Source organism: Thamnophis sirtalis, unplaced genomic scaffold, assembly GCF_051295495.1.
Source record: "Thamnophis sirtalis isolate CommonGarterSnake01/CBP01778 unplaced genomic scaffold, rThaSir2_p1.2 scaffold_9, whole genome shotgun sequence".
Taxonomy (NCBI): domain Eukaryota; kingdom Metazoa; phylum Chordata; class Lepidosauria; order Squamata; family Natricidae; genus Thamnophis; species Thamnophis sirtalis.
This window is the reverse complement of record NW_028261389.1, coordinates 26,542,781-26,831,138: the sequence shown is the minus strand read 5'-3', so window position 1 is coordinate 26,831,138 and position 288,358 is coordinate 26,542,781. Positions and strand designations below refer to the sequence as shown.

The following is a 288,358-nucleotide window of genomic DNA, read 5'->3' as shown; positions in this document are numbered from 1 at the left end:
TTCCGACAGGCCTGGGGCTAATGAGTTTTTGCCCCCCCTCGAATGGTATGGTTGTTGAGTGTTTTAAATTGTGGTATTGTTTTTGTTCGTGTTCTTTTTTTCTTATTTGTACCCCCACCCCCCTTGACTTGGTTGTGAGCCGCCCTGAGTCCCTCCGGGGAATAGGGCGGCATAGAAGTATAATAAACTCAACTCAACTCAACTTATACAAATACATTGAAGGAGCCTTCATTTGATCTTTCATTTTTGACATAGCTAGCTTGACTATTTTTTTAAAACCTGAAAGTTAAGCTGGACAATTCTCTTCCAAGCTTTTACTCAATCTTTGCAAATATCAAAATATATAACAACAACATTGGGAGGAAGAAAACAGCACAAACAGGATTATTGCACTATGCAATATGCCCTTCATGAACTGTATTTACTGCTTTGGGGTACGTTGCTTGCATACTTGCATAGCAAGATACAGAGTTTAATTCAATCTAAGAATTCCTCATTTTCTGCATCAAAAGCAACCCTGGAAATGTTCAATCAATTAGAAGGAGAAAGTAATGATGGTGAAAAGCTAGATTAGAATGGTTATTCCCATCAAATTATGGATATTAATTAATTAACATTGCTTTAATGACCATGATGTTCGCCTGTGGCGGAAGAACTGAGACATCAACTTTTAAAGATCTTGAGAATGGTGTATGCTTGAAGTCAAACAGTTGAGGAACGATGTTAATTGTCTGAAAAGATGTTATATTGGAATGATAATGATGCTTGGCTTTTTAAAGGATCACATGTACCAATTTATATCTTCCCAGGTACATCTTTGATTTTGCAGAAAGTCTTTTATAATTTCATGTATAATTTTCCATCTTTTCCAATACATTTCCATAAAAATCACTTGTCCAATTTTTTGAGTAATCCAAATATTAACCCAGTTGTTTGGCATGCTGTTTTCCCATTTCCTTCCACTTCAAGGGAGTATATTATGTACAGAGAGAGGAACAAAAATATTACTATATTCCAGTGGTGGGAATCAGTTTTTTTACTACCGGTTCTGTGAGTATGGCTTGGTGGTCATGTCATGGCCTGCTGGGTATGGCTTGGTGGGCGTGGCAGGGGAAGGATACTGTAAAATCCCATTCCCACCCCACTCCAGGAGAAGGATACTGTAAAATCCCCATTTCCTCCCAATCAGCTGGGACTCGGGAGGCAGAGAATAGATGAGGATGGGGCCAATCAGATGTGGTATTTATCCAGTCTCTGAACTACTCAAAATTTCTGCTACCGGTTCTCCAGAATTGGTCAGAATGCTAAATACCACATCTGCTATATTCTGAATTAGCTTTTATAGTTCTTACTTTAAGGGCAGATGGACTAATAACAGTTTGGTTAGTAGACTGGTATCCCTAGGCCAGTGATGGCTAACCTTTTTCTCCTCATGTGTCAAAACCGTGCATGTCCTCACCCTTAATGCAATGCACCCCGCTCGCTGCGCATGTACATATGACTCCCCTGACCTCCCTGTGCATGCACATGACCCCACTTTGAACCCTGTTTTAGGCCTAGCAGGCCTCCCTGAAGCCTCCTGGAACCAAAAATGGGCAGCGGAGAGTGGGTGGGTGCACAAACCTCGTGCCCCATTTTAGGCCTAGCAGGCCTCCCTGAAGCCTCCTGGTACCAAAAATGGGCCGTGGTGGATGGTGAAGCTGAGTTGGGCAACAATGGATCATGTGCCCACAGAGATTGATCCATGTGCCATCTGTGGCACATCATGACCTAGGCTTGCTAATGTCTGTATATAAATGTTTATTCTTAAAGCATAAGATTATGTTAGTAGTTTGTAGGCTTTTTCTCTCTGTTAAATGAGAAGTTAATTAATTTACGATGTCAAAAAACTTTTTTGAAAATCAATCTTGTTTATCTGCAATTGATAAAACAATAGATCAGTGATTGGGAATTGGTGGATTACTGGCAATCTGCATTGTCTGCAGTTCATGTTATATATTTGGATCAATTCTGTGCTACTCAATTCAGTTCCTTTTCACATTCCATCCAAGTTGACCATTTAGAATGAAGTGAGCAGTGGGTAAGCATGAGCAGCTCCATTTGCATGAGTAGTGTCGGCTGGTTGTGCAAATGGAGCCTTAAACATGTGCTTTCTCATTGCTTGCACAAATGGAGCATGCAGACCTGTGCTTCCCAATTGCTCCTGCAAGTGGGGATGCACACGTACTTGTCTGCCACTTCTGTGGCCCAGTTCCAAAAGGCTCAAGGCCCAGGATTGGAGACCCCTACAATAACTTGGTTGGCCAATGGGGACTGTCTTACTACTTTTACTAAGTGGGGCTTTAGGTTTATGGTAACCAATCCAGTCTGATGGCACCATTGGAACAGTATTATCCCTCTTTCTTTCTGCTTTTGGAAAGACTCTAGAAGAAGAAGATGACAAAGTAGTATTGCAGGATGAGTGGGCCATTTTACAAGAAGGGGAAGAGAACAGAGAGCAGTCAAAGATATGTTGCCAGGGGATTGTAACAAATTTCTCCATTTCCTATAAAGGAATAAGGCAAAGAAGATAACTTTCCTGATCTTGAATGCATAGCAAAATCCCCCCCCCCCCAATATTTTTTATTCCTCAAATAAGGGAGAGAAAACTGCATTTTTACAGGGGTAAAAACATCAACAACTACACAATTTTTCAATCTCTTTCCACAGAATTTAATTTCTAGTCTCCTTATCATCCATGTTGCCCTTCTGGACCAAGTAATCCTGGTGGTCCCTTCTAACTCATAACTCTCTGATTCTATGAATCCTTTTTGAAGACTTCTGCAAAAATTTGTTGGTTCTTGTGAAGGCGGAAGGTAGCAAAGCTGTAAAGAGTCTAAAATCAGAGAGTTTCATTTCTCGAATATGGTACAGATGCTATTAGTAACCAACACTCACTCACACACACACACACACATACACACACACACTCACACAGATATGTAATATTATATTTTAATTATGTTTTAGTGTTTTTGGTATGAGGTCCTTTGAAGTCCTTATAGACAATGTTCCCTCTAATTTTTTTTCAGTGTGAGCAGAAAAGTATAATGTTTGAGCGGCATATTTTCATGCCTGAGCACCTGAATTTTTTTCACAGATGTCACCTAAGACAACAACAAAATCAGTATTATTTGAAACTCAAAGTTATGTTTATTCAAGGTACCCGCTTAATTAAAAGTGTTATATAATATCAGTATCACTTAACAACGGTCCTGCTTAGCAACCAAAATGTTGGCTCAGAAAGTCTGGCATTTGAAACAAAAAATAGCCTTTAAAGTTGTGGTGTGTTAGGAGCATTTTTATTCCTGCATTTTAAACACACACACACACACACACACACACACACAGAGAGAGAGAGAGAGAGAGAGAGAAGGAAACATAGGAACTTCGAAGGGTGAATAATTTGAAATGGTAGTTGGAGAAAATAGTGTAAGTAAAATAGTGCTTTATATAATTAATGAACAGGGTTTTTTTTAATAGTTTCTTTTTACATTCATTTCTGTGTTCATTTTCTTGGGAATGAAATTCCTTGAGGCTAACTTAATTTTTGGAAGAAAAAAAATAATGCCTGTAAACCAGCAAGAAATTTAAGACAATCTTTAAAATTTGTATTTGAAGAATTTAACAAGAAGGCATTTCTGTTTGCATTGCTTTCAGCAAACATTTCCTATTTTTACTGCCTTTCATTCACCCACTTTTCACTGATATGTTTATACATATTCATTAAGTGACAGCATTTTGGCAGACAGCATTGCTTTTTCTACATTACTGTATGAAAATGTCCTGCATCTAAAAATGACTGCTCTATGGCCTTAGCACTGCTGTGACGAGCCCCCCTACCAGAATAACTGCTGCCGCCGCCTCCTCCTCCAACAGCACCACCACATTTGCTGCCCGGCGCTGCAGCTGAGGTGAAGCTGCCAAAGCTCCTGCTGGCACCCCCGCCCATGGCAGCGGCGGCGATGCCTGCCTCCCCCTCTGCTCGGAACACCTCACCTAAGCAGGGATGCTGGCGGGAGCTTTGGCGGCTTCACCTCAGCCACAGCGTTGGGCAGCAAATACAGCAGTGCTGTTGGGGGAGGAGGAGGCAGCAGCAGATATTCCGTTTGAGCAGAAAGCAGGGCAAGGGATGGGAGGAAAGAAAAGAGCCTGAAGCGCCCGAAGCGATGGGCTTCCGGAAGGCAGAAAGTGGGGGGGGGAGATACCGGCAGGTCGGGCATCCAGGAGAGCCATCTCGGTGCTTCCAAGGGGGGGGGGAACGCCAGGTGCTGGGCTGCCTCTGACTCGCCCTCTCCATGGCTCCCCAGGGCTGCAGCAAACCAAGCAACAAAGCGAGTAGAAGGACTGCCGTTTTTTAAAAATATCTCTCCCAGTCTGGGGAAGTCCTTTGCAGGCGGCCAGTTCTAGCCGCCTGCAAAGGACTTCCCCACGTTTGCTTTGATAGAAATCTCTGCGCGGCAGTTAGAAACTGCCACGCGGGGGTTTCTTGCCATGTGCGCGGCCGTGCAGCCGCGCACCTTAGAGGGAACAGTGCTTATAGATCACACTGATGTATAAATATAATAAACAAATAAGCAAACCTATGAATGTATGCTTATATTCCAAAAGAGAGATTTAGTGACATGTTCATAGTGTCCTGTGATAATACTTAACATGGGATTTGGCAGGATAAACAAGATAAAGAGCAATAATTATTTCCCATGATTTAGAAATATGTTTTTGTTAATGTTGTTTAAAACTGCATTTGCATTTTTTGCTGACCCATTTTTAATTTGCAATCAATTATTACAGCAATATCTGTTTCCATAGTGCCATTAATATGCATTTGATTTGTTTTTCATTATTGAAAATCTCTTTACCTTTGATGTTGTCATTCTGTTACTAGTAACCTATCAAGATCATCTTCCATATTTTAGGATATTATTTACCTCAGGCAGTTTTGAGTCAACTGCAAGTCTGATAAACATTTCCTTCCTCTACATCCATGTGATTAACAACAACATTGGAAACTAGAGAATGAGACTGAACCTTGTGATAGACACTTAATAATTTCCCCCCGTTTTATCACGAACTACATGACGACATTTGTGATGAACTACAGTAACATAGCAGGTTTTCATGAAGGAGGGATTCCAAGGAAGGGGTGGTGGTGAAACAAGAGACAGCATATACTGGAGGTGGACCATGGAGAAAAAACAAACAGACTTAGTATAGCCACAACCTGGATAGATAATAAAGAAAATTTTAGACTGTGCAGAAATGAATAGGTTAACATTGAGAATAAAGGATAGGGAGGAATCAGTGTATTTCAAGATGTGGGAGTGATTTTATGATTGGCTAGAAAAGGAATCTGAGTAAAATAATATAGATCAAATAATTGGACAGGACAAAGAAAAAGAGAAATAGAAATCCAGATGACACACTACTAAATGAAGGAGGGGGAAATGGGGAAAACAGAAAGGTATTACTATACAAATATATGTTTAGAGGATGATGTATATGTAACTATTAAAATGAAAATAAATTGTGGAAGAGGGAATTTAAGATTCTTATGAAAATACAGAACTGGGTTTGCTAGAACACCATCCTGAAAACACACCAGATTGAAGAGGAAAATATACAAACACAACAATGGAAAGAGGGAATGGAGAGGGAAGTAGAGGGAAAGATAGGAAGGAGAAGAGAAAGGAAAGGGAAAGAAGAAAGGGAAAAGGAGAGGAAGAAATGGAGGGAAAGTAAGAGTAGGGGAAAGGGTTGGAAAAGAAAGAAGAAGGGAGGAGTGGTGGAGTGGAAGGGGAAGTAGAGAAGGAGAGGAGGAAAGAAGAAAGGAGAGAAGGAGAAAAGAAGGGAGGGAAGGAAGAAAGAAGAAGTAGGGTTGCTGTAAAATAAGATGGGTGTATGGGATGGTAGAAAAGCAATTTTGATCATATTGTTAATTGTAGGAGGATTAAAATTGTTATAAATGTTAAAAGATAATACACATTAATAATAACAGGTATGAAATTTTATATTTGTGAATGTATATATGAGAAATAAAAAAAAAACTTTTTTTTTAAAAAAATGGATAGCCACAACCCAGAATCTTCCAGGGTATATCCATTAGGTTAGGGCGAAAGAGATTTAGTCTGGCAAGATTTTTGTTTATACAGATAAGCAAATAAAGAACTGAACTTCGGCTGATTGTTTTACATAATTTTTGGGTTAGGCTTGACAGTTATATGTCATGTTGTTCATCCAATATTTAATTACCTTGTTAATCAACATGTCATGGGGTATTGCATCAAATGTTTTGCTGAAATCAAGATTGGTTAAATCAGTTAATTGGAACAAAATGTCGCCTCTGTGTATGTTCTCTTCTAACACTTTCTGTGAATATTATCTAAGGTTGAATTTTGAGGGTGGATTAAAAAGCAGAGATATCCATGGTTTCCCAGAAGAAAGGAAACATTTCGGAAGGCTGAAACAATAATTACATTCATAACTTTTAGTGTTGTTTCTTTAAAAGATTCATGACTAGGTTTACCTAAGCTAAAGTATGTTGAAGTTTGTTTGCATTTGGCTTAATCTTTAATGTAAATAGAGCTAATGTGATTTAGAAGCCATGGTTTACAGAACAGCAGATAGGCAGTGTTGAGCCTCTAACTGCCAATGTACCATCAGAGATCTCCTTTGAGGTTTGGTACCTGTGGTTTAAAAAGATTACTTAATCAAATTGAATATAAAGCTAGCAACTTGCAGAAGAAATCACTAGTCTGAGTTTCTGTTTATTAATACATTTATTTGCTGCAACATCTTCAGGCTTGAAACATCACACTGGCAGATGGACAGTTTGTGACTTGTCTGTTATGGTGGTAATTTTCTGAATGCACCCAGTAGGTACTATTAAAATTCTAAACACAATTCTAGCTGAAAATCTATTCCTGGTTTATGGTATGTTGTTCTGTATTATGCAAACTAAGCCATGTAAAGCAGATTTAACTGACTGTGGTTTGAGATACTAAGATGTCAGTCAATGTGTCAATTTAGCTTATATTTTCAGCTTCAGTTCCACATTTGAATTGGCAGGAGTTGGGAATTGGTTAGATGTTACTGGCCTCAGAGCAGTGGTGGATTCCTACTTGTTTGGACCGGTTTGGCTGAACCGGTAGTGGTTTGGTGGCCTGGGTCACTGGAACTGGCAGCGACCCAGGCCTGCCATGCCCTCGAACCAGTTCTCTGGGCAGCACCATGGGTACCACCATCTTGTTTTTTGTTTCTGCACATGCGCAGAACAATTTTTATTACACTGCGCATGCACATGCGGCGCACACACGAGCACAGTGCACACATGAGCGAACTGGCAGTAGTGCCTGCCGGAACCCACCCCTGCCTTAGAGCCAACATCCCAGCTAGAATGAACCATTTTCAAGGTTATTGGAAGACTGACTCCAACAAAGTGTGGAAAACTGCAGATCTCCCAAGACTTGAAATATACACTCAACATTAGAACCATCATTAAAAAGGAAAACAAAAAGGGTTCTTTCTGTGTCAACTCAGGAAATTCAGACTGGCCCAGAAACTGTTGATATAGTCTTACAGAGGAATTATTGAGTCTGTCATATGTACTTCTATAATTATCTGGTTTGGCACAACAACCAAACAAGACAAATACAGATTCCAACAGATAGTTAAGGCTGCAGAAAGAATAATTGCAATCAGCTTGCTTTCCATAGAAGACCTGTATAGTGTGTGGGTCAGAGGGAGGACTGAGAAGGTATCTGCAGACCCCTCACATCCTGGACATAAATTGTTTCAACTCTTCCCTTCAGGATGACAACACAGGGCATTGCAAGCCAAAGCAACTAGAGATAGGGACAGTTTTTCCTCCTCAGGCCATCTCTCTGCTGAACACCTAATTTTCACAGTGCTATCTAATGTGTGTCCATATTTACCCAATTTGTATTGCAATAGCATTATTATTTATCCTTATTATATTTCTTACTTCCCCCTCTTATTAGTATTATTATTATGGTTATCATTATGTTGCTATGCATGTACCTGAGAATTTCTGCATCAGAGACAAATTTCTTGTGTGTCTAATCACCCTTGACAAATATTCTGTTCTGTTCTGTTCTGTTCTGTTCTGTTCTGTTCCGTTCCATTCCGTTCCATTCCATTCCATTCCATTCTTTTCCCATTCTATAAACTATCCAATATCTATATGTCCTGGTTACTCCCAGAGATGAACAGTAAACATACCAATATAAAATTCTGGTGCATGTTGATAATCTGTATAGTTATTATCAATATTAAAATAAGTTAAAAAATATAATTAATGTTCACTGTTTTTTCAGTATAATACAGAAACTGTTAATCAGTAAGCCTATAAATTTTGTTTAAAAAAAATGTCCCACCCCTCATCAATATCTGAAATTGCAACTCTGACTTTATGTGTAGCAGGGCGATCTTTAAATAGGTCCTTTGAAACTAAAAGCCAAACAATAAATATTGTGGACTGTTGCCTCTGTCCCTCAGGGCCATGTTGCCTTTCACATTGTCTTATGAAACATGCTTAAATGAGATACTTTGTGAAGAAATATAATATTAGCTTTATTCTGAGTGTGGCCCCATATCACTTTTTGTTTAGCTAACTCCTGTGTACTGCTTTTGAATCTGGAGGTGAAGTTTTCAGCAAACAGCATGTTTAGAAACACAGACAGGCCCCACATAATTTACGCCAAAGGATATCAAAGTTTGTGTTGAATATGGGCACTGTGAAAGCCTTAAAAAAAGTCTTCTCCCCCCTCCCTCCTTCTTTCTCTCTCCAGTAAATTGTCATTCAAAAAGCAATTATATTTCTTGGACTAAAATAAATTAAGCAGCACCATAATTCAAGACAAATGCAGAACGTTTCTTGTATCTACATTAGAAACACAATATTCCCCTCCCCGCTTCCATTCAATCATGTTCAATTCTCAGAGCCTGTATGGACAAGTCCCTGCAGTTTTCTTGTCAAGGTTTTTTTTAGAAGTGATTTGCCATTTCCTCCTTTCTCCCATTTTCTCCTTTCAGACAATGACTGGCTCAAGGTGATCCAACTGGGGCAGGTCTAGTTTCTTTTGATTTCTAGCCTGGTGCCTTAATCACTACACCGAACTGTCTCCTACTTAAGTATATACACAATCAATATAAATGTTAGTTGTGGTAACTTGGAGCCCTACCATTTGTACTTCAACATATTTGTAGTGTGGCGATTGGAATCATTTGATATAGAAGTTGTTAGCATGAAGAATGGTTTATTCAATATTTCTATGGAGAGAAGTAATAACAATAATAAAAAGCTCCGTTGCAGAGTAGGAATTTAATGGGAATTCAAATTCAAATTCCTATTCAGCCATGAAAATTTTTTACACTGGGCAAATCCCCATCCTTCAGCCAAACTTATCTCATAGAGTTGTTCTGATGATAAAATACAATATAAAAGACTGATCTTTTTGGAATGTAAGAAGATATTGCTGTTCTTCGAGACAAGAAGCTATAAATCTAGGGCTGCTTCACTAATCTGTGCTTTGTAACCTTTCCCAAAGCAAGATCTAGGATTTGCAGTTGTCAAAATTTTGTGGTACAACTCTTCACTCAAAACAACAGATCATGAATGCATAAATGGGTATTTGGTTCATGTAGAAATATATGTTTTGAGAATAAATGTTGAAATATATATTTAAATCCAAATGTTCATATTATTAATGTTCATTCATTAGTATGAACATTCATATTAATCTTAATAACATGTTAATATGTCATTCTGTTTTTAAAAAAAAATATTTTAACTATATTTACTTGCTTTATAACCTGTAAGCTGCCCTTGTAGGGAAGAGGGACAGCATAAAGATTAATAAATAGATGAAATATATAAAATTAAAAACATTAAAATGGAATGGATATTTGAGTGAATATTTGCAATAATAATTTTAACAGAAACAGACTGACATGGTTGTTACACTGTGATTAAAATCCACACACAACGAAGAAGCAATACTTCACAGGTGATCACAAGTGTTTTCTCTCTCCTGCCTTAAATTAGAAATTTAAATAAATTTCTTTTTAAGATGTAGATATTTGTTCAATTAATGTTTATGCTTACACATCTTTGTGAGTTATATTTTTCCAGGAAGTAACTACAGTTTGGAAGAAAAGTTTAAGTTTATGTCAGGCCTGCAGTCATATTCCTTTTTAGGATCTTTGGCCTGCCACTCTCTATTATTTCATTATGCTGTTTCATTAGTGTAGTAGTTGGGAGGGGGGAATAGAAAAGAGTAGAATTGTGGAATGTGTTGTTGTCATTCCTTTCTAGAAGCCCAAGGTCATCTTTTGCCTCTGCATCTGACTGGAACTAGCTGGGTGGAGATGCCAGCATGGCTGAAGAAGATTGGACCATGTGATAGATTTAAGGGTGTGGGGATAAGATCATGAACTTTCAACTGCGTGGAATCCCAGGAAGCTTTTAGATTTGGGATTCCACAGTTGTGCCAACATGTCTGTCTTATTAAATTGGAACTTTAAGGATAGCTCTGCCTTGGACTCTGATTTAATTCTGCATGATATTTGGAACGCTGACAATAGCCCTATTTCTAATAGTCTACTCTATACAAAGACATCTTTTGCCCTTTCTTTCTATAAGTTTTTTAACATATGGGAGAAATTTAAATAGCATGGCTTACCAGTACTCTGAAATGATATAGTTCTGACAGGTATGTTCTTATGATATAAACTCACTGTCAAGTTTACAAATAAAAACATAAGAGATAAACCATGTATAAAAAATAAGAATAGTCAGTACCACTGCAGAACAAAGAACAACAGAAGGATGATTTTATACAGAATTGTTTGAAGGTAGGAGTAAAGGTGGCAGCCAGAGCATGAACAGGGCTTCTATAGTGTGATTGGAGCTGCCAACTTGATTTTTTTGACATTCTTCACAGATTTCCTTGATATGAAGCCAACTATTGCCTTCTAAAAATTATTATAGTGCCAGAAGTTGTTTTGCAAGGTTCCTATAATATAATAGCTAAACAGCACTATTACTATACATATTCATGGATAGATCCATCTGCAGATAAGCCAAACCCAATTTTGGGAGTGTATTTTGGCATCAAAATTTCTCAGCTTACCTATGAGTATATATATCATATGAATAATTCATAAACCATATCCACATTTTTATCAGATTTTAAACTGCAACAGTGAAATGCTATCTGTAGATGAAGAACTCTGTAGTTAAAAGACATTTCAGAGGGATCCAAAATAATAATTTTGCACCCACAACTGACCATATGAATCAATTGACTTGTTCCAAATGAAATGAATTGTCTTTGAAAAAGATGTACCTAACCATAAAGATACGCTGAGATCTGAAATTCACTCAGATCATTTGAATTCCTGGATGATACTAAATGTTGAACTATTTTAAGAATGCACTCTCCGCCCCGGAATCTTATAGCTATTATTTCTTCCATTACTTTTCATTCTTAAGAGCTTTCTATGTTCTGAGAATTCCCTTTGAGAGTAAAAGGCTAACTATCATATCTTACAGTTCCATCTACTGTACATGTGGACCCAGAGGCCTGTAACTGTGAATGATTTCCATTTCTTTTATCTAATCTACCAATCATCTTATTTTTAAGTGCATGCAATCCTTTATTTATAAATAACAAACCATCAGGGACACATTTTTATCCTTGAATAAATAAGGTATATTTAAAGAATTTACAGTCAGGAGGTTATAAAGCAATAACAGTCGTAAAGCCATCTAACAGGGTTCAGTTGAAGGTGAGATAAAAACTTTATAAATCCAGCTTCAGAGTTAACTGTCCTAGAACTGTCCCATGGGAATTGCTAGGCATGGAATTTTCTTGGCGTAAACAAAATATGGTTCAGTTTAATTCTCTCTCTTTCTCTCTCTCATGTGTGCACACATACATACAAAGAAGTCAACTCTCTCAGAATGACAGTCTTATACTTTAAAATCTGACATATTTGTGATATTATTGCTGGATCCATAATCATCCTTGTTTTATTGATTAAAAAGAACTTCATAGATAAGATAAAAATCTCATTTCCAGCCAGTACTAATTAATGTCAGAATGTTTATTGCAACCGAGTCCCTCAAGCTCGTGAATTGTGTTTTCACACACTATTTTGGTGCTTTTTCCCCTCTCTGCTTTAGGTGGAAAGATATATTTTTATTATGTCATTCTATTACAGTGGAGTAGGAAAGATTTTCTGAGCTAAAACACTGCAATACCTTTTCAGTATAAGCTTTTTTTATTCAAATCCAGACAGTTATGTCCAACTCTTCAAAATTATGATGTCACTGAAAATGTAGATTTGCAACTAGTTCTTGAACTTATGGCAGTTGTGATTTAGGTACTACACAACTGGCACACATTTATGGCAGTTACAGTGTCTTGCAGTCAACATGATCACTATTTGTAATTTTACAGTTGGCTTTCAAGAAGTAAGTCAATGGAAAAACTGGTTCACTGACAAAAGGGCAACCGACAAAACCGCGCTGTAAACCTAAACCTAACCCTAAATCTAACCCTAACCCTAACCCTAAACGTAACCCTAACCCTAACCCTAACCCTAACCCTAACCCTAACCCTAACCCTAAACATAACCCTAAACATAATGCTAACCCTAACCCTAAACCTAACCCTAAACCTAACCCTAAACCTAACCCTAAACCTAACCCTAAACCTAACCCTAAACCTAACCCTAAACCTAACCCTAAACCTAACCCTAAACCTAACCCTAAACCTAACCCTAAACCTAACCCTAAACCTAACCCTAAACCTAACCCTAAACCTAACCCTTACCTTAACTTAAATCACCCTTCTGTCGACTCGCTGTTGTAAATTGCCCTTCTGTCGACGCGCTGTTGTCAACGCGCTGTTGTCAGGTAATGGGAAAACTGGCAGGAAGTCACAAGTCTTATTTACATGATGTCATTATTAATGACCCATCGACCCACTTAATGCCTAGAGTGGAACTGATGTTGTAACTTAGACATGGTCATATGATGCTTCATTTAACAATTGTATGGGTTGCCAACTAAGGCTATTAAGTAGGAACTATCTGTAACAAGATCTGTCTTCCACAAGCAAGCACCTGTCATATTATTGAATATTAGTTTCTACAATTTCCTATTAAACAGGAATTATTGTGCAACTGATCTGGAAGACATTAACTTGGCCAAGATTGACTGGATCAAAAGAAGGAGTTTCTTTGGTAGTTAGTAAGTTTTTGAGAACATGTTCATGTGTTATGTTGTATTCAGATTGACTGTTTTCTACACATGCCAGGAGGCAGATACATACAGAAGTTATAGAATTAGAATCAAAGCTAAAATGAAAAAGAGAAAAAAAACATACAGCTTTTGACAAATTCTAGAACCTGGCAATTTCCAGAGCAATTCAGGTTACTGTATGGGCTCCAGGTGAGATATGAATGAACCTTGGGCTGGATACAGCATTGTGAAAATGTTTATTTTTATTCCACAGGAGAATAAATTGTAAACATGATTGTCTTCACCTAGATAATATTACCATATGACAAATCAGTTTGTAATACAGCTTATTTTATGTTTGTCATAAGATGAACTAGTTGAAAGGTTGAAACAAGCTTGAAGGTTATCTCAATCAACAATTTGCATGGTTCTTTTCCTCTTGAACTTCTGTATAAACAACGTTGTAGACAAGCTCAATAATCCTTCTCTTTATGCTCCATCAGGAAGGTCTCTATATTATTGTATGCCAATGATACAGTGCTTATGTCAACAATTGCAAGGACAGGAATCTTGACCGAATTTGACATTTATTCTAGGAAAGAATAAATACAAATAAATTATTTCAAAACCAAGATAGTAGTATTTGGCAAAAGGCCAAATGAAGTAAAATCATTCAAGTATTTGAGCACCCATTTTACTAAAACATTATCATGTATCTACACCTATGTGATCTATGGCAATCATTTACTCTCTTTTTTATTCATAAGGAGGCCAGTTAATACAGCTTGCTCACAAGATCTTTCGGGGGGGGGGGGGAGGACAATCTCACAGTTGACATGAGGATGTTCATGGTGGGGGAACATGTAGGGCCCCAATTTGGGATTTAAGTGAACCGGAATAATTAGAGGGTGTCCAGAGAAAAATTATGAGGTCAGTTCTAGCTTTACTTCAGTCTTGAGATTATGAGTGGGATTTCCATCAGTTTATATAAGGGTACAGAAAGCAGTAGCTTTATATTTTATGTTATAGGAGACTACTATCAGCCTGATACATATTTGGCAAAACCATGCCTCCACGAACAATTTAATAATACCGGTTGGGTGAATTGGTGTCTAAAAATATTCTCACAATTTTCACTAGATCTAGAACTGTTGACTGACACGAATGATCACATATTATTGAGGGATCATTTAGCTTTTAAAGATTTAAGGCAAAATAAAGAGATGTATACAAGCTAAAATTGGCCAAGTGGTAGGAGCACTTAAAAATGGAAAAAGAATATCATCTTATTTACAGCGTCTCACATCCCACTCCCTGAGACAAGCTTTCACAAAATTTAATTTTCAGATAATGCCAACAGGTTATCTGAATGGAAGATATAAAGAATTGCCAATTACACAGCATTTATGCATCTGTGATAATTCCTAGGTAGAAGATCTTATCTGTTACTTATTACATTGCAAATTATTTTAGGAATCCAGAGCTAGATTTATTATGTCTTTGTGAACTTACCTGAATTAGTCCAGAATAGAAAAAAAAACCTGATTTCATGCTGACTGATAAGATGAACATGTAACAAACTTGTTGCATTGTTTCTAAAATAACCACAGGGAAGGTACAAAGGCAGATTTTGGCAGTTTTAATTTTGGGGGGGGGAATGAATTGAACTACTATGAATTGTTGCAATTTTATATGAAATTGGCTAAAACCTATGGTTGCAAATAAATGTATTTAACTAATAATTTGCATAAAATCTTCTGGGTACTATTTGCATTTCATGCTAAGAAAATTTTCCCCAACTTCTTGTCCTCTAGATAAGTAGTCAAAATTAGTGAGACCCTTAAATTCACACATCTGGTGATCAACATTAAGGAAGACTGTTCTAAATAATATCTCATTTAAATGTATTTTATTGACTAAATTACAATTAACATAAACAGTGGTTTACATTACACAAGGGTTTGAGGCACTATTCTTAGTATCCTATTTCTGAAATTATAAAATATGACTGCTGTTAAGGTCAAACTTTTATCCACGCTTAGCAGAGTGATCAGTGGAGCAGAAGTGGTTTGCAAGAAAAAAAAATCCTCCCCATACCTTGATTGAAAAATTAGAACAGCTAAACATAGATATCTAGACAATTTTCTTTGGGTATAATGCAAATAACGTTTTTTCAGGTCCCTTAATTATTGATTCTGCGGTGGCTCAGTGGTTAGAATGCAGCATTGCAGGCTAATTCTGCCGATTGCTAGCAGTTTGATTCTCACTGGCTCAAAGTTGACTCAGCTTTCCATTCTTCCAATGTTGGATGCCAGATTGTTGTGGGCAATATACTGATTCTATAAACTGCTTAGAGAGAGCTGCAAAGACCTAGAACTATAAAGAACTATGAAGCAATATATAAATCTAACTGCTATTGCTATTTGACTGTTATTCATGAAAATCATGCCTGATCACCCAGTTTTACTATCATATCCTATTGGCTTCATTGATACTTTATTACAGTGTTTTTCAACCACTATGCCGCGGCACACTAGTGTGCCGTGATATAGTGTAAGGTGTGCCGTGGGAAAAACACCCACCGGGTGTTTTTGCCTCGGGACATCTCTGTGTCCTGAAAGTTGCTTTCGGGACACAGGGATGCCTCTATTAAGTCCCTGCGGTCCCGCGTTTACTTTAAAAATGCGGGGACTGCTGGGAGGTAGCGCACGCAGGGACGTCACTGACGTCCCATGCGTGCGCCCATAGCAACAATCATGGAGGACCGGAGCAGCGAGGAGAACGCGCACTGTCAACTTGGTAAGTGTTACCAGCGGCGCGTCTCCTTTGGTGTTCCGAGCACCGAAGTGGGGCAGTACACAGGCATACAGCCTTCAGTAATACAAGAGAATTACTAGGGGCGTGGCCTGTTGCCGAGGAGGGCTCCACCGAGCTCCTCAGAGACCTGGTCTGTATATCTAAATAAGATCATAGATAGCACCCCTTTTTGGCTAAGAAAGGGGCAGGGAGGATAGCTCCGTAGACTAGGGTCTATTCGTAAGCCACAGCCTTTTTTTTTTTGGGCTGTGGAAGAGATTAGATCCAGCCGAAGCGGAGCTTTTATCTCCGGCCAGTTCTTCTCAGCTGCCTTTTTTTTTTTTGGCAGCCCCAGACAGGCTAGCCCCCCCCAGGACAAAACAAAGTTTTTTCAAGCTAGAATTGATACGGGAGGGTACCACCCCTGTGAGATTTATGCTTTTATTACTATCTTAAATACCAGCTCCATTCGTCTTAAAGACTTCTTTGTTTAAATAGACTTCAAAATGGCGATTTCTCTCCGTGGATGATTACTGGATGTACTTAGCCGGGTTTATCTTCATGCAGACTGCTCCTTAACAAAATAAACTCTTTTTCTTTGGAAATAGAGGGGAGTGAAGCGCTGCTTACTTGTTTATTTATTATGGCACCCAGATCAAAGAAGCGTCTTGCTACAAATGTATCTAAGGAATTTAAAGAATCTTTTCTGGAAACACAGCCTTTGTCTCCTACGCCCTCTACTGGAGAAGTCTTAACACAGGAATATCTCTTTAAAATGTTTAATGCCTTTAAACAAGAAATTCAGGAATTTGTATTGCAACTTTATGATGATTTAAAATCTAAAGTTAATCAAATGAAGGCGAATACGTTTGCAGCCGTGTCTGCCCTCTCAGATTACTCTGCTGAAATAGAGAACAAATTGGAAAGTCTGGAGAAGGCTAATTTTAATTTGACTACCAATATTCAAATTTTACAAGAAAAAATTAGAAATAACGAAGATCAGCTTATGATGTTAAATTTTAACAGAAAGGCATCTGCAATTAGAGTCAGAGGATTCCGTGAAAAGGAGCAAGAGGATTTGAAACAGACCTTTGCTGAAGCCTTCAGCCATGCGCTGGGAAGCCCGGGACTTAACTTTGATTGGCAGATTCGGAAAATCTATCGCCAGAACTCATTGATAGCGGAACAGCGACAACTCCCGAGGGACATAATTATACATTTTTCCACAAAAGAAGCTAGAAATGCGATTGTGCAAAAGTTTCATAATAACGGTTTTCGAGTTGAAGGCCAGGACCTGATTGTTTTCAAAGATATTCCTTTTCAGATGTTGAAGGCAAGAAGGAATTATACCTTTTTAACTAAGGAGCTTAGGAGTCAACAGATTCGATACAGATGGGAGGCCCCTGCCGGTATTACAGTTACATTTGAGAATCAAAGATTTCGTCTTAACTCTGTTTCGGAGGCTCAAGATTTCTATTGTAGGATTCTGAAGGCGGGTCTTCCTGACGCGTTTGGAAGAGAGGAGAGACAAGCGGAAGGAGAAAGCAAACGGCTGGTCATGCGGCTGCAAGATGGAGGGGGCAGCCCCTCCTCCCTCAGAGAAGCAGAAGAACGCAGATCGAGAATTTAGATACTTCAAAAGACTTCCTAAAGTTGAGGACTGAATGGGGGTTTCAGACCTCTCTCCGGTAGAAAAAGTGGACTAATTTTTATCAGAAGGGAAAGCTGGGTGAAACTACTTTGAGCTAGATTCTAAAGTAACGTTAGCATAAATTTGATAGTGGTTAAAAGAATGCGGAACGATTTATGTTGTTTAAACTTTGTTAGATGGGACTATTTTAAAATAGAAGGTTAACTGACTCTTGCTGAAAGTATTATTTGAATATGATCCATGCTACTTAACTTTTATTTGAAGGGAAAGTTGGTTGTAATAGTTCTGAGTTACTTTTTAAATAAACGCTAGTATAAATTTGATAGGGGTAAATATCAGACAAGCAAGAGATGAGGGTAAAATGCATGTGGAATGAACTACGTTATTTGTGGTAAATATCAGACAAGCAAGGGAAGAGGGCAAAATCTACGTTGTTTAAAGCTTATTAGAACAGGAAGCCGCCTGGGAAGATAACTGTAAAAAGAATGCAGAATGACTTATGTTGTTTAAACTCTGTTAGAAGGGACTACCTTAAAATAGAAGGTTAACTGACTCTTGCTGAAAGTATTATTGGAATATGTGGAATGATTCATGCTACAATTCACTCTGAGTTATATTTTAAACAAATGCTAGTATAAATTTGATAGTGGTAAATATCAGACAGGTGAGGGATGAAGGTAAAATGAATGTGGAATGAACTAAGTTATTTATTATTTTGAATTACTGTTTGAAAAAGGGGTAAAGAAAGATTATTTACGTTGTTTAAATTTTACTAGAAGGGAAAGTTTGATTACTTGTCCGTAAAGTTATATTTGAATATATGGCATGAACCACGCTGCTTAAATTTTATTGGAAGGGATCATGAGGTTTAGGAAGGGAACGGGAGAGTCTACAGAAGGTTGGGGTAAATAGCAAAGAAGTAAGAGACGAGAATAAAATATAGATAGAATGATTTATACTATTTAAGCATAGATAAAGATGGGGGGCTGAGATCAATACAAGAGTGGTTTCTTTTTTTTTCTTTTTTTTCTTTTCTCTTTTCTTTTTTTCCTTTTTTTTTCCTTTCTCTGCTTTTCTTTTCTTTTGATATATACTTTTATTTTTTAATTCATATGTATACAAGATATTTTAGACAGAAGGTAGTGCCAGGTGTGGGCCCTGGGAAGTCGGGAGGATTAGGGATGGGGATTGTGGGGGGTGGGGTGGGGGGTGTTAACATAGTTTTAATAAGAACAAGAATGTATTTATATACGGTGGTTCTTTTTTTTTTTATCATTATTATTATTATTTTTTCCTTGGTTCATTTTACTTTTATCAGATCAAACAACACTCGAATAAAGGCATACACCAAGGAGGGAGGTAGAGGGAAAGAAGAGGGAGGAGTAAGGAAGGAGTAAGGGGAAGGTAAGGAGGGTGTCCGGGGAGTAAGGGGAGGAGGAAGGATTGAGGGGAAAGGGAAGTAGGAGGGGAGTGTTAGAGGGAGAAAGGAAAGTTGGAGGGGGTAGATGGGGTGTATGGAGGATGCAAGGGTGGGGTTGTGAATGATGAGTTGTGTTTTCTCTTTACTTGTTCGTTTTATTCCCTTTTTCTTTGTTTTTCTTTTTTTTTTCTTTTTTTTTTATATAGTAAATACCCTGTATATAAATGATTGCAAATGGAATGTGAAAATTGAATAAAATATTTTATGAAGAAAGTAATACAAGAGAATTACTTTATATATAGTCAATATAGGTACAGAGTTATTTGTTTTTAACATTTTCTAATGGTGGTGTGCCTCGTGATTTTTTTCATGAAAAAAGTGTGCCTTTGCACAAAAAAGGTTGAAAAACACTGCTTTATTACACTTATACTCCAAACATATGGGAACTCTGGACACTAATAAGAACAACTGTTTACCTTAGTGCATTAAATTACTTAGACCAGAGTTCCCTAACATTTCCAGATTTGTGTACCAGTGCGGGGGGAGATGGGATGGTTCTAAGTAAATGACTGGCAAGTGTGCATGTGTGCATACAGTTCCATTTGTGTGAGCGGCATGTATACATGTCTGCCACTCATGCAAATGGAACACATGCGCAGCACACTCGTCCACTGTTTGTGAAAGTGAGGGTGCACTTGCAATCCCCCCATGGCCCACAGGTTGGGGACCCCTGACTTAGATGGTTGGGATTTCCATTATTGCTAAATGGCTTAATCAGCCTAATGAAATGATGGTCAGGGGAGGGAACAACGCTATGAAATGGTGACAACACAAAAATTTAATAAGATCTGTTCTGAGAACCCCAACACCCTGCTCTTAGACTCTTGCATTTGCTTTTTCCTAATGCCTTTCTAATGTATATAGTTGTATGCTTGCATATATTGCTCCGGCATTACAATAACTCAGCATGCATGCTCAGTATTGTATATTGCCCTTCCTTATGATAGACGAATCACCTTGTTTTTGGTACAAAATTCTGCTCTAGTAACTCTGGTTAGGAAAATTTGAAGATTAGAAAAGAAACTACCCAACCAGAGGTGTAATAAAGTAAATAAAAATTCATTACAATTCTGAAATATGAAGCTAAACTGGTATATAAAATCTGTCAGATCACTACTGTTAGGATTCTTAAAGCATCAGTTCTCTACAGCTACACATATTTTAGATAAATGTGTTAGATACAGATGGAGTTGGTTAACATTTTAATCACCATGACTGAGTGAAAGTAAAAGTTTTTATTAGTTGAAAAATCAATTAATAGCTGAAAACTGATTATCAAGCAGGGCACAGCCACTGTCTGCAATATGGTTTGCCAGAATTGGCTTAAAATAAATTTTTGAAGTGAAGTCTTTGAAATGATTAATTCACTTAAAAGCTATTCTCATAACAACACTTTACATTCCTTGCGAGCCTGTCAAACATCAGAATATAAGGTATTTGTCAAACATTCTGCTAGTAAACATACCAATATATATGTAGTTAGAAAGACTGCAATATATCTAACCAGTCTTATTTTTTTCAGTTTTGGTCTAAACTGTTACTACAATTTTTGAATAATATGACCTTTTATTTGCACAAGTGAAAATGGTAGATTTCTGATGATATCTCTTGCATACAACACAAAAACAGGGTACTCAGAAGGAATTCAGGATATGCTGAAAGTTAAAATAAAATCTGATTGTATTTTCGGAGAAATGTTTTCTAATAGGTGGAACAAGTTTGCCCATAACATAATAGGGAAGCCAGTTTCCCATTAATTCAGTCTGTCAATCTCCTGCTATGAGGAAGCCAGTTGTTAGGAACCACTTGCTTTATTTACTCCATGGTCCTGCTCATATATGCATGAGGAAAAGCATTAGTTTCACTTATCAGGGTTATCTCTAGCCTGGTATTACTTTTTGCTTCAGTGTACCAATTAAGGGTTCTACTGCATATTTGCCAGTGGTGGGTTTCAAAACTTTTTAGAACCTCTTCTGTAGGTGTGGCCTGCTTTGTGGGAGTGGCTTGCCAGCCATGTGACTGGGTGGGCATGGCCAACTTGTAAAATGTGGTGAAGGACAAGGAAAGAAACAGGAAAGAAGAACAGAGGCAAGAAAGAGAAGGAGCAGAAAGGAAAGGCGTGAGAGGGAAAAGTCAGATACAAACCAGAAGCAACAAAAAACATCCTATTTAAAGATGGACCAGGAAATAACAATTATTTCAATAAACGTAATGGACTGAACGCACCAAAAAAAGAGCGCAGATGTTTAATAAACTTAAGAAACTGAAGGTAGATATAACCTGTAAACAGGAAGTGCATATTAAAAGGAGTGGATTGATTACATAAAAAGTAAATATGGGACTAAGAAATTCCAGATAGCTTATGCTTAGTATCAGTAATAATTTAAATTGTTTAAAATTTGGGTAACAGTAAGAAGCTGAGTTCAATGTAGAGATATTTTAGACTGTGATTGTTCAAAAATTATACCACGTATGGTCTTTGGGAAGTCGGGGGGAGGGAAGGGAGGTGGGGATTTAGGGGGAGGGGGGAGGGGGGAAATACAATATGTGTTAAATTCCATGATTGTATTTGTATACTGTGGCTTTTCAATGTTAGTGCGAAAATAGAACAAACCGAATATACTGGAAGGTAATAGATATCGAAGGAAAGAGTCGAGTGAAAGAAGAAGGAGGGCGGAGAGGGTGAGAGAGAGGAGGGGGAGAAGGGAGGGAGGGAATGGAGAGGGAGTGATAGGGTTAAGGTTAGAAAGAAGGGGAGGGGAAGTAGGCGTAGAGGGGTGTGTGAGAAGGAAGAATGAAAGTTGGAGGGGGTTGAAAGAGGGTGTATGGCGGGCCAAGGTGGTATACTGGGTTTGTATTGTAGAGGGCATTTTCTATATAAGTGAGGGCCGTGTTTATTATTCAATGTTATATGCCCTGATTAAGCACAGTGAATATGTGATTGTATAGAATGAAAACATAATAAAATATATATTAAAAATAAAATAAAATAAAGGAAGTGCATATTAAAAGGGAACATAGGAATTTACTGGAGAACAAAAAACTATGGAAATTATATCCAGCACTGGCAGATACAAAAAAAAGAGGAATAGCAACCTATATAAAGGAAAAAATAAACCCCAAAGCAGTCTACTCTGATGAAGAAGGCAGTATGCTAATGACTGAATTAGAGACAACAGAAAAACCAATATTATTAATAGTCATATATGCACCAAATCAGAAACAAGAGGAATTCTATAGGAAATTACACAACAAAATAAACGAATTAGAATATGAAAATATTTGCCTAATTGGGGATTATAATGCAATAGTGGATAAAAAATTGATTATGAAAGCAAAAATAAAAATAAAAAAATACATTACCCAAATGTTTTTTTGAGATGGCAATGGAATATAAACTACATGATATTTGGAGAGAAAGGCACAAAACAAGAAAGCAATATACCTTTTATTTGAACCCCACCAGTCCCTATCAAGAATTGATATGGCTTGGATTTCATCTGGTCTATGTAATCAATTAGATGAAATTGAAATAGAAGCAAATGAGTGGCTAGATCATAATTCAATAAAATTAAGATGGAAAGGTCAAAGAAGAAGAAAAAGATGGAATGATGACTTCAAATATTGTAAATGAAATAGAATACACTCAAATGCTGGAGAAAGAATTAAAACTATTTTTTAGAATAAATAAAAAAGAAAACACCTCAATTCAAAATCTCCGGGACACTATGAAAGTATACACAAGAGGTCTCATGATTACCTACATGGCGAGAAAAACTAGAAAACAAAAAGAGCAACAAGAATGTATGCAAAAAGAACTTATGGAGCCAAAGCTAAACTACAGAAAGACCCAAAGAATAAAATTTAAAAAGAAAAAAGAGAGAGATGATAAAAAATAAGATCAACTTAATAACTCAAAAGGAATTAGCACAGAAAATTAAAGCAGCCAGACAAAATTACTTTGAACAAACCAACAAACCTGGACAATGGCTGGTATACAGATTGAAGAATGAAAGAGAAAAAAGGATGATATACCAATTAAAAGATGATAAGGGAAGAATTTAATACAAAGTGGAAGAAAAGAGGCATATTATTCATAAATACTTCACAAAACTATACGTGCAAGATAGTATGGAAGAAATAAAGACAAAACATTTAAACACAGAAAAGATAACACCAATCTCAAAAGAACAAAGGGAGGCAATAAACAGGCCAATAACGTTAGCCGAAGTGGAATTTGTCCTGAAAAACCAGAAAAATAATAAAACCCCAGGACCAGACGGAATTCCAGGGGAGCTATACAAATATAATAAAATAATATTGGAAGAACTAGGAGTGGAAATGTTTAACGACGTTTTAGGAAAAGCCAAGATGCCTGAATCATGGACGGAAGCAATAATATCGCTAATCCGGAAAGAAGAAACCAATCTACAACAAAATCCAAAACGTCAGACCAATTTCATTACTAAATTCCAATTATAAAATATTTGCAGCAATTATGGCAGGAAGAATTAAACAGGTTTTAAATGAATGAATGCACCCGGACCAAATTGGATTTTTACCTCACAGACGCATTAAAAATAATACGAGAGTCATCCTAGACATAATAGATTATTACAAGGCGCATCCAGAAAAACAAATGGTACTAGTTTTCCTTGATGCACAAAAAACATTCAACAACGTAATTTGGAAATTTATAATAATACTATTAGACAGGATGAAATTCGGAGGAAAATTTACAAAAATGATAGAAAAACTTTATAACAGCCAAAGTTCTGATGAACGGAGAACTAACAGAGAAGATTGAAATAAAAAAGGGAGTCAGACAGGGTGCCCCCCTCTCTCCTTTGCTGTTTATATTAACCCTGGAAATTTTATTAAATGAAATTAGGAAGGACCAGGGAATAAAAGGTTTGAGACTCAAAAACGAAGAATATAAGGCCCAAGCTTATGCCAATGACTTAGTATTTGTTCTAGAAGATCCATTAGAATCCAGTCTGAAATTAATTAAAAATTTAGAAGAATATGACGAAGTGGCAGGATTAAAAATCAATAAAGGCAAAACAAAAATGATAACCAAGAATATGACAAAAAAGCAAGGAGAGGAACTGGAATTAGCAACTAGAATGCAAATAACTAAGAAAGTGATATACTTGGGGATCTGGATGTCTGCAAAATGTTCCACAATTAAGGACGATAATTATAATAAAGTAGTGACAGAAATAAAGAAAGATTTAGAAAGCTCGAAAAATATTCAGCTATCACTAATGGGACATATAGCCACAGTCAAAATAAATATTTTACCAAGAATCTTATTCTTGTTGCAAGCCGCACCTATTAACCTGGGTAAAACTTTCAATCAAGAATTAAACAAAATAACTGCTAGGTTCAATTGGCAAGGATGAAAAGCGAGGATTAAACTAAAGTCAATGCAAGTTAGCAAGGAGAGGGGAGGTTTAGCATTACCAAATTGGGAATTATACAAATTAGCAGTAACAATAACATGGGTGAAAGATTGGATAGAGCTAAAGAATAAAAGAATTTTAACCTTAGAAGGTCATGATTTGCAAGCAGGTTGGCATACATTCAATGATAAAAATAAAATGCACAAATACTTTCAAAAACATTTAATTAGAAGAGTGTTATTGCAAAACTGACTCAAAATCAAAAAAATCCACTATGTGAAAATCCCGAATTGACTATCACCGACAGAAAGGACGATCCATCCAAATTTTATAGATATGAATAAAATGCTAAGATACAGAGACATAATTGACGGACAGGGAAATTTAAAAACAATTGAAGAATTGGCAGAACCAAACATGAAAGTTGACTGGCTAACCTACTTGCAAATCAAAACTAAACACAATAATGATACTAAAATATATGACATCGAAACAGAACCACGTGAATTGGATAAAATAATTCATAGCTCGGATAGAAAGATGATAGGAAGAATATATAAATTTCTCCAGAAGCATAAAATGGAAGAGGAAATAGTGAAAGAACAAATGATAAAATGGGCACAGAACTTTGGCTATAATATTGAATTGGATAAATGGGAAAAATTTTGGGGAACAAACTTAAAAATGACACTATCAGTTGCATACATGGAAAATCAGTACAAAATGTTTTGCAGATGGCACCTGGCACCAACAAGGTTAGCTAAAATTTCAACAAATACCTCCCCAAAATGCTGGAAATGTGAATCAATACATGGAACATACTACCACTTGGACAGGTGGACCTGAGAGGAAGCTAAATTTTTTTGGAAAAGGATCAAAAAGTGGCTAGATGTAATAACAGATGTTAAAATAGAATAGAAACCTGAAGTTTTTTTTATTAGGAATAATGACTGTGAAATATAAAAAAGAAATTCAGTATTTAATATTACATATAATTATGGCGGCAAGGATTGCCTTTGCTTGCTCAGAAATGGAAAAACAAATAATTCCAAACGAAGATGAAATAATAAGAAAGGTTATGGACTGTGCCGAAATGGACAAATTAACAAAAGAAATCCAGGGAAAAGAAGAAACAGAATACTACCAGATATGGGATAAATGGTATAGGTGGATGGAGGAAAGAAACAAGGATCAATGCAGGAAGACCACAAAGCCCAAAAATAGTAGTTAAGGAGAATTAACACACACATATATATGTATCCAAGTGGTTTAAACTTACTAGAGATAATCAGCCAATATAGCAGACAGAGAAGTAAGATAAGAGGGTTAAGAATGATGAAATACAAATGAAATATAATAGAAGGGGAAACAATATAAGGTGAGCGATATCAATTGGCAATTGCTATTAGAAAGAACAGGAAGCTCCTGTTCATATTGTATTGTGTAAATGTGGTGTACGTCTAAGTTTTGTGTGTATGTATTTTACATGTTTGTAAATAAAAATTTTAAAAAATAAGAATAAGAATAATAAAAATAAAAGACACAGGCCACTCTTTTGAAGAAAACAAAGTCCATATTTTGGACAGAGAGCATCGCTGGTTTGAAAGGGGGTTTAAAGAGGCCACATATCAAAATTGAACAGCCCTCTCTCAACAGAGGGGAGGGAGATGGCATCATCTATCTCCAATCTACACCACAGTCCTTTCAACAGTTCCAAGACAGCTTCACACCAATTTGCACCACTCAGGTGACCCTGATGACACAGATAAACCTCCAGATGACTTAACAGAATGCAAACGACCAACTGTTTGCAAGGAGTATAAATCCTTCCATTTCCCTCAATCCAGTCAGAGCTGAAGAAGCTTCTTGATTGAGAAGCAAAATGTCTTCAAAGAAAAACCAGAAAGTCCAGTTGCCTCTTGGGAAAAAAAAAACACCTTTGGGACAAAAACTTAAATAGCAAATTGCCTGTGGATCCAAACCAAAGTATCTTAAACAATGTAAAACTCAACATGGAACACAGTGAGGCAACACATAGATGACTAATTTATCATATTTTAATCTAAAATCCTTCCTGGAGCTCTGTTTCTGATAAATATTTTGGAAGTTTATCATGCTGGAAAGAGAATAAAAATGCATGCTCCAAATGAGGATGGAGATACAAAAGCTATAACTTTTGATGGTTGCTCCCTTGAGGGGAGAAAATTAAAGTCTTGGTTTCTGAGTCTGACAAACCTCTCTCCAAACCAGAGTGACCTTGTGCTTCAATCCAGCCTTTAACACAAATTCATGGATACAATTTTGCTGTTATTACAGTCACATCTTATCATTGGCCAACATGCATTTCCCCCCTGTAATTTCTGTGTTGTCTTGTATTCCTGCAACACCCCTCCACCCATTTTACTTTTTATTCTTCTAATTTTCTTCCTCACAGGGTCTCCTGTAATAAATTTATCCAACTTTGAATCTCTCTTGTTTCAAAATCCATCCTTTCCCTTTGCTAAAGGCATCTCAGTTGTTCATTTTGTTTAAAGACAACACATTTACAATTATGCTAAGGGTTTTATTACTTAATTTTCTTCTCTCATTTATTTAATGAAAATAATTTATTACTTATTCATAGATGTTGGGTGCAAGGCATAATAATGTCCAATGCAATATCAAGTCATAACACAAATGATGTAGATAATGAAATTTGCATCAATTCTTGAGCAATCAGTGTAGATTATAATGTTACATAGATGTCATTTTTCCAATAATTTTGTGATACATGTAATGTAACTTCTCCCATATAATTCTTATTAGCTTTCATTTGTTTTAATTTTATCAATTAATTGAAATACTATCTATCTATCTATCTATCATCTATCTATCTATCTATCTATCTATCTATCTATCTATCTATCTATCTATCTATCTATCTATCTATCTATCTATCTACATACATACACACACACACATACTATCTATCTATCTATCTATCTATCTATCTATCTATCATCTATCTATCTATCTATCTATCTATCTATCTATCTATCTATCTATACACACACACACACACTATACACACACGCACACACACACACACTATATATATATATATCTTTCTGTCTCTATCTTTCTTTCTGCCTCTTTGCTTGTGAGAAATATTCCCCCATGACCATTTGGTCCAATTGATTGCTGCACATCTCTCTGCCCTTTAGCCATTGTTAGAAGAGAAACTGAACCTGGAAAAAGGAAATCTCCGCGACATGGCAGAAATGAAAAAATTCTGTAAAGCTGTGGAAATGGTCTAAGTGAGCATTGGTCTAAAATCTCTATACGACTTCATAATCAAATGACAATGTAACCATAAAACCCTTTAAAGCAACCTATTAAATTGTGTTGAGAAAAATAAGGGAAGGAAGAGAAAGAGAGTGATCAACCACAGATAAATATTAGAAGAGCAGGGTCAGCCAACCATTTCGGTATGTTGGTTCCTAATTGATATTTAGAAGTAGCCCTGACACAATGAAGAATTGTTTATAGCAGAGGTGTCAAACTTCTGGCCTGTGGGCTGGTTGTGGCCCACAATGTGGTTGGATCTGGCCTGTGAGGCCAGCCTGGAAAATATAAGGGGCCAGCCTGTGTTGCTTTGGCCCACTCTACCGGTATCACTTTGGCCCAGTCTATCTATGTCACTTCGGCCGGTTTACCCAATGCAAAGAGGAAACATCAGGCCAGCGTGGCTTTGGCCCGGTCTACCCAATGGGAAGAGGAAACATGCTAGCAGTTTGGGAAGTGGCATCAAACTGGCTACGCCCACCCAGTCAGCCACATCCGATGTGTGGTGCTATGTCCACCCAGTTGGCCCCCTGTGCCTGGCCCCCTGAGGTCAACCACAACCCTGATGAAATTGAGTTTGACACCCCTGATCTATAGAGATAAATGGAGACAACCAAGATATTTGTTTAATTGTGACCGGATATCCACGTCTTCTCCAGCTTTAACCACCAAACCTTGCAAAGATATTACTGCAGACAAATAGTACTTATTTTACCCATCATCATATGAAATTTTATTTTGGGTTTTCGACTAACTCATTATAAGTGATGCAAATGCATTCAAGCATTTTATGTGCTGTTTGCAGTTGACTATTCTTATGCTACAGGTATAAGATATAGTAATAATAAAAGGTGGCTTAGAATCTTTAAATCCTATTTTATTATTTCTAAATTCTTTAATGGCAGATTAGAAAGCAAGATCCTACTCTGTTATAAAATGGTACAAAATGGGACATGATTCACTTAGCAACCGCCTTGCTTAGCAACAGAAAAGTTGGGATCAACTGGGGTCAAGGATTACCTGTATTTTCAACATTGGTGGGAACTGCAGATGTAATGGCTTGTCTTTTTTTATTATTACTCTTGTACCAGTTAGCCTTGAAAACAGATGATGGACATTATCTAGCTGTAAAAGATAAATTGAGTTTATTGTTATATAATTAAATCAAGCATTAGGAATTGAATCCCTGACTTCAAACAAGGCTATTTAAAACTTGTAATTTTTAAATTGTTGAATCAGATAAAACTCATGGCTTAGTGTTGCAAGGAACCTTGTCGGAAAAAAATTGAAAAGACTAGTTTAAGAATTTGTTATAAGCACACAGGAAGCACATTAACATATATGCTAATTTTTTAAAAAAATGCTTTCATGATTTCTGAATATCAGATATCCTTTGCAGACTGAAAAGCAATTTTAGTTACCATGCTTATCATAATTCTGTAATATGGTATTCATTATTTTGTCTTAAATCCTTCTCTCATCCTGCTGTCAGGTTTACTATTTAAAAGACAAAAGAAAGAGAGTTTGAAAATGAAGAGGAGAAGAAACTCTCAGGCACTCGTTCTTATTTATGCAGTTAATATAACTAGCTAGAATGCATACAATACCTTGTTCTTAGGGATCAGACAGAGGCACTGGCCCGATGTCACCCGTTGGTTTTGTGCCTAAAATGGGATAAGAATTCATGATCTCCTAAATTCTAAGCTGATATCTTCACTACTATCCAAAGTGTGCCTTTGTATTCCCACTAAATCTGATCCGTTCCAACATGTATCACTTTCCTTTGTTATTATTTCTCTTAACCCTTCTCCCAATTGGCTAGAATGATCTGATATGCTAAAATCATCCAAACTTTTATGGCTGATAATGAATAACTTTTCCAATCATTCCTGGAAACTGTCCAGATAGAGAATTTGCAATGACCGAAAGCAAATAATTCCTTTGTTTTTCTTTTCTTTGTCTTTTTCCTTCTTTAATCTTTTGATCCTAGCAACTGGACCGGAAGATATCTATGGAGATTCTAAGTCATCCAGGTCATGGTTGTTCCAATGGTGCTTTTTCAAAAGGCAACTGGACTTTCTTTGTTTTTGCTTGAAGATGTTTCGCTTCTCATCCAAGAAGTTTCTTCAGTTCTGAATATAAATCCTTCCACCCTCCAGTCGGAACTAAAGAAGCTTCTTGGATGAGAAGCAGAACATCTTCAAGGAAAAGCAGGAAAGTCCAGTTACCTTTCGAAAAAGCATCTGTCTGCCAGGAAGACTGTTTGAGTGTGTAGAAGGAAATAGTGCAGAATTTCCTTGAACATGTACAACAGATGTAAACATGGTTAAAAAAACTAGAGAATCATTGGTTTAAATTGTTTCAGGCACAACACTAAATGAAGTTTACTTGGTTAATAGCAAAATGAAATTTGTTCAGGGTGGTTTGTGAAATTCTTGGACATCACCTTTTAGTATCTTCCTCTTCCACTGATTATCACATTTGGTAGAAGTTTTTGGGTGAGTGTGAGTAAGAGCTGAAAACATTAATGCCTTGGCAATCCAATTTCACATTGGAATTGTACAGAAGTTGAAGCCCTTATGTTTCAAGCAAGTTACAATAGAATAACAGAGTTGGAAGGGACCTTGGAGGTATTCTAGTCCAACTCCCTGCTCATGCAGGAAACCCTAGATTTCTTTCTCCTTCTCCTCCTTCTTCTCCTTCTTCTCTTTTTATGTATGTTTTGAAAACTTTTAACCACCACCACCAGGGTTTAGTTGTTGATGATTATGCTTTGCATTCCTCTGTGCATTGGCATTTGTAAAACCTGATGTCATTTTAGAGCAGTTATAAAATGTTGTGAATTTACAGCATTGGGAAAGAGCTGTGATTTAAATGAAACCAGGCCTGGTGGAATTCATTGAAAATACTCACCAGTCTTTATGCACACAATATTCTAAGTTTATTTGAAATGTCCTCTGAACAAAACAAAAATTACAATGATTTGCACCAGGGACACAATCCATCAAGAAGACTTGTTCAAACCGTACTGGGATGAATGTTTGTGCTCTGGTGCAAATCCCAATCATTACAGCACAGAATAACATCCCAGGGGATCCTCACAGAATGATTGCTTTGATGCTAGCATAGCCTTCCGCAATTTAATGTCTTCTAGATGTGTTGGACTTAACACCCATAATCCTCCATCCAGCCTGGGGATTTAGGGGATTTAAAGTCCAATGCTTCTGAAAGGCAAGTTGCAGAATATTATGCAGGATTTATGCTAGCAGTAGTTTACTCTCTTAGCCACAATGATTATGCTGTATCACAAAGTAAGGATATTTAGAATGGATTGATACCGACAATGGCAATGGAAGTTTGGGAGGAATGGAGATTAGTCCATATGGGCACAAATGATGATAACCATGGCATATAAAAGGTTGCATAAATGCAAAAGAAAGGAAAGAGAAAGAAATAAAAAGAAAGAAAGAGAAAGAAACAAAGAAAGAAACAAAGAAGAAACAAAGAAAAGCAGGTATATTGTACAATATGTCTAAAACTAAGAAATGAAAATGGTAATAGATCTGAATGAAGATTGTCTGATATTATGGAGTGGAGCAGAAAGTATAGGCTTCCTGACATTAAACATTAGTATTTTTAACCTGTAACTGCCATTGAAGAACCAGTTTCATCATGGGAATAATGTCTAACCAAAACAAGAATTACAAGTGGACAGACACATAATATATGCACCTATTTTAATTCAATTGTACTGCATTCTCAGCACAAAATCAATGAGTCAGCTTTTTTTAAAAAAAAAAACAATCTCTTTGAAGTCTGCAATGGAACTGTATCTTCGTGGAGGGAAGTAAGCAGTGGAGTACCCCAAGAATCTGTTTTAGGCCCAGTACTCTTCAACATCTTCATCAATGATTTAGATGAGGGAAGAAATGGGGAGCTCAACAAATTTGCAGATGACACCAAACTGGCAGGAATACTGAACACTCCAGAAGATAGACTTAAGATACAGAAGCATCTTGACAAACTTGAACATTGGGCACTATCTAATAAAATGAAATTCAATGGTGAAAAGAGTAAGGTTCTACATTTAGGCAACAAAAATGAAATGCACAGGTAGAGTATAGGTGGTACCTTGCTCAACAGTAGTAACTGTGAAAGGGATCTTGGAGTCCTAGTGGACAACCATTTAAATATGAGCCAGCAGTGTGCAGCAGCTGCCAAAAAAGCCAACACAGTTCTGGGCTGCATAAACAGAGAGATAGAATTAAGATCACGTGAAGTGTTAATACCACTTTTTGAATATTTTGAAGTTTTGAACTTTTTACATAATTTAAAACTCTTAAGCATCTTTCCAAGCATTAGTTCTTTCAACTGAACACTAGCAATCAATGCTGCAAAATTTTAAGTTTTTCATTGGCCATTTACTCTGTCTACAGTCTACAGTGACTTTTTCATGCATTCTATCTCATCACTATCAATTTCTATCTTGATGTTTCCATTCTATCTCTTCACCATCACCTTCAATTTCTATCTTGATGTTTCCATTCCTTGAAACTCGATCTTTTTGATGTTCTGAAGGAGATCAAAATTCTCTTTCTTCTTTGATTTTCTTGATCAGATGTTCCAGATCTTTGATTTCTGAGAGAAGACTTGTAGCAGCAAATCAAAGATTGTTGATGTTTAGTCCACCAATTTTTATGCTGATTTTTTTTACTCTTCAGGTCTGAGGTAAAGGAATCTTATGACACCTGTTGCATCTAACCTGAATTAGTATCCATTGAGTGTGTTTCTATAGGATTGATTCTGTATGAGGTATGAGAAGAAGAATGCCTTCTTCCCAAGTTCTTTTCTTTTAATTCTGCTACAGGGACTTAATATACTCTGTACATATAAGGGCCAAGGCTAAAGTGTGTTTGTTTGTTTGTGTGTGTGTATGTGTGTGTGTGTGTGTACATTTTCTTTCATTCAATTGTATCTGATTTTCCGAGAATGCTTAGACACATCCTTGCAGTTTTCATGACAAGTTTTTTGAAGTGGCTTATAATTGCATCCTTTCTAGGGTGAGATCAAGTGACTGTCTCAAGGTCACCCAGCTGACTTCATACACAAGTCAGGACTAGAACTCAAGGTCTCTCAGTTTCTAGCTTATGCCTTAAACATTCCACCAAACTAGCTCTCAGTCCAATACTTCCAAAATTAAGCTATATCTCCAGACATATTGCAGATACACTCCAAATACAGCTAATATGAATTCCATCACTTCATTGTTTCAAAGTTTCCATGTTAAGGAAGGTATTGCAAAACTTTGATGGAGTGAGTTGATGATGATTCTACCACAACAAAATAATATTCAAAATGATATGTGTCCCTCTTATATCCAAAAACAAAACAAAGCTACCTCTTTGCTTTATTTTGTATTATATCACAGCTTCCCCTGACCACATACAATTGTGAATAATTGTGGATTAAGATTCTTTGTGTTAACGCTTTGCCTTAGCGTTAGTGTTACATCTTTAGTGTAAGACACCTTGTCAAAAGAAATCTAAACCACTCTACCATTATCAAACTAAATGATTTACTCTTCATTATCTGTTAGTGGAGCAGCATGGCTCAAATGGTCAGGACACTGGGTTGACAATTTGCAAGCCCACTTTCAAAGCCTGAGTGCTGTTGTGTCAGGGTGAGCTCCCATCATTCGCTCCAGCTCCTGACGACCTAACAGTTCAAAAGTGTACAAATGCAAGTAAATAAATAGGTACCACTTTGGTGGACTCATTACTGGGGACATGAAAGGTGCCCCCAATTGAGTTCCATGGAGAATGGTGATGTCACATGTGGCAGACCATTCTATGCCTGTATAGGCCTTACCAGCCACCTGCAGACACATTGTGGACAGCCCACAACCCGTCAGGTGTCAAGGTCCTCTTTGAAAACGATCTTTACATTCCCTATTGGAGGAAATTGATGTAGGCCATCAGTTCCTTTGAAACTACAAAACTACAGAGAAACATACATTAGCTCGTTCATCATCCAGAATTGAGGCCTGCTGGTATTTCATATACATCTTCCTTCCTTTGTTCAGTAGTATACAACATCATCCTCCATTTTCTGATCCTATAAATCTTTTAAATGTTCCTCTAGCTGATTAGGATTTAATAGACTACTAAAAAGGCTAATTATCTAGTATGTATAGTTTGAGTGTAATTGTTCCGTAAGAAGACTCCTGAACCTTTAATTTCAAAGCCATGCATCCTGTAAATATGTATTATGAGGAAATCTTCTAAATAATGTTTTGGCTGGTTTGTAAGAACAAGTCTGAATTTTTCTATTTATGATGATTGCTTAGGTATTAACACAGCACTAGGCTAGGAGGAAAAGAAAATACGTTTGTATTAAAAAAGGAATTGGAAATTTATTTGTAACTGTAACTTTAGAAATAATCACTATACACTATACAAGAACAAACATTTGATTTCTTATGATACTGGGAAATACTATAATCTCAAAACCTTACTTTTGCCTTTTTTTTCAATTTTAAACTAGATTTGGATTGGACAATCCATTAAAAACAGCTTTTTAATAGTTTTGGGTGTCGAAGACAGTCCTCTGTAATCTTTATGTACCTTACCGTATTCAATTGCTTGACTGTTTAAAAAAAGCATGTAAACCTAAACCAATTCAACTAAATGTGGATTTTGATCAGGGAAATGCTCCCTCTGGAGCCATCAGCCTAAGGAAAATGGGAGAAAAGCAGCATTCTAAATTGATTAAAAAATTCAATTAGTGTTGAACTACCATTTATTGTTTTGATCTGGCTTGTGCTTATTTTTAATTAAGTTGTTCTGATCTATTTTCTTTATGCAAACTTAAGAAGAACAATAATAGATTAGACCAATGGCCAAGTGGATACTTTTGGAAAGCCGACAAGTGATACTTGAACAACATATTATCCTCCCACATGGATTTTCTGGAACTATTTTTGTGAGATCTACTAGCCAAAAATAGCCTCATCTTCCATAATTTTTAAAATCTTCCCTTGTAAGTTAAAGATTTGCAAATTGCATTATCTGCATTAAATAACAAGTGAGGTGATGTTTCATAGCAAGTGATAAACAAAGGAACGAAGGAAAAGGGAAGTTGTAGAAAAGTAGTCAGTGATATCAACAACAAAAAATTCTGTTCAGGACCATAGAGAGCAATTATCTAGCAAAACAACAGAGAAATTATTCCAGCACTAGAATAAAGCAACTGACCAATATAGTGCCATGTAGACTCATCCTTCTCAGCTGTTGAAACTGGCTATAAAATGCCTGACATCTGTTTTCTAATTGCCTTTCCTGGAGATTAACATCTGAATACATTTTAAGTAAACTGGAGGATTATCTTCTTTCTTTCTTTCTTTCTTTCTTTCTTTCTTTCTTTCTTTCTTTCTTTCTTTCTTCTTCTTCTTCTTCTTCTCTTTCTTTCTTTTGTTCATTCCCTCCCTCCCTCCCCCACCTTCCTTCCTTCCTCTTTTTTTTAAAAAAAATCCACATTTGCTTATTACAATAAATGTTGACGACTGCTTATTTAGATAACATAGAAACTTTCTATTGCTTTTTGGTACATTTATAAATATATTCCTATTCTGCTTCTATCAAGACCCGTATTCATGTTATTTGTAAATGCAATACAAATATCATAAACTAAATTTTCCATTTTGTTTTATTTTTTTCTGAGTTCCAGAGAAATTTCTTTTTCCAAGATGTGATCAGCATTAAATCTCATTAGGCAAATACCTGATCTCATATTTCTGAAAGCCACATGTTATATTTGCTCTTTTAACTGTATGTCTTTATGTGAATCTTACACTAGAAAAGACTGCCTATCATCAATTCTACTTAGAACTGTTTCTCTAGGTCAGGTGCATTTTGTTTCCAAATAGTTGTAGTTCTCAATGTGCTTTGCTTTTTGCTTGCTGGTGATTTCCATGCCTGGCATATGTAAATGGCATATCTTCTCCTATGGCAAAATATTTAAAATACAATATTTCCTAATGATTTGGAATGGGTGGTTCTGTAGCCAGTATGAATTACAATTACTTCTCAGGAGAGAATTAGATAATCTTTTGATATAATGTTGGTTGGGTAGCTTCATATTAATATTATGTGAAGCTACCTAATTATGTTTGCCCACATTATGAGGCTTGAGTTAAATGTACATCCATCCTTCAGTATGGAAGCTGGAGAAGTCATCATGCTGTCATTCTCTCAAAAAACTCTTCCCATATGCCTCTTTCCTGTTAGTTTGAAAGAAATGGCATGCTGAATCTCTGTTTCTAGAATGATACTTGAATTTGGCCAAAATTAAATAGCTGCTTGAAATGGCAACCCTTCCTCATTCCTTATACAGAAGCTATATGGAATTGCATGCTTCATGTCTCTATCTACTACTGCAAACTAATTTAGTGTCCCTATTTCAGGATTTATAGAGGCATCTCAGTTCCCCAACAGAAGGAAATATTGAGGAATTCTAGAGAAACATTCAGAATCTGCCATCATGTCCCTTCAGCATTTCTCCCAAGGGCCTTTTGTGAGTGTATCTCCAAATAGTTATAAATAATTATCCATGAATGTTCTGTCACTGCCTATTGCTATATGTCCAAAATTACTCCAGCTCTTTATTTCTATAACTTGGTGAGGCAGCTGCAAAATTACATATATAATTTCTCCTGCCTTGGTCAGTTGGGAAAAGAGTACAAGCTTTCTACTTCCTTCCTGAGAAATACTAATCCCATAGTGCTATGCAGTGAATAAAATGTCAGCTGTCTCTATATAAGCTTCCTGCAACTTGATGCTTTCTAAACTTGGACTTCAGTTAGGCATTTGACAAAGTAGACCAGAGCCTACTTTTTGGTAAAAAAGAAAAATGTGGATAGACAGCATCACCACCAGATGGATTTGTAACTGGCTTCATCAACAGGAGGATACAATCAAGTTTACACAAATGATTGTTTTTATGTGTAAGTTTAAAAAACCCAATATATTACCCACTTAAAAGAAGTAAAAATGAGAAATAAGCTATTTGTTATCATAAATGGAAAATAAAAGATGAATGGTAGAAACATGACAACAGATCTATTTCTAGTCCTGAAAGGCTCATCAGTGACCAGCAAAGCCAAGAGTCTCAAATAAAATATTTTCTGAAATTAACATAAACAAAACAGAAGAAAAATCAAAAGATAGAATTAGTTTTCTGGACAAAAAGACATTCCCAGTTTTAATATTGTTAAATATTGCTATTTCTTATTGTACTGAAAGCCATTAAATAGCCAGCCATTTCAACTGAAGGTTTTGATAACCTTTGAAGAAGGTTGCTTTAGGCTTAGAGGGTTGAAAGAATGTGGAAAGAATGAATGAATGACCTTAATACTATAGCTGATACACTGGAAAAAAAATCTGTGGAATAAGGCTGCTTAAAATAAAGATGGTTCCATTTTAAACTGGGCCCTATTCAATCAACTGATTATTTTAGCAGATAGTCGGATAGCTGGAAAGTTTGAAGTACAAACCACTGAAAATGTATTTCCGAAGGTTTTTGCAACCAGTGTTTCATGGCTGTCCTTGAGTCCCAAGAGGTCATTTTTATGAAAGCAAGAATAAGAGCAATACATTCTTTGTAACTTTTCAGAGGTGGAAAATCTTAATGGGGCTGATAAAAAAAATCTTTTTTGAGTCTTCTTCTAAAGTATTTCATCTAAAATTGCCTGAAAATTCAACACCAAGCTCATATTTAATCACATCAATGGAAAGAACTTATACACTGCTTTTACTTCTCAAATAACCATCTTTTCAGAAAACGAGAAAGTAAATCGTAACACCAAATCTTTTAAAAACTCACCTTTTCTGTCTCTTCATCTTGGAAGAGGTTCGTGAGGGCATTAATATAAGTTCTTGGAAATTTTTGCAAACCACTGTGTGACAAGGATCTGAATAAACCTCAAGTTTCTACAAAAAAGATTTTCATTTTTCTTCATAATGGTAGAGGTAGACTCAAAATAAGAGAGAGAAAAAGAGATAGGATCTGTTTAACAGCAGCAGTGCTACTTTGATCCCAGTAATTGGAGACAAAGTGAAATCATCTATTATAATTTTTTTGGATCCTCAAAAGATCATCATTATGACCCAAATTGGATGCATGAAATGCATTTCAGGACTATATGGGTTTTAAAAATCTTTTGCTCATAGGAATACAAATTTGTATTTTTGTCCTGTGTCTAGAGAACTCATCAATGTCAACCCATTAAATTACATCATGGTGTATGAGAATGATGTCTGTTTATTTTTTGGGTTGATTCTTGAACAATTAAAAATCCCCAAATATTAAAGGCCCATGCCATTGAATGTAAGTTGTTCTTACATAGCAGCTCTTTGAGGTAGACTAAGTCAAGAACAGACACCACCGGAAATATGTCAACTCTACTTTGTTGACATAGATTATAACAATTGAATCTTAAAAGGCTGGTGGGGGTTTCTCTTTTCCTCCCTCTTATGTTAAAGACAGTCAAGGCAGGGCATGACAATAACCCAGCACAGCCTCAGAGGTGAAGAGAGGCTACAGTGAGATTGTCAGCCTGAGGGGATTCATTTGGAAGATTCAAAAGCAGGGGAAAGAGCATTGCTAGCAACCAGGAGAGGCAGCATTTTCTGGTCTCAGAAGATGAAGAGGCAGGGCTAACATGTTCCTCCCCTCCCCCATGCAAGAATCTGGTGTGAAGAAAGGAGGGCTGAACAAAAGCACTCAGCAAGACTATTAGCTAGAAGGAACCCTCCCCTGCCAAAGGTACCAATCAGGATCATGTCACCCAGTGGTGGGTTTCAAAAATTTTTGGAACCTCTTCTGTAGTGTGGCCTGCTTTCTGGGTCCACTGGTGGAACCTCTTCTAACTGGTTCGGTAGATTTGACGAACCGGTTCTACCGAATAGGTGCGAACTGGTAGGAACCCACCTCTGATGTCACCCTTATATAAGATCAGCTGCGGCCACAGATCAGTTGGCAACAACTCTACACTTACTTCACCATAGTATTTGTCAACTGCATAGCCTATCTTCTCAAGCAGTGAACCTGAACATTCATACCACATTTATTTGACCTTCTAGTACAGGAGTGTCAAACTCGCAGCCCACCAACTGGATGCCTCACATGCTGACCATGCCCATGCCCAGTTTAGCGAAGGTGAAAAAAGTTACAATACATCACGTGATGATGCTGTGACGGTGCGAGTTTGACACCCCTGTTCTAGTACTCAAAAAGAGCCAAGGTGGCATAGTGGTTGGGGTGCAGTACTGCAGGCCACTTCAGATAACTGTTATCTGCAGTTCAGTGGTTCTAATCTCACCGGCTCAAGGTTGACAGCCTTCCATCCTCCCAAGGTGGGTGAAATGAGGACCCAGACTGTGGGGGCAATTTGCTGACTCGGTAAACTGCTTAAAAAAGGGCTGAAAGCCCTATGAAGCGGTATATAAGTCTAACTGCTATTGCTATTGCTAGTTTGTGATTTAACTAGATTAAATCTAATCTGGTTGACTTTTTGAGGGCTGAGTATTTTGGGTGTGAAGGCTGTTGATTGTTTGGTCAAGCATTTTTGCTATTAGAGTTCTGTTTGAAAAATATAAGGCTTAATCATGTGTCTGATTTTTGTGGGCTGGGACAGTACAAGTATCTTATTTCTCACCATTTCCTGTTTTTATGGATTAAGTTCCTATTTTCTTAAAGGCTGTGACATATTTTATTTAAGGTTATTAATTGAAATAATCTAATTTGTTGTCTTTGGGTACTACTATATCTTTGTTAGCCTTACTAAGTTTCCAGACAGGAGACATGACTAGATGAGCTAATTCTACATTATTATAAAGTTACTTTAATCTTGCAAGTCTGAGAGTATTATTTCCTGCCAGTCCACATACCAGTCTGAGAAACGAGGGAGCTTCTGAGCCTCTTCTCCTACCCACTATCCATCTTTTATCTGACTGTTCTCTAGGCAGTGTCTTTGGGCCCAATTTTCCAGGTTCTTTCTCCCATATCACTACAATCTATAGCTTCCTGTGAGTCATTAGGATTTATATAGATTCTGTTAAATACTTGAGCTTTCTTAAAGTTTATCATAATTTATTGAATTAACATTGTCCAATGTATAGATGCAATTTCAACAGATATCTTAATATTTAAAATTCCTATTAAGTCTCAAGGGTAAGATTAATGTTATTAAAATGAATATTACATTAAGATTAATGTATATCTTTAGGGGGCTTCCAAATTAATTCTTATTAGATATTTTACACAGATAGATAAGGTAATGAGATTTTTTTAATGGCACCCTAAAGCCTTAGAATATTTTTGGCAACATGGTGGTTATCTTATGAGAATGGTGGCTTTAGTTTGCCAGATGTTCAGTTATATCATTAGATTTTCATTTTAGTGTCTATTTTTTTCCCTGAATGAGACTTATTGTGGTTACTTTCCCCTTTAGATCATTTGGAGAGCAAATATGTTCCACTTTTGAAATTTCGGTAACTTTTACTAATTCTAAATTCAGTTCTTCAACTCTTACTTGCAAAGTTGGTACACATATTTATTATGTGTTCTAAGGATCAGAAGATACATTGTGATATGGTTTTAATGATAAGTCTAATGAATGAATTAATGAATGAATTCCACACAGGTATTTATAAAGTATTTATTATATGGATATTTCTATTGAATTTGATTTGGAATGTTTATTTTTTTTTCACTGTATAATCACTAATTAATTTAAATTCTTTTCCCTAGTATTTCGCTGCTTTAACAAGAACTACAAAAAGTTATCCATTTTGAAAAAAAAAGGGAGTGGGGAGAAATTTCTTCAGGGCATTTGATGCCATTTCACACAGCCTCCAATCTGTTTCCATTTCCAGTGGTCTTTTATCTCTCAGAAGTCTGACAAGCTTCCTGACATGGGAGATACAAGCATATTATCCCAGCAATCCAACTACTGGTAAAACCCCAATTAATTGCGAAGGGTGATATATTTCCTAAGAAGTTCTGGTTGAACTGTTTAGTCCAATGCTTTTGGGTGTCTTGAGTTTTAAAGTCTTTTTTTTTTAATGAGCTAAATCTATCCACCACAGGTTTGCACCAACCTCAATGTGAAGGCAGAGGGTGAGGGAATATAATGAACCTCACAGAAAATCTGATGGCTTCCTAGGGTGATATTCGTTATATGAAGAGTTGTGGACTAGGAAGCTTGCCACTTCTCAGTTGGAGCTTTGCCTTTCCTGGATCTTTTGAGAGATTGAGAGATTGACTGTATCAGGGAGCTCATCAATACCTCTTTGGAAGAGCAAAGGCTATTGTCTGCATTGAAAGAAGCAGTGATATACTTCTTCTTGAAAAGGTTTTCCTTGGGTCTGACCCAGTAATTCCCAAAAGTGTATGCTATAGAAAGAGTGGTGGGTCTTTAGTTGCAACTGCCATAGAAGAAGTGAATTATAGTATCATTTTTATTCAAGTTTTACGTGTAGGAGTGGGATAAAAATAAGATGGTTTCACCATTGTCTGATGCAGCAAGAATTGCATATAAGGAGCACCTTTTTGCCTTGTTAATTTTCTCAGAAGCATTGATATAGCAATGTTACCCTGTACCCTTAGGCTACAGTGAAGGGAGGATTTAGAGGTCCTGGAAGTCCTGTTTTACATTAGATCTACTTCTGTCTATGTAGTGTCAGATGTTTGTAGTAGGGAATGGGGGAATTTGGAGTGTAGATCACTCCAGAAAAGATGGAGCTATTCTTCAAAGCGCCTGAGGGCAGGACAAGAAGAAAGGGATGAAAACTAATCAAGGAGAGAAGCAACCTAGAACTAAAAAGAAATTTCCTGATAGTTAGAACAATTAATCAGTGGAACAACTTGCCTCCAGAAGTTGTGAATGCTTCAAAATTGGAAGTTTTTAAGAGGAAATTGGATAACCATTTGTCTGAAATGGTATAGAATTTCCTGCCTGAGCAGGGGGTTGGACTAGAAAGACCTCCAAGGTCCCTTCCAACTCTGTTATTCTATTCTGTTCTGTTCTGTTCTGTTCTGTTCTGTTCTTCTCTTCTCTTCTCTTCTCTTCTCTTCTCTTCTCTTCTCTTCTAATGCTGGGCACCATAGAGTTCTTTTCTTTCTCCCCAGTTGTTTATCAGTAACATAAAGCTGTTGGGTGCAGGTGTATATCCAGAAACCATCTAGTACATAAGCATTCCAATATAGTTCTGGATGGAGTAGCATGCCACATGAAGACCTGTCATTCGGGATACTCCTAGATTCATAACAATTGCTTGTAATGCAGACCATGGTTAATGGGGAATTTATGTTATTTCAGCTGGTGTGCCAGTTGTGACCCTATTTGGAAGAGGCAGAAGGTGAGTGGCCACACAAATCAAATGAATGAATAAATAATATGCATATTATGTGCAAATCAGCTATGCTGTTAGAGCTAAAACTGGATTCTTTCAATTCTTTTAAAAGCCCATATGTTCTTCATTCCTTCTATGTGCAGTGCTGAATGTAAAAGACCATTGGTCTGATTTAATATAAGGCAGCTTCCTAAATTCTATAAAAGTGCACAGACGTGTTTGACTTATACATGCTGAGTTCTAGATAAATTCAAATAGTTTTTCCAGTACTTTATCTTCATTATGGCTTCTACCCCAACTACCTGTGGCTCCTGGGTTTTTTTCTTCATCATTAAAACAAAACTAAAGAGTTTTCCTTCATAAATGTTTTAATCATTTAAAGAAATCCCTCAAGAGACCAAACCAATATTTCATCCAATATAATTCACTGTTTCTCATTCTGTCTGCTTCCCACACATGCCATGTAATACATTAATCTATAATTCATTATTTCAGACTTGGAAAATAATAAAGCAAACACCCTAATTCCATTCTTGAAAGGTAAAACAAAATAATTAAAAGCTATATTTGGTGTTTCTAACCCTAGTCTTAATTTATGTATACCTCATCAAAAATATAGCTAATGTCAAAAAATGCAGAATGAATGGCTTAATACAATTTGGGGAGGCCAATCTGATCAATTAAAATGCAACAATTTTCCCTGCAGAGAAGAGTAGAATATGCTACTGGCCAATTAAAAACTGATCACTCCTACTTTGCAATTGTTGGTCACTTAAGGTCTCAGCTTTTCCATAGAGGATGCAATGCAATAGTTGTTTGTTATTGGAGAATGTATATTGTTTCAAGCAGAGTATAATTAACAGTGACTTGTTGAACTCTGATAAAAAAATGCCCTTATCATTTACACCAGGGGTGTAAAAAAGTTGAGGACCACTGTTTTACACCTAGTTCCACTCACTGTTCAAAGCTAATATGAAACTTTTTAGCTCTATATTTGAAGGATAATTTTTGTCCACAGTTGCTTTAATATTCTACTTATATTTCTTCTAAAGAGCACCACTTGGTGCTTCCTTACAATCATTTGAATGAAGATAAGCAGAGGAAGAGTAACCAGATTCTAATAAAGCTGTAAATTTCTTAGCCATGGGAATTATTCAGAATCCCACAACTATTTATTACATAATACTGGTTTAGTGAAAGCATCTGTTTAGAACATGGGTGTCAAACTTGATGCGTCACATTGCCATCACATGATATATCACGACTTTTTTCCTTCTGTGAAACTGGGGTGGGAGTGGCCTGTGCATGATGTATCTGGCCCATGGGCACCAGTTTGACACCCCTGGTTTAGAAGAACCTGACATCGCTTCAATTCATCCTCTATTTGGTGAAACTGATAGTAGCACACCCCACTGCTGGTATCAGGAACAGAGGGTGAAGGGTATAAGGAGGAAGACAATAATCAGAGATGATTTTGAAAATGCCAAAAAATCCATGGGCAATGGGACCCAAGATAGCAGGTTTGATAGTTAGGTGCACATGGAATGCTCTTAGATCAGTGTGTAATAGTATTCTGAAGGAGGGATGATACCAGAAAGGCTGTTGCTGGGCATCATGAAAAGGTCCTATTACAAGATAAAAAGAATGAATGAAAGCAAAATTAGAAAGGCAAAATTATATAAAATATGACCAATGTGTACAATAATAATAAATAGAATTTTATTACAGTTTTTAAAACAAGATAAAAACAATGCAAATTAATATAAAGTAAGACAAAAATAAATAAAGTAAAACATTTTACAGGAAGATTAGGTATCAAGGTGTTAATATAAAATCATTATCTGCTGGAAGATTCCACTATTTTGTTTGCATTAACCATAGTTTTTGATGATGGACACCTATTCTCAACTGTGGCAAACCCTGGAAAAGGGAAAAATTAATAACCGCCCCCTCAAAAAATTTTTTAGGAAGGACATGAGGGAAATTGAATGTCCCTAAAACTTAACTACTGCTATATTGACACAAGAAAATAAAGGTTAGGATGTTCAAGGTATCTGATTTAAAGGATAGATAAATGTTTTAGGGCACTGGACAGTTTAGGAATTTTAAATATATATGCTATTAGTACCCTTTAAAAATTACTGCATTAATTCTTCCTCAAATGGCTGTCATAATCAGGATGGCTTGTTACAAAATCACCACACAGTAAAATGTGAATTGTAATCTTTTGTCTGGGCAACTGGACTTATTTTCAAACATAGCACTGGACTACAGCAATCCTCATGTCAATTGTCTAAGCATACTTGTTGGTTATGTGGGAACACAAGGGCATTCATGGAAATAGGATTGGTGCCAGAAAATAACAATTTACATTGCAGGAGGTCAACTTTCTGTAAATTTATTTATCATTAAGTTTTGAAATTAAAGTTAAAGGTGAGTACACAGAATCTAGTAGACACCAAAGATGAAGCTCCCAGCCCATTAGCATCTGGGTGGGTTGAAGTCAGGCCTAAATTAAATCCTGGTTTTCATGAAAAATTGACTCTGGGGTAATATTATTTAAAAATGGCAGAAAAGCTTTGGGGTTGGGTGGGGTGGGTGGGTTTAAAACTAGTTGAAAAGGTGAAAATGCTTTAGAGCAGGGGTCTCCAACCTTGGCAACTTTAAGACTTGTGGACTTCAACTCCAAGAATATCTCAGTTGCTGGCTGAAGAACTCTGGGAGTTGAAGTCCACAAGTCTTAAAGTTGTCAAGGTTGGAGGCCCATGCTTTGGAACATCTTAGTGCCAGTTACCATATTTTTGGAGTATAAGACGCACCTTTTTCCCTCAAAAAAGAGGCTGAAAATCTGGGTGCATCTTATACATTGAATACAGCTTTTTTTGCCTCCCGAAAGCCTGCCCCTTCACCAAAATGGCCGTGCATAGCTTGTAGGAGCTTTCAGAGAGTTCCTGGGGGCTGGGGAGGGCAGAAATGAGCAATTTTGCCCCCCATCCCACATAAGCATTTTATAAGCTTCCTAATGCCCTTTTTTGGATTAAAAATAGGCTTGTTTTTGCAAAAAATGGGCCATTTTTTGCTTTTTCTTGCCCCCCCTGGGAACACTCTACAAGCTTCCTTAGGGCTATTCATGCCCCCCCTTTTTAAAAAAAACAAATGGTCAGCTGAAGTAGCCTGCAGTGCTGCATTTAACCACTGCGCCACCTCGGCTATCTTTACTTGGTATTATTGATTAGTACATTTGGAGAATGTTTCATTTCATAGAACGGCTTTTTAAAAAAATTACAATTGAATCGAGAAACCCACACTTACCTTTGGCTTTGGGACTGAAATAAAGCCAGCTTTGGTCTGAGGCTGCAGGCCTGCAAAATTGCTAAATCGTTCATGTTTCCTCCACTTTGCTCGTTGGTTCTGGAACCAAATCTATGTAAAAGAAAGAATCAAAATTTTAAATTTTTATTAATGACCACTACTACTATTGCTGTAGCTTCTATTTGTTAGGAGAAATGTTTACAGAAAGCAATAATTTCTGATTTGCCCCAAGATACCAGAAATATAAAAAATATGTATTTTACAGTATCTGAAAGTTGGGTTATAATATATTTTCAATAATTTCTATCTTATATAATTTTTATATTTTTATATTAAACATACCGACATCCAATCAAAACTTGATGCTTTGAATCCCCATTTCAAATTTTAATTGGAATTTGGAATTATGAGATTGAAATTTAAATATTCCAAGGAATAGAATTTCCCCGCCTTACTTGTGTCAGCAGGAAGGGCAGGATGCAGAGCCCCATTGGTCAAGGAATTTTGGCTGGTAGAGTCCGGGTGAAGAGCCTTTTCTTCTGTGGCTTCTGCCCTTTAGAACATTGTATTCTCCCTAGGTGAGGACACACCCATTCACCTGATCTTCCATAAGGACCTGAAGATATGGCTCTACCAGTTGGCCTTGGGCCCCAACAGGAATGTGCCAGTCTAGAGCAGAGTGGGTTCCTACTGGTTTGGACTGGTTCCCCTGAAATGATAGTGTGGGCTCCAAACAGAGAGCGAACCAGTTCTCTGTTTTACTTAAAAGATATAAGTATAAAGATATACTTATCTTTATTCCAGCTTCTGAAGCCCAGCTGATCTGGAGCAGCAGCTTGAATTGCCGCTCCTCAGCTGTTTTCCCTTTTTCCTCACTACTTTTTGCTTAATTTCACATGCACGCACAGTGTGTACGCTTAGCAAACCAATAGTAAACCAATTAGGAACCCACTACTTGTCTGGAGGCGGATTAAGATAAGACCTTTCCTCTCTCATGCTGTACCTCATGCTTCCTTCTCCCCATTTTTCAATTGTAAATTATTATTATTATTATACAATTGTATCATAGCGGCCAGTTGTTTCGCCGGATTTGGCATTGGTTACTAGTCGGGCCCCACCCAGGGGCCTAGGACTTTGTAACTTATTTTCGTAATATGCGTGCAGATCCAAGCAGTGCGGCTTTTTGCATTTGACTGATGGTGATTTTGTCAATTTTTAACTGTTTTAAATGTAATTCCAGTGCTTTTGGAATAGCACCCAGTGTGCCAATTACCACTGGAATTACCACTGCTGGTTTGTGCCATAGTCATTGAATTTCAATTTTTAAGTCCTGGTATTTTGCGATTTTTTTCATGTTCCTTCTCAGCGACCCTGCTATCACCTGGTATTGCGATGTCTATGATTGTGACCTTATTTTTCTCAACCAGTGTGATGTCTGGTGTATTATGCGCCAGTATTTTGTCCGTTTGTATATGGAAATCCTACTGAATTGTGCCGCAATTTATAATCAGTCTGCACAATTTTTTTACAGCAGCTGAGTATGTGATCAACAGTTTCATCAGCTTCTTTGCAAAGTCTGCATTTGGCATCATCAGAGGATTTTTCGATTTTGGCCTTAATGGCATTTGTGCGGATAGCTTGTTCTTGCGCAGCCAGGATTAGTGACTCTGTTTCTTTCTTTAATGTACCTGTTGTTAACCATAACCAAGTTTGTTCACTGTCCACTTTATCTTTTATTTTTTCCAGAAATTGGCCATGCAGTGCTTTGTTCTGCCAACTCTCCATTCTTGATTTTATCACATCTTTTCTGTATTCTTGTTTCGTCTGTTGGACCTTCAGTAGATTTTTGTTCTTTACTTCGATTAATAGATGTTCTTGACTTTCTTTTAAATAATCAGCCAGTGCATGTTTTTGTTTTTCAACTGTTTGCTTCACTTGTAATAATCCTCTGCCACCTGATTTTCGGGGCAGGTACAGTCTATCAGTATCACCACGTGGATGTAAACTGTAGTGCATTGTCATTAGTTTCCTGGTTTTTCGGTCCAAAAGGTCCAAATCAGCTTGTGTCCAGTTAACTATACCAGCTGTGTATCTTATAACTGGTATTGCCCAGGTATTTATGGCCTTGATTGTATTTCCACCATTCAATTTAGATTTCAAAATTTTCCTAACTCTGTTGGTGTACTCTCGCCTGACAATAGTTTTTACTTCTCCATGCTTAATGTTATCCAACTGCAGAATGCCTAAGTATTTGTAGGCTTCATTTTCTTTGCATTTAATTAATTGGCCATTGGGCATTTCAATTCTCTCACATGCAGTGATTTTGCCCCATTTTATGGATACAGTGGCGCATTTTTCCATGCCAAACTGCATTGAAATATTGGTGCTGAATAATCGAACTGTGTTTGTCAATGATTTCTATTTCTGACTTTCCATAGAGTTTCAAATCATCCATATATAGTAAATGTGAAATTTTTTCAGCTTCTTTGGCTGTTTGGTAGCCTAATTTCATTTTTTTTAAGATTACTGATAGTGGGATCATTGCGATGATGAAGAGAAGAGGTGAAAGTGAATCACCCTGGAAAATTCCTCACTCGATATTAACCATTCCGTAGATCTCATTCCCTACTGCCAACTCAGTTCTCCATTGTTTCATCGCCTTTTCAGTAAAGGATGTAATATTTTTGCTAATGCCAGTTGTTTCTAAGCATTTTATGATCCAACTATGTGGCAGTGAGTCAAATGCCTTTTTGTAATCAATTCAGACCATATTCAAGTTTGTTTTTCTGTTCTTACAATTTTCTAATATCATTTTATCAATTAGGAGCTGATCTTTTGTGCCCCTGCTCCTTCTTTTGTTGCCTTTTTGCTCTACTGGCAAGATGTTGTTTGTTTCCAAATAATCCATCATGTTATCTGCAATAATGCCTGTGAGTAATTTGAAGGTTGTTGGCAAGCATGTTATTGGTCTGTAGTTTTCAGGTGTTGTTCCTTAAGTTGCATCTTTCTGAATCAAGTATGTTTTTCCAGTTGTCAACCATTCATCAATTTGGCCCTTTTGTAAAATTTCATTCAGTTGCCTGGCCAATATTGCATGTAAACTGGTCAGATATTTGAGCCAGAAACCATGTAATTGGTCCTTTCCAGGTGATGTCCAATTCTTTACCTTTTTAACTCGATTTTTGACCATCTCAGTTGTTGTTGTTATTATTATTATTATTATTATTATTATTATTATTATTATTATTATTATTATTATACAATTGTATCACAGCGGCCAGTTGTTTCGCCGGATTTGGCATTGGTTACTAGTCGGGCCCCACCCAGGGGCCTAGGACGTCGTAACGTATTTTCGTAATATGCGTGCAGATCCAAGCAGTGCGGCTTTTTGCATTTGACTGATGGTGATTTTGTCAATTTTTAACTGTTTTAAATGTAATTCCAGTGCTTTTGGAATAGCACCCAGTGTGCCAATTACCACTGGAATTACCGCTGCTGGTTTGTGCCATAGCCGTTGAATTTCGATTTTTAAGTCCTGGTATCTTGCGATTTTTTCATGTTCCTTCTCGGCGACCCTGCTATCACCTGGTATTGCGATGTCTATGATTGTGACCTTATTTTTCTCAACCAGTGTGATGTCTGGTGTATTATGTGCCAGTATTTTGTCGGTTTGTATACGGAAATCCCACAAGATCTTGACCATCTGATTTTCGGTGACTTTTTCAGGCTGATGTTCCCACCAGTTTGTTGCTGTTTTAATATTATAATTTTTGCACAAATTCCAATGGATCATTTGTGCTACTGAATTGTGCCGCAATTTATAATCAGTCTGCGCGATTTTTTTACAGCAGCTGAGTATGTGATCAACAGTTTCATCAGCTTCTTTGCAAAGTCTGCATTTGGCATCATCAGAGGATTTTTCGATTTTGGCCTTAATAGCATTTGTGCGGATAGCTTGTTCTTGCGCAGCCAGGATTAGTGACTCTGTTTCTTTCTTTAATGTACCTGTTTTTAACCATAACCAAGTTTGTTCACTGTCCACTTTATCTTTTATTTTTTCCAGAAATTGACCATGCAGTGCTTTGTTCTGCCAACTCTCCATTCTTGATTTTATCACATCTTTTCTGTATTCTTGTTTTGTCTGTTGGGCCTTCAGTAGATTTTTGTTCTTTACTTCGATTAATAGATGTTCTTGAGTGTCTTTTAAATAATCAGCCAGTGCATGTTTTTCTTCTTCAACTGTTTGCTTCACTTGTAATAATCCTCTGCCACCTGATTTTCGGGGCAGATATAGTCTATCAGTATCACCACGTGGATGTAAACTGTAGTGCATTGTCATTAGTTTCCTGGTTTTTCGGTCCAAAAGGTCCAAATCAGCTTGTGTCCAGTTAACTATGCCAGCTGTGTATCTTATAACTGGTATTGCCCAGGTATTTATGGCCTTGATTGTATTTCCACCATTCAATTTAGATTTCAAAATTTTCCTAACTCTGTTGGTGTACTCTCGCCTGACAATAGTTTTTACTTCTCCATGCTTGATGTTATCCAACTGCAGAATGCCTAAGTATTTGTAGGCTTCATTTTCTTTGCATTTAATTAGTTGGCCATTGGGCATTTCAATTCCCTCAGATGCAGTGATTTTGCCCCTTTTTATGGATACAGTGGCGCATTTTTCCATGCCAAACTGCATTGAAATATCGGTGCTGAATACTCGGACTGTATTTGTCAATGATTGGATTTCTATTTCTGACTTTCCATAGAGTTTCAAATCATCCATATATAGTAAATGCGAAATTTTTTCAGCTTTTTTGGCTGTTTGGTAGCCTAATTTCATTTTTTTTAAGATTACTGATAGTGGGATCATTGCGATGATGAAGAGAAGAGGTGAAAGTGAATCACCCTGGAAAATTCCTCGCTTCATATTAACCATTCCGTAGCTCTCATTCCCTACTGCCAACTCAGTTCTCCATTGTTTCATTGCCTTTTCAGTAAAGGATGTAATATTTTTGCTAATGCCAGTTGTTTCTAAGCATTTTATGATCCAACTATGTGGCAGTGAGTCAAATGCCTTTTTGTAATCAATCCAGACCATATTCAAGTTCGTTTTTCTGTTCTTACAATTTTCTAATATCATTTTATCAATTAGAAGCTGATCTTTTGTGCCCCTGCTCCTTCTTTTGTTGCCTTTTTGCTCTACTGGCAAGATGTTGTTTGTTTCCAAATAATCCATCATGTTATCTGCAATAATGCCTGTGAGTAATTTGAAGGTTGTTGGTAAGCATGTTATTGGTCTATAGTTTTCAGGTGTTGTTCCTTTAGTTGGATCTTTCTGAATCAAGTATGTTTTTCCAGTTGTCAACCATTCATCAATTTGGCCCTTTTGTAAAATTTCATTCAGTTGCCTGGCCAATATTGCATGTAAACTGGTCAGATATTTGAGCCAGAAACCATGTAATTGGTCCTTTCCAGGTGATGTCCAATTCTTTACCTTTTTAACTCGATTTTTGATCATCTCAGTTGTTATTTCTAATACTTGCATTTGTTTGTTGCCAATGCTTTTCTCAAAGTCATGTATCCACTTTGCTTCCTTGTTGTAGTCCTTTGCATTTTCCCACAATTCTTTCCAGAATTCAACTGTGGCCTGCTTTTCTGGTTTTTCACTTTTGGTGTCACCATTCACATTAAGACTTTGATAAAAACGCCGTTGGTCTGATCGAAATTGCTGATTTTGTTTATATTGGATGATTCGTGCCTCATATCTTTCAATTTTTCTAGCTGTTGCTGTTATCTGCTGTTTTACAATCTCTACAGCTTCATTGATGTTTCTTGTATCCAATCTATATCTTCTGATTAGCCGATCTATGATTTTGTTGTTTTTAAGCCGTTGCTCATGCATGTTCTTTAAGTTACTAGCATCTGCCCTTAATTTTTTGATTTTTTGTTCTAGACGGATTTTCCACTTTGGCTTTGATGCTTTTTCTGTTGTGTGACTAGGTACTTTAATTTTAATGCCTAGTTCGTTAGTGACTATTACAGCTGCACTGTACATTAACTGGTTTGTTTCCAAGATGGATCCCGGTTCAATTGTTGAAAACACTGCATTAACCATTTTCATGATAGGGGCCAAAATTTTCTTAGGCACAGTTTTTAGTGATGGTAAACGTTGCCTTTCCTCATTAAGCAGAAAATGCTCCATGATCTTATCCTTCAATTCTTTTTGTTTTTGAGTTAGTTCATCAGTTGGTTCAGTGATAACTGGTTCTAGTGGTGGTGATGTTATTTCCTTCCTGAGAGCTTCTTCTGGGAGTTCTACTATAGTGTCTTTAGTTGTGTCTTGAATATCAGTTATTTCCGCTTGTGATATTGTTTTTTGGGTTTTGCAATTTGCCTGAATTTCCTCATGTTCAACTTCACTAAACACTTTATTCCGTATAATAAATCGCCTTTGATCTGCTAGTCGTTGTTCACTAACATTTGAATCTGGATATTGTTGTTTCCATAATTCATACATTCGCTTTAAATATCCTCTTTTTTCTGGCTCTGAGTTGTAGTAACAGGCCATTATGGCACGGTTTTCATCTGCACTATATTTTTGTCGTTTTGTTGGCTGGTCCACTTGTAGCCCACTTGTCGACGGATGTCCAGGGACCCCAACATCCGCCGCGGCCCTTGTTAACCCGCGCGACGACCGATGCGGTATGGAATTCTTATTTGTTTTTTTCACCATATTGTATGGGTTGGCAGGGGTTTTTTTACGGGACCAGATGCCAACCTGATCCCAACCTTCCTCCTTTCTCATCCGGGCTTGGGACCGGCAACGGCGGAGTTGTTATTATTATTATTATTATTATTATTATTATTATTATTATTATTATTAACCGTTTTAATGTTCACTGGTTTTTAATGTTTGTAAGCTTTCCACAGTTGTCTCTAGATGAGATGGGCAGCACACAAACCATATAAATAAATATCTTTTAAATCAGAGCAAATTAATTAATTCATATGTTAAATTTATTTTATTCTTGAAAAATTTTGTGGGTGGAGCTTAGAATGAGTGCAAATATACAGCTAAAAATGTACACAATGATTAAATATGATTAAACAATGGTGTTTACCAATCAACAACTTTCCTACATTTTATACAAGAATAGAAAATACTACTACTGAAATGCTACTTTCTTTTATCTGACCCGTTAACAAAGACCAAAAGAAGTATTTTTAAAATCTGATTTAAGAACTTACAAATCAATAACTGTGTAATATGTTTTTTACTTTGCTTTGCTTTCAGTATCTGTAAAATTGGGATTGGTTTGGCATGTTAACAATTTTCTGAGGAAATTCTATGTGGTTACATTTCCAAACTCATCTAAAAGTAGAAAACATTGTTATTTTATGAGGTTCATTGCTTTGCAACTAAATAAAACCTCACTTCAAGGGAATGAATTCGGTTACAAATACACAAAAGTGGCAATTGTTTATTGGGAAATCAATTTTTGTTACAGAGAATTTATTTTTCAAGCTTCAATAGCAACAAAAATAGAGTTTTCTGATGTATGATAACTGGCTTATGTTTAATTTGTTGACATTACTGCATACAACTATTCAGAATTCAGAATCTTTCATAAACCAAAAGCTCTTTTCTAGATTAGTGACAAGGAAATATATATTGTGTTATAAAGTTTGTTGTAATCTGACTGGTACGTATTAGCTTTACACTTTTTGTTAATTTATCAATATAAATAACTAATCAGCATCCAGCTGCATTTGTTCTACATTAGGAGGAACCAGAAGTTACCTGAATTCTGGTTTCTGGAAGATTAATTTTGGCTGCCAGCTGGTTGCGGATGTTGATATCTGGATAGTGTGTAGCTTGGAAGATTCTCTCCAATTCCTTGAGCTGCTCTGCTGTGAATGTGGTCCTAATTCTACGCTTCACTTTCTTGTCATCTGTACAAAAAAACACCACAGATTTTAAAAGAAAAAAATCCCTTAATACAGAGAGGAAATCTAAAGGATGCAGAAGAACCAGGTATATTTCAAGTATTTTTTGATAGATTTACCGTAGCTGCCTCCCATTCTATTTAAGAATGCCTGCACAAATCCTGATAATTTAATTTTGTAGGTGAAACTGAGAGATAAATCCAGGCCTAAACAATGCTGCCATCAGGCCTGACCCATTGTATTATGATGAATGCAAAGAGGTTTTTATGCATGATCAATTGTTCATCAGAAACAAGTTGTTATTCCTCTCTATTTTGGGTTGGTGAAACAGCAACCAGAATATTGCTTCCAGATCTGGACGCAATATTTAATAAGGACATTGGCAGACTACAAACTGATCAGAGTAGAGTAACCAAGTGACCTAGATAAGAAAAAAAATTAGGAGAAGTGATTTGAGTCATTATTAATGATTAATCTAGAGAAGACTGGTAAGACCTGATAGCGATCTTCAAGTGCATGAAGGCTAACATGTAAAACATCTGCAGAGCTATTTAAAGCTGTTATTTAAAGAAAGTAGAGTTTGCATTCCAGGGAAGTGGGGCAATTTCAAGATGGCCAGACTCCTTGACTGGTCTGGGCCGCTTACAAATAAAAAGAAAGACAACTAGAATGGTGGTAAAAGCTATCCAACAATAGGACCAACTCCTTTAGTGCATTCCCCGTTGGAATTGTTGATGGTTCACTCTAGCTTTCACACATAGTCCTAGAATGGGAAGAAAGTGTGAATAATGTTAACCCGAAATTATTGCTTTCAGTCACTAAACATTCATAATGGCAGTTTTACTTGGTTCCATATACTCCATGTTTTTTGGAGTTTAAGATGCACTGGAGTATAAGACACATCAAGATTTTGAAGAGGCTAATTTTAAAAAAAGTTTTTGCACTCTGCAGACCTCCCCAAAACAGTGTGTGAAAACGGGCCCATTTTTTGTCAAAAAAGAGGGCATGCATAGCCTTTAGGAGGCTTGTAGAGTGCTCCTGGGGACTGCTGTGAAAAGCGAGCAAAAAATGGTCCATTTTTGCAAAAATGGGCCCGTTTTTGTCAAAAAAGGGGCATGTATAGCCTTTAGGAGGCATATAGAGTACTTCTAGGGGCTGGAGGGCAAAACCAAGCAAAAAACAGCCCATTATTTGCTCATTTTATCCCTCCCCAACCTCCAGGAGCACTTTGGAAACCTCTAAAAGCTATGCACGGCCATTTTTGCAAAGGGAGTGGGGTTTGTGAAGGCAAAAAATGTTGTATTCAGTGTATAAAAAGCACCCAGATTTTCAGCCTCTTTTTTGAGGGAAAATGGTGCATCTTATACTCTGAAAAATACGGTATATTTATTTTATACTGTTTTAGTTGTTTTAATTGTGTATATGATGTACATTGCCCAAGTCGCTTAGGTATAGGTATAGAAATCAAAGACAAAAATAAATGGAAGAAATGACATAAAGCTCTGTAAGAAACCAGGGACCGTTCTGGAAGATCAATACAGGGAAGCAGGCAGGCCATGTAGCTGGTCTACAACTTGTTAGAAAAGAATGTATTTCATTTGTTTTCTAATGATGCCTAATACGAATTTAACTTTTAATCATTTTGTCAGGTACACTTTCATAAATCTTTCATAGATCTATCTTCAGTTATCTGATTATTAAGATAAAAAGTGGTATTTACAGTTATCTGGTATGCATGACTTTACAAAATAACAGGCTTCAAAACAAACAGTCTTGATATGATGCATTGTAATAATACAGAATTGAAGATAATTGGTGACAACAATCTTTTCAGCATAGGATTCAATTTATAATCACTTGGGTAGAAAGAGGTACATCTTTCTTGATCTATGCTGTCATTACGATCTTAGCAAAGAATAAAGAGTCAGATTGATTGATTGAATGAATGAATAAATACAACCCATTATTAGGAAGCTTGATCTCAAAGCCTTGAACCTTTAGTATATCAAAGTACAAGTCATTAGGTACTTCTCCCCTGACAACTTCCAAGACTGTCAGTCATGACTGTCAGTCATGCTGAGTCTTGCTAGCATTATGACAGCATTTAACAGCCCCCCCACCCTTCTAGCCCATGTTCTGCCTTTTTACTGAGGGCTGGCATAGGATTGTCTAGGTAGATAATATAGAAGGGGGGCGATAGAGCCTGCTATGGGGAATTCCAAGGGTACAGTTTTGTTTAATTATCTTTTATTTATTGTTTTCTGATTTTACTGTTTTATTATTGTTTGATGTATCATTTTTATATCAGTTTTTAGAGACACTGAGAATTAGGCAGAATTGAGCAGCTATATAAATATTTTTTAAGAAAGAAAGAAAGAAAGAAAGAAAGAAAGAAAGAAAGAAAATAATGCAGTGATTCAGAACTGAGCAAATGTTCCTTATGTACACATTAAAAGCAATAAGCCTGAAGCCGTAATATTATTGAAAGAAATTGTTTTAGAAGAAGAGCTTAATCTATATCATCTAATTGATACAGGGGTAGGTTGCTCCTGGCATTACTGCCGGTTCACTGTGCACAAAAATTTTGCACATGCTTGCACGCCAGATGTGCACTTGGTGTGCATGCACATTTGCACAAAAATAGCTCTGCACATGTGCAAAATGTTAAAAAAATAAAAAAATAAATTTGTGCAATTAAAATTGTTCTGCGCATGTGTAGAACCGAAAATCAAGATAGCACTGCTGTAGGAGAACTGGTTCAGGGGCATGACAGGCCTGGGTCCCGGCCGGTTTCAGTGATCCAGGCTGCCAAAGGACTACCGGAACCCACCTCTGAAATGATATGCTTCTGTATTGTAGGAAGGAAAGACATTATTGGGTATTCTTATATGGGACCAATAGCAGGAATCCAAGAGAGAATCAATTGTTGTTTTTTTTTTTTTTTTGGGGGGGGGAGATCTATATGAATGCAAATTTGTTCACAGAGAACATCTAATTTCCAAAGTGGCTTGCCGGCCATGTGACCGAGTGGGAGTGGCTTGCTAGCCATGTGACTGGATGGGCGTGGCCAACTTGTAAAATGTGGTGAAACTCACTTAACAATGCTCTTGCTTAGCAACCAAAATGTTGGCTCAGAAACTCTGGCATTTGAAGCATGCAAGTCTTAAAGCTGTCAAGTTACAAGACCCTTGCACCCCTAACCCTTTAGAAAAAAACCCCAGGGGTATTCAAACTTGACAGCTTTAAGGCTTGTGGACTTCCACTCCCAGAATTCCTCCTCTCGTTCTTCATCTTGATGATGTGCGGACGGTTCTATAGAAGAGGTTAGAACTGGAAGGAACCCACCCCTGGGGATAGGTATGGAGAAAGAGAGGGCTGCCTCCATCAGTCATGTTTACTGTTAACCAAACACCACACAAAGATTTCTTTTATTTACCAGCTGCACTCATTCTGTTTACGGTAATCAATTTCAAGAGGTGATGCAGCCACGTCATTTAGATCAAAACTTTACAGAAATATATGTCCTCAGTACAATGCTTTAAATAACAGATGGCGGAGAACAACAATGGAAGAAGGCAACATATGTATATTTTTGACCATATGAACTAATATCTGAATTCAATGGATTTCTCTTTATTAGCACATGCATTGTTAGCAGAGACATTTCCCACCTATTACCTCTTGTTATTATTCTGGTCACTTTTGACTGGAATAGTGATAAGATTTAAGTGCCAAGGTTTTATCCTACTTGCACCATTTTTCAGTAGCAAAATGAAAGGCTTCAGTTCGCAATGTTCTCTGGGTGTCATGTAATTTGTTGATGCCTACAGGGAAGCCTCTGAAGGGCAAAAAATGGCTGAAAATCAAGGGCGAAAATCAGCTGGCCAGCACGTGCATGCATGATGAAGCTGACAGGGCAGTGCCTCGCATGCCCTCAAAAAAGGCCCCGCGTGCCACATGTGGCACGTATGCCATAGGTTCGCCATCACGGCACTATCGATTCTTGATTATTGCTTGGACAGATTTCTGCAGTTTTATTGGCAAGATTTTTCAGATGTGGTTTGCCAATGTTTCTTTTCCAAGGCTGAGAGAGAGTGGCTGGCCCAAGGTCATCCAACGGTCTTCATCCCTAACATAGGATTAGAATTCAGGGTCTTCTGATTTCTAGTCTAATGCCTTAATCACTACACAAACCTGGTTCTGAAAAGTGTTAGCAAGGGTGAATCTGGTGTGAAAAGTAGAAGGAAAGCCTTTCTATTCTACTTCACTTCTGGCTGCTGGCCAGGAATTTTATTAACTGCCTGGAATATACTAATAGAAAGGCATGATAGGAATTTAGAAATAATTTGCTTGGCTCACCAAAGGTAAAGCAGAGCAACAAATATGGTTAGGGGACTGGAGGCTAAAACATACAAAGAACAGTTGCTAGAATTGGGTAAGTCTAGTTTAATAAAAAGAAGGACTAGGGGTGACATGATAGCAGTGTTCCAATATCTCAGGGGCTGCCACAGAGAGGAGGGAGTTGAACTATTCTCCAAAACATCTGAAGACAAGAAGCAATGGATGAAAACTAATCAAGGAGAGAAGCAACCTAGAACTAAGGAGAAATTTCCTGACGGTTAGAACAATTAACCAGTGGAACAACTTGCCTCCAGAAGTTGTGAATGCTCCAACACTGGAGGTTTTTAAGAAGAGATTGGACAGCCATTTGTCTAAAATAGTATAGGGTTTCCTGCCTGAGCAGGAAATTAGACTAGAAGGTTTCCAAGGTGTTTTTCAACTGTTCTGTTCTGCTCTGCATTGTTCTGTTCTTCCAACTTTGTAACATAAGGGTCAGATTGTTCCATCACCAAACGTATCAGAGAACAGATTTGTCTTGAGAATAGTTAGTTCTCCCTGCTCTGTCATAAGATCTAAAACAATCTTGTCTTCTTATAATACCTCTCCTGATATATTTGATTCTACAAAACATTTTCTCAATACATGGGCACAGCAGCAACAATATAAGGAATTTGAGTATCTGCCCTGCTGAGCAGGGTTTTTTTGAAAAAAAAAATCTGGATCACTCAGATTATAATAATAAAATAACCTGAGGTCAGCTTTAAACCAACAGAGACTGAATGGACTGACTTTGATTTCAGCTGTAAATGAAATTGCTGCCGCTGTAGTTACCGGGAGCTAATCCAGAACATGCTGGTAAGAAAGGGAAAATGTGTATTTTTATTAAACTTAATCATAATAATATTTCTACTTCCAGGGAGAGAAAAGGAAGAAGGGAGGAAGGAAGGAAGGTGTGTACACTGTCCTGTACAGTGACTGTTAGTATCTGCCTCATGCAGCAATGATAGTGACAGCCTTCTACACTGACCATTCACAGTTATGACTGTGATGAACAAGCAATGATGAAAGAAGTAATGGGTGGAACCTAATCAAGGAGAGAAGCGACTTAGAACTATGGATAAATTTCTTGACAATCAGTGGAAAAACTTGGTTCCACAAATTGTGAATGCTCCAACAGTGGAAGAGATTGGACAACCATTTGTCTGAAATAGTATAAGGTTTCTTGCCTGAGTTGGAAGTTGGACTAGAAGACTTCCAAGGTCTTTTCCAACTCTGTTATTCTGCTAAAGTAATTTTTCAACCAGTCCCTGAATTTATGATCTCCACAAGTCTGTAAAGCAAGGAAAAGCTGAACTAAGATTATAAGTACTGTTGCAGTTTTACTTAGTGACTGCTTTGTTTAATGACTAGTCCCAACTCGGTAACCAAAAAGGACTACTTGCATGTGAGAAACTGGATTTACAGGGGCAAATCTACATTAGTGTTCACCTCTAAAAAGTGACAATTTCTTGCAGCTCCAAATCTTTGCAAGCAACTTTGAGATCTCAAATTAAGAGATCAACAGCACTCAAAATCATGGTATAATAATGGAAATTATAGGGTTATAAAATGTTAAGTGCAATGATGATTTTGAGAATATGGTTCTGGGGAAATTACACTATATTTCTTACTTTAAACGTTTCTTTATGCAATTACTTAGAATTCTTACTTTCTTTTATAAGATACAAAAAAGAATAAAAACTAAAAAAAAAAAAAAACAACCAAAGGAGGCCATTTTAGAAAAAGTGATTGTTAAACTTCTTGTAATGGTTCCAGTTTCTTCATTAAAAGACATTTTTATTACACTGTTAAATTTTGAGTAGATTCAAAATGAAGAATTAGGGCATGAAGTTAACCTTTACAACTTCAAGAGATATGGGGAACAAAAATACTATAGTGAACTTGTCATCCACATTATTTCCATTTCTCTAGTGTTTGGTTACCTCCCAGTATTTTGCTTTTGAAAAATAATAAAGTGAGAAGAAGATCAATTTTATCTAGAACAAAATCCATGAAAATCTAGAAAAGGACAATATAAATTGCTGAAGAAGGCCTTCAAAATCATGAAATTATTGACTCCGCCAGAGAATGGGCCACTGAGAATTTTCAAGGACAGAAATGAACAATAGACTTCTCACACATAATTACCTTGAAAGGTGTATATTCCTTTACTATGCATCACAAATAGTAACTTATGACTTGTGCCAGTTTAAGCAGTGCTGTCTAGTTCTCCTGCTGCTCTTCATTTCATTGTAAGCAACCTCTCCCACTCCAATTGGCAAGCAAGCACTGTGCAGGAATGCCTCTTCCTCTCTAGCCATTGGTCATGGCCTCTATTGGATTGGGTAATGGATAGGCACACACAGGCTTAACGGTAACAACAGCTCTTTATTGAGTACAACAAGTGAGAACAATCCAGCAAAGGTTGAGTCTGACAGCAGCCTTTTATAGAGAGCTGTCAGACCCTTCAACCAATAGGATTAAACCTCTGTTCCCACCAGAACAGAGGACCTGGGTGGAACCCACTGTAGATGTCGTGTCTGCAGTTATATTTCTTTTAGGATTTTTGGCCTGCCACACTCTCTATTATTTTCCTATGCTGGTTCATTAGTATAGTAATTGGGAGGGGCAATAGTAAGGAGTAGAATTGTGGAATGTGTTGTTGCATTCTTTTATAGAAGCCCAAGGTTATCTTTGCGAAATGCCACAATGTACTCAATAATTGACTTGCCCTCTTTCTGGTTCCTGTTTTAAACTCATGCCGGCGAACGTGCTTGGATGGCTTGGGCACATAGTGGGTCCTTAGCGTCTGCTGCAGCATGGACCAGGTGACTGCTTGAAGTGGTGTTGGCTAAGAAAGGTTTTTCGCCATCTCAAACACTTCCCGGCCACAGTATCCAAGGAACATGTTTTTCTTGCAGCCTTCAGGAAGGCCCATGAGGTCATTTGCCTCGAGGAAGCAGTCAAATCGTAGCATGTATGATTCCCAGTGCTCGGTGACTGGATCATATGGAGTCGGTGGGGCATGCATAGCCATTTTGTTTACAGAGGGTGATTTGAGTTTGCTGCTCAAAAATGGTTGCTCAAAGCTGTGCTGAGCTCCGGGCTGGGTGTACTTGCTGGATTGCTACGCTCTTTTTGGTTCGCCTAGTTGCCTTCCAATCTCACCTTCATCGCCAGTGTTAAATTGGGTAATAGATAGACACACATAGGCTTAACGGTAACAACAGCTCTTTATTGAGTACAACAAGTGAAAACAATCCAGCAAAGGTTGAGTCTGACAGCAGCCCTTTTATACGGAGCTGTCAGACCCTTCAACCAATAGGATTAAACTTCTGTTCCTGCCAGAACAGAGGATCTTGGTGGAACTCACTGTATTTAGAACTGATATCTAACAGCCTCCATGGCCATTTATTATATTTACAAGTTCAACAATAGGATGGTGAAAAGCTGGTTGGGTTTTTTTTGGGTGGGGGAGGGTGAAGAAGGAATTCACTGATGGAACATGTGAAGGTGTTTTTTTTAATCAAGAGAAATTGACAGTCAGGATTACTACTCACTCTAGTCGAGAACACAGAAAAAATTGTAAAACTGTAAGGTTTTCTTTCTTCTTTGTGTTTACTTTTAGGAGTAAAGTAGCATAAAAATCAATCATGTTAAATATGGTCTAGTTGGAACACTAGGCCATCAATAGGGTCAAAACAGAACAAAAGGTTGAAATCAGAAAATGGATTTCTTAAATTGGCTTCACTTCATTTCCAGAGCAAAAGTTGAAGGCTACAAGGTAGAAAAGCCATAAGCCACCTGTAGATTTTATGTAATTACCTCCTTTCTATTAGAATTATAAAGGAGAGTGCTGGAAAACCCTTCAACTTTTGCTCTGGTGGATCCTCTTGCAGAAAGTCAGCACCTACCTGCTCCTAGAAGAATGAAATATTTTGAGGAATATTAAAAAGGCAGAATATTTCCCTAAATGAGAAATGGAGAAACATGGTTTTTTAGATGCAGGAAGCAGCCCCAGTCTCCTTGCCCCCAAGCAGAAATTGAGGAGGCAGCTTTTAAAAATGCTGATTTGGTAATCCATTCAAGACAGAATATTTTGAAACTCCCTGAAGCAAAGTCTGAACAAAGTAGAATGGTAGGATTAGCCCCTCAAGATCCAAAACAGAATAAAAGCCATTAAGCCACAATAAGAACTGCCCAATACCTTTTCAGAACACAAGGCCCTTCATTGAACCATCCCAGAGCAGTCCAAACCTCACCTGGGAGCTCAGATAAACAATAAACCAGAGGCTGACCAGATTGGCACAGACAGCCATCTAAGATTTGCATTTGTTCTTTTGCCTATAGAGCTAGCTATGACCCCTATATAACCCTTATATGATCCCATAGGAATCTGACAACAGCCAATAGAATACATGTTCTTACACAGGAAAAGGAAGCTCAAGTGCAAAGCCCCTCAACTCCATTTTGTAAGCTGCCCAGAATCACATGTGCTTGGCAGTTCTGCTTCATCCATAAATTGACCTTCTTTCCAATCAGCCTCCATCCTCCATTTTATTTCCAGTGCCTTCTTCCCAGAAGTGCCTTCATCCCTAGAACTGAACCAGATGGATATTTCTTCCCACACTCTGATTGGAATATCTTTCAATATCCTTGTGTAAATATAATCTGTAGGATAACTGTGTGGAGTTTCTGAACTGTTGAACTCTTATGATATTACTTCACTGTTTCAATTAGTTCATTCAGGTTACCTATCTACTGAATGTGAGATTTTCACTAACAATAACAGAGGCCTACAACACATTATTAGATTTATGATCTGGCTGTATATAAAATTTATATTATATCCTGCTGAGTGATTTTAAGTATTTTAAAGAAGAATTTTAGTGCAATACTTTTAGCAAGAGCCAAAGTCCTTCTTTTATGTAGCCTATGAGTTGAAGGCACTTTTAAGAAGCTCTCTTACTTCACATCATGAGTGCATAGAGTAATTTATTAGTACTTGATGCCTGTATCTTTGAAACATTTGAAAATATTCCTTCTCTTATGAGTTGGAACATGCTTGAATTATTTAGTTTTTGTTTCTTCTTTTTAAAGTATATGGACAAGATCTAATAGAACAATGCATATTTCAAAATGATTTGAAAGAAGTATTTCAGGCATAACATGAACCCAGCACCTCCCCGCTACTACTTACGCAGAATGTAATAAAATGGAATAGAGTTGGAAGGAGCCTTGGAGATCTTCTAGTCCTACCCCCTGCTTAGGCAGGAAACCCTACACTACTTCAGACAAATGATTATCCCACATCTTCTTAAAAACTTCCAATGTTGGAGCATTCACAACTTCTGGAGGCAAGTTGTTCCACTGATTAATTGTTCTAACTGTCAGGAAATTTCTCCTCAGTTCTAAGTTGTTTCTCTTCTTGATTAGTTTCCACCCATTGCTTCTTGTCCTACCCTCAGGTGCCTTGGAGAATAGTTTGACTCCCTCTTCTTTGTGGCAACCCCTGAGATATTGGAACACTGCTAAGATGTCTCCCCTAGTCCTTCTTTTCATTAAACTATACTTACTCAATTCTAGCAACTGTTCTTTATATGTTTTAGTCTGCAGTCCCCTAATCTTCTTTGTTACTCTTCTCTGCACTCTTTCTAGATCAGCTACATCCTTTCTCCAACTTCTATGCAAGCCTGAAAAAATATTCCACTGTTTTAAAAAGGAGAGTCTTAAAGCAATGGGACATGTTACAAGAATACATGGAGACATAACAAAATGTGTCTCCTTACTGAATAACAGAGAAGTAATGTGCCAATCTGAAATCTGAAGCATTTCTTCCAAATAATTTTCAGATATACATAGCTCAATAGTCTGTCTCCTCAAAATATATTTAATTTATACTTGGAGATGAGCTAAAGAGTGAGTGGCATTTGGAGAGACGATGATGATGATATTGGTCATTGATTCATGACTGATGTGGAAAACTTTGGCCTTATGAAAATGTAGGATAGCCTGTTCATTAGAAAAAGAACAAAAGGAGGACATATGGCTTCTCCGACAAACTGAATAGTCTATTTATTTGATTATGAAGAGACTTGGAATTGAGAATATGGTACAGTAGCTAATTTTTAGCAGAGCATCTTCTCAACCCTTATTAAAAGAATTAGTTTAGCTGGGAGAATGGTTCTAATTGGATGCATACAAATGGCTCAGGCTAGAGCCTTCTGCCACTGAAGCATCGCATTTAGCTTCCTGCTGATATCTATTGGGGCACTGCAGAAATGGAGCAGCAGGACGCTGGAATGTTTAAAGGCTCCATTTAATTTCTTTTAGACCAAAGCCTTTCAGACAAAAGCTGCCTTCACCTAGGCACCAATCACAGGCACTTAATTATTGAAGCGGATGGCTGCAATGAAGACTAGGAGAAAAACCTCTGGTATGAAAAACAGGAAAGCTTTACACACTTTAAAAAAAAAACCCCGAGTGATTAAAAAAATCCTACAACAAAAGTGAATGATAAAAAATTGGTGTGTGTGTGTGTGTGTGTGTGTGTGTGTGTGTGAGAGAGAGAGAGAGAGAGAGAGAAGGAGCGACAGCCCTCTCATGAAAAATCTATTCAACGTTAACTGTGTTTTGAGAGGTTCCTTGCTGAGCTGCCAGTGTAATGAAAGCAAATGAAGCATGGAAGAAAATAATGTAGGAGTCCAAAAAGAGATTGAATGCGTTGCAAGCAAAGATTTGATGGTAACTGATATGGAGAAGCTTTATTCAGTTCTGGAGAGATTACAGCAACATGGCTGAAAATAACTTAGTTAACCTTTGTGCATTAGCTGCCTGTAGGGCTTGCTTCTTGCAGGTTCCACTTCCAGGTTTGACACCTGCTACTATTGTTATTATCCCAGCCATAGAGTGCTCTAAGCATATTTCCTAGAGATCTAGACCTCTGGGGTTCAGAATTCTACTTTATATATTATATTGCCAGGGGACTACTTAATATCCATTATTGTCTATACTAGGGGTGTAAAAGTCAAGGCCCAGGAGCCATATCTGGCCCACAAGGTGCTTAGATCTGGCCCACAGGGAAACAGCAAAGAACTGGTCCACAAAGCATGCACTCAGCGAACTGGTTATTAGACTGGTTGAATCACACCACTGATGGCGATGTTACTGGAAATAACATGTACATTTCTTAGCTGTGTGGTTCCTGGGCATTGTGATTCCAGCCTTGCCTTGGATTGACCCTGTGCTTTCACTTTGGATTGTGCCTTGTAATTCTGGACTTATCTTGCCTCATAGATCCTCTTGTATTATGGATTTAATTTTGCCTTGTAGATTTATCTTGTTTGGGAAACTTTCAAGTGGCTTGCAGACTCACTGGCATCAGCCTGCTTTTGTCTCGACTTAATTGGGACACTTGTGGGTTTTTAGTGAAGGGAATTGCTCAAGAATAATAATAACCCACTAAGTCACCATTACATGTAAGTGAATGGGACAGTACATAGGGTGGCCAAGAAGTATTAATACTACTTTATAATGCCTTGGTAAGACCACCGTTGGTATATTGGTTCTAGTTTTGGTTGCTACAGTATAAAAAGATGTTGAGACTCTAGAAAGAGTGCAGAGAAGAACAGCGAAGATCATTAGGGTACTGGAGGCTAAAACATATGAAGAATGGTTGCAGGAACTGGGTATGTCTAGTTTAATGAAAACAAGGACTGGGGTGATATAATAGCAGTGTTCCAAAATCCTTGTGGCTATCACAAAGAAGATGGGGCCAGCCTATTCTCCAAAGCACCTGAAAGACGCAATGGATGGAAACTAATCAAGAAGGGAAGAAACCTACAACTAGAAATTTGAGAACAATTAATCAGTGGAACAGGTTTCCTGCAGAAGTTGTGGGTGCTCCATCACTGGAGGTTTTTAAGAAGAAGTTGCACAGACATTTGTCTGGAATGGTATAGGGTCTTCTGCTTAAGCAGGGAGTTGGACTAGAAGACCTCCAATGTCCCTTTCAACACAGCTATTCTGCTATGGGAAGAATAATCCAGTAGGCCTAAATCTCATAAAGGCTTTCTACAAGAAGAAACAAGAGTGGAAAAAGTGCAAGAAAAAAATGGTGATAATTTTTTTTGTAAAAACATTAGCCAAGAAAGAGCCATGGTTGAAATGTGACTCTTTTTAGGTGATTACAAACTTGTGAACATCCAAATACAACTGAATGCAAGCCAAGCATGTGACCTTTTGAGATTTGTGGTCTGGCAATGAAATAAGGAAAGGAAACACATGTAATAATAATTAAACAGAATGACATTTCATTTGGTTGGCTAATGGAACTTTTCTTTTCTTTTTGACAACCATTACTGATTATTTCAGTTAGTTTTAATAATCCATGTAATCTGAAAGTGTCGTTATTCATGCAGCGAAGACAAATGTCAGAGCAAAGTAGCACATTTTTCATTCTACCTCTCTTCTGGGTCAGTTGTTCAGGATAAAACATATGTGTTTTAGTTCTCTTTTTAAAAACTAGAGCTAAGACAAAAATGGGGCTGCCCTACTTTCACTGTCCATTTGCACACAATGGCAATTGGGACAATTAATCCTAATAATTCTTGGTGGTTGTGCATTAATAAGGCAAAGTGTTTTCAGCTATAGCTTTCCCTGGGAACATGAAAACATTCTGAATTTAGCAAAGGGTTAAATTAAGACAAAGGGTCGGTGTCAAAATGAACATTTTTCATTATGGATTTATTATCAACCAAACAATGGTTTTCTTGCCATTCAAAACAACAACTGTGGGTAGAAACATTTTCTGTTCACTTTACATCAATGATTTTCAAACTTGGTCACCTTAAGATGTGTTGACTTCAGCTCCTAGATTTTCCCAGCCAGCATCCAAAGTGCAAAGCACCTGAAGTATTAGTGAACCATAATTGTTAATTTAATTCCTCTTAATTTTTAAGAGGAAAATTATTGAATATTGTACATAACTGAAGAATCAAGAGGGTTTTAAAAAAAAAGCAATAATTCAAACTTGGCATTATCCATTATATTTGGGAATACAGCCTCAGCATTCAAAAGTCAAGCCCTGTGCAGCATTTGGTCTGTAAAAAATAATAATAAAAAGGGAAGCGGTAATTCTTGTTTAGCAATCACAACTGGGACCAGCAACTGGATCATGAAGAAAAGTGATGAAATTGTGACTGTGCTTATCTTACTTAAGCTTCCCTTTGCTTTACAGACTTGTGACAGTCCTAAATATAAGGATTGATCATAAAATTACTTTTCCATCACTGCTTTTACTGTCAATAGTCACTAAACAAGACAGTCACTAAAGGAAGACTGGAGTACACATGTGTCAAAAAATTCAAGATGATCATGTAGTCATGGTTTTAATTTTGACCACAGTGTAAAGGACTGAACCATCCAATTCACAAATTATGATACTTGCAAATGTCTCTGATTTTAAGTTTATTACCCCCCCCCCCCGCATTGCACTACAGGGACGTGCAGTCAGGGGAGGCAGGGGAGGCAGAGCCTCACCACTGTCAACATGAAAAGAAAAAAAATGTAAAAGGAAAAAGGCTGAGCTAGTTGCTGCCAGAGTCACAGTGGATGACTCTGCTTAGTGCTTAACTGTGTAAAAAAGCCTCTAAAAAAGTGCCCTCTACAGGAGTAGGTGGGAGAACGAGGTGCGTCATCTAGTCTGACTTTATGATCACTCGAACAGAGCTAAGCAAGGGTTAAAAGACAAAAAATTCCTGATGTAATAAGGCACATCGTTCTCCTGCCTCCTGTAGAGGGCGTTTTTTAAGAGGCTTTTTAAAATAGTTAAGCAGAGTCATCCACACAGTGACTCTGGCAGCAACTAGCTCAGCCTTATCTCAGCTCTTACCTTTTTCCTTTTACATTTTTTTTCTTTTCATGATGGCAGGCAAGAGCAGAGTTGAAATCCTCTCTGAAACAGCTGGAAAAGATACGTGTGTGGGTCGGAGGGAGGGGGAGGAATTCAAACTTCATCCTCAAGTGTAGATCCCTCCCCAAGGGTAGTTTGATTGCATGCAGAGCTACATTGCCTTCTCTCTCTCTCTCTCTCTCTCTCTCTCTCTCACACACACACACACACAAACACACACACACACAAACACACACACACACACACACCTGAATAAAAGTATATAAGCCCAGCTTCACTGATTACAAGTTTGAAAAGGCAACGTGGCTCCATCTGCAATCAAAGGCTTGGATCGGAAGACAGCAGGGGAATGTGTGGGGGGGAGGGTATGGCAGAGGAGCTGCTTTCAAGCCATTAGAAAATATATCCAATCCAACTTCTGTGTTTGTGTTTGTTTGAGATTGAGTGAGTGAGAGAGGGATCCAACTTCTCTGTGTGCGTGTATATGTTTGAGGGAGGAGGGAGGGAGGGAGAGAGGGAGGAAGGAGGGGGAGGGAGAAGAAAAAGAATGAAGGAAAACTTTTTTGCAAAGGAGAAAAGCAAATGCTGTCGCTTTAAATCGGAACTGAGCATGCCTGGCTGTGGAATTCTGGGAGTTGAAGTCCAAAAGCCTAAAAAAATTTGAAACCCCTGTGTCAGTGCCTCACCAGCCATAAACCTCAGCGCACCTATAAAAAGGTTAGATAGAAGAGAGAAAAAACTGCTCTGCTTCCATTGATTCTTAGTGAATCTAACAAGATGCTCATTTTAAAAGTACATTTCCTAAGAGAAATTCGATTTTCCTTTTGGTAAATCCAGTATTTCTGTGTACTTAAATGCCTGGCTCCTGAATTTCTGCTTGCCATATATGCACAAAACATCTATAAAAATGGCAATACTAATAAATTAAAGTGACGATGGAATATGCAAATACTCTATAATTTATTCTATATAATTCCCCAATTTTTATCGCATTATGAAGATGCCAATCTCCTCAACATTTTTAGTTGCTTCCTTCTATTGAAAACAAAAACAAATGGGAAATTAAGTTTGGTTGAAATTTTTAAAATAACCTCTCTAAGGGAAAGAAGAATAGGTAAAAAATGAGATGTTATGAGTGGGAATATGGTGTTGAAAAAAGGGCTTTGGAGGCAGAATGACATTTTCCTTGGTAAATGTTGCATTTGACTTCCAGTAATGGTGACATTTTAGCTCGGCGTAGGCTGAGGGAAATGTTAATAATCGATTGAGAAATGGCTTCAAGGTTTGGTTCAAACTGCTTCAGCATCTACATATGCAGCAAGTTGCAGAGGGAAAAATATAAGTAATATAGTTGAATTCACTTTAGGCAAAATTATTTTAAAGAAAGATTAAAGACTGATAGCAGAATGCAAACTGGGGAAGGGGGGGAATAGTAATTCAGTAAAAAATAATAGTAGGCCTTTTAAGATAGAGAACTAAGGTACCCACTCATGAAAATTTAAAGGCTATTATACATATTCCAACTCTAAAATGTACATTGAAAATTTTCTGTAGGCCTGCATAATAATATGAATGACAAGCATGTCTTCTAATGTGATAGCGAGCTTGCAAAAGGCTGCAACTAAATGCACATTTCACAGTAATATAGATGTGAAGCTTCTAGCAGAAGAATTCAAATTATTACTGAAGAGAACTTTGCTCTGATAGTTCATAAATCATCATCCAAAACTTTACTTCATATATTAGGTATAAAATATGAAGGGTAGAACCTAACCAACCCTGGCTGATTTGCCCCAACTAAGGTAAAATCCAGAGTTGTAGATTAAACAAGGAAAAATATATCCAGAAAAAATATATCCAGAAAAAGAGTATTGGTAAATAGCAATAGCAATAGCAATTAGACTTATATACCGCTTCATACGGCTTTCAGCCCTCTCTAAGCGGTTTACAGAGTCAGCATATCGCCCCCACAGTCTGGGTCCTCATTTCACCCACCTCGGAAGGATGGAAGGCTGAGTCAACCTTGAGCCGGTGAGATTAGAACCGCTGAACTGCAGATAACAGTCAGCTGAAGTGGCCTGCAGTACTGCATCCTAGCCACTGCGCCACGTCGGCTCCCTAAATACTTTATTGCTTTATTGACAGGAAAGTTTCATGGAAGTAGACTTGAATTTGTCTCAAAGGAGACATTTAGCATTGTTTGATGCCTATAACTAATGCAACATGTAATTGATCTTGTTTGCTTGATCTTAAAAATGAAGAAAGTTGAATCCATTTCATAATTGGTTGGGAAACTACTGGGGTTCTAGCTAGATGTTTAAACAAAACCCTGAAAGACAATATGTTTAGGCATGGCTGCCACAAAACTACACATCTACATAGTTATTATGAGTTAACCTTGATTTGAGCATCTTTTTTCTTTTTCTTTTTATAGGGAAATATAAAGCATTTTATATTAGGGCCCATAGATCAAAGGTAATCTGCTTTAGGCTAAATTTCAGATAGCCGTCTTATTTCCCAAAACATATTGAGATGGTGCTGATGAAATTTAATGGCAGAATTTTAGCCACAAAAAAGTAGAGCCTTTGTTCCACAAAGGATGCTTTGAACAAAACTACTTTCATCTACAGGAATATAATATGTATGTATGTATGTATGTATGTATGTATGTATGTATGTATGTTATACTTATTGCTGTTTGTATGCTACTCAATCCAATAAAACTCAAAGAGGTTTCAGATTAAAGTAGTTTCAGGATAGTCCTCTTCAGTGATTATTTTATCCTATCATTAAAATACATTACTGAGTAACAGTTGATACCTAAAATGCTTGCACTTATTCTGTTAGTTTTCCAATCTGTTCTTTAGACCAGTGTTTTTCATCCTTTTTTGTGCAAAGGCACACTTTTTTCATGAAAAAAATCATGAGGCACACCACCATTAGAAAATGTTAAAAAAATTTAACTCTGTGCCTATATTCAATATAGGCGGGTGTTTTTCCCACGGCACACCTTACACTATGTCACGGCACACTAGTGTGCCGCGGCACAGTGGTTGAAAAACACTGCTTTAGACTATCACACTGCCAAAAGTCATGTTACCCAAAAATATTTTCATTTTTATCCTACCAGCCTACATCTCTAATACCCCTGCATCTTATTTTTTCCCCACAGCAACTGCTCTCTGAGGTAGTTGGGGGTGGGAAGAGAGAGAGAGAGAGAGAGAGAGAGGGAGGGAGGGAGGGAGGGAGGGAGGGAGGGATTGGCTCAAAGTGACCCAGTTGGATTTTTCATTGTATGTTATTATCCTGAACTGCAATTTTTTAAGGCTCACCCTAACTTTTAGTAGGAGCTTACAAAAGTAATGGCAAAAAGAAACAGATGTGTTTTGTGAGGAAGCAGGTAAGATTGTAGATTTCATCAGCTCTAATTAAGGAGCATTATTTAGCTAAAGGAGTAAGGCTGGTTTTTTAAAAAAATTCTCCTAAGCATAACTAGGGGTACAATTAAGAAAGTGTAAACTAATGCTTTTATTTTAATATTTTGCATTCTAAAATCTCTAATGAAGTTTGAGCAGTCTGTAACCAACTAGAAAAAGGCTTTGGATCAGAGTTGGTATTCAGCAGGTTCTGACCAGTTCAGGAGAACTGTAGCAGGAATTTTGAGTAGTTCGGAGAACTGGTAAATACCACCTCTGACTGGCCCCACCCCATCTATTGTCTGCCTCCTGTGTCCCAGCTGATAGGGAGGAAATGGGTATTTTGCAGTATCCTTCCCCTGGAATGGGGAAGGAATGGAGATATTACAGTATCCTGCCCCTGAAGCGGGATGGGAATGAAGATTTGACAGTATCCTTCCCCTGCCATGCCCACCAAGCCACTCCCACCAAGACACGCCCACCAAGCCATGCCACACCCACAAGCCATGCCCACAGAACCGGTAATAAATTTTTTTGAATCCCACCACTGCTCTGGATCATAATGAATTATGAGTACTCAATTAAGATATCAACATAGAGCGCACAGCAGTTCATGAGGAATGAGATGAAAAATACAAAGAACAACAAATCAAGGCTATATATGCATCTAGAATGCAGTATATCATTCTAGTCATCCCATTTGAGTGTTTGTGTGTATATCTATGACATTGAGATTTTACAGGCATAACTTTTTACCTCTCTTGGACCAATGAAGTTGTCCAATGAAGCTGATAGGAAAAAGTTTTAGAAAAGGTAAACACAAGTAATTCTTAACACACTAGGTAATTAACCTTTGGAATTCATTACCCATGAGAAATTGTGGCAATCATGACTCAGAAAGTTTTAAAAAGGAAGCTGGATAAATTCATGGAGGATGAGCCAAGGTGGCGCAGTGGTTAAATGCAGCACTGCAGGCTACTTCAGCTGACTGCAGTTCTGCAGTTCGGCTGTTCAAATCTCACCGGCTCAGGGTTGACTCAGCCTTCCATCCTTCCGAGGTGGGTAAAATGAGAACCCAGATTGTTGTTGGGGGCAATATGCTGACTCTGTAAACCGCTTAGAGAGGGCTGAAAGCCCTATGAAGCGGTATATAAGTCTAACTGCTATTGCTATTGCTATAGGCCTATCAAGGGATATTAACCTTGGATTCTCAATGACCTATCCAAGGTTGAGAAAGCATGCTTCTATACATCAGTTGCAAAGGAATAATAACTGGCAAGGGGGCATGTTCCTAGTGTTTTCTTGTTAGCACCCAGAAGGTTACTTTGAGAAACCAAGTGCTGGACTAAGTTAGGACTGTTCAAATATCTATGACAATGGATGTTATCAGTAATTAAATACTATTACTTTGGTTTGTGTTTAGAAAAGTGTATAAGTGTATATTGAATAGAAAATTAAGTAAATAATTGTATAAAATTGCCCATGAGTACTTCTTAATGACTATGGATGTTTTTCTTCCCTTGGACATTCTTCAACTATGTGATCTCCCAGAAATCCCCAGTCACACCGGCCCTTGCTGAAAATCCTGGGCACTGAAATCTACATATGTAGAAGGATCCCAGTACTCCACCTTAGGGAAGACAAGAGGATGGCCCGTATTTCACACATTTCTTCCAATTTTAGACTCTAATCGTATTCAACAATTTCAAAGTATGTGAGGAGGGGTTGTTGGAAGAAGGAGCTATTGCAGCCTAATTTAAATAAACACTTTAAAATTTAAAACACTTCATTTTCAAAATGTTTGAAGTGATTTTACAATGGGCTTCAAATGGACTACTCCAATTGACATCTTTCTAAAATATTGGAATGCGGAATTATCATGACCACATAATGCATCTGTTGGGAAAGAGATTTTTGTCTGTTACCCATTCCCATCTGTACCTGTAAACAAAGCACATTTTGCACGAAGGTAATTCACAATGTTGCCTTAACAGTGCAAGCTTTAATATAGCAATTGGGTGTTTGAGGACTCAAGTTTACTTTCATAATAAAATTGGTATTTCATAGCTTGTTTAGCCAGCAGTGTAGATGAATACTTTGTGCACATGAACTAGCACAGCAGATTCAAGGACAACTTCATTCCTGGAGATTAGTACAGACTTTCCATTTTAGTAGCTGCTACAATGTTTATCCATCATCTCTTAAAGCATGTGCATTGCAACTGCTTCTCTACGTGTGGCTGTTTCCTATGGGCTCTTCAATAGACTAACCCTTGTGCAATTTCCACATGACATGAAGTGGTTTAAAGTTTCAGATTTCAAACCAGCCCATAATGAGAAGATACACCGTCAGACTTCATCTCCTCCTGTTTTCTACTCCTTCATATTTAATCATGTGGAAACTAAGCATGCTTTGCTTAGAATAATGTAGGGGAAGTTCATGATGGCACTCTTGAAATTCCTAGAAAGATGTCAGCTGAAGAATGTCAACATCTATTCTCAATTGTCCCAGAAGGTAGGAAGATTGGACTGAAACGTCAGGAAGAATATAACCATGGAACCAATTGTTTAGAAAGGTGGTAGACATAAAAAAAAGCTGGACAGCCATCTATTGAAGAAGTATTTTAATATATCTGTATTTTAAGTATTAAGCATTTAGTAATTATTAAGTATTTAATATATCTGTATGTACATCTATTTTTTGTATTATCTTTTGTATTATCTGCTAGGTAGTTGCTTCATTTCGGATTTCATATTACATAATGAAAAGCATGGCCTTTTCAGGCTATGTCCTTTATCTTTATCAGAATCTATGTAATTGATAATTTCCCCCCATTAATACTAATTCAATATCATTTTTCCCACAAACTTATTAGATGTTCCTGAGGGATTTTCTCCCCCATTTATAAGGCAACTGCATATTGGACATTAATACAATTGATAGAATTGAGCGAGTCCAGAGATATTTCACGAGAAAAGTCCTCCACTCCTCTGCTCACAACAGAATACCTTATGCCACCGGACTTGAAATTTTGGACTTAGACAACTTAGAATTACGCAGCCTTCGGTCTGACCTAAGTGTATTACATAAAATTATCTGCTACAATGTCCTACCTGTCAATGACTGCTTCAGCTTCAACCACAACAACACATGAGCACACAATAGATACAAACTTAAGGTTAACAGCTCCAAATTCGATTGCAGAAAATACGACTTCAGCGACAGAGTGGTCAATGTCTGGAATGCACTCTCTGACTCGGTGGTTTTGTCCCCAAACCCCCAAAACTTTAACTTTAGACTGTCTTTTGTTAACCTCACCCCATTCCTAAGAGGTCTGTAAGGAGCATGCACGAGCACACCAACGTGCCTTCCATCTCTGTCCTAATGTTCCCTTTTATTCGTATCCATTTCATATATTCAAAATCATGTTTTTACCTATATAGTATGTTATCTAACACATGCTTGACAAAATAAAAAAATAATAAAAAAATAATATGTTTAAAATAAAGGGTGTGACATTAGTACATATAATTTTTTTAAAAAGATATTCTTAAACAATTTGTTTAAATTTAGTCTAGAAAAATTGTCCTTAAAAATAAAAAAGACACATACACAAAAAGCTTTGATTTTTTGCCCTACTTTAAAGCACACACAAACATAACCTGGATTAAAAACAACCCCTAATGAATACATGCACAAGTGGTCTTATTAAGTGTATAATATATCTATCTATTAAAATGTAAAAGAAAAAGAAAACTAGAAAAGCAAATCTGGCAATTTATAGTACCATTTTGTAACCTGGAAAATAAACTTTAATTTAAAATGTTATATGTCATATTCTTAATGCACCATAAAACATGATCAAAATTTTCCATAGATGCCATAAGAACATTAACAATTATGCTGAAATATGAATTCAATACACTTCAAGTGTTTTTTTAAATCAATTTGAAAATCATGCAAGAATGATCATATGTTTCACAAACTAGAACAAATTTCCTACCTTTATACCTGTCCAGAAGTGGCTCAGAATTGAACTTTTGAGCCACTTCAGTTTGGCTATTGCAGGTCACCGTATTGTGGAGGCAAGCCTCAGTAGATGGGGTTTTTAAGATTGCTTCTATAGAAAAAGACAAAATAGGCTTCTCCTTCTTGTCACATTCCTTGGAGCAGCTCATCTTCGTTCCACAACAGTAAACAAAATATTCTTGGTATATGTCATATTCTCTTGGTTGTTCATTTTATGTAAGGAAAAGGCAAGTAGAAGTTGATTTTCTCTTCTTCCTGAGTTCTATTCTTACGTTCAAAAGACCAAATAAGAAGAAAAATGTCCATTTCCCTCTTGTAAATTCTCCACAAAATTTAGAAATCTTAATTCATGAACAATAATTTTATTCTGAATTGATATGTGTTCAGCCTTATCTATACTAAAATGTACCCACTTTTTACAGTTTAAAAAGTTTTAAGGATCTTCATATATCCATTTTCTCATTTAGTCTTACTTTGGAGGCACTTCTAGTTTTTCTTTAAATTATTCTTTCTAAAATATTAGGAGTGATGGATGGCAACCATAACAAAATCAAGTACAACTGAAGGGGAAAAGAAACCTTGCTTTTCCCTAAAAGAATAGATCTGGTTAGGAAGTATCCCCAACAGGTAATAATGTTAGAGGTCCATTAGAAAGAACTTGAGACGTCTACTTTTCCTCCTATTCATTTTAACTGCTCTTCTTACTTTAAATTTAGTTAAGGATGTATTTTTATAAACCTTTTTTTTAAAAAAAGTAGAAATTCTCTAGGATTTTTTCCTTACCTTTCTAACTCCCTGTCCTTTGCTGCTACTCACTGCTTTATCCTATGATTGTACTAACAGACAATTTCTTGTTTGCCCTATTACCCGACCGCTGGTAAGTTGATATTCCATCATATGATTCGTTGTAAAGCTCAGGCTGAAATTACTGTGTAACCAGATGGCAATAAAACACACCCGATAAGATGAAAGACGGTTGGCTTTTTCCAAGGACTATGAAGTTATTGTGCAGAAAAAGAAATAAATATATCATTATCCAAGTATAATAGAATGCTGTAAAATGCTTTTATGTTTACTCCAAACTGTTTCCAATGCATTCAGTTGACTTTATTTATAGATAGATATGCCCAAGATTGCAACCAGGCAATGTAATCTTATACTTGTCAGTTCACGGGATCAAAAGAAGCTGCCTTGTGCTGAGTTTGAACCTTGGTTTAGCTTCTTAGCTTTTCTACTGGGTGAATGGACTATTATCTACAAGATGTTGCCCATAGAGACTGGGAATTATAGCTCAGCAATATTTGACTTTCTATCTCGGGACTGTAAAAATTAGAAGCAAAGGACTTGCACAATTCTATGTGGAAATGCCAAACACTGAGTTTTTTTGGAAATAGAAATGGGCTTTGCCATGTGTTCCCTCCTGAAGCCTGCAATCCAGCCCCTATGACTAAGTCTGTCTTTACTATGTAGCCTTATCAAAACTCTTCTTGAGAGTCTGGTTTAAACAGAAAAGTACAGTGAGGGAGAACAGAAACCAATACTTGGTGGTAATATCTGGAGAACAACTGGTTGAGGGTCTATGACAATTTGCCGTGGTCAACTTGCTGTGGCCAATATGCAAAGTCATCTTTATTCAGCCAGACCCTTCATAAGAAAAGATGCCGAGATGGCTGAGATTTTCCTCCCCCTACTCTATAAGATTTATAATCTAGATTTATTCACATTTGTAGAACATATTTAGTGCATATTTAGTGTTTTTATGATTCTTGACCTTTAGCAAAAGGCCAGGGATAATAAGCATACACTTGAGAGTCCTTTGTTTATCTGTATCAATGCTTCTTTTGAGGTGTACCATGCTGCTTTTATCACATTCCTTTGGGAGGCAAAAGTAACTCATCCTTAATTATAGGTAACTTAAAGTGACTGTACTGCAATCTTAGTTCACAAGACAATGTCTCTGCTAAATTGCAACAAGGGTTAGATTTGCTAATGAAATGTTCAACCTGACAGAGTAGAACTGCTCCAGAAGACAGGACAGGAAATTACAAGGCAATAGATCTCATTTAGACATAGGAAAAAAAAATCCTAATAGTTAGTCTCATTCAGCTGTGGAACAATCTGCTTCCAGAGATGGACTTTCTTGTGCTGAGCATGTTTAAATAAAGGCTCGATGACCATGTGTTAGGGACAATATAATCACTGTATTAGTCAGGAGGTTGGATTAGATGATCTTTAAGATCCCCCAGATGTTATATTCTGATTCTATTAGAATCGGAAGTAACCTTAGAAGCCATCTCCTGCTCAAAGATAAATGGGATCTGTAATGCAGAATGAATTTACAGCAGCTCTGACCAATGGCCATCCAGTTTTTACTTAAACATCTGTAGCAAAGGGAGGCCTTCTGTTACTTCATGTAGTTGAACTCATCTTGCAATTAAAATCCTTCATTACAATCCTTTCTGTTCCTTATTCTAAGAAGAAGTCATCTATATATAACAGAGGGATAAAATCAAGATCATGTGAAGTGTTAATATCCTTTTATATTGCCTTGGTAAGTTTTGGTTGCCACGATGTAAAAAACATGTCGAGACTCTAGAAAGAGTGCAGAGAACAGCAACAAAGATGATTAGGGGTCTGGAGGCTAAAACATATGAAGAACGATTGCAGGAACTGGGTATATCTAGTTTCATGAAAAGGACTAGAGGAGACATGATAGCAGTGTTCCAATATCTCAGGGGCTGCCAAAAGAAGAGGGAGTCAAACTATTCTCCAAAGCACCTGAGGATAGGACAAGAAGCAATGGATAGAAACTAATCAAGAAGAGGACCAACCTAGAACTAAGGATTTCCTTAGTTTCCTGACAGTTAGAACAATTTATCAGTGGAACAACTTGCCTCCAGAGGTTGTGAATGCTCCAACACTGGAAGCTTTAAAGAAGAGATTGAACAACCATTTATCTGAACTGGTATAGGGTTTCCTGCCTGAGCAGGGAGTTGGACGAAAAGATGTCCAAGATCCCTTTCCAACTCTGTTATACTTTATTCTATATTTCCTTCCACATTACCATCCTTTTTAAAGAAAAGAATCACATCTCTCCTTAATATTTATTTATTTATATTTGTTAGACTTCCAGAATTTTTGAAAATGGCACATTTGTATAGAGGTTGAACAGTATGTATCTGGAGGATGCCAAATGATTTATATTTAAGAAAATGAAGGAAACTCTTTCTCTATAACACTTTCCCAGTTGCTGTTCATTGGCACTGAACAGGGAAAAGCCATTCACTTTATGATTCATAGATTTATTAAAAAATGACCATCCATCGCTAAGAAAGCTAGGCTTGGTTGCTTATCAGTTTATAGGACAAATGGCCAAGTCCTGTATTTCCATCGAATCCAAGAAGCTAGCTGTTTTCCCAGCTTAATATAAATGCAGAAAGAAAGCACTGCAATTCTTCTCTTAAGTGTGAAATATTTCTGCTGTATACAACTTCAGTGGTATCCAGAGGGTGTTTTTTTAAAAAATGCTTTGAGAATTATAGGAATTTAATGGGTGGCAATTCTTTGAAGAAAGGAAAACAGACAGATACTTTTTTCAGTAAGCACAGGCTTTGATGAATGACAAGCATGCTAAATTTAATCAAATTTTCTAAAGAGGAGCAGGTTTTCTTTGATGAAATACCTCTTCTGAATGATTCCTTGAGTTTTACTTTCTCATCGTTCTACTTGAAAATAATGAATTGCAGGAATTCCTCCAAATATTCTGTATTTTAAATTATGATGATGATTAACTTTGTTGCAGATACCATGTTCCTATTAATCTTAGATCCCATAGATAGGCAAATCATTATGGGCTTTGCAAAATAGAGACCAGGCTAGTTCCACCAATGTCATTGACCCTTGAAATACCATATAAAACAAATAAACTTGGAGAAAAAGAAGAGAAAGTTATATGAGGAATTGGAGACTACTATGGTAAAATATATTAAAACCTGTTCATAAAATAAGAGGTTAGAATTCCAGCTTTGGAATTTCCATGTCATACGTAATTTGACATTTTGATAACCGCAAGGTCTTATCCTGGTTTTAATGTGGCACCCAGGGCCATTTCTTTGAACTTTCACAAGTTTAAGAATTAGGAAAAAGCACATTCAGCCTTCCTTGGGAATTTATTACTTTCATTGTCTCTGTTAATGTGCCTGTGATTTAAAAATATTAATAGAATGCCACAGTGGGTTTAAACCTATAATATTTATCATGCTCTTTATGGAATAATTATTATCCATTGACATTAAAGGCAGACATGTAATCCATTGAGGTGACACAGCCTATGAACCTATTGCTTCGAGATAAAATAATAATTTTGTGGAAAGATAAAAAAGAATGGGAAAGGGGTGGGGGAAGGAAAAAAAAATTCAATAGTTCAACTCTAACTTGCATTGATTGTGCAATATTGGCAATCAGTTTCGTAACAGCATCAATTGATGGCAGACAGAGTTTACCGTATTTTTTAGAGTATAAGATGCACCTTTTTCCCTCAAAAAAGAGACTGAAAATCTGGGTGCGTCTTATACACTGAATACAGCATTTTTTGCCTCCTGAAACCCTGCCCCCTTCACCAAAATGGCTGTGCATAGCTTTTAGAAGGCTTTCAGAGAATTCCTGGGGGCTAGGGAGTGCAGGAATGAACAAAAAACAGGTATGTTTTTGTTCAATTTTGCCCGCCCATCCCCCAGGAGCACTCTATAAGCCTCCTAAAGGTTATCCATGCCCTTTTTTTTGGAAAAAATGGGCCCCTTTTCACAAACAATGGACCATTTTTTGCTCACTTTTGCCTCCCCTCACACCCCCAGGAGCACTCTACAAGCCTCCTAAGGGCTATTCATGCCTTTTTTTGAAGAAAAAAAAAACAGACCCGTTTTTGTGAAAAATGGGCTGTTTTGGGGAGGTTTGCAGAGTGCAAAAACTTTTTTTTAAAAAATTTGCCTCTTCAAAACCTTGGTGTGTCTTATACTCCGGTGCTTCTTATACTCCAAAAAATATGGGTAATTTATAGTTGGGAATGGTGGCAAAACAAAATGGTGTTTTGTTATATTTGCTCTTTTACAAAGAGTAAATAGAGAGCGAATCCATTTCACTCAATCCTATATACAAAATACCACTTGCTGTAACGTGCTTATAAGAGGCATTCTTTCATAAGTCCTGGTTCTGCTGATGGAATGTATGTTAACATACATTGTTATCTTGTTCAACTTCAGAACTTATTTGTTGAAAGGGAAAGGATTCTGAACTCTCTGCGGCTAGATATATTTTTGAGTACATTCTCCCCTGCATGCACCCATCTTCAGATAATAAATTCAAGGTCTATTGATTCATTTCCCACAGAGGCTCTTTATTCCTTCTCTAACAATCTAAAGTAGAAAGAGCATATGCTTGACAATTGCACTGGGTAGTGTGCCAGTGCTTGAAACATTGTAAACACTTGAGCTCCGGGAAATTTTCTTGAGAATTTGTATAAGCTCTTATTTAAATAACTATTCATTTAGAAAGTTTCTTCAGGCTACTGTAAAATCTTCATTCTTGTTTTATTTTTAAGTGCTGTTGGGAGAAAGTTATGCTAATGCCATCAGGGCTTATCCTTGATGAGGTACTTGATTAAGAAGGGATCTGAACCCAAAGCTTTCCCAATCCATGGAAGAAAGCAGGTGGTTTGTCTGCCAGCATTTCTGATGGAACATTGAATACAAATGCTTAAAATTCTAGACAGTCACAATCTGGCAGTGGTGACATTACTGAGAACAATGGGCTAAAAGAAAGAAGGCACCTGCTTGTACTTCAACACTTCAATATAACACTTTTGAATAGTTACCGTATTTTTCAGAGTATAAGGTGCACCTTTTTCCCTCAAAAAAGAGGGTGAAAATCTGGGTGCATCTTATACACTGAATACAGCATTTTTGACCTCCTGAAGCTCCGCCCCTTTGCAAAAAATGGCTGTGCATAGACTTTAGGAGGCTTCCAGAGTGCTCCTGGAGGCTGGGGAGGGCAAAAATGACTGAAAAATGGACCATTTTTGCTCCTGAAGCCCCCAGGAGCACTCTACAAGCCTTCTAAAGGCAATGCATTCCCTTTTGTGAGAAAATTGGGCCCATTTTTGCAAAAAAACAGGCCATTTTTGGGTGGTCTGCAGAGTGAAAAAACTTTTTTTAAATTTGCCTCTTCAAAATCTTGGTGCGTCTTATACTCCAGTGCGTCTTATACTCCAAAAATATGGTATTTAAAAAATATGGATTGGGCGCAATGATAGCCAACCATCTCCAATCCCATCTGCCATGAATCTCACCATATTATAAATACTTTTTCCCACATTTGGTTAGGGAATGCTATCCTAGAAATCACAACAGTTTTTTCAGGAACAGCAAATTATATCATGCATAATTAAAGATGGTAATTGCTACCACAAGATGTAGAGATGATCACCAGTTTAGGCACTTTTAAAATTAGACCAGGTTTTGTGAATTGGACTGTTAAAGGCTGCTAATTGATAAAAATATACAGGTAGCTTACTTTATTACCCCCTGGTCATATTTGGGACATTTTTGAATGCATTTTTGTTGTCCCCTGCATGACTTAGAATGGGTGTCATAGTGTCCTTGACTTGAGGAAGGAGGGGATCTTCTTATGTTCTTAAAGAGCATAGAGACTATAAAGCATAGTCATTCCACTGGATTAGTTTTTGTCACTAAAGTGTTAACACCTTCCTATTGACTGATTTATTAAGAGATAGAGTCAAAGTAGCTGGGGCAAGAATGCTTGCTTCCTCAGCATAAAGGATCCTAAATTATTATTTTACATATGCAGTATTCTGTAAATTGTAGCTATTAAAGCTAAGTTCAGGTACAGTAGAGAATGCTATAGTCCATTAGTTCAAATCTAATGATTTTAGAGCATCTGAAAACCTTCAAATAGAAAGGGATGGTGCACATATTATAGAGTTTCAATAAAGTGTGGATCTTTCCTTCATACTTTTGAAAATCAGTAAGGTGCCATGGATCAAGGACGCTCTTTGGGCATGGATATTCTAAATTCAGGCAATGTGTACCTGTTACCTATGGGTAAGCACTATGTATTGACCTTATTCTCCTCACATGCTTCTATATATCATAGTTGTGCAATGACAAATTGGAGTAACCATGTAAGTCTGCAGTAGCAATACAAACGAAAGGTCTTAAGGAACACAAAAGATATAGCTATACTGTATGTTTATACCATAAGCTTTCAGACTTCAGCTCATTTCAAAGTTATTCTAAACAAGGGAGAAGATATAGAACCCAGATGAGGCATTGTTAAATGGAAAAGGTGGGGGAAGGAGGGGAAAACAGAAAAGTAAGTATTAAATATGTAAGTATACAGCCCAGTGGTGGGTTTCAAATTTTTTTAGAACCTCTTCTGTAGGTGTGGCCTGCTTTGTGGGAGTGGCTTGCTGGCTATGTGACCGGGTGGGAGTGGCTTGCTAGCCATGTGACCAAGTGGGAGTGGCTTGCCAGTCATGTGACTGGGTAGGTGTGGTCAATTTGTAAAATGTGGTGAAACTCACTTAACAACACTCTTGCCTAGCAACCAAAATGTTGGCATTTGAAGCACGCAAGTCTTAAAGCTGTCAAGTTACAAGACTTTGCACCCCTAACCCTTTAGAAAAAAACCCCAGGGGTGTTCACACTTGACAGCTTTAAGACTTGTGGACTTCAATTCATCCTCCAGTCATGTTGGCTCAGGAACTCTGGCATTGAAGTGTGCAAGTCTTGAAGCTGTCAAGTTACAAGACCCTTGCACCCCTAACCCTTTAGAAAAATATCCCAGGGATGTTCAAACTTGACAGTTTTAAGACTGTAAGGTTTAGATAGGACTCTTAGAGGTGGGCAGGGCGATTGGTGAGCCAGCCAATCAGTGAGCGGTGGGTGGGGCAAGAGTGGTGCGGATGGGCGGGGGGAGGGAGCTGGAACCGGTTCTAAAAGGCATGGTAGATTTGTGGAACCTCTTCTATAGAAGAGGTTAGAACTGGCAGGAACCCACCCCTGAAAAAGCCAAAAGTGAGAGATAAAGGGGAGGAAAATATAGCTAAAATAGATTAGCGAAGGTAAGGGAATAAGAAATGCTATCAAATTATATTTGGGTCTGCAGAAATACCATCCCAAGGAAATATGAAGGCTGGAAAGAGACACCTACAATAATAGAAAAGAAAGAGAGAAAGGAGGAGAACACAAAAGGAAGATGGGGGAAAGAAGAAAGAGGCAAGGAGAGGAGGATGGAGGGGAGATGAAGAGAAGGAGAGAGGGTAGGAAGGAGAAGAAGAAGAGGTGGAGTGGGAGAAAGGTAAGGGAAGAAGGAAGGGAAAGGAGATGAAGAAGGAAGAAAGTAGAGAAGGCAGGGAGGGAGAAAAGAAAGGGAAAATGAGATGGTGTTACAACAGGAAGAAGGGATGGTAAATAAAGCAACCCAAATTGTATATTATAACCCATTAAATGAAATATTAAATGTATAAGAATGATAAATGTATAGAAGAATGACAACTATGTGAATGTATACTTAAAATGCTATGTAAGAGAATAAAAAATGAAAACAAATCTCAAAAAAAGTTATTCTAAGCTGACTGTGGTACAGGTAGTCCTTGATTAACAACAGTTCACTTAGTGACCATTCAAAGTTGTTACGGCAGTGAAAAAAATGACATGACCATTTTTCACACTTATGACCATTACAGCATCCCTGTGGCCATGTGATTTATATTTAGATGCTTGACTACGCACTCACATTTAGACGGTTGCAGTGTCCTTGGTCATGTGATCACCTTTTGCAAGCAAAGTCAATGGAGAAACCATATTCTCTTAACAACTGGATTACTCCAGTGATTCACTTAACAAATGTGGCAAGAAAAGTTGTAAAATGGGGTGGGGGGGAAACTCGCTTAACAAATTTCTCACTTAGCAACATAAATGTTGGGCTCGATTGTGGTCATAAGTTAAGGTCTACCTGTACATGCATTCAGCTGTACAGTGGAAAAGTTAGCAAGTGGAGTGGTATCATTATGGATTTATGCAACATTGAATATGTGATTGTTTCATTGAGATGTAATCAATTTTTAAGTGCAAATCTCCTCCAATTGCAACTGGAATAATTGGAGAGTGCAACCTATGGAAGATTAATAACACTTGTAATGAACAGGGTAATTTTGTTTCTACTTAGGCCTAAATAGATATAATTGGGGTTGAGCAGTTCCACATGAAGTCTTACTCTAAACAAGATTTTTAAGGAAGGTCTTGTTCACACTGTGATTGAGGTTATAATCTTTCATATAGTTTATTTTGGGGTGGCAGGTGGTTTAATATCTCATTTTCAAATTTAGTGGACATATCAGCATTTATAATTTGTGCCAAGTGGTGTCTTGTACACCAACTTGGTGGAGCTACTCATAAAACAAATCAAAACACCACCAGTCCATTGATCTCTGGCAAAACATATGTGAGGAATGCAAGTACTGAAGCCTAAATCAAAGCAATTAGTATGACAAAAATTGTTGTCCACAGCATCAGCTATTGTAAGAGCCAGTCTTACTTTCTTCTGCTGTTGAGGCTTTCTTCCTACAGGCTTCCTCCTTATGGCATGATTATCAGATGAAGACTGCAGTGTTCTTGACTCTATGGACCCAATTGTTTTGCTTACTTTTTAATGGTGCCAGTTGGATCTCGATTTAATACACTTGAGGGGGAAGGCTGCTTTATTGAGCCCCTTCTGCTGGCAGCACAAAATGAATTATATCCTTTGTCATATTTTCATGTTTGTGGTATTCCTTGGGGAACTATTAATCAGCTTTCTTGCCTTTGCTTTCCAGAGATAATCTGAAAAGTACTGGAATAGGAAAGAGGGAGCAAGTTCCAAGATTATTGCTGCTCCAGATGTCTTCCAAATGCTGAGAACTTGATTCCAAAGGACAAAAGGAAAACAAATATTGTATATCATCAGAGGAATGTAGTGAATGAAATCTAAGAAGTTCCCAATCTGATTTACAGCTGCATTGCTATTACCCTTCTCATATTTTCTATGATATTCTCCTATTGATATCTTATGATTTATCACATTGTTGTTTGTATCTGATTATTTATGATTGTATCTTGTGATTTACAATTTATGATTTAGCATTTTGTTGTTTGTATGTACACCGAAAGCTTATGTTTGTATGCACACTGTATGGTTGTTTGTACTGTATGTCCACTGAGAGTTTATCCACCAGAAACAAATGCCTTGTGTGTCCAATCACTCTTAGCCAATTAAGAATCCTCTCCTCTCATCCTCCCCTCCTCTCCTGAACTGTATTTCAGAATTGCATTTTTTATGGAAAGGAACAGTGGTGGGTTGCAGGCGGTATGCCCCGGTACGGGTGTACCGGAGCCTGCCCAGAGTACCGGATACCGTTCCGGTATGGTGCTCCAGAGGCCCACTCCCTGCCCGAGCTCCTTACCGGTCTTTTAAGTCTTTGGTGCTTCCATGCACTCATAAGGTGCATACAGCACCTCTGTGATGCTCCACTGAACAGCAGAGCTGGAACATCATAGAGGCTCACGGAGGCACTAAGATGCATGTGTGCACTGCACATGTGTACATGCGTGTGCTGCACGTGTGTGCATGCATGCGCTGCATGTGTGTGCACATGTGCTGTGTGCATCCATGTGGGATCCGGAACCCACCACTGGAAAGGAGATACAATATGTGATGCTGATTTGCTGTAGTTCCTCAACTGGCTTCCCGTTTCACGTGTAGAGATGAGAATCTCAGGATTCTCAGTCTGTACGTCTGAAGAAAGACCAGGCCGGATAAGGCTGATTTGTATAGACACTGTTTAGCTTTTGAAGCCAGAGGAGCAGGACAAGACAAGGATGGGAACTCAGCTGAAAGCCAGCAGCTGTCAAAGTAGAGATGTCAGTTTTGTCAGCAATCAACAGCTGCTCATTTTCAAGGTTCTGAAATGCAGAAGAAAGAGTCAGTTAAACATGAAAGCTATGATGAAAAATCAGGAAGTTTAAATTGCTATGGGCATAAGAGGGAATGCACCTTCACATTGACAGAGGTTAAGCAACTGTTCTAGATAACAAATATTCTTATCATGCTGTATTATATGGAATATCTGAGAGACTTCTGCCAAGTTCCAGCCTAGCAGCCTAATTAAATGATATGAAGGTAGACACTGTGATTTATAACTAACTCCTGGTGTGGTGACCCTGATCACTTAGCACATGCTTTTTTTGACTCCTATCAAACTTGGTTTATTTAAAGTAACTGAAGAAGTCATATTGGATCTAGGGAATGAAGGATACATTTCTGAATAGTAAAGTGGCGCCAACAATCTTAAAGCAGGCAATAGGCTATCTTCTCTAGAAATATTTTTTGTGGATCCAGACTATTATAGCAACTTGGTGCTTAAGAAGATGGTATTTTTCCACTTGAGATATATTTGGAAGACACCAATGGCCTTGATCTTTTTCAGTCTGGCAATATTCATGATTTAGGATAATATCCAACCCAATCAACTGGATAGATGATTTTTTGTGGGGAACAGAGAGACAGGAGCATGACTTTATTGATCCTGCATAACCTCTCAGTAGATTTTGGTATCATCAAACATGATATTTTCCTGAACTGACATGACGTATCTGTTCTAATAAACCGAAATTGTATCTTGAAAAGACAGAGAACCAGTGGGTGAATAGTTAATTCCCAGTTATAGAAAATGTTTCTGGCTCATCATTGTCATTGGAGATCCAGGTGAACTTTATGGTTGATTGTCAGCTTCAGTTGCTATAGCAACTACCCCCCTTTCCAGACAAGACTAACCTAATTACAGTTATTCAACTATTGATTATCATGAAAATGTGCTCTGTAGGATGATGCCCCTCCATCTGAATCTGAAAATGGTAGCTGTAGTCGGGTTGCCAAGTGAAGCACTTGAACATTACGAACATCTGCTGATGCAAATGTATTGGCTGTCAGCTAACTGCATATCCAGTTTCAATATTTTACTTTTGATATATGAGCCTCTAATAACTTGAGACAAAAAAAATGATAAAGTCCTATAGGCAGACCTGGAGAGTCACTGAATTCTTCAGAGGAGAACTTGCTCTATATAGAGAGACTTAAAGAGACTAAAAGAATGAATGCTTCATTTGGTAACTTATACAGATTAAAAATATAGCCCCAGAACATATAACTCCTTGTGCCAAAGGATGAACAATAATCTCACTCACAGCAGGGGGAAAAAACAACAGCAGGGCTCACCTAACCCTGGGCCAAATTCCTTAGGAAGCAGCCACTTCTTCAATACTTTAGAAAACACCAAGAGGCTGGGGTCTTCTGAATCCCTCTGGCGTTATTTGTCAACCCCAGCAACTTTAAGACATGTGAACTTCAATATATAGAATTCTCCAGCTAGCATCTTAAATGGATAAGCTTGAGAAACACTGCTTCAGGGGATGCTGTTTTCATAGGGCAGGTGAGAAGGCATAAAGATGACATTGTGTGATACAAAGGACCTAGAGCATGCTCTGATCTGCTAAGGAAAAACAATGGGAATCAGTTTGATCCAGTGAGTATCCTTTTAGCTTCCTGTTGAAAGTTTTTCTCTGTGCTCAGATCTTTCCTGAATGAATACTTCTGCTTTATCAGTGGCTTTCCACTCCTACCTTTTAAATAAACACTTTTTACATATTTATTGTCTTCATTATTTTAGTATAAACCGTTTGAGATGTCAAAACAGTGTAGAGATATATAAATAATGTCAATCCTTCTCTAGCGTCAATCTGGATGAAAAATAGAGACTCGCAGTTCAGAAGAAAATAATCCACAGGTACCTAACCCTCTTCACATACTCTTGCTCTCACCAATCACATTTGGCATAGTTCTCAAAGTATTGTCCCAAAGATGCTTTTTCAGGAGACAACTGGACTTTCTTGTTTTTTTCTTGGAAGATGTTTTGCTTGTCATCCAAGAAGCTTCTTCAGCTCTGACAGGACAGTGGGGAATGGAAGGATGTATATTCCTTGCAGACAGCTGATCATTTGCATCCTTTTAGAAGGTCATTGAGGCACTTGGAGGCTTATCTGTGTCCTCAGGGTCATCTGAGTAGTGCTCTGCAATTTTTCCTCTGGAAATCCATTCCTGCTCCCACACCATTCAAAGGGTGTTCATCTCAAATTGTATAGCTAAAAGTCTTTAGAGATACTCAGTCATCCAGGTCATGGTTGTCCCAAAGGGCTTTTTTGGGGACTTTTCTTGCTTTTTGTTTGAAAAAGGAAAACAAATTGGGGTGAACACTTTTTGAATGGACTGGGAGTAGGAATGGATTTCCAGAGAAAAAATTGCAGACTACAGGAACCAGGAGCACTTATAACACTGTTACAATTATAGTATCTCTTTGAATGAGTCTCTACACCACAGATGTTAGATTGTAGTTTCCTCTTCTGGCAAAATCCTAAGTCATGTTGGATGGAGATGATGGTAGTCAAAACTTTCTTCAGGCAAAGCAAGTATGTGATTCCACAGTGCATCCTCAACCACAAATTGTTCACTTCTCTCATTTCCACTTGGCACATCAATGTTTGATAAATCCACAATTTTTTATATCTTGCATTGGAATGGAGCAATTAGGAAATATGCATACTTTCCTTGACAATCACCCAGAAATACATTTAAAATAACAAGGTTAAATAGTAATTGACTGTGTATTATAAGAATAGTGTGTTCTGGCTTTTGCCCAGATTTGTCTGTCCAGTTGCATACCATCTGGGCAAATTGGCTCTGTCCTGAATGGGACAACAGTTGAAGACAACTTGATTAAGTTTGCAGCTGCTGTACTTCAAAGTTGGTGCCTTCACAACTGAGCATGTGGCTTAGAATCTAGTTAATTGGCTTTCTTGACAGCTAAGTAAATTCCAAGCAGGGATGCACGTCTCTCTGCCAACTTTGTTTAAGAGATGGAGTGCCTAGAATTAGTTCTTACTGTACACAGCAGCAGCCTCAGCTGGAGAAGTTTCCCATCACAATTCTGGAGATCCTTAAGCTAAAACAATATTTTCCCCTGCAGTCTGACAAAATAACAATGCAATGAAGTTTTGTTTATGTCCCCAGCTGTGCTTCTCCCAAGGATGCTTTGTGCATTTTTGCACACAATATTTAAATATATATATACACACACATATATACATACACATACACACACACACACACACACGTCTTGTACATATACTCATTAAAAGATGAGACTACATTTTAAAGTATTGGGGGTGGGAGACAAAGCATGGCATTTTAGAATTATTAAAATGAATGGTATGACAGCAGCCTTCCTCTACCTGCAGCTTTCCAGGGACATAGATTTTCAACTCCTGCTATTCCAATTTAAACAGCCATTCCAGCTGAGAAAGAAGAAACCGGTAGAACAATGTACTGTACCTTGGTTACAATTCCAATAGAGTCTTTAATCAGCTCATCTCAGTCCATTAGATATTGCAGCTGGTCAAGGTAAATGTAGAATGTGAAAGATAAGTTGGCTGTATAGGAAGATCACATTCATTGTTAGAAACAAACAATGAGTTGCACTGAAGGAAGGGATGTGACAGTGGTGTCCTTGCAAATGTACCTGAACTAAATGTCCTAAAGTTTCTCTTGACTGATCAAGCTGACATAGATAGTTAGGAAGGCAGCCAGTTGAGATGCAATAGAAAGAACTAGCCTTTATTTCACACAAGATTACTCTATAAATGCTATATTTTACAATTTTCTATTGCTCTCCAATGTTGTTTTAATTGTGTTCAGAGAATACATGAAGTCAAAGTGTGCTAAGTATGGTTTACTGAATAAGCCCCAATGTACTGGGTTCATCATATTTATTTGCTAAGACAAAAGTAAACTACAGTAACCACATTTTATCTTAGTGTGTGGTCTGAACTCAATTATAGTCATACAATTTTGAACCCCAAGTAATGCTGTGCTGGTAATGTGAATGGTAATGTGAATGGGGAATGACAAAGAACCTACTATTTATAGACCTTAGAGATCATTTAGACTTCCAGATATAAGTCCCAGAATGATAAAGGGAATGTGATAAACAATGCATCTTATCTGTGCATGATTATTAGAAGAATGTCTGTGTCAAAATTATAATCCAAGCCAACAGTATCACTTAAATTTTTTAAATAATAGACACTAGATTATACTTCTTGAAATAAAAAAAATATTCTAAATTTTTGAACACTGTTCTGAATATTTTTATGTTATCAAGGAGAATTGGGAAGAAAAATAGAGGATTTGACATTGGTTTCAAAACCACATTGTCTATAATGAAGAACAGCATACACAGAAAAGTTTCACTCTTCTTTATTTCATATTTGACATCTCAACTTGCAATATATAGGAATATTCCAAAATCTGATTTCCCACTTGCTGCTTCAAGGATGGTATTCAGCAAAATCCTTACTGTTTCATTCTCTTGAAGAAATTCTTCACTGTACAATTTCTTATGGAGCTTAAGTCAACATTCTGAGAGACACTTAGGGATATTTTCCATCTGGAGGAGGGAATGCTTATGTGATGGACCCCTAGCTTGCTTGACATACTGAAGAGATATTGAGAGATAGCAGATATTTTTTCTGTTATGCCAGGAAGTTCTGATGTTACTTTTTCCTTTAACCCCTTTTTTAGATTTTTTGAATTGCATATATGCTTATTTTAGATGCCCTCTGCATCCATAAAACTGCCTTACTTTCTCTTCTGTTCCATCTCTGTTGCTCAAATCAATTTTTCAAGAGGAAGAAGAAACAAGGCACCATTCCCTCATGCAGCAGATGGCAAGTTGAACTAGCAACATTTTGCAAGCCAGAAACAGAAAACTGAAAGTGGGGAACAGGTAAGCAGCTTTTCCTCAGAGGAAAACATCTCTCCCTCCCTCTCTTTCTCTCCAAAGACATGTGAGGTTAAATGAATCTTAACACACATGCAGATTGCTCAAAATGAAAATCACATCAAATGTGGTAAACTGATAATTAGTGGAGAGATCAAAGCAAGCCTATGGTGGAGGGAATGTAATATTTCCTGCTAGGTTGCAATTATGAGGAAAATTGTTCCTCTGAAGCTGTTCTTGTACAGTATTGGGGAAATAATTCCCCTGTATGTGTTTTGGGGGTTTTAATATCCAAAGTGCAACCCTGGCATAAGGAGAAGGATTTTCCTCAGAATTTGTAGCAAAGAACAAGGGGTTAAGCTCCAGTGGTGGGATTCAATTTTTTTTCACTACTGGTTCTGTGGGTGTGGCTTTGTGGGTGTGGCTTTGTGGGTGTGGCAGGGGAAAGATACTGCAAAATCCCCATTCCCTCCCCACCCCACTAACCTGCTTTCCAGCTCCATTCTCCTGAAGATTAGCTGAGAGGCTGGGAGGAAGTAGGGACAAGGCCAGCCTATTTGCCGGTTCTCCAAACTACTCAAAATTTCCACTACCGTTTTTTCTAGAACTTGTCAGAACTGGCTGAATACCACCTCTGTTAAGCTCCATTTTCCATATGCCAGTTATGTTCTTCAGAAAGGCCAGTCTCTTTCATTGATAGTATTTCTGTGTCTAAAAAAATAAAGGTGCAATAACGGCAAAAATGCATTTAGCATCGTATATTATTTGGCCCCCAAGATTGGCAGTCCACACACACCTTTCTGACCAACAAAGTTAATTATTTATGAGTCATCACTCATTCCAGCACTCCATCCTCCTCCATCCATTTCCTCCTTGGTGGTTCATTTAGTGTTCAATCTGTGATTAATTAAAACAGAATTTAATGAATATGCTGATACAAATTCATTTAGTTTACCCCCATGAGTTGGCCCTGAGAGAGGATGGATATCCTAGCACATAATAACATCTGTAGGAGCCACTGGAGGGAGCTGTGCACACAGTCTCCAATGCAACCTTGCTCCATTTCAAGAATCAGGAATAGGCAAAGACAGTGGAGGAATCACAAATTGTGTATCCATCTATCTAACTCCTGTTTCATAATTATTTAAAATGTTTCTGGCTTGTTCTGTGCTCTTTGATGGAAAAATAAATGAACAAATAAATGCTCATCCATGGATGAAACATGGATGACATAATTAAGATGATGGGGCTAGTGGTTTGGAAACATAGCTTAGAGCTTTGAATATGCTGTCTTCTCTAAGACTGCCAGGCTCCACCATTGGCAAGCAGGCTATTGGGCAGCTGCTGTGATAACTGGACTGTAGCATTACCATACAGTGTGTTGCCTTACAGTGCGATATCTTGGGGCCCTGGGGTAGCGATGGCAGGGAGTCACCCAGGTCCTATGGAGCATTACTATCTAAGGGAGAGTGGGATCACATGGGGAGCTAATGCTACCTACATATACATAGTTTTTTGTTGTCTGAAATGGCCCAAAACTACTAGCTTTCAAGCCCCCCCCCCCGATGGCCAAAAAATGACACAAGAAACAAAGAGTAACATTGACTTGTGTATTATTATAAAATGCATTGTGCCTGAGCCTGAGAAGTATTAAAAGAACAAATTCTAAATCAGTTATCTTCATACAAGAAAACCCAATTGTATTGACAGAGACTACATCATTTTCTGATTAAACTTTTCATTTAATGATGAGACCCACATATGGAACGACCAAAACTGGAGCAACTAGAAAACTGCTTATGTTTAGCATCTACTTGTGCGTTCATCAACCTTATGGGATCAAAACTATATTTATTTTTAAGCCCATTGCACTCTTGGGATATCCCTTTCATTTAATAAAATACATAAGGTTTTATATTGCTTTAACTTATAAATCTCCCCTGCAAAAATACAGGAATTGTAATTTGTTGGTGGAAGACATGGAACATTAACATTTTTATTTCTTTTCATGGAGTTTATGGGTATGCATGCTTATATTTGTTAATTGTAAAGATGTGTATGTTTCAAGTTTCACAGTTGCTGACATTATTTGAGGTAAATACAATAATACAATAACACAATAGCAGAGTTGGAAGGGAATTTGGAGGTCTTCTAGTCCAACCCCCTGCCTAGGCAGGAAACCCTATACCATTTCAGACAAATGGCTATCCAACATCTTCTTAAAGACTTCCAGTGTTGGGGCATTCACAACTTTTGGAGGCAAATTGCTCCACTGATTAATTGTTCTAACTGTCAGGAAATTTCTCCTCAATTCTAAGTTGCTTCTCTCCTTGATCAGTTTCCATCCATTGCTTTTTGTTCTGCCCTCAGGTGCTTTGGAGAATAGTTTGACTACCTCTTCTTTGTGGCAACCCCTGAGATATTGAAACACTGATATCATGTCTCCTGAACATAATACTGAACATTAAACAAATTTTATTGTATTGTAGAGAAACATTTACTTTAAGATGCCTTTGAACTCTAATGGACATGATCTCTAGGCAAGTGATTGTGGTTATAAGGATTTGTAGACAAAGAATTTAGATGGCAGTCATATTTATGATATTTATATCTAAACAAGGTTTAGGTTGATTAGGTTGATCTACACAATCAAAGCTGACACCAATCAGAAAAGAAATAATAATGCAAGATCTGAAGATGTGGATAGACCTGGCCCATAGAATCGCCAAGGATCAGGCGTGACTGAATGGAAACAGCACCATCAAATTAGGCTGACATAACACTTCACCAAACCACTGATACAGAAGATGCCATAATTTGACAGAGTTGCCAACAATGATGAATGCTTATATCTTAATGCTGTATTAATAACATCATCCCAATAGTTTGATTCTTGAAATACACACATGCTTCAAAAAAGCATTTAATATGCAATACAGATTCTGCAATGCAATTATATAATATCTACACTTGGTTTCTGTGCAATATCTCACAGTAACCCATATATAACTTAACAAACCCTCATGCACTATAGTTATTTGCTCCATGTATGTTAATCTGTGAGTTGTGTAAGATTGAAGACTGAAATAATGAAAAATTATTATAAACTTCAAGGGGCCTTTGCCATAATGCTATTGTGTTCCATCCTTATGTCATCACTCATATTAGATTCTTCCCTTCCTTGAAGCTGAGATAAGCTTTAAAATTTAAGTATAAAAATACAGGCCGTTGAAGGGGAATAGGAAATGTAGTGCCTATAGGCATATTTTAGATTATGATGCCTATAAATACACAAAATACACAACACCATCTGAAGAGTCATGTGTTGTTCCATCTCTGGTCTAAAATTGGAAAGCAAAAAAAATCCCAACTACTATCCTAATATAGGGCAAGGCAGGGGAATTAATGCAACACAAATAATGAGGGTAGCATATAAATCAAGTTTTGAAAAGTGTTTCAAGAGCAAGTTGTCATAGCTGAAAAGGCACCTGTCTCCTAGTACCACCTGTTTTATATCAATTAATGAGAAGACTGAGAACTGGGATTCAGAGGTTTATTTTATTTTAATGCTTTTATTTATTTGGAGTATTTGCATGCCATCTACTCCCTTAATGATTAAAGAAGCTAATTGATTTTGAAAGCCAAGCAAGTTCATGTGTGCCATGATTCCCAGAGCTTTCTCCCTCTTTCTTTGAAAAACACAATAGCATCTATCCTAGGACAGATCCAACTACATTCTTGCATTGATTTATGTCACAGATAATTTTAAGTATAAGTCTGCTTTAATCACGGTGCCATGTAGAATACTAGGCGACAACAGTGTCTGTCTTTCATACTGTCTGCTTTAATCTTTAGTGCATTGTCATACATTTGCCATATGCAGTGGCATTGTGAATAAAGAAATTGGTGAATTTTCAAGAATGTCATGTTTTTTATGAAGCAACTTGAGTTTGCAAGACCAGAAAAAATGTGCTGGATTAGTAGGAAGTCAGCTGATGAGCAGTCGGTGAAACTACCTCCCCCATTTTTTTTTAAAAAAACTAATATTTCTCCCAATTTAAAAGATTGCTTGTTGATATCCTTGTGTGTTATGCAGATAATTTCCTTTGTATTTTAGCATCTTGAAGATCCTCATAAAATTCCAGTCAAAGGGCAATCACGACCTTAGGGCAGGCCTGTCAAACTTCTGGACCATGCGCTGGCCACGCCCATGCCCAGTTTAGTGAAGGGGGGGAAAAGTCCCAATACATCACGTGACACTGCCATGATGATGTGAGTTTGACATCCCTGCCTTAGGATTGTGGTTGTACTGATTTTGATAATTATGCAGACTCTGGTTTTCTTTATATTTAATCCCCATTTTGCGGAACCTTTCCTGGGATTGTTGCTACGTTTCATAACTTTGGAAACCAAAGGAAAGGACTAATCCTATAATCACTGAGGGTTAGTCCTGCTTGATGCTTTTTTTCTGCCTGAAACTGCAAAATGATAGGCATTGTGAGATAGAGCTTATGAGGAAATTATCCTTCATCGGCTGCCTTTGATAGCTCCGTTTGATGTGCGTTTGGTAATTATGTTACAAAAATACAAAACTTGAAATATCCCACCATGTTTATATCCGATTAGGACTGTTTTACAAATTACACATGGGGCAGTCCAGGGGTGGGTTTCAACTGGTACGGACCAGTACGGCCGTACCGGATGGTGAAATTTAGTGTGCCTTCCCGTACCTGTTGGTCAGGAGACCCCGTACCGGAACGCTCCCTTCCCTCATTTGCTCTTTCACTTGTACTGCCCATCCTCACCATTCTGCTGAAAAGTTCTCAGAAAAAGAACCAGAAGATGAAAGAACTGGTGAGTGACTCACAGCCTGTGCACACACACACATTTCCAGCCCCTCTGCCTCTTCCCTCTTCCTGGATTCACTCAGATGTTTTTAAAACTCACAGCCTGTGCACACATACACACACTCTTCCACTCTTTTAAAAACATCTGAGTGAATCCAGGAAGGGGGAAGAGGCAAAGGGGCTGGAAGTCTGTGTGTGCATAGACTGTGAGTTTTAAAGATATCTGAGTAAATCCAGGAAGAGGGAAAAGGCAGAAGTGCTGTAGGTGTGTGCATGTGCACAGACTGTGAGTTTTAAAAATATATGAGTAAATCCAGGAAGAAGGAACAGGCAGAGGGACTGTAAGAGTGTGTGCTGTGCACAGGCTATAAGTTTTTAAAACTTCAAGGGAATCCAGGAAGAGGTAAGAGGCAGAGAGGCTAGAAGTGTGGGTGTAAGGTGTAATGTTGAAGACCGGCAAGGACAGCCATATTTCCTCTGTAAGTAGCTGTTTTATTGTTTTGTGTACTTATTTTATTCTTATTTAAGTAGTAAGTGCACAAAATAATAAATTTTCTTTTTTAATATCTTCTTTTTGTAGGTCATTCTTTGGGGCAAAGAATTCAGTGACATCGACTTGGCCACTCCCACCCAGTCACATGACTGCCAAGCTACTCCTACCCAGTCACATAACTGCCAAGCCACTTCTACTTAGTCACTTCTACTTAGTCACATGACTACCAAGCTACTCCCAGCTGGTCACATGACCACCAAGCCACTCCCACAAAACAGGCCATACCTACAGAATAGATTCTAAAAATTTTTGAAACCCACCACTGGGGCAGTCCCTAAAAGTATTTGGTAACTTTCGCAAGTCCAGAAGTTATAGAGATTTGGAGATCTATAAATTTGGTATAAAATTTGGACTGCTTTACTCTCTAAAATAAAAGAACAATGTTTTGGTCTTTAAGAAATATTAGAAAAAGCATGTTCAAAACTTTCCCAAATATCTGGTTTCAGGATTAATGCAATACATGGTTACACGTGGAAAACACAAAAAGAAAATAATGACGGTAGCATTTAAATAACATCACTCTCTACAAAGATCACAACTGGTGAGAAAATATGTGATGCTTCATTTGGTATGATGGAGATTCAATGGCAGCAATTTCATCTTGCAAAACAACATCGCTGATTGTTAATACAATGCTTTTTTATTGTAAATATGTCTCACATATCACACAGTTCTAAACTAAACTCAGTTATATTACACTTGTTTCTGCTATATTCACCTCTAATAATTTGCTGGACAGCTCTCATGTTAAGAAAAGTAAAGGTTAGATGTGAACATCAGCTGGGAAAATAATTTCTGAATAATAATGTATTTCTTTATTCCTTCTGTTAACTTGAGCAAGTGGAAAATCCATTGTACATTGAAAGCTTGAATAATCTTTGCTAATACTTAATGGATAAATAAAATGGGAAAATGTAACATGTTCAAAACATGTAATTTCTGAATACACTGATGCTTAGTCTGATTTTCCTGGCCAAGTGTTTTGCGGATTCACAATCCTCAAAGGTAAGGGTAGAAGAGGATATTTAGGCATCAGATCCAGACCTGCTCATGATGTCCTTTTAAGTGTTTGAAGAGTCTTTGCATATCCTTCTCCACCAGTCATATTTTCTCATTTCCTTGTCTGGTTCCAAAGAGCTTTATATCCTTATATCGCCGAAACCAGTGGCGGGTTCCTAACTGGTTTAATACCAGTTCGCTGAGTGTGTGCTTTGCACAATTGAATTAAAATTACTAAGAAAAACAGCAAAACAGCTGAGGAGCGGCTATTCAAGCTGCTGCCCCAGATCAGCTGGGCTTCAGAACCTGGAATAAACGTAAGTATAACTCAGGGGCAAGCGGCACTTTAAAAAAAAACAGAGAACTGGTTCGCTCTCTGTTTGAAGGCGGCACTACTGATTCAGGAGAACCTGTCCATACTCGTAGGAACCCACCTCTGATTGAAACTGGCAGCCGCCATTACAGAAATAAGACCAAATAATAAATAAAGAAAAAGTCAAATAGAGATCTTGAAGAAAAACAGACTTTATCTTGCCATCATTTGCTTTGAAATAGAATATCATAGCAATATGGCTGATAATTTCAAAGTCCCTTGGTGATTAATGTTTGCAATGTTTGTAGGAGCATTTGGAAGAATGCATGGTGCTAATTCTAAGGTAAGGTTTTAGGTTTCCTCTGTCCAGTTGTGTCTGACTCTAGAGGACCTCTCTGTTTCTTAGTCAAAGGAGCCAGCATTTTCTGAAGAACTTCAGATGGTCTTGTGGCCAGGATAACTATATGCTGATGGCCATGGAACACTGTTATCTTCCCACCGAAGTGGTACCTGTTTATCTACTCACATTTGATGCTTTCAAATTGTTAGGCAGGAAAAAGCTGGGGCAAGCAATGGGAGTTCAGCCCATCACCTGGCACTTGAGTCTCAAACCTGAGCTTTCCAGCTGACAAGCTCAACATCTTTAACCACTGAGCCACAGTACCGCAAAAGTGCTAACTCTACATCTTTGCTAATATCCTGCATGTCAGTTGATCGGATGTCAATATAAAGTGTGGTTCAATCCATCATCCAGTGGCTTCATAACTTGGGATATGGAACCAAATTTTGGTAGGATGCATGTATGCTAGTCAAAATAGGAAATACTAAGCTTTACAAACAAATAATTCGATTAAGAGTAAGGTTGGTTCAGAAAAATCAAAAGATAAAAAAAAAGTTGGCCACTCAGAACATTCTGGTGAGTCATGAAAGCAAAAAAGTAATTTGAAGAGAAAGCCAGAAAAGCAGTCCAACCAAAATTACAAGTCATCAGAAGAATCAAAAGTAAGATCAGGAATAATCAGGTTTTCAATTAAAAAAAAACATTCAAAGAGTCAAGAATCATTGTTTAAGGTGTGGGGAATTTCATGAGCCTAGAGGAAAATAGGTACAAAAGAAGACTAGAATACAAGGTTATTGAAAGTATCACTTAAGCAAAAACCACAAAGTTGCATTCAGAATTGTAGGGAGGAACCAAACTCTAGCCTAAATTAATGTGTACAATCCATATCAGAGATAAAGCAAACTCTGAAAAGATGGTCATGTGGAGAAATAACACATCTTAGACCAGATGGCATTCCAATCTATGTTTGACAATGTGCTCTCCTTTTTGCCTTTTAGCACTAGATCACTGCTGCAAATCTAATTTTAAATTAAAAACTGCCCATTGTTATCTATAATTATAATGCTAGAAGCCCCTCTAATCATTTACAGTGCAGTTACAGCAAATGATTTAATTGTATGCAGGAAAAGCATAGCTTGCACTACAGCTAATAAGAGTTATGTGCACATAACTCGTGAGAAATGAATAGACCTCATTTGGTTACTATAAGGTTATAAATGGCAAGAGCCCATTATGATGAGCTCTAAAATGAAGGCTTTCCCATAAATCATAAATGTTACTTTATTGTTCCATTCACCTTTATATCCTTCTCCCATGTGCTTCTGTGAATTTATATTTTGTTTTCCAAGTGGGCACTTTGGACTGTGCTGGATGTCAGTCTTTCTTATAAAAATGTTCCTGCTTCTTCCATGTTACAGGTAAAAAGTCCACATGAAGTACCTGGGATGCTTTTTAGTTTTCACTGTCGCAAGATAACAGGGTCCCTTTCACAATGTTCTTTTGTTGTTTGCTTGTTTCACATTATTAAGGATGCAAATGTGTTGTATTAAAAACCCAAGGGGACAATTTTTTTTTAAAAAAAAAAGTCTTCCTGAAAGTGAAAACGTATAGAGCCATGTTTTTCAAACTTGGCAATTTTAAAATGTGTTCACTTCAACTCCCAGAATTTCCCTGCCAGCCAGATTGTGAAAAATACTGGTATAGACAATATGAAATGTAATAAAATTGATCTACTTTCTTTAATGTTCTTCCTATTAATGCCATGTTGAATGGTCCTACCATCTCTCTGTACGTAACTTCATATTTGAAGCAGGTTCCCCATACCATTCTACATGTCTGTGATCTCTCTCTTTCTCTCCCTCCACAGAGACACACTTTACACACTCATACAGTTTCATTAACGACTCTCTGCCAGATCAGACCAGACCAACAATCTATCTAGCCCAGAATTTTGTGACCCATAGTGATCAACCAGGTGCCTCCAGGAAGCTCACAAGAGTGTTGGACAGTTTCATATGAGCCTCTATTATTAATTGTGGCACCCTGGAAATGGACTCAGTTGCCCGTGGGTTTGCATAGCTTTGCTTTCAGTATGAAAAATGCTTCTTCCTAAGGGGGAGTGGGAGGTAAGGAGGGAAAAAAAGAAAAAGAAAATTCTAGCCAATAAAACCAATCAGTTCCTTGGTATTTCAGCTGAGTATATTTATTCCCCCCAAAAAGCGCTGATGTTTTCTCCCCTGAATTAAAATGCAAATTACCTTAATCAACACTTCCCATGAGCAGGTTTGGAATTATGTATTGTCCTGAATGTTTATTTGAAACTATTCTTAGCACTGCTGCAAACAAATCGGTGTGCCTGTTTGCTGAGTTGTTCACCCACAGGAAGCCATAATGCACATAAGGATGTGGGCTTTGTTATTGCCTTGATGTTTATAATCCACTTTAAGGCATTTATATCCCCCCCCTCATTTATCTGATCTGAATAATGAGCTGTATATTAAAATACTGGTGTAATTGCTACTGTGTGAAGTGGACAATAGAAATAGAGGAAAATTGTTTGCTTTTCATTTCAGTACAACTTCACCTAATTTCCCATTTTTGACTCAAAATACAGATAACAATGCTGCTATCTGCTAACAGCATTGTTATCTGTACCAATAGAAGAGAATATTTATGTTTCAGGATTGAATTTTTGGGTCCTTTGTCCTTCCTTGGCTGTTTTCTTGCAGACATTTCTTCATCAAACTAGGTAGCTTCAACCAAGTTCAGAGATCACCAAGCACCCAACAGTTTGTTACCTGTTATAAGAAGCACAAAATAATGTACAAAATGTATATGTAAAGGGAAAACTGCAAATGAAGTTGTGTGTATGAATTAAAATAATGTTTTAATATTACATGTTTCATATTATGAAAACTGTTCTCAGAAATGCGTAACTTGAAAGATTTATGAAGACAAAAATGTATCATTAAGATGTGCAAACTCAGTCAGAAACGAGACAAATCACTTAAGATTGGAGAAATAAGAAAAAAAAAAAAAAAAAAAAGCTCACAGAGCCATCCATTTTCTTGATTCTCAACAGCCTTCTTTGGAAATGTAAGATGGGTTAAGTTCATCTGTATGCAAAATAATAACATTTGTTGGCATGATATTAGGACTGATACATACATCTTTTCTATTCTAATGAAATTGCTGCTGATTCGATCAGCAGCCCACTTTCCTAAGAAAGGTTAGGAAGGGTTTGCTATCTCTGAATTGCTTCTCGGAGTGAGATGGCAGCATATATAGTAAATGTAATAAATGAAATAAATTTTCCCTTGTTATGAACTCCAGAAAGATATTTTTAAATTGGATGAATAGTGGATGGTTAGTTAAATGGTTCAGTTCAAGAAAGTATAATGTAACACACATTGGGAGGAAAGCCCCCAAATACTTAACTGCACACTTTGTAAACTAACTAGGAAAAAGAATTTGAGGGCACAATGGATAGCTTAATAGAAGAAAACAACAGAATTTATGGAAGTTAGGAAAAAGGGAGATTAAATAATTAGGATCATTAGGAAATGGAGCAAAATAAGAGTGCCAGCAAAGCAAGTCCCTCACAAAATCTATGATATAATTGCATCTGGGGTACTTTACAAAATTTTGTTGAGCATATCCAGAAAGGGATATGATAGAGATAGGAAAAGTGCACAAGTAGGGCAACCAAAATTAACAAGAAGTTTGAAATGTTTAGAATTCTTAATTCTGGAAAAAAATGATCAAGTGGAGACATGACTGAAACAAATGAAATGTATAACATGAAAAAACTGTACAAGGCAGTGATGGCTAACCTTTTTGTTCTTGCATGCCAAAAGTGTCCGTGTGCATGTGACAATGCATGGATGTGTTCCCACACTCACATAATGCAATGCATGTGCACAACCCCCCTGCCCCCTGCTCATGAGCGCATGATGCCCCCTCACTCCCCCCGCACTCTCCCTGTGTGCAACACCCATGCCCCTTTTTGGGCCTAGCAGGCCTTACTGAAGCCTCCTGGGACCAAAAATGGGATGCCATACCCTCTGTGCTCCTCTGTCCCCCATGCATGTGTACACAACCCTCCACCACCTGCAACTCCCCCCCCACCATGTGTATGCGTCCAGCATGCATGGCAGAGATCAGCTGGCCGGCAGGAGGTGCATATGTATGTGTGATGGAACTGAGCTGGGGTGGCAGCTTGTGTGCCCACAGAGAAGGCTCTGCATGCCACCTGTGGCATGTGTGCCATAGGTTCGCCATCACGGGTATAGGATGAATTTCTCAAAATACTTGGCTGTAGGGTCTTTCAATTGTCCATTAAAATCAGATTTAGAGCCAACAAGAGAAAGCCATGTTTATTGCACATAATCTATGGAATTAATGATTGTTTTAAAATTTAGTTATATCCTCTGTATGGCTTGCAAGATAGCAGCTGCCTTTGCCTTCTGCTTTTAAGAATTGCAGTGGCATCTAGCTGGCTATTTTGAAAAACAAAACACTGGCCCAAAATGGGCATTCAGCCTGTTTCAGGAACACTATTCTTATTTTCTTATGTTTTGAAAAGTCAGCGGTTCTCTTCCAAAATGTATTTTTTTTTGCCCAGATAGATATCTAGCATCTTAAAGATATGCTTTGCCCTGAAGGAGAAAAAAAACCCATGTATTTCAAAGCACACTTACTTCAGAATCAATTTTATTTTGTTGCTTTTTAAATAAATATCTGCCTCCTTACTCAATAGTAGAGCCTACTCTCAGGTACACAAGATTGAGGAAGAAATGAGCTGTGATGTTTCATGATTCTGGAGGAAGCTGTTTTTACAATATTTGTTTGTTGATTAATTTACTTGTTTGGGCTTTGAAAATGGCTTAGACAAGTCTTTCCAGGTTTTTTCCCCTTTTCTTTAATGTTTAATTTGGCACATCATAAATAATCTCACTGTGTACTACGACATGCGACTGAAGTCAAAATTAAATACGGCTATAAATCCTAGCACTCTTGGAGGCCTTACAATGTGTCAGCTGCAATATCTCAAATATTCACCTCTGTGCATGATCCAGAAGGTTCCCAAATAGAAGGAACAATTTTCTAGATGCCTAGAGGAAAAAAATAGATTTAAGGGAGTATTCAAGATAAAAGTGATCACTTTACTCTTAGTTATCCTTATCCTCCATGAATAGTGGTATTTCCACTGATCCCATTATAGAGACTGTGATTATATGATTAAATGAACTACAACCTAGCCACGCTGTGAGATCCATGGCAGATATGGCTGCACTGATGCGCTTCTGCTGTGCTCTATTTATTGACCTTGCCGCATTCTCTCCTCTTATCATTCAGAATTGCTACCAGGTTTACATATCTCAATTTCTATTCTTTTACATACTCTGCCTTTTATTCAGTGATGCACCCAAGAGACAGCCTGCTAGGCTTATCACTTCATAGTGCATCTCATTCCTTAATTCTGAATTCAACTTTCCATTGTGCTGCTGTTCTTAATTGGACTAACTTTTGTTGGCTTCCTGACCTTGTGTTCAGGTCTGCTGAAGTCTAAAAAGAAAAGAAAAGAAGGGGAAAACAGCCCTCTTCCTTTTTAAAGCGAAAAAAGCATTTATTATTCTAGCAAAAAATATGGTAAAATTTGCCCCAAAATGTTTCAAGTGTTGCTTTTTTTCATGGCTATTTCATGAACTTGTTTAAAGTTGTACAACATACTGCTCATATATCATTCCAACCACTGCAAAAATTGGTCTCATTTCAGAAAGTGAGAAAACTTTTGTAGCAATGTTTTTTTCATGAACTTTGGCAGATAGTTTCTAATCCTTTGTCTGTCTCTGTATTTGGACCCAACAGGCAATTTTTCATAGTCTGTACTGAGTCTCCACAACTTGTGACTCACCAAACTAAATATGATGGCTGGCAATGTCATTAGATGAAGTGAGTTGACAACCTCAAGTGACAGATGCTATAGTATGCTTCAACTATTTTTTCCTGTGTCTTCCTTCAAGAATTCATCTCTGTTGAATCACTAATCTGTGTGGGTAATGTAGTTTTCTGGCATTCTTCAAATGTAGTAGTAGATGCCAACCCATCACCAATATCAAAATGTAATGGCAGGTGCCAAACTATCACCAATATTGGAGTATATTCAATTGATAATCCAATACATTTGGGAATTGGAAAGAGTCTCTTTCCCAAATGTTTGGATTGTCTCTGCTGCATTTAATGTTGAATTCTGTGGCAGAGACAATCCAAATGTTTTTCCCTGTTCACAGCAGAGCTGCTGCTCCCATTATGTTCCCCCCTCACCTCCTCCCTCCCTGGGTCTACCTTAGCTCTGTTGTGGATGGAGGGAGAAATGTTTGGATTGGGTGGGCAGGTAGAATGGCTGGAAGAGGTGAGCAGCAATAGGCAGACCAGGTGGGTGTGGGATTTTTGCCACCGATTTGGAGAACTGATGCTAATCGTCCCTGCCAGTTCAGCCGAACTGGGCCGAACCGGGAGGATTTCACCCCTGGGAAGAGAGTAACATTTCAGGAAGCAAATGCTTGTCTCTGACCTCTGTTCCATAGCACTGTATTGTGGTTAATTTGATGCTTGATTATTAGCTTTTTTTTTGTAATTGTAAGTGAACTGACCAGTCAAGAAGATTTTCTAGCACTGTAAGTTAATAAGTACGTCAGTAAATTCATCTTTTGGCTTCCTCAAGAGAATTTTCATAATTAAAATATAATACTCATTGTCAGGCCTGTAGTTATGTTCCTTTTAGGGTCTTTGACCTGCCACACTTTCTATTATTTCACTATGCTGTTTCATGAGTGTAGTAGTTGGGAGGGAGAATAGAAAGGAGTAGAATTGTGGAATGTGTTGTTGTCATTCTTTTCTAGAAGCCCAAGGTCATCTTTTGTCTCCGCACCTCTACACCTGACCAGAACCAGCTGGGTGGATATGCCAGCGTGGCCAAAGAAGATTGGACCATGTGATGGATTTGTGGGTGTGGGGACAAAATCATGAACTTTCAACTGGGTGGAATCCCAGGAAGTGTTCAGAATTGGGATTCCACTGATGGTTGCCAACATGTCTGTTGGCAAGGCATTACCAACATGTCTGTTGTCAAGAGCCGAGGTGGCGCAGTGGTTAAATGCAGCACTGCAGGCTACTTCAGCTGACTGCAGTTCTGCAGTTCGGCTGTTCAAATCTCACTGGCTCAGGGTTGACTCAGCCTTCCATCCTTCCAAGGTGGGTAAATTGAGAACCCGGATTGTTGTTGGGGGCAATATGCTGACTCTGTAAACCGCTTAGAGAGGCCTGAAAGCCCTATGAAGCGGTATATAAGTCTAACTGCTATGTCTGTTTTATTAAATTGAAACTTTAAGGATAGCTCTGCCTTGGACTCTGATTTAATTCTGCATGATATTTGGAATGCTAACACTCATAGTCTTTTAGTGGGCTTGTACATGTTTTGTATTTGCTTCTATATAAATCTGTTAAAAAAAGCATTAACCTTAATACAGGTTCATATGGAAGCTTGAAAAAAAAGAACCTTTCAATGACTTGCAGACAGCTGTTATTCTTGCATAAGGGTTCTTGTCACTGCTAAGGAAGAAGCCCTAGGTCCGGTGCAAAGGATCAGGACCATATGCTAAGTTCCAGTTAAGCAGATTTATTGCTCAAGCTTACACACAAGAATCTAGTCAAATAATGGTCAGCATTAACCACTGGGATTCAAGGCTGCAGGGTGTTGGACTTGGAGCATTTATGGATGGGTAAAAAATTTAGACTTAGTCCTTTCTTGATTATACTCTATCTCTATCTCTTCTTCTCCTTCACTTTAGCCTTCAAAAGAGTTATTTCAATGGAAAAATGTCTTTATCCTCTATCCCAATTTTGCTAACTCACAATATTTATCTGGTGGCAGTTAACTTTATGTCTTAGTCAGACTGTGTTTCATATCCCACTTATTTGCTATAAAGCCAAAATGGCTTCTGCAGATGAACAATGTTCTGCCATTGTCTTTTGGCCAGTTATAAATAAAATAAGACAGCAGTTTGAGACTTAACATTGAGTTGTTGCTTAGCAATAGCAATGAGTTAGGTTTTTATCCACCAAGACCTGAGAATCTCAGAAAGGAAGATAATGACATGGCTTGATGTGGGGATAATACTTGGTTGTAATATAGATGAATAATTCAATTTCCTTTGGATGAACACTATATTTTATAAGCCAATAGTGGAGTTAAATGTGCTATTGCTCTGCCCAATTATCTAACTTTCTTAGGCCCTTTGGAATTCCACCCAATGCTCCTAGCTTGGGCTTACTGAAAGAATACTCTATTGTTCATTACCTAAATACTCTGGATTCCTAATGTGTAATGAAAATGTTTAATACAGTAGCCTAAGAAAATAAAAAAAGTGTTAGAAAAGGTTGTCCTCCCAATAGAATAGAATATATAATGATCCTTACTGGAACATGTTTTTTTCCAGTTCTGGAGCACTGGCTTGCTTTCCCTCTATCTAGTAAAAAAAGAAAGAAAAAAATGAATTCAGAAATGGAATGTCGGGGACAGGCAAAAAGAATGATTGAGGGCATTGAAGGCGTTCTGGAGAAGATCCGATTGAGGAGATTAGGGCTGCTTAGATTAGTGAGGAGACAGAATGAAGGGCATAAAAATAATGAATGTCAGTGAAAAGCTAGATCAGTATGCCCTCTCATCTAACTGAAGAAAACACAGAGACAGCTAATGACGCAAGTGATACTTTTATACCTAGAATAGAGGCAGATTTTTAAAAAATAACAGTCTAAAGTTTTGGATAGTGTTAGAGAGATTAAGGTCCAGTGATGCTGGGAATTAGGCCTTTAGCTAGATGCAGTTAGTGAAAAACAGTATAATCCCCAGATCCATATTTTTTCATTGTGTCCATAAGGTTACATTTAATGGTTAGGCAGTATCACTTCAGCATTCGATCTCCTTGTGTTGTTCACATTCTTCCACCACAATATTATATATAGCAACAGCACCACAACTTGCAAGAAGTTATTTCTCCAAGCCCATGCTTGGATGTTTCAAAATCACTGTGATTGTAGAATCTGCCATGGGATTTAGAAGATAGCCCATTAAAAGGATATGAAACAGTATATGCTTAATTTTATCTTTTGCAAGGCAGTGTGAAGTTTAATACAGTTGTTATACTTTGACAATATTTCAAGTGAAGTTGGTTTGTGAAACAATGCAGGCCCCCTCTTCTAAAAAGCAAAACTGCTTTTTTGACTCATTTTGCAAGGCTTCTGAATCAATGCAACCAATGCAGAAGTTAATCTGTTATGCTTGCATGGTGAATTTTATCTCCTCTGTGATTCAAAGAACCTCAGGAAAGCAACATTTATTCACCCCACTCAAGTCCAGCATTTTTTCCCAGCACATTGTCTATGATTCTATTTCCCTGTTGTCTGATTGGCATCCTGCTTTGTCTGGATATCCAATGGATTTCTATCAGGAAGCTAAAGTTATTGAGAATCACACTCATTCATTGCTTTGGTGAACATAGAAAGCTCTCCTCTCTCAGAAGAAATAATACATGTCAAAAGAATTTTAAAATATATATATTTTAAAGCTTATACAAGGTAGTTATATTTTAAAAGGCCCTTGAATGAGATTATGAAAAAGCACAGCTTGTATATAAAATAATATACATTTATGGTTATATGAATATCCTTGCCTACATGTCATTTCATAAAACGGTGTTAAACATGTGCAATCTGACTATTTCAGGTAACTCATTTAACAAGCATAAATTAGAAATGTGTGCCTTTGTGTCACAGCAAACATTTATAGTTATATTAATGCACATGATGTAATCATTGCTTAAGATCCTGTTCATGTTATACAGTATATAACAGTGTAACCTGATTGTGAGACAGAAGATAATTCCTGCTCCTGCTCTGAAGGAATCTGTATCAGAGGCCCATGAATATGTTTCACACCCTCTTCAACTTAGAAACAAAGGAGATGGAAAAGTATGGCAAAAACAATTCCAAGGTCAGATTTTTATAAAGCAGAAGATTTCTCATCCAATTTAGGAATAAGGCTAGAGGTCTAAGAAGAGATTCTTCTGGAAGATGTAATGTCTGGAGGGTGAGGCATGGCCAGGATTTTAGGAGCCTAGTTTTATAAGCTCTCACATATGGGCAGTCAGAACTGGAAACAATATCTTGCTAAAAGTTTCTGTCTTATTTTGATCCTACCTTAGTTGAATGCCTAGCTCTTGACTTTCAGATTTAACCTGAAGTCTGCTTTTGGAGTCTTCATCCTTTAGTTGATCCTTGTTCTGCTTTCTGACTGTCCTCTGAGTGACTGTGTTTCTGAATTGATTGCTGATTTACTAATTTAATAACCTTGATCCAAGGCATGCTATACATGAGATTTTGAAAAAGTATATCTTCTACAATGGTAACAGAATATGATGCCTTTTCAGTTCAGATGTTTGGATCAGCAATAAATTATGTTATTCTTGTACTGCTTCTCTGCATTTAAAAGAATACCAAACAAAGAATATTTTTTAATATAATCTTCATTTCAGGAAATAGTAAAGCTTCCTTTCTCTGAAGTTGCAAAGCTTGCCTGTAAGATGGTCAGGAATGGTGATTATGATGAAAATGATTATTTATGAGTTACATAAGGGCAGTGCTCTCTATTATACTCACTTCTAAGGAAGCAGTTATGCAAGAAGCTCATTTGGACAAATCAGGATAGATTGCATTTAATTCCATGTTGTGTCCTTTGTGGTTGATGACCACAATACTCAGGGACAGTCATTCCTCATGCTTATTGAGGAGTACCATGGCAGTTCTACTAAAGGAAACAGAACCTGTACATAATAACGTGTCTCCAACTGATGTAGCATCTAATGGAGATTGGAGCAGAAGGGCAAACTGTACAGATGGAGGAACTACATGATGGGAAGGCTGTGAGTTAATGAGGCACACTCTTCATAATTTGCAAAAGACAGTTACTTTCCAGCTCTCAGTGGTTAACTTAGAAAGCAGTGATGTCCATGCATCATTAGATGTTGGCTCTCATTTTAAAGAGGGAAATCAAATTAACATTATTAGTCATTAAAAATTAGGTAATTATCAGGTACAATGTAAGTGATCTACGTACGCTAATGCTCATCAGTTTGGCCCTATCTAGATAATGGTTCATCTCATCCCATCCCATCTCAGTCTTCTGATCTTAGCATTGTAGCATTTTGTCTATATACCAAAAACATTATAGAAATTCCATTTTTTTAAAAAAGAAACAGAAAAGAAATAAAGGAAGAAAAACATTGTAGTGACCTTAGTATTTCTTTTTGGGGGATAAGTAGAATTGGGTTGAATTTTCTCAGTGGGAGATCAGTACAAAGACCAAATTAAAAACTGCTTGGTTATTTAGATTAGCAAGAGAAGCCTTTCTGAAGATTGCTGCTGCTACCAGAAACTTTACTGTGTGGTATGTCAGAAAAAATCTGCTCCAATATGGTGCCTAAGCTATGGAATGGATTCCCAAAAGAGGAACATTTCCATCCTCTCCCGAAATAGTTAGGAAAATAATAAAAATGCATCTTTTTTGCCAAGCTTTTAATTGTCAACTTTTAATGGTAGACATTTACTATAACGTTTTGATTTTGATTTTAACTGCATCTATTCAGTTCAAATCACCAGGACCGGATGGATTTACACCCCAGGGTTCTGAGGGAACTGGCAGACGAGATCTCAGAACCACTGAACTACATCTTTCAGAGATCCTGGAGCACCGGGGAACTGCCAGAGGACTGGAAAAGAGCTGACGTGGTTCCCATCTTCAAAAAAGGAAGAAAACATATCCAGGAAACTACAGACCTATCAGCCTGACCTCAATACCAGGAAAGATTCTGGAAAAGATAATCAAGCAACAAATTAGTGAACACCTAGAAGCAAACAAAGTAATAGCCAAAAGCCAACATGGCTTGGTCAAAAACAGATCATGCCAAACTAATCTTATTGCATTCTTTGATAATGTGACAAAATTAGTGTACCAGAGAAATGCCATTGATATAGTTTACTTGGACTTTAGTAAGGCATTTGATAAGGTAGACCATAACCTACTACTAGATAAAGTAGAAGAATGTGACAGCATCACCACCAGATGGATTTGTAACTGGCTGAGCAACCCCACTCAACATGTAGTCCTCAATGGAGCTGCATCTTCATGGAGGGAAGTATGCAGTGGAGTATCCCAAGGCTCTGTTTTGGGCCCAGTACTCTTCAACATCTTCATCAATGATTTGGATGAGGGAATAAATGGGGAACTCATCAAATTTGCAGATGACACCAAGCTGGCAGGAATAGCCAACACTACAGAAGATAGGCTAAAGATACAGAAGGATCTTGACAAACTTGAACATTGGGCACTATCTAATAAAATGCAATTCAATGGTGAAAAGAGTAAGGTTCTACATTTAGGCAACAAAAACGAAATGCACAGGTACAGTATAGGTTGTACCCTTGCTCAACAGTAGTAACTGTGAAAGGGATCTTGGAATCCTAGTGTACAACCATTTAAATATGAGCCAGCAGTGTGCAGCAGCTGCCAAAAAAGCCATCACAGTTCTAGGCTGCATAAACAGAGGGATAGAATCAAGATCACGCGAAGTGTTAATACCACTTTATAATGCCTTGGTAAGGCCACACTTGGAATACTGTATTTAGTTTTGGTCACCACAATGTAGAAAAGATGTGGAGACTGTAGAAAGAGTGCAGAGAAGAGCAACAAAGATGATTAGGGGACTGGAGACTAAAACATATGAAGAATGGTTGCAGGAATAGGGTATGTCTAGTTTAATGAAAAAAGGACTAGGAGAGACATGATAGCAGTGTTCCGATATCTCAAGGGTTGCCACAAAGAAGAGGGAGTCAAACTATTCTCCAAGGCACCTGAGGGTAGAACAAGAAGCAACAGATGGAAACTAATCAAGGAGAGAAGCAACTTAGAACTGAGGAGAAATTTCTTGACAGTTAGAACAATTAATCAGTGGAACAACTTGCCTCCAGGAGTTGTGAATGGCCCAACACTGGAAGTCTTTAAGAAGATGTTGGATAGACATTTGTATGAAACGGTATAGGGTTTCCTGCCTAGACAGGCGGTTGGACTAGAAGACCTCCAAGGTCCTTCTAACTCTGCTATTCTATTGTACTGTATTGTTCTGAATTATATTTGGGATTTGTTAATGTATGTAGGCTGCCTTGCCATCCTGGTATAAAGAGAAAGACTGGAAAGGCATTCAATGTTAAATACAATACAATAAAATAAAAGGCTTTAGGGAAAAGGCTCTTTTCAACAATTTCCACTTGAACTGAAAAATGATAAGAGTTCTGTGGAAGAGTTAAGTTTGTTGTTGTTAGTTGCAAAGTTGTGTCCGACCCATTGTGACCCCATGGATAACATTCTTCTAGGCCTTCCTGTCCACTACCATCCTCTGGAGTCCATTTAAGCTCACACAGACTGCTTCAGTGACTTCGTCCAGCCAACTCATTCTCTGTCGTCCCATTTTTCTTTTGCCCTCAATCTTTCCCAACATTAGGCTCTTCTCCAGTAAGTCCTTCCTTCTCATTAGGTGACCAAAATGTTTGAGTTACCCTTTTCTAATCATATACTATACTACTTATTGCATTTCTGGATGGCTAAGATATCAATACAATAACTTTGAAGAAACAATTGATACCAATATGCTAATATGATAGCCTTCAAAATGCCCCAAATGTTATACAATATATGTTGACCCAGTGCCAAATTAATGTAATCACTCAAAGCTTTTTCCCTCCAATTCCTTAGTTTTACTGATTTGTAGATTAGTAAATCATTTAGATCATTTGTAGATGATCTACAGAGCCATATGGAATGAAACAACAGAAAGGCTGAATTAGCATGTGTTTTTGATTTTTTTGGGTGGGGTGGAGGAATTGCTCATCTGCTCTGGGAGATTGTTAATTGCTTAATACAGTTATCATGATGGAAACATTTTGATGCTGTCATGAATAAGAGTCGAGAGTAAATTATGAGGAGAATCTTGTTTAGATTTTTAAGTGAACTGAACTAATTTGCATTTTGGGAACTAATCAGAAAATAACCATCCTTTGGACGGAACATTTCTCAAAAGAGTTGATGATATTTTCATCTTCGGGACTGCATACATTTCTTCAGTATTTCTATTCTATTGACACACATTAACCACCCTTACCCCCAGGATCTAGTCCATTCAGATGACAACAAAACTCTCAAGTAGAATATGATCCCAATGATTTCTTTCCTTAATTTTCAACAGGAACTGATATTGAAAGCCACAGTACCTTTCATCCTGGGGTTAATATAGACATAATAACTAGTAGCCAGCATATTTATGATTGATAATGAGTGGTTTTGTTGTAATCTGTCTAACACTGTTTGGAGGTAAGCATGGTAATGAATCTTTTAAATGTTTAAAGTAGCCATTGGTAGTCTTACCCTCCACAAATTCATCTAGCCTCCTTTTAAAACTGTTAAAACAGGGTATAGAGCCTTTTCACAGGGCTTACACAGTTCTTTCTTCCTGCTTCTAGTTTGCACTATGCCATGAGCCAGGGCGTCAAACTCACATTGTCACGGCGGCATCACATTATGTATTAAGACTTCCCCCCCTTTGCTAAACTGGGTGCGGGCATGGCCAGCATGTGATGCATCTATCCCACAGGCCGGGAGTTTGACAGCCCTGCCATAAGCAATATGAAATGTTTATATATCATGATCCTGGTCTATTACATGCTTTTCAGATAAGTTCTCCATCAGATACACTTACATCACATGCTTACATCTTCAAGCCAGAGGTGGGTTGCTCCCGGTTCAGTCCTGTTCGCCCGAACTGGTAGTGGCATTTAGGCCTGGGTCACAGAACCAGCAGGGACCCAGGCTGACCACATCCCTGAACTGGTTCCCTGGTCTGCACATGTGTGAAGAACAATTTACATTGAACTGTGCATGTGCACGCAAGGCAAACCAGTAGTAAAACTGGCAGCAACCCATCTCTGCTTCAAGCTCTGTTTGAAAGCCATTTTTTCCAGTGTTACAAACACATGCTGAGAACCCATCTATTTGTCCTTACTACACATGTATTTCAAAAGCTTTCCCCAGATAAAGCTTTCACCAGAACATGGCTATTGTTTATACAACTACTTCATTTCATATCCTTGATAGTTTTACATACAGTGTAATTTAGGCTTTGTAGAATGAAATTCCTAGGGAGGTAAGCCAGGTTTTTTTGGCCTGCTGTGAATCTTTTTCAGAAAGATATTCCAGGAAGTTGGGAAGAAGGAGGAGGAAGAGAAAAAGGGAAGACAAAACACAGGCTCCAGGAGCTATATATATATATATACACTGGATTTTTGGAGGTTTGTGTGTGATCTTTTATCTTCCGGCATCTGAAAAAAGGAAAGAATGTTCCTACAGGTGTTCCACAGCTATTCCATTTTCCAAGGGAACTATCAGAATACAATTCACCATTTTAGGAATAGCAGAAAATGTTTTATATGATGCTCTGTGGATAAGAAGAGCTTTGCCAAATAAAGATTCTTCTGTATTGTCAGTTTCCTATTTACTAGCCAGACACTGCTGAAATGAGATTATGGGAAGTAAATAACCATTCCCTCCTAAATTGGAATATATTAGTCATGGAGGAATCTGTGCAAAAAGCACATATGGGTTGCAAATGAAAGGGGAAAAAAAGAAGGACTGAAATGAACTTTCATACAAGTCCTCTTCTATTTGCTTGAATAAAAAAAAAAGGATACATAGTTTTTCCTCTTAAAATCCATTACTCTTTTATATTCTTCTTGTTGTTGTTATTTAGGATGAAACATTTTTCATTTCTGCCTTTTCCACAGTTGGGATTCTCACCTCCCGGTAAGATTCTGAAGTTTGTGCATAAACTTTACCACTGCAATTGCTCACATATTTCTCCTTGAGGTAACAGATCTGATTTATTTGCGATGAGTGATAGACATTGTGAGATGAACTCCACAACAGTGCTTTGAATAAGAATGAAGACTTCAGGAAAATATATTGCTGATATATGAGTGGAGAAAAGTTCATTTTTTATGTGAGGGTATAGCTTTTGAGCTTGAGAGAGAGGATAGATTACAAGAGCACTAAGTGTTATTATTTTCAAAGCATGATTTTATCTGCTGTTGCCCTTGCTAAATGGAAAATGAAAATTAGAACAAATCATGTCATATTAAATTATATTAAATAACACTTATAATGATATTTGGAATTTAAAGTAAATAATCACTCTTGTTCGTCAATAGAACTTAAAAGATACTACTGATATGTCTGGAGGCAGTAAAATTCTGCCCCCAGACGTAGAATCTAAACCAGTGTTTCTAAATCTCAGCAACTTAAAAATGTGTGGACTTCAACAGCCAGAATTCCCCAGTGGGATCATGTTGATAAGGTTAAGAAATACTGGTTCAGAAATTTAAATGAATAGATAGAATGCTGTTTGCCTGAATATCTTGGCATTTTTCAGTATTGTTAATTATGATGCTCTGGATTCTTGGTTGAATTCTGAAGCCACTGTCAGGCCTGGAAAACATCTTTTATGTTGGTTCTTCAGACCTGCCACATTTAATGCTGAGGGAAAATGGGAATTTGAATTTGAATTTGAATTTCCTTTATTTGTATGCCGCCCTTTTCCCTGCGGGGACTCAGGGCAGCTCACAATTCAAAAAGGGAGGGGGGGAAAGACAAACAGTATTCCAATATGGAAACAGTACAACATATTAAAAGAGAGCACAACAGTCACACAATTCGGGTGGGGTTGGAATCTTAACCCCAGGCCAGCCGGGACAGCCAGATCTTCAAAGCGGCGCGGAAGGATTGGAGGGTGGTGAGGGTCCGAATCTCCACGGGGAGTTTGTTCCAAAGGGTCGGAGCAGCCACCGAGAAGGCTCTCCTCCGGAGGGAGGATTATATGGAGTATGGGAGATATATAGTCAAAATAACATTCCTTTCTCAGAGAGTCAAGGACGTCTCGCCCTACACCTGGAGTGGTGTGACTGGGAGGCATCTCCAGTTGGTACGGTGCATTGATTGGACCATATCATGGACATGTGGGTTCTGAGCGTTTGGGTGGGGAAAACCTGTAAACTTTCAGATTCGGGCTTTCCCAGATGTGCCAATATGACATCTCTAATAAAATGGAACTTTGAGGAAACTCAAACCTTGGAGCCTTTTTTCGTTTGGGGGAGGGGGTTACTTGGAACCCTGACGGAATTACAGGCTTGACTTTCTGTCAGATTCCATTCAGGCAAAGAAAACAAACAAGATGACTAAGCAAGTAGTTTGTGGTAAATGTAATCTTTATAAGCCTGTTCCGGTATTTCCAACAAACACACAATGCAAAACACGAGTGAATTAAAGTCAAGCCTGTAATTCTGGACTTCCCTCCACCACTTAAACCCTCCTGTGGCCCGCCCTCTCCTACGCATGCGCAATATACCCAATATACTCCGATGATGTGACAGACCATGCTAGTTTACATTGCCATACATGTGCTGGTGCCGTTCCTTCAAGCTCTCGGCGTGCAGGAAAACAAGTGTGGCATAGCAGCGATTCAAGTCACGAAACGCCCCAGTAATGAATCTTCTCACCAGCGGAATGGCAGCCCCGAGCTTTTCAGAGCACCAAGGCTGACACCTGACAGCCACTGTACCATACTGCAGTGTCTCGGAAGGTGATGCAGGAAGCTTTTTTTTCTCAACCCAAGGAAATTTGGGCTTTCATATAGTTCCATGTTTGACAAATGAAGAACTAGTGAATCATCAGCAGAAGAAAAACTTGGCTTGTGACTTTTTGGTAAAAAAAAATGTCAGGGTGTTTGATTTGGTTCTACTTAGCATGTGACTTCCAACAAAGTTTGGTGAAAGATGTGACCACCGCCACCCCCACTAACAACAACAACAACACTTCTGATTTACATGAAACATTCTGAGACATTCAAAAGTTTTGGACTATATAGGGTCAACAAAATACAGCTCTGTCTCTATTTTTCAACTCCAAAATCCTGGGGATCTTGTGGAACTCATGTTAATTGGGGAGACATGAGGTGAACAAGTTGAAATTTGATTCATTTGAGATAAAGGTTCCTTCGATAGGAAAACTAGATAATTAACGGAACACACAAATGGTGACAAAATATTTTGCCAGATTTGTTTGGTATGCCAGCTGCAATCCCAACTAGAGAGATCAGATCTAGTTTTGTTCATGCATTTATTTTATATGTAGATCACATTACAGATTGCCAGACCATAGACCATGCTAGACTGTGTTGTATATTGCTGTTGTATTTGAATATAAACTTTTTTTGCAGTTGCAGGTGCAAAATGCTGACATTGACATACTTATGAAGGTCAAATAGTCAGAATTAAATGCAGAATTAATGTGATTCTAGCCCCGGTTTTAGATGTTTCTAAAAATCCTAGATAGCCTTTCAAAGTAACCAAAGGAGAATCCATTGCATATGCATCTGCTAGAGTGGGATTCAAAATTGTGTACTACCAGTTTTGTGGGCATTGCTTGGTGGGCATTGCTTGGTGGGCACGGCATGGTGGGCATGATGTGGCTTGGTGGGCATAGCTTGCTGGGCATGGCAGGGGAAGGTTACTGCAAAATCCCATTCCCTCCCGATCAACTGGGATCGGGAGGCAAATAATAGATGGGGGTGGGGGCAGTCAGAGGTGGTATTTACCGGTTCTCTGAACTACTCAAAATTTCCATTACTGGTTCTTCAGAACTGGCCGGAACCTGCTGAATACCATCTCTGCCCATACTTTCACATCAGTGTCCTATCATGCACTTTTTGGCTCATTTTAGATGTGACAGGTTATAAAGATTAGATCCTATATTGTATAGAATGTGGATATGGGAATCTGGAGATGATACTTCAGCCCCACCAGGCATGATCCCTGCACTTCAACTTTGGCAAACTTTTTGAAATAAAGGGTACACCAGGGGCAAAAAATCCTGCAACTCAGGCAATATCATACAATAGCTGTCTAATCATATAGTTGTAGCCAGTCAAGTATTAGGCATATGGCAGAAGAAAGATAATTTATTGGCATCAGCCAATTGAAAAAATGTGAACTAAAGGTACATGAAATAACAACAACAACAACAACAACAACAACAACAACAACATGCTTCTTACCTGAGCATGATTCTATTCTATTTTTATCCTATCACTGTATCATTATTGGAAAGTCTCTACTATCCTAATGCCATTATGGTGTAGTAGTTAAGTGTTTTGACTAGAAAGCCCAGGTCCAAATCCTTTCCCATCTACAAAAACCCAGATCAGTTATCCATCACAGTTCAACCTACTTCAGGTTATTTTTGAGGGGAAAAATAGGAGGGAACAGTATGTGCTTCTGTATGAAAAGTGGGGTATAAATCTAATAATACGTAAATATCAGAATATATTTTCTGTGGGAGAAACCTATCAATGTTTTGTTAATATTAAGAATCTTTTGTCAATTTTTTAGAATTTAAATCAAAGAATTGCACCCTTAGTCATTTTCCAAATGCTCCAACTAAAATAAAAATAAAAGGTGATAAAATATTTTACTGTGTGCTTTTAATTTTTTCCCAGTCTTGTTTTGCTAACTAATGCATTCCATTGTTGCCAAGTCTGATCTGCCAGATCTGACGAGTCATCAACAATCATACTTTAAAATCAAAAAGCATGTGTTCTTACTGTTATCACTGTGGCAAAAATGTTCTTTCAAATTTATTTTTTCCCTTGAGCAATGGAGCCTCCTTTTTTATTATTTCTTCTTTTGCTGTTTACATCTTTCTATTCTTTCCTTCCTGAGCTGGAAAAAAAATAGTCTGGTCACAGAGACACATTATAATAATCTTGGGGCTAACCAGTCTTTGGATTTTAACAAAAATCAAAGAAGCCATGGATGCTATAAGCCATCGGAAGGTGATATGCTTACACCTATCTTGGAATTAAGATAACGACAAACTCTGATGATGATGTCACTGAATACATCTCCTTAGGGGAAAAAATAAATAAAAAGCAATTTGTTTCCATTGAATTAACTCAGAACAGTAGAACTGTTCAGGTGGGGATGATAGTAAATTATTACACCAGTTGCTAGATTTAGGATGCTTACTAACCAGTCTTTGGATTTTAACCAGTAATTCTATTATTTTTGATAGAATTTAGAAAAAATGTCCCTTCATTTAACAAAAAAAGTTTCCAAGACTAGTAGTGTGGGGAGAAACTTTCAATATTATATCCAAACACATTCTCAAATGCTTTCCACCTAATTCTTTATTATTCCTATAGGGAATCAAAATGCAGTTGTTCGGAACAATGAGAATAAACTGTCAGTAGAATCTAGAATAAGGGATGTGGTGTCTCAGTGGCTAAGACATTGAGCTTGTCAATCAGAATGTTGGCAATACAGAGGTTTAAATCCCTAGCACCGCGTAATGGAGTAAGCTCCCGTTGCTTGTCTCAGCTCCTGCCAACCTAGCAGTTCGAAAGCATGTAAAAAATGCAAGTAGAAAAATGGGAATGATGGGAATGTAACAGCACTGTGTGCACCTTCAGCATTTAGTCATGCTGGCCACATAACCACAGAGATGTCTTCAGACAGCACTGGCTCTTCAGCTTAGAAACAGAGATGAGCATTGCCCCCTAGAGCCAGAAATGACTAGCATGCATGTGTGGGGGCAACTTTTAACTTTACCTAGAATCTAGAACAAGAAGAAGAAAAAGCAGAAGATTCAAGTGAGGCACCCACAAGGCAAAGATAGAAAGAAAGAAATGGTTGCTGCAGAGCTTTTTCTGGAAAGGATTTATTATTTCAAAAATACCTTTTGCCTCATTATTTCTCAAATAGAGGATATGATCTTGGGGGGGGGAATGCCAAACAGATTCAAAATTGATTCAATTTAAGATGTGCCCTCTCTCCTGAGAGACTCCAAACTCAGGTAGTGACTGCATTTCAATAACAATGCCAGCCTGATCTGCAGTCCAAGAAAAACTTGAATTTCTCTTCTGCAACTCCCCTTTGACAACCTGGATCCAAGCAGCATATGGCAGCAATGCCTTCCCTCACCTGGCTAGCTAGATATTGTGAACAAGGAAGTGTGAATACAGTTACTTTGCTTTAGGAGTACATTAACATGGAATGTATGCACCTCCTCTGTGACCAGGTAATTAAAAAACCCTCTCTATGGTGATGTGAGGAATAAAATAGTAGTCCTGTGGTGATCATAAGGTTGCTTGGAGCATTGGGTCTAACATTTCCATGTAGATGCTCTTGGACTGTTGATGTTTTATGTGAAATGGCTGCATTCCTGGCCTTTCAAGTCTTTGCAAGCTTTCTGAAGGGAAATATTTAGACTAGGACTTTTATCTTTATATAGCACCAGTGTCCAATGTCAGCCAGCCAACAAGCAGCTCCAGATGTTTTGGGATGGAAACAATAGTTATTGTACCTGCTGTCCAGGAAGGCTTAGAAAACACCTGCAGAGTTGAATAAGAGCTTAATTATACAGTATGTTGCAATAGGGGAAATTTCAATTGCGTGGTTATGTCCTCAACCTAACATAAAACCTGTCCTGATCCTTACAAACACAGAAGTAGTAAATTACAACTTAATTCTGCTTTCTTAAATAGGTGCCTTCCAACTAGTACGTTGAACATAAATTCTGAAAGGCCATGCTAATTGAGAAATTGGGAACCTGTAGCTCCAAAACATTTAGAGAGTTAGGGTCGGAAAACTTACCTAACACAGTCATTTACGGTATGTCTTGCAGCTTCTCTTTAAAATCCATTATTTTTACTTCAGGAAATGTAGTGGAACAAGAAATATTGAAGCCAGGAGCTCACATTCAAAATAGAACCATGTCTGTTCCTGTCTAGACCTGAACCCATATCTAACTATTTGTAAAATAGTTAGATTTTACAAATAAATTTTACTCTTCTCCTATTCAGAAAGTTAAGAGCTCAGTCCTAGGTAGTGGCAGATGCTTGTGTCTGAGCATGCAAAGAAAAAAAAACTGCTGCAAACTCCACTTAGGCATCAGAAAGGGCCAGTAAATGCTCTACTCCATCCAGTCAACCTTGACTCTACTTCAAATTAAGGGACAACAGGGTTGTTGTTTTTTTAAGTGGATTAGGACTAGTAATAACAAGTTTCAAATTCAGATTTGGCTATTGTAAGAAAAATAAATCTCTGTCTCTTAAAGGAACAAAAAAAGCTAGGAGACCATGAACAACAAAAAGCATTTATTAAGATAAGCTTTTGCAAAAGGATTCTCAATCATGAAAGATACAAAGAGAATATCTGACAGGTTCAGATACAACGTTTAAATACAGTTTTTTGGGGGTAACAGTTCATTTCCTTAAATGTCTGTGTTACATAAAGTCATGTTACACAACTCATGTTTAAGGTGACCAGACATCCCGATTTCAGCGGGACGGTTGCGCTTTATAACAATTTGTCCTGTCTCCCAGGCCATTTTTAAAAAGTCCCAATTTTCTGGCTTCATGTTGAAAGCCCAGTGGATTTGCTTAAGAAATCCTAACCGGGGCAAGACAAAAGACACCCTGTCTAATCAGTCTCTCTGTCTCAATACTTTCATTGAAGATATTAAAACTCTAAAGCAAGAAAACGGACCCCCCCCCGCGCCCCATAGAGCAAGTACCATAGAGCTCCAGGAAATGCTTGGCTAGAGGGGCCGCGAGTGTTACTTCCTGGATTTTCTGGAGGGGAGGGGCATGGAGGTTGGAGGTCGGGTCGTGTGGAAGAAAAAATGGTGGCAAAGTTTCTTTGAAAAATATTTCCCTGACTAATTTCACCATTTTAATTTGATCAGTTCTTTGTATTAACATCTACATCATTCTGGATTGACTTGTGCCTGCTGGTAAGTGAGCTGGGTTTTTTTCTTTTATTTTTTAATGTATTTTAAAATAATATTTTATTTATTGTGCATAGGATTTTTAAAAATAGCTTTATTCTGTGTGGATTCTTTTTTTAAATTGTCTTAGACTATTTTAAAAAAGATTATATCCAAAATACAAAGTACCAGCTGCAGTTATTCACTTAAGAACTGTGGCAAGAAAGGTGGTATAGTGACCAAAGTTACAATGGCATTGAAAAAAGTGACTGATGACCATTTTTCACACTTAGCGACCATTTTCACACTTAGCGACTGTTGCAGCATCCTCATGGTCACGTGATCAAAATGTTGATGTTTGGCAAGAGTTACAATTTATGTTTGTAAATTGTAGTTGAAATTTAAAAAATTACAATACTATTTTTGCGTTATATGAAATTTTTTGTTGCTCCGTATAAAATGTTTAATCAACCACCACCACCCTGCCCCGGTCAAAGGTGTCCCTCTTTACCAATCTGAAAATCTGATCACCTTACTCATGTTGTATAATGCCTTTGGCAAATAGTTAGTTTCCAGCCCAAAAATATCCTTGTGGAATCGCTTCCCACCATATTAGGAATCTAATCTCCTTACGTCAGCCTCTTGAAACTGACACCAGCACTTTCCCATTAGGCCTCAATTTGACCGGGCCTGTTCTTCCTCAGGTAAACTCCCAGCTCCGGTATTCCTAAATGTTCCTTCTATATATGGTATTGGTTGAATGTGTTACAAGAGTCATTATGAGACTGCTGTCTTTTGCTTTTTAAATTAACTAGAGTGTAAAATGGAGTCTGTCATGTTCTTGCTTTTTACACAAATAATAACCTTATTTCTCTCAGCTATAGAATTCTCTGGGTGACCCTGGACCAATTACTCATAGCTTAGCCTGCCTTACAGGGTTGTTGTAAAGATAAACAGGTGAAGGACCAGGCAAGCTGCTTTTAGTACCTTGGAGGAAAGCTAAACTGTAAAATTAATTAATTAATTAATAATGTTTTAACAAGAAAGGTTTTATAGGCTTATACAGTAGTTGATCATTAAGAATGCCTAATTGTCTACAACCTACAGATCCATACCTTGAATAATTCCTCCCGCCCCAATAGGAGCAAAAATAGGATTCAAATTATAATCCTAAGAAATATGAATTTAGTTTTTGATATATAGCCCCCACTATAATTTTAAATACATTTTCTTTTGTTGGCAAAATGGCTAATTTTTCAAATCATGCAAACCTTTTTGCTTTGCAAACTGTGTCACTGTGAGTATGTTAGTGCAGGTATTTGAAAACTCTCCCAGTTTAGTAACCTCAGCAGATTTCATTAACCTGCTGTTTATTTTCTTTTCCAGATCAATTAGTGAAGGCAATAAATTAAATGAAACCTAACACCAATTGCTTTGGCACCCCAAGTAGCTACTTCTTTCCAAACTCGGCAGGCTGCCATTTATCATTACCATTCATTAATGATCCTCCAGCCCATTTATAGCCCATGTGGCCGAGCTCCTAACCAAACACTATTTGAATTAATTTTTCAAGCAGGGTTTTGTGAGATGAAATCCAATGCTTTTCTACACCTCCAATCTTGTTGCATTCCACCACTTCCATTAATATTAATCATTCTGGTCTCTCTCTTTCTTTTTTAAAGAACTGGAGTTACCGAAGAATGATTTAGCTTACATTGTTTGCCAAGATTAGGAAATATACTACGTGGACTTTGTTTCTCAGAAAATAATTCAATGGCTACAACTAAATCAATGTAAGGTAGCCCCATTTTTCTGGTGCCAGATAACATTTATCTTGAGTAGGGCTAAGTTTATGACATGCATTACTTTCACATAAATTCATTCTTAAATTGATTCCGAGTGAAGGAGAAAAGTAGGCAGAGATAGAAGGCGGAGTTAAATGCATCATCAGTTTAGAGTCCTTATGTTGCCACAAGAGACCCAAGTACAGTCCCCATTGAATTCTGTTGACTCGTATCTAGTGCCAAATTAGTGCTAACCATTTGCTGACTAAATTCTTGTGTATAGGCTGTAATAATAAATCTTCTGTGCTTGGACTTAAGGTTTGATCTTGGTTCTTTGAATCTGACTGACTTATTTTTAATTACATAACAATCCATAACCAAATGCCACATTTTACAAACACCCCCCCCCCACACATATTTTGAACATTCTAGGCCCGTGATGGTGAACCCAGGTGGCAGGCGGAGCCATATTTGCCAGCACGGCAGCCCTTGGCAGCCCTCAGCTCCAGATTTTCAACCTTCTGGAGGGCTGGCGGAGGGTGTTTTCACCCTCCCCAGGCTTCAGGAAAGTCTCCGGAGCCCAGAGAGGGCAAAAAACAGGCTCAATGAGAAGTTTGGGAACAAACTTCCAGTTGGCCCATTGGGCCTGTTTTTTTCCATCCCCAGCCTCCAGAGGCTTTCCTGAAGCCTAGGGAGGGTGAAAATGCCCCCCGCACGGGGAGGTCTCTCAGGCATATGCAGTGGGTGGGTCACTTGTGCATGTGCAGGTGGGTGGGCACGTACACGCTTATGATAGCGTGCGTACACACAGTTTTGGCACACCTTTACAAAACGTTTAGCCATCACTGTTCTAGGCTATTCTATTTTTATTCATTTGAGCAATTCATAGGATAATTATAATTAGTTAAATAATTAATTTTATTAATTGTAATCCCTCCAAGATCTCCCTTTGCTTTTATATCTAGCATAACAAACCCAGCTTGGCTGGGTTGAGATAGAGTGGCTGGTTTTAAATCTTCCTGTGAATTTCTAGCACTAGTACCTTTTAAGCATGCAAGGTGGCAAAGTGGTCTCCAATCTCTTTTTTTAACTCTTAAAAATGTCCATGCACACAAACATAGGCTCGCATTCCAGCAGTTTTTTTTTCTTGGAATGACCCTAAGTCCATTACTGTTTGTCTAAATTACTTGGAATTTAAAGGTGACCTTTAAAGGGATTTGGGAAAGAAATTAAACAGCCTTGACAGAGTAGAAAGCATGAGAAAGAAATGCACAATAACCCTGCTCTGCAACCTATTCTGTTATTCTACATTAATTACAACAGAGGGCATTTCTGTAAACCCTGCCATGCCTGTTTCTTGCCTGATTGACTTCAGAGGAGTGACATTGTTCAGTGCCATTGCACGTTTGTCTAGATATCTCAGGAAATACTACTAGAAGAGTAGTTTTCTTTAAAAAAAATTCTGTGCAGTTATGAGTATATGGTATTTTTTTCTAAAAAAAGAAATCTGTTCATTTTTCTTCCCTGTAAAGCTAATAAAGAAATTATACATACCTACAGTTGGTTGGTGGTTAAGGCACTGGACTAAAAGACTATGAATTCTAGTCTTTCTTTAGATGAAGAACCAACTGGGTCAGTCACTCAACCCTAGGAAGCAGGCAATGGCCAACCATTTCCAAATTTGTAACGAAAATTGCAGGGACTTGTCCATGCAGTCACCAGAGTGAAGACTGACTTGAATACATACACGCATACACAAGAGAGAGTGGGGGGGGGGAGAGGGAGAGAGGGTGGAGGGAGGGAGGGGGGGAGAGAATGTCCCTTATTCTACTAAAATATATAGATTAATCAAAATCTTTCCACATTCCATGAAAAAGTGGTGGGGGGGGGGAACAACACTTTTCCCCCCACAAAGAATGAAGAATTTCACAGAAATAGAAGCAGGAATAGACTGCCGCCTCTAACATCTATAAAATGTTTCTACATCAAAATTACATAATTTATCTCATTTAAAAAACCTTGTCTATTATAGAATTATTTTTTGTTAATTTTTTACTATAAATTTTATTGAAATAATACTTTTTATATTTGAGTGTTATTTAATAAAATTAAAACTCTAGTATTCCAAATGGTGCTGATCACAAACCAATTCAGAATGGAGTTTACAAAGGACAAATTGTTGAGGCATCTGCACACAGCGTTTTTATATTTGCCTCTATATTTGCAAATAGTATTTTGCTTATATTATAAATTATATTAATTTAAGTATAGGGTTAGATTTTGCTTTTCTTTACAAATAAACTGAAAAAATATTTTCTGAATCATCACCTTAAACACGCCAAAAGGATCCAATGGGAATCAATTAATGTAAAAAATAATCAATTTTTAATGGAGATGGGACTCTGACAGCATTAAATTTATCACAACTATCACATGTGAAGCTGAACCTTTAACCTTGTTTACTTTCCCTTCCCTGGCCCTGAAGCCTTCTAATATTCTAAAAATCATCTAGTTACAAGTTTTACTAATTATTTACATAGCACAATTATCCTGACTTTATATTGTGACACAGATTGTTATCTGTGTCACAATATAAAGTCAGGATAATGGCAAGTTTGAGAAGCTGAGAAATGGACAAGGGAAATAACATTTTAAAAAGCTATTAATATTATCAGTCAAAGCTACCAAGCAATAACAGAAAAAAGAGAAGGTGCATCTGTTTATCCCCTCTGAACATTCAAATGAATTGGGTCAATTGAGAAAAAGCAAGTAAAATTATCAGGGACGAAAGTAATGGTGAAGAACAAGACTTAACAAATTGTCCTCCTCTTGGCCAAAACTATAAAAAAAAAAAATCTAACCCTAACCGCTAGATCATCAGACAAATATTTGAAGAAGTAAGTCAAAAAGATACAGCAGATGCACCATATAAAATAAAGCAAAGCATGGCAATCCAAAAAGAAAAATCAGTTGCTTTGTCTCCCCCCCCCCGCACAAAGGTTTTATTATTAACTTTAAATTCCTGAAAACTATAACTGGATGAAATGTGAGAGGTAATAGAGAGGATGAGCAATCTCTACATCTATGAATCCAAAGTGGGAAATTTGTGCTCCTCTAGATAATAAGTATAATCTTTATTGTCATTGCACTTAAATACAACGAAATTGGTATATTGAACTATGATTCCGAATATCTTCTACTACCAAGTACATACCGGTAGATTTTAACTGCTGGGAGTTATAGTTTAGTAATACATAGTGTAGAATTCCCCCCCTCCCCATCTGCCACACAGATTGGCAAATTATGTTGCTTTATGGAAGATAGTGCTCTATTTGATATCATTAATTCAATGCAAATTTGATTTGAAGAAAACTAACAAAGAAGAAAGAACAGTGATTATGATATTGCTTATGAAACTGATTTAGTATGCAGTAAGAAAAACAAGCATATATACAGAATCTCAAGGTTACACTTACCCCCTTTATGATACAATGCATTGCATTTTTGTAATAATTATTTCTAAATTTCTTATATTTCTGTACACATCTTTTTGAAAATCAACTTTTACCTGTCTGTTGTTGGCACATTGATAAAACATATTTGGTCGTGTTTTGGATGATGGCTACTAAACTTTGAATGAGGACTTCCCAATTAAATTTTAGTTGGTGTATACTACTATCTTTTTCTCCTATGTAATAGATTTTTTTTAAAGAAAAAATGCTAATTATAGAAATGACTTCAGTTAGGAATTCTGTTAGGAACTTCAGATAGCTGAGGGTGAAAAGGGGTGGCACTTTTACTCATATATGACACCACTATTAATGAGAGTGTTTACAGAGATGACACTTAGGCCAAGGTAGCAAAAGGTGGATTAAAAGGTATTAGATGCTTAACACCCACTTAATTATAACTGTAAATTAAATAGCAGTCCAAAGTAATATAGCAATAAAAATTAAAATCAATTTTAATTTTTAAGGATATTGTGCAACATTCTTCTTCACCAAGGCTGGGCCAGTCCAACTAAGAAAGGAAAAAGATGAATCTGATCTCCTTTAGCTGTAAATATCATTTTCTATTTTGAAGGTCAGATTTCTGCCAACCACTTTTTACTTCCTTTGGGAAATTATCAACAGATTAGAGCGCACGCGCGCGCGTACACACACACACACACACACACACACACACATACACACACACACACACACACCATATCCTCTGTTAGGCATCCAACAGAAGCCAGTGATATAATGAGCATTATGATAACAGAATAAAAGAGTTGGAAGGGACTTTGGAAGTGTTCTAGTCCAATCTCCTGCTCAGGCAAGAAACCCTATAACATTTCAGACAAATGGTTTTTTACATCTAATTTAAATTCTTCTTTAAAAAACCTCCAGTGTTAAAGCACCCACAATTTCTGGAGGCAAGTTGTTTCACTGATCAGGAAATTTCTCCTTAGTTCTAGGTTGCTTCTCTCCTTGATTAGTTTCAATCCACTGCTTCTCACCCTGCCTTCAGGTCCTTTGGAAAATTGGTTCATCCCATCTTCTTTGTGGCAGCCCCTTAGATATTGGAACACTGCTATCATATCACTCCCAGTCCTTCTTTTCATTAACCTAGACATACACAATTCCGTTCTTTGTGCGTTTTAGCCTCCAGTCTACCAATCATCTTTATTATTTGTTGTCTGTTGTCTCTGCACTCTTTCTAGAGTCTCAATATCTTTTTTATATTATGGCTACCAAAATTGAATTCAATATTCCAAGTATTGTCTTATCATACATAATTCACTTTTATGACATTTCTATTTATAGGGGATATTTATAGGAGATTGATAATTAGATGTAAAAAGCACAGTATATCATAACCTGCAAACCACCAATGAATGTAAGATAGAAGCATGTTTGGCCCTTCTTCCATTTCTTCCTGCATTCAGTCAAAGGATATGTTTGGTTTTAAAATATTAACCTGTTGCAAGAATACATGTAATTTGATTTCTAGAGCTTAACGTAAACAAATGCAGAGATTTTATTGTGGAATGATTAAAATACTGTCAGAACATACCATATTTGTGCCTTATCATACAAATGTTTTAAGCTGAGAAGGTGAGGAGACCCTGCTGAACAACTTTCTTGGTGAAAAACAATTCTGTAACAACTTGGTTTTCCCCTCCTCTATCTATCTACAGCATACATACTACTAAAACTTTCATGTCTGTTTGTTTATAACCTTCAATGGGGTGAAATTAGAAATTGTACAGCAACAATTGTTGAATCAAGATAACATAGATGAATTGCCAAGACCCGTGACTCCTATGGAAATGAAATCTGGCAATGCTGTGGGTAGTTCAGCATGTTCCTGCCTTCCAACTACACTTCACAGAAACCCATAGGTTTCATGATGTAAGGGAAGAGGGACAGGTGCACGATAGACGTGGAAAAAATAACTAGGCATAGCAAAGAAGCAGAAGAAAGTGTTCTGACCTAGGCTTCCTGAGAAAGTATAAATCACAACCTTAGTCCCCCAAATCCTCTTCTATTTATATTGCTGTAAATTATTGTCACTAACAGTCTGCAAGGCTTCACAAACAGTCTGTGAAGGTTCTGACAGATGTCTTCTCGAGTTGCCACAGCCTTTCAGGGGAATGTTGATAAACACACACCTTAACTCCCTTGGAACACTGCCAGAGACCTAATTGCTAAATACAGAGCAAGGCCAAACTTAGCACAGAGTCAAACAGAACTTTTCAAAGCTTGAACCAACCAGATGAACTAATTGCTTCCTGCAAAAGCTAACATCCCATTCGCTCTTCTTTTATGTGTTATGGGAGCGGCCAATCATTTCCAAGCCTTACTCCCAAGTTGACCATGTTTTCTTAATTGTTCCTGCCTGAAAGCTCTGTGTATGCGCACACTGGGAACAGGCTCCCACTGTTCTTTTACCTGCCTGATGTCAGACTCTGGAGGCTTCAGTCAGCTTCGCAGGAGGTTTTCAAGGTGCCAAATGAAACACAATGAGTTGTGGAAGGAAAAGACACAAATTTATGCAGCTTTCATGCCAGTCGGGCCTCCCTCTTTTCTTAGGCATTATAATATTATTAGATTTGGATCAGAGAGCCTTCAGATAAAATTGAGATAAACAATCATGTGATTTTGCAAAGCAGCCTAAAGATCACTCTGAAATTTGGCAGCAAAATTACAGGTTATCCATAGGACTTTACCATTAAGCATCATTCTAATGCGTAGAATAATGCCACGCCATGGTGCTGAAATTTGCAAACAAAGAAAGGAAGGATTTTAGTGGTATGATTTTTAACAGGTCAGCGTCAAAATAAGCCTAGAAAAGAGATGCTAAACAACAGCAAGGCAAAACCCAATCATCTGCAGCCTTCATTTTCCCCCTAGGTTCACCTTTCAAACATATGACCTTTCCTTTTCAATTATATCACTTCCATTCTGGAAGCCATTCTGGGTTGATTAAGGATTGAGGCTACCAAGATTTTTTTTTAAAAAAGTAATCCATTTCTGGATCAGAGGATTATTTATTTATTTTGTATGCTGTCCATCTGAACAAATGACTCTGGAAGGTCAATGCATTTAAGGTAAAAACAATTGTAATGATACTAAAATACATAGTCGAGAAAATATATTCTATCACCAATCCAACCAAGAAATGGATCCCTGCACACATTTGGGAACCAAGGCTTAAGCACTGACCCAGGTCTTTAGGACCTTGTGAAAGACCAGCATGGTCAGGACCAGAAAATCCAGATTTCCAGAAGAATAATTATTAAGGCATTGAGATTTAAGAGCTAACCAACTGATGAAATGTAAGCCTGATGCAATGAAGTTGAATCAGCATTGGTACAGCCAGACTATGAAGGGATCCACAAAAGTCTTTACCACTCTAGGTGGTGTTTATATAAGGCAGCTAGGAGAGGGTGTTTTTCTCTCTCCTTGTTTCCGGTATCCATTGCTAAGTTCTCCATGTAGAGTTAAGAAGGAGATTGATTACTTGTCAGGTATTTACTACCACATATATTTCTGCATATATTGTATATAAACCACTGTTAAATGTCTAAGTCTCTCTGTGCTGTGTTTTGCTCCTGGGTTGTTTCCTAATAGTACTTACACTGCAAATGCTCTGACAAGAATGTTTTAGGGACTGTAGCAAAAAAGGCATATTTTCTAAGGTCTGACAACCCCCATTCCTTAGCTGATGGGACTTGAGTACCTCTGCAAAACAGAATACACTTCTAGCAATTTGCCACAATTCTTCAAGCAATGAAAAAAAATGACTACATAATAAATTTCAATTAACTTGAACTCTGAATTCTTCAATGTGTGGTACAATCACATCGGACTCTTGCAAACCTCAAAGCTTATGTTGCTTGGGGTGAAAGGAATCCAGCTGATGAGTATTGCTGATAGGCAGAGCCTGACTTCTGCTTCTCAAATTTATAGTTTAGTTGAACGAGGGAAGCTCAGTCAGAATGGACAACATTCTGCAATCATCTGAGCAAGTGGAACAGCTGAATGGCATCTGCCCAGAATATAAAAGAGCAACAATTAGGCCCAAGCTGGCTCTGCCAAGTTGGATATTAATAAAGATATTCTGAATTATTCTGACTTTAGTTGATATATTTGGAAGAATTCCAAATGGTGAAAACTTAGATGCAGCTTCCTGGGGCAAATTAATTAGGTAAGTAAGTATGTAAAGTGTGGAAGAGTCTAATTTTTTTATGCCACATGGTTCCAGTTTAAGTAGAGATTTTATTTCTCCTGCAAACTACAGTCTATCTTGCAATTATGGTAGCTACAAAAAAAGGGAAATATTTCTATTATCTCTCAAAGAATAGACAAAATGCAAGAATTCACTGATTAACCAGCAGGTATCAATTTCCAAAATGGTTGCTAGTGATATTGTGTTTCCATATTTACACAAGAGACTTGTGATAATAGTTTTATAATCAGCTATTAAACCTGTATGGATGAAAAATTGGTTTTGCAACATCTCTGAAATGCATCTGTTGTTAATTTCCCTTTTTATTATTAGCGTGCAAGTTTGTGGGGCTTGACATTTACCTGGAACAAATTTTGCAAGATCTCATGAAACATATTGAACTTTATAGGCACATTATTTACAGTCCTTTGAATTTAGCTATCCATACCTCTGTAGGCTAATATATGAAATGAAATCTCTGTAAATATTTCATCCATATTGAGAATTTGCATAATTGTAGTACCAACAAATACCTATTGTGATAATGACAGTTTTCTACATGCATAGTTTTCTTACCAAATATGGTAAGACTTTTCCTCCTTTCCTTCATTTGGAAATACTATATAATAGATGTAACCTATCATATACTATTTTTATTCTTTTTTTAAGTATTGTTAGCTCTCCAGAGTTATATATTTTAAGATGACCAAAATGTAATGGTTAAATATAAATTTAACCAACTAAAACCTGGTTATAAGAGCCATGGTGGTGCAGTGGTTATGATGCAATATTTCAGACTACTTCTGCTCACTGCCTGCTGCCAGCTTTTCGACAGTTCGATTCTCACCAGCTCAAGGTTGACTCAACCTTCCATCCTTCCGAAGTCAGTAAAATGAGGACCCAGATTGTTGGGGGCAATATGCTTACTCTGTAAACAGCATAGAGAAGGCTGTAAATCATTGTGAAGCAGTATGTAAGTCTAAGTGCTATAGCTAAGTGCTATTATACACATGCATATCTTTTATATGTAGTTTATTTATTTTTTAATTGAATTTATTTGCCACTCAACTCATAGCGAATGAATTTTGGTGACTTCCAGCATTAAAACATTACATTCCTTGGTTGGAACTCAGGTTTGTTATTAGTGAAATGGAAAAAAAATGTTGAGAGGATTTGGTTCAGTGTGTGGTTTCTGTTCACCGACCCATAGAATCAGATGACAACTTGTTAACAAAATAAATTTAACAGAGATGCACATGATGCTAGAGGTATGGTGATACAGGGTCCTAAATGATGCCAGAAAGGGTCTATACCACCACGTGACTCCCATCACTTGCCTCAGCTCCTGACAACTCAGCAGTTCCAAAGCATCTTAGATGCAAGTAGACAAATAGGTACCACTTTGGTGGGAAGGTAACAGGGCTTCGCTGTATGCTTTGTCCTCCAGCATGATTTCATGCTAGCCACATGACTGGGGAAATGTGCTAGCCCAATGGCTTAAAGAAACAGAGATGAGCACCACCTCTAAAGTTGGTGATGACTAGTGGAGTAAAATAGGCAGATAATGCTCCCTGTAAACAAACCTTATTTTGAGTGTTTTAAATATGGTGGCAATCACCAGAGTTATTCTGACTATGGAATAGATCAGGCCAATCAAAATTCTCCCAATGATCTGAGCATTCTGAACATTTCTAGTTTTGTGATTTGTTTACTGTTTAATCAGGTCTGATTAGCCTGGTTTTTGATACCCTGTCTTCAATATTGCCAGCAAGTTGTAGGATCTGTTCCATCCAATTTGCTTTTGATGCCAATTAAAGCAAGTGAAGATGAAAAAAACCAGCTATTTAAGCATGTACTACTGCTCTTTGCTATGTTCCAAATGCTGATATATCTAGCTCAGATTATACTGTACAATGCTGAAATTCAATTTTTTTTACTACTGGTTCTGTGGGTTTGGCTTGGTGCGCATGGTATGGCTTGGTGGACATGATAGGGGAAGGAAACTACAAAATCGCATTCCCACCCCACTCTGGGGCTAGCTGGTGGCATTTACCGGTTCTTTGAACCACTCAAAATTTCTGGTACCGGTTCTCCAGAACCTGTCAGAACTTGCTGGATTTCACCCCTGATACTGTATCTGCCTAAGTATAGATAAAGTCTCACAGCTGTGAGTATCTTTAAAAGTATCTTTGCTTTGAGAAATCTAGTATTTATGGCCTATATTATATTTGTATTCTTTGGCTGTTCCTGTTTTGCCAGTAGGTAGCTATTAGCCAAAAGAATATGCTCTTTTATGATGATAGAAGTACTGTTTGTTATGGTTTAGTTTAGTTCAAAGGGTCATTGATTTTTAGGTTTCTATCTGTATCAAAGAAAGTCAGAAGTTACTTTTTTCTACAGTTTTCCACTTTTTATTTGCACTCCCAATTTTGCTCCCCCCACCTCTGCCCTTTTTTCTTTGCTATTTATTTTTGTATTTTATACTTTTTAGAAATGTAATAAAGTTTTTTGGGGAAAAAAGAATATTCTCATTGTACATTATATGCAGCTTAGAAATTATGCTGTTGAGGCTTTTTTGCTGTGTATGTGTATTTGTATATTTGTATACGCCAGTATGTGTTTGTGTGGATGTTGGATGTTGGATATTTATTATACTTGTATGCCACCCTATTCCTGAGGGACTCAGGGTGGCTAACAAACAAGTGGGGAAGGGGGAAATACAAAAAAAAACCAAGACAGAAACAAGATACACAAAACAGATTAAAAACAACACAACAGTCACAGCAATTCAAGTGGGGCTGGGAACTCATCAGCCCCAGGCCTGCTGGAATAGCCAGGTCTTGACGGCTTTGTGGAAAGCCAGAAGGGTGGTGAGGGTCCGAATCTCCATGGGGAGATCGTTCCAAAGGGCCGGAGCAGCCACAGAGAAGGCCCTCTCCCGAGGGGTCAACAGTCGACATTGGCTAGCTGATGGTATTCGGAGGAGGCCTAATCTGTGGGATCTAATTGGTCGTAGGGAGGTAATTGGCAGGAGGCAGTCTCTCAAGTACCCAAGTCCGATATCATGTAGGGCTTTAAAAGTAACGACTAGCACCTTGAAGCGCATCCGGAGTCCATCGGGCAGCCAGTGCAGTTCACGGAGGATAGGTGTAACGTGGGTGTACCGAGGTGCACCCACAATCGCTCACGTGGCTGCATTCTGGATAAGCTGAAGTCTCGGAATGCTCTTCAAGGGCTGCCCCATGTAGAGCGCATTACAGTAGTGTGGGGATTGCTATGTGCATGCTCTTGTTGCAAAATACTTGTTTCTAAAGCAATAGTTTTAAATTTGTTTATTAAGCACCACCTCCTAATTGCCAAATACCAAACCTGTAGTGTGCTTGGATATAAGGAACTGAGAAAGCTTTAAACCGGGGTGTCAAACTCAAGGCTCAGAGACCGGATTCTGCCTACTTAGATCTGGCCCACAGGGCTGCCCTGGAAACAGCGAAGGACTGGCCTACAGTACTTTTGTTAGCAAAACAGGCTCCCAAACTCCATTTTCAGCTGCCACAACTTCCTGTAACCTTCTTCCAGTGAAAACAGAGTGCACGCAGCTCTCCCGAGTTAAGACACAAGGCTAGAAATTGGGAGAGTATGAGTTTTAATCCTGCCTTAGCTGACAACCCATTGGGTGATTTTGGGCCAGTCATTTTCTCTAAAATGTAGGAAAGAGGCAGTGGCAAACCACTTCTGAAGTCTTTCCAAGAAAACTGCAGACTTCTGGCAATTAGCAGGAGAGAGAGAAAGAGAGAGAGAGGCGGGGGGGAGGGGAAAATAGATAATACCAATTGATTTGTTAAAATGTAATATTCCAAATTGCAGGGGTATTCAAGGTTGCCAAATCATCATGTCTAAATGGAGAAGTTTCCTAATATTTTAATTAAATATTCGGCAGTGCAATGTAATTTTATTTCTGTGTGAAACTCATAACTAACACATCTCTAAGAAATGTTTGGTTGAAATGTTATTAGTTTGGATTATCCAATTGACCACTGGAAAACAAAACTACCTCAAAATATAAAATATAAGTACATTTAGAAAATAATGCAAGGAAAAATTGTTTCAATGCTGTTATGCAGAGTGTATCTAAATTTACCCAAGAAGATATAGCCCAACAATTTCCAGTAGAACCATCCTCTGGAGATAAAACAGGATTAAGACAGAAAAGGACAACTTTAATTAAAATGCATATATACTGAACCTTCACTATCAGATCAAAATATTAGAAATAGAACAGGAACAAGGAAAACACTAGGAAAGGATTTATAGAAAAAATATCTCTCAGCAGTATGAGAATGGCAGTAATAAAAACAAATGACACATTAGATGTGCAATTTCCAAGTTGTATTGAATATACTATATTTCTCAGATCTTTCTGAATCAATGGCAGTTCAACAAAGTAGGTTTTGGATGGAGAACAAAACATAAAAAAGAAGAATATTGTTGTAAGAGGTAAGCCAAGAAAATATTTGGGTTAGTGTTAGCTATCTAACCCTTCAATCACCACTCACTTTCAAGGCCACCAAACATAATATGACAAAATAGTCTGATAATGTATCGGAAAGGCATGAAGAAAAAGCTATAGAACCTGTAGGGTATAAATGCCATTTAAATTTAACGCCATTCAGAATGGAAGTAATAATCAACTGTTTCATTTCATTTTATTCCTCTTTGAATGAAGAAAGAATCTATACAATATGTCCTAAATAGGACTTTTGCTAAATTCTAATGTAGGAAAGGAGTTTAGCCATATGAAACTCTGTGATTTACTGCTAAGTCTTGGTCAAGGGAGCCTAATGCTTGATTCTCCACTCCTGTTCTCATTGCTATGGAAGGAGAGTCATTGGCTAGAGATCAAGGAGGAATAAGTTGGCCACTATTTGTCAGGCAACTCTGCTTATTGTAATCAGTGCCCCAATAGCAGAGCCTAGTAACTATTCAGATAGACCAGTTGGGTCAAACTAAGCCAGGAGATAGAACAGATAGAACAGAATATTGTACATAAGGAATCAAGCAAATTTACTATCAACTTGAATGATACATCTCTATATTACTTCCTGAGTCACTAAGTCCACATAAGTTTTATGATTAGCCTATTGATAGGGATTATAAACAGAATGACACCTGTTTCTTATTCAAGTTAGCAGAGATTTGGACAAATGCATGCCTGAAAGTTAATTTCAAGGATTTGATCAAGCAAATACCATTAATTGTGAAATTCCAAAACTTTAATATGCTGTTGAGTTTCTGCTCATGCAAAATATGTTACCTCCTAATTGGAGGTCATATATGAATTTTGAATAGGATCATCCCTTCCATAGGACCTTTTAAAGTTATGCATTTTATTGAACTATTACCTGGGACAGCATAAATCAACCCTCAAGTTTGGTTTCCAGCTTCCCATCACTCTAAAGTTATGTCTGGGTTGTCCACATACCTTTCTGGTCTTAAAATGTCCTCCTTGCTCCTTGCACAATTTTGTCTTGCCACTCCCTCATATCTCAGTGTCTTTAAAATATAGGGCACAATCTGTACTTGTAACGTAGAAAGTGCAGGTTTGAGTGTTTTATTGGAAAGGGTGTTCAGACACTGAACAGTCTTGAGCAGCAGTATCTGAATCATACCCCACCCTCTCTCTTTGAATACACTTGCAAACCTAAGGTTGCTGAGATGGCCATGCAATAAAATTTCTGATTTTGCCAGCAGTTTTGATTCTAAATGGGAAGTACGTTTGAGAAGGAAGCAGATACAGTGACTGCCTAGAAGTTCGTATGTGAGAGAATCTTCTGAAGGCATGGGATTTGTAGGAGATGACCAAGCAGAGTCTGAGTATGGGGTCAAACACATGATCAATCCTATGTCCTGAAAGAAACCTACATTTGGTCCTCCTTGAAATCTGTTGATTCTTATCTGAAGCCAATTCACAATGACTGTTAGTAGATCAGATTCTTGTGTATAGATTGCATGGAATCTGTGCTTTTGAATTCTATCCTGGCTCCAGGTTTTTTGCATGTCCTGAAAGATTTCCCACCAAAGAAGAAATGGCGGAAGAGATATACCCTTCTTCCTACTGGTTTGTGTCAACAAGGGAAAACAAAACAAAAATGATGGATGGTCCAACCAAAGAGGAAAACATGAAGACGGGAGAAGGAGAGAAGCCTGATGTCAAGAAATGGGAAGGGAGAAACACCAGTATATCCCAATACATAGAAAGCATGGATAAGGGATGTGCAAGAGAGAAATAAAGTGAGAATCAGTGTTTTTCAGACTACAGCTAGTATATATATTAACATTTAATATCTACTTAAGGACACTAAGAATAATACAAAAAATATGTTAATTTATGAGAAGGATAGTAAATGAAACCTTTGCCTAGGTGGCACTGAAATAGGCAGTGGATAATTTAACTGATTCTTTTGGATTCATTCTTATTTCAATAAACATCCTTATCTAACAACTGAAGTGTCTAGGTAGTTTAGGAATGTAAAGTGAGAGGATCTTAATCTACTGTCAAATCCTGGTTGAGGGAAGTGACACTTTTTCACACTTGTTGTTGATAATGATGGTTCTGAAGTCAGCACATGCAAAAAAGAGCCAATAAGGTTGTAACTAAGTTTATGACTAGACTATACCTTTCTAAAATAAATCACCAATGTAACTGGGTTTGGGAAAGGTGACGAATCCAAGTTTATTCATTCATTAAATTTATTTATTTATTAATTAAACCCTATCTTGCTATGAATCACATTAGCACTTTTTATTTATCAAGAAGGAAACACTAAAAAGGATGAAGACTTTGAAAATTTACTTACCATCAGTGTACAAAATCTTTGCTATGCTCCTTTCTTGCAATAATCTACTATAGATATATAATCTTTGTTGAATTTTTCATTATATTAACAAAAAACACCCTGCCAACAAAAGTGCGTAAAGGCAGGACTATGATTTTTCCAGTTGCAATGTATGTCTGTGAAAGTTGGACCATAAGAAAGATTGAGTGCCAAAGAATTGAAGCCTTTGAACTATGGTGTTGGAGAAGACTCCTGTGGGTCCCTTGGACTGCAAGGCAATTAAACTGGTCAGTCCTAGAGGAGATCAACCCTGATTGCTCTTTAGAAGGCCAGATCCTGAAGATGAAACTCAAATACTTTGGCCACCTAATGAGAAGGAATGAGTCACTGGACAAGAGCCTCATGCTGGGAAAGATTGAGGGCAAAATAAGGGGACGGCAGAGAATGAAGTGGCTGGATGGAGTCACTGAAGCAGTAGGCGTGAACTTAAATGGACTCCAGAGGATGGTAGAGGACAGGAAGACCTGGAGGAATGTTGTCCATGGGGTTGTGATGGGTTGTGCATGACTTCACAACTAACAACAACAACAACAACAAAAATCCACTATACAAAATCTATTTGAAAATAGTCTATCAACTCCGGAATATGCCTTTCTACAACATAGTCATAAGGTAATAGTAAACTTTGGATGCTATATTCTCCAGGACCCAGCAGGTGAAGTGATAAAAGTTTAAGGGAGTCATAATCTAATTATGTCTGGCAGGTCACAGATTCTGCACTCTACCCTAGAGAAGCAGCCAGGGACTTTTTATTATCTCTCAACCTTTAATTTACCTGACCTGCTCTTATTAAACTGTAAAATGTAGACCAAGCAGCTAGAATTTAAAGAGGAGGAAAAAAGCAGTATGGATGTTAGGATCAATGGTTTAGAACTTGTTACTAAGAATAAATTGGAGCGCTCAGACAAGGGCAGTCTACAACCTGCACCTAGGGATGTAACCCTAGAGGCTTAATTGGGTGGAAGACTCTGTGGCAAGACTCTATTGTCCTCTGTGCCTACAAGTTATGAGGCGGATTCCCTTTCCCTTCTTCTTCCTTACGGGTGGTAAAGCAAAACTAATATTACCCTCTGTAGGGAAGATGAGCTTTATGGGAAAAGGAGGCTTTTGCGGTGCGATGGCCGCTGCTTACATGGAGGCATTTACTTGAGGGGGCTATGGTCCACAAGAACCTGGAGGCTTTACAATCTCCCCGGAAGCTGTCGCCCAAGCAAGTATGATGGGCGCTCTACTTCCCTAGGTTTAAATTCCAACTGAAATATATTCCTGATAGGTGAAATTTTATGGCAGACGCTTTGTCACGGAAGCCGCAATTTAATAGTGATCGAGAGCAGACCTTCCAGTCTATGTTTCCCCAGTCGGCGAATATAGCTTTAGCAGCCAGCAGTCAGGGCAGAAAGCCCTGATCTCCAATCTATTAGAGATGCACTTCCACTAGACCCTTGGTTCCAGGTGAATCAGCAGACTCTAAACCAAAAGAGATGGTTTAGCCTGGAAAGGGCCAGACATGCTGACATGCTGACAAGAAATGCAGTCCACAACCAACGTTTCGGGTCGGGGATAAGGTATTTTTATCTACCAAGTATATACGCCTTAAAGTGCCCTGTCATAAGCTGGTTCCCAAGTTCATAGGTCTATTCCCAATTGTCAGAGTAATTAATCCGGTCACGGTAGAATTAAAGCTGCCTCCCATGTTGGGGAAAACCCACCCGGTGTTTCACAGCAGTTTACTCAAACCGGTGACCACCACTGGGCTGCATAATCTTCCAACACCACTGTCTCCAGTGCAGGTTGATGGTGAATGCCATTATGAAATCGAACAGATAGTAGATTCCCTTCATCATCATGGCACTTTACAGTATTTAGTAGTTTGGAAAGCATAGCCATTTACAGACGCATTGTGGGTGAGGTCGTCTGAGGTGCGCACACCATGCCTGATCACCTGGTTCCATCGTCAATACCCGGATAAACCTATAGAGGATACTGCTAATAGCACTTTTTATCTTCCAGAATCCTCTCCACTTGTAGGAGGGCAGCATGTCAGCCCTCAGGCTGCCATCCAGGGGGAACCTGTCCATCACCATGCCCGCTCAGTCATGCTTACACACCACTAACACTGCCACGTTGATGTTGCCTCTCTGATGTCGATTGAGCCTGTAGCTGCATGTGGCTCTTCTACTCGGGTGCAACTGCCTACTCTGATGTAACTCTTCTACTCAGGTGCAACTGCCTACTCTGATGTAACTCTTTTACTCGGGTGCAACTGCCTACTCTGATGTAACTCTTTTGCTCGGATGTGGCTAACCAGGAAAGAGGCTATGATGGCACTGAGCAGGGGTGTGGCTGAGGGTGTGGGTCATGGTGATTGGTGATGGTGTGTGGGTGTCATCTGGATGGAGTTGTGGGTGGAGCTGGGTGGGGTAATGGTGTGTGTATATATATATATATATATATACACACACACACACACACACACACACAGTCCTTCGGCTCGTCACAAGAGTCCATCATGACAGAAACCCAATATTTTTACTGTTGCCTTTGTTATATTTGTGTTTTTTTATTTGTGCTGATAAATAAATAAAGGGAGACTAGTATAGATCTATTTCAAGCTATTTAGCTCTCATCAGCTAGACATACCCTTACTGGTCTCCCTTTATTTATTTATCAGCACAAATAAAAAAACACAAATATAACAAAGGCAACAGTAAAAATATTGGGTTTCTGTCGTGATGGACTCTTGTGACGAGCCGAAGGACAGATGATGGAAGCAGTTAGCTTCCTCCCATAATTGGGGCTTACCAGGGGTTGTAAAAATCTAATAGATACCTTTCACCCTGGCTTCGCTGATAAACGGATAAGAGCCTGTGGCCTAATGGCTAAGATCTCTGCCTAGTGTGCCTAGTATGCCATATAGCCCAGGTTCAAATCCCAGTAAGGGTATGTCTAGCTGATGAGAGCTAAATAGCTTGAAATAGATCTACACTAGTCTCCCTTTATTTATTTATCATCACAAATAAAAAAACACAAATATAACAAAGGCAACAGTAAAAATATTGGGTTTCTGTCGTGATGGACTCTTGTGACGAGCCGAAGGACAGATGATGGAAGCAGTTAGCTTCCTCCCATAATTGGGGCTTACCAGGGGTTGTAAAAATCTAATAGATACCTTTCACCCTGGCTTCGCTGATAAACGGATAAGAGCCTGTGGCCTAATGGCTAAGATCTCTGCCTAGTGTGCCTAGTATGCCATATAGCCCAGGTTCAAATCCCAGTAAGGGTATGTCTAGCTGATGAGAGCTAAATAGCTTGAAATAGATCTATTCTAGTCTCCCTTTATTTATTTATCAGCACAAATAAAAAATCACATGGGTGATGGTGTTAACTTGGTTAGAACTAATTTGGATTTGATTACCTTTGTATCATTGTCATTTAGTGCTGGTTATCACGTAGTTTCTTAGATAGAGATAAAAGTTTTTCACCAAACAAACTGAATCTCTGTTTGTATGCAACGTGAACGCCAGAACGTGACATCTTGAGTGAGCTTCAGTCCACCCATTTGCAGAGCAAGGATGTTATTAAATGGAGGTGGTAAAGGGGACCCATCATAATGAGTTTTTAATTACCTCACTCTTTACTTTATTGCTTTCTTACAGCCCCCCTATGAAAACCAACACTAGCAGTTTCTGTTAGAAATGTTAATTACTTTTGTGGATAATTAGACTTGCAATATTTCTGCAACTTCTGACCTCACTTAATAATGGGAGAGAAGGTGAGGGGAGAGGCGATGTGCTTTAGAAAGATTGGGAAATACAAACTCTATTAAAAAAAGAAGAGGATCAGCATCTGAACCCATCAAAGTTTCACTAGGCATCTTCTGTATAATAAAATGATAAATATATTAAAAATACCTCTCATATTTAGCATCTATGTCAAGATCATACAGTTTTGCTTTTAGAGCTGCTCTCTTCTTTGTTTCCATGTGTTAAATAATACAGTTCTATTACCCAAAGTGAGATCAACAAAGGTTTTTCTATTAAAAGATTTTTCGAATAGAACTGTATTTTAGCTCCTGTTTTGCATTTTTGTGTACTACTATGGAAGTGGAAAGAGGGGGATCACCATACTTTGAGTCAATAAGAAGTTGGTTCACATGGCAGTAAGAATATGGCAGAATAACCATTCTGCCATAAGAATAAACTGGCATAAGAAAGATACACCAATGTTTTCAAAAGATATATGAGATACATTTTTGGCAAATAATATGGATTTAGTACTAAATTACAGGCAGACAAAGATATTTTGAGCAAGTTGAAGGAATGGGATAGAAGCAGATGAGATTGGGACACATCTTTCTCCAAAAAGGTACAGACAAATGTTGCCAATTTTAGTTATGGGAAGTGGAAAAAATATATATAGTCCTTTGCATACATAGAAATGGAAGCTGAAGTATAAAAGAATAACTACATCTACACTGGGTCCCCTAGTTATGACAGTTAAAGATTCATTCCGCACTTCTAGCAACCATATTCATGTGATTAAGAAGTACCAAAGCATTCAATCCTTGAACACTGTTATGACTGAAATAAAGTTAAAAAAAATATTTCAAGGCACTTTCTTCTGATCTTGCAAGCAAAACAGGGATTAAGTTTAGTTTCCTGATAGATCAGAATATTGTTTTATATTCTATTCTGTTCATATACAATAGAATTCAATTTCTGCATCTTAATCCTTTTTGACCAAAAAAGTGGGAATATTATTCACCCAACTAAAGCAAGATGATACCGACAACAGGTAAGGAAAACCAGTTCAACCACAGACCTAATAAGGGAAATGCAACAAGATAACTAGGCAAAATTTTCATTCCATCACAAAGTGAAGATACATGTATATAAACTCATCAAGTTCCACCACTTATGACCAGAGGCAAGATGGACATTTCCAGCATCTCTGCTGCCTCTAAAAAAAATGTATTTTTTTAAAAAAACAACAACAATAAAATGCCTGTTCTTACCCAAACTTAACTGGTAGAATTTCCTACTTCACAGTTCAAAATTCTTATACAAGTTCTAACCTTTCTATTGTCCTTTGTCCTTTTCTGTAAATTGGAATATTGGGAATCAAATATCCTGGCCTCCCCTCAAGCACAGAGTTTTCTTTCTTGCCTCCCTCTGTGAGCTTAATAATTAAATGGATTAATGCTTTGAAAAAGTGTTTTGGATTTAACTATGTTACTATATGGCCTCCTTTTAAGCCCCTGTCTTAGCATATACAAACTATTTTATGGAGATGATGGCCTTCATAACCATGCCAAACGGCAAGGTATTGTGGAAAAGAAAGATTGGGCATATAAATTGCAGCCAATATGTAAGAGTATTAGGTCTGGGAATTCAGGGTATCAGAATATGATCTATGCTAATAGGCAACAGAGAGAAACAGAGAGATACATTGTGGCACAGTTGTTCACAGTCTTATTCTTTAACTCATGTATAGCATTGGTAACCTTTACCAGAACTGGGAGCAAGAAATTATAAATCCAAATTCAGTTTTCTTTGTAACTGTAGTACTGAGAGGAACCTTCACCACATCTAGGTCTTGTTAAGTGTGTTAAGAATTAAATGTTTTTAAGGAAGGAAGAGTTGAATGAATACCTGAAGAATGGAGTGTATTTGCTGCAACTCATACATTCATATATTTTTGGGTGGGTGTGGGGAGAGCAGTAGGTATACAAGCTACTTTAAAAGATTAGAAAAAGGAGGGGGGGAAACCAAGCAATACCTTCACCCCACCCCCTTTTTTCCCACTTAAAATATAAAAAATCATTTCTCAGAGCAGAAAAAATAAGGTTAAACTGAGTTTGTTTAGGCTAGTATTTATCTCAATCAGAATCCATTAACACACATATTTTTTCACATCTATATCCCTATTCTTTTAGAGAATTCTTTATTATATCTATATCTCTGTATCAAACTGTATTTCTTCAGTACTTAGTCATTCAGGCAGAGATGAAATAGAGAACTGGGTAAGTTAATCTTTGGGGATTCCAATGCAAACCTAATTTTCTCTACACCTTCAAGTATAGATCAGAATGTAATGACCTTTTCTTTGCTTGCTTCTCCAAATTTTGCGGTACACTTTTAAGAAATGTATTCTTTTCAGCAGTCAATAGAGATCGTGACAAATATTGTGCCTGCTAGTCCACTTGATGTGTACAGATCTTGGAGGAATGATAAAGTTGTATTGTTACCGTGCCATCACATGACCTATCATTTGTCAACCTGCAAAACGACTTCAGCTGAAACCATGCTTAATTCTGCACCGTTTCTTTGTTGTCATTCAAGTGGTGGGTGGGTATTTAGGAATGTGGTGCTTCAGCTGGCCTGCCATAACATCTATCAGCCAGTATGTGAGCCAAGATCATGTCAACTGACGTCTGTCGAAGCTGGGCTGGAAGATGCAACTGGACTGATTGGCCCATGGGACCTAGGAGACTTAGGGGGTGGGAAAACTTATTTTTTAAACTATCACTATGCTCAGGAATAATTTAGAACTAGCTTCACCTTGCTAAGTGTCGATATGATGTACCCAATAAAGAGTTTCTTGAACCTGAACAAAGTGTCCTGACTTCCAAGAGTTCATTACATGTCATCATTATTGTCTACATGTTTTCTGGGTGGAGGGATAACTTCACATAAATTTAGCATATTCCGACGCAGCCCAGCTTTGCCATTATAGAGGTGACCATAGTCAAGTACACATTATACAACCTGCTCTAGTCTGCCATGCCTAATAGACAGAGTGGCTGCCTCTTTCTGGGTCAGCACACTAGTAGCTATTCCACAGTAGACATCCATCACCTAAAATAAGAAATGTTCTGCCAAAAATGGGTTTTCTTCAAAGAATGGTATCTCAGATGCTAAGACAGACCTGTTTTCTATATTGTCTGGATAGCTACTGAATAGAAGGATTGATGTACAAAGTATTCTGTTGCTGTAGTCAGAAGATCAAAATTCCTAGGTTTTCTGGAGGACCCTTACAGAAAAAACTGTGGTGCTGTGGTGGCTTAATGATTAAAAGTCTGGGCTTGTCAGCTGGAAAGCCAGTAGCCCAGGCTTGAAACTGGAGCACCATGCAAAAGAGTGAGCGCCTGTCCTCATCTCAGCTCCTACCAACCTAGCAGCTTGAAATCATGCAAATGTGATAAATAAGTAGCACTATGATGGAAGATAACAGCACTCTGTGATATCATGCTGGCCATGATGGTGGAAATGTCTTCAGACAGCACTGGATTAATGGCCTTGAAACTAAGATGAGCAGCGCCCCCTAGAGTCGGCAACAACTAGCACAGTAAAATCCATAGGGACTTCTTTACCTTTTATTACAGAAAGAGGCAGATTAGCTTGATTTGCTGCATGGAAAGGTGTTACACTGCTATATTGGCATTTTAAGACAAATTGGTGTTGTTGGTCCTGAAATAGTGAATTGATAAAATTGGTTGGCTATATAAAGTAACTTATTATACATCTGATTTGCTGAATATAACTGTACTGATACAAATCTATGTTTTAGTTGCTGATTAAAGAAACAGAATTAATTTCAATTTACTTTCTCTTTACTTGTTCTTGTAACATATAGGTGTTAAACTGAAATGTTTTGTTTGATCTTTATCATAAAAACAAACTTTCAAAAATATTTACTTTTTTAAACAAATTAAACAGGTGTTGCCTGGATCACAAACTGTGAGGGTAATATTATATACCTTCCCATAGTATAGCTTTTATGGGAATGTTTTTAAAATTCAGTTTGAATTTGCCTGGATATGCTCATAATCTAAATGCTACATACTATTAATACTACTATTTCCTACATTTAGGAATTAATGTAGATGAAAGAATTTGAAACAGAAACAAATTTCCCAGCACTTGGATGTAAAACTATGGTGTTTGGATGTAAAATCATGGGAAGACTATAACATTTGGAGACCTTGGAATGGCTGCAGAAGGATAAAATAATATTCTGTAATCCTCTAACCCCAAAAAGCCTATTAGATAGTATACAGAAATAGTTTATGAAGTCATAAATTGTCATGAAGTGACAATTTAGATGAAAAAACATATCACTCACTTTTCATCATTTCCTTCCTATTGCTGTTCATTCACACAGTTATTTTAATCAAGCAACCCCTGATCAAAAAGTCATTCAAGCTCACCCACATGGACCAATTTCAGAAGTGTCAATCAGTATTCCATCTTTTTAATTGGCAATTAGCCAATATAAAGAATCAGACCAGACCTTGCTGCAGGAAGACATCAAATACCAAGACTCAAGTCACACGGTTTAAGGTCACAATTTTCCTACAGCTTCTTTAACCTGGAACCTTGCTGATGTGTATCAGCTCTGGCTGTACTATAATTGGGTTGTAATTCAAAACATTTGTGAACCATCTAATTGGAGAAATTGTAGTCTAAAAAAGATCTGTTAGTCTGAGGACTGCTTCTAATAGCTACTTTTATCTTTATAGGTACGCACTTATATGCTAGTCATTCCCAACTCTAGGGGACGGTGCTCATCTCCGTTTCAAAGCCGAAGAGCCAGTGCTGTCCGAAGACATCTCCACGTCCTGTGGCCAGTGTGACTGAACACTGAAGGTGCACAGATCACGGTTACCTTTCAATCAAAGGTAGGTTGGCAGAAGCTGGGGCAAGTAAAAGGAACTCACTCCGTTACGTGGCACTAGAGATTTAAACCACCAAACTGCTGACCTTTCTGATCGACAAGCTCAGCGTCTTAGCCACTGAGCCACCACATCCCCACTTTATCTTTATAGCAGAGCCTAAATTCTATAAAAGTGAGACTTGCTTAAAACACTGAGGACAGACAGAGTCATCCTTTCCCATAAATCACAGAGTTTTGTGGAGTTACAAAGAAACAGATTATTTGTTTGTTTGTTTGTTTGCTTGTTTTTTGTTCATTCATTTGTTCATTCATTTGTTCATTCATTTGTTCATTCATTTGTTCATTCATTCATTCATTCATTCATTCATTCATTCATTCATTCATTCATTCATTCATTCATTGAATTCATCTACCCTTCTACCCTGCCTCCTGCTTGTATACTTTTATTTTACATTTGTTGTTGTGTCCTCGGAGATACGACCGGCGCCTGTCAATAAATGCGGAAAAGATCTGATTGGCTGTGATGCGCCTGCCAGCTGGCGGGAAAGATGCAGCCCTCCTATTGGTTCCCCGTCTGACAGCTACTGTATAAATAGCTGTCAGACGGGAGTTTGCATTAGTTCTGTTGTTGGTTGTATCACAGTTAATAAATAGTTCTGTTTTGGCCATCGCCTCCTCAGTCTCTTTAATACCAAAGTAAGGGACATAAAAGTTGTAACATGAAGTATTCTAAATGAGGTCATTTTAATTGTTTGTCCCAATTTTTGCCCAAACGGTTGTCCTAATTATCAGGTCATCCAGCTTCAAGTACTGATGGGCAGGTGGGCGCTCAACTTTGATAATGATGATGATGAATGAATAATCTTTTAGCTTCAACCAGCAATACATAATTAGCAGAAGAAGATACATTCAAGTTCTTTTTGGAATACAAATAAACCTCAGATATCTTCCTGGATGGATTGAAAAAAATAAAATACTGAGAACTTGCAAAGTCATAAGTCTAATTAATCACAAGTAATTTGACCATCATATTTTGGCAACATTTGAGGCATGTTTTGAATTTATGTGTCATCCTCTAATGATGTCCTTTGCTCCTGTAAACTTACGGTTGTGTGCTGGATAAGCTGCATTTTTATTAGCTTCACTTTATTTTAAATAAAGCAAGAAGAAGAGGGAGTACAATGCAAAAACAGAATTGGAAAAGGAAGGATGGGGGTGTTGTGCCTTGGGAGGCCTTGGAGGATATGTTGAATGAGTGTAATCAAAGTCAGTCCAGGAGACATTTAACAGAACCATTCCTAATTACAGCCTAACTGGAAAGCGTAATAAATAATTTCCAGCCAGACTGCTTTATTTTTATTTTTTATTTTCTTTATTCTATTTGACCTGAAGTCACTAGGCAGAGATAAAAATTCAGCTGGGAATTAATTTGGGGAATGTGGATCAGATAATTGAATACGACGTAGTCAGTCTGAGCTTAATAAGCCTGGGATAATTTCCAGACAAACTGATTTTCCAGGAGTTGTGTCTCTAAGCTATCTTGATTTACTAATTCACCCTTTTCACATTAAATCTCATTTCTTTCCATAAACAGGCTAGCCTCCCCCCAGTTTGTACAGTTTCACATGTGACATGTTTGAATAATAATTTTCGAATCACCTTTTTCTGTCCTCTGAACTAAGTGATGATATAGGGAGCCCTTGTTTGCTCCTACTTTCTTCCCAAGAATAGCAATAGCACTTAGACTTATATGCCACTTCACAATGCTTTACAGTTCTCTCTAAGTGGTTTACAGAGTCAGCATATTGTCCCCAACAATCCGAGTCCTCATTTTACTGACCTCGGAAGGATGGAAGGCTGAGTCAACCTTGAGCCCGTGAGAACTGAACTGTCAAACATCTGGCAGCCAGTGATCAGCCTGCAGTACTGCATTCTAACCACTGTGCCACCACGGCACTTGAGACACTGCAGTTAAGAAACACTCAATATCTCTGTTGATACTTGGAACAGGGTGCAAAATTGGAATATGATATTCATACCTAAAATGATAACTAGAAGTTTCAAAGAATGAATGAAAACAGATAATAGTCATGAACAAGAAAACAAGTTAATGAACATCTACTGCTGAGTGTCAACATGCATACTGCATGTCTTTACTTTCATAGACAGTAAAGAACACAGCTACAGGTTCTTCTTGCAGATGAATGCAAGAAAATGCAAGCCTGGGGAATATCTGTAGAGGGACCAAGTGGGGCAAATGACAAAATGTGCACTGTGATATCAGAATGCCACCCCTGTGATTTATGTACTTGCAACCAACATCAGCTTGCAAGTATGAAGGGCCATGATATGCACTGTGATTTCACAGCACAGGTTTTGGCACTTTCTTGTCAACATATTGTACATCAGATGCCCAAGGATAAAAGCAAGACAGTTTGATATCAACACACTCAGGACTCATAGCAGAAAGGTGGGTTGCTACCAGTTCGCACCGGTTCAGGTAAACTGGTAGTGGAAATGGAGACTGGGTCGCTGAACTGGTGGGGATGGCAGGTGCCCCACACCTCTGAACCAGTCCCCTAGTCGCTGCAGCATGTATTTTACTATTTTATTAATATTTTAATATTAATAAAATCTCTAAATCTCTAAAAAAAATTGACATTTTTAGTGTTCTGCGCATATGCAGACCTATTTACAGGCAACTGTGCATTGTGCTCGCACCGAATCGGCAGTAATGCCAACAGAAACCCACCCCTGACTGTAACACATCATCTAGAAAATATAGCCCTCCCACCCATATAACAAAAAGTACAGATCCTATATGTAGATGATACCTTTGTCATAATAAAAATGAACAATTAGAGAAAATACACGGAGTAATCAGCAACATCTTCAAAAGTATAAAACTCACAAGAGAAGAAAAAACCAACAAACCACTCTCCTTCCTGGATATCCTCACCAACAGAGAAATTGGTGACAAATTAGAAACACAAGTTATTGAAAAACCACCAACACTAACCAAGTGTTGTAAAGTAGTAACCGAACTTCCCATATGAGGAGTTGCATAAGAACATTATTCAGATGAGCACAAACTCACTGCAGCAACTTAGAATGCCAGAAAAAGAAAGCAAGCCACCTATACAATATTTTCCAACAAAACCCACACAACTTTCTCAAAAGTGCCTGACCATTCAAACCACTCTGCCATACAGCAAACAGAAACAACTGATTTGTTATGTACCATGTGGTAGTAATAGTTACTAACACGACACACAAACCAACTAAAACCCTCCAAAATATCTTAAGTAAACCAAAAGACCCAATAGTCGAACAGAAGAAAAAACAGGAGTCATCTACAACTTACAGAGGCAGGCAAAAGACTAGCATAGTGCATCCATGAACACTAACTTGCAGATAGAAAACAAGATGAATACACAATACACGGACAAATTCAACCACAGTTTCAGCTGGGAAACTGAGCAAATGTTAAGGAATTCTTGGAAGTTTGGCACTTAACCAGACATCAACAGGCACATAGATATAAACAACATTTACAAACCATTCAAAAGAGAAAATTAAAAAAGCTAAAAGGGAAATGAAACAATCAGGACACCTCTTTGTCTGCAATCAATACTCAGATAAACAGGGATTAATACCAGGAGGAACACCAGACAAATAATCAAGCAGCAAATACAGCCTAATGAAGGAACTATCAAGGAGAAAAGAACATCTCCGCCAACACCAACACCACATGCTATTGTACATAAACAGAGAGCAAACTCCATCCCCTCCTAGCATTGAAGATGTTACTTAGTCCGATAATGAAACATCTACAAGAAAACAATCAAGTTCAGAGAGCATGAAGAATACCACAGTACTTTCTTCAGATCAGATAGTTATATTTCTTGAAACATCTTTCTGCTGTTTTGAGTTTGATAAAGAGAAGGAATCAAGTTGGTCCATGACAGCCCATAATGCTGGCAGGTGTTTTCTGAGATGGTTTTTCAATTCTTCTGCAATCAATGATCTTAAAATAAGTAAGTGTATATACTCCACTCAGACATGTTCAACAATTTTGTTATTGAATCATGCAAATGTTAACATCTGGAAAGCATCATTCTTCCTTTCGTCACCAAGATAGGAAGTGGTTATATTTGGATCACTCATTTGGTTTTTTAGTTAGTTTATAATGACTAGTGTATCATCATTCCAAAATGCAGAACTTTTGAATTTATTTCAGTACTTGGCCTTTTGATAATTGTCTGCTTTAAAATTTTCATTTTATAAGCCAGAATTTCAAAGTAGTAATATTTATATTGATGAACTAAGGGGGATATTTGAGTTAGGCAAAGCAAGATTGATGCTTTGTGATAAGATCTGGGAATCACTATGCATATTTTGGAAGCTTTAGTGTCCATCAATCCTCCTTAAGGGAAAAAAAACCCCATGCTTTTTATGGACAGGAACCTGGAGTAATCACAGGATAGTTATAAGTTAATCAGAGAAAAAGATGAAGATCCAATGCCGGCTTTTTCAAACTAGGAAGCATGAACAGCCAGTATGTAGAGATTGATGCATCATAGCATATCTAACAGCATTTCTACCACTTTGTAATAATAAAAAAAATAGATATCTAAAAAATAATAATCTAAAGAAGAGCTGTACAAACTTTGAGAGCAAAGCGTCCAGGAAATAGGAAAACAGATTTCAGCATGCTATTAATGAATGCCACCAGTTTGTGACAAAAACATGAAGAAGATATTTAGATAATACACAGCATTCTGTATGTATAAATATATGTGATATACATGTCCCTGTTCAAATTTCCACTAGGGAATTTATTATTTCATTTGTTGCTGCTCTTATTTATTGTTTGCTGCCTGGGCATTCTTTTATCTGTTTGTTTTCTTGCAAGCATTCAGCATCATAGATGCTGTAGTTGAGTAACAAAATTATTCCAAGCCTGCGTATAGGCTAAAGTGACCACTTTTGGCGGGACAGTCCCGATTTTTCACAATTTGTCCCGCGTCCCGTGGCGTTTTAAAAAAGTCCTGATTTTGGCTCCATGTTGAAAGTGCAGTGGATTTGCTTAAGAAATCCTAACTGGGGCAAGACAAAAGACACTCTGTCTAATTGTAGTGGTAATGTTTTTTTCTGGGTTAGACTGTTAAGCCCCGGGGCTGGGATCCAAGGTACGCTTAACTAGGTGAGGAACTTGTGCAGACCCGCCGGGGCGTGGCAACTGAGGAAAAGAATGGCGGGGAGGGGGGGCGTGCAGAGAAGAAGTAGCGTGCCAAGCTGTCATCGGGGCTGCTGAAGCTTGCAAGGGAGATCTTGAAGCGGAGGATCCCAGGGCTGTGGACGCGGGGCTTTGATCTGGTGATTCTGGGATCAACGGCCATGAGGGATTGGCGAGGATGACCAGCGCTTTTTTCCTCAGCCCTGAAATGGGTTTGATTCCCAGCACGCCTCTTGATCGGCTGAAGAGAATGTGATCCAAAAATAAAAGCAAAGTGTCTGAATTAGGACAGGCAAAAACGAGAATTCCTGTTTGAGGGAAACCCAGTGGGTTTAAATTGAAAAAATCTATAACTATTAAAAAACCCAATGTACTTTAGGTATGTGTTCATATGGCCATTCCAAGAATCCTTCAAGAAGAATATTTGCTCTTCAAAGCACCAATGGTGCTGTAAATTAAAGAAAAAGTTAACCTCTCAGTTACTTGTAACTGCATCTATCTCCTCTGTAGATTAAAATATTTTCTCCCCTGTAGAAGAAGAATCACTAGCCATAAACAACATTCTAGCTATGGGTCATGTCTCTCCCTTAAAAACTTGGCAAGTTCTTGGGTCAGTTTACAATAAGAAAAATCTCACTTTTCCAGCTTTGAAAACATTTGGGCATTAACAGATTTTTTAAAATAATTTAATGATTTAAATTATTAATTCATATGAGAAACCGACCTGGTCGTTCTAGTTTGAAAATCAGGAGAAAATATTTTACTGGAAGTTCAGGGCTGTAGAAGGGATTAGCACAGTTTTTGCAGACAATTTATTTGAACCATTTGTCGGTATAGACAATTAAAATATGTACAGTTGGAATATTATGAAGAGAATGCATTGCAGCTTCAAGGTGCTAGAAATACTTGGAATGTTTAACACATGCTGTATTTGAAGCATCAGTTCAGGTCTGTAAGAAATGAAGGCTATAATGAAGATTAATACTGGTAATATGTATGATTTGTGGAATAAGGAATTGGAATTTCCAGTGCTGGAAAATCAATAGGTCCAAATTTGAAGAAATGTCAAATACTGTATGGTTCTGATGACTTGGTGATGAAATTAATTCATCAGAAGAACTTTTATATCAACTGATTTCCCCAAAGATTTTTTTTAAAGATGGGGTTTTTTTTTTTTGTACTATTTTATAATCAATACAAGAGCTTTTTGTCTTGGATGATGTAGCTTTTATCCTTTAAGACCCCTTTTTGTTTTAAAATAATTACATAGTTTAATACAACTTTGGGAGAAAATGTAGACACCTAAGATGCATGTGTTACAGTTCAAAATTATAGAATGTGATTATTTTGTAAAAACTCTATAAAACCTAATGATTAACTAAGGGAATCGTCTTATACAAATGGAAAGAAAACAACATTCCAGATGTAAAAGAGTGTTATCAAGAGATGTTTTCTTTGTTAAATTTTAAATAGTTTTTAGCTTGTAAAGATGAAATGATTGGGCAATATGTTTTGATGTAGTCTAGATTGAAAAATAAAAGCCAGAGCTAGCATATATTAGTATAAAATTGATCTTTCTCTTTGTAAGTTTTATTTTAATATTATACTTTTATATGATATCATAATTATTGTGCAGTATTTCACATTCATCTCCACTATGAATCTGATGATAGTAAACAACTCATATTTTCTTTCTTTATCAAGATCTGTGATGAAATTCTTTTAATTTCTTATTTGATAGCACCAACAATGTTGGGCAACCATTCCGATGACATAGCAAGCATGTTTACAATATACCCTTCTTATTCCTGGGTCCATTAGTAAGAAAAAATGGAGTGGCTATGGCAAAATGCCCAGGTATGGAACCAAGTGCAGGTGATTTAGAATGTAAACTAGAAGGAAGCATCCTTACTCAGTCAATGTAGTAGAGAAAGTAAGCTGCTTCTATCTGATTTTGCTCTTGGGTTATCCCATCTTTTGTCTAGCAAGCAGGAGAGTAGATAATAACAAGTGGCTATCAGATGACATTAATGAGCATTATTCCTAGGGATGTATGCATCAGTCCTGATTTCCTTTCAGTACAGTCTGTTAAAGAAACTATTGGGTGTTTGTGATAGAACATTTTTTTTTGCTATTTCTATTGTACTGCCTGATGGACAAAAGGTATACGAAAATGAGAAAATCCATGAACAAACAAAATAGGAATATCATACTTTCTCCAGTACATTTACTAAATAAAGATGCTTCCTTCTGATTATTTGAATTTCTTTTTAGATTCTAAATGCAACTAGACTTCATTTTTCAAATCATGGCTCCCACCTTAGTTTATGTAAAGGATGGAACCAGGACAAAAACTTAAACTTAATTTATTTCATTTACTTTCAGATTTAATTAAGATTAAATCTAATAATGCATTACATAATTTCCTTATTGTCACATTAATTCGGAATGATGTAATAAGTTCTGGAATCTTTAAATGTTCAGGTCTCTTTTGCAGTGAATGTATTGTGGAGTTTAGACAATAGTCAATCTCTTCCTTTAATATTATTGTGGCCCTGGCAAATATTATCTATTTAGTGGCCAAAGGCTTCTACTTCCCCTCTTCCTTTAAAGCCTCCTTTATCCTGCTCTAGCATCTATAAGCTAACTTATTACATAAATAGAAGCAGAGACATTTGGCACCTGGAGGACACACAAGTGCTCTATAAAAGAGAGCTAGAAATATGGGGATGTAGCAGTGGTTGGTTCTGGATCCCATTGCAACTGGTATGGTGCAACGGAGCTGGGCGTCAACCACATGAACACACACAGCACACACAAATAGGTGCACAGTGTGCGCATGCGTACTTACTGCCTGTGTCACTCCATGACGCCTCTGCGATGCTCCGTGATGCCTCCATGATATTCCAGATGCTCAGCGGAGCATCGCACAAGCACCGTACGCTTTGTGCATGTGCACTGAAGCCCCAGGCAGTTCAAATACTGGTAAGGAGCGTGGGCGGGTAGGTGGGCCCTCCGGAGCACCTGGTACCTGGTGCTCCCGGCAGGCACCGGTACACCCGTACCGGAGCGTACTGGTCGTAACCTATCACTGGGATGTAGGCTTTTGAAGCTATCTGTTTTTCCTCCTTCTGAGATTTGGTTTGCACTTTCCATATTTTAGGGTTTGGTTGAAAATGGAATACTTAAAAGCACCAAAAATAAATTGGGCTTTACAAGCCAAGGTTGCATTGATGCTTGGCTGAAGAATGGTGAAATATCTGTGTGCAAAGGAAAACATGGGGTGGATTTTAAAAAGTTTTAAAGTGAAATCCTAATGGGGCTCTTCACCTGTTTAGGAAACCCTAAAACAATAAGGGGCTGGTTTATTTCACAGTTAGCAAAAACACATTCTCCCATATTTTCTGGCAACCGAAAATTTAGTCTTTTCAAGGCAGATGTGTCTAGTTTTGTTTACACAGTGATATGAGTAACCTTTCACATGAAAAGTTCCCCATAGAAAACTGCCATATTTTTTACACTGAATTTATGATGAAGCAAAAGAAGCGGTAATGTGGAGTTAAACAACAATTTTGAACAGTTTCTCAGAGGAAAGCAATAATGGAGCTGATGAATCGCACATGACAAGAAATTCTGAATTAGGAGGCCATGGCAGAAAAGTCCACCTGAAGTTTTCTTAGTTTATGTCAGAATGATGAAAGTAGTGGGAGGGCCTCATGCTTCAGCTTCCTTCTTTTTAAATATGTGTGTGACATTGTGACACTGGCTCTGCCTTCCCTGTGGGCACTGTTTGAAGAACAGATCATTAGACCAAAAACAAGCAGGCATTAAACTTGTGAGATCCTTTTATTGAAAATCTGACAACAGGAGCATGGTGCCAAATACATACAGTTTGTTCAAACCAACCAACCAATCTTCATGCATGGAATGGAGCTGAGAGCAGGGACTCTGCCCTAGCGGTGTGCAAAAAGTTTTATAGTTCCTTTCTGAATCGACCCATTCTGACTATTACATGTTGCGATGTAACAGAACAAAGTGTTTCAAATTGTAATGTTTCAACCATGTTTTGCACACTTCTGCTCTGCATTTACCCCTTGAATCCCTGTCCATCCCAGGTTCTATCAATAAACTCAATCACATTATTCAAAGTAGAGAAGAAACTTGGGGTCAAGAATTACACTTGTTTGGATTTATTTATATATTGCTTTAAAAATTTGTTAGGGTTGCTTAAAAGGACTGACCAGATGAAATGTTCCAGGATCTCTTCCTATTTTCTCCAATGGAAATTTGTCCTGATTGAAAAAAAAATACAGCACAAAATGTGATCATGTGTAATGCAGTTCAGGTGACATAAACATGAAATCCTTCAATTCTCTACTACAATGGTCTCTTCTATGACAGGTAATGGGGAGGTATCTTCACTTTCCTCGGAATATGACCCATTCATCAGACATGTTCTGATATCAGCTAAATTTTAATGCATATTTATATAAATGGTGATAATTACAGTGATGAAAGAGGCAAATTAACCAAAGCCATCTAATTCAAAATACATTTCTGTCATGCTGATCATGAGATGTAACGTACAAGGTGCCAACTCTGATTTAAGGATGGTTATACAGTATATGCTTAATCCCCATGACAGCCCAATTAGTTTTCTGAGTCTCATGATTTCTCCATGTCTGTTGGACCACAAAATGCCTATTCCTTCTGGTGATGAGCAGATTAAGTTTGTTCCTTGAAAATCCCCCCCCCCCAAATTTTAGCTATGGAATTACATCACCACTTTGACAGTAGAATGGATTGCATTTTTTTTCCAAGCTGGGAAATTACTTTACAGACAACATATTGTAGATATGAACTTCTTTTCTCTCTTGCAACTCAACTGATTGAAAGCCCAAAATTTCACTATTTAAAACTGCATGTTATGAAATTAAAACTGTTACATCAAACGGGGCAAAATATATTCAGTCATATACCATGGGAAACCAAGTGAAGTAAACATATTTTATCTGTCCAACTACTGAAACTGCCATCTATCTGGGGAGCAAATTCCATACTACCTTGATGATGGCAACATTTGGTCTTCTAAAGATGGTCACAAACATAAATCTGTGGATACACCCCATAAGAATCATGAAAATAATCACTAGAATTTTAAAAAAATGTAGCAAAGAAGCAGATGAGAAAGCAAGGAAGCACAGGGTGAACTACACAATAAATGGACAATCAAAATTCATGTGGCCTTAACTGACAAATTTCTAATTTCTTGAACTACCTAGGGAAGGAGTCAAGAAAAAGAAAGTTTATTAGGGGTGGGGAGATTAGGGAGTGAATGGATTTTTAGAATATTGTTTCATTTATTATTGTTTGGAAGTCTCTCTTTTGCATTGTCTCACTATTGTCCTTCAGGAAAGCTGAAAAGGTTCAAGTAGGCTGTACAGAGAGCTATTCATTCTCATCAAGGACTTGTATTGTGCTGTTGAAAGGAAAGGAAAGATTCGCCTGGGAAATAATGGCAGCCTTTCTTTATCAGGTGCAGCATTAATGGATTTCAGAGCTTCATTCAATTTTGCCACCTGCTCTGAATTTCAAGGATTGCAACCGGAATATGTACTAATTATGAACATTATCACTAAAATGTATAAGCTTTTGTTGAAATGTGAGAAGAAGATGTGAAAGAATATATGAACTTTGGTTATAATATCCAAATGGAGCATGGGAAAATATTTGGTTGATACATCATGTTCTGATCTTAAGAGACTTTTTGTAAAATAATCATTATTTGTCACCAGAGAAATTGTCTAGAAAATATAAATGTGCTTCAAATCTTTGCTGGAAATGTGAAAAGCTTAAAAGGGTACTTTATCATGTTTGGCAGACATGAAAAGTAGCCAAACATTTTTGTATTAAAAAAATGGAAAAATTTGATATTACACGCAAATGAAGGAAGGGTTAGTGAACATGATGAAGGTTGCAGAGATGACTATATTAATTTTCTTCATCAGATAAATATCTATATATCTATATATCTGTGGTTGACTGGAAACTCCTTATAGCCTTTCTGCATGAAAATTTTAAAAAGGCACTTATGACTTGTGGTTTGATGATTAGGAAAAATGGATAGTATAAAAATGAACTTTTTTGTAAGCATAGACTAAGAGATAATATTATAATCATATTTATATTTGCTCCAGAAGAAACTGAAGCTTCATCTTTCTACAATATTTTCTCCAAAAGGGTCTCTCATTTTTCTGGGGGACAGTTGGAAACAGATTTTATTTAAAGCTGGTGCTTTGCTTAACCGTACAAAGATAAACGTGTCCCTATGGATTTTACTCCACTAGTTGTTGCCAATTATATTGGCTGGTACTCACCTCCATTTTAAGGCCATTGAGCCAGCACTGTCCAAAGATGTTTCCATGGTCATGTGGCCAGCATGATGTTGCAGAGCACTGCTATCTTCCCACCAAAGTCATATTTATTCACCTAGCCACATTTGCATGCTTTTGAGCTGTTAGGTTGGCAGGAGTTGGGGCAAGAATGGAAGCTCACTTCATTGCATAGCATTTGGGTCTCAAACCTGGACTCCAGCCCACAAGCCCAATATTTTAACTGTTGAGCCACTGTGCCCCCCTTGCTTTACAGTATGCTATTTAATTTGGAAAAATGCTCATAGGTGGACATCCCAAGATATTTCCGTGGTCATGGGGCAGGCATGACTAAACACCGAAGGTGCATGGAACACTGGTTCCTGTTTTTTCACTTGCATTTTTTATGTGCTTTCGAACTGCTAGGTTGGCAGAAGCTGGACAAGTAATTGGAGCTCACTCTGTTCCATGGCACTAGGGATTCAAACCGCTGAACTGCTGAACTTCTGATCAACAACCATAGCATCTTAGCCACTGAGCCACCACGTCCCTTGTACAGAACAGTAAAAAAATAATCAGATAACTATTACAAGCTTTTGTTTATGCCTATTCATTTCCATAGATCACCAAGGACTGCTTTTTTATTTTGTGACATGAACATTTTACTCCTCTTGACTCTTCAGAGTCAAAGAACATCAGAGCCAGTTTCTTAGTAATGATCTTCTGTTTGCATAACCTGACAATGAAAATCTATATCTTTGTTCACAACATTTGGTGAATTCATAAGCCAGATCAATATCTGTCTAATGGTGATTTCATCTCTTTGGATCGATTTCAGGCTAATTCTTGGAATACAGATTGATGTTTGCATTGTGAAATCCTTAAGACTCCTGTCATCTTCCATAGCCATGAATGGAAGATAGAACAGATTAATGGAAGAGGCATAAGACTGAGTGCCAAGCAAATAATATATGAAGAAAAAATAGTGTGAAATTTTAGATCAAAATACAGGGAACTGTTGAACACAAAAAAGGACAGAGCAAGCCGGGAGCAAGGAAAGTTCAGTTTCTTTAGCATCTCTTTTCAGCTGTCACTCAGAAAGGCATCTGCTAGGATTATTGGGTGACAAATTTAAAAATCACACTGTACTTAGAGAAAATGTCATTGCTGAGACAATAGGGCCTCATCCTATTTCCAAAGAAAAAGCCTTATGAACTCTGTGATTGCAGACATGCACAGGTTTATGCAGTAGTGTTATGTACATGTCTGGGAATATATCTGAGTAAAATTTGCTCTCCCCCCCCCAAAAAAAAGTAAAATGCCATTGAAATTTATGGGACTTATCTCTTAGCAAATAAAGCATTTGATTGCATTTCATTTCCCAAAATTGTAATGAAGAGAAAGAGAAAAAGAGGAAAGGAGGGACGGAAGGAGGGATGGAGGGAAAGACTGTGGTTTTAGCACATTAGAATTTCGGATGTAGTATACAATCATGCCTTTTCACAGCATACCACTTCTCTGAACAAACTGCTTACATGAAGATTATAGCTCTAAAATGGTGGCAACAGAGCACTATGTACAAAAATAAATATTTTTCATAAGCCTTTAAGGACATAGCTAACATTTCTTTCCCCGGGAGCTTAACAACCTACTTACATTATATACCCCCTCCCCAAAAGTTAATAAGGGAATTTAAAAATGAATTCTGTTGAATAAAACAAGTATAATTCCATTCCTCACCAAGATTTGAAAGAAAGTAAGAGATTTCTTTTTCATAGTATATTTGGGTGTTGGGTGCTTTCACACATATGAAGCACATTTGGAATACTGAAGAAAATAACTTTACAAAATTTTGGCCCATGCCTACTTTTAATATAGAAGAGGAAAAGCTCAATGTTACTTGCATGAATATGTCTGCAAGCAAGCTAGACGGTTCCATTCATCTCTGAGAATTACAGTGATTTCTGCTCTTCCAAAATACAGTCCTTTAAAGCCATTGATAACATATTTTCAGCTGAACAGACCACTTTCCAACCTGAAAAGAAAGATTAAGAATTTTGATGGATATTTTAATACAGACGGTTGTTGGCAAAGGAAGGCAGTTCTGTAGTCTTATTAAGAGAAACTCCAAGTCATTATGTCCTTTCCCCCCTCATTATATCAATCCTTTCCTTGCTGACTTTCCATTTTAATTGCAATAGTCTGACACATCACATTTATATTCTGCTGAAAATAACAAGGTAACTTTTCTTTAAAAAAACCATTTCATTTGGTTATTTCTACATTCATGAATAAGTCAATTACTAGTGTTATAAAGGTTACAGATTAACTACCATCTATATAGCCAACATAAATCAAAGCTTCCTATACATGGCTGGTTAGGATACTGCAGTCCTGGAGTCTTCTGGCAATGCTAGTTGAATGCCTTGGTGATTACTGTTGTCAATTTATTTTAATAATGGGAATAAAGCATTCTATATTCCCACAGTGCCTTCCCACTGAGTTTTTATGCTAGTTTGAAGGATCCTGTCTTAATCTAATATCAGCCAGGTTATAATACTATTTTACTATCTCAATCTCCATTCTGTAGTGCAGTGTTTCTCAACCTCACCAACTTTAAGGTATGGGAACTTCCACTTCCAGAATTCTCCAACCAGCATCTAGTTCAAGTAGAATTGTAATTTCCAGCATACCAGAAGGATTCGTTTTGCTGGTATATTTAATACATACCTTCTCTTTTTTTAATTGGAGGTATAATCATCCAGTTAAATTCAGCAGATGGCAGCACTTAGCCAACCTTAGCTATCTACAAATTAAGTATGATCTAAGTAGAGTCAGCTTTGGGAGAGTACTGAGAAATTTAAGATTAGAAGCTAGACTGGGAAATTGAAAACATTACAGAAGAAAGCAATGACAACCCGCTTCCATATCGTACTAAGAAAATGGCCCAGATTTGTCAAGAGTTGAACTTGACCTAAAGGTGACTTTCCTTTTATTTTGCTTTTTATTATACACACTGGATCTCATTTTTGAGTCAATATCCATAGCACCATACCAGGGTTCACTCCACAAGCCAATGGTATTCCTCAAACTAAAGGTCAGTCATATTTATTCTCCCTCCTAGGAAAATGCTTATGCTTTCCATATCACATTAGAATGAATATATGAATCCCCTGCAAATTTCTTTTCAGTACTTGATATGTTTGAAGACTCTAAAGAGCCATTTCCCCTTGACGTTTACATTACTGGCCTAGCTCATTTGTGGAGTAATTCAACATTGCAAATCTCCCTTTACACAGCTTAGTCCTCTATTTAAAACAGTATCAGAAGACATTCTTCTTTTTCAGAGTGCATTCCTCTGTTTGTAGGATGGTCTATTCACATTTAGCTTAAAGATGAAGAACTATAAGGGAAGAGAGTAGTCCTTGTCAATTGATTGTTGGAACAGCAGCTAAACAGGTCTCCTAGTCATTGTTTCCTACACTATTAGGAGATTATTGCATTTCTATTTTACTTTTGCTCCTGGGGAGGAAAGCTATGGCATACTAAAAAGCAGAGACATTACCCTGCCAACAAAAGTGCTTATAGTCAAGGCTATGGTTTTCCCAGTTACAATGTATGGCTGTGAAAGTTGGACCATAATAAAGGCTGAGCGCCAAAGAATTGAGGCCTTTGAACTATGGTGCTGGAGAAGACTCCTATGAGTCCCTTGGACTGCAAGGTGATCAAACCGGTCAGTCCTAGAAATCAACCCTGACTGCTCTTTAGAAGGCCAGATCCTGAAGATGAAACTCAAAAGAAGAAAGGGATGGCAGAGAATGAGGGGGCTGGATGAAGTCACCGAAGCAGTAGGCGTGAGCTTAAATGGACTCCAGAGGATGATAGAGGACAGGAAGGTCTGGAGAAATGTGGTCAATGGGGTCATGATGGGTCAGACATGACTTCGCAACTAACAACAACAATACTTTTTTTTTCTCAGTTGGCAACACAGTTTTAAATTAAGATATGGAAATATAGAAAATTGATTTGTGTATTACCCTCTGTTCCTTTTTCCTGGTTATATAGAAGCAATTGTCATTTGAGAGGGCCTTGTGTAGAAGGTGAGATAGAGCTGAAAGGGTATCAAAAACATTCCTGCTAGCCCAATTTCTTTGCTCCAACAGAACTGATATTGCATCAGGAACAAGTTATTTATTCCACAAGTAAAGCTACAATGGAAATTCCTATCATAAATCATTTAAATCAATATACATAGACTATAAGAGAAGAATTTGAGGAAAGAAAAAGTCAAATTTCACCTGCTTAGGACAGCTTCCCATAGTAAAATTCCCAGACTACAGTATAGAATTCATCCCCAAATCCAAAAGATTCCCTTTTCCCTGCACTGTCTTTGATAAGTCATACAGAATATGACTCTATCTTCACTTCCTACCATGTATTTATCTTTGGATAATATTTATTCACTTTATTGAACATCCAGGGGGATGGAGAGATAATGAACATTATGATGCAAAAACTGCTTCTTTTGGATTTGTCTTACAATGTTGCACACCATTATGTCAGGGTCAGAGTTTGCATTATGATATTATCACACTCTTTTGTCATTTTCACAAAATCTCATTTTGCCGCAGGTGTCCTTGTTCTTTTAACCAACATGTTTGGATTATTGTTGATATGTTTTGTTTGATAAATTCCCTGTTCTATGTACTTTCATGCTGGCTGATTATTAGTGCAGCAGAAGCTGAGACCATTCTGGACTGGGACTGCCATTGCTGAGTAAAGTGGACTATTTGCTCTTCCTTTCACTGCGGTAAAAGCTTGAGAAAGACTTATTAGTGGGGGAAAAGTCTCATTGTCAAAAATACCTGAACCTGCCTCCACCTATGATCTAGCTATAATTCCAACTAGATACAATGTAAGAATCTTGCCTTTCATGTCACATAAAAGGCTGGGAAAAGGAATGATTCAAGGGTAGATATTGGTTATATAGGCATCTCAGCCTATTTTTTATACCCTAGCAAGATCATCACCAGAGATTTGTGGTGTTCTGTTCCTTTCAAGACTTCCCAAATGATCTCTAAGAAACTGTTGTAGAATATCATCTCTTCATTGCCTGGAACATGGCATCATCCCCACAGCATAGTTAATCGAATTTCAGATCAGAGCATCTCCTTGAGCAGAATAATTTTCTCAGACTCTGAACCAATTTCACTCACCTAAACTAGCATTGGGGCCCTCTAATATGTTAGGATTTATTTGGTTATTCTTTCTGGGATGGTCTGTCATTGTTTCTCTTTACTTGAAGCAAACCAAACCAAAAATAAAACACTTCCCTTACACTTGAATGAAAAAGTCATGGAAAATGTAAATTTATCTTCCATGCTTTGAAGTAAAAAAAAACCACAACAACCTAGAAAAGCACAGTATGCAGGGCATACATATCACCTGCCACCTTCAGGCATGACATTATATAATACAAAATGAAATAGAATAGAATAGAATAGAATATAATTCTTTATTGGCCAAGTGTGACTGGACACCAAGGAATTTGTCTTTGGTGCATATGCTCTCAGTATACATAAAAGAAAATTATGCATTCCTCATGAATCATAAGCTACAACACTTAATGATATTTTACATATTACATACTGGGGCTAAAACTGGTTGATCCAAATAGAGATAACTTTTGATAGCACTGTTAATTTATGAACCTTCCCCCCAAAAGTATATATAATGATAGTCATGGGATACAAATAAGCAATCAAATCATACTAGGAAACAATCAATATAAATTTTAAGGATACAAGTAACAAAGTTACAATCATACAGTCATAAGTGGGAGGAGATGGGTGATAGGAACAATGAGAAGATTATTACTATTAATAGTAATGCAGACTTAGTTTGACAGTCCTGAGGGAATTATTTGTTTAGCAGAGTGATGGTGTTCGAGAAAAGCTATTCTTGTGTCTAGTTGTTCTGGTGTGCAGTGTTGTTTTGAGGGTAGGAGTTGAAATTTATGTCCAGGAGGTGAGAGGGTCTGTAAATATTTCCACAGCCCTCTTTTTGACTCATGCAGTATATAGGTCCTCAATGGAAGGCAGGTTTGTAGTAATTGTTTTTTCTGCAGTTCTAATAATCCTCAGAAGTCTGTATCGGTATGTCTTGTTGGGTTGCAGAACCAAACCAGACAGTTTTAGAGGTGCATGACAGACTCATTGGGAAGTATTGCAGAACAGCTTGGATATTAAGTAAAAAATAGATAAGTTGTGCAATGAGCACTAAAACAAATGTCCACATGTTCAAAAGGGAAATAATATATATACTTTTGGGGGAAAGGTTCATAAATTAACAGTGCTATCAAAAGTTATCTCTATTTGGATCAACCAGTATTAGCCCCAGTATGTAATATGTAAAATAGTTTGGAGAAACGAAGTTGTACAGTTGTGTTTTTATATTTTGGGATGAATTGCACTTTCAATTTGAGTTCAAGTCACATATAGCCCTGAAATTGGCCAGAGAAATATATGAATCTTATGAACCAAGGCTATAATCTGGGTCCAAAACCTGAACATCTGCATTATTCTAAATGAAGAATTCACCTTCAGCACTTGTCTTTCACAGCCTTTTCTCTCTTTCAGATAAATACTGCAATTTCCTTTTGTCTTCTAAGTGATATTCTTATCCTTTTAGGGATGCCAGTGATTTAATACATGTCTGCAGCAATTCCTCTGATCACCAGATGAAAGATATTTTATCAAGGCAGAATATTATTCTAATTAAATACAAAATGGCTGAATCAGATGGTTTAAAGAGTAAATACTCAGAAGGAGAAGGACGAAATAGGAGCCATTCTCAGCCAAGTCTCCAATTTCTCAGTAGGAGGTAAGAACAAAGTGCTAACAGGAGAAAGTTAAAGTGAGTCTTGTTAGACAGCTGATCTATACATTTCAAAAGCATTCCTATGAGTCAGCTAACTTACTTGACCTGAATCCTCCCTATCAAGCAAATTTAGAACAAGTTTGTTCTGTGGGGCTTTTATCTAATATCTGTTGTGTTTCCAGTGATGGGAATAAGAGAGAATGGAATTCTCTCTTGGGGCTAGATTGAAAATTCTAGCATAACTACAAAAGTACTGTATATTATATTATTCAGATTGTAGTGAAAGCTCAATTTAATAATTTAAAAAATAAATTATAACACAATGTCCATTGTTTCAAATTGCCCATTAAATTGGAGATTACATCACTGCCGCAATTTACATTATTTTCATGATGTTGTTGTGCAAGTTATGTAGTTACATATATGATACAAGTTTATGCCAAATCTACATGACTGCATAGTTAATTTATTGGTCAATTGCATGTGAAAGATTCTGCATTACAATTCTGTAAATCTAAGCTTCACTGCATATATATGGGGAGGGGACACATATGTTTTTTCCCTCTCAAGTACAAAATCAATTTCTTCCAAGAAGAAATAATTTAGATTTTCTATTTTTGAAGGAACAGAATTTAGCCCCCGACTGCTCCAATTTGAAGGCAAATCTTGACAAAAGTAAATGTGATGAAACCAATACATTGATAACTTTTCCTACTTGTTCTCTCCCACCCATCCCCCCAATACTCAGAAAAAATGTTGCTATTTTCATGAGATTCTCAACAAATAACCCAAAACAAAACTTTCCCTTTGCATTGGTATAATTCAAGGATTAGATTATGCAAAGCTTTGAGCATAAGAGTGCTGTTCTTCAACAGTGTTTCAAACAAAGCGTCTTCTTTGAAGATGTTTTGCAAAGCAATGTACCTCTCTTATTTCTTTGAGTAATGTGGCTCCCTTCCATAGGGAGTCATGGAGATGACCTTGGAGAAAGCAACCAGAAGCCATTAGGAAAACAGCAGGTAGAGAAGAAGTACAAGTGAAGCCCAGGAGGCAGGAAAAGACTCAGACTGACTCCTCTGAGACTGCCTGGGGTTTAAGAAGGAAGGAAGAAAAACACAGGCAGACTTGTAAAATTGTGTTACTAGAGTCTGTCTTAATAAAGTATAGATCTAGTCTTCTTGTAGAAGCCAATTCTTGATCTGGTCATTTTCGCTGTCTTCCTCAGCTTCCATGCAGTCTTACCCTAGGCAGTAAAAGGCAAAATATGGACTGACAAGAACTTCTTGTGGGATTTGCAACCAGTGAGTCACATGCTATCTAAAGAAGGGATTGGATCTAGAGTCTAAAACCATTACAAGCCCTGGCTGATATTCAAAATGACCTATCCCTTTGTCTTGGGGCTTAATATCAAGAAATAAGGGCTTAGGATGCGGAATCTTGGAAAATAAGTTACCAAACATTCTGCCTTTGTGAGTGACTAAATTAAGGTGAGATTTCTGGAAGTTGTTTGAAGCTTTTCTTTAGAATGCAAAATGGATTGACTATATACAAAACAAATACAGGACTAAGAAATTCCAGATTGCCTATGCTTAAAATCAAGAATAATCTAAACTGTTCAAAGTTAGTGCAACAGAAAGAAGCTGAGTTCAATGTAGAGATGTTATTAACTTCTTTTTTTTATTTCTTTTGTCTTAATATATTTTAGACTGTGTTTGTTAAAAATCCATACCGTGTACGGGCTCTGGGAAGTCGGGGGGGGGGGAGGAAGGGAGGTGGGGTGTTAGGGGGGAGGGGTATATATAGTATGTGTTAGATTTCAATGTAATGCGATTGCACATGTATACTGTTGCTCTTTAATTTCACTGTAAAAATAGGACAAGCTGAATATATTGACATATAGTAGAAATACACCAAAGGGAGGAGTAGCGGGATAGAAGAAAGAGGGGTAGAGAAGGTGGGAGAGAGGATTGGAGGGAGGGTGAGAAGGAAGGGAGGGAGTGGACTGGGAGTGAGGAGTGGTAGAGGGGGAGGAGAAGTAGGGTAGAGGGGAATGATGGAGGGAAGATGGAAAGTTGGAGGGGGGCGAAAGAAAGAGGTGTATGGAGGGTCAAAGAGGTATATTGGGTTTCTATTTTGGAGGGTATTGTTGACAAGAGGAATTGCTGTATTTATTGTTTAATGTTGTATGGCCCCGGTTATGCACAGTATATATGTGACTGTATGAAAATGAAAAATGGAAAATAAAAAACACATTTAAAAAAAAATAAGAAATCATATAAAGAATTAAAAAAAGAATGCAAAAGGGCTAATAATATGCTTTTTTCTGATAAACATCCATTTGCTGTTTACTAGTGATATTTAAAAAAAGGCTCGTTGCTTTCTCAGCCTCCCTGAGTTCTCCTAAACTTTGGAGTCTCCAGCAGCTTATGATAGAATAGATTTCTGTTTTAGATTTTTAAGGAGGCATAGCCAGGTTTTTTTCCAATATGGCCAAATTTCTCAAATGACAAAAACAGAAAGTAATTAAAAGAATTGGAAATCACACAATGAGTTTGCAGTCTGCATAGGATTTTTAACATTCAGCATTTGGCATATTGGATGACTAATAGTTGTTCTTATCACAGAATACACAACATATAAGAGGATTTAATTAAAAGACTAGGGAATAGCATGTTGTTCATTCCTATGTTTCTCTATAGCTAGTCCATGGAAACTTTTTGGCATTGCAACTCAAATACATGTTTAAAAAATAAAGTAAAGGTAGGGGAAGCTTTGTGGTGCAGGGGATGGGAATCAAGGAGAGTAGGAACCCAAAAGACCGCCCACTGAAAAACTGAAGGGTTGAGCTCCAAGGAATGAAGGCTTCACAGGCAATTAAAAAACAAAACCCTACAATTGCCAGTCAGCAGAGAACATTGCTGCCCACAGCCTGAATAAAATGGCTGACCTGAGCTGTGACCAGCTGCTGGAGGGAGGGGCATGGCAGGCACTGCAGCCAATCAGAGCTGCAGTTGCTACTAGAATGGAACAAAGCACTGAAAATCTTCTGTTCTGAAGTTAAAGCAGCTTATGAACAATACAGTCCAGGAGTGCATTTGCAATGGGCTGGGAGTCAGAGAAGGATGACATCATCCATTCATTGCATTTATATCTTCATACAGTTATGCAGAGACAGTCATGTCAGTCGTTTAGTGGAATTGTATAGCTTTGGCTTTTTTTTTCAGCTTCACATATTGGCTCTTCTATTCTTTTCCTGCGAGCCATTGTTCAGTCCTATGCGGTCTCTTCAATTGTTGTATCACCCTGTCTCTTTGCCATTCTTATTTCAAAATCTCTTTCCATTTCTCATTTTCCTTTGCAATCTGACTTTCTTTCCACCTCTCTTATTTCTAAAGCTTTATCCCTTATTGCTGGTTGAAATGAAAAGTGATACACATCTTTTTTTTTTTTAAAGATAATAATTTCCTCCCATTTTTCTATGGTTTCATTTAATTATTTTCTTTTATTAAGGAATTAAAATGTGACTGTGTAGGTCTAATTCCATATCGGAAAGCTGATGGAATAGAGTTCAGTTATCCAGAGATATTAAGAATATCAGAATCAGTTATTTTAGTCTGAAGAAACTGAAAACAGAATAGGAGAGTTACATCAACAGCTACACATGAGGAACATGTCAATAAACTCTCTGGCAGATTGTATAAAATCTTGGTTTATGTTATTGCTCTTGATGCTTCAGATGTTCATTTCTGTAGTCTGTTTTTAAAATCACAACTGTAAAAGACTACAATATCTTAACTTCAAAATGCTCATTTTAGAATGAAGAAGGAAGAAACTGAGCATAAAAATACAGAAGAAATTCATTCTTTCATTTTGGGATATTAGCAGATGTGATGCAGTTAATATGTTGGATTGGAAGATATCTAGGCTTCGGTTTCCTTTCAACCCCTGAAAACCACTTGATGACTTAGGATAATCTGTCTCTCAACCAACATTGCCAGGCACATAGGAAGATGGGGACAAAATTAAGTGAGGAAGCATATGCGCCTACAGCATGGAGTTCATAACACAATAATTAAACACGTACGTAAGTATTGTAATATGAAATAAGCCATTACATACTGGCTGAAATACCCAACTTCATTTTGCTTTCAAAGTGGAAACCAGAGGTGGTATTCAGCAGGTTCTGACCAGTTTTGGAGAACTGGTAGTGGAAATTTTGAGTAGTTTAGAGAACTGGTAAATACCACCTCTGACTGGTCCTGCCCCCATCTATTTTCCGCCTCCCGAGTCCCAGCTGTTTGGGAGGAAATGGAGATTTTACAGTATCCTTTTCCTGCCATGCCCACCAAGCCACGTCATACCATATCCACTAAGCCATGCCCATGGAACTGGTAGTAAAAATAATTGAATCCCACCACTAATGGAGACTCCTTAGTCAGCAAAAACACATCATTCAGGGAAGGGAATTTTATCCCCTGTGCACATACAATTTCCACCCCACTGAGTGTCTAGAAAAGATCTTCCATTTTTGCCCTAAATAATGTAAATGAAAAAGCTTTAATAATCCAATTTCAATTATACAAAACACAAACCTTTCAAATCCATGGGAATTAAGGCTGTTTTACATGTAACAGTGGGAGCATCAGTATGTTTGGTTAGAAAATCCTATTGAAACCAATATAGTTCTTGCCTAGAAAAATGGATATAAGATTCTAGCTTCAGGCCTTCTGTATTTTTATTACTCTTTTTCTTCCTTCCTGGTATTCATAATGTCTCCCGATTTAATAACTGCTGCAAATTTCATTAACATTAGCTTCTTCCAGAGGCCTAATGGAGACATTAATAAAATGGCTGTCACATTTTTTCTGGTGATGACTGCTTGGTGCGCTCACCCATTATATAAACACTCTGTTGTTTATTACTATTTTTTTAATTTGGATCCTTCTTCCCTGCCCCTTTTGTTGTGGCTATATGATATCATGAGTAATATCATGCCAAGCTCAACTAATTTTAAAACCATCTAGAAGCAATCAGCTTTGGATGTGGCAAGAATGTGCTCTCCTATTTTGGCAATTTGTTAGACAAATCAGTCAGGATGCAAGAAAGAAAGAAAGGCTAAGGGAGTATAAGAAACAGGACAGCAGAAAGAAAAAAAAAGGAACATTCCTATTATTTCTGGTTATGGCTTCTTCCAGCATTTACCACTGGTATACTACCTGACTGACTGATTGACTGATTAGATTTTTATCCCATCTTTTGTTCAAGATAGCAAAGTGGTTTTTGCAGCATTCCTGCCACTATCTGTTTCCAAAATAACTCTGTAAGGTAGGCTGGACTGAGAAAAAGGGGACAGACCTATAGCCACACCTAAGCTTCAGGTAATTGGGATGGAATACAGCCAGGATCTCTCCACTTCTTGTCCAATTCCTTCACCACTACACAAGTGTGGTATACTTTACCTAATAGAATATTCTGAGATGACATTAATTGTAAGTCTCTTTATTGCACAAGAGTTCTTTAAAATGCCACTTGAAAGTACAAGGAGAATCCAGCCTGTCCATTTATTTGTTAGTGTAGCTTTCACAAAGCAAAGAACTGTGAACAGATTCAGTTCAAAAATTTGATTTGTGATTGATTTGATCCCGTTTTTGAATCACGTCTCTTCTCTAAATTGGATCAACTACTCAAAATCTGATGTCACAGAATGGGATGATTTGAATCTTACTGGAGATGATTCAGGCACCTATTATATGTCATTTGATAATTCAGACAAAGCTGATGTTAAAGGCACAGCAGCAATAGGTGGCTTAAATCTCAGCAGAAGCCTAGAACTGAAATTAAAGTTATAATTTTCCCTAATTCTCTCTATTTTTACCAGGCTGTACTAATTAGAAACATATTCCACTAATGTACATGTCACGATGTAGCTAAGGATCAAAAATATTTGTTCAGTGGAAATTTCACTAAGTTTGTTTGTAGCAAAACCCCCGGGCTTTGTTTTCTAAGTACTAAAGATTTCCATATTGATTCTTCCACTCTACATAAAATGTTACATTTTATTTAAATGCAGATTTAGTTAGGCTCACACATTTTCTCCCAAATTTCCATATACCTAGAAAAAAATGCATCACAAGGTTAGGAAAACTGTAATATAAGATTCAGGTCTGGTACTTAAAGAGATGGCTAAGACCTATGTGAGAAAAAGCAATTAGAATAGCAAAATGAGGAACTGCACTCAGAATGTTTGCTGCAGAAGGACAAGCCCATTTTGATGAAAAGCTTTTTGAAATATTACAAAACTACGTGTTCACTGATAGCTAAAATGACACCTTCAAAAAGTATTATGATCAGGCATTTGCAGTCATCTCATCAATCACTTTAGTAGCTATAGTAACAGTCAGTTATTCATGCTCTTCATACTCAAAACCTGAGCTCAATGTTCAGAAAAACTCAGTTTGCATATAATAAGACAATGCACAAAAAAGGCAGAAAGAGAGAAAGGGGCGGGTGGATGGCACTAATACTGTATTACAGTGGAAAATTATCCCCAAGACTATTTATTGAATATATGTGAATCATAAAATTGAAGGAAGTTTCGAGCCCAACATTATGATTGATCCAGAGCACCTGTTACTTGTCACAGCTTCTGCCCACCTAGCAGCTTGAAAGTATGTAAATGCAAGTAGAAAAATAGGAACCACCTTTGGTGGGAAGGCAACAGCGTTCTGTGCACCTTCATTGTTTAGTCATGCCGGCCACAGGACCATGGAGACATCTTCAGACAGTGCTGGCTCTTTGGCTTTGAAACGGATATGAACACCACCCCCTAGAGTCGGGAACAACTAGCACATATGTGCAAGGGGAATCTTTACCTTTACATATACTAAGAGTTAAAGATCAGGTTGCTTTTAAAACCTAGTGAACCAATAAGTAGGTCATCATTTCAACAGAACCAAGGTCACTAAGACTTTATCACAAAGATCACCTCTTCATTTCTTCACAAGTATTTTTTCCCCAGAAACCTAATTCAGGAGATGAAAAAAGCTAATTACAGTTCTTACCACCCAGAAGAAATGATATGTTTACTCATTACTGCAGTCACCTTGACATCTATCAGAGAATCATAATCTATCTCTGATTAATGTCTGGATTGAAAAGATCTGCATCTAATGGTCATCTTGATTTATGCAGTACCAATATGATATGCCTAAATCTACCATATATCCATGCCGATACTAATATCAACCTAATTTTGCCTATGTAATCCTTTTTGGGTAATCTCTTTTTAAGCATCCTTAAAAAGGTAATTCCAATTTCCTCGGAGACTCCATTTTATTTAGTAAGAAACCTAGCATCTCATCTTGCGATCTAATTACTTATTCGCTCCCTATTTACCTTTACATCCTGATAATTATAAATCCTAGATGCCCAGATTCTAGCATTCAAGCTATTTCCTGCCTTCTCATGGCAAACTGTACCAGTTTGTCACAACTTTGTTCATTTCCCCATCTTTATTACAACACATTTGGACAACACACACATGAAACTGTCCTGGTGCTATTTGAACTAGAGATTTAGATGGTGAAGAAGCCATAATTCAGTTTGATCCAACCATTCAATTTGAAGACAAAAGAACATAATTTGAGATTCTATTATGAGTTGCAGCTTCTTTATTGTTTACAAAGTTAGATCTTTAGAGACCTAGCTCTCAATTTATACAATATATGGCATGTGTAACACTCTTAAGAAAACAAGGAAAGAACGACAGACTTTTTGTCCAACAAAATCATATAGAGAAGTGTGCTGAATCAATGCAGAAAGTTTTTTAAAGATCACATTCCAATTCCTAGTAAATTATTTTTGCATCTACATTTCTGCTATGACATTGAAGACATTGATAGTTGATTTATCTTTTTGTGGTGATTAATATCCTTTGATTACAGGCATTTGTGTATGTGTATTGGGGGGGGATGCCAGGTGGTTGGCACTGTTACTTAGCAAGTTCAGCTACTCCTGAGAAACTTCTCTTAATTATTGCTTTCTGGATGTTCAGTATGACCTAAACCTCTTGAGATGAGGAGGTTTGCCGCAATCTATTGGTGAGCAATTGGTTCTTTTGAGAGAACTTCATTGTAGACTGGTGCCAGACTGGCTGGTAGGCTGGAAGTAAGTATCTACCTATCTAAAGAAGGGCTCACAAATGGTCATATGGGCTATCACCAGCAAACAGGTGCAGCGGCCTGGAAGATGTAGGCTGGCATAGTGAGATAAAGCACCATTCTGAATTCAGAAGCTGTTTCAGGGGAAGCAGGCAAAGTAAGCATGCTGGCACAGAACCTTATTATATTCATTAGATTGTTGTGATCAACAGACTAGGAAGTATGTCCCTATATGATGGGCACAGACAGAAAGAGAAGCAGGCTGATAGAGCCAAGGGTAGTCTGGCAGGGAAATGGGCAGGGAAAGAGAGTCAGGCTGGCAGAGGCAATTTTGTTTGTGGAGCAGGAAACCTGAAGCAGGCTGCTATAGGAGGAGTTTGAACCTATCAGGCAGATCTGACTCTAAAGTTTGATCCAAAAGTGCCTGCTGGTCACTGGAAGCAGAACTATCTGCCAATTATAATGGTAGAAGTAGCACAGATTCATGGGCACAAGGAAAACAATGATTAGTTGTATAGCCTTTTTAAAGAAGATGAAAAGTGAAAAAAATGAAAAAAGCATTAATATATATAATATAATATAATATTACCTTGTCCAGCCTACTTTTATTTGTGTGGGTGTGTGTGCGTGCGTGCGTGCGTGTGTGCACCATCTTTTTTAAAAATATAATATCCATTTCAAGAGCTAAGAAAATAGCAGTTTCACTACCTAGTAATTGGTTTTTTTTAAAGTGATTCTCATTTGGAGATAATCCCCATTCAAAGGCCTAATCTTAGTACTCAAATAAACATTTGGGAAACCATATGTTTGGGCTATCTGCCCATTCATTCTGTGTTGAGACTGAAACTTGCCCAAGGTCAACAAAGCAGTACTATTCGCTTGTGTGGACGACTAGGCATCTTGTTGAGATTCTTCTGAAGATACAACTCACACTTTGGAAAGACCACTTTGGATCTTTCCAAAACCAAGTTTGTTAAGATCAAATGTTTACTTTTCCACTGTAGGATCATTTGCTTTTTTGGACGACAAGCTCAGCAAAGATGCTTCTTATAGAAATGAACTAGGACAGTGATGGCAAATCTTTTTGTAAACATGTGCCAAAATTGTGCCCGTGCGTGCAATAGTGCACACGTGTGCCAACACCGACAAGGCAATGTGCCCCATCCACCTGTGCATGCATGCTTGACCCCCCTGCGTGTGCATGCACCACCCCACACACATGGGGGGAGTTTTCGCCCTCCCCAGGCTTTCTTTCTTCTGGCCCTCTGGAAGGCTGAAAATCAGTTGGCCGGCACATGCATGCGTGTTGGAGCTGACAGCTTGCGTGCTGGCAGATATAGCTCCATGTGCCACCTGTGGCATGCGTGCCATAGGTTCGCCATCACAGAACTAGGATATCCAATAATAAGCCTCAGGGAAAAGCTTAAATTTTCAGGTCTGTGGTTTGCTGGAATATTTTAGATATTGCCAGTGAGCAGAAGGGATGCCGTCTGAGAAGATTTAGGCCCTGGTGTTATTCAAACATACATGCCAGTTTCTGAAAGACTGGTAAGCTTTAAAGAAGGTGGACTTTCTGAAAAAAAAAACAGAAGGAAAGTTTCATCCATTTCAAATTGAGAGAATAGATCAGGCAGAGCAGGTGAGCCTTGATGGGCCTGCAATGTGGCTGGCAGAGTTAAGCAGTTGGCACAGAGAAGGAAAGTGCCTATCAATCAGAGTTGAGAAGCTGTACTGGTGGGGTAATGCTGGCAGACTGGCAGACAGGTCAGCAGAGGCAAGCTGTCATAATAAGATGAGTTGGAAGACTGAACGAAGTAGAGAAAAAATGATATTCATGGTCATCACCAAACCATTTTTAAGAGTAGTAAATATTTGAGACAGTGGCTATAAGTGTTAGTCTGGCCACTTCTTTTCTTACTGCTAAGGAACTTAACCTTACCGTTGTCATGCTGAATGTAAAAGTACATTTTGACCAAAGAATCCATTCTGGTCTAGTCAATGTGCTGAAAACTGAGTTGAATTGCCAATTGTGTAGATAAGAGTGACACAGACATTAGACCAGAGAGAGTTGCTAAGAGACTTTGTGCTTGGCTTGTTGGGAGTTTACTCAAGTTGACGACATCATCATCATCATCATCATCATCATCATCATCATCATCATCATCATCATCATCATCATCATCATCTACTGTTATTGAAAATCTTGACCAGATTATCTTTCTGATATACCAGAATCAAAGAGAGATATTGCTCCCCCCTCCAACGCACATTCTCCTCTCAGGTAACTTCTGGTCTTAATGAACAATAGCTGCAAGTATCTTTGATCATGTTCTTCAGTTTCTTCCTATTAGCACTGACAATTGAATACAACTAAGCATGTGAGCAAAGCATTATATCCACATGAATAAGCAATTCTGTCTAGTGTGGGGCTGAAAGTTTTCTACTGTTCAAACCAACCCTCCATTATATGGAATGTAACCATTATCATAGTATGCAGGTGGCCACTGAATGGTCTTTTTTTTTTACTTTTTAAAATCCCACTGTTATCACTTTTATAAATACCTCAAATATACCTAACATTCTTTCCTCCTCCTATTTCCATAACAGCCCTGTTAAGGGTGAGATGAAATGAGTGAAAGAGACTAGCCCAAAGTCACCCAGCCATGTTTCATGCCTAAAGTGGGACTAGAACTGACAGTCTCTTGGTTTCTAGCTTGGTGCTTAACTGGCTTTCTTTAGTTTTCAGTGGGCCAACCTTTTTCTATCAGTTTCCTGTGGCCAAAAATATACATGGCTTCAATCTGCTGCTCCAATGGGCAAAAGGGTTTTGTATAAACCTGTTGCTTACACAACTACATCAGTGGTCCATACGTGGAAATTAGCATCATTCTTTGGCTAAAGTATGCTACAATGGGGAGCTACTAACTGTTTGGGTGACAAAATCCTCCATGCTTCACAAACTGAAGGATTACTTATATAATGTCTTGCCTGCTTCATCCTCCAAAATGGAAGAATTGGTCTTGGAGTAGAGGGTTCTTTGTCTTTTCAGAAATGCTGCCACTTCTATACAAAAATGTTTTGATTATTCACTGGATGTTTCTTTCTGCTCCTATGCCATTGAGATAACATAGCTACTGTAGGTAAAGAATCCCTCCTTCCCCTCCTCCTTCATGGGAGATAGCCCAGTTTCATGAGAGAGAAATAGAATCAGAATTAGTTTTAAAAAGGGGGGGGGAGGGAAAATGTAAAGTTTTTTGTTTAACTCTCAGCACTTACTTGCTAAACTATCAGTAGTTGAGGCAACAGAAATAAAACACTGCTCAAAACATAAACAGCTTCTTAGGAGAACCCCCAATAGGAAAACATTCAAACAAAGATAAGATTCTGAGCAAATCTCAAGATGATGCGCTCTGTTCCAATGTAAAAGTAACTCTGATACAAAGGGATGTCAGTTTGTATAAAACACAGAAGGATAGAATTCTTACAGAGATAATAATCACCAGGGACAAAAAAATTAGACTTAAAAACCTAGACAGGAAATAAACTAAGTTTAACCCAGTTCTTAGCTAAAGTTTTCCTATTGGTTTAGGAAATAAACTACCCATGGAAAATAGACACGTCTTTCTGCAAACTCCAGCTTTAATCAGAGCTTGGAGGCAAATTTCAGGTCTCCTTTTCTCCCCCGCTCTCCAATCTCGAGACCGCACTTCAAGCTCCTTTTCTCCAGATTTTGGGAAAAGACAAAACTTCCTGCACATTTCAAAGACATCAATCTTTCCCTATCTAGCAAGAAGGGAGAGGATTGGATAATTTGATTCAGTGTAATAATAATAATAACTCAAGGCAGGTTAAAACCAATTTCATTGTATTTAAGTGCAATGACAATAAAGATTATACTTAAACAACAGGGCAGATAACTGTCCCTTATACAGACGTAGATTCCATGGCTGAGGTGAATAAATATGGATACAAACTCAGATGTGGGTGAAGGCCTGTGGAGGACCCTGCCTGCATATTCAATATAGTTTGCTTGTACTGCAGTCACTGCAGTATCCAGCAAGATTAAAAAATAAGAAAATAAAACCCTAAGACAAAAAGGTCTCAGACATAACCTGTTGTAACAGTATATATAATGCGCTAGAATGTAAAGGAATAATTATATCCTACATGCAGTGCTTTGATCTCAAGCACACAGCCTCAGACCCATCATGTCTCATGACAGACAGGAAGAAAGCAATAAACATAGGATTTTTATTTTGGGGGAAGGGAACGGGGAAAAATAAATAAACAGTAAATGAATGGGGAACTGAAATGCACTACAAGGTCACACAGAGGGGAGTAGTTCAGGGAAGTAGAAAGTACTATATTAGTTTCTAGTAATATATACCCTTGGAAAAAAAGAACAGCCTGAACAAGAGTGAAAAGGAGCAACGTAATAGTTCTATCTTTTCTCAGTTTCTCCCTAAAGGAAGCTGTTGCCTATACACTGTTATAGGAGGAGAGAGAGAGAAGGAGCAGAGAGAGAGTTGTGTGCAGAAATAGTAGCAGAAGTGTATCTTAATCCAAAAGACGCTGATAAGCACACAATTTAAAAGTGACAAAATTAATTGGTCAGCTAGTCATACATTGAGAGGCAATTATTCCGTTCATCTCTGTCCCTTTCAAGGGTTTTATTTCAATGTCTGCATGTAGGCAAGGATATGTGAAGAGCCAGTGAGTGGCTGTGTATCAGGTTCTGTAAAATAAAACAGCACTTGCACCTATATCCTAAAGCAAAATATTTGTTTTTAATCTCACTTCCTTTGTCTTTATTCATTGACAATTAGATCATGAGAGCCAGTTAAGTCTAGTGGTTAAGGCACCAGGGTAGAAAGAAGGACTCTTGAGTTCAAATCGTGCCTTAGCTATGAAATCTGGCTGGGTGACTTTGGACCAAACACTCTCTTGCAGTCCAACTCACCTCTTAGGGTTCTAATTGTGGGGAAAATAGGAGGAGTCAAACATACATATATTTGTTGACTACCAAGTGATGTACAGATTAATACTATATTAATTAATTCTCAGAACAATTCTTGCACAACATTCTCAGAGATTCTTCCCATCCTGCTTACAATCTTTTTGGATTGTTGCATTCTGGCAGAAGATACAGAACAATTAAAACTCGGACCACATGTCTTCTGAATAGTTTTTATCCCAGAGTTATAATTGCACTCAACAATGAACTAAAGGGCCACCATCAGTGAGCTGTTGGACAGCATTACTTCGTCTGTTATGTGGATGCTTGAGTGATTTAGGGGTGGGCAATTTTTGGAGGGTGGTGGGTGTTTGGGGATTGTCATGTGTATTGGGCCAGGCCTCTGGGTGTTATGTGAATTTTGTTGTATGGGTATATTGTGTATATACGTACAATGACAATGAAGTAAGGCGAAAGATTTACACGATCTGAAGAGAAACCAGAGTAATGAAGTAAATCTATATCTAAATCTAATCAATGCAGGCAATGGAAGTTCATCAATAGTAACCCAAGTGGGAATTCCAGAAAGAACACAAAGCTGATTTCTAGAGAGCTCACGTGTGTACTGATTTTTTAATTTCTAAGTTTGCATTTATAGTACATTCAGTGGCTTGGAAAAATATGTGGTGAAGACCGATATTCATTGTATTTCCTTTCCTTTCCTTTATTCCCTTTTGCTTTCTGCTCAAGTGTTATTGAAACATTTATGTATATTTCTCCAGCTTGTCTGTTTGAAACATGGGTCACTTTCCCTGTCAGATTCTATTTATTGAACCAAGTTGCTGCTTTTCCTCCAACAAGAGAGAGTGAAAAATGTATGGACAGTTTAAACATTAGGATGTCAGTTACTAGGAGACAGTTTCCAGAGAATCAGCCTGGAATTCAAATCGCCTTGAGTGTAAAGATCTACCAAGAGAGAAGATATGGAATTAGAATAATAGAATACATATTTATTTTTAAATAATTGCTAATGTTGAGATTCATTTAATGAACCCAGAGAAGTTGTGACAAGCTTTCCCCTTCTTATTTTGGTGACGTTCTTTGTCAGTCAATTCAAATACTGTGAACTTTGCCAATTTACTTTACAAACAAACAAAAAAGTTCACAGGAAATATAATCAGAACTCTAAATGTCATATCCATACTGTAGGATCTGTTTTTTGTTTGATAGTCAACATACAGATGTGTCTTATCTGCAAGAGCTTAAAAAATCCTTGTGCATCAATAACATAAATGTGTACAATATTTAGAAGACAGAAATGAATTCTATGACATTCCTTTATATTCATAGTATTCCATACTTAGAAAAGAATAGATTAGAATAACAGACTTGGAAGGGACCTTGGAGGTCTTCTAGTCCAATTCCCTGCCTAGACAGGGAACCATTTCAGACAAATGGTTATCCAAACATTTTTCCAGCGTTGGAGCATTCACAACTTCTGAAGATAAGTTGTTCCATTGATTAATTGTTCTTATAGATGGATCTGTCTATTCTGCTTTCATTTCACTTCAAAATTCCTTTTCTGTCCCAGATTGCTTCCAAATACTCCCAAATTGATTTCTACACTTGTATCCAAACAACAAAACACTCATCTACTCCTGCTTCCTATACTGGAAAGAAAGAAAGGCTGGATGATGTTACAAAATTGCAAGACATTCAACATTAAATCTATTAGGTCCTAGTTATGAAGTATTTAGTATTAAATTAATATAAGTTCAACAATATAAGCACAGAGGAAAACAGTAGCATATGCTTGTTCCTTCATAAATCTATAAAGATTTCTTTTCAGCAGTGGTTGTTCTGTAAAAGAGATAAGGGCATGAAAAAGTTTCAGAAAGTTAAAAGCAGCACAATAGATAGAGATTTGTTTTGTTCTGATTTTTGGGGTGGGGGAACATATTGGAGGAGACAGGTCATTTTGCTTCATAAATCTGTGAAGCAGGAGCCATCAACTCTTCTATGCTTCAGTAAGACCAACTTTCCGATAGCAGCAATGAATCAAAATGATAATAGCTCCCTTCAGAATTATCCGTTTTCACAGTGAAATTACCTTCCATGTGTCCTAAGAGTTTGGTCTAGCAAAATAACAAGTGTGAGCTGAGTTGTAGCTACAGCTTTAACTTAGAAGCTCTATTTACCTGGCTTATTCTGATAAGAAGGCAGAGACCTGGTAAGTTAAAGATTAGTTTAACAATTAATTTATTCATTAGTTATTCATTGTTGTTTGAATGATTATATGAGCAAGTCTGACATTTGAATAATTGGTCATTTACAAAGACCTCAGGAATGTGTGATGACTGGTAGTCATGGACAAGGTTTTTCTCAACCTGTAATTCATTGTTGATGAAAATCCATGCTTTCATCAACATTACATAATATAAATGAGAGATTTATTGAGTGTCTTGGGTTGCCACTTCTACAATCACTACTTATAGGTCATGCTGACTGGCTTTTTTTGGAAGCTGAAATCCAGAAAATCTAAAGGATACCATATTGCCTTTTAACCTGATAATTATCTACATTCTCTCCATAGATTCACAAGGAAAAATATTAATTAAAAACAATTTGCATGTTGTATAGAACCAAACTTCTGACCAAACATTATTGTAATTGTGAGATACTTTTAAGGTTTACCCTTTTCTTTTTCCAAGGGAATTTTTCTTTCTCCTGTTTCCCAATACAGTGGGAAATTCTCAGAGCAGTACTACTCAGATAGGAGATAAAGATTACTGAAGAAATTTGATTTTGCAATATTTTATTTATTTACTAATAAATAGAAACTATGCTGTAAACAAGAAACTCCATTTCTAGCAGCAAGTGAACAGTTTCTAATGAACAATTAATTTGATTTGCATTTTCATGCACAATAACCAAATCTCACTTTCTAAGTGTACATATGATCATTGCATATTATAGGCATTGTATATTATATATTGTGAACAGACACACACATAGTGTTTTCCTACTTAATATTACATAAAGAAAAAAAAGATATTAATACTTGGTGCTCACACAAACTTTGTGCAAATACTTGTATTGATTTTTGGCAGGTAGTGACTTCACAAATTAATTCAGAAATTGACTAAAATGAATGAAAAACTAAGTTGAATTGAACTTTTCAGATTCAACAATCTCTTGCTCTGTCTGGTTTCTTTTTCTTTTATCAAAATATAGATTACCTAGCCCAGTGTTTCTCAACCTTGGCAAATTTAAGATGTGTGGAGTTCAACTCCTAGAATTCCCCCAGCCAGCATTGTCAAAGTACATGTAATTGTAGAAGAGCCAAGGTGGCGCAGTGGTTAAAAGCAGCACTGCAGGCTACTGCTAGATCAGCAGGTCAGCGGTTCAAATCTCACCGGCTCAGGGTTGACTCAGCCTTCCATCCTTCCGAGGTGGGTAAAATGAGGACCCAGATTGTTGGGGGCAATATGCTGACTCTCTGTAAACCGCTTAGAGAGACCTGAAAGGCCTATGAAGCGGTATATAAGTCTACTGCTATTGCCAAAGTTTAGAAGTTCTGATGTAACATTGATCTTTCCTGTATTCCTGAATCTTCTAAACCATCCTTAACAGAGAGACAGGCAACTTCTATTTGAAAAAGTCCAATGTGGAGAACACCACTACTTTAGGCAGATTATTCCACTATGACTTTTTACCATCTGTTTAGGATCAGTCAGATTCTTCACATTCATAAACCAAAGAAGCATATCAGATACAGTCTCAGCCTGTATTCCAGGAAGTAATAGAACAGAGTGCAGTGTATAAAAAGCACTTGGGATACACAATATAGTTTAGAAAAGCTGACCCAGAACTTTAGTTGACCAAGGTTTTGAGTCCTGCAACATGTCATCTATTATGAAGGGTGAACCAATGATAGCCAAGCTAAGAATGAAGCCAGAAATTTGTCAAGCTAAAAGAGCTTTTTTTTTTAAAGGAAGAGGGGGCAAATAATTGCCTGACTGTGGAATTTCGATCTCCTTTCCTGAAATTGTCTTCATGCCCTCTTTGAATCATCTGTTTGAACAGCAAACTGTCTGCACTTGGATCTTCCCTGAATTTATTCTTTGTCTATGTCTCTGGCTTCTGTTAATTTTGTAAAAGTATGATCTTGTACCTATGCTTTTTAGTATGCTTAAAGCCAAAAAAATAATTTGTAATTTGTTTTAACATCACTTGAGGTGAAGATTTGCAGCTACAGTGAATATGATGAGTGTGTAGCACAAGCTGTCTTGTGTGTAACTGATAGGCAAAGCACCGTCAGAAATTCTTCCTAAATTCAAGCTGAATCTCTGTTTTCCTATCTATTGGTCCTTTTGATCTCTCAATATTAAAACATAATATTTTTTTTCTTGTACATGATAGCAGTTTAGATACTCATATACTGCTACTCTATTTCCCCCTTAGTTTTACCTGTTCTTTGTTTCATGTAGAGCTTTGTTTCTAAGCCACCACTTTCCTAGTGGCTTTCTTCTGAATGTGTTCCACATTCTCCATGTCCCTTTTAAAGTAAATTGCCCAGACAGTCCCAAAGGTGCTTTTTCAAGAGACAAGGGGATTTTCTGTTTTTTTTCTTTGAAGACATTTTGCTTCTCATCCAAGAAGCTTTTTCAGCTAAGAAGCTTATTCTTGGATGAGAAGTGAAACATTTTCAAAGAAAAAGTCCAATTGCCTCTTCAAAAAGCACCTTTGGGACAACCATGACCGGGATGACTGATAATCTCCATAGACAATTGCCCAGACAGTGCTCCAAGGGCAAGTTTAGTTATTGGAAGACAGGTGAAACCTTATGATGCCAAAGACAGACCAACATTTCAACTAAGTTTACTCACAGATGGTGCCAATGATGAAAGGGAAGTTTCCAATTCTGCAGGAACAGATACAACCATATCATGGAATGTGTTAAATAGAAATAAGGGGACATTTGGAACGGAAGCATTCCAAGTATAAGCCTTAACATTCTAGATAAAATATCAAGAGAGGACATAATATAACAAATGAAGTTGGAGAAATGGAGGAGTCTGGACTTACAGGATACTTTGGATTGAGTAAATACAATAGATTGTATTAGATGATAGATTAAAAACAGTCTGCAAATAAACCTCTTTGTGGGAAATTTATTTAAACAATATAAATGAAAGCCTCTACATATGGAAATCTCTGGTGTACTACTTCAGAATCAAATAGCTACATATTAGGAAACTGAAGTTGGAAAAGTGAAATCCAGTCAACCAAAAGAACTTCAGGTACAAATTGGAATAGGCCATGAATTATCAGTGCAGACATGTGTAGACTAAACTTTAAAGAAAAAAATAAAGATGTGCTATCAAGATAATACATGGAGAGCATGCTTTTAGCCTATCAGATCAATGTGACGAACAGAGATCATTACACTAATACCTCATAGAAGCAATGTTTGGGAAGTTAAGCACTTACAAAAAAAATAAGATTACAAAGGATAGAAAAAGGCTGAATAAAAAGGCAGGATTCAAAAAAAGTAGAGAAAAATATGATTAGGAAAATAATATATGTTGTGTAATAATGCTATACCTACATACCTATATCTGTATAATAATGTTATATCATAATAACAAAGTAATATAAGATGTAATAAGAAGAAGCAAGAGATTGCAAGAAGATTACCTTTGCTTCACAATAGGTTTCATTGTGAAAATCATGCCAAAATGGATGAAAAGTACTAGTTTTTAGACTACCTGATTATTCTTTCTGAAGAAATTTTACAAATAGCAATAATCTTTCTAATGAAAGAATTGCATTTCAAGAATCAAAATGGTTCTAAATAGAAAAGAGAGTGAAAGAACATTATAGATTTTCCCCACATCATATCATATACAGCGTGTGACTTCTAAATATGGAAATAGTAGAAGAGATGACAACTGGAATCAAAACAGGAGCTTGAAATACTTTGAGATACAGAGATAATATAATTTTATTGGCTAAAAATAAAACTCATTGTGAAATTAAAAGGGAAATGTGAAAAAACCAGACCAATATTAAATATTGAGAAGACAGGCAATATCATTGTCCATACTTAATGACATTGCAGTCAGTTCCTGGTGAAGAAGTAAGTTTGAGATTATTTATTTAGATAAGCTAAAGAGTAGATGAAGATATGTTTTGAGTGTGCTGAAGGAAATAAGAGTAATTCTAGGGAGGATGGCAATGACAAACATAGGCAAGATCATGAATGATATGGGTAGTTCAATGATACCAAAGATCAGTATAGTAAAGGCAATAGTAATATATGGGTATTGAGACTGGACACTGAGAAAGAACAAGAGAAGGACAATAAATGCCTTAAATTGTGGATCTTTGAGATGGTTTCTAAGAGTTTTATACACTACAAGCAAGCAATCAAACAAGCAAACAAACAAACAAATCTTCAATTGTCAGCCCCTGGTTGCCGGGGATGCCATTCGGACAGGGATCGCCTCAGCTGGGCAGCGCAACCACGCCAACACATCGCACCAAGAGCTGCCATGTAATTCTGGGCTACATAAACCCTGAATACTCTGTGATCAGAAAGTACATTTTCATGGGTTAAAAAGAATGTTTCCTTGGCAACATTAGGAGAAGTAGTAGAATGGAAACTCAATGGACAAGGTGGTTGGTTCAAAGATTACTGAAATATTCATGAAGGAGCTAAAAGTTCTCACGAAAGAATGTCTCAAAATGGACAGTCTTCCTTGCAGCCACTAGGAATCAAATCCAGATTGATGGCACTGAATTAACTAGATGCAGAATTGCTTTCTGTAAATTGCTTACACATTTCAGATTGATCTTTGCATATTTCATCTATTAGCATCTAGAAAAGAAACATAAACTGCCCAGAGTCATTGGGAATCAGACAGTGTATGTATGCATGTATGAATGAATGGTCACAGTCAAACTTGAGCTATTAGCATATATTTTATCTAACAACATGTATGATTGCTCTGATCTAGATAGTCTTTAAAATGTGTTTGTACAAATGATGCACAGGTGTGTGGGTGTGGGTGTGCATGTGCGTGCATGCACACATACAATTTTAAAACAGTCAGCTTGAAAGAATCAATCAGTTTCACATAAAAATACTACTACCTGTTTTGGAATTTATCATAGCAAAATCTTGTTGATCTTCAATTTGTTGATCTAATTTTTAAATTACAGTTTTAGTTCAACAGTATGCTCGTTTAGTCTTTATTCACTCAATAGCATATAATTTAATTAAAATGTCCCATCATTTTTTGTCTGGATTTATGCAATGAGATTGAAATTGTAATGCAGCTTCAATTCCAACTTTGTTAATAACTTAATTCTTATGAAGAGCCTATTAAGGAATAGATAACAGTAATGTAGCTGAGCTCCTCTCTTAAACATATCTTGCTTAAATATATTTCCTTCCTTATGACATTAAACACATTTTTCATTATGTTTTTGAAAATCTGTATTTTCTATTCCTAATAACAATAATTAGCAAGACCAAAACTCAGAATATTCTAGTATATGTAGTATATCTTCAACAGACAATTCCAATTCTAACGAAGTATTGCTTTTCATAGAATGCTATAAATCAACTTTCTCAAACATGTTCTCCAAATCTGAGGATCCATGTTAACATTAAAATTCACATGTCTGAATGGCACTCTGATGCCATTTAGAATATTCTAAATTTCATGGAGTTAAGAAAAAAATACAAAGTCACTCTATTTCAAACTTCACACCATGGATTTCATTTCACCAGGTGAATAGAAGTAGAAGAGAGACTTATAGAAAACACTTTGGTATTGAAAAAGTGGCAATTGTAATTTTGCTAGGAATCTTCTTCTTCTTCTTCTTCTTCTTCTTCTTCTTCTTCTTCTTCTTCTTCCTCCTCCTCCTCCTCCTCCTCCTCCTCCTCCTCCTCCTCCTCCTCCACCACCACCACCACCACCACCACCACCACCCCTCCTCCTTCTCTCTCTTCTGCTTCCTCTTCTTCTTCCTCCTCCTCCACATTTTCCCACTGTTTGTAATTGTTGGTCAGGTGTGCATTCTTCACCTTGTTAGGAAATTTAAATCTACCCAAAAAATCTAAATGTAAGATTTGATCCATGAATATACATCAGGATGCTCAGCTATGAGAGTTTGTCTGCCATGATCATCTGCACAGAAATATTAATATTCCATTACACAGAGGCATTAAAGTTCAGGTTTGTTACTGCTACCATTAAAGAAGTTGAGAACAGAGAAAGGGAAGAAATTCAAGGAATGTTATTTTGTCCCACAAAAATGCTCTGGTTGGCACAGAGTTTAGTTAGATGATAAATTTCACTGGTTGGCCACTTGTGTCAGCATAAGGAAACCTACAACAATACTCACTCATTCTACATACATGGATATGAAGTTGCAAAGACAGTGTCTGTAAGAGCTCTAGTAGAATTTGGAGAACTACAGTATAAAATACTTCAATCCATTTGATTCAAATTGCTGCATCAAAGCAAAGCTTTCTTGAAGAAAAGTATCCCTTTACAATTTTGCATAAAACAATTTATCACTCCTTTGCTCTTTTATTCCTGTCCAGCTCACAAAGGTGACACTGAATTTGGTACAGTAATAACAACACAGTAACATTTGATGAGACAGAGACAAGTTGAAAACGGGTGGGATCATTGTAGAAAGCAGAGAAGGCAAAGCCTCTAATGGAATGCTTATAATTAGGCTGCATATTTTTTAATTCTTGTGATTTTCTTCAGAGAGTGCAGATTTTAATAGGACTTCAGTAAAAATATTCTGTTTGAAAGGATTAAAATATCATTCTTTAAACATAAGCCAGGGGATAAGAAACACCAGATAACTGATTCTTAGAGAAAGTTGCATTTTTCCTCATCACTTTCATACAGTGCTTTCTGTATAACAGATGGTGAAAACATTTTGTTCATGATGGCAAATTGCTAGACTTGGATAAAGATCAGAACTTAACCAGAGTCGGTTGGAATGAAATAAAGAGATTTAATGTGCAATATTGGAGTAATAACTTCCTTTTGGTGAAATGAAACAGGAACTTGCACAAGCCCAGACTCAAGAACTTGCTCCACAACTGTGGCCCTCCATATACCTCTGACATTACCAATAGTAGAAAAGTCAGTGGGTTTGAAGCAATTTCTCCAAATGTTCTTCATTTGAAGGGGTTGAGTCCAGGGGTGAAATCCTCCCGGTTCGGTCCAGTTCTCCAAATCAGTGGCAAAAATCCATGGTGGCCCCACCCACGCCCACCTGGTCATCCAATTGCCACTCACCTCTTCTGGCCACTCAATCTGCCCACCCAATCCGAACATTTCTTCCTCTGTTCACAGCAGAGCTGCTGTAGCCTGTCCCTCTAAGGTAGACCCAGGGAGGGAGGGGGCCAGGGGGACCATAAAGGGAGTATTAAAGGGCATGTGACTGAGTGGGCGTGACCATGAGTGATATCAAGTTGGCTATGCCCACTCAGTCACAGGACCCCACCACCAAGCCACTCCCATAGAACTGGTAGTTAAAAATAATTTCACCATTGGTTGAGTCCTTGCAATATAGTAGATACAAGGTGCAACAGAGGATGTGAAATCTGGTAATATTGGCCATTAAACATAGCATTAATTTTAATTTTGTCAGGTCAAATTTTAGTGTGGGGAATGAGAAAAGAGCCACTCCTAAGTCAGTTCTACATCCATTAATAACCGTCACATTTTTATTAACCTATGTATTTTCTCTTAAACACTTAATAATCCCAAACCACAGCTAAACTTCACTTTTCAATTGTTTTGTGTGGCGGTGTATATGTGGTTTAATATGTTGTGCAAATTAAGCCTATGTGGTTATTGTTCAGTATATTGTGTGAACCCAGAAAATCCAGTCATTAGGTTAATTTTGTTGTGTGAATCAAGTTCCTTTTCTTCCTTTCTCTCTTTTCTTCTTCTACCCACATGTCCATAAACACACCCAACATGTGCACAGTAATGTAAATTAAAAAAACAAAACAAGAAGGCTATACTTAGGATTCTATTTTGCAAAGGGAGTACATGCTGGTTTTAAAGTGTTCTCTAATTAACTTTTTTAAAAAACTTCGGCATAAAAGGTCACCTTTTAATGTTCAAAGTATTTTTTGCCAGCTTATTAGTCTTAAAAAAAAAACTTTATGGATCTGTTGAGCAATGGACACATTTGCTGCCTGCTAATTTTTTTGATATTATGAATTCATTTTGCAAAGAAATTAATTAAAACAGATTTTTTTTTAAAAAAAAACACCATTTTTAAGAGCTCATTGAAACTAAAGGGAGCACATTAGCTTCATTTAGGGTATTACTTTTCTTTAATGAACCTTTTTTCCTGGTCTTTAATGTGACTTTTAAACAAGAGTTCCGTTCTCTGTTGATAGATTTTTGTTCTTTTTTTCCCTCCTGTGCAAATAATGTAATTAGAAGCTTTCAGTTCTCCAAAAATACTTTTGTACCAGAAGCTCAAGTAGTGATTGAATGGAAGACCAAATCTACAGGGTGAATATGTTATTTATTAAAATTTGCACAATCCACAAAAATGTATCTTGAGCTTTCCTTTTATCCTGATTTATTGCAGACGAGAAAAAGGGTCAAGAATGAACAGGATATTTCCTAGCCAACCTATAGAATACACTGCAGTGATTTATATAATTTTTCTAGATAATTTTAATTTGGGCAACCAGAGTTTGTACAGCTGCTTCCTTTATAGGCAGAGATTTATATTGCTTCAACTAAAGTCAGATCTAATCATAACAATATCAAACACAGGACAAAATCAACCATATCTCATAGTTGATTACAACCATGTTTTTTTAAAAACAGGGGTGCAGATTTTCTTGGTACAAAGTCTGTGATGTCATATAAAATAGGGAGAATACAGCTAGAACTAAAAGCAAATTAATCTGTTTGAATTGGAGGACGATCCATAAAACATACAACCACTATGTAGGTAACATACGGTAAAATAAGGTATATAAGGTCTATATGTATTTAGTGCACTTAAAAAGGTGCATTGCACTGCAGCAGTGATACATTAACTATGAGGAGGCACAGAAGTTGCACTACCTGCATCATTAAAGAATTTCACATCATGCAAAAACTAAGACTAGCACTTTGAATAGCTGGAAGTAACTGGTCACAGGAACTGCCACATAAATCTTGGGAGCAAAAATGATACAAAGCAATGTAGTTCTTCATATTTTGAAGACAACAGGATTGTGATTTCATCAAAGAGAAAACATATTCTGGAAATTCTGCTAGTATGGAAAATATTTTTGTTAAATTTAACAATTGTTTTATGCTTTTCTGTAAAAATAGACATGGGAAGGGTAGACATGGGGATTTTTGAGGAAGACATAATGAACTGAAGATGGCTCCACTAAAAGCAACATCGTAGGATGAGATTTTGACACTAGAGGGAATGAGAAGGAGTTAAAGATTACAATTAAAGTGGAATATATAAATTTGAATTACTAATACATAATGGAGCAAAATAATTTATCATTGAACATATTGAAGGATATTTTTGAACAATGGTCCCAGAAGTTAATTTTAAGAATGTCTGCCTCTATAGATAGACTGTGTTTAAAAGATGTTTAAACATCAATAGGCACTTAGAAATAAATCATATTTACATACTATTCAAAAAAGGCAATAAAAAAGCTAAGCAGGAACTAAAAGATCAGAATACATCCTCTCCAACAACCAACACCCTGATAAACGAGGATTAATACCAACAAAAAATAATGCCTAATTAAGGAGAACCATACAAGTTGCAGAATATAAATAGGAAGCAAATCCCATCTGTTGCTCACACTGGTGATGTTACTTAACTGGGTAACAAAATATCTTCAAGCAAATAACCAAGCTCAGAAAGAATCAAGGTTTCCATAGAAAACTTCATATTATCTGGCACTGATTTGTGACTAGTTAGAAGTCGTTGATTATGCATATTAAACAAAGGAACAATAAATGCTATTAAGAACTAGAACATAATGATCATTTTTAAGAGTTAATTTGCTCAGTAAATATAACTGTTTCTATCTTCCAGTAAATACTTGTGATTTTTAAAGAATATATTATTGTGATGCATTGTGACATTGAGAGATTTGATTGGTTGGTTGTCTGCTTGGTTGGACATGTTTTCCTTAAAAGTATTGGTATTTGGTATTTGGTATTTATTCGATTTGTAAGCCGCCGTATTCCCCGAAGGGACTCAGGGTGGCTGAACAAATACAGAAAAGTAAGACAAACAAGACAGTAATACAACAATTTAAAAACACAACAAGCACAGCAAATTCGAGTAGAGGGGGGAACTCAACCCCAGGCTTGCTGAGACAGCCAGATCTTAACGGCTGTCCGGAAGGCCTGAAGGGTGGTGAGGGTCAGAATCTCCACGGGGAGCTCGTTCCAAAGGGCCGGAGCAGCCACAGAGAAGGCCCTCCTCCGGGTGGTCGACAGCCGGCATGGGCCGGCAGATGGAATTCGGAGGAAGCCTAATCTGTGGGATCTAATGGGTCTATGGGAGGTAATTGGCAGGAGGTAGTCTCTCAAGTACCCAGGTCCAATACCATGTAGGGCTTTATAAATGATGACTAGCACCTTGGAGCGTATCCGGAGACCAATAGGCAGCCAGTGCAGCTCTCGGAGGATAGATGTAACATGGGTGTAACGTGGCACACCCACAATCGCTCGCACGGCTGCATTCTGGACCAGCTGAAGTCTCCGAACACTCTTCAAGGGCTGCCCTACTGTTCAAGAACTTGGAAGAATGTCACATCCAATATGTGTTCTCTATCACCAAACAGAATAATAAATTTAATTCACAGTGGCAACAATTAGAGAGGTGGTGATTTCCCCATCACAAGATATATTCATACTTGAGAGACCAGTATTTGGTATTTATTTGATTTGTAAGCCGCCCTATTCCCCGAAGGGACTCAGGGTGGCTGAACAAATACAGAAAAGTAAGACGAACAAGACAGTAATACAACAATTTAAAAACACAAGCACAGCAAATACTTGAGAGACCGCCTGCTGCCAATTACCTCCCACAGACCCATTAGATCTCACAGGGTTGGCCTCCTCCGGGTGCCATCTACCAGTCAATGCCACCTGGCTATTACCCGTGGGAGGGCCTTCTCTGTGGCAGCTCCGGCCCTCTGGAATGAACTCCCCGCAGGGATTCGGACCCTCACCTCTCTCCAGGCCTTCCGAAAAGCTGTCAAAACCTGGCTTTGCCGGCAGGCCTGGGGGTGATGAGTTCCCTCCCCTCTCAACATGTATGGTTGTGCGACTGTTGTCTACTTTTATTATTTGTATTTTGTTTTTTTATGTTCCCCTTTTCCCCCCTTGAATTGTTCGCCGCCCTGAGTCCTCCCGGAGAAGGGCGGCATACAAATAATAAAATACAAATACAAATACAAATTCAGGTTATCTAGAGTAGCCAGACGTCTTTCAAGAATGTTTTAATTTGGATTCCTGCATAGTATGATAGGCTGTGCAGTGTGATGTCCTCTAAATGTCCACATTCAACTTTATCAATCTATGTCTCATAAATATGCAATAGAATAACAAAAAGAAACACAAACATGCAGGGAGTTGAAAGAACACATAGATTTTGTGATAATCACAATACAAATTGAGTTGAATTGAACTCTCCTTGGGAGATTATGCTTTCCCCTTTGTTTGCTGCATTATAAAGTTGCAGAATAATACCTGAGATTTCCCAGTTTGAGACAACTTGTCCATTTCTGTTATAAATTCAGCATCTTGTAAAGTGACCAGGATCAGGCAAATTCCCAGCATTGGAATCCTCAAGAACAATACATTGACTCCACAGAAGAGGTAGAAAATAAAATAGCAGAGAAAGATTCCTAGGCAAGTTGGTAAGTCAATTTTGTTTAATGATTTCTGGTTATCTGACAAATGGGCCTAGGCATATAAGACAGATGCAAATAATAGGAAAAGTAAGTAACAGATATAAGCAGGAAGTGAGGTTGTTTAATGATGAAGGTAGGTGATGGGCAGAGAGAGGAATTCATGAGGCAGAACAGATACAGAAAGTTGATCCAAGTAATAAAGTGGAAGGAATTCTCTGAGTAGTAATTGCATGAATGGGTTTTAAAAATAGTGGGAAGATATAATAAAAATTCTAGAAAAGCCAATTGAGAGATTCCGTTCAAAGGATCTATTAAGTCAACTGCTAAGTTCTGCTAGCTAAGCAAAACAGACATAATTCAAAGACATTGAAGGAGTATATCCTGTAACAATGCCTCTTGTTGCTGCCACCAGGTTGAAACAATGAGCTTGCTATTAACGGAATGTGTCCCTCTATGGGAAGATTTATGAGGACTGCAGCAATCTTAAGAATGATATCACACCTATTAATAGCAACTCAAATGTGAATTGCCTGTCACTGAGCAACCAAGGATTTGCCCCTGCAATGCCAGCTAATTAGAAATATACAGTTTATATTACTCCAAAAGGGCAGCTGTGTTGCTTATGTGGATTGTCTTCTATTGAAGAGATGGTCACCTGCAGAGCAGATATTTCATGAGATAATAAAAATGTACAGAACCTAAACCTTTTATAACCCAAATTCCCTTTATATTTAGAGATCTCAGCTTCCAGAACTCTCAGCAAAACTCACACATCTGGAGGATACATTGATTGGGGAAGATAAAAATATCCAGATGGGCATTTTAAAACACTGGCCTGTGGAAGAGCTAGTGGATTAGGTTCATTTGGAATTTGGAGGTTTGTCATGTCATCTCTTCTGGAAGGCACAAACCAGAGGTGGTATTCTGCTGGTTCGGACTGGTTTGCCTGAACTGGTAGTGAAAACTGTGGGTGGACCCGCCCACCCATCCCAGCTCTATGACCTCCCATTTAGACAAGTTTTCAAGCCAAAGTGCATGCACAGATAACTGACCCTATGCATGGATGGGGCACGTACGAGGGATGAGAGTGTGTGAGTGCTCATATTTGTGAACTGGTAGGGAAGGTAAGGGAATACCATCCCTGGCACAAACAAAAGAAGGCAGTGGACTAAGTTATTAAACAAAATTGGTGTGTGTGTGTGTGTGTGTGTGTGTGTGTGTGTGTGTGTGTGTATACATACATATACATATACATATACATATACATATGCATATGCATATGCATACGCATACGCATACACATACACATACACACACACACACACACACACACACACACACACACACACACACACACACATACATACCAGTGGTGGGATATGACCAACCCAGTACCATTCAGGTACTATTGTCGTATGGTGCTCTGGAGGGCCCACCAACCCTCTTGAGCTGATTGGGGCTTTCGCACACATGCATGGAGCATAGGCACTTTCGCAACGCTCTGCCAAGCAGCTGAAGCATTGCGGGCAGTAAGTATGCATATGTGCACCACTGCAGGAGGTGGACATCCAGCCCCGTTGCAGCATACCAGTTGCAACGGGATCCTGAACCCACCACTGATATGTACGTACGTACGTACGTACGTACGTACGTACATACATACATACATACATACATACATACATATTCCATAGAAGTCAATATATAGCCAAAAAGAAAAGACACTGGACCATATAGCAATAGCAATAGCAATAGCAGTAGACTTATATACCGCTTCATAGGCCTTTCAGGCCTCTCTAAGCGGTTTACAGAGAGTCAGCATATTGCCCCCAACAATCTGTGTCCTCATTTTACCCACCTTGGAAGGATGGAAGGCTGAGTCAACCCTGAGCCGGTGAGATTTGAACCGCTGACCTGCTGATCTAGCAGTAGCCTGCAGTGCTGCATTTAACCACTGCGCCACCTTGGCTCTTATGAACACACGTATGAACACACATATGAACACACGTCCTTTACTTTCCTCACTGCAATTATCAGTAAAATAGTATCTTAACATAATGAAGCCGGTAACCAACATTTGCACACTTTACAATAAGGTTTTCTGCACTTTTCTTCCTGGGCAGGTATATGGCACTAACAAATTCTGTTGGTGAGCCTGATTTTCCTGTCCTGGAGCTATGCTGACATATAACAGGAAAAAAAATTGCTATGTTGTTATAGACAAGGATTCATTGCATACCATTTTAATATATGCCAGAACTGTTTATGACTCCCAGAGCAATTCAGCATGCTGAGTAGTCTTATTTGCTGTTTGGGTTCTACATAAATCTTTGTTGGTGTCTCAACAGACACAATTCAGCCTTTAGAGACCAGCCTCAGGCTGTATTCAGAGATATGGAGAAGAAAAGCTCTTGTCCAAGATAACGATCAGAATGATAATATCCATGAGTAGCTATACAACTGAGAATCCCAAATAACAGATAGGAAGGGAGAGATTGTTGCTCTTTCCAAATTGTATCAGTTGTTTCTATTTGCTGCTCTCATTTGACAGTAAAAGTACTTCCATATTACCAGCTTTATCTAAAGAGTCTTTTTTACTAGTAGCCAGAATCTTTAGGATATCTTTACTTTTAAATAAAAATCATCCTAGCAAAATAAAGTGAAATTAACAGAACTGGTTTCCAGAAATCCTGACTATAACATGCATACTGAATACTTTTAAAGCTTCAGATTCTCTTTATAGTTTTTAAATGAATTGAAGGACAAGTCTTGAATAGTGAGATTTGGCTTTATAGTCCCATGGACCTAAATCTCACTGATCAGATTTTATTTTTTGCTTATACTTAACAATTTAGTAAGTGGAGGACATTCTATATCTACATCAGTTACATAGTGAATTAGCTAGTTTAAAATATCCATTCTATAGACAATAAACATGAACAATTTTAGCCAACATCCTTACCCCTTACTAATCAACAAAGTCTTTTGTTGACAGGGGGAAAGGAAGGGGTATAGAACAGGGGTAAAATTCAGCAGGTTCTGACAGGTTCTGGAGAACTGATAGCAGAAATTTTGAGTAGTTTGGATACCACCTCTGGCTGGCCCCAGAGGGGGGTGAAAATGGGGATTTTGCAGTATCCTTCCCCCTGGAGTGGGGAGGGAATGGGGATTTTGCAGTATCCTTCCCCTGCCATGCCCACCAAGCACCGACCACAGAACTGGTAGTAAAAATTTTTGAATTTCACCACTGGTGTAGAAAGATTATCTACAAGTTATTTTCCCTTTGCTTTCGTCATCAGGAAAGAAACATTTTGTACACCAATAAAAATACTGTATATGTTATGTAACATGGGTTTAATATTCTAAAAATAGTAGGTGTTTAAGTGCTATTTACTAGAGAGTGGCTAATGCAGCAACTCCTAACTACTTGTTTTGGTATGAAGAACGTGGAAAGTCCCTTTTAATTTTTCCCCTAATGTTTTGCATTTCCTACTCGCTGTGTCTGGAGTCCCAAAAGCTAATGGAAATAAGCTAAAAAACTGATAAGTCAAATTATATTGAAAAGATAATGGGAGGGCTGAAGTTGCAGAAACACTTTTTTTCTGCCAGGACTATTTTATCATGGCCATAAGAAAAAGAGAAATGAATATCTCAGTTGTTTTCAATCGATATTCTACTTTTTCTTCAATATATTTTACTTTACTTCCTAGTTGCAATGTATGGCTGTGAAAGTTGGACCATAAGAAATACATACAAACCACAGGGACCATCAGGTTGAGAAGGTTTTAGAGAAAGAGAAAGGCAAAATCTTGCGGGACTTCAGAATCTAGACTGACAGGCACTTGGCCTACAACACACCTGACATAACAATAATTGAAAAGAAAAAAGTATGGTTAATTGACATTGCAATACCTGGTGATACACAAATTGAAGATAAACAGCAAGAAAAAAAACCACAAAATACCAGGACTTGCAAATTGAGGTTGAGCGACTGTGGAAAAAGAAATCATGTGTTGTCCCAATTGTAATTGGAGCCTTTGGAGCAATACCTAAAGGGCTACCTTGCTATTTGAAAATTCTAAATTTACCTGACTTGAACATTTTGAGTCTACAAAAAACCTCCCTACTTGGAACAACTTATATCCTCTCACGTTACCTTAACAGTTCCTAGGTCCTTGGTTAGGAGTTGAGTTGTTAGGCTACAAACTCTACCCCATAATTCCATAAAATTCACCATCTTGTCAGCTGAAGTCAACAGTAGCATATGCAAATAATATTTACATCAAAATACTGCAACACCGAGTTGCTCTTCAGAATTCCAGCCATTTTATTCATTGCCATTTTGTTTCTAAGCTTCAGTTTCTGATATATTAAAATTTTGGTTAGGATTTAGAATATTCTAAAATGGCTTCCCTTTCTCTTTTCAAGCTGTTTGGTTAGATTTTTCTCTTTGCACATATTGCCGGATTCTTCTGCCTCTAATCTATACCACTTTCTTAAAACATTATTTTAGCACCTTTAGGATGCTTTCCCTCCACTTAAATAGTTTTTGTAATTCTGAACATTTCAGGAATCCTTCAAATCTTCCAAGGCCTCTTTTCAAATACTTGAGTCTTGCTGATTTGTTCACTAATGTTGGTATAGCAATAGTTAATAAATAAAGGTAATCCTACTTAGATTTGGATTGGACAAACGTTTGGTGCCTGGAGGTATTATCATAGTTAACATAACACCGATCCTCCGTGAGCTGCACTGGCTACCTGTTGGTCTCCGGGTGCACTTCAAGGTTTTACTCACCACCTATAAAGCGCTCCATGGTAGTGGATCTGGCTATTTGAGAGACCGCCTTCTGCCAATTACCTCCCTGCGTCCCATCAGATCGCATAGAGTTGGCCTCCTCCGTATCCCATCCGCCAGTCAGTGCCGACTGGCAACTACTCGGAGGAGAGCCTTCTCTGTTGCAGCTCCGACACTATGGAACAATCTCCCCGTGGAGATTCGTACCCTCACCACCGTCCAGGCCTTCCGCACAGCCCTCAAGAACTGGCTAGCCCGTCAGGCCTGGGGATAATCTTATTTTCGCCCCTCCCGAATGCTGAGTGAATGTTGAGTTTTACTGTCTAATTTACTTTGTGCACATCTTTTTTTTGGTATTGTCCTACACTCCCCTTCCCTTTTTTGATTGTAAGCCGCCCTGAGTCCCCTCAGGGAAAAGGGCGGCCTATAAATAAACAAATCTAATCTAATCTAATAGTTAAAGATCTAAGTCAGGGTTGGGAAGCTCCTGGCCCACGGGCTGGAGGTGTCATGTGCTGGCCATGCCCACGTCCAGTTTGACAAAGTGGAAAAAAGTCACAATAAATCACGTGATGCTGCCATGATCACACAAGTTTGACACCTCTGATTTAAGTGAATGAGTGAGAGATTGTGGAGGGGACAGAAAAGGAATGAAAGGCACAGTAGGCATAATAGAGACTGAAGGCAAATCCACTGTAATTTAGTCCAGGTGGGAAAGAACTTGCAAATATATCATTCAAATCACACAAAAAGATTCCATCTTAATGAACCCGCTGTAATACAGAGAATGGGGAAAATCCATTTTATGTTTCAAAGTCCTCCATTCACTTTAGACTAGAATGAAAAAGACCTTATTGAAATCTGAGTAGTTGATACTTCCTTGAGCTTGCCCAATTGTATTAGGCTTACAGAATGGACAATTGTGAAGGTGGGAAGTATCCAGAATAAAAATAAATGGGTTTCCCTTGTTCCCTCCTTATTTTATGGTAGTGATGATGGAGAACTAAAAAAATATTTTGTAATTGATAATATATGTTTAGAATATGAAAGCTTTTTCTATGTAATGCATTTTTGGCTATAGCTATATATTTCTCTCTATAGATTATATTTCTATATAGACATTCTCTCTCTCTCTCTCTCTCTCTCTCTCTCTCTCTCTCTCTCTCTCTCTCTCTCTGTGTGTGTGTGTGTGTGTGTGTGTGCGTGTATACTCTATCTATCATCTATCTATCTATCTATCTATCTATCTATCTATCATCTATCTATCTATCTATCTATCTATCTATCTATCTATCTATCTATCTATCTATCTATCTATCTATCTATCTATCTATCATCTGTATGTGTGTATTCACAATCAAATACATTTTTGTATGCATAGTTGCATAGTTTACAGAAATGCATTATAAAATTCACAGAAGTGTTAAATACAACACTGAGTTTGTAAAGAGTTCAGAAATGCTCAATTAGGTTCACATCAACCAAATTTAGCTAACTGCTAATGTTGCCTAATATCATATCATTTTCCCCAGTAAATGTAGACAGTCCAAAGGAAGAAGATAAACTAAAACAAGATCTAAAAAGCTGCTTCAGGGCAACACCTTCTCAGATGGTCTTTTATTCCTTCCTCTCCTGATTACAGCAAGAAAAAGTAGGTGTATTCAAATAAAACAATACAGTAATGAATACCATATATCAAAGGAATTTATGGTGCAGATAAAAGTTTGCTGTGTTTTGAATAAACTGCCTTAATAAAAAAACACACAACTACATTAAGATATCAACAGGACTTATTTGGCAATGCACACAAGGTCCAGCAGAGTAAGGGAATTTGTGTTCACATAGCTAGTCATACGTGTAATCCATACTGATGATGAACTTTCAGATCTTGAGACTTTTATGACTTTGATGCCACTACCTTTCTCAGGTGATATTACTACCTCATTACTGCAACATGGAACAACCATTATTTATTCCTTTAGTGCATGTAGCACATTTTTTATATGAGTAACAAGCTTTTCTAATTTTTGGAGCAAAGTCATAGAGATTTAGGCAGAGACTTACTCAGAAGCAAACCGAAGAGGGAGGCAGCTGATCATTAGCTGCCCAGCTGTCTCATTACTGAGAAGCAGAAGAAGAAACAACAGCTTAATTGAGCTAAAATAACTTATAAGCAACAGCTACTTTTAAAAATCTATTTCTGACCTTTATATTTGTATAACCTTTTTTATGGGAGATGAATTCAGATATGCATGTTTATTACATTGAAACCTAAGGGCAGATAATCATCCTGTTGAATTTATGGATGAAAATGCTGCCTATGAAGCGTTGTGCAAAAGTTAGATGACTTTCTCAGCTAAAGGGCACTTGTCACACTTGGACTGAAAGTCCCCTATGCTTTTATTCCTGCTAATGTTTACCTGATGGACACACACTTAGCAGAGAACATCACACTACCTGCTAGTCTAGTCTGAGAAAAAGGGGGTATGCCCATGAATTACAGTAATTTCCTCTATTACAGTTTCTTGATCTTCAGCATTACCTCTGCAAATAATAATGTGGTTCTTTTTTCCATTTCTGATCTACCTGTATGAATTACCTCTTTGGTCTTTTTTTCAAGATAGATGTGTAATCAAGGAAAATCATGTCTTCCCTGAATCACTCTTTTCCAGTTTGTTGTGTCCGTTCTATTTTTGATTTTTCATGCCTTGTTGTCTTTTTGCATGTGGAAATCTCCAACAGCAAGCAGCAAGAATCAAGACTTGTCTTGGTGTAATTGGTCAAGAGGTGGTCAGCAGAGAACAGACAGACAGACAGGAGCAAAATGTGGGAAGTAGACAAATTTCATCATTTTGCTATTGTTGTCACTTTCTTTTCCTTTCTCTTTTACAGCTATTCCTTTGTTCTGTCTGCTTCTTTATGCACTCATTTCTCACCCTTTCCTTATCTTTCTTTTGTGATCTTTTTCTTTCTATCTTTACTTACTATTCTCTCATTCTTCAGATGCATTTGCTATGAGTGGGGTGGCAGTTGCAAGCATTTACCCAAACCTCCACCCAACTTATATATGTGTTGTATAAGCAACACATGTAAAAGGGGGCAGGACTTTGACTGCACTGTTAAAGCCGCCATTTTGACTTTTTAAAACCCTTCAGTGAATATCCCTGCCATTATCAAGGCTACCCACCTATATATAATACAAACCTAGCTCTCTAATGCATTTGGAATCTGGTCTTGCTTTTTTTTTAAAAAAAAATACTAATTTGATTAAACATTAGACTTACAATGATAAAAATTAATACAAACTAAAAAATAGAAAAAAGAGAGATACAGAAAAAAATAGAAAAAAATAAAAATAAGAATATAGCAAAGAAAAAGAAAAGAAATACTTTCCTCCTTTTCAGAACTATTAACAATTTTAGTAACTTATCATCTTTTAAAATACAACAAATGATATCTTCGTCTCATTTATCATCTCTTATCTAGAAACTTCATCATTTAAATGCTGACTAGAAAAGGACTGTTAAGGGTTACCAGAGATAACAATATATTTTAACTGTGATCAAATAAGTCAACTTTACATTTCTCGGATGGCATGTGCGGGACTCGGATGGCTGCCTGGCTTCTTGTTCCTCAGAAGCCAGTGCTAAAGACTAAGAATATCTAGAGCCTCCGGAGCCCATTCGTAATACCAACGGAGCCCCCTGGAAGGATTTAGTCCCAGGATTTTTACAAGGCTCAGCATTTTACTGGTAACTGCTTGTGGCTGTCTCCCTGAGTAACGAACTGCGGTGGCTTGGTTCGGCGACTGCGGCGCGGGAGAGAAGATGGCGACGCCGCGCTGATAATCTCAGCGTTTGCAACTTCTCGGCTCTCCCCCCCCTCCCTGCTGGTCGTGACAGGCTTGGAATGGTGCGGAGAGCTTGGGGGGGCTCAATTAATTAATTTTTACCATCTTTTTACCATCTTTTTACCATCTTTTTACCATCTTTTTAACATCGTGAAGGCGACGCTGCGCTGATAACTTCAGCGTTTTGCAACTTCTCGGCGCTCCCCCCGCTCCCTGCTGGTCGGGACAGACTTGGATTGGTACGGAGAGCTTGGGGGGCTCAATTAACTATTTTACCATCTTACCATCTTGAAGGTGAGGATTAACTTGTTAAAGACCATTGTGAGTTGTGGTTGGGGTGGTTGGAGTGATTGGCTGCGTTTACCAGCTCGTAGCCCCCCCCCTCGGACATCCCCCTCCCGTTTTATCTTGCTGACTCTGCTGCCAGCTGCCTGTCCACTCCTAGGGTCCCTGGGCCGCTTGCCTGTTTGGCTAGGGGACTGAACGGAGGACGGAAGACGGAGCCCTGAATAGGACGTTTCGATCTGAGGAGGAAGAAGGTCCGGACGCCCCTCCCTCCCCCCAGCCTTGTCCCATTTACCACCGCAGCTGCCTTAATTATTATTCCTTTGTTACTGTTTATTAGGAATATTGGGAACAACAGATGATGGCAACAGTAGGGACAAGGTTTGGGTATCAAGAAAACCATCGCTTTCCCCCCCTTTGCCTTGAGCAGCTGGGGCCAGCTTTAGATCTTGGCCCACCAGACTATGGACATTATATAACCCTAGGAAAGAGACTTTCTCCTATGTGGTCCGCTGATCTTCTCTGGGACTTTAAGGGGAATAAGACTGAACAATTCTTGCTTATAAACATCAGGCATTTTTGCCTCCCCTTTATTACACACGACTGCCTTGTATACTATCGAACTTTGACCTTCCGGCTGTGGACTTTTCTTTGGGGCATAGAAGAAGGAGAAGAGTGGAGCCCCCCATTAGGGTGTGACCCTCCCCCCCTCAGGAGAGGGTGGATTATTACGTTGGACTACTACGAACTTAATACTATCTTGAACCTGCGCAACCCTATCATTTTCTAATTTTAACTGGTATGTTGAGTGCATGGGATTGTCTGGTTGTATGAATGATCTCACTTTTATTTTTATTTAGCTGTATTTGTGTTTTAATTCTATTAGTGAGGACTGCTTGTGTGAGAGTTTGAGTATGAATGATTCGGAGGACCTGGCGGGTTATATGGGGGCCATTGGGGTGGTTGGGGGGGCTATATCCACGGGAGAGGGTCGGAGCATTGCGGTCATAACAGGGAGAGGCAGATACGGCGGGGACTTTAGGGCAGGCCATCATTGGGGAAGGAGGGTTCGCTATATTACAGAGATCCCTCCTTCCGGCCCTAGGAGTCCCACTCCAAGGTCAGATGGCGCGAGTGATCAGGACCCTGGTCTCAGGCTGCTGTCGCTAAAGGCCAGGTCTGTGGTTCATAAGGCCCCCCTCATCCGGGACTTGATAACTGATGAGGGCGCAGACCTGGCATGTATTACTGAAACATGGCTGGGCACGGAGGGAGGAGTCCCCCTCGTTGAGATGTGCCCAGCCGGATTTCAGGTGCTACACCAGCCGAGAGCCCAGGGAAGGGGTGGCGGTGTGGCTATTGTAGTCCGGGAGTCTTTAGTACCTCGTAGGATCCCTGCTCCGGAGCTTGTCGGGTGTGAGTCCCTGCTGGTGAAGCTGGACCTCAAGGGTCAAGTGGGTCTGCTGCTTACGTACCTGCCTCCCAACTGCGTTGCAGCAGCCCTCCCCTCGCTCCTCGAGTCAGTAGCCGAGCTGGCAGCTGAGTTCCCTAGACTTATAGTTCTGGGGGACTTCAACTTGCCTTCACTCGGTGAACGCTCTGACGGAGCGCAGGAGTTCATGGCTTCCATGACAGCCATGGGCTTGACTCAGGTAATTCGAGGCCCAACCCACTCAGCGGGTCACACGCTCGACCTCGTATTCCTCTCGGAGCAGTGGAGTTATGATCTTGGTCTGAGGGGTAATGAGATCATACCCCTGTCGTGGTCAGACCACTGCCTACTAAGGCTAGACTTCCGGAGGCCAAACCCCCACCGTAGGGAGGAGGAACCGACCAGGTGGTTCCGCCCCAAGCGACTGATGGACCCTGTTAGGTTCCAGACGGAGCTTGGGGTTATTCCAGATACTCTCGCCCACAGTTCGGTGGAGACCCTTGTCGCTGCCTGGCACTCGGCAGCTTCGGGGTCTCTAAACCAGATTGTGCCACTACGGCCCCTCCGGGTCAGCGGCCCCCGGAGGCCTCCTTGGTTTACCGAGGAGCTCCGGGAGATAAAGCGCCGGAGGAGACGCCTAGAGCACCTGTGGAGATCAGACAGGTCCGAATTGAACCGGGCACTTGTAACAGCATGCACCAAGGAGTATACTCGCGCTTTAAGATCGGCAAAAAGAACACACATTGCCTCCTTGGTAGCGTCCGCCGAGTCCCGCCCAGCCGCCCTGTTTAGGATAACCCGCTCCCTCCTAAATAGGAGGGAGACGGGGGACCCCTTGCAGGGTAAGGCTGAGGAGTATGTTCAGTTCTTGGCGGACAAAGTTGCCCGGTTTCGAGCGGACCTGGACTCCACTCTTGCAGAGCCAGCTGAGACACAGGGGAAAGACTTGGCAAACCATCTCTGGGTTGAGTTTCAGGAAGTTGCCTCTGGGGATGTGGACAAGGCTATGCGAGCTGTGAGTACCTCCACTTGTGTACTGGACCCGTGTCCCTCCTGGCTGGTTGCCAACAGCAGTGAGGTGACACGAGGCTGGATCCAAGCGGTTGTTGTGGCATCTCTTCGGGAGGGGCACTTTCCCACCGAGCTTAAGGCAGCGGTGGTGAGACCCCTTCTGAAGAAACCGTCTTTGGATCCAGCTGTTCTTAATAACTACCGTCCAGTCTCCAACCTTCCCTATGTGGGGAAGGTTGTTGAGAAAGTGGTGGCCCTCCAGCTTCAGCGTACCTTGGAGGAAGCAAACTATCTTGACCCCTTCCAGTCCGGCTTCCGACCAGGTTACAGCACAGAAACCGCTTTGGTCGCATTGACCGATGATCTCTGGAGAGCTAGGGATGGAGGCTTTGCGTCCATCCTGGTTCTCCTTGACCTCTCAGCGGCTTTCGATACCATCGACCATGGTATCCTTCTGCGACGACTGCGGGAGGTGGGAGTGGGCGGCACTGTCTTGCAGTGGTTCTCCTCCTACCTCTCGGACAGGTCACAGTCGGTGTTGGTGGGTGGGCAGAGATCGTCCCCGAGGCCCCTAACATATGGGGTGCCACAGGGGTCGGTCTTGTCCCCCCTCCTATTTAACATATACATGAAACCGCTGGGCGAGATCATCCGAAGGCACGGGATAAAGTATCACCAATATGCGGACGATACTCAATTGTATCTGTCCGCCCCGTGCCAACTCAATGAAGTGGTGGACGTGATGAACCAGGGTCTGGAAGCTGTTAAAGACTGGATGAGAGCAAACAAACTGGTGCTCAACCCAGACAAGACCGAGTGGCTGTTGTGTTTTCCTCCCAATAATTTGACCACCATACCATCAATCAGGCTGGGGGGACAAAACTTATACCCCTCAGATAGGGTCCGCAACTTGGGAGTCCTCCTGGATCCACAGCTGAGTTTTGATCACCATCTATCGGCTGTGACCAGGGGGGCATTTGCCCAGGTTCACCTGGTGCGCCAGTTGCGGCCCTACCTGAATCGGGAGGCTCTCACGACAGTCACTCGAGCCCTTGTGATCTCTAAGCTGGAATACTGCAACGTGCTCTACATGGGGCTGCCCTTGAAGAGCACCCGGAGACTTCAGCTAGTACAGAACGCGGCCGCGCGAGTGATTGTGGGCGCACCGCGGTTCGCCCGCATAACACCTATCCTCCGCGAGCTGCGCTGGCTGCCTGTAGATCTCCGGGTGCAATTCAAGGTCTTACTTACCACCCATAAAGCGCTCCATGGTAGTGGATCTGACTATTTGAGAGACCGCCTTCTGCCAATAACCTCCCTGCGTCCCATCAGATCGCATAGAGCGGGCCTCCTCCGTATCCCATCCGCCAGTCAGTGCCGACTGGCGACTACCCGGAGGAGAGCCTTCTCAGTTGCTGCTCCGACGCTATGGAACAATCTCCCCGTGGAGATTCGTACCCTGACCACAGTCCAGGCCTTCCGCACAGCCCTCAAGATCTGGCTAGCCCGTCAGGCCTGGGGATAAACTCTTCTGCCCCTCCCGAATGCTGAGTGAATGTTGTGTTTTAGTACTTTTTAGTTATCTCACATTTTTTTTTCCTATATTTTGTCTTCACTCCCCTTCCCTTACTATTGTAAGCCGCCCTGAGTCCCCTCAGGGAAAAGGGCGGCCTATAAGTGCTAAATAAAATCTAAAAATCTAAAATCTTACTTTTACTGCTAATAATCTTGATCTTTAGTCATGTCAAATAATGTCCTAGAATTTGATTTCTTTTTCTTTTTTCCCCCACAGTCACTTCTCACAAAATTCTTCACAACTTTAACAAGTCTCTTTTGTAAATCCATTATAAGAAAATTATCCAAATCATTCTTGGTTTGTTATTTGTATATCCTTTTTAATAATTAAAAACATTGTCCACTTTCTTTTGCATGGCCAATGCTGAATCTTTTTTGATATAATTCTTTAGCCTGTCATTTTTAAATCTACTTCCCATCTGTCACAGTCTTGTCCAGTAAAGAGTGTCCCACAATATCTTTTAAACAGTTTATCTGTAGAGGCAAATACTATTAAAATTGATTTCTGGGTCTATTATTCAAAGACAATCAAATAAAAATCAAATGAATGACTGAAGCTGTAAATAATCAATCAATCAATCAATCAAAGAAACAAACACTTGTCTGATTAAGGAATTGGAAGGTTTTACCTCATTCTCCCCTGACAGGTGCAGTGTCTCAGGTGATGCTTGTGATTGATCAACTTCATGTGATACCTGGCTTTGTCCTTCCTGAAGCTGACATTCCATGGACTCAACTAGGATAGCTTATTCAACTTCAGAATCTGAGTCCAGAGTCCATGATTCTGCCACAGCTCACCAATCTCCGAGGTAGAGCCAAGGTGGCGCAGTGGTTAGAATGCAGTACTGCAGGCCATTCCAGCTGACTGCTAGCTGCAGTTCGGCGGTTCATATCTCACCAGTTCAAGGTTGACTCAGCCTTCCATCCTTCTGAGGTGGGTAAAATGAGGACCCAGACTGTGGGGGCAATATGCTGACTCTGTAAACCGCTTAGAGAGGGCTGAAAGCTCTATGAAGCGGTATATAAGTCTAACTGCTATTGCTATTGCTATCTCGTTTCTGTAGGAGCTTATATATGGCTTTGCCATTTTAAGTTTTTTTTTGGGGGGGGGGCAGCAGATTATTATGGCTGCTGTAAATCTCCCAAGTGCATTTATTGAGCTTTCCAAAAAATAATAATAAAATTCACCTTAGAAAACATGGCCTTTCATTTCAGTAACTGATTCTGTTAGGGCCCTAGAGAGTTGGCTTGGAAAATGCTGCTTGCTTGATATTGATTTCAGTGACTGGAAAGCTACCCCTACTACTACTAGGTTCATAATCTTGGTAGAAGACCTTTTATTGCTGCAAAGTAGATAGAATAGAATAGAAAAGTTGGAAGATACCTTGGAGGTCTTCTAGTGCAACCCCCTGCTTAGGCAGGAAACCCTACACCACTTCAGACAAATGGTTATCCAACATCTTTTAAAAAACTTCCAGTGTTGGAGCATTCACAACTTCTGGAGGCAAGTTGTTCCACTGATTAATTGTTCTAACTTTCAGGAAATTTCTCCTTAGTTCTAATTTGCTTCTCTCCTTGATTAGTTTCCACCCATTGCTTCTTGTTCTACCCTCAAGTGCTTTGGAGAATAGCTTGACTCCCCCTTCTTTGTGGCAGCCCCTGAAATATTGGAACACTGATATCATGTCTCCCTTAGTCCTTTTTTTCATTAAACTAGACATACCCAGTCCTGCATCCATTTGTCATATTCATGTTATCCTAGAGAGTCTTCCCATTTCCCCAACCCCCACTTTTTGGCAATATTTAATTTCCTGTCTTATGGATAATTTTCATATTATCACTGGGAACATAAAATAACATTTTAATAAAAATCAACAATGTCTTTGCCAACTTTGGAAAAATTGGAGGAAAAACATTGTATTTAAACTAATGAAAAATTGAAATACAATACAAAGTGAAAAGAAGGAGGAAGGACATGAAGGGAAATAGACAGCTCCATAAAAAGTAATAGAAAGAGGATCAAAAATAAATCCATGTATTGTTTGCAACAAAGAACATTGTCACTCACAGAATCACCCAGAAAGAGAGCAAGTCTATTTCTCTTTCCCAACTCATCCCCTTGAACTATACACCATCATCTATCCATTTACAGTTGAGTAATAGATCCCAAGGGTCATTCAGATCTGAGTTAATGCCTATTGATCCTTTAATTCAATTTTTCTTTACCAATCAAAGTGTTCCAGGAATTCCATGTGAACAAATACCAAAGGGCACTATTTCAATTTTAAAACCTTTTTTTGGTGGGGGGGGGGGAGAAAAAGAGAGAGAGAGAGAAAGGGTGTGCTCTCTTTCCCAGTCCACTGAGTAAATGGGGGATTCAACTTCCAAATTGGTAATGGGGTAAATTCGATACTTCCACCTTCTTGAGGGAGGTACCTAATTTACTCCTATCACAAATTTGTTAAAGGCTTCATCGAATTGTCTGTCTCTTTTTGGACTTCAGGCTTCATCCAAAGTCAAAAGACACCTTTACTCAAAATTGTAACTTTGATTTTGAATGAGGGCAGATCCCAGGTGATATGTTTGTATAATGATATATGTAGAGATGAGAATGTATGGTAACACAGGGCTAAATCCAATTTCCACATGCTATTTTCTCCCCTTTTTCTAAAACAAAGCCTTTCAAATGTGTAGATGCAGGATTCCTGCTGTATCCTTTTATCTCTCCCATTATGGGGGAAAAAGTGTCTTTAGGAGGTGAGTTAGCAAAGAGCAAGGAAAGTGTTAACTTTCCACCTCTCTCTCTTCCACCTGCCTTTCTTCCCTGTGTTACAGCTGGATAGTTTTAAAGCTGAAACCAATTATTTTAGATGCAAAGCACACAAATAACAAATAACACTTCCCTACCCTCTTTTTTGGCAATATAATTGCTTCAACATTCCTGGCATGTTAGAGCAAAAACCAGAAAACAAAGTAACCAAAACACAAGGAGTTGAACATCTGCAATTTTGTATTCTGAACTCCCTTAAATCATTGCACCTTCATTATAAAAGGAATACCGTGAAGCTCACTCTGCTGTCCTAATGCTAAATGCATTTATTTGATAATAAACTCCACTTAGTTGTAGTGATGGAATATACATACTATACCTCTCTTAAGAACCAACTATGTGTGGGCGTACTCAATCAGCTGCCTCCTGTGCCTCTTATACCTCTTGTGAGTGTATGTGTGTGTGCCTTACATAGAGAGAGACTGCATATGCTTTGTGTAATACATTTCCTTCCTCCCTCCTTTTTTCTCCTCCCTCTTTCCTTTCTTCTTTCTTTCTTTCTTTCTTTCTTTCTTTCTTTCTTTCTTTCTTTCTTTCTCTCTACCTCACTCTCTCCCTCTCTCCTTCTTTTCTCCTCTCTCCCTCCCTCCCCTCCCTCCCTCCCTTCCTTCCTGGACAATTCCTCTGGTAATTGCCCAGACTAGGCCCTGCAGTTTTCTTGGCAAAGGTTTTCAGAAGTTGACCATTATCTGCTTCTGAGAGCTAAGAGAGAATGATCAACTGAAGGTCATCCAGTTGGCTTGTGTCTAAGATGGGACTGGAACTCACAGTCTTCTGGTTTCTGGCATGGTGTTTTACTTATTTACATAAAATGAGTTTTACATAAAACTGGCTGTCCTATGTCTCTGTAAGGGATGTTATTAAGTCTGTCTGCGGTTTTTTCTGTCTTCTTTCTTGCCTAAGTTTATAAGTAAATCCTCCCTTTGCTTCAGCATGCAAGTTATCCTTACAAACTTTGGTTAATCAAAAGCAAAGATAAAAAAAGCAGAAGGGCAGTGGGGAAATATACCAAATGTGTGTAACGGTTTGAATTCAAGTTCAGTATCACTTTTTAATGGCATGGTACAGCTATCAGATTTTCAAAGAGCTTTGCTTTGTGCTGGTGCATCCTTTGGAAAGAGCATTAAATTAGCCAGCTACAAATTCTTCCATGGCTTGTTCAAGAATCCTTTTAAGTGGTTGCTCCATGTTCTCATTAAGTCTACAAAGGAACCTCAAATTTTAATGTGCAAAGGGAGCTGTGATTTTATTTGATTTTTCCTTCCTATCCAATAAACATACTTCCAAGGTTGCATGACAATAGTGGCACTGGAACGCGGTGATGCTTAGCAATCTAGTAATGATAATTAGTTTGCTAAGGGCTCACTCAAACATGCATCAAATTAAAAGCAAAGACACAACCTCCTCTTCCTATTTTCCCATTACAGTCTTCCTCTAGTGTATGATTCTTTCTTTGTGTCTCTTTTAATTAAATTGTTCCAGTTCTTGTTCGTGTATACAGATTTTAAGAATGTTCTTAAATTGAAGACACAGGTTTTTCAAATGGGAGCAAAGAACAAAAGCGGTCTAATAATTTTAGATACAGAAGCAGAACATGTCAACTCCTATCAATATTTTTTAAAAAAATTCAGTGGGGGGGGAAATATAAAACAAATGGGAGCAAAAATCTGTAGAGAAAGAGATACATCTACATCTGGCACAGTTTTTCTTATCTCTTATTGTTGTCTCAGTGATTTCCAAACTTATTACTTTCCTCATTTTGGAACATCTTTATTTTGCAAAAGCGATAAGCTGGCTTTTCCATATTGTTTAAATTGCAAGATATTGTCTAACCAAGCTTCCCAAATCATAAGGAACCTTTCTAAAGCGGGATCTCCAGCCAATTTTATAACTTGAAAGAGAACCTGTATAATTGGTGTAAACTCTTAAAGCTACCTTTCCTTAACTATTGAACAAAGCCATATTATAAAGTCTATATCAAGAGAATCCCTACGAGAATTATGTATAGAAATAATACATGCCCTCATTATTTTTATCTGTATGTGCAGGAAAAGAAATCTCACCCCAAATAGAAGTCAGAGGTTTGAATGCAAGTTTGTTAGTTTGAATGTAAATCTAAGGATAGAAGAGAGTTGTTGAGGACAATTTGCAGAACACTGTTGAAGGCCTAAAGAAGAGGATGCATCATGAGATGTAGTCTACTTGCACAGATGGCCATAGGAAGAAAAAAGATTTTATTATTCAAAGAAAAGTTAGCTGCCAACCTTACTCACAGAAAGAAAACTACTACCAGTAGCTCTAAATTAAAAAGCAGGGAGGCTGTAGAAGTAAAAATAATGCACATATCTATTAAGGCACTTTATTGAGTGCATTTATATTCAGGGAGAAAATAGTTATGCTATCAAACGTTAAGTAGTGAAAAATAACTTCAATTACCCTGCAGGTTAGAATATCAGGTATTTTATTTTGAAATGGGAAGAAGGAGTACAAAGCACAAAATTGCTGTTCCTAGTGGTAAATAATGTTGCTGTCCCACCTAAAAAATATGGTTATTTACTTTACATTGGGTTGTTTCAGTAAAAGAGAACAAAATTCATTTTTCAATGAGTTTTCCATCAGATCCCAAGTACCCACAGGAAGGTCTTATAAGAGTCAGGAAAGAACCTGACTGATCTAGTGGTTAAGCCCCAGGAAAGAAATGTGGAGATAATTCTTGTATTGCCTTAGGCACAAAGCCAGTTGGGTGACTTTGGACCAGTGACGAAATCTAAATATTTGTTGCCACCGGTTCTGTGGGCATGGCTTGGTGTGTGTGTGTGTGTGTGTGTGTGTGTGTGTGTGTGTGTGTGTGTGATGTGACTGGGTGGGTGTGGTCAACTTTTCCCTACTTTTTAAAGCATTTTTTCCTGCCGGTTCAGGTGAATAGGTAGGAAAAAATGCTTTAAAAAGTTAAATAAAGAGGTTCCAACAATCACACGACTCAAAGCTGATCCACACAATTGTCGGAAGCTCCCCCCCACCTCGCTGATTTTTAAAGGATTTTTCCTGCCTATTTGCCCAGACCAGCAGGAAAAAAATGCTTTAAAAAGAAGGGGGGACAGTTTCTGAGGATGACGTGGATCAGCTGTGAACAGCGTGATTGTCACAAGCTTTTTTCCCCACTTTTTAAAGCATTTTTTTCCTGCCTATTCGCCCGAACTGTCAGGAAAAAAATGCTTTAAAAAGCGGGAGGAAAAAAGCTTCTGACGATTGCGTGGATAAGTTGAGAGCTGTGCGATCTTCAGAAGCGTTTTTTTTACTACTGGTTCACAGAACCAACAACAATTGTCCCTACTGGTTTGGCCAAATCGGGAGGATTTCACCCCTGCTTTAGATGTTACTCTTTCTCAGCCCTAGGAAAAAAAGCAGTGGTAAACCATTTCCACTGTAATATAAAAATGAACATACTACATAAAGTCATGCTGTATGCTAAAATTGTCTCAGGATATCATAAGCAATGAGCATTAATCTGCTAAATTGAGTCAGGTCATGTGGTCAACATTAGAACCAAAATTACAGACACAACTGTCATCGTAAGTTAAAGGACTATCTTGATCAGTTATGATCAAGCCTCGCCAGTATATGAATAATATTCCCTGAACAAAGCTCATGGTCACTTCAAGGAGTGGGAATGTCAAAATAATAATTGACACTAAAGAGATTGAAAGTGTGCAAGAGTTCACTTTCCTAGGTTCACCAATGCATAAAAGCAGTGAATGTAGTCCAGAAATAGTGGCAAATCAGACTGAGTTGCCCAGAATGATGAGTATGAATTGAGTATGGGAAAAGGAAGGAAATCAGCCTGGAAACTAAATGCAGATTAATATGCAGAACCATGTTTCCCATAGTTATCTATGGTTGCAAAAGTTGAATCAAGAAAAAAGTAGACAGGAGGAAAATTGACTTGTTTGAGCTGTGATGTTGGAGAAAGTTCCTGCACATTCCTTGTGCAGCAAAGGTGACAAACAAGCAAATACTAGAGCTTATAAAACCAGAAATATAGCCGGGAGGCAAAATAAGGAAATTCAGCCTTACTTATTTCAACCATGTCATGGGATCAAGCTCACTGGAAAAGGCAGTTATGCTCAGAATGGTTAGCCGTAAAAGGAAATGAGGCCACCAAAACAAACACGGTGGCTAGACACCATCAAAGCCAATAACAGCCAGAGCATATAAAATAACTGAAAGAGTCTGTATAAAATCACAAACTGTAGAGAGAGAGCTGGTCCATGAAATACTGAGAATCAGACATGATTGAAAGGATAGCATCATCAGCCTGATCAAAATCAGACATCACCCCTATCAAATTTCAGAGTAATATCCTTTGAGAACAACATGCAAACTTACTAAATAAGCCAAAATATGCAATCAATTTAATTTGCGTCACATGTCCATTTAGAGGAAGGGGATATAAAACCTCAGGTATCTTGATGGAAGTCGTTCATTTTAAGAAAGAGCTCAAAGGTTTAAGTCTGTCATGACAAACTGCTATAACACAAGTTCAGCACAATCGCATACAATTAGAAATGCAAGTCAGGAAGTGTCCAATATGCCAGGGATCCCCACTCCTAGGCCATGGTCCACTACAGGGCTGGGGCCCATTTAGCATTTATATTGTGCACAAGAAAAGCATAAAGTCATCATATTAATAGAAAGCTCATCTACATCAATGCTCCGATATAACTGCAAACAAGAATAGAATTATCTCAATTCAAATATAAAGCAACTCAATTGACAGTTCAGTGATTCAGTCTATGGTCCTATCACACATACAAAGGAGTATAAGACACACCTTTTTCCCTCAAAAAAGAGGCTGAAAATCTAGGTGCATCTTATACACTGAATACAGTATTGTTGCCTCCTGAAACCCTGCCCCCTTCACCACAATGGCCGTGCATAGCCTTTAGGAGCCTTGTAGAGTTCTCCTGGGGAGGGCAAAAATGAGTGAAAACAGCCATTTTTTGCCCCTCAGCCCCCAGTAGCACTCTACAAGCTTCCTAAAGGCAATTCATGTCCTTTTTTTTTGACAAAAAATGGCCCGTTTTCATGAAAAACGGGAGATTTTTGGGAGGTCTGCAGAGTGCAAAAACTTTTTTTTAATTTACCTCTTCAAAATCTTGGTGCGTCTTATACTCCAGTGCATCTTATATTCCAAAAAATACTGTAGTATGTGGAATAATGGGTAAATTTGGCTTTGGCATAAGAAATGAAGCAAGATAGTTTAATACTTGCAACAAAATTACATATCCATAATAGATAACTTCTTCCAGGAAATGAAAGAGTGACTCTGCACATGAATATCACCAGATAGTGCTGCCGCCTGCAGCTCATGTTGCAAATTCCTTCCTGCATAATTATATTTTAAACTAGAAAGAAAGAAAAAAATCAGACCAACAAGACATTCAATATGACTGGTAAAAGTAGCAAATTAAATTCAACGGGTTGGAATGGATATATAGAGCTTTTTATGAATTCTGAATTGAAATTCAATTCCTATTTAAAAGATGAAGCAAACATAGATATTCAGTTAGTAAAAGGAAGTGAAATGGACATCTGCTGATGCATTATTGAAAAAAGATAGAAAGAAAAAGACAAGGGAGAGAGAGGAAAATTTACCATACTAAATGTTGAGTCCCAGAGAAGAGCAAGGAGAGGGTTTTATATATATAAAATAAGCATAATAAAAGACCAAGAAGACAAATTTATATCAGAGACAGATAAAATGCAGACATGGTACTGCTACAAACATATGGAAGAACTGCACAAAAATAAAATTCCAAAATTGATGATACATTCAACGTTTGATCACTAAATAAGAACCAGGTATTCTAGAAATTGAAATTAAATGGGCCCTAGAAAATTCTGTTAATGTGAAATGTAATAAAAATTGCATATTCTAGTGCATGTCAACTAAGTGTATTTTCCATATTATACGTTTTCATGCTCAGGACTGATAAGTGTACAACTCATCACCTATACCATCTCTAAGAGGTTCTTTTCATTTATGCCATATTAGTTTATTATAGCGAAACAACATGAAGCCATTGGATAGGGTGTACAGGGTGTTGGCTGTATAGGTGAACATGAATGTGTTTGTGTGTATTTAATTGTAGATTATGACTTTCTTTTTGAAGAACCAGCAGTTGCAAAAAATGGTGAGAAACTTTGGCTTCCATAATGGCCAGAAATGATGGTCTTAGGCAAAGAGCGAAGATTAGCTCTTCTTTCTTTTATGTTGCTAGAAACCAGTAACTCTGTTCTGCTTTCTTCAGCTAGCATATAGAGGCAATGTTGTACTATAGTTTGTGTAAGAGAGTCCCTGAATTTTAAGTGTCTCAAGGTTATTTATCTTGTATTTGTAATTTTGTATGGTGCCCAGGGCTCTACAGGGACTCTGTAAAAACTAAACAAATAAAATGCATTTAACAGGGCCATGCTGTATTTGTTTGCAAAATGCCCTGTGCTCCCCATTTCTTTTCCATTCCTTCTCAATTGGGGAAGTAATACAAGGGGCTTTAGACATTCCTAAATTTAAGCTATACTAAAACTTGGCTGCTTGGTAATTGACCAGCCTTTCCGTTTCTTTCCACCCAGCCCAGCTTGGCCCCTGTTTTCCTTGAATCTGTGCCAAGCCTATTAAATGTGTCAGAACAGCCAGGGAAATGGAAGAATTATGATTTCCATTTGGCTTCTGCAGACGCTTAGTCTAATTTTCAGTAGGCTTTGAAATATTGCAATTGCTTTTTCTCCCCCCCCCCTCCATGTCATTGTTGCCCCTTTCTTCCCCTTTATTTTTGTTCTTTTTTTTTTTAAGAAAAAGAAATGCAGAAAGCTAAACAAATCCAACTGAACAGATCAGAATACCTTTGCTTCTCTTGATTTAAAAAAAAGGGAGGGGAGGAGAAAGGAAAGACAGCTCATTTGTTCTAAATGAAAATATCTTCATCTGAAGAGTTTCCTAGAAAGAGGGAGGGGGATAATGACATTTGATCAGAACACATGGAAACACTTACCATTACGGTCTATTTTTCAGAGTCTCCAAACTGAAATAGAGGAAAGAAAGGCGGCTGAGGGGCTGTTGTAATACAGGCTGTTTCCGTACCATCACAAATGAAAGTGGCAAGATGATTTGTAGCACATCAACTGCTGACATTAGGTTTTTTTTTCATAGGTGATATTAACAATACCTTAACATCCAAATACTGCTAGCACAATCTTGTTCTGTGTTAAGTGGTGAAAAGGGAAGGGATTGCAGTTCAGAGGAAGAGCTCATGCTTATATGATGAAGCTATTCAAATTACACTGATGTGGGCTCAGTTCTTTTCCTCCAACAGGTAAGATGTTTCCACCTCTTTCTAGTTAAACTAAATTCTCCATGGGTAAATAATAGCCATAGGGACTGCATATAGAGCAAAGGTGTCAAACTCATGGCCTGTGGACCAGATGCATCACATGCTGGCTCCATCCCCACCCTGTTTAGCAAAGGGGAAAATGTTCTGATATATCACGTGGCATTGCCATGATGACGTGAGTTTGACACCCCTGATGTAGACCGTAGCCTAACTACAGTGTCCTCTTCCTCCTTCTTTATCTGTAAAGAAGAATTCCTTCCTTTCAGATTCCTGCTAGAAGAATCTTTCTCTCAGTCCACATAGCTGATCATATGAGACAGAAAAGTATAAAGAGAAAATGGAAATAAGACGAAAAGAAAGAGAAAGGAAGAGGGTGGGGGAGAGAAAGAAAGCATATATCAGAATTGCATTGCCCATGGTAACTTATGACCTTGTGTTTCCAGTGAAATGTGTTCCCTGACAAATTATCCACAGGTGTGCAATCTTCACCAGATTTTCCATTCCTGGATTAACAAGGTTGACTTAATAAATAGACTACTGGAATAAAAAAATAGCTTTCCACACTGAACTAGTGCATGGAAAAAAGATGTTCTTTGGAAACAGAAGAAAGTAATATTTGCATCACACCTGTGGTTCAAACTATTTGTTTTATTTCATTTTTGGTCCTATATTACTCATACTTTTTAATTATAAAATATAGAAAGGATCAAGGTTTCACAAAATATGTACAATTTAGTAGAAATAAGTAGTCATTTTAAATGAAATAGTTATATCATTAAACATCAAAGATGATGTTGCAATCAAAGTTGTTCACTATTAAATTGCATCCAGGCTATTTTGTATAGGCCTTCACATTCTCATTCCTCTAAGTCAGCGGTGTCAAACTGGCAGCCCGCAGGCTGGATGTGTCACATGCAGGCTACTCCCACCCCAGCTCTGTGAATGGGAAAAGCACTCAAAACTTCATGTGATGACAATGTGGCACCGTGAGTTTGACACCTGTCAAATTTCATTTTCCTAACTCACATGAAATACTCTTTTTTTTGCCATACTAGATACCTCTCTGAAGAGTAGCTGGTTGAAGAAAGCAGATGTGCTGTTACTAAAATTTGAGATTTTGTTAGCTGAATAATAACTACAGTTGATTATGTGCCATGAAGTCATTTTAGACCCCTAGCAAATATGTGGATTTTCTCCATGATGATCTTTCCCTAAGATGTTTTTTCAAGTCTCCAAAAGGCACCCTCATTGCTACTGTAAACATCCTTCTCTTTCCTTGTACCTTTCCCAGTGTTAGATCCTTTTTCAGAGTTAGGTCTTTGTGTAATGTGTTCAAAGTAGGATAATTTGACCCTGATCGTTTGTGTCTCAAGTAAAAACTCTAGTTTGATTTGTTCAGTGATCCAGAGATTGTTTTCTTGGCTGTCCACTGTATTCTCGGAGTCTTCTTCAACACCAGAGTTTTTAAAAAACCATCAATACTCTTCCTATCCTGCTTCTTCAAATACAATTTTCACTTCCGTAAAGTGTCATCCCATTTTTCTGAGTTTCTCTCATCTCCTGCTAAAATAATTTAAGCTTGGGAAAATATCTCCACATTTGGTGACAATGGATTTCATAAGTGAATTAGATAATTTGTGGAAATTTGTTCTCAATCCAAATCTGTTCCTATTATGCTAGTCCAGCTTTCTACAACCTGTCACAAGCAGATGTGTTGGGATTACAAATGTCAGAATTCAGAGAGCTGCAGTTCCAGTATTTATGAAAGTGTCACATTGGAAAAGGATGGTCTACTTTCTGAATTATTAGGAAAAAAGGACCCCCTGTAAAAAGAATAAACGGCAACTATTCCTTGGTCTGAAATACAGAAGTGGTAGATCAAGTGTTCACATTACAAACAATACAGAGTTTTTGTTGAGCTATGTACAGTATGCTGGATGATGGGGAAGAAGCACCTTCCCTTCCTGCACAAGCATTAAAAAACTACATTTTCAGGGAAAGGAGTTAACTCGTTTTCAGGGGGGGGGGACTGGAATTAAAGCCTTTATTCTCACTTATAAGTTATTTCACAGATCTTTTTGTTAATAGCTGTCAATGAGAGAGAAAGAGCACTGCCCCTTCTTTCTTCTTTTATTGAAGAGAAATGATTAGAAAAGAAAGGATAGAGTAAGAGATGGGAGGGAAGAGGAGGGGAGGGGAGAAAAGGAAAAAGGAAAGGAGAGGAGAGATTAGCCAGAATGGTGAGAATGTTCTATGTTCACATTATTATTGTAGCTCATCAAAAGCTCTGGTGGCTCATTTCTCTCCTTAGAAGCTCTTTTGTTTTCCATTATTATTATTTATTTCCAGCTGCTCTGAGTTTTGAGGGCAAAACTGGGGAAGGCAAGTTTATCTTGTTAAAGGATGGTTTCCTCCACCCTGGCAGCTCCAGGGCCTGAAGCTGCTATTCAGGGAAGAAGATTGGGCCAGCTGCCAAGACTCACCGTCCCACCTGCACAAACTGAAGAAATTCATGCTAACAATCCATGATTAATTGCCGGGTGGTTTTGCTCTGGGTCACAAGGTGATGGATGTGCGCATGTGCGGGGTGCGGCTTATCTTAATTACCAATGTAGCAATAAAATGTGGTGGGAAGCACAGAGTAGCAGCTCTGACAATTTATTCATTGCCTTAGTGCTTTGTTGGTCAGTTCGTGTCGAAGGAAGAATACAAACTGCATTTCAAACTGTTTCCGTGTTTGGTTGGTTTCATTATCCCTTTGGAACCTGACACACCCATCTAAATAGTTCTATCATTAAAAACAAATAGGTTGTCTCATCCTTGGCCACCTTTCTCCTTCTCCTCTTCCTCTTCCACAATCCCCCCCCCCCAAAATATTTCTACGTGGTTTTGAAAATGGCAGAAAGCATCTCCAGACTCTTTTAGATGCCCTTCTCTGAGGGACTGACAGGTCCTGCTGGGCTGATTGACACATCTTATAGATAGCAGCAGTGAACATCCAGTCCCAAGAGCAGTTGCACAGTGGGAGGGGGAGGAATAACTGTGCCTGTGGAGTGCAGACAATTTCCCCTTCCCAGGATTTACCCAAGAGCTCTTCCACACAGTTTGAATTTTTATTCTGTTTTCAGAAATGACAGAGATATGTGTGTGAATGTGTATTCATTTTCTTTTTACGTTCACATCATCAAGCTTGCAATTAACCCCAAGCAAATGGGCTCCAAGGAGCAACAATAAGAAAGAGGAGAAAAAGGCAAACTGGCAGTTAAAACCCTGCTGGGTTCACATTGGCAGAGCATAAGTTGGGACAGTGTGAAGAAAATCGTATGCCAGCTTCAAGTCTCAAAAAGAAACGGGGAAAAAAGATTCCAACAATCCCAAAGTATAAACCGATTCCAAGAGAATAAAGAAGAAACTGTTAAATAATCAACACCTCCCCTCTCCATGCAAAATATGTAGAAAAAAACTACAGAAGAAGGAGGAATGGAACAATGAGGGTGGAGATCCCCCCCCCCGTTTTTGCCATTTTGAGGAAAATAAATGAAATCACTGGTCAAAGACTTCCTTTTTCCTATTCTCTGCTTTTCTCTGTGGCCTATTCTAAGGCCACAGGGAGAACTTTTTAAGTGGAAGCTTTGTCCTCTGGCATTAAATATGGAAATTCACAATAGCCTATAACACAAGACTATATCCAAGTACCTATGGATCTGAACTATTTCTAGCTGTCAAAATTTTGTCAACCGAACCATCTCTGCAATTGTTCTGCCACTATTAAATACGACAGCAAATTCACTTACAGTATGTCATTCAGCCATTTTCCACATTAGCTTTGGTATACATTAATTTTGCTTTGTTCCGGTGGTGTTAAGCTTATTTCTATTGATTTTAACATGTTAGATATTCAGCTTATGGTGTTCAGTTTCCCAGGATGTTATGCTGTTGTAAAGTTAATAGAGATCACGGTCTGAGATAGTCATGACTGATCTTGATGTGCTTCATCCTTGTGCTCTAAGGCTACAATACTGCATAGTAAGAGAAGATTCTTCCCCAGTTGCTCATATAATATAGAGAGCTTTGAGGTTTTTAAATTTGATCATGGATAGGAAATTATAATGTGGGGAAATGGGGACATTACACAAAGATACTTCTTTCTTCCACATTGCTGGCAAACTTGATCCAGTTTTGTAGTATTCTCTCCACCCCCCCACCCCCACCCCAAAAAAACATCCATATATCTTAGACTATTTTTTTTTTTTTTAACAGAACTTTTTTTATTTTTCTTTAAAAAAAAACACAAATATGTCATCATTTGTCAATCATTAAAACATTGAAGTACAATTTTTTTTTTGTGTACCCCTCCCTCCCTCCACCCCCCCACCCCCCTCCTCCTTCCCCCCCCCCCCGACTTCCCAGAACCCGTACACGGTATAGAATTTTAACTAACACAGTCTAAAATCTATTGAGAAAAAAGAAATAAAGAAATTAATGACATTCTAGATTGACCTTAGCTTCTTCTTACTGAACTAACTTTAAACAATTTAAATCATTTCTGATCTTAAGCATAGGCTAACTGGAATTTCTTAGTCCCGTATTTATTTTGTATATAATCAATCCATTTTTTCCAGTCTCGTTTATATCTCTCATTTGAATGATCTTTGAGATATGCCGATATTTTAGCCATTTCAGCTAAGTTTGTTACTTTCAATGTCCATTCTTGAATTGTAGGCAAGTCTTCCTTCTTCCAATATTGCGCCACCAACAGTCTTGCTGCAGTTATCAGGTGCAGAGTCAAATTGGTCTCTACCACTGTAAAGTCAGTACATATACCTAGTAAAAATAACTGAGGACTAAACTTTATCCTTCTTTTAAAAACATTTTGCATGACCCACCATATTTTTATCCAAAATGCTTTAACCTTTTGGCAGGTCCACCATATATGATAATATGTAGCATCGAGAGAACCACATCTCCAACATTTAGGCTGTACATTCGGATACATAGAAGCCAACTTTTTAGGATCTAAATGCCATCTATAGAACATCTTGTAAAAATTTTCTCTCAGATTTTGAGCTTGTGTAAATTTCACATTTCTTACCCAGATTCTTTCCCATGTATCCAACATTATTGGTTCCTCAATATTTTGAGCCCATTTTATCATACAATCTTTAACTAATTCTGTTTCCGAATCCATCTGTATCAATACATTATATATCCTCTTTATATGCATTAAGCTTTGATCTCTTATTTGTTTAAACAAATTATCCTCAACTTGAATAAAACCAATTTTTTGATCTATTTTCCACCTAGCCTGTAATTGCCCATACTGGAACCATGTTTGAACTACCTTCTCCTCTTTTAATACCTCTAAAGATTTTAATTGTAATACCCCCCTTTCCGAGGTAAGAAGCTGTCTGTAGGTAATTCTGTCCTGTTTTTGTGCTGTATTCATATTTTCAATTGCGTGTCTAGGAATTGCCCACATGGGTATCTTGTCATTTAATTTATATTGATATTTCTTCCAGACCCGCAATAAAGCATTTCTTAAAATATGACTTTTAAAGTTCTTATCCAATTTTTTGTTGAATAACAGGTAAGCATGCCAACCAAATACCAGATCGTGTCCCTCAATGTTCAATATTCTATCATTGGTTAAATGAATCCAGTCACTAATTACAGATAATACCACTGCATCATAATATATTTTTAAATTAGGTAGTTTCAGTCCTCCTCTCTCACGTACATCTTGCATTATTTTCATCTTTACCCTCGGCTTCTTTCCTGCCCACACAAATTTGTTGATACCCTTCTGCCATTCTAAAAGGTTCGCATCTTTTTTAAGTATAGGTAACATTTGGAAGAGAAATAAAAATTTTGGTAAAATGTTCATTTTCACTGCCGCTATCCTACCCAGCAAAGATAAGTGCAATTTCTCCCATTTTTTCATCTCTGTCTGTATGCTATGCCAAAGTGGTTCATAATTATGCTTATATAATTTCCCATTTGAAGTTAAAATGTTAACTCCAAGATATTTAACTTTTTTAACTACCTCACATCCTAGCATCACTCCTAATTCTTCCTTTTGTTTAATATTCATATTTATAGCTAATATTTTGGTTTTTCCTAAGTTTATTTTAAAGCCCGACACTTGACCATATTGATTAATCATATTCATTAAAACCATACTAGATTCCTGCGGTTGTTCCAATATTATGACCAAATCATCCGCAAAAGCGCGGACTCTATATTCTTGCTGCCTAATCTTGATCCCTTTTAAACCATCCAAGCCCCGTATTTTATTCAACAATACTTCCAAAGTTATAATAAACAATAATGGGGACAAAGGACAGCCCTGTCTTGTACCTTTTCCAATTTGAAAAGAGTCTGTTAGACTTCCATTGACTATAATTTGTGCTGTTTGCTGTTGGTATATTGCTTTAATTGACTGTAGAAAGTTATCTCCTATCTGCATTTTTTGCAGTATCTTCAACAGAAATTGCCAGTTAACTCGATCAAAGGCCTTCTCAGCATCCAAAAATATAAACGCAGCAGGGATCTGGTTGTTCTTTCCCAAATATTCTAATGCATTAATAATTAATCTAACATTACTTTTCATCTGTCTCCCTTGTATAAAACCTGTTTGGTCCGTGTGTATCAATTGTTGAATGACCAACATTAACCTATTTGCTAATATTTTAGTAAAAATTTTATAATCTACATTCAGTAATGAAATAGGTCTATAATTTTTGGGTTGAGTAGTATCTTGTTCTTCTTTGGGTATCAAAGATATAAACGCTGTCTTCCAAGATGGAGGGACTTTACCTTCCGTTTGAATCATATTAAATAATTCTCTAAGAGGTTCTACCATTTCTAACTGTAAGTTTTTATAGTAAACCGCTGTCAAGCCATCTGTACCTGGTGCTTTCCCTAACTTTAATTGCTTAATTACCTGCAGGATTTCCCCCGAGGTTATTGGTTGATTCAATTTTTGCCTGTGTTCTTCTCTAACTGAAGGTATTTTCTCTTTGTCTAAATATTTGTCTATGTCTAAACCATTAATTTTATCCCCTTTATACAGTTCTGTAAAAAATTCCCAGAAAGCCTTTTGAATCTCTTCCTGTTGAAACACCTCCTTCCCTCTGTAAAACAGTTTAGATATATTTCGAGTTTTCCTTTTTTTCCTAATCTGATAAGCTAACCATCTGCCAGGTTTGTTTGCATTACAAAAAGTATTGTGTTTTGCATATAATAGATTAGTAGCCACCTGGTCAGAGATCAACATGTCAAATTGAGATTTTAATATGTTAATAGCTTCCTTAACCTTTGTATCGTCTGGGTTCATTGTTAACTCCAGCTCTTTTCTCTTAATTTCCTCTTCCAGTTCTGTTCGTTTTAACCCTTGCTTATTTCTATGTGTTTTATTTATATTCATCAAAACTCCTCTCATATACGCTTTGCTTGCGTCCCATACAAATTCCATAGATGTACCCTTATTCATATTCAAAACAAAATATTCAGATAATAATTTTTTACAATCATTAATATACTTTTCATATCTAAATAAGTTTTCATTCAATCTCCAAGACCTTCTTGCCTGCACTACCCTTCCCAACTCCATCCAAACTGGATTATGGTCAGAAAGGACCCTAACTGCAATCTTTGTTTTCTTGACCCTAGAAAGCAAATCGTTAGTGGTTAGGATAAAATCAATCCTTGAAAGGGATTGATGCCTGTCCGAGAAGAAAGTGAAGTCATATTCCTCTGCATTTCTTTCTCGCCAAATATCTCTCAATTCAAAATCATCCATAATGTCAAAGAAAGATTTGGGTAACTTTGCTCGCATCTTGGTGTTTAGGCGGGAAATCTTCTTATCTCTCTTAGTGTCTATCACTCCATTCCAGTCACCCAATAGTATACAGGAACTATAGTCCCACTGTACTAATTTAGCATGAAGATTTCTATAGAATCTATCTTGCTGTTGATTGGGAGCATAAATTCCCAAAAGTAAAGTCTTTTTCCCTTCTAAGATTAAGTCTAAAGCAATATATCTTCCGAAGGGATCTGCTTCTATTAATTCAGCTTTCATATCTTTTCTTAAGTATACAACTATACCATTCTTCTTTTCCATAGCAGAAGCTGCAAAATGTTGACCAAGTTTTGAGTTGATCAAATATTTTTGATCAGTTGACTTGATATGAGTTTCTTGCAAACAAATTACATCGTTCTTAAACTGTTTGAGATAATGAAATATTTTCTTCCTCTTCTGTGGAGAGTTCAGTCCATTGACATTCCATGTTAAAATCTTAGTTGTCATTTTTGGTTGGTTGAAGCATTTTTAGAGCTTCCTGCACGGCCTGTTTAACCTTAGGTCTAGCTCCTCCCATTGCTTCCAGATTTGTTGTTGTAGATCCTTGATCGATGGCCGATGATTGTTGATGCTGTTGCTTTTTAGCTTGTTTCTCCATACGTCTAGTAGTCGTGCGGCTAGGTCTTGGTTCCATAGCATCTTGCACTTCTAGAGAGGAAAGATGCTCCATCTTGTCTGATGGTTGTGTAGTTTGCTGTCTATCCTGTCTTTCTTGTGGTCTTTCTCTGGGTCCAGATGGTGCAGGGTGTCCGGCCTTCAATATATTATAATAAAAATCTCGGGCTTTCCATACAGAGTTGAGGCGGTACCTTTGCTTATCAAATGTAAATATGATGCCAAATGGTGCATCCCATCTATACTGTATCTGACGATTTCTGAGTTCTTCAACCAAAAAAGCGTAGTCTCTCCTGGCTCTTAACATTGGAGGTGGTATCTCTTTCAAAACAACCAGGTCTTGACCGCCAATTTGAAGCTTAGTGTTATAAGATGCTTGCAGTACCATATTTCTAAACTCTCTTGTAGTAAAATATATAACGATGTCTCGAGGAAGCTGCTTCTGCTTTGCCAGCCAGGAGTTGACGCGGTAAGCTTTGTCAATTTGCCAGCCTTGATTGGTCCCTGGTCTTCCCATCAGGCGGTCAAAAGCTTCCGATAGGATCTGTTTCAGGTTCTCCTGTTTCTCCTCACGCAGCCCCCTTACTCTTAATGCGAACTCCATTTGTCGGTACTGTATCATAATAATTTCTTTTTCAGCATTTTCCACTTTTTGTTCCACCACCTCTGTTTTCAATGTCAAGTTAGCATTGGCATCATTAAGAACCTCTAAAGTATCTTCCACTCCAGAAATATGTTCTGTTAATACAGTTACAAGACTCAGCATGTCGTCTCTAATTTTATCAACCTTAGCCTCAAATTTCTCATACAACTCCTGTTTAAGTCCTTTTATTTCACTTTTAATTTCATTTTTAATTTCTTCTTTCATTTCTTTTATTTCCTCTTTTCTCTCCTCTCTATTATCTCTAAATTTATCTTCCATTTTAATTGTCTGTGCATTAAGAGCCTCTCTTAGATTACTCAGAAAAAATTCTTTCGTTAACACATCCCCAGCAGGGGGCGTAGGAAGCGGAGGCTGCAGCTTTGTGCCAGGCACTGAGAATGTGCCCCTGGAAGTAGAGGGTGACGACTTCAAGTTAATATTTGGTTTTGAGGCCATTTCAAAATTTATCTGCCTGCAGTTAATAAAACTCTATTGCCTAAATAAGCAGCTTTAAAAAAAGAGGCTTTTATTTTGAAGTTTAAGGCTTGGCAAAACTTTCAGTGAGTAAACATTGTAACAAGACCATTCAGCAGATTCATCACCATTTAACTTCCAAATAAGCAAGGTTAATAAAGGAGTAAAATTCTTCTATTGTGAAACCAAAACAAATGATAAGCAATCTCTCTTGTTTTGAATTCTTTTGAGGATTTGCTTTGTCTAGCAAAAAGTGTTCGTTATTACCGGAGAAACCAGGCTGCTCGGCGCCATTTTAGAAGCCTCTGAGTAAATAATTTTTCGGAGGAGAAAAGAAGCTAAAATGTTGATAAGCAATTAATGTCCACAGTGAACGGATCCAGCTCGTGATAAGAATAAATTAAACAAAACTTTGATCAGAGTGGGAGAGACCTACTTTGTCCTGCGCAAGGCAGTTTGAAGTTCCCAGCACGGACGGCCGTTCTGCCTTGGGCTAGCCCCCCTTTCCTTGCAAGCACAAAAGCTGCAAAAATCGAAGAGCATTTGCCAGCAAAACAGTTTCTTCTTTCCTTCTTGCCTGAAGGATAAGAAAACCTGATAAGACGTCAGATGGAAGATCCTCTAAACAGGTACGTAGCCAGGAATTCGGAGGCAGCTGATTTTTTGCTGCTTCCACCAGTAGGCTCCTCCCAGGAAGCTGAGCATATATCTTAGACTATTGTAAGCCATCCGGAGTTACTTTTAGGTAAGATAGGCAGCCAATACATTTTACAAACAAACAAGTTAGTTTAGTTTAGTTTAGTTTAGTTTAGTTTAGTTTGGGTTTGGGTTTGGGTTTGGGTTTGGGTTTGGGTTTGGGTTTGGGTTTGGGTTTGGGTTAGGGTTAGGGTTAGGGTTAGGGTTAGGGTTGGGTTAGGGTTAGGGTTAGGGTTAGGGTTAGGGTTAGGGTTAGGTTTAGGTTTAGGTTTAGTTGGTGGTGTTGGTGTTGGTGGTGTTGGTATTGGTGGTGTTGGTGGTGTTGGTATTGGTGTTGGTGGTGTTGGTGGTGTTGGTGTTGGTGGTGTTGGTGGTGTTGGTATTGGTGTTGGTGGTGTTGGTGGTGTTGGTGGTGTTGGTGTTGGTGGTGTTGGTATTGGTGGTGTTGGTGGTGTTGGTATTGGTGTTGGTGGTGTTGGTGGTGTTGGTGTTGGTGGTGTTGGTGTTAGTTCAGTTCAGTTCACTTTTTGCTTTGCTTTGCTTTAACTTTACTGATCAATCCTTGGGCCATATCAAAGTGCAGAGTTTCAGATGCCAATTATTACTAAAATCTGATAAAAACAATTTAAAATGTAATTGGATAAAACATGACTGTAGGTGTAAATTGGAATAAAATATAATTTAAAATGAAATTGGAATAAAATAGAATAATTTGATATATAGATGAGTAAAATATGATAAAATTATATTTCTCTGTCACCCCTACAATCTACCCCAATCAGTCTCACATATGCCAATCTCAACCAAACTATTTTGCTAAACTCCTGTGCTATGTTAAATGTTATTTTCAGATTCTGGCCACACATAAGGTAAGTTGTTTTGATATGGGGATTCCAGTGGGTCATTTGTTTAGTATGTAGACCAAGGTACCTGTCTCTAATCCTCTTATACAGGCAACAATCAAATAGGATGGGAGACAGGTCTTCTACAAACACACAAACAAAGAAACAAAGAAAGCTTATGAAAATAATTCACATGACCAGCCTATGAATTTACCTGTTTTGTTCTCACCCAAGGATCTGCTCACATAATTTTTCCCCTCATAAAATAGATCACATTCTGAACCATTTTGATTTATCCACTATTACTACAGAAAGAAGATTTGGCATTCAAATGTCTGGGATGGGGGAAAAAAACTGATGCAGAAGAATGCTATTCTCATGTTCCAGTTATTACAAATACAAACCGTGGATGCAGCTGCTTTTCCAGGTAGGGGGATGCTGGGATCCTTATTGTAATTTGGCACAGGTGAGTAGGGCCTCTCTTTTTTCTCCCTCTAATTGATCAAAAATCATATCTTAAGTGTAGTCTAGAGGCCAATTTAAAAGCATTTAGGATTTTTCTTTCTTTTTAACAAATGGAAAAGAGGCAGCAAAAGGTAGCTTGCCAGGTTGTAATTATTTACCTGTTGTTTCTGAAAGCTTCAGAGCACACTAGTTGCACACTGGTTACATTAGTAAATGTTCACTGGATGGAGTCTCATATATATTGTAAAATGAGCATGTTATATACATTGTAAAAGTGAACTGAACAGAAGCAATACAGAGAAAAATGGGTTCTGAAAGGCTATAAGTCCACCCAGAACACAAAATGTATACAAATAATCCTTGACTTACCACCACAGTTGTAAGTCAAGGCCTGAAACTTTCATTGCTAAGCAATATCATGGTTAAGTGAAGGACACCTGATCATTGAGCAAATTAACATAGTCATTAAGGGAAACATGCAGTTGTTAAGTGAATCTGGCTTCCCTCATTGATTTTGCTTGTCAGAAGCTGTTTGGGCAGGATGCAAATGATGATCAGGTGATTCTGGGATGCTGTAACTATTACAGATTCTTATCAGTTGCCAATTTCATTTATTTATTATTTATTATTAGTTTGTCAAACATGTACAAGATAGCAGGCATAAGTATGAACATGGACAAAGGAAATGAATACAAATAAATGGGGACAGTAGGACAGGGATGGTAGACACTCTGGTGCGCTTATGCATGTCCCCTTTATGGATCTCTTAGGAATAGGATGAAGTCCACGGTAGACAGTTTAAGGTTGAAGCTGTGAGGGTTTGAAGATGTAACAACGGAGTCAGGTAGAGCATTCCAGGCGTTGACCACCCTGTTGCTGAAGTTGTATTTTCTGCAATCGAGTTTGGAGCAGTTTACCTTGAGTTTATATCAATCGTTTACCTGTGTATTATTGTGGTTGAAGCTGAAGTGGTTGTTGACAGATAGACATTCTAGCAGACAATTTTGTGTACTATGCTTAGATTGGACCATAGGCGGCGTAGTTCAAGGTTGTCCAAGCCCAAAATTTCCAGCCTGGTGGTATAAAGGATTTTGTTGCGAGCAGAGGAGTAGAGTACTCTTCTCGTGAAATACCTCTGGACCTGCTCAATCATATTAATGTCCAATATGTAGTGTGGATTCCAGACAGAAGAGCTGTATTTGAGAATTGGTCTGGCAAAGGTTTTGCATGCCCTACAAAATATGCCAATGATCCTGTGATCACAGAGACGCTGCAACAGTTGTAAATGTGAAGACTGGTCATATGTCACTTTCTTCAACACCGTTATATCTTTTCATGGTCACTAAATGAATGATTGTAAGTCAAGGACTACCTGTATATTTTTCATATGAATGGCTCAAACAATAAATTCAAAAGAGTTGCAGTACATATTACAGATGTTTGACATATATTGCTTAAGAAAGAATGTAAAAAAACCATTAATTCAACATGATACATAAGTATTCAACATACTTATAACCCACATTTTGTTCAGCATTCAGAGATACACTGTTTTTTTGTTTAGTTTAGCTCCAAAGAAGTGGATGATCTAACTCATTTTCCCCCCTTATGTGACTGAGTTTTCTTGGGGGCTGCTATTAGAAATGCCCTAAATTTAAAAATAAATATTCACTTTCACAGATGTAAGAAATCACCATTGCTTATCAGGCATCCACTTTAAAATTCATTGCAGTATTAGATAAAGAATCTCTGACAGTGTCTCTGGAATAATCTAGCAATCTGGATATATCCTAACTCAATACTATTTAGCAGAATTGTTCAGCCCAGTCTCTGTCAAAAAGCTTTGGGAGCCTGAATAGCTGAATATGGGATTTCTTATTAACTTTCATATGATTTTTAAAAATTATTTGATTCTCATTTCATGGCTTTATATTTTATTTAATGTAATACAACCAGTAGGTGGGAAAGAAATATCATAAAATAGATATATGCATGAATATAGACAGAATAATGCAAGTATTCTAAAATAAATGATACATATTTAAATAAGCAAAAGGGTTTCATTTCAATATTCCTTTGAACTTTCTAGAACTGATTTTAAAAAACCTGTAAAATAAAATGCAATTGTTTTTTCACCAGTCTTTCCCTCCATATTTTTATTCATGTAACTTTCTCAAATAGTTATACAAATTTCCCAAATGAATTTTTCTTATATTTCAAAAGCCTGAGTGATTCACAAAACAACAATTAAAAAAAATGCAAAAATCACAAAACGGCAACAACAAAAATCCCAGTGCTGCAACAGCAAATACTCCAAATTTACCCTCCCCAGTGGTGGGTTCCAGTTGGTATGCCCTGGGACAGGCGTACTGGTGGCCGCTGGGAGCAGCGGCCACCATACCGAAACAGTGTTTTGGAGGTCCCACCCACCTGCCCGCATTTCTTACCTGTATTTTAGCCAACTGAGCCATTTACACACATGTGTGCAGCATACGGCACCTGCATGACCTCTGCCAAGCAGCTGAAGCATTGCTGGGTGGTGGGTGCGCACGTGTGCGTAGTCCGTGTGCCTGAGGTGGACGCCCAGCCTCGGTCACCGCATACTGGTTGCAATGGGATCTGGAACCCACCACTAACCCTCCCAAAATGCTTGTGGGAACAGCTAGCTCTTCAAGGCATTCCGGAAAGTTAGGATGGTATGAGCCTGCTGAAGTGCAAGGGAAAGAGTCTTCCCCAAGGCATGGGTCACTGTAGACAAGGCATACTTTTGGGGGTAGCACCAGATGACAGTATTGCATTTATGTGAAAGTTCCTGGAGCTCACCTACCTTAGCTTACCTGACAGAATAGACATATGCTCCCAAGAAGAGGTGGTCTCTCTAATAGCCTCACCCCAGGTAATAACTAGCACCTTGAATTGTACCCAGAAAGAAACTGTAACTCATGGGCAAAAATTGAGTAATTAAGATTGTGTGCAATACTTTATTATGGACTAGAGCTAATTTCTGGATGGTCTTCAAAAGCAATCCCATGCACAGTACATTGCATATAAATGTCCACTACTTGAATTAGTTTATATATATATAAACATACATATACATATACATATACATATACATATACATATACATATACATACACATACACACACACACACACACACACACACACACACACACACACACACACGGCTCGTCACAAGAGACCATCCAGGCAGAAACCCAATATTTTTTTTATATATATATATTGTTGTATTTGTGCTGATAACAAAAAGGCAACAGTAAAAATATTGGGTTTCTGCCTGGATGGTCTCTTGTGATGAGCCGAAGGACAGAAAATGGAAATAGTGATCTTCCTCCCATATTTGGGCATACCGGGGGTTGTAAAAATCATATATATATATATATATATATATATATATATATATATATATATATATATATATATGTGTGTGTGTGTGTGTGTGTGTGTGTGTGTGTGTGTGTGTGTGTGTGTGTGTGTGTGTGTGTGTGTGTGTGTGTGTGTGTGTGTGTGTGTGTGTGTGTGTGTGTGTGTGTGTTAGTTAGTGATGGATGCTATTATAGTTTATGAATTCTGTTCTCATCCATGTAATAAAGCATGCCATTTCCTTTGGAAAAAATCCAGTTATTTTACAAATCTAATGGACAAGAAATTGTTAGTTTTGATATATCAGCAGCAAAAACAAATAACCAGTCTCCTAGAGGTTGATCTATATAAGCCAAGATCCTCCACCTATCACTTTGCCCACACCAACTGATTGATTTGTAAAAATAGTGCAGCCAAGCATAATTCTTTCTTAAAAATGTATGACTCTGCTTTCCAATTCCTCATTGACTGAGTGAATGCTGGCAAAAAGTTCAGGTAAGGAAATGAAAACGTGGGCAGGTCTGGATGGAGCTTGATAAAATTCATAGAAATTTAATGATCTGTTAAATAATAGGATTAAGCAAACTGTAAACTGTCTATAGTTTTGTTCCTGGTATAGATGCTGTTGGGTCTTAAATAAGCCATGATCAGAAAGGTCCAAAGAAAATTTACAAGCTGAATGTTCGAAACCAAACAGAGCACCTTGGTTTACTTAATCTATGGAGCCTTCCAAGATGAGTTCCTTTGTTAAGCAGGTTCCTCTCTTGTTAATCCAATTCAGATTGATGCCTGAATCCCTTTTGTACACCAAATCTTCATTGTTTCCAGTATTTCTTTTGATTTTTAAAGAGACTGGTCTATAGTTTATATTTAAGGATAGTAGATATGTCCCTTTAAAATTCATGTGTTTTATATATATTGTTCACTTTATTCCATTTCTTGTTTTTCTTAAAAAAAAAGAAAAAGAAACGATGAACGTTCACATTTATCCAGTATTCATTACTCCCAGGAAATAGTTTCACGCACATTTTATCTAAAACAAGAATTTTGTGCACATGAGTATGGATTTTTTTGGAACCAGTAACTGCATTGCAAAATTTAGAGAAATGAGCAATCCAGAGTATAATTGCTTTCTTTTTTTAGTGCCTTTTGGCCATATTACAAATATTCTCTAGCATCTCTAGCCTTAATACCTGTACACTTTCACTTACTTTTGTGTCCCAACAAGACAAACTGTACCCACAGCCCAGGATCATTTAAAATAAGTCCTGATGTTCTGCAATACTCCTGCTTGTTTATTTATTTGATTGAAGGTGGCATTCCAGTTGACATATATAAATAAAAGTAAACCTTATATGAACTCTTACTTATTGATGGTGTCAATCCATCCTTTTTATTTCTGTAAATTCTTCAGATAAATTATCCTGCAAATGACATTTTAGGAAATTTTGAAGCATTTATTTTTAACCAGACCAAAAACCTCTATCTTTTGATATGTCTTTATTTGGTTTAAGTAGAATTACAAAGGTTTGTTTTATCAGACATTGTGATACTATTAGAATATATGTGACACATATCTGGCTATCTACAAATAAATAAAACTACTCAAGCTGAATCAGTAGCTCATCTGGGGAGCAGTAACTGGAGTTGAAAACATTTCACAGATGTTTACAATAGATTAATAGAAACACCTGCTCCATCACTTTAATAACACAGTGAAACTCAACAGCTTGATATATAGTATGAAAAGAGTTATAGCACTCAATTTCAACACATATGCATTGTGATGAAATTGTTTCTGTATGTGCTTGTTTCACAATGCAGTAAATCCTGATGTATAATAATAATTTTAAAAAAATAAAGGAATATGGGTCCATCTGTCATTTGCATTAAGAAAGTGTGCTGTGCTTCTTACTTAACAAGAGATTTATCAACGAACATCTCCAGCAAAATAATGTTGTAAAATTATTTATGTACTGATAACTTTTTGTTACACTTTTCAGATGCACTTTAGTCCTTGTAACTATGCAACTTGTTAATATATGAGCTAATGGAGTGCCAGCTAGCTTCTGAGCTGACCTATGGTACTGCCATTATCATGCAATTAAACTTAGAATGGAGGGAAAAGGAATTTTTAAAATGTAGCTCTTTCTCTAGCAGGGAAACAATTCCTTAGAAAATTTGTTGGATAAATTCATAGAAAAAAATACATACATACATACATACATACATACATACATACATACATACATACATACATACAAACAAACAATGAGTGCAAGATGTTATCTTTAAAATAATACCCACAATTTAAAAAAACTATTGCAGGGTTGCGTTAAGGCCAACAAAGCATCCTTTGAGCCTTTCATAGTTTAAATGACATAGTTTAAAACTCACTAAGTGCTGAAGGTGAAATGAAAGATTAAAAATTCAGTTTTATTCCAGGCCATTCCCCAGGCTGAACACGATAACTGGATTAAATATAAAGTTTTTAAAATGTATTCAGCACTAATAGAATCAGGAAAAGAAATAATAAAATAAAGAGCAGAAGGGTCAGTTGAGGAGTTAAATGCTAGCCAGACTCAGCAAAACTCTGTTTATATTTGAAGGAAGTGAAATTTTCACACTATGAGATGGAAACAAATATATGACATTTGATGATACCTTTAAACCAAACATTTAAAACTGTAGTCATTCAGGATGTTGCAGAAAACATTGTTTTTAACAATTTTAATGAGACATGGTAGTGCAGGCTACTTCTGCTGCCTGGCGGCTGCCTGCAATTTAGCAGTTTAAATCTCATCAGGCTCAAAGTTGACTCAGCCTTTCATCCTTCTGAGGTCAGTAAAATGAGGACCTAGATTGTTGAGGGCAAAAGGCTGTAAACCAAAGAGGGCTGTAAAGCACTGTGAAGTGGCATATAAGTCTAACTGCTATTGCTATTGTAAGTCTATCAGAAAACCTGCCTGCTGATTCACTGGAAGATCAAACATCTGCTCACTCTTTATATCCATATTGCTAACAATGCATTTGTAAGCCACCTAGAGTCACTGAAAGTAGTAGGCAACCATATAAATTCTCAAAATAATAGAGAATTCTCAAAATAATAAAATAAAATAATGAAATAAAATAAAAAAAAATAATGTTCAACATGGCAAATAAGGACAATTACAAAAATTCAACTAAAGTTGAGTGTATTAGAATTAAAGGCATGATAGTTAGGGGAATAATGTGGTTGTTCTCCCTTGATGAATCAAGCATGTGCTTATTTTGCTTAATGGCTGAGATACAAGTGTGCCTTGTCATTTCAGTATGGCAATTTCTCTGGAGGCCACTGAGGCTTCCTGCATTTCAGTTAAATCCCAAGAAACCTATCTGTTATTGGGGGGGGGGGGAGAGGCTTTTATTAAACTATAAAGCAGGGGTGACACCCAGTTTGGTGTAGTGATTAAGGCGTCAACTAGAAATTGGTAGACTGAATTCTACTTCTACCTAAGGCACAAAGTCAACTGGGACCTTGGACAAGTCACTTTCTCCCAGTCCTTGGAAATGGCTCCTGAAAAGCTTTGCCAAGAAAATTGTAGGGACTCGTCCAGGCAGAGGTTGGTTGCTACCTATTCGGTCTGATTCGGCCGAATAGGTAGTAACTCCAGTGGACACATGACTGTACCTGTTCTATGATCGGCAGTGCGCAGAACAATCTTCATTAAAAATGTAGTTTTTATTCATTTTTTAATGTTGTGCGCATGCGCAGATCATTTTAAATGAAAATGGCACACACACACATTTTTATTACTGAACCGGTAGTAATGGCTGCTGGAACCCACCTCTGCATCCAGTCAGTAATCAAGTATAAGGCAGGGTAGAATTTAGGAGGGGGGAAGCAGGGGTAATGAGAGGAGGCAGGGAAAGAAGAAAGTTATATAAATTAAAGTGAAATGAGTATTGTTAGAGAACTGAAGCAATTATTTTGGCCATCAAATCCAAACCTTTGCTTATTGGGGAATCCATCCACACAAGTAGCTTGTTCCAAATGGTTTTGAAATTTTATCAATGGTTTTGAACTTTTATCAGTGATTATTTATCATAACCACTATTCGGTATAGGCATAGTGGTTATCTTCAGTTTCCCTAGGTTTATATCTTTTTCCAATATTATAATTTTAAATGTTACAATCTTAAATTATAACTTTTATAACAATTTCCATGCTTACATTTATTGATTATATGGTACATCGCCCAGAGCCTATGTCCCAGGGAGGTGGGTGATTAAGAAACATGAAATGTAAATAAATAAAATTTGTTTTGTTCCAATATTTTTTTGCAATGGGTTGCACAATTCTTTATTAGTTTCAAATTCTTTTAAGTCTGCCTACAGAAATGACAGCAGTTATGAACTCATTGCAATAAAAATCTTCAGAGCAAAGGTTATTAGCCATCTGTTATACTATGAGCAGATTTGTAATCACTCTAATTTAAGTTTTCTATAGGTAGTACAGTACAGATTTTAGAGTTTCCCTGCAAATCCCTGTGGTATTTCCAATTTTTTTTAAAGTATGGCTGGAGACCAGACTAGTCACAACTGAAGTTCCTGTGTGACTCTCCTGCCTTAAATTGCTCTTCGCCACTGTTCCCTGATCCCAGAGAATAATTACACATCTGTACTGAGGAAAGGCATAGATTTAGACATAAGAATTTGTGGCCTGTGTGCTTAATTTTTGACCTTGCTCAAGTCAATGGAGCTGAAGCAACAGATTTTCATTAATGATGTCCGGAGAGACCTGAGCATAAGTTCATTATTGTACAGGGAGGGCTTGGAAGCTTGGAAGACTTTTCCTGTGCTAATTATTTAACTAACATTTTATGTCTGTCATAGAAAAACTTTCACCTAGAGAAGACACAACATTTTCTCCTCTGTTTCATTAAATGGAACGTTTAGTAACACCTCACTGGAAGAGTGTTGATGCCCTTGCATGGTGGGGAAATAGACACTGTCCTTTCAATGAGCTTTTAATTCAGCCTGGTGGATACATCAAACAACATCTCATTTAACTAATGGCCACTGTAGCAGAAAAAAGGAGGACTTTTACCAACATCCTTTAGCTAATCTCTAGAATAGTAGCCAATTTTTGCTTAACAATCTTTGCTATTTATCATTTCATATTATAGCTATGGATGTCTTATTCAGCTATATTGCCTTCCGTGCCTAAATGTCGTTCTGTGTTCTGTTTAATTATTCTTGCCTTTTGACTGCAAATAAAGATGGCTTACTTTCTTGATTTTTAAGTTTGTAAGAAAATTCATAATATTTAAAAGTATGTTTCTCATAGTAGAGACATTTTCATACTCGTTATTCCATAATATAGTACGTGAATTCTTGCATTCATTTTTCCTCATATGGACCTTTTTGTCAAATAATTTTCTACGTTCAATGTAATGCAGGGCTCCTAAGCATTATTTCCTAATGTACGAACTTTTTTTTTTTTTTCTAAAATGAGGCTTTTGACACAAAATTCAGAAAAAGGGCAGATATTGATAAATTACTGCATTGTGCCTTGTACATAATTTGGAGGAATGCAAACTAGATAATTTTGCGTAATATAGATCAAATTCACAACTTCTCAGTCAAACATCTCTCAAAGTTTTCCTGTTGTTGGGGGGGATTAAGGAATCATACTACATTTAATGAACTAATTCATTTATTAAAAAATAAATAATCAGGATCTCCTCCTTTATGAGAATCCCAATAAAATGAGCATCTATAGAATGCAACTCTATCGACCTTAAGTTCTCTCCACACCTTATGTTAGTTACATCTGTTATATCAGGGCAAAGATAGAAGAATAATGTATGTGTGGAAAAGATATTAAACAGGCTTTAGCTTTAGAATTCAGACAATTGTATGAAAAGCATTTCTTTTATTTTTGAGAGGAACAGGATATTGTGTGAAACATAACTAGTAGAAATACTAGAGTAATTTATTATGCTCTTTTTTTGTTTCTAGGTTGTATATTTCCAAATATGAGACATTTAAATACATTGCTTACTGTATCCTCTTGCATCAGTGTTATAAAACAGGCTTTTGATGGTCTGAAAAAAGCTGGGGAAGTTTTGCAGCAGAAAAAAAATCCATATGGTAGACAAACTGGATTTGGCTATGATCAGCTGCTTTCAAAATGGCTCCATATGGGCAGCACCTGCCAAGTAAAACCATTGTCTAGGAATCACTGCTTAAATGGCATTAAGATGGCAACCATATTCTGATCTCAAGAAAGAGTTCTTCAGGCATCAGATTTGAGGGAATAGAAAACTAAAATTGAAGGGAAACTCATTAAATTTGCAGTCGACCCTAAATTGGTAGGAATAGCCAACATCCCAGAAGACAAGTTCAAGATCCAAAAAAAATCTTGACAGATTTGAAAATTGGGCCCTATCTAACAAAATAAAATTCAACCTAGATAAAAGTAAAGTTTTACACTTAGGAAAGAAAAACCAATTGTATAGGTATAGACTAGATGAACTTGGCTTAACACAAGTAACAAGATCGTAGAGTCCTAGTGGACAATCATTTAAATATGAACCAACAGTATATGGCAACAGCCAAAACAGCCAATGCAATCCTCGTCTGCATTAACAGAGGGATAGAATCAATATTGCGTGAAGTTCTAGTACCATTTTACAAAGCCTTATTAAGACCACACTTAGAATATTTAGAATGCATCCAGTTCTGCCCACCACAATACAAAGAAGATGTTGAGATTCCGGAAAGAGTTCAGAAAAAAGCAACAAAAATGATTAGAGGGCTGGAAGCTAAAACATATGAAGAACAGGTACAGGAATTGGGTATGAAAAGAAGAACCAGGGGTAACATGATAACATTGTTCCAATATTTGAGGGGGGGTTGTGTCAAACTAATTTCCAAGGCACCAAAAGGCAAGATAATAAACAATTGTTGGAAACTAACCAAGAAGAGAAGCTACCTAGAACCAAGGAGAAATTTCATAATGGTGAGATCACTCAATCAGTAGAATAGCTTGCCTTCAGAAGTACTCCATCACTGGAGACTTTCAAAAAGAGACTGAACAACCAGTTGTTTGAAATGTTATAGGGCCTCCTGCTTGAACAGGGAAGTTGTACTAGAAATCCTCCAAGATCCCTTCCAACTCTATTATTCTATATTCTAAGTTCCACGACTGTGATGGATTAGCTGTACTAATTCTAACTTTATTCTGAACATGTTAGTTCATAGTTAATTCTGAACATGAATCTAGCTTTTCTGGACCTGAGGAGATGGGCTATAATTTAAACAGGGATTTAGTATTCCTTCTAAAGACTTTTGTGTAAATAACCCAACTGACAGGTTACAACCTTTGGCTTCAGCTGGGTAATTTGGCAGTTAGGAAACTGGTTGCCCAAAGCAGATGCCCAATTTTACCCTACCCCATCACATGGCAAATCAAGGAGACCAATTGGCGGTTGGTTTCCTTGTCAGGAAATGCAATGTGGGAGAGGAAAGGAAGGTCAGAGAATCTACTAATTGCTCTCAAAATAAAGGAATGGCATTGGAAGAACACAAAGTATGCTGGTACACTTTCATACACCTCCCAAATTGAAATAAATCATATTGGTTACCTGGCTATGCCCCCTTATCATCTGGATTTCAGCTAACAATGTATTGGAAAGGGCATAAATATTTTTGGAAAAAAAACATTCAACTATAAAATAAGATGGGGATCATATTCTAAAAGCTTAGATGAAAAAATATAGAGAGAAAAATTCTACATGGTATTGAAGAAGTACTTTGTGAACTCTGACTTTTATGAAATTGCTGACATTTACTTTTTCCTGAGTGTCAAAGTGAATATAGTTCTTCCAGTTGCTGAGGATCTTTGAATGAGTATATAAGGATCTTTGAATGAGTATATGAGGATGAGAGGATTGGAACCGCTTAGCAGACAGGTTTGGTTATATTGTACCACTTTAATGTACTTGTGAGATTTCCTACATGTAAGAACATTTTCTACATAAAAGAACAATTGAATGATTGTGTCATCATCTTCCCTCTTGACCAGTGAAATTATAATGTCCATTATGTGATTCTGAACTCTTGTCATTTTAGTAAAATTCTTATTCAATGCTGGTTTGAGGACTAGTCATTGTATCATTTCTAGCTCCTGTTAAATCCAGGGAACAAACTGAATGACCTCCTTCCTCTTTAAAAAGAAGGATAGAGAGAAAATTCTGAGCAAATCTATGGGTGTCCCCCCCCCCATTTTTGTAATGGAGCAGGAGCCAATATCAAGTATTTGTGAATGTAGCTCTTTGGATGAAAATATGAATTCTGTAGGAAGTAACAAAGATACAGTATAATCAGAACTGCAAGTTTTTATTGTCATAACCCATTGCAATAAAAAATAGCTTTAGCCTTCCCGTGGAACAGATTTTCTGGTCTGGTTTATCTAGTGGGGCCAATTTTAATCTTGCAAGTCTGATTGTACACACCTTCTCCTTCTTATTTTATTCCAGTGAATTAGGCTGGTGACTGCTTCCAAATGTTATTTTATTGTTCTGGTTTTAAAGGAAGAATAGAATAGAATGGAATAGAACATAAAAGAATAGAACAGCAGTTGGGAGGGACTTTGGCGGTCTTCTAATCCAGCCCCCTGCTTAGGCAAGAAACCCTACACCACTTCAGACAAATGGTTATCCAATCTCTTCTTAAAAACTTCCAATGTTGGAGCATTTACAGCTTTTGGAGGCAAGTTGTTTCACTGATTAATTGTTCTAACTGTCAGGAAATTTCCCACTTCTTTTTGCTTAGGTAACAGTTCCTTTCATATTTCCATCAAAGTCCTCTTCCTGATTACATGTTCTGTAACAGAAACAGGTAGAGTATAAACCAAGCAAATATTATTCCTATTAGTAGCCAATATTTTCATTGGCTAAGCAAAACTATCAGCAGATGTGGGAGATAAGGCTATACAACCATACCTATAAAAGGTGACCTCTGAGGCAGGGACTACCAGTATTAATACAATGTAGGCATATGGTTCCTTATATAATTAGCTGACTGCATCCAACTCAATATGACTACAAGATAGCTGAAGAAAATGGTAGACAGAGGGAAAGGAGACACAGAAGGTGGCCCCAAGATACCATACTGTGTCACTAATGACTGAATCATCTAACAGAAATGATGCTGTCATCAGCAGTGGGCCAGAAGAAGTACCAGTGTCCAAGATGTTGCAGCACTCAGGGGGCCAATGATAGCCACAGCTGGTGACTACTATTTATCGAGTAGTGCTTGCTGTGACACTTCCTGCTTATACAAACATTTTCAAATGTCTAAATTTACAGATGGGATTTTCCTTTCCCCTCAGTAGCTGCTGGCAATTCCACCTAATGAACCACTTCATAGCCTCCACTGAAGATTCATCATTTCAAAATTAATTGTACTCTTCAAATGACTAAATGTATGTTATTTCTTTCCCTTGTTTTGGCCTGAAGCCTCCCTGGCTATTCTGTTGATTAAAGACAATAGCTTTATTAGGTTTCCTTTTTTCCCCTAACAGTCTGCACTTCATTTGGCTATAAGATAGTCTTTTTTATTGTTTGCTTGTGTGAGGAGGGGGTCTCCTCTCATTCTGGAGGTAACAATCTTTTACCAGCTGCATATTATATAAACTGTCTACAGTAATCGAAACCCTGCTAAAATATAACAGACTGGAAATTTAATTGTGGCACTTTTTATTTTCCAGGGAGATAAACATCTCTTTTATTCATGACCCAGTCTTTTCCCTCCTTGATAGAATCGTTTAGAGCATTAATGGAAGATTTAAAACAAAGGTGTTCTTTAAACCTGATCCAGCCAAAAGAATGCACAAACTAAAGTCAGCTTTCCTGAATCTGTGATGTGATTTTAATGGACAGTTAATAATTAATGCTTCAACACATAATTTCCCCCCCTGCAGATTACATACTGAATTCCTGTAGTATCACAGAAAACAAACACAAGCAATTTATACGAGGCACATTTAAGCACATTTAAGACCATTAAATTCAGAGGGTTTACACTTCTGTTCAAGGTTGGGTTCAATAGGTGTGGCTTTAAGAAAACATCTGTCATATTTTTCAATTTGAGAACATCTTGCTTTTTGAATAGAAAAAAGGAGATGTTTGATTATATACATCACAATTTTAATAACCTTTCCTGAATTCTGGAAATTGCATTTCAAACGGATGGAAGAAGCGAAAGATTTTTTTCCCCTGTAAAGATTTCATCAACAATACTAATATTTGTAGAAAAGTGATATTAATTAAAATGACACAAACTAAAGGCCACTGTTCAGGCTTAAACTTATAATTTATAATTATACCAGCTGATAACCTGGTGCTGCCTAATGTTGAAAACATGAAAACAATGAAAATCTAATTTTGGATTTTCCCCTTTACCAGAGGGAGCCTCCTTGTGAAGCCATTACCATGGCAACTCCATAGTGATGTACAGTAGAAGCCATTTTAAGACAGTCTGGTAGAAGCCATTTTAAGGCACAACAGGTTGTATCTTAACAGAATACACACACCGAGGTGTGTTAGGGGTGTCTTACCTCCACAGTATTTGTTTCCAGAGGGTAAGTAATCTGTGTAACAAGTTTGGTTGAAATTGCTCGAGGCATTCCAGAGTTATGCTGAAACACACGCGCGCACACACACACACAGAGACTGACATACAGACACAGAGTCATATATATAATAATAATTTAGTCATCTATGCCAATAAGCATGTCAAACAACTGTGAATAAGGATGATAATCTGTTTTCTATAGAGAAAATTTCAAGTATCCAAACATATACTCATTTCCCTAAAAATTACTATTAAGGATGGAATAAGGATAAATATTGAGTCCATTTACTGCTCACATTACTAGAACAATATTCTGGTTTGTCAGATGCCTTGGCCATGATGGATATGCTCAGATTTGTGATGCTACTACATGTTTCATTCTAGAACACATTCAGTTCAACAGATTTAAATGCAAGGTATTGCTCAAGGCATCTTTGGGGGATATGGAACCAGTCATGTGTTGCTCTCCTAGTCTATATTTAGCCTGAAACAGCAGTTTTGAGATATATGACTTGGATAATTTAATCTTAACTGGCTGGTGGACTGAAACATTTTTAGTACATTTATATTTTCCATTTTTAAAATATGATATAGAGTTTCAGATAGATAGAGATAATGAGCAGATGGCAGGTAGGGAAGAGAGAACTTATTTTGGGCCAGAATTAGTTTGAGAAGATGCTAACGAGATCTTGCATCTGATTCAAGATTTCAAGAGATTCATTCTCTCCCTCTTTCTCCCTTTCACTAACACAAAAATATATTACGTTGCATGTGTTGAAGTCCTTCTATGAAAAGAAAAGAATGCTGTGGTAGGTTAATAATCTTAAATTAGAAGTGAACACTTTTCAGCCCTGAATCATATGTACAGTAGTCCATTTTTGCAGTGATCAGAACTTTCTCAAAATCTAAAATTATTTAATTATTCACTTACTTACTAAATTTGTATAGCTGCTTATTTCATATATATGATACCTGAAGAACTTGAATTACCATATTCAGTTGTTGAAACCTTAAGATCATCCCCTCATATCCTACGTTTGTAGGCTAATGATGCTTCTGTCATGGAAAATTTGTCAGCTCTTCAAAGTAGGTTAAGATAATAAACAGAGGGTGTAGAGCACTGATGGCAAACCTTTTGGCATCGAATGCCCAATCCGGAACATGAGTGCATGTGTGAATGCTGGAGTGTCGAAACCAAAGACCAGCTAGCCGGTGCGCATGTGCACACTGGCCAGCTGGTCTTTTGGTTTCTGGCATAAGCATGTGAGCTTCGTGGAGCACTGAAAACCCAAAGACTAGTTGGTATGCCTGTTTTTTGGCCATTTGGGGGGCATTTTCAGGTTGTTTTTGGCCTGAAATGGCTTGTTGTTTGGCTATTTTCTGAGCCATTTTTCAGGCTGCTTTCTGGTGCTCCAGTGCCAGGGATGGGTTTCTGCCAATTCTAGCTTCTTCTATAGAAGAGGTTCCACAAATCTACCGTGCCATTTAGAACCGGTTCCACCTTCCTCCCCCCACCCGTCAGCACCACGCTTGCCCCTCCTGCCACTCACTGATTAGCTGGCTCACCAATAGCCCCACCCACCTTTAAGAGTCCTATGTAAACCTTAAAGTCTTAAAGCTGTCAAGTTGGAACACCCCTGGTTTTTTTTCCTAAAGGGTTAGGGGTGAAAGGGGTCTTGTAACTTGACAGCTTTAAGACTTGCACACTTCAATGCCAGAGTTCCTGAGCCAACATGACTGGAGGACGAATTCTGGGAGTTGAAGCCCACAAGTCTTAAAGCTGTCAAGTTTGAACACTCCTGGGGTGTTTTTCCTGAAGGGTTAGGGGTGCAAAGTCTTGTAACTTTACAGCTTTAAGACTTGCATGCTTCAAATGCCAGAGTTTCTGAGCCAACATTGTGGTTGCTAAGCAAGAGCATTGTTAAGTGAGTTCCACCACATTTTACAAGTTGGTCACGCCCGCTCAGTCACATGACTGCCAAGCCACTCCCACTCAGTCACATGGCTGGCAAGCCACTCCCACCTGGTCACATGGCCAGCAAGCCACTCCCACAAAGCAGGCCACACCTACAGAAGAGGTTCTAAAAAAATTTGAAACCCACCACTGTCCAGTGCCCACAAAGACAAGCATGCCAGAAACCAGAAGAGCAGTTTGCCATAGGTTCGCCATCACAGCTCTAGAGTCTCCAGGAATCTACTCCCTTAATGTAGGGTATACCACACTCTGCATACAAAGCAATACAGGCTTTGCACCATTTTAAGACAACAGTATGAAGGTGAGGCGGTTTTGAGTGTCTTTCTCATACTTTCTACTTTCCCAGGCTAAGCAACCCCCTCTCACTTCTTTCTCAAGACTAGACCTAAATTCCTCTATAATCCAGGAGTCAATTCACAGTGCCAAAAAAGGATATAGTTTGGACACTAGCACTTCTCTTGATTCTGCAACCTAGCAAAAAAGTCGGATTCTGTGAAGGAAGCTGCTAATAATATCATTAACCTTAATGATAAAGTATTCATTGGCATGCCACACAACGTACCCATTTTGTCAACATCTCTTCAACACTTATGCAGATATTGGAAGCAGTCATGACTTTTCACCCACATATTACCCATATGCCTCCCCAGTTTTCTCTTACCTTCCCCCATCTTAGAAATTACATGTTGTCTGAAAGATTTTTGTAGTATATTCCTTTCTTCATTCATCTAGACCAGGGTGTCAAACTCAATTTCATTGAGGGGCACATCAGGGTTGTATCTGACTTCGGGGGGCTGTGTGGGCATGGCTGGGATGGGCATGGATAGAGTGTGTGTAGCCAGCTCAATATTACTTATTTCAGGGGCACCTGTGGGGGTCCAGGTGGGTCTGGGGGGATCCTCCTGCAGCCCTCTGCCAGAGAAAATGGAGCTTGGGAGGGCTGGGCCCACCCCTCATGAACTCAGTTTTCACTGGCAGGGAAACCATGGGCTGGTCCTTTGTTACTTCCAGGGTGGCCCCACGGGCCAGATCTAAGCACTCCACTGCCGAATCTGGCCCATGGGCTTTGAGTTTGACACCCCTGGTCTAGACACTAGTGTTCTTAAAACTATTTTCAGAGACAAACTTAGTATTTTGGTGAGAAGAGGAGAAGTACGCAACTTTTCTTTAGTGATGAATTATTAAATTCCATGTTGTAGCCTTCTCAGTGAAGTCTCCTTGGGCCTTGATCTGACTCCACTCATCAATGACACTAGATGTTTTTGAGCAAGATTAATATTTAAAATACTAATCCTTTCAGCTGAGTGTTAATGAAGCAAGTATTATTTTTTGTTTACTTTTGGCTTCCAGATTTCTTTTAGACCTGGTTGGCTTATGGCCCTGACTAACTTTTCCTACTTAACCAAGTAGCACTTGGTTTAGTTTCAACTGCTACCTATAGTTAAACCCTGTCATAAGAGCAAATGCCACTAAGGAAATAATGTTCTAAACAATTGTCCATTTCAGGTCATGTCTGCTACTCACACACTTCATTACCTTACATGCTTCACAATAGTAATAAGCAAACTTAACCATACTTTTATTATGGAAATATTCACAGTAGATAAATGCTTAATAAGCTGCACCTATTATTCTCCTACTGTGTTATCCACTCAAGAAGAACAAATTTAAATTATTGGGATTTAAATTGGGATTCAAATATAATATTTACAGCATTTAACATAGTCTGACCACATTATTTATTTAAATTTACTCTTTCCATTCAATCCAAAGTTGTAAGGAGTACTGGATGCTTTTAAAATCTGTAGTAAAATTGAATCTATGTTTAAAAACAAATATACAAGCTTTAAAAAGCTTTACTTCATCATCGTGAAAAGTCAAAGTTTTGACAGACCTGGGATTGTCCATGTTCTCATCATATGAACTTGACTTATAAAGGACATGGTTGTGGCATTATATGCATCATTAAGAAACTGTTTCATAACAAATGTTCCATTTAGACATAATTTTCATTTCATTTTATTATTTTATTATTGTTTTATTTATTTTGAATTTGAATTCCACAGAGACTTTCTACATTTACTGTTCTGACTCCCTCTTCCGTCCAGTAATGAATGCTGACAGAAGCTTAACTGAAATTCTACAGCACTTTATTAGCAGGAAACATAAATCTCAGTGGCTGAAAGCCCAAGCATAACAAACAGATAAGAATCTTGGCAGCAATTCAGACTTTGACAGAGACAGATAACAGCTTTTCCAGCATTAAGAATTAAGTTGAATCCTGCAAATCAGACTCCTCCCTGAGTACCTCCTTAAATACAATCTTGAGAGAAGCCTAATTACAACCAGCTGGGTCCAATTATCTTTTGTAACTGCGTCGCTGTTTTCTTTGTCAATCTGCCCAGCATTGCCCGGCATCCAGGACCACCTCCTTTGTCTCCTCGTCACTACGCCAAGGCCTGACATCATGAGCACACTCCCTTCGGCTCTCAGTGCTGCTCCATGCCTCAGGTGCCTCCTGGTGGCCAACCAGCCTCTCTATGCCCTGCTTGGAGTCGGAACCCTTTCCAGGGTTCTCCACCTCTTCCAGAGCCAACTCATAAGGCCCCTCGCTGTCGGAGTCTGTTTGCAGCTCCAACGGCTCCTGTTGGGCCACAACAATTTACTATAGAAGACATGTTTACTGTAGAGGAAATGTTTTCCCATCCCAACAATTTAGATTACAGAAGAAAAAGGCTCTAGGAATACATCTGTGTATGTCTGTATTGAAAACTGGCACCTCGTGGAAGGCGAAAGATTATGTGTGCGTGTGTATATAAGATAATGAGATAAATTTTCAAAAGATTCCAGGAAGTTTGACACAGTCCTCCAGCCTATGATTGCTAGGCAAGATACTAGCAGTTAAGTGAATGGTTGTAGAAGGAGGCTTCCTGGCAATATGAAAGGAAATTTAATAAAATATAAGGGGGAAATTAACCTTGATAAAACTTTTATTATTTTCTGTGATGTTTTATTGATGACACATTGTACTTTTCCAACCAAAAAACAAACTTGAACAATTGTATGAGAGGTGGGTTTTTGCCGGTTCACCTCAGAATCGGGCAAATGGGATAGTGGTGGCGGTGGTTGCGGTGCCCATGCACAGAAGCATCACACAAGCATGTGAGCGCATGAGCATGCATGAACGAACCAGTAGTAAAATACATTGAAACCCACCACTCCATTGTATTTATACAATCATTATGTGTTTGTTCTTTTGGCTAAGCCACCTTTTCAGTTGGGTTCACATCATTAGTCTTTGCTTTCAATTTTTTTCCATTTCAACACATTCACATGGCCACTTTCAGACAACAAACAATAATGAGGAAGGAAGAGTCCAGAATGAGAGGCAAAAACATTGACATAAAGCTTTAATGGTAGCAAAGAGGACAAGGAGACATGGATACAGTTGGAAGGGGACAGCCAATATAATTTATTGATATAAATAATTTTTATAATATATAAATCATTAATATTTAATTGCCCCTAGAAATCAAAGCCAGGCATATAAGAAATGTTATGTTTTCCTCTAAGTCTAATAATGGTCCTTGGATGCCGCTGTGTGATATTTTCATTAAAAAAAAAAACTGTTTTCATTGTGTTGATTTTAACATGTCCTCATAATCTCTTCATTTGGTTATTCTTGTGGATCGTGCTAATGCTCTGTTTGAATGGGGAAGCAGGCGTACGTACTTTGAAAGTAAATAAATTAAAAAACAATCACTGCCTCAGCAGAGGATTACCCTGCGGTAGCTTCATGGCTGTAAATTTGAATCTAGCATTTTCAAGAAATCCATGCAAGATAGGAAATAAGCCAGTGTCATTCCACTGCGATAAATTAATAAACGTTATCCGTGTTTAGCCTTCAGTGTGCAAAACTTTTCTTTTATGTTTGCAGCAAACTCTCATTAAAAACCTTTGCTATAATTGTTAAGGATATTAGTGATGTACCTTTTTTTGTCTAGTGATGTTTTCTGTATCCTATTTCTACTGTAGTACAGATTTTAGGACACTATCACACTACTGGGTCCCCATACCTGTTGGCAAAAACCTTATTCCTAGTGATGGGCTATTTGCTGAAGAACCATTTGCTATATAAATGAGGTTTTTGGCATGAACTCAGAAGGAAAGGAGGAAATTTGCAAGGACTGCCTAACAAAGATAAAGGAAATAGGAGTGTGGACAGGTGGGGCCCTTTTCACTGTAGAAAACAAGAGCTGACTGTCAGGCACATCAAACAGAACATATTGCTAAGATAAGAAATAGGGCTAAGACAGACCAATAGAAGACTTGCTAAAAGTCTTCTCGGGTGCCTATTAATTAACTTTTAGGAATAAGGTTGAACTAAAGCCAATAGAACACTTGCTGGATAACTTTTGATGTGTTTATTAGTTAAGATTTAGAAATAGGGATGGCATGGAGCCAATAGAGGACCCTTTAGATAACTTTCAGAATTTTCAGAATTAGATAATGTTTCTTTATCCCGCCTTGAAAACATGTATACAGGTTTGTTGAATCCTTTGTTCTGGGTCCTGGAATTTTGGTGGCTGGGACACCTTTTGCTGAAGCACTTCAATAAAAGGAAACAAAACCTGCACTTCTCGTATTCTTCACCAACTTCAGCACTGGGGACAACACCTTAAAAAAGATAGCGGGATCAGGGTCAATCTGATTTTTAGGGAATGGTTTTCCATAGGGTAGGAGAATATTCTCATTGATGCACATTTTAGATTTTAGGCAAAAGGGCCCCCAAATAGAAGCAATTGACACCTTCCCTGATGCCATAGAACCCAGTAGCACAAGTCAGCTTGTGCTGTGCTAATTAATATACTATATTTGCAAGTTACTACAAATCTCTCCAGAGGGAGTCAGCTCTATTAATCAGTTGAGCCCTGCATGAGTCTTCTCTTATGCCATTTCTCATGCCAAAAAGAATGAAAATACACATGAGTAATAGGATATCTTTCATTTTTTTCCCTTTAATTTCAAAAACTCTTTGCTCCAAAGAGCAAATGGAAGCATTGGTGCTAACAATTAACACTGCTACTGTTATTACTGTTATTTGCCCCCCCTTCACTTCATATATATCTTTCCATGGTTCCGTTATTCCCCTGGCAGGTATGAAAGCTGATTTGCGTCTTTGCATATATCCTGTTTGCAAAACTAATTATAATATGAAAAATAAAAGAAATATTTCAAGGGATATTATCTCTCAGTTCAGACAGCATGATTGTATATACTGAAAATATTTGAATGTGGCACACTGATTTTCATCAGGAACTAACTCCATACATCTCATCAACTAGTACAGAGAAAGGGAAAATAACTTTATTTTCAGAGAGATTAACATTCTTCCAGATTTAAAAAAAAAGCGTTGAGCACAAACATAAAAAAATACTATGAAAAATAAAACTTAGTTTTGTCATCAGAAACTAATGTGAGATATCAAATCTGATGCCATGGTTTCATTTTGGACTTGGCCTCTTCAGTTTAATTACTTTGTCTAAAAAAAAGTGGGGCAATGCTTATGACATCTACTATAAATTGCACATATAGAATAAGGATAAGGTACTAGCAACCACACGTGTGAAAACAGTTCTGGAACTGTACTTGATCATTAGAATCAGCAATGTGCTGCTAAAGGGGGAACTTTCGGCCATATGAATATTGTTGATAGATCAGCGGAAGAGCTTCTCTACCTTCTGCATTAGTAAGAACCAGTGGTGGGATTCAAATAATTTAACAACCAGTTCTCTGTCCTAATGACCAGCTAGGTAGGCGTGGCTCGGTGGTCATGTGACTGTGGGTGCGGCCAACTCAACATCATGATGGGAGCTTTGCCTTGTCATAAGGGTTAATCGGAGAGGCAGTTTCTGTAATCAGGGCAACAAACCAGAATGTTTCCTTCCCGCCTTCCTTACAGGATTAGCCCAGTAAAGTGGGAAAAAAAACAAAAGGAGATTTCTTCCAACAACTGGTTCTCTGAACTGCTTAGAAAGTTAACAACCGGTTCTTTCGAATAGGTGCGAACTGACTGAATCCCACCACTGGTAAGAACCTATCTCTATGTTCATTTTTGAATGTTCAAGCTTTCAGAAAAGTTGGCGAAAGGAGTATTTGGTAATAATTTTTCAAGGGGCACTAGAGAGCACCTAATGTGATCACACTAGAAAGTACATAAAACAACTAGTTTGGATAGAGTAGTTAAATGTGCTATATGACTTTAAAAAAAAAGTTCTGAATCATATCAAATCATGGCCCCCAGAAGCTTCCATTCTTCGTGCAAAAAGCATTTGCAAGCTGATTGGAGGCTTGAAGCAATACATTTTTTGTATCTCAAAGACTCATCGGCTTGCAAACTTTTCATGCAAGCAGGTAAAGAAACTGCAGCAGGGAGGCTAGAGAGGAGACAGTTCTTTAGATCTTCACAATGTAAATGACCTGGCATGGCAGGATGGGGAGAGCAATTGTGAGGACCTCAGAGGAGAGAACATGAGGTATCTCAGTGGGTTGCGGGAGGCCTTGGGTGATCTAAAGCAGGTAGCCTGTTCCATTGCTAGCCCTCCCATGGCCTTCCTAACCCTGAGATACCTCATGTGCACTTAACAACCTGTGCATTGAATTAGTGAATGTGTGGACAAAAGCAGGGAGTGATCATGGTCATTTGACTTAATTCATTTCAATGAATCCGTGGAGTACAAATGTAATTGGAAGACTCCATTACATTCGTAACTTGAGGATTACCTATCAGGCGTCCCAGGGGGGTCAAAAAAAATGAGAGGCCTTCTATGATCAGCATGACACCCCAAATGAAGAGTAATAGCCTGTTTTTAAAATCAATTTTTGAAAGTTTGAATTTTTAAATCCGACTCTATGCTGATTCAGCTAGCTTCTTTATGGGTTCTTTGCAAGAGATAGATAATATGATGCTGTTGTATTATTCTTTCCTTAGCCCTCTTATCTTTAATTTGCACAAGCTTAAGAGGTAGTTATGAGAAAAGGAGCTTTAGCAAAGTATATGAAGGCAAAATAAATATTCATAGTAACTTTCAGAAACTTGAATTCCATTGCTTTAAGAATAAAATACATGACCTTATGGGTTATCACATAGCAAAACAGACACTTTTAAATCCTTTTCACTCATGGACAATTGTATGGATGTATTTAACAATATATTCACTTTTCTATTTCATTCCCTAGTTTATTTAACCTTTTTATGCATTTTTGTTTGTTTGTTTGTCAAGTTGATTACAATGACCCAAAGGATTTTCAAATAACATCAAATATCTTTTTAATGCGTTCCAATTAAGTAGGTTTTTTCTTTCTCCAGTTTATTTACATTCAAATAATACATATAATACATCAAATAATGCATAGTTTATTTACATTCAAATAATACAAATAATACATTGGCACAGTATTTTCCATCTGTTCTCAGATTTAATTAACAGTCTTTCAGTGAATTGTGATCTAAATTTACAAATTACCAAGTCAAAAGGTTTGACAAGAATTGAGTTTTTTTCAAGAATAGGTAGCCTAACATTTCTAGGACTATGTAATGTATTTTTTAGAGTACAAGATGCATCAGAGAATAAAACACACCAAGGTTTTGAAGAGGCAAATTAAAAAAAAAAGTTTTTGCACTCTGCAGACCTCCCTAAAATAGCCCTTTTTCCACAACAAATAGCCTTTAGGAGGCTTGTAGAGTGCTTCTGGGGGCTGGGGGGGGGATAAAAATGGGCAAAAAGGCCTTTTTTGGCAAAAACAGGCCCATTTTTTGTCCCCCCAAAAAAGGCCATGCATAGCCTTTAGAAGGTGTATAGAGTAAGGTGTCCAGACGTCCCACATTTGGCAGGACAGGCACGCTTTCTCATAATTTTTCCCGCGTCCCGGGCCGTTCCCAAAAGATCCCGCTTAATTTTGGCGCCTTCTTCGATCGCTCACTCCCCCGCCCATCCGCTGCCGTTCGCATGGGCGGGGTGTAGCATAGCGAGTGAGCGGGCAGATGGCGGTGGGATCGCCGCCCGGGAGCCGCCAGAAGCCTTCCTGCCCACCACCGGCTGCACTGCAGCTGACTCGCCCTGGGCGGGCTGGGAGCTTTGGGCATCCGGGCAGGAAGAGCCGCGAGCGGATGGTGGTTTTTTTTTAAAAAAAAAACAAACACGCCGGATTCCTTGAAATGCCCGCACGTGTGCGCAACGCAGCTAGGCGGGGGGAGCTCTGCTTGGGATGACCCGGCTATGGAGGGGCACCTCCACTGCTGCAGGGATCGGGTGCCGCAGCAGCAGCAGTTCCCAGTTGGGACCGGGCGCCCTTAACGTAGCAACCCTGCATTGCTTGTAATCTTGAGGCTCCATGCGAAAGGGCCGAACGCAGAGGAAAGGAAGGCGTGTCGGGCATCCAGAAAGGAGGAGGAAGGTATTTATTATACTTGTATTTATTATACTGTGGATTTGGTCTGCATCAACCTGCGGCCTCCTCTCACAAGGCAAATCGCGGTGAAAACTCTGGGTGAGTCTCTGTGGATAGCTTGGCGGACAGCTGGCTGGACTTCTAAGAGGTGGGGGGGAGGAGGCGGTGGAAGAAGCGGCAGCTCCTTGAAATGGAAAAAGGCCTGTTTCCCCCCCTCCTCTGCAGGCTGGTTCTCCTCTCCTATTATCGTGGAAGGCGTCTCATTGGGGGGGGGGAGCAGGCCTTTCTCCATTCAACAGATCCAATATACAGAGTTTTATTTTTTGTCCCTAAAAATATTGTCACTGAGGATGACAGAAATTTCTTCATCATTGCTATTGGCCTCAAGTAGCAAATAATTAAACATGGTTTTTAGTGTACTTAGTTAGCCATCTGCTTTTTAACATTACATGGTATCAGTTTCAAGAATGCATCCATTCCTGAAAACTTGTAACAAACTTGTTGAAGGGCCTATGAAATATTTTCTAGTTTAATGTAGAATAAGTATTCTTAATAAAAGAAAAAGTCATTTTTATTTAATCAATTGCATTCCTTTTTATAATGACATTAATTAACTAAACTGGAAATAAATCTATGTTTTGCTAGAGTTTTAAAATTAAAAAACCTTACATTTTGTTGCTATTATTTTAATCAGAATTTTGCCAAGTGAAATTATATAATGGTTCCTCATGTCTCTGTAATTTTCTAAATTTCATCCAGAAGTACCACAGAATCTGGCATTTTCAGCAGAATGATGCTGATGCTAATAAAACATCCTGATTTTTGGTGAAAGGATGGAAAGAGGAAGGAAGGAGGAAGAGAGATCTAAAGAGCAGAAAGACAGAAGGCAGATAGACAAGAGGAAGGAAGGAGAAAGAATGGAAAGGAAGGAAGGCTAGAAGGAAGAAAGAGGGAGGGAGGGAAGGAAGGAAGGAAGGTGAAAGGAGGAAGGAAGGAAGGAAGGAAGGAAGGAAGGAAGGAAGGAAGGAAGGAAGGAAGGAAGGAAGGAAGGGGTACTTCCACTCGTAGGCCTGGGACTGAATGCAGGAGGAGTCTCTCCATAGGATCAGCTGCTCCTCTGATCATGGTCTATGAAAATGTTACTGTCTGCCTGATGCAAATTTAGACAGATGGTGCTTTGGGCTGCCCCTCAAATATGCCCCCTTTACTCCTCCCCCTGTAGAATTCAGCCCCCTGAGTTTTGCCTTTGAGAGGCATGTGTGGTTATGGCGGATGGCAGAGTCAGCTGAAGGTTGAGAGGGGATTGGGGGCTTTTGTCCACCCGTGGAGTTCTCCCCATGGACAGGATGGGATGTTGGCATGAAAGGGATCCGGGCACAATCTCACCTGTTCCACGTAAAGTTGCCTTTTGCAATTGGCTACCGGTAATCCTCGACTTACGACCAGGATTGATTCCCCAATTTCTGTTGCTAAGGGAGACGTTTGTTAAATGATTTTTGCCTCATTTTGCGACCTTTTATTGCCACGTTAAGTGAATCATAGTGGTTGTTAAGTCAGGAACATGGCTGTTTAGTGACCAAAGTTACAATGGCATTGAAAAAAGTGACTGATGACCATTTTTCACACTTAGCGACCATTTTCACACTTAGCGACCGTTGCAGCATTCTCATGGTCACGTGATCAAAATTTTGATGTTTGCCAACAGTTACAGCTACAAGTAAATTGTAGTTAGGTTGAAATAAAAAAATATATTACAATACTATTTTTGCGCTGTATGAAAATTTTTGTTGCTCCGTATAAATTTTTTAATCAAGACACCCCCCCCCCCGGTCAAAGGTGTCCCTCTTTACCAATCTGAAAATCTGGTCACCTTATTATAGAGTGCTCCTGGCCTGGAAAATGGGCCCATTGTTTTTGCTCATTTGTGCCCTCCCCAGCCCCCAGGAGCACTCTGCAAGGCTCCTAAAGGCTCTACATGGACATTTTGGTGGAGGGGGCAGGGTTTCATAAAGCAAATAAATGCTGTATAGAGTGTATAAGATGTACCCAGATTTTCAGCCTCTTTTTTGAGGGAAAAAGGTGTGTCTTATACTCCAAAATATACAGTAATTGGTATGTGACAATGACCTTGGAAGACAGGAGAAAGAGCTTCAGACAGGACAAGTGGTGATAAAAGACATCTTACCTTCAGAGGAAGATAAGGATGTGAGAAATGTTTGAGAAGGGACCCTCCCTATTATTTTAGAGAGTAAAAGGAGAGGAGCAGAGTAATGTTTTCAATCTTGCAAGATTCTGTTAATTTAACCTTACAATAAAGACAGATCTAATACTCTTTTTTGTGCATCTTCTCTGGTTAACAGACATTTATCACAACTAATAACCAGAAACCAAAGAAATTAAGTCCATGTTAATTCAGCTGTGAAATGCATAGCCAGCTTTCGGTAAAGCAACTGATTTTCCATTGATTTTCTGTTGTAATTCTTTCAGATGTTCAGGCTGTTCCATCTTCTTTGCCATCTGTTTCAGGCTTTGACTGACAGGAAGGAACCCACCTGTCATCATTCCAGAGTTACAACCAGGCTGAATCAACATAGGTCTGAATGTAATCAATTTCAGCAGGGAGCAAGATTCACAGATGAATTCAGTGAGAGCTGAACTTAGTGTCCAACATAAGGAATAAAAAAAATGCAAATGCTCCAAGTCATATTTCTATAAGATGACTCAAACATTCCAAAATTCATACTAGGGCAATTCCTCTTTTCAAAGCCCACCTCCGGGTCACAAACGGCTCATGTTACCACACAATCTTTGTCAGCCAAAATGGCAAACAAAAAATAAGCTGGAGGTTAAAATGAGGTTCTGCATTGAACAGCATTTGTAGATGAAATGGAAGAGAGGATTGAAAGCATTTAGATGCTGTGAAGCCATATAACCGTGATGGCGAACATGCCACTGGTGGCATACAGAGCCCTCTCTGCAGGCACGCGAGCTGTTGCACCAGCTCAGTTCCACCGCGCATGCACGCTCGCCTCCCGCTTGCCAGCTGGTTTTCAGGTCTCTGCTGCACGTGTGCGGGGGCAGTGTGCATGCAGGAGATGCATGCGTGGGGCGTAGGGTATGTGCACATGCATGGGGGGGTCCATGCACGGACATGCATGTCAAGGGTGGGGGAGCATGGGGGGGTCACAAATGCATGGGCGGGGACACACACATGTGTGGGGTGAGGGACACACAAGGGGAGGGCGGGGGCACCCAAGGCACACCCGCATTGCATTATGGGTGCGTGCACACTTTTGGCACATGACAAGAAAAAGGTTAGCCATCACTGCTCTATGATGTTACCAGATTGTCCTCAGGAATCTCCTGAGAACTAGTGGATTGAATAAACAAGCAAATAGGAATGAACTCCATATAAGTGCTATGTCTGGTATTTTAGAACTATATAAGACAGCTGTTAATAGCATTCAGGATTCAATCTGAAAATACAGACAACTGAAGTTGGTGAGGTAGAGTATCTGATTCTCATAATAGTTTTTGTAAACAAGGAACAGATAGCAGAATCTTTTGTGACCTAAACACAAACAACTATATGGCTATTGATTCAGAAAGTTAGGAGAAATTGCCCCAAGAATTAAACCTGGGGCTAATATGTGTAGATGGCCGGGTTAGCATTTATGGCTTTCTAATGCTCTGAAGTACATGACCTAATCCCTCTTCATTCTAGTTAAGTTAGCTTGGAAATATGCAATAGGAACAAGGTTTAATGGCCATGTCTGGTATGAAGCCTGACACCTGCTTTAGACAGAGGAAGTATGCAAGAAATTGGAAGCTGCATTAACTGACCATAGGCTTCTCCATTTAATTCATACCTTACACACCAATATGCTCTGTGGATCAGGAGCAATATGCAGGGATTTCTCTAAAAGCTGTTTAAAACAGAAAAGGAGGAAGTATTTTGATCCCCTGCTTTTCAATTTTTATATCAATGGTACGATGAGATATGTAAGCAATCCAAATTTCCAGCCCCTAAAACCAGGACATCACAATATTGCCTTATTGCTTTATGGAGACAACCCTATAGTTCTTTCAAACAACCAATAGCTCTTAAAAGAACTCTTGAGAACTTTGGTGCAATACTGCAACAATGGAAACAAATTATTAGAAAACTAAGATTAGGGCTTTTGCCAAAAGATTGAAACTGCATTTATGGAACATTACTGGCCATAAAGCAGAATAAGTGACTATTTTTGGATATTTAGAAGTATGCCACTGGCTTCTAGAAAGACCACCATGCAATGCTATTGCTACTGGGCAACAATCCGCCAACACTACCCTAAAATCCTTTCCAGTCCATGGGAAGATATTAAGTTCTAGGTCTTTCAAGCTAAACCCTTAGCCCAGCTCTTTTATGGGAGTCTGGTTGGCATCCCAGTTTTACATTTAATCTCCCTGGAGAAATACCATCTAAATTCACTAGAGCAGATCTTCAGATACTTCACTGTGTCTTAAATGTACCTTCACAACTGGAGACTTTTCAACTTTTCATACATATTAAATACTTGACTCAAGAATGTGTCTAGCTTCAATAAACGTTTGGTTAAAGCTTAACTTCTATTCTCAAGGCCTAGCACCATTAATTTTCAGGACACTTTTCAATCATAGCTCAAGGCTGCTGAATCTGATTTTTTAAATCTTGGCTACCCCTCAGTTTTTAAGATGGCATATGATCAGGCAAAATAAACTCTGAAGCAAATGATAAAGATCTAGGAAAGATCCTAGCCTTTCTGTCACCAGTACACAACAGATGTACTGTCACTATTGCTAGGTACCTTACATAGCTAGGAATACCCAGATATTAAAAATCGTTCTTGCCCAGTGCCATGCTCTCCCCTCTGCAGTATTGGGTGGTAAATATTAAAAGTACCATTTACTGAAAGGCTCTGCCCCTGTGATTCTGGAGAGGTGGAATCTACAGAAAATGTTATTCATTGCTCCTTTTATGGAGACATTCAAATTCATACAATCTCTGATTGGTAGATATTCTAGTCTTCTAGATTTGGCCTTTGTCCAATTGTTGTTCTGAAATAGCAGTAACAATAGCAATAGCACAGATTTATATACCAATTCACAATATTTTAAAGCCTACAACAATTTGGGTCCTCATTTTACTGACTTTGGAAGGATGGAAGGCTAAGTCAACCTTCAGCTGGTGAGACTGGAACTGCCGAACTCTTGGCAGTCAGCAGAATTAGCCTGCATTATTGCATTCTAACCACTGCGCCACATGGCTCTTGTACTGAGCGCATGTAGCTAGGTTTTGTGCAGCAGCATAAAAAAATCTGTTGGACCCTGATGGGACAATCTTCCCCAATGCACTTTATATAACTATAACTCATTAAATGTTATATATTATTAGTTGGTTGTAATTTTATATGGTATCATATTTAAGATAATTTTATATTATATAATTTTTACATTATAATTTAATATAGGTGCATCCTGGTCCTCCTTTATAAATGTTAGTTGGGTTGTTTATAAATATATTTTAATTTGGTCTTAAATTTTATTTTGTTTATTCACTCACTTAACACTCTGCTTGTATCGGTCTATGACTGTACCAAATAGAATTGAACTGAATATTGAGAAAGTCAGATATAATTTCAGAAGATGTTCCAAGATCTTAAAACAAAAATCATAAAAACAAATTGAGTAATATTTTGTATTTAGCTAGTGAGCAATTTCCTCCTAGTTACCTAGAGAATATTGCTAATTAGCTGAGAATATTCCCTCAGAATACAAATGACATTTTCAGTGATCATAAAATGCTGTTTTTGTACTGAATACCTAAATTTTACATATTATAAATAGCAACTTGTACAGGTAGCTCTGAATATTTATAAGGAAACCTATTAAAAGACAGACGTTCTATTCTATTCCTTTAAACCATTCCTGCAAAATAAGAAAAGAGTGGCACTCATGGTGTGACTTTACCCCCTAAATCTCAAAAGAAATGTTTTCCCTGTGGAAGGATTTATATATGTTGGAAGCAGCGGGTTACCCCGTACTAAATTCCACATTATGTTTTGACATATGTATTACAACTTACTTCATGTCCTGACACCCTGCTCTGTGTCTGTGGAATTTCTTATTCCACGTTCTTCGCTGCTGTTGCTACTGCTACTGCCAGAAAAATTATACTGCCTGCTATGACAATCACCACTTCTGGAGGCCACTTCTTCAAGTTAATTATGTTAGGAAAAGCAGAGAAATACTAGCGCTCATAGCTGCTGCCTGAAGAATTTTATAGGACGGTGGTTATGCTTTGAGCTACAAAAATCAAAAGACTGAGATTTTCTTAATGATGGATGACTTCTGCCCATCTTATAATTACCTTGCTTTTTAAAGTTCCTTGGAAAATTACTGCTGTTTAAAAAACATTTTTTTCTTTTTCTTATTACCAAGAGTTTCCTGAAATAGCACATATATCCATAAAATGCCTACCACTCTCACTGTTTTATGTCTAAGCCTAAGAGTCGAGGTGGCGCAGTGGTTAAATGCAGCACTGCAGGCTACTTCAACTGACTGCAGTTCTGCAGTTCGGCTGTTCAAATCTCACCGGCTCAGGGTTGACTCAGCCTTCCATCCTTCCAAGGTGGGTAAAATGAGGACCCAGATTGTTATTGGGGGCAATATGCTGACTCTGTAAACCGCTTAGAGAGGGCTGAAAGCCCTATGAAGCGGTATATAAGTCTAACTGCTATTGCTATTGCTATGTGATTCAGCTATGATCTGAACTGAGATCTGAGATTCAAAAAAGGGATACATTGGTTTGATTCAAATTGGTGATATTTGATAGCAAATTGTTTCTATTTAAGCCACATGGAGATCTAAGATTCAATTTAAAAAATATGTAAAGGCTATAATGAAGAACCTTCAAAATACCTGATGCTAGGACGTGCTCTATCAGAATGGGATGAAAATAGCAGGAATGGTCTAACCTTAAAAGAAAATGAATACTGCCAAATTTCAGTTGGACCCTATTCAAAAAATTTGCAACAATAATTTACTTGAAATATACCTCCTACCTCTTTTAAGGCAGAGATACAGGTGTGAAGAAAACATAGCTTAAGTGTTTTCAAATTATCTAGTTTAATGAAATTTACCCCAATTTAACAATACAAAATGTTTCACCACATTTTAAAAATAAACAGATAAACAAAGCTGCCAATATTCCATTTGTATTTTAGGTTCTTGGTGTGATACTGAAGAGTTACTGTTTATTAATTTTGTAAAGTAATACAGTTTTTGCTGATCACTGATTAGAGGGATTTCTGGAGTTCCAGGAGGGATAGAATAGAATAGAATGAGTTTAAAGGGACCTTGGAGGTCTTCTAGTCCAGCCCGCTGCTCAAGCAGGAGTACCTATACCATTTCAGATAAGTGACTATCCAGTCTCTTCTTAAAAGCCTCCATTGATGGAGCACCCACGATTTCTGGTGGCAAGCCGTTCCACTGGTTAATTGTCCTCACTGTTAGGAAGTTTCTCCTTAATTCCAGGATACTTCTCTCTTTGATCAGTTTCCAACCATTGTTTCTTGTCCTGCCCTCTGGTGCTTTGAAGAATAATTTGACCCCCTCTTCTTTGTGGCAGCCCCTCAAATACCGGAAGACTGCCATTATGTCGGATGGCATCATGTGGGAAAGCGAAGGCTTTTCTAGAGAGGGCTTTAGATCAATGTTAGGTTTTGATAGTACCAGGACTGTGGCCTACAATGTATCACCTTAGTTAACAGAAGCAGCAAGAACATGAAAGACCATGAAGGGCCAATGAAGTACACTAACTACAAAGCAAGAACGTCATAGATAAGCATTTGTGGATTTGGTCTGCAGTCTTTATTTTTATGCCTGTGAAAGTTTGGGGCTGTGCCTATAAATGTCAGCCTCACCCAATTCCTTATTGTTAAGAGATTGAAACCAAGCACAATTGTGCAGAATTTAAAAGTAAGGCAGGATGATACCTATGCAAACAATGGTGAGAGCTGAACGGAGCTCTCAATTATCCGGCATAACCTATCCAGAAGTGTCATATTACATTAATTCAAGATAGAGAGCCAAACAACAAAAAATGTTTTTCTGTGGTCCTATTCATTCTCTTCTGATTTTCAGCCCACGCTGCTTTAGGAACTTGAGATCCCTCTGGAGTTAATGAGTCTTGAGCAGTAGAAACATTGCCCAGTCCATTTGAAACTATTAAAACTATCTTCAACATCCATTTGCTAACCATTTCAGTTGCCTGCTCTTTTCCAAACCTCTACTCCAGTTTTTCTCTTAGAATTTGCTGTGATGGTTTTCATTAACTTCTTCCTTGATGCCAGCTCAAGCCGGTAGCCCATCCTTTTATCTCCTGCAGGATTAGCTTTTCTAATACCTACTCTCTTAACAGCAAACTGGCACAGAAACAATTGTTTGGCTTAGAGCATAGATGAGCCAGTACAGTAAGAGTGACTACTGTTGGTTGACACCCTTGGTTTACCAAATTCTGGTTTCATTATTTTTTCCCAGTGAATTTATTTCAAAAAAGTAGAAGGGAAATTGGACAATAATGTCAGTCACATGTAAGTACAGTTGTGTGTTCTTTGCCAGGAGAGCTAGTTTCTAGCTGCACTTGAGAATAGATGGGGCTATTTCTTTACTGGCACTCAAATTTTCATTCATAATGATTTTGTTCTTGAAATTCAAGTACTTTGCTTCCTATGTAATGTATGTAATAGACCAGGTGCTCTATTTTATTCTTAGTGGTTAACTTTATGAGTGTCAATGTGTTGACTTACACTTCTGGAAGGTTAATTTGAACTGCTTGATGTTTTGAGTTTTACCTTGAAGTTATTGGTGAGTACACAATACATTTAATTTGAAGTTTAGAATTACAAACCATGTTGACATGTTCAGATATTTGCTAGTTAATAAGAACAAATGCGACTGCTTATTAAGTATGCAAACAAGATGAATGATGCCCTTAATCTGTCAGTCTTCTGCTTTAGAAGGCTTTGCAAATGACATTTTTTAAACAAATGTAACTTTCTTTAATTAAAATTATTTTGTATTCAGAAATAGTTGATTTAAGCGGTTTCCTGAGAACCTGCATTCTAGGGCAGTGATGGTGAATCCTTTTGGCACAGAGTACCCAAATTCCAACATGTGTGCATGTGTGCTCGCCAGAGTGTCAGAAATTCAAAGACCAGCGACAGGGGCATGCATGCATGATTTTTGGCCATTTTCCAGACCAAAAAATGGCCTGAAAAACAGCCTAAAATGTCACAAAAAAGGTGCAAAAACCAGTCTGTTTTGGGGGCAATTTCTGGCACTCTGGTGCCCACAAAAAACAGTAGAGCAGCTGAAAATGGTGTGAGTGCCCACAGAGAGGGTTCTGCTTACCATCTCTGGTATGTGTGTCATAGGTTTGTCATCATGGTTCTAGGGTAAAGGAACAGGAATAAATAGCAATAAGTTAGATTAAAAAGATATCTGAGAAGGCTATTCTAGTGAAAGCACAAACTAGTTAGTGAACTTTTTCAGTAGTTGGCACATTCTTTAATACACAAAAAATATTCAATATTCTTTAATGCGAAAGGGAAAAAAGGATTGCTAAGATATTGTCTCTGTGATTTTCTTCCACTATTCAAAAGTGGATCTGATAGAAAATATTATTTCTGATTTCTCTGGTTTTCAAATGTGAGGCTAAATTCACTGAGGATCTAATGAGGGCAAATTGTATATTAAAGTTGGTTAGACACATGCAAGTGGAAAAGCAAAGAAAGGGAAAGGGAATGTACATACGTAGCACATAAATAGTTGCCTTTATCTAAATGTAAGATTGCATTGTAACCCATTTTAGACTTTCTGAAATATTTGGAATAAAAATATTTGACGTCTGACCAAAAATAAGCCATTTTATTCCTTTATATTTCTTTAAAAACCTGAAATTTCCCAGGCCTCTTGTCAATATTCAAAGCATGTGTTGCTGCTTTAACTGGAACTAGTAACTATATTGCAGAATGACACTTTTCAAATGGAGCATGAAATGAATGCTTCCATTAAATATCTAACAACCTAAGAAATTCTTTACTGGATCAGACCACAGATTCTGTTTCCAGGGGATACCACCGGATGCCACTAGATGCTTTCAGGCAAATTTATTTTTAAATAAAAAATGTAAGAATAGATACGTACTGAAACAGATATCACACAACAAAATACATTCACACAACAAAGCTCACAAACAGGATATACAACTGATGTTACACTATTGTGTCCAAAGATAGAAATTAGTATTTAAGATATTCTGCCTTTAATTTCCCAAGTATATGGACCTATCATGGACAATACTGTCTTCCATGAATCTGCATATCTTCTTTTTAAAGTCATATCATCAACCCTTAGAACAACTAGGGAGATACCATAATAGGGCCAATATTTCATCACCAGAAATTGGGATAAGGAAGGTTGTATCTGTTCCTGATCTGCCCACTTCCCAGCCCAGGAGAAGAATTTCAATTATTTTGTTTACTCCTCTCCTGTTGAACAGCAATATTTAATAAGATACATTTTAAGCCTCACATAGGGAATCAAGAAGCGAGAATTATATGAATTTCAGAAAAGCATCTTTGATATTAGTCAGGGGTAAAATATAATCCTTAACACTGATGGGAATACATTTCCAGGTAATCTTACATCACATCAATTAGGCCAGAGGCTGTTTGAAATGTTTTCTTCTCTCGTCTCCACAACTGAGCTGTCCTTCCTCTTCTCATACAATTACACTTCTCCTCCATCTCCCCTGTCACCATCTCCTCCTCCTCCTCCTCCTCCTCCTCCTCCTCCTCCTCCTCCTCCTCCTCCTCCTCCTCCTCCTCCTCCTCTATCTGTTTCCTTGATGTTTTACAATTCACTATCTTGAATCTATCTATTGTTCCAGAATAGTAAATTTGGAAGAGATTTTTCAGTGAGTGAAATGGAGATTCTTCTTCTTAGGAGGGGTGGATTCTATACACTACCCCGTGATGATGAAAGAGCCGGGGTGGCGCAGTGGTTAAATGCAGCACTGCAGGCTACTTCAGCTGACTGCAGTTCTGCAGTTCAGCTGTTCAAATCTCACCGGCTCAGGGTTGACTCAGCCTTCCATCCTTCTGAGGTGGGTAAAATGAGGACCCGGATTGTTGTTGGGGGCAATATGCTGACTCTGTAAACCGCTTAGAGAGGGCTGAAAGCCCTATGAAGCGGTATATAAGTCTAACTGCTATTGCTATTGAATCTGTGGCATGCATGCCACAGGTGGCACGTAGAGCCATTTGTTAGGGCGTGGGAGGCATTGCCTTGTCAGCTCCAGCTTGCATGTGTGCAGTGGTCAATTGATTTTAGCCTTCATTTTTGGCCATTTTTCACCATCTAGAGGCTTTCATCCCTCCAGAGGGTGAAAAACAATCCCATGTGAAAACTAGAAGTTTGGGAACGGACTTCTGGTTTGCACATTGGGGCATTTTTCTCTCTCCTGAGGCTTCAGGAAAGCCTTCTGAAGCATCTGGAGGGTGAAAAATGCCCCTACAGGCAACCAAAAAATCCATTCCTGAACTTTTGGGTTTCTCATAGAGCCACTTTTTGCCCTCCAGAGGGCTTCTGTGGGGGCAAGGGAGACCATTTTCATCCTTTCCAGGCTCCTAGAAAGCCTCTGGAGCCTGGGGAGGGTGAAAAATGGGTCCCAATGGGGCCAAAAGCAGGGGGATGGCAGGGGTCACATGTGTATGTGTAGGGAAGGAGTCACATGTGCATGCACATGGGCAGTCACACACATAGAATTATGGGTGTGGGCACACCTGCACATGACTCCCCTGTGCTCCCCCCAATTTTGGCACACGATGGGAAAAAGGTTAGCCATCACTGCCGTACACCATCTTTGAGTGCTCAGGTTATTGTGATCGCTAGGCATGATTATTGACATCTATGAATGATCCATCAGCTGTACCAACTTTTGATGAAGGATGATCTGGGTACATTATTTCTGTACTGGCTACGTTAAGATTTGATTGCGTTGTGCTCTATATGAGGACACTCTATGAAGGGTGTTATCTTGAAGCTCTCCTCTGCTAATAAAGAGCTACAATTTTTATTTAATTTGTTTATTAATCAAATTTATATAGTTGCCCATCTCACCAAGGGAAATTCCAATCACACTGAAAGAGGTTGTATAGGAATAAAGTAGATTTAGAGTCTTTTTATTGATGGCACAACCCTGTGGAACTCTTCTGCCCTTCAGTCACGAACTGATTTTCACAGTTGAATTGTCTTTTGATGAATTCTTTTAATGGCTTTTGGATACATTATCTTGCTGTTACTTTGTTTTGTTATGATTGAGACAGTTTTATGATGGTTGAAGCTTATTGTGGATTAGTTTTATTTTGGGTTTTCATTGTTGTTTATTGATTCTATCTGATTACTATTGCTAGCTAGCCTGACATTTGGAATTGTGTGCTATATCAATGAACAGAATCAGTAAAATGAAATGAAATAAAAACCCACAACTGTTAGCAATCAATTCTATTGTTTAACTATCTGTTTTATAAAGTATTTTCATTAGTCTTGAAACTCTCACGTAACTTGGAGTATTACAAGTGGGGAAATTCCATGAATATCACACTGAATCCTGAAATGGTATTTAAAGGGGCTGCATTTAGTTTTAAGATACAACTGAATTTGATTTTACATCATTTGCATGCACATTTCATTAAGTTAAACTAAAACAATTAAATGTAATGTCAAACTTTGTATCTTATGGGATGATCAAGGAATCAAGATTTCAAGAAGGAATGAATTCTATGTCAATAGAGACTTGCAATTTTTATTCATTTATATATTAATCTAATTTATATATTCACCTATCTCACCAAAGGTAACTGGCCACCCTGAAAAAGATGCAAGACATACAAGCATTGGGAATAAACTATGTTAGAAACTTCCAGTGATGATTGAGTCAGGCAGAAGGTCTTTCAGTGTTCTGAATCTGTTTGCAGCATGGCTAGAGGTTCTGTGTATGAGCTAAGATGCTAACAATCATTATTGTTTGTTTATATCAGCAATTTTCAAACTTGACAGCTTTAAGATATATGGACTTCAATTTTCAAAATGCTGGTTGAGGAATTCTGAGATTTGAAGTCCACACATTTTAAAGATGCCAAGTTTGAAAAAAAAATTAACAGTTAACTTGGTAATTTCCTATATACTGTATATAATAATTCCATGTCTAGAAATTTCAAAAGTATAATCCCATAATTAAAATATTAATTTTGGGGGCATTTTGAGAAGATTTCTGTAGCCTTCCCCAGTGCTTTGGGAGCCTCAATTGCATATCTTTGTCTATGTTTATAAACACTAATGAGCTATTGACAGTTCCTCTATTATAATGTAAGTGTGGACCTGTTAGCCGCGACATAATAGATCAAGCAAGGACATGCCAATAATTGTCTCTGTTTTATGTGTTCATATGGTGGGGGCAGAATGACAGCTTGCACCCAAGGACAAATCTGAATAAGACCCCCTCCTTAAAATTTTTGCAGGTACATTTTTAGTGGTACAAGGTATAGATTTAAAAGGATAAGAACTGAACCGCCATCACAGTCAAAATGGAATTGTGTGAAAGAGTTAGGTGGTAACTAATCAGAGGATTTAGTCTTTGTCTGTGCCAGACTAGATTCTCCTTGCAGTTATTATCCACTTAATGCTATATTGCCCTTCAGTGATGAGGTCTCTGGAATTTCTGAAAGATAAATTCCTACAAGCTGAGTATACTGATTGCAGGTCAAATGCTACACCTACAAGGAAAGATGTGACCCAGGTTAAAGCAGAAACGTATGCTTTAACAGAAAAACAGATCCTGGCAGGACATGAGCAGTTGAAGGTGAGAAAGGATGGGGGAGAGGGAGAAGCTAAGCCAGATATATCAGAAGCCTTCTCATCCTCAGCAAGGGAAGCCTGGAAACTGCCGTGGGCTTCTGCAAAACCTTCCACTGGACTTACAACTCCAGTTACCAGCCAAGCACTGCTGCCGCCGCCAAATGAAAAATCCATGAGAGGCAAAGGGAGGAAAAGTTAATGTAATATTAAAACTAGAAATATCCATTCTGTCAAATGAAAATGCCCTGCTGTTTGATCCCATTTATTGCAGTAAAGCTTTATATCAAAGCATCTTGGGATTTTAAATTACATGCCAGATGTAATTTTGCAGCATGAACATAAAATGCAAGGGGACGAGAGACAGCTCAGCTCCATGTTTTTTGATTGAACTCATAGGGAACCTTTGAAGTGGGTCCCAGTCTGGCCAGTTGACACCCTAAAGGGAATGTTGGAATAGACACTTTCCACAAGAGGTTATGTTTACAGAATAGTTCTCTGAACTGTTTTTTGTGAATGCCATTATTATTATTTTGGTGGCACAGCAATGGAGCGATATGTGGCTTAGGACCACCTTTTTCCCTGGGAATAGAGTCTGTAATAGAGTCTGCTGGGATTTGTAGATTATCTATCTATCTATCTATCTATCTATCTATCTATCTATCTATCTATCTATCTATCTATCTATCTATCTATCTATCTATCTATCTATCTATAAATGGCTGTCTCCACTCAGTCGCCTCAACATCACCCGGAAACAAAGGGAAAGCCTGTAATAATATTAGTAAATTTTCAGTAGTTCCTAAATGGATCACTGTGATTCCAGATCCAGCTCCTTTTTGGGTGTGTTGATATTCCATACAAACCAAAAGGGGGGGGGGTGTGCATCACTACAGGATATCTGCCTTCTTGCCCATTATATGATGACTTTTTTATCTGTAATATTTTTGTATTTATGCTACAACAAACTGAACTACAAAAATAAAACTAAACCAAGGAGAAATTTCCTGACAGTGAGAACAATTAATAAGTGGAACAGAAGTTGTGGGTGCTCCATCACTGGATTTTTAAAGAAAACATTGGACAATCATTTGTCTGAAATGGCATAGTGTTTCCTGCTTGAACAGGAGATTGGACTAGAAGACCTCAAAACTAATTTCCAGCTTTGTTATTTGGTTATTCTGTCTCTGTACTGTGAGTTGACCATATATCAGAATCCCTAATTATCTTCATAAGGGAGTCTAAGAACCTAGCACAACTTCTGTTGCTTTCAGCTGCACGTATATTCTTCTATGCAAGGAAACAGTTAATTATTTTAAGAGACCCACGGTTGCATTTATTTATATTTTAAACTAGGTCTGCTTTAAGAAAGCTTATTTCAGCATCTCTCTCACCAAATGTAAAAAATGAAAGGAAGGGTAAAATCTAATTTGCCAGCCTTACATGTATGAACAGTATTCTTCTAGTGCCTCAACACTGCTGCTTCCTTCTGTGCACGCCTGGCTGCAGACTTTAATTAACTTCCCTGGCTGAATCAGAGCTGTTGTTAATGAAGCAGCTAATTCTGAGAGCAGGGGGCATGTGCTACCATTTAGTGCATTTGTGTGATTCCAGCACCCAAAAGTCACTAGATTTCCCCATGAGTTTGTCCTCTTTGATTATGATGATGATGATGATTAAAGCATAATTACTCCCATTCTTCCCCATGTTGGTCATGCTGAGATCAAGTCTATTACTCGTCCCTTATTCTCCATTTCCCTCTAATACATTTATGCTGGGCACAAAGGCTGCTTCCCAGAAGCAGATTGAAGGTGAAAAATGGCAGGGCGTTGGAGGGCATCTGAGCACTGATTCTTTAAATAGATTTCTTGTGTGCATATAAAGACATACATAATCTGCCTACAGATTCTGGGTATAGTAAAGGTAGAGGTTGCCCTCGCATATATGTAATAGCCCAGTGATGCAAACTTTTTCGGCACCAAGTGCCAAAAAGGGAGCACGCGTGTGCTTCGCATGGCACCGAGTGTTAAGAAGAGAGCATTTTGTGCATGCTTTGTGTGCATTCTTCTGGGCTGCAACCAGGAAGAGGGGCTGCCCAGGGGGCATATGCATGCCAAAAAATGTACTTCCGGTTTACGGCACGGATGCAGCAAATCTTCCGGTTACTCCTATGCATACACACACTCTGATCAGCTGGCCGGCATGCATGCACACGCCGGAAAATGGAAGACCAGCTTTTCCAATTTCCAGCACTGCTGCACAGACAAAGGCCAGCTGATTATTGCGTGCACATGCACAGCAGAAACCTGGAAGATAAACAGGTGTTTCCGTGTATGCCAGCCACTTTGGGCACCCGTGCCATAGGTTCGCCATCCTAGGGAGTGGTTTTCATCTCTGTTTCAAAGCCGAAGAGCCAGCGCTGTCTGAAGACGTCTCCATGGTCATGTGGTTAGCATGATTAAATTTCAAAGGCACACAGAACGGTGTTACCTTCCCACCAAAGGTGGTCCCTATTTTTCTACTTGCATTTTTACAGTGCCTGCTTTCAAACTGCTAGGTTGGCAGAAGCTGGGAAAAGTAACAGGAGCTCACTCTGTTACACGGTGCTAGGGTTTCAAACCGCCAAACTGCCAACCTTTCTGATCGACAACCTCAGCATCTTACTACTGAGCCACCACATCCCTTATTCTGGCTATAGAAGATCCCAGTAAATTGACAGCACTTTCCTATTGATATCTTTAAAAACATGTGCCTGATAGAGGAACATGTTCTCAGATCAATGATAATATTCTGAGCCTCATTCCTTAGTGCTGCCAAACTCTTTGATGCAGTGGATGATTATCAGGGGAAGAATTTTCCTAATATCCTACAATCAATATGTACAGAGTAAGACCATCTTGTAGAACTGTTTTTTGTTGGTTTTTCTTTTTCTTTTTACTGCTTTGTTTCTTATCCTGCCATGTTTGGTGATGTTTATTTCCATTAATTGGTTTTATTTTTGTAGCCTGGTTTGTTATGGCATAAATGCAAAAATATTGTAAATAAAAAACATCATCCTATATGGGCAAGAACGCAGACAGCATGCTGTGATGCAGGCTCTCGACTTCTGGTTTGCATAAAATATCAACATACGTACATAAAAAAGGTGATCATGACGATCCATTTATAGAATCAGTGGGTCCTAATTCTGCAGGAACCACTGTAAATTTACTATTATTATTACTACTGGCTTTTAAGATAAAATTTCTTTTATTATTGGTTTTTTGTTGTTTTATCGATTGTTTTAGGGGGGTTTTATTTGTAAATTTCACTTTCAGCTAGGAAGCATATACGTATCTTTTAAAAAAATTAAAAAGCAAAATGATAAAAATCTCATTTCCAACTTTAGATACAATAATCTAGGATATTTATTTATTTAAAACATTTAAACAGCCATCACTCTTATAACCAACTCTGGGTAGCTCCCAATCAAAAGCTAAAACACCCCATAAAACCATATTAATACTACGGAACTGAATGTTTACATACTATTCCTTCTCTTTTTTCTTCCTTCCTTCCTTCCTTCCTTCCTTCCTTCCTTCCTTCCTTCCTTCCTTCCTTTTTTCCTTTCCCTCCCTCCCTTCTTTTCTCCCTCCCCCTCCCTTCTTTCTTATCTATCTTATCTACTCTATCTATCTATCTATCTATCTATCTATCTATCTATCTATCTATCTATCTATCTATCTAATTTAGCTCAATAAGTCCTTAAAAGTGCACAAAGTTTCTTTGGATAGTAAGTAGCCCAGGTTATGCACATTATCTGGAGGAAGGAGATAGGAAAGTATACATTCAAGCTAGTATGCACCACTCTTGCTTAGTAATATGGGAGCAACTTCTCTCTGGTTTAGTAATAAGATGAATTGCTGGGAGGCTGAAGACAGTGGACAGGAAAAGTGGGAAAAGAGACTCTTAAGTCTGTCAAGTAGCAATCATATAAAGCAGTACTCTCAACAACAGCCAGGACTTGAGAGTACATTTTAGTAGCAGCCAATAGACTTGTCCACTACAATTTTCAATGTGCATATATGAAGTGATTTACTTGACTGGGAAGAGTATTGACATTTTTGAACTTTGATGTTGTAGAAGGCTCCTGACAATACTATGAACAGCTAAGAAGAAAGCAAATGGTTCATTGAACAAATCAATTCTCACTCAAAGCAATAATGATCAGGCACAAATTATCTTACTTCAGATATACTATGCAAAGACATAACAGCCTAGAGTTGGCTTAATGATGGGACAGGAGAAAAAAAGAAGAGGACAAACAACAGCAAAGTGGATGGACTCAATTACAGCAGCAATGAGTGCATCATTGAAGACATGAAAGACCAGGTTAGCAGCATATCATCATGGAAAATAACTACCTATGTGGCTGCTAGAGTTGAAAACAACTTAATTAATCAATCAATTAACCAAGGAGAATAGAAAAATTTCTTTTGAGGGTACCCCTCTGAAGATACGGAAGAGTTGTCAAATGATCACTTTCCCCAAAGTCCTGGAATGCAATATCACTAGCACTTTACAGCACTCTCTAAGTGCTGCACTCTCTAAGTGATTTACAGAGTCACTATATTGCCTCCAACAATCTAGGTCCTCATTTTACTGACCTCAGAAGGATAGAAGGCTAACTAAACCTTGAACTGGTCTGGCTCAAACTGCTGGCAGTCAGCAGAGATAGCCTGCAATACTTCATTCTAACCACTACGTCACCACAAGCCTGAATCTGTGATAGGATCTGGATAAGTTTACCAGGGAATACATGTTTTGCTTGTCAACCAGTTTTCCAAGCAAAAGAACAGCCCCTGTTGTTATACACCTTTGCACTTCCCTGGAACGTCAGCTGGTAAAGCAGTTACTGTTCTTAAAGATACTCAAAGCTGAACATTGACTATATACAAAATAAATACGGGACTAAGAAATTCCAGTTAGCCTATGCTTAAGATCAGAAATGATTTAAACTGTTAAAAGTTAGTTCAGTAAGAAGAAGCTAAGGTCAATCTAGAATGTCATTAATTTCTTTATTTCTTTTTTCTCAATAGATTTTAGACTGTGTTAGTTAAAAATCCATACCGTGTACGGGTTCTGGGAAGTCGGGGGGGGGGGAAGGAGGAGGGGGGGTGGGGGGGTGGAGGGAGGGAGGGGCACACACACAAAAAAAATTGTACTTCAATGTCTTAATGATTGACAAATGATGACATATTTGTGTTTTTTTTAAAATAAAAATAAAAAAGTTCTGTTTTTTTTTTAAAAAAAGCTGAACATTGTGCGAATGCTCAGCTTAAATTCATTTTATGCTGTTTCTGTAAATAAAAGTTTGTCCATTGTTTTTATTTACTTCATTTTGAGAAGAGGCCAAACTGGTCAACATGCTATACAAAGCCTGAACTCTAAGGAAACGAAGTGAAAGTGTAAGTATTCATAATTAAAACAATTTTATTTTCTTTAATTGGAACAGAGTACAATCTGCTGCGGTTCAACATAGTTTAGAGGCTACTATGCTGTCCTTTTCTCCTCCCATCCCTGCCTTAAAAGAGATACAGGGGAAATATTTCAAAAATGTATTAACGGAAAACCTTGAAAGTATCCAGCTGAAACTTGGCAGCATTAATGTTCTCTAAAGCATTTACTATTCTTGTTTTTTTTTTACCCTTCATCCCATCTGCTCAAAATGAAGCAGCTGCAGGCATTTTGATGGTTCCCTATCACAGCTGCTGGTTGCTTTTTTTATTGAATCTGAAGCAGGTTGAATCAAATATTTTACTCCCAAATCGCAGAGCTCAACATCTAAGTGAATCAAGCCATCTCCAGATTTCAATTCTCCCATTTTAATTGGGATCAAGACTTATTCACATATTTCAGAAATGTTTTCCTTTTTTTTGGAGCCAGGAAGTGTGGTGAAGTGAGAGATTCCCACAGCTTGGGAAACCAGACCATCCATAAGCTCACTGTTTCAAAGCATTAAAGAAGTTCACACTAGCTTCATGGCAGTTTCAAATATACAACAAAGAAAGTAGAAATAAATTGGATCAGTGTTTGAGTTTTGATGACTTTATGGTATCCTAGAGCCTAAAAACCTCCAGTGATGGAGCACTGACAATTTTTGGAGGTAAGCTGTTCTACTGATTGTTCTTACAGTCAGGAAATTTCTCCTTTAGCTCTAAATTGATTCTTTCTTTAATGATCTTCCATCCATTACTTCTTGCCCTGCCCTCTGATACTTTGGAGAACAGGTCAACCCTTCTACTTTATGAAAGTCCCTCAAATACTGGAAGACTATAACTATTTCCCCTAGCTTGGTGTCATCTACAAATTTAATGACTTCCCCTTCTATCCCCTTGTTGAGATCATCTATGAAAATGTTGAAGATTATTGTGCCTAAGACAGAACCTTGAGGTACTCCACTGCATGCTTCCCTTCAGGTAGATGTAGTTCAGTTGAGAATTACATGCTGAATACAGTTGGTCAGCCATTTGTGAATACATATGGTGGTGGTACTGTCTATTCCAAACTGTTTTATCTTAGCAAGAAGTAGGCTGTAGTCTACTTTGTCAAATGCCTTACTGAAGTCTAAGTAAAATATGTTTACAGCATTTTCCTAATCCACTTATTTAATCACTTTGTCAAGAAAGGCAGTAAGGTTTGTTTGACATGATCTGTTTTTAACAAACCCATGCTGGCTTCTAGCAATCACCTTGCTTGTTTCTAGTTGCTCAGATAGATAATCACTACTTTTCCAGGATTTTTCCAGGTATTGATGTTAGGCGGATTGGTTTGTAGTCTCCTGGATCCACTTTTTTTCTGTTTTTTTTTTTTGAAGACTGGAACCACATCAAATATTTTCCAGTTCTCTGGTAGCTCTCCTGTGCTCCAGAAGCTTTGAAAGATTTTGTTCAGTGGTTCTGAGATCACATCTGCCCGTTCCTGCAGATCCCTGTGATGTAATCCATTTGATCTTGGTGATTTAAAATCACTGAGAGTGGAGAGGGGGTTTTTCTGACCAGTTTCTTACCTATTTTGACCTGTGTACCTGTTCTGTCTCCCACCGTGCTGCTATTGATAGGCTGGGTTATTTTTTCCTTTTGCCTAAAGACAGATGCAAAGAAGAAACTAAGCAGATCAGCTTTTTCCCTGCTACACCTCCTTACCATCTTCTTCCGTTGGTGAATTGATTGATTGCTTGACTTTTTTCTTCTTTCTTACATATTGAGAGAAACTTTTTTATTATTATTCTTGGCATTTGTTGCAAGTCTTAGTTCGTTCATGTGAAGATGCTCCTAGTTTTCATTACCTCTGTCAACTTTCTCAGTTAGCATTGTGCACAAAATTATCTCAAATAAATAACCCCTGAAAATACCAGGGGTTATTTTCAAGAAGGGAAAACCTTTTCTCCCACCTTGTCTCCAGGAGTGTAATTTAAAGTCTAGGAAACATTAACAAAAAAGAAAAGAAAAAAAAAGCACTTTGCTTTTACAATATTTATAATTTCAACTCTGTTGACACTTTTTGTCACCCATCACTCCTATTCATTCATCCTCTGGAGAGAAATAATGCTGTAGAGACTATGTAGTTTAGGTTGGTGGTGGCATTCTGTGCTTAACTACCTCTCCATCTTAGTGCTTCTCCTATCTTGTTCAAAATTAGTTTGTGATTGTCATTTCATATGCAAATAGATGAACAAGCACTTGACAGTTCCTAGACACACTCTCATTTCAATGAGGACTAAAAATGTTAGGCTGTTACCAGGTAACAATTGACTTTTTGCTGCTTTCTTGCAGAACTAGGAATACAAAGAACACATCGACAACTCTGATCCACAAAAAAATACTGGAAGAACCAGAGAGGGGCTGTTTTTCCAGTTGCAGGCATTCTCCTTTACCTACTTCTTTTAAGTGAAGGCTGAAATTGTAAACTCACAGAAGCTGTGGTGTGTGTACATGTCTACTTTTTTCTACAAAGCAAAGCTTCCCCCCTGTGCTACCCTCCAGTTTGTTTGTTTTCTGAAATGTTTTCCTCTGGGTAGTAACTTGCCTGACAAGCAGAAAGGACAAGACATGTTTGGAAAAGGATAAAAGCTGCAGAACAACCCAACGGAGTTCAGCTTCTTATGGTGGCATGCCATCAAAGATGCTTCTACAAACCCGAGTAGAGTCGTCCTGTGAAAGTTCCAAATCAAGCAAGACCTTTGTCTACCCAAAGTGCTCCTGAACAAAAACCACTGGAGCCCAGCAGTGGAGATCACATGTTACAAATGTGTTAGCAACCTGAACTTTGGTCAGCAAACATAAAATGTAGTAAATCATGGCAGGCAATCATAGGAATTTTTAATGAGATCTGTGTCTCCCAGATAAATGGAAGTTCTTGTTACAGTGATGATACTAAAAAGCAACAAATAACATAACAATTATCATGTACATCTGAAATATGTCCTGTTACATTTAGAGTTTGTACCGTTTCCCTTAAATATTTTAATATCTAATTGTGCATTTTTCTCTCTTATATGTCTTTATGCGATTAAAAAATGGCAGAGTTCATTTTGGTAAGGTAATATGTGCTAGTCATTCCCGACTCTAGGGAGTGGTGCTCATCTCTGTTTCAAAGCTAAAGAGACAGTGCTGTTTGAAGACTTCTCCGTGGTCATGGGGCGAGCATGACTAAATGCTGAAGGTGCATGGAACACTGTTACCTTCCCACCAAAGATGGTCCCTATTTTTCTACTTGCATTTCTACATGCTTTCAAACTGCTAGGTTGGCATAAGCTGGGACAAGTAACAAGAGCTCACTCCGTTATGTGGCACTAGGGATTCAAACGCTGAAGTGCTGACCTTTCTGATCAACAAGCTCAGTGTCTTAGCCCCTGAGCCACCCCATCCCTTCATTTTGGTCAGTTGTACCACTTCTCTCTTATTGAAATATAAAGTAGACCTAGGGATTGATGAGACGTGAGGCATCTGAGGTAAGTTAGAACAGCTTTATTCAAACAGAGAGTTAACTATATACAAGTAGAAGCAATTCAGCACCTCGCCCTGCTTGACAGCTATTTATACGGAGCTGTCAAGCAGGGCGACCAATAGGCGCACTTCTAATAGCCCGCACTCAGCCAGCCGCGCCTTAGCCAATCAGGCGCGGCTTGGCTATTGCCAGCTGTCATTCATAAGCGCAAGGACTTAACAAAATCAATAATGATTTGTTTTCTTTACCTCGAATAGCAATACTCTATTTGGCTTAACTGTCTGCCCATAGAAAATGCTGTAGTAGGTAGACTTTTAGTGTTTCCTAAGAGGATTTGTTTCATGTATTTATGAGAAACTTTAAAAAAAAACCATTTCTGAGCAAGCGTTAAGATTAGTGATAGGGGTCAAACTGTTCCCGGTGACTCTAAGTTGTTACCAGATTTTGTTCCAAATAAAAAGTAAAAATCAATTTTAATTCCCCCCCCCCTCTGAACAGTTTAATATAAATCTTTCTGTTGGGCAATGCAAATCTTCAAAGCATCTTCATGAAAGACTGGGGTACTAAACCAGGACAGCATCTGAGAATCTTCACCTTGTTCAGCAAAAATTGCTTTTGTGCGTGCACAGAAGTCATTTCCATCAAAGTACGATTGTTGATAAACTCAGACTGTCCTTGCTTTGATGCTGGATAGACATGGGGTGCTTTGTTTGTAAAAACACAGTGGGTTGTCTTAAAGCATCAAAAATGCTTATAGGAAATGCTTACAAATGCTTACAAATGTCTTACTTTGCCACCTGAGAGCAGCAAAACAGACTTGATATGGTTCAGTGTGGAACTGGTTTCTCTGCATGTTACTTTTGCCAAGCAGAACTAAGCATTGTGTATACCTTGCTCTTTCAGTGGGGTACCCAAACACTTGGTAAGTTGCTTCAAAGTGACCTGTTGTTTTGAACTTCATTAGTGTGAAACATCTCTTCAAAGATCTGGACCTTCCTAATAATTACCATATTTTTCAGAGTATAAAATGCATCTTTTCCCCTCAAAAATAGGCTGAAAATCTGGGTGCATCTTATACACTGAATACAGCATTATTTTTGCCTCCCCAAACCCTGCCTCCTTCACCAAAATGACCATGCATAGCCTTTAGGAGGCTTTCAGAGTGCTTCTGGCAGCTAGGGAGGGTAGAAATGAGTGAAAAACAGGTTATTTTTTGCTCAATCCCCCCACCAGCCCCCAAGAGCACTCTATAAGCCTCCTAAAAGCTATGCATGCCTTTTTTTGACAAAAAATGGGCCCATTTTTGCAGGCTGTTTTTTGCTCATTTTGCCCCCCCCTCCCGAGCAGCACTCTACAAGCCTCCTAAAGGGTACACATGCCCTCTTTTTGGAAAAAAAGGGCCCGTTTTCACAAAAAACAGGCCATTTTTGGGAGGTCTGCAGAGTGCAAAACCTCTTTTTAAAATTTGCCTCTTCAAAATCTTGGTGTGTCTTATACTCTGGTGTGTGTTATACTCCGAAAAATACGGTACATCCAAAACACTGAGGTTAAGAATATTTCTCAGAATTGTTTGCATGCTTCTAAACTGGAAGCCTGGTAATGTTGGCTCCATAAATAATCATTGAAAGTTTCTAACAGTTAAAACTGCACCTGGGTATATTTGATAGTTTGGGAGGCCTCCTCCCCCCATATCATTTCCTTTCCATTCTCATATATGAAAGGGCGGTGAATGCTGAAATTAAAACAGTTGAGAAGGGAATGTTAATTCTTCCCGACAGATGCATAATGGTCCCAATTTTAACAAGATCTAATATACTTTTCTTTTTAATTACAATGTCATCTGAACATTATCGCATAAAACATGTTTTGAGTTTAGTAAATTCACTATCATCACTAAGTGCATTTCTGAAGGTAGCAGATAATCCATCAAGACCTCATGTGGTAAACACATCATATAAGTAACTTTCATGTTTTACTGTATTTTGGAGTGCCCTTTGAGCAAACACACAATATAGAAATGTACAAATAAAATAAATAACTTCATATAAAACGAGACAGCTTTTCTTATAATCTAGTCTTAAACCCATTAAGGCTTCACAGCTAACAATCAGCAGGAGTTTAAACTGTATAGGTTACTTGAAGTATGCAAGGAGTTGAATAAATGATTATAAAGGTTTGGTATCATCCATGTTTACAGTACTGTTTGCATAAGAATTTGAAAATGGGGGTGGACACAATTTTTAAACAGTATATGTATATACACACAGGCACAAATAACAGTTATCAAATATATCTAGGGTCAGTAAGACCTCTACAGTGATTATGGTGGCTAGTGAAATTATTCATACACTATTTTGCCGAATCAGGCCACAGCTTTCCTCACCAAAACAACAAAAACTATAATAACATCAACCTAACAGCCAATATGAAAGACTGATGATATGGCAATAACACCTAGACTTATATACCACTACAGAGTGCTTTTCGGCCTTCTCTAAGCAGTTTACAGGGTCTGCATATTTCCCCCAATAATCTGAGTCCTCATTTTATCAACTTCTGAAGAATGGAAGTCTGAGTCAGTCTTGAACTGGTGAGAATTGAACTGCCAAACAGTCGGCAGAATTACTGCAATACTGCATTCTAACTATTGTGTCATCATGACTCTATAGCACAAAAGTTGCCAGAGAAATTAGTAGAGTGTAGAATATGTGGGGGGGGGGGAAGTGGGGAGAGAATATATTTCAGAGACACAGACATGAATATCTAGATGTTCAAATAATAAAGAAATAGAAGATATATAAATATTCCTTCTTAAATGTCTAAGCATTTGTTTCTTTAGAAAATTCTTCGACGGTTGTTGGAACTATGTTTAGCAATAACTGACATTGGCATTTTATAAAGCTAATCACGTTATACATAGCATCAGTACATGAATAACAACTGTAGTTAGATTTCCTTCCTCCTGTTATATCAGAGAGATTGCAAAAAACCTGATGGTGTTATTTATCAGAGAAAACATCACCACTGCCATTCTCATTCTTAATCTAAAGCCCTGTGCACAACATTAATCAAGAGCTTGGCCAAAGGTGCATTATGTATCACTTTAATCTACTTCTGAAATGTCAAACTAGTATTAAAAGATGTTTTTAAAAATGGATTCATAAACAATTTCCCAACAAGTCCTCTGATAACATACCTTTTTTCTGTATCTACAATCAATAAAACCCAATAATATCCATAACAGGTTTCTCTTGAGTTATTTTTGAAACTAAAAAGGAGAGCATTTCTTGCTTCTATTTTCAAACTATTCTAAATCCCACCATAATTAACATCTTTATCTTTTTTTAAAAAAATTCTGTCTGATTTCATATTATCTGTAATTATAAAATGTGAGATGCTTATGAAAGCTTATAACATTAAATAAAAATTGTTAGTCAGATAAGATGTCAGTAGACTCCTCTTGATTTTAAGCATAAAAAGGCTCTGTTGAATCAAAATGATCCTATTGTGGCCTGCCAGCGGTCAGTGGATTTGGCAGCGAATTCAGACAGTGAGGGGGTTGGGGAGGAACATGGGCCAATCTGGGGAAGGCTCTGACGAGTGCTCTGCATCAGGCAGAGATGGGGCCAGGGCTGGCTAACAGTTATCAGCTGCTTTCGGAGTCTGACATCAGTGGGGCAGAAGAACAGCTGGAGCCTGTTCCCAGTGTGTGCATGCGCAGAGCTGCCAGGAGTAGGGAACAGCTAAGGAACTAGGGTCAACTCGGGAGTAAAGCCACAGGTAGATGGTGAATGGTCCCTCCCATAGGGAGTAAAGAGGAGCAAAAGGGGAGGGGAGTTTTCAGGAGACAATTAATTCAATTCATTAGAGTTAAGATGTGTTCCTGATGCTTTGCCAAGTGTTGTCTGCTACAGAATGGTGTTTTGAAGATATCGGACTGGCAGCTCTCCAAGCCTGTTAAAGGTCTGTAGTTGTGAAATCTCTTGAAAAACTGTTGGCCAGGGCTGTGCTGGAGAGGAATTCACTTTAAACTAAATAAAAGGGGTTTTATCGGGATGAGGAATCAGCTTCGTCCTTTTGGGAAGCCTACGTCAGAACAGATGCTTGCTTGTTTTCAGTTTTGCTTTCCCTAACCTTGTACCTTAAGATAGGTCACAAACAATTCCCAGAATTCCCAGCTACTTATCTGAAAATTCTAGTAATCTCACACATCCACAATTGAAGAATGCTTAATCCATGCTGGATGAGAATTTCAGGAATTTTAATGTTAGCATATCCCAATGGTACTGTGTTAAGGTATCAAAGAATCAGAACATTGGAAGAGAACTCAAGGATAAGATTACCTCAGGGATAACAAAATGTAGCACGGTCACTGTCTCCCAAAGTTCCAGTCACTTTTACTTCTTCAGCCAATTGGGTCAGAAAAGCAGACCTTTTTGTTTCTTCTTCTTCATTCTGAGAGGAAACAGGAATTCAGTCAGAAACTCTAACTCTCATAAGTCACATTTTTAGCAAACATCAGAGTAGTTAAAACCTCCCATTGTCAATATGATGTGCCTCAGAAAAATTCTATCATCTTATGCACAATATAAGAAATATTTTGGGTCTCTCCAGGAAGTTTATAATTGACTCACATGCTGCTTTTGTGTCCTTTTAGTCTTAGCCTCAAAATCTCAGTATTCCGGTTTCTGAATTTCTCTGCAAGCAGAACATCCTCTTCCAATTTCTGTTAGGCATTTTTTAAAAGTAAACTATAGCCTTCCAGAGCTATAGGAAATCTTTCTACAAGACTCCTCTGATGCCCATGATATTTGTCCTCTTATGTTAGGGTTTCAAATTCTCCTTGTTTCTTTCACATATGCTGTGTCTTGTACAAGAACATCAGAGATTCTGAGCAACATTTTCCACTGACTTCAATGTTATAGTTTTGTAAAACACCTTGCTTTTCACTCCTTACTTCTAATGCTTCTCCATTTGTGTTCTTTGGCATTTATTTCTCTTATCTGGCCTTTTAACTTTCACCTAGGAGGCCCTCATCTTTCCTGATATGCGACAGTGTAAAAATGCTCTCCTTTAAGCTCCTTTGTTTTTGTCCTTACACACAAAGCAGATGTCCTTCTGTTTAAACATAATTCAAAATACAGATATTGCACATTCCTTTCAGATTATTCAGATTATGTGTTTCATGATGCTTGTAAATTATTGTTGTCCCACTTGTATAGACCTCCTGCCAAACTTCTATGAAAGCTTCTCTGTTTGCTTGCTTGGGGAAGATGGGGGAAAAGAGGAAAAGCCAAGCCTTTAGTCATAAGGCTGAAAGAATCTATGAAATCAATTTTCTCTCAATTCTTCATTTTTGTGAATCAAAAAAGCAAAATAAGATTCACTGTAGATAATAGTTCCAGGAACCCCAATCCCCTTGATAAGGATATTGGGGAAGAGGACATTGAGTTTGAGCCATCTGAGATATTTTCAGTGCAGAAGTGAAGACTGTAGGAAGGGAAGGGCAGATTCAGGTTTAAACTTCATGCCGAATCATTTTTTGAAAATATGACACATTCTTCATTGTGCAACATTGTGAGCTGGACATTTTTATTATATAAACTAGGGATCCACAATCCTAATTTGAAGAGTTGGCTCTGTAGGAAGAAAAATACATGTGTTGTCAGATCCTGTTGCAACTGGTACGGTGCAAAGGGGCTGCACATCCTCCACATGGACGTGTACCTACCACCCATGACAGCTCCGCAACGTTCCAGCTGCTTGGCTGAGTGTTGCACAGGCACCATATGCACCCTGCGCATGCGTGAAAGCCCCGATTGGCTCAAATACAGGTAAGGAGCGCGGGTGGGCAGGTGGGCCTTCTGGAGCACCGTACCGGAACGGTACCTGCTGCTCCCAGCAGGCACCGGTACACCCATACCAGGCCGTATCGGTTTTATCCCACCACTGGTTGTCAGTCAAGGGAAATAAATTACAAATAAGCCATTACCAACTTGGGCAAGCATAACCAAAGCATGAATAAACCACCTACACTGAGAGCTATGTGGAGCCATTTGAACCCTCCCCGCCTTTTTACAGATTCCATAGAATCTTCTATTGCCCCATTCCAGTAGCACAATCAATGTTGTGGTTCCTGCCACAAGAACTCAATAAAAGAGTGCAAGTCCCCCAAAGCGGTGGCTGCTGAAACTGGTGAATACTAATTGCCAGGCCATGCAGAACTTTTCAGTAAATATTGAACAAGTCTCCTACTCTCAAGGTCGGCGGGAGAATGGCAAATTTCTGGAGCAGATACGTAGATAGGCAAATCTACATTTGCATTTCCCTCTGTCTCTTTTTCTGTCCACAGACACATCCAGTTATTTTTTGTTTGCAATAAAGCAGTTTATCTATTCATGTCATGTTTATGAGGTTCTAATGTAAGCGAAGGGTGGCTCAGTGGCCAAGACACCGAGCTTGTCGATCAGAAAGGTCAGCAGTTTGGTGGCTCGAATTTCTAGCGCCGCATAACAGAGTAAGCTCCCATTACTTGTCCCAGCTTCTGCCAACCTAGCAGTTTGAAAGCATGTAAAAAATGCAAGTAGAAAAATAGGGACCACCTTTGCTGGGAAGGTAGGAGCACTCTGCGCCTTCAGTGTTTAGTCATGCCGATCCCATGACCATGGAGATGTCTTCAGACAGTGCTGGCTCTGCAGCTTTGAAACAGAGATGAGCACTGCCCCATAGAGTTGGTACTAGCACATGTGTGCAAGGGGAACCTTTACCTTTACCTTAATGTAAGCAAGCTCCTAAACTTACAGTTAGGTGTCTAAAAGATAAGATTTATTACTATGCCTGCCTAGCTTGACAGAGACAAAGACATTAAAAAAATCCCTCATTCCCTTGAGCTGAACTTGATTCCTAGTTATTTCATAAACCCATATGAAATACAAGAGATGTTTTGCCTTTTTTAGTTGTTTTTGTTTAACTTCCTGTCTGTCTCCTACTTGCAATATTTCCTGCTGGCCTTCCATCCAGCTATTCAATTTTTCAGATCTGATCTTTTTTAGTTTTCTGAGATCAGTCAAGATTGACTAAATGCTGCCACCTAGCTGAATAGGAATCCATTATTTTAATTAATTAATTATTCGTTAATTAATTATTTTAAAAATAAAATTGTGAAATAAATGAATGAATGAATAAAACCCTACAAAATGCCATTCAAATACTGTATTTTTCTTACAAATATTTTTTTAAAAAAACATCGCATGCCCTAGGCTTCAAACAAAATATTCAGTGTAGGCAGAAACTTGAAAACAGATTGTCTGTTCCTGCCATAGATTCTTGCCTCTGGTTCCTTAACTAGCATTTGTTATCTGCTTCTCCCTTTTCTCAGTATTCTTTTCTTCAAAGTTCTGATTGGTGATCCCGAGGCTTTACTAAAAAGCTAATCTACCCATGTCCACATACTGGTATTTTTTCAATTACTGTCAACAGAATTTATTTTAGTCTCCCTTAAGTTGCTATGATATTAAAATATATATCCTCCTTCAGCAAGCAACTTAGTCTCTGGGCTGTATTCTCTTGTGATAACATTTAAACACTCTAACACAATAAAGTGTATGTTGTTTTCCAGTTATTATGTACTACAATGGATAGAGTGTTTCTTAAAGCCTCAAAAAATACCACAATATAAATATAAATGTTAGCTAGTATTAACACATGCTTTAATTAATACCACAGAAATGGCTAGCAATGGCTCTACAGTTGGTATAATTTCTTACATTCAGAATTTAACTGTAACTTTACAAAAACAGCCAGCCAGCCAGCTTTCTTCTTTCTCACTTTTAAATATATTTTTATAGCTGTGACAGGCCATAGTTTTAAATTTTAGATAGCTTTCTATTTATTTCTGTCTATACAAACTAAGCAGCCATATAATAGCAAATGTCTTAAGCAGATATAACTATTCATCATCTAAAGTATAAATGGATTCTAGTTTGGCAATATTCCACAATTAAATTAAGAAACTGCAGTTCACTGCTCACCTTTGACAGTCTTCTAAAACAAAACAAAACAAAACAAAAACATTTCCAGATTTTTAAAAGAATAGAATCTAAATAGGAAAGGATTCTGCGTTGCATCCAAATCATCAGAAGATGAGAGCTGAAACCTTTGAAGCAGCTTTTGCAGTGTTTATCTAAAACACATTTATAAAGCACTTCTATTTCACTCCTCAATCGAAAAGTTTCCCAAACTGTTGTCAGGTTTATAGCCTAAAATACTTGACATAAAAGGGAATTAAGCAGAGGATGTGAAGCAGCCGAAAGCCCGACCATTTAATATGGGGGAGGGGGGAGGGGTTCCTGATATGTCAGATCAGTTATCTATCTCTCTGTTTGCTCTAATCAAACAAAATTAAGGATATATCTTTATCTCTCTTACACAAATATGTTTAAGGCTACTGTTTTAAATATTATTCACTTTATTCATTAAACATGAAACTCAGTCAACTGAACATTCAAAAGCGCATCACAAATAGCATTGACTAGTGCTAATGGTTGATTTGGGTTGTTGCCAGCATCCTAGGTATATCAACCAAGTACCTTCTTAAGATGTACGGTGTTCCGAGTAGCAGAGTTTTTTGCAGTTCCGCTGGTGTTACTACAGGAAGCTGCAATTTTTGATGTGTTTTATAAAATTCTTGGACATGGTACCAAGTGCCCCAATGACAATGGATATCACTGTTGTTTGTTTGTTTGTTTGTTTGTTTGTTTGTTTGTTTGTTGTTGTTGTTGTTGTTGTTGTTAATCTTCAATTCAATTTAATTTTATCAGTCTGGGGACTGAAAAAAAACCTTAATATTTTAAGGATCTAAGAGCTGTTAAGGTAGTGCCTGAGTGTAGTAGTTATTGTTATTGTTGTAGTTGTAGTAGTAGTAATTATTATGTGGTTAATCTTTGGTGAGATTCACAGCCTTTGAGGCTCGAGACCTAACCAAGGACCTAGGAACTTTAAGGTACTGTCAGAGGATATAAGCCGTTCCAAGTAGGGTGGTTTTTTGTACAGTCAGAATATTCAAGTCTGATAAATTTAGAATTATTATTATTATTATTATTATTATTATTATTATTATTATTATTATTATTATTATTATTATTATTATTATTATTATTATACAATTGTATCACAGCAGCCAGTTGTTTCGCCGGATTTGGCATTGGTTGCTAGTCGGGCCCCATCCAGGGGCCTAGGACGTCGTATTTTCGTAATATGCGTGCAGATCCAAGCAGTGCGGCTTTTTGATTTTGATTTTGATTTTATTGACATTTGTAGGCCGCCCTTTTCCCTGAGGGGACTCAGGGCAGCTCACATAAAATCAGGGAAGGGGAAATGCAAACAGTAACATAGACACATATAATAAAAAAACAATAAGCAACATACATTCATCATTCGGGAGGGGCACTATCCTTGTCCCCAGGCCTGACGGGCTAGCCAGTTCTTCAAGGCTGTGCGGAAGGCCTGGACGGTGGTGAGGGTGCGAATCTCCACGGGGAGTTCGTTCCAAAGGGTCGGGGCTACTACTGAGAAGGCCCTCCTCCTTGTAGTTGCCAGCCGACACTGGCTGGCCGATGGAATACGGAGGAGGCCTAATCTGTGTGATCTAATTGGTCGCAGGGAGGTGATTGGCAGAAGGCGGTCTCTCAAGTATCCAGATCCACTACCATGCAGGGCTTTATGGGTGACTAATAGCACCTTGAAGCGCATCCGGAAATCGACAGGTAGCCAGCGCAGCTCGCGGAGGACAGGTGTTATGTGGGTGAACCACGGTGCACCCACAATCACTCGCGCGGCCGCGTTCTGTACCAGCTGAAGACGCCGGATGCTCTTCAAGGGCAGCCCCATTTTTGCATTTGACTGATGGTGATTTTGTCAATTTTTAATTGTTTTAAATGTAATTCCAGTGCTTTTGGTATAGCACCCAGTGTGCCAATTATCACTGGAATTATCACTGCTGGTTTGTGCCATAGTCGTTGAATTTCAATTTTTAAGTCCTGGTATCTTGCGATTTTTTCATGTTCCTTCTCGGCGACCCTGCTATCACCTGGTATTGCGATGTCTATGATTGTGACCTTATTTTTCTCAACCAGTGTGATGTCTGGTGTATTATGCGCCAGTATTTTGTCGGTTTGTATACGGAAATCCCACAAGATCTTGACCATCTGATTTTCGGTGACTTTTTCAGGCTGATGTTCCCACCAGTTTGTTGCTGTTTTAATATTATAATTTTTGCACAAATTCCAATGGATCATTTGTGCTACTGAATTGTGCCGCAATTTATAATCAGTCTGCGCGATTTTTTTACAGCAGCTGAGTATGTGATCAACAGTTTCATCAGCTTCTTTGCAAAGTCTGCATTTGGCATCATCAGAGGATTTTTCGATTTTGGCCTTAATGGCATTTGTGCGGATAGCTTGTTCTTGCGCAGCCAGGATTAGTGACTCTGTTTCTTTCTTTAATGTACCTGTTGTTAACCATAACCAAGTTTGTTCACTGTCCACTTTATCTTTTATTTTTTCCAGAAATTGGCCATGCAGTGCTTTGTTCTGCCAACTCTCCATTCTTGATTTTATCACATCTTTTCTGTATTCTTGTTTCGTCTGTTGGGCCTTCAGTAGATTTTTGTTCTTTACTTCGATTAATAGATGTTCTTGACTTTCTTTTAAATAATCAGCCAGTGCATGTTTTTCTTCTTCAACTGTTTGCTTCACTTGTAATAATCCTCTGCCACCTGATTTTCGGGGCAGGTACAGTCTATCAGTATCACCACGTGGATGTAAACTGTAGTGCATTGTCATTAGTTTCCTGGTTTTTCGGTCCAAAAGGTCCAAATCAGCTTGTGTCCAGTTAACTATACCAGCTGTGTATCTTATAACTGGTATTGCCCAGGTATTTATGGCCTTGATTGTATTTCCACCATTCAATTTAGATTTCAAAATTTTCCTAACTCTGTTGGTGTACTCTCGCCTGACAATAGTTTTTACTTCTCCATGCTTGATGTTATCCAACTGCAGAATGCCTAAGTATTTGTAGGCTTCATTTTCTTTGCATTTAATTAATTGGCCATTGGGCATTTCAATTCCCTCACATGCAGTGATTTTGCCCCTTTTTATGGATAGAGTGGCACATTTTTCCATGCCAAACTGCATTGAAATATCGGTGCTGAATACTCGGACTGTGTTTGTCAATGATTGGATTTCTATTTCTGACTTTCCATGGAGTTTCAAATCATCCATATATAGTAAATGCGAATTTTTTTCAGCTTCTTTGGCTGTTTGGTAGCCTAATTTCATTTTTTTTTAAGATTACTGATAGTGGGATCATTGCGATGATGAAGAGAAGAGGTGAAAGTGAATCACCCTGGAAAATTCCTCGCTTGATATTAACCATTCCGTAGATCTCATTCCCTACTGCCAACTCAGTTCTCCATTGTTTCATCGCCTTTTCAGTAAAGTTATTGTTGTTGTTGTTGTTGTTGTTGTTATTATTATTATTATTATTATTATTATTATTATTAACTTTATTCATTAAACATGAAACTCAGTCAACTGAACATTTAAAAATGTGTCACAAATACCATTGACTGGTTGCTGCCAGCATCCTAGGTATCAACCAAGTATCTTCTTGATGTATTTTGAAAATTTTTTGGACATGGTACCAAGTGCCCCAGTGACAATGGGCATCACTGTTACATGCTTCATCCATAACCGTGTAGTTTCAATGGCCAGGTCACAGTATTTTGTGATTTTTTCAAGTTCTTTTTCTTCAACTCTGGTGTCTCCTGGTACAGCAATATCAATAAAACTGTATGCTTCAGCCCTCGACAACTGTGATACCTGGCATGTTGTGTTCCAAATGACGATGTGTGTGTATTCAAAAGTCCAACAATTGATGCATGAGGAATGGCAGATTAGGTGTCATCCTGCAAAATAGATGAAGGGAGCAGTAGTCACTAAATAAAAAATGTCAAGTTTGGAGGTGGTGCTAGTGGGCTTATGGAATGGAGGGTTCGAAACTTACAGCTTTTTACCTAAAGGCCCTGATAGTTAGAAAGTACTAATTTACTAGAATATTGTGCTAGTCTGTTTAGCCTTACAACCTACAAGGTCTTTCCTTTGACCTTTCTTTGGACAGGTAAGGATACTTCAAAAGAAAGCAGTTACCTTCAGATGACTAATGTGCTTATTTTCTAAAATATATCTTTCATTTAGAGCTCAAAGACTTTGGATATAATGAAGATGCTGGATCTGACATTTTGCTTTGCCAACCTCATTTTTTTCCTTTTTTAAAAAAAGTGAAATATATAAAAAGTCAGGAGGAGCAGGAAGCTTGATATGTATTTTTTTTAAAAAAACACCCTGTCTGTAGTTGCATTTGTGTCATAGGTAGCATATTGTGAACCTCAGGCATACATCAACATATTGACAGGCATTGATATAATGGGCCACACAGGATGTTACACTGCCAAAATGCCACCAGCTTTGATGCCATCCTACTAGCTGCTAAAATGAAAGCATCATGCATCCATTTAATTTTTCTGGCACATTTGTGGTAGCATTCAAACAACATATCCTGCAAATGATGGCTGTTTGCTTTGACCTGCTAACCACAGGCTGGGAGCTACCACTCCAATGACCTTTGTTTGATTACCCTGGGCCCCATTGCCTTCATGGAAATTGGCCTATAATTGGCCTTGCTATAGTCTCCAAAAACATACTGAAGTTGTTGTGAGAGAAATAATAAAACCCTAGCAACATCTTGCACTTAGTTTCTCTCTTCCCCCTCCCCTCCCTTGAGCTTTAATAGATGTCTAATGCCTTTTTTATGTTCAGTAAGACATCATTAGTTTAAAAATTAGCATCCTGAAGTGGATGTTTGCCACTAGTGACTGACTTTCAACAGCCAGCAATATGACTATTTAGTAAGCCTTTAAAAGTGTTTTATTTATCTTTGAATGTGCTTCCCCGCCCTCTTTTTATTAGCATTTATGAAGAATAAGCAAGATGATTCACTAGCTGCTTAATGTTTAAATCTAACCAGGATTATTTCATTCTCTCATGGGCTATTCTTCCAACTTTTTCCAATACATTTCCAGTTTCTCCGCTTCTTCTTCTTCTTCTTCTTTTTTGCTGCTAGAAGGATAATGCTGTATCTCTTCATCCATGTCAGTGAGGCATAGTTAGGAAATCAATTGGATTTGAGAGAGTGAGCTGTTAATAATATTCTAGACCTTGCACATTGTAAGACTCTGTAGGGAGCATCTAAAGTCTGAGGGATCACTGCATGTATCATGTTCACTGCCAGATACTCACCTTCAGGATCAATATCTTTGGCCATCAGAACTGTGAAATGATACCACCAGAGAACAAATGATACCAAGCAGAACATTTTATAGCAAGCCAAGTAGACGAGCTTAGTGCTTTACTAAAAAAATAATTTCTAAGATAGCTTGTATACTACATTCCAGTTTGCCATAAGTGAGGAATCTGTGATTTCTCAGATTGTTGAATTGCCACTCTCATCAGGTCCAAGAAGAAACATTAACAGAAATGTTGGGAGCTGCAGTTCAACAACAACTGGAAGGCCACAGGTTTCCCATCCCTGAATTAGATGAGTTTGTAGTTTCATATTCTACAATTTATCTAAATAGTTTTTGACATGTATAGAATGGGGCCATTACAGCCCCAGTTCCATTTTAAAAAGCATTTTGTTCTTGTGATATTGAAAGATAGATTGCTATGTCTTCAGATTTCTCAACTAATTCCTAGATATGGCAGAAGATAAGGTGGCCTGTTCAACATGCTCTTCTCTACAAGGACCTACTAAGTAGGTCTGGGATGTCCACAGTTGTGTTATGGCCTCCTCCCACTCATTTACCTTAACTACCGGCACTGCTCTACTTTTCATACTGAAAATATAAATTCATCATGGCTAAAGCTCCATAATTTGTCTATTTCTGCTTTAAATCTATTCCTACAATTGCATGTATCTCTGTCACACAAAGTAATTTTCATCAAAGTCTTTTCTAAATGTTTTAGAACACCATACATATTTTTATTCAAATAAAATACAGTGGACTCAACATCTCAACACCCTAGAGTCACCTTGGCAAGATGGGTGGCATAGAAGTCTAATAATAAATTTTAAAAAATTTATAGCTTTTATCTGGTTTTGTGCACTAAAAGTCGGAGAAGAGAAGCCGTAATCCTGTGA

General features: G+C 38.0%; 1 protein-coding gene and 1 long non-coding RNA gene across 2 annotated transcripts; one reads left to right on the top strand and one right to left on the bottom strand.

Moving 5' to 3' along the window:
* Nucleotides 1–42,126: 42,126 nt before the first annotated feature.
* On the bottom strand, nt 42,127–76,121 carry ISX (intestine specific homeobox). The gene is made up of 4 exons (XM_014052843.2): nt 75,342–76,121; nt 53,484–53,635; nt 45,689–45,799; nt 42,127–44,001 (listed from the first exon to the last, which is right to left on the bottom strand). The coding sequence occupies exons 1-4, from the start codon at nt 75,514–75,516 to the stop codon at nt 43,927–43,929; spliced, it is 513 nt and encodes a 170-aa protein (XP_013908318.2). The 5' UTR covers nt 75,517–76,121; the 3' UTR covers nt 42,127–43,926.
* A 70,203-nt stretch (nt 76,122–146,324) lies between these two features.
* On the top strand, nt 146,325–273,684 carry LOC148044068 (uncharacterized). Its single transcript, XR_015697649.1, has 2 exons — nt 146,325–146,419; nt 272,929–273,684. It is a non-coding gene; the product is annotated as an uncharacterized LOC148044068 (long non-coding RNA).
* The last annotated feature ends 14,674 nt before the right edge of the window (nt 273,685–288,358 follow it).

Excerpts from the sequence above, each read along its gene's own strand:
- ISX (XM_014052843.2), bottom strand. The coding sequence starts at position 75,516 with ATGAGCTGCTCCAAGGAATGTGACAAGAAGGAGAAGCCTATTTTGTCT. Across the intron at positions 53,636-75,341 it reads ACTTCTGGACAGGTATAAAG|ATGACAAGAAAGTGAAGCGT; the intron begins GTAGGAAATTTG and ends TTTTTTGTACAG. Across the intron at positions 45,800-53,483 it reads TTCCAGAAACCAGAATTCAG|ATTTGGTTCCAGAACCAACG; the intron begins GTAACTTCTGGT and ends TCTTTTACATAG.